General features: G+C 39.6%; 1 protein-coding gene across 1 annotated transcript; it reads left to right on the top strand.

Annotated features, from left to right (window-relative positions):
- Positions 1-54,853: 54,853 nt before the first annotated feature.
- LOC149319381 (anosmin-1-like) lies at positions 54,854-175,503 on the top strand. The gene is made up of 14 exons (XM_089511580.1): positions 54,854-55,402; positions 76,043-76,090; positions 126,413-126,475; positions 132,513-132,735; positions 138,748-138,932; positions 141,297-141,426; positions 148,722-148,927; positions 150,336-150,483; positions 154,982-155,125; positions 164,488-164,585; positions 165,448-165,619; positions 168,398-168,618; positions 168,754-168,892; positions 173,182-175,503. The coding sequence occupies exons 1-14, from the start codon at positions 55,187-55,189 to the stop codon at positions 173,238-173,240; spliced, it is 2,052 nt and encodes a 683-aa protein (XP_089367706.1). The 5' UTR covers positions 54,854-55,186; the 3' UTR covers positions 173,241-175,503.
- Positions 175,504-288,358: the final 112,855 nt, after the last annotated feature.

Raw genomic sequence — 288,358 nt, 5'->3', positions numbered from 1 at the left:
CTTCCCTAGAGAGGTCAGGATGGCCTCATCCCTGCTTTCCTTTTGGTGGCAGATTAAAAACATTTTTGTGCCATTGGGCTCGTTCAAACTGACAAGAGTTGGTTTTAAAAGATGTTTGTATAGATTTTTGAACACATTTTTCATTTTAATAGCTATTTTAACTTTTAAAATTTGTTATTCACTTCCTTGAGTCCCTACACTGTGGAGAAAGGCAGGATATAATTGCATAAAATAATAAATAATAATAATGGTCATATTTGCTGATAATTATTTCAGGGTGTGAGAACCAAAAAGAGTTTTTTTAAAGTGTGAGAACCAATCAGTGTCCTAAAAGCTTAAAATAGTGAGAGAAACAAGCTTCAAGGCACACGCAGAGTACATACAAAAAATTACAGGGGAAAAAGCCCCTACTCTATTGATTTTACTCATTGAAATATAACTTTGAGTTGCTATGTTGTAGTTAGTGTTTTTTCCCCCAGATTGTTTTTTCAGATTAAAATGGCAACTGTAAGCACCATTGGCAAGCACCATTACCATCTAACTCCAGGAGGTAAGTCATTCTTAGTTCAATGAACAACTAAAAAGTTTAGATCAGTCTTTCACAAACTTGTTAGCCTGGAGGAACCCTTGTAATAATATTCAGGTCTCAGGGAACCCCACATTAAACAAACAAACAAACAAAAAACATGTATAAACAGCTAAAAACAATGTTTATTATTTTTCAGTCATGATGCCTTCAGGAAGCCCTAGAAATTTCTCATGAAAGTCTAGGATTCCAGGGAACCCTATTTGGAAAAGCCAAGTTTAGGGATTTCAAAGGGTTGTTGAGGTCTGCCTCCCACTGCAACCTGGAATCTCTAGTGAGGCCATCACAGTAGCTGTCACAGTGCCTGAGTCAGAATTTGCTCATCTATTATCATACCGTTATCCTAAAGACGAACACTCTTAAAAGCATAATGTGTAGGTAGAAGCCTCCTCTATGTGTTCAGTATAGCTTAATCCCAAGTAAATACATTTAGACTTATTCCTGGGAGGGGTCAATAACAACAGCTGTCTTAATATGTATGTTTGTGCATCCTTGCTCATTTAAGACACTTCTGACTGTTAACTCCTGAGTGGGTACACTTACTTAGGATTCCTGATGGTGCAAATTTTGCTGATTCTTTTTGGGGATGAAACCCCCTGTTTGGAGATGTCACATTTCTCCCACCCATCCCCACCCCCGTTCTACTGTTTATGCCAAATTAACCCATGGAATGGTTAACAAAAAATCAGAAATAAAACAAATGATTAGGACAATAAAGTATGATAGATTTCCCTCTTTATTCACTGATGCTGCAGTCTGAAGATAATTGAGAGAATTATATTTGATTTTTTCGTTAATTAACAATAAGCAATAAAATGTGATAAATATATTATACAGAATTGCAAATATTAGAATTAATAAGATGAAATGCTGACAAATTACTGTTTGTATAGATGACATAATAGCTTTACTTGCTGTGGAAATCTGGGGAATTTAAGCAGTGAACACTTAACAATGATTTTTCTTTCTCTCCACAAATTGCAATTCATTCCAAATCTAGGAACTGCCAGATGAAAGTCTTTTCTGTCAACCACTGGCAATAACATATGGCATTAAAAAGCAAACAAACAATGAGCATTGAGCATAAGAATCTACTCAAATTATTTCTCTTATTACTGTTGGAAGAAAGCAAGCAGTTCTTCAGAAGTTAATCATTCCCCACTATAAGCACCATTTTGTTCTCTCCAACAATCTTTACCCACCCATTTGGCAGCCTTAATTTGTCAAGATGAGAAATTCAGTTTACTGTAGAGAGTAGCTCCATTGAGCAGGTAGACATATGCAACTTTAAATGGAAATGGCAGCTGAAATAGATTAAACAATAAACACTTTCTTGGAATAATAGCTTCTCTTTATTTTGGGGAAGGCTGAAGCCCTTTTCAAATATTAGCTGCCTTTCTTCTATGTGTTTAGTGAATGCAATGTGTCTGTGTGCAGGGACAGTCAACCTATCTACATCCACTGAAAGCCTGATTCAGTGCCTTTTCATCCTTTTTCTTTAGAGATTGGTAGCAATGAATTAAGTAATCAAGTTACTATGAATGGGTTTAAAGACTGCTAACGGATGCAACAATCACATTTCAAAGCAAAGTACTGTACTGAACAGGCATTGCAACGCTGGCTTGGTATAATAAATAAGATATTATAATTACTTTTAAAAGTTAATTAAAGAGTATTTTTCAGGCATTTTAGGGCATTTTGACAGGCTTTTTTTTCAAGTTTTATATCATTCTCATTTAAACAATCCATGGTGTTTGAAAGGTGAGTGAATATTGTACACATGCTAGGAATGGGTGATAATGAATCAAATGCCATCTAGGAAGAATGGGAGCATTTCCCTATGTTTTACCCCCCTTGGCCATTTTACGCCCAGGAAACTCATTTTTTAGCAAAAGGAAATGACCAGACGTCATTTCCTGTTCATTTCCTGTTTCATAAAAAAGACCCCCTTTTAAGCTTTAAAAGGCATGTGGGGCAAAAGTATTAAAATGCCCATACTCCATATTTTTTACCCCTTGAGGAAGGGCACTGGAAGACCCCTGCTTTAAAGCATAGGGAGGTCACACCTGGAAGCAGATAGGGTGGAGTGTGTGGCATATGTCTTCAGTCTGAGAATAGCCTCAAACAACCTGCTTGTTATGAGTGCCAAATTCTTTGGAAGAAAATAATCACTTTTGCAAGTGATGGATTCAGTACTTGTCAATTCACTCATGTTCTCAGTATCCTTCTTGGGCCTTTGTCCAAAATTCTTTTTCAAGGTCAGATAATTTCATTTGTGTGCCCAGTGTATCCTCTCAAGTGTCCAAAGTTTTCATTCAGTTTTCTCAAAATTATTTGCTCAGTGTCTACTTTTCTATACAAATTGTATTTTTTTCATTGTTTCCTTCATGTACATTTTTCATAATTGGCTCTCATTTTCATACGCGTTCAGAAATGTCCACAAAATTCCACACTTAGACATATTTTTCTCTGTCATTATGTCAATGTCATCAGAATGTCATGATCTTCATGGCAACAGACAGATTTGCAGTCCACCTGTATACACATATCCTAAGTGATACATCCCAGGGCTTTGAATGGAGCTTATCTTCAGGTTGCTAGGAATAATGTTTGAGACTAAAAGTCAACGGAATAAAATGTGTGTAGCATGAACTGAATAAAAGATGGATTTGTTTTCCTATCAATGAACTTGGAAATGCAAACCTTGTCCTCAGTTTCTTCACTGGCTGAAATTGTATTTGGCAGTATTTCATCCAGTTTTTTTGTATGTGTCAGAATTGGAAACTTGCAGAAGAATTCAAAAAGGAGAAATAAAGTTAATGAAATATCCACTAATTTAAAAAGCAAAGGTAACCATGACTAATTTACCAGATTCAATGAAGCAAAAATAACCAAAGCTAAAAGGCTTTCTGAAATTATTACAGATGAACAAATGGAACCAATGTACAGTGGGCCCTTGGTATCCCTGGAAGATTCATTCTGGATCCCCCTATGGATGACAAAATCTGCAGATATTCAGGTCTCATTGACTTCAGTGGTGAAGACAATGGCCCTTTGGAGGAGCTACATTCTCCTCCACCTCTTCCCCACTGCCGTTTCCTCATCCTCCTTGTGCTATGCCTTCCTTCCTCTGTGCCTTCCTCCTTCTCTTCCTCTGCCCCTTCCTCCTCTTCTTCCTTCTCCTCCTCTGCCCCCCCACCATGGATTTGGCTTCTGCAAATGCTCAAATCTGCAGATGGCAAGTCCGCAGATAAAAAGGGCCCACTGTAACTACATTTTGTTTATTTATAAATTAATGTTACTTTGTGTGTGCAGATTATGTAGCTAAACATGTATAGTTGGCCCTCCACATTTGCAGCTTTGACATTTGTGGATTTGATTATTCACAGACTTGATTAATATGTTCTCTCTAGGAATCTCTAGGTTCTCCAGCATGACTCTGTCAAACCTGGTGGAAGACCTAGAATTTCCTAGAGAAATCAATTCTCTAGGCATTTGTACATCATTAAGTGCAATTCTATGATCAACTTCTGCAGGATGTTGGCCATAGAGCTGTGCTGGAGGGCCTAGAGAGTCCTAGAGAGGTTTTCTCTCAGGTTAAAAAAGGGTGTTTTTTGTTTTGTTACGTTTTGTTTTTGCTTTTTAAAATTTTTCATAGGGGTCCTACATCTCTAACCTCAGTGAATGTGGAGGGCCTATTGCACACACGCACATACGCACACACACACACACGGAGAGATTTAAATGTGTTAGTAGTTAAAAGATGAGTCAAATAGACTGGGATGAGGTAAAAAAACCCAGAAACTTAATTTTGACATTTCTACACCATGTAGTCTTAATGTCATCCATTAGATTTCCTCTCTTAAGATTTTGGCTATAAGATTCCGAATGAAAGTATTAGCAGAGTACTGGTTGGATTGTTGTCAATGAAGATTTTTCATTATTTTTCATTACTAGACTTATTTTTTATTTAGACAATGTTTATTGTCCAAGAACAGAATTATGGTGTCCTCATACTGCTTTTGAAGTTTTTGCTAAAAGCTCTGAAAAGCTGGGACCACACTAACAATAAGCTTGACAGGGCTTGGTTTTGGCTGAAATGAAGGCCTACTCTAAGTACTTAGCAAAATTAGGTAATGGAATCTTGGACTGTATCATTTCAGGCAGGCAGAATATAATTTTTTGAAAAACAATGTGCTCTCCATGTAGGTGCTAGTGATAGTGTTAGCCATAAATCTTGAGCCTTCAGTCTTCCTGTCTATAGCAAGGGCTAGTGATTTATATCACCTATTTTTTTCTGTGACCAAAGAAGGCAGCCTTCTGTGAAACGCTGGTTCTCTGCAGCCTACTTGGCTTAGTCTCTGACCACAAAGTTCTCAATTCAAATAATGCATTGCAAAGAAAATAATCTAGAGAAAAAAATAACTAACCTGTTGCTGTGTTCCAGTTTAATTCACTGATATAAGGACTTGTATGCCTTCTGCCTCCTGGCTTGTCCAGGCTTTTCTTGACAAGGCAATTTATATTTGATTAAGCTTTAATAAACCATATAGGGTTTTTTGTGGGTTTTTCAGGCTATGTGACCGTGTTCTGGGAGAATTTATTGCTGACGTTTCGCCTTCATCTGTGGCTAGCATCTTCAGATGCAGGCAAAAGTCAGGAATAAATTCTTCCAGAACACGGCCACAGCCTGAAAAACCCACAAAAAACTATGGATGCTGGCCATGAACGCCTTCGACTTCACAAAATCATATAGTTTTAAAATAAATCATACAATTCTCTTCTGCATCCTTGTTACTTTATGTTATCTTCCAGCCTTTTACTGAAAAAAGAACAGGAGTTTCTCATTGAAAATGGTAGCTAGTTTTCAACCTTGTAATGTGCATTGTGAGTTTTATTATTGCATTCTTAAAGGCCACATGACATATCCAATTAAAAACAAGGACAAATTATTATTCTCAAACATCCTCTCCTGATGGTATTGGGCCAACAACATCCAACCAATTTCAACAAAAGAGAAATTAGTATCCATTTCAATATAGTGGCAGTAATAGATATGAAAAAATTACTTTTTTGTTATTATAATCCTATTTTAATGCCATACAGCACAACTTTATCGTATCCTCTGAATGCCAGACAGTTGAGACATCTCCTACATGTGCAGCCATAAGAGGCTTTGGTAGCCAGCATGATTTGCTTGACGTTGGCTAAAATTATTCACATCTGCTCAGGCTCCATGTTAAATAATGAGCAAAAGCAGAAAGTTCCTTTAACACCATCTTTCCATGAATGTTTCTCTTGGTTTCAGTTACTGATGGCACATTTCAATGGAATGGTGACTCTAATCTGAGTTTTTATGTGAACTTTAAAGATGTCATCAAAGATGTGTAATCTGTCTTGAAGACAGGGCTTAGCACCTTCAATAGCTACTTTAAAATTTGAACTTCAAATTTCTCCCTATTGACACAGAAGCTGCCAATGGCTATTAGAGCCCAAAGATACTGATAGAATGCTTCAAGATGATCGGTCTGGTATCTGTGCATGTCAGATTTGCCCATCAATCCTTTTGACATCTAAGTAAAGGTGAATAGTCATCTTGGATAAAAATGTGGCTAACACTTCATTAGAAGAGAAGAGAAAGTGGTCTCAGCTGCTTTCATGAAGAGAAGGCTACTTCTACAGAAGACTTTGCGGAAGATAGATTTTTTTCTAATTAGTCTATCTGTGTTCAATAATCTCCCTGTTTTGCTCAATCTGTTTGAGGGTGTAATGCCTTAGAGAGTCCTGAATCCTGTTTTGCTGTTAGATACCTGAGTGTATCTGTGAATTAGTGTGTCTTTTTAAACTTTTGATTGGTACTTCAGTCTCACCCAGTCCCAAAAAGAAACGACCTAGCAATTAAATATGTTGTATGGAGCTGCCTTGGTTTAGACAGCCAAGCAATCCATGCTAAACATTTTCTCCCTTTCTTGTCTGATCTCTATGAGCTTGTACACCATGGCTTTTAATTCCCCTGCCTAGTCTGATGAAAAAACCAGCAGCACAATTGTTATTCTTGTTTTATTTAGGATAGATTTCAATCCCTAGAGCAGGAGTGGGCAATTGCAAAGGGAACAAGGGCCTTTCCTCTGGACAGCAGTGTCACTCCCAGCATGAGATGTCACTTCAAGTATCAGTTTTCTGTCCCTTGGTCTCTTTTTCTTTGTTTTGGAAACATTCAAGGGGGAAAGGGATCTGTGGCAGCTTGGGTATTTTGTGGGGTTAGACTGGCAGAAAGATTATGACTAGAGTCATAAGCCAGAACTGAGCCATGTGGAGCCATGTGGAGTAGAGTGCTTAGCAAAATTAAGTAATGGAATCCTGCACTGTATTATTTCAGGCAGGAAGAATATGGTATGTGGTATATTTGTCCAGTCCTCCCTCCAGGCCACTATTGCCCACATATTTTATTACATGAGGCTAAAAAGTGGAATTTTAACAGAATAAAAGTGTTTGTGGCTGGTACTCATCACACGATGTCTTGTCCTTCCTGCTGCTGCCTTACCTTCTATTTCTTATTGTAGTGCACCTCTTCACTGATAGGTAAACCCATCAATAGGTTCTCAGTCTCAGTGCTTTTCCATTACTCCCTTTGTGCGATAGGTCTCTTCCACTGTAGTTCCATTTTTGATGCAGCCACATGGTGTGAGTTGGCATGATTCTGCTCTTCTCTCCCCTCCCCTTGCAGTGACTGGAGCTGCTATCAGCTTCCCAAAGATGACTACTGCGTGCACACAGAAGGTGGCTTTGGGAGGCAATTGGAGACCCTGCTCCCTTGTTTGGGGCTGTTGTATGAATATGCACACAGCAGACCTGTGCTTCAGAAAGGGAGGGGGAAGGGGAAGGGGGAGCAGTCATGGTGGCCAACTGCCTCCTGAAAATAGCTGTTGCATGCACATTCACATTGCAGCTGGCTTTGGGAGGTGGTTGGCAGCCATGATGACTTGTTCCCAACCTTCTTATGGGAAAGCAGTGTTTGGCAGTGTGGAAAACAGATCACATGATCATGGATTGCCAAAGCTCTATCACGGTGGAAAATGTGATACCAAATGATGCCAAACCAGGATGCTTTCATTCTTAAACTAGTATGATTGTGGTGGGACAGCAAGCTGATGTGATAAAGTCCCACACTCATAAATAATAATAGATTACTGGTTTTAGTTTGGAAGCATTTATCATTAAGCAACCAGTTCATGACTTTCAACCACATTTGGGGACAGGGAGGACAAACAAACAAATGGCTCTTTCATATCTTTCCCCCCTATTCTGTCTTACAATGGGTGATTTTTTTTTAAATGCAGTTTGTTCAAGTCAGTGGTTCTCAATCTGTGGGGTGGGACACCCAGGGGTGCAAGAGTTGCTCAAGGGGGCCCTCATTCCTCGTCCTCCTCCTGCTCATCCTTCTCCTCCTCTGCTTCTCAGACTTTTTCTGTCCTGGAGGGGAAGAGAAAGGCAAGGAATAGACTTGGGACTCTTTCACACGGTGACCTATATGCTCCCATCCCGAAAAAGGTTAAAGTGCAGGCATCCCAGAAAAGCAAAGTCTGTTAGAGAATGGTCATCACACACACACCCAACAAGAATTTAAAATCTCATCTAAGTGGGCCCAATGCGCAGGTGGGGTTCAGATGGAGGAAGACAAATTTCCATTGCCAGATGGTGACATACCTTTATTGCACATGCTCCAGCTGTCATTCTACAAGCCCCCCCCCCCCACATGCTCCAGGCTGTCTTGGGTCTCCAAAAGACAAGGGGAGCCTGGCCAGTGTGCTCCCAGGACCTCCTCTGCCTCTCCTCCTCCTCCTGCTCTCTCCGGCAGGCAGAGGGGCCAGGAAGGGGAGGCAGGCGATGTGAGCAGCGGTTCCCTGCACTGGTCGGGGGCGACGTCCCAGTTGAGGCTATGTTGGACTGGCGGCACTTGGCGAGGGACTCCAGCAGTGCCTTCCAGTGAAGCGTGTCCCTCGTTGGTACCTCTCTCCAGCCAAGTGGCCACAGTGAACAGGACCAACCCTCTGCCCAGCCGCCTCCAAGGCCTCTCAGGCCAGCCACACCGCTCGGTGTGGAGGCAGAGGAGGTGGAGTCGGCGTAAACAGTTCCCAGGAGGCTCTTGCTGGTCTGGGTTAAGAATGCCATCGCCCTTGGGGAGGCCTGGGGAAGGGCAGATGATGGTGACTCTGCCGACGCCAGCACGCTCAAAGGAGCCCAGGTAGATGAACCAGACTCTAGATACTAGGCGCCCCCTCAGAGGCCTTCTTCCCCCACAAAAGTCACACTCTCTCAGCTACAGGAAGGAGGAGGAGGAGGATCATGGGAATCCAGGGGAATCCAGGGCTGATCTGGAAAAAACACTTCACAACAAGCCACATGCGAATTGAGTACAAATTTGCCTTACAACAGGATTTGTAAATTCGGAATCTACCAAATTTACTCATTTTTGCCTTGACTCTTGATTACATTCAGATCGGCACTGGATTTCCTTCGATCTCGTTTGAACTCTTCATGTGTATTAGCATTAAAGCCATGAATGCCTGTGGACTGTGTTCACTGTTGGTTTGAAGATCTCATTCGAATTAACGTTTAAACCCGTGATTGCCGCCTCATTGCCCCTGGGATAACCTTCCAATTTCTCCCGAATGAAAGAGTCCTTGGATCCTTTGCCGGGAGGGGGGGGGGAGGAGGAGGAGGAGGAGGAGGAGGAGAACTATTTCTTTATAAAAAGTTAAAATATGAATATACGTGAATGTGCAAATGAAAATATGCACACTAAACAAACACAATATCTTTATTCATGTACTATGTTGTTGTCCACATGTTGATGTAAAGGCAGTCACAAAGGTAGAAAGTTTGAGAACTACTGGGCCAAGTCATTCTAGCTAACATATGGCAGAACAAAGACATGCAAATATTTTAAGCAACAGAAAACAAAATACCCAGTAAAGCAAAGGTTTCATTCCTTGGCCAAGAGTGGTAGAAGCAATGATAGTATTCAGTTCTTTCGATATCTGTTTGAGATAAACACTATTGTTGCATCTCTAGGTATTTTCTTGAGGAATTTCAGTAAGATTCAGAAGCTGGCCTAAAGATAAGAAATATATCAAATGCTCTTACGAACAGCTAGATAAAATATTTCTTTCCCGTAAAACAGAACTGAGCCTTAGAAGCAATGGAGCAATATTTTTCAATCCAATTTGAAGGGAAAAGATTTGATCCAGCCTCTTAAGGCTGTAATTTGTCAAGGCTTGTGTCTAAATCCTGGGATTTTGGATGAAGTGAATGAGTTGCTGCCTGTGAAATATAGAAGTGGATTTTATTGAATGAAGGGAAAGTATTATAATGTAGAAATCTCTCAAAGTTTGGAAGTAATCTTTATTGTAAAAGACTGAATGTCATATTTTTGTCCAACAGAAGATATTGTGACATTGGAATTAGAGTTGTCAACTTTTTCCTTCTAATTTTCACTTAAAATGCTTCCAGAATAATGTTTTATTTTGCCATTTTTGCTGTTATTGTTTGCCTTCAAGTTGTTTTTTACAACATACTGTATGGAGACCCAGGCAAATCTATCACAAGATTTTCTTGGCAAGATTTGTTCAGAGGGAGTTTGCCATTGCTGAGAGTGTGTGACTTATCCAGGTCACCCAGTGAGTTTCCACAGCTGAGCAGGGATTCCTTATCCTCCCTCAAATGCAAAATTTTACAGTGGTAGAGAGCTCAGAAGATCTTCCAGAGGATCTAACAATATCATGGGACAATTTTGTACCTCAGTAACAAATTTGTCACTTCTGAGGGAAAGGTACTCTAATGAAAGGCCATTCCTTGTGCCAACCACTCTATAGACAAGCAGTGTATGAAAAATCAATGACACAGTGATTCTTTGAAGAAAATTTTTCACCTGAGATGCAGCATCGGCTGTTTTGTTTTTGTTTTTAATCTGCTGGCCTACTACAGAAGTAATACAAGCAGGATGGGATATGTGATGTATGGCTTATTCTGTCAAATGATGCCAACATGCGTTAGTGAAAATTTTGCTAGATCTAAGCTGGTGAAAAAAGAATGCCTCCTACCACATTTCATATAGTGTAGAAACATGGTTTAACCAGTGTTGTTACCATGTTGTAACCAATATGGGTTTCCCATTATATTTTGAGCTGTTTGCCCATGTCTCTTGTCAAAGGGTATCTCTCCCTAGTTTTTCCAAAGCTGTCACTGTGGAAACTTTAATAGTTGGTGTCCCCTTTTACAGGTGGAATCTCCTGATAAAAAAATGAATGCTCTATAAACATGTAAATGCACGTTTGATGTCAGTTATTACAACTTTTCATAATTTATTGTCTTTATTATTATCATTTTATTATCTTTGTGAAGGTACTGGAAATATATATTTAAAAGAGGACTTTATTAACTTTAGTTTCTCTTCTAACTTTAACTTTTGTTTGTTTCATTAACTGTAATATTTGGAAAATGGCTGCATGGTTGTTTGATCTTCTAGTTCTGTGATCTTCAGTATGTGGGTGACTCCCAGCTGTATTACTCCTTTCCATCACAAGCCAAGGAAGACGTCTTGGATGCCTGTCATCAGTAATGGACTGGATGAAGGTGAACAAATTAAAACTTAATCCAGATAAGATGGAAGTGCTCCTGGTCAGTCAAAAGGAAGATCAGGGAATAGGGATTCTGCCTGTGCTAGATGGGGTTACATTCTCCTGAAAATGCAGGCTTGCATCTTGGGCATGCTTCTGGATTTAACTCTGAGCCTGAAAATTCAGCTTTCAATGGAGGCATTTGCACAATTAGTGTGTCAGCTATGTCCATCCATATATGTCATATCTGGCCACAGAGACAACATGCCTTAGTTACATCCCAGATGGGGCTGGTTTTGAAGAATGTTTGGAAACTCCAACTGTTGAAAGAACTGCTGCCAGACTGCTAACTGAGGCTGGCTACAGAGATCACACAACTCTCTTGTTACAGCAGTTCCATTGGCTGCCAGTCCAAGAAAAAAAAAGTGATGGTTATGACCTTTAGAGGGGTTATTCTCACTTACGATTTACAACGATTTAAAACCGATTGGTAAAACCGATTCAAAATAACACTGGAGTTATCCCACATTCCAAATCGCTTTTTTTCCTTCGTTCTCATTTACCAACTGATTCGCTTTAAATGATCCGCTTTCGTTCCTGTTCAATAATGAATCGGTGTATATATAAACCGGTTTTAGCGTTATTTCGTTCGCATTCACCTTTTTCGGCTGTCAATCAAAGCGACGTCATCATGGCGTCACAATAATTCGGAGTAACATGCACCGATGTATCCTGTACCAGCGTTCCCACTACCTGGCCGTTTTTAATTTGTTTTAAATTTCGCGGTTTTTTAAAGAGCCAATGAGGAGGCGCTTAAAGTGCCTATGAGCCTAAGCTCTGAGTCTTGTAATTTCCGGTCTCTCTTACTTTTGTTATTCATGGGGAAGGATGGTTGAGGGAGAGAGAAAACTGCCTCCCCAAAGCACTTCTGCTTGGCTGCCTTGGAAGAAAGACCCCAGAGAGGCTGGGGGAAGTTCCTCCAGCAAAGCAGTCATCCTTCTGGCTTGGAGATTTGGGGAGTGATTTTTTTGGAGGGGTGGCAGCCAATGAAAATCGTCTGCATCCGAGGCTCTTCTGTTGCGTCTCCCCAGACAAGAAGGAGCCTTATTCGTCCTCTTCTGGGTCTCCCCATATTAACTGCCATAACTCAGTGCTAGGGAATCCTGGGAATGGTAGTTTATTATGGCACCAGCACTCTCTGGCAGAGAATAAATGTCTCACAAACACAACAGTTCCCATAATTCCTTAGTACTGAGCCAGGGCAGGTTAAGGGGTCTCAAGCTGTATTATTTCTACAGTGGGTTTTGAACTACAGATGAGGTTTTTTTTTTTTCATAAATTAAAAAAGTTGTTACTTTATAATTTACCTTAGGGAAAATACACACACACACACACACACACACACACACACACACAAATATACATTCATATGCGTATATATACATGCGTGCAAACTCAGGCTATGATTCAAGTCCAGGTTATTTGAAGGACCGTATTCTCCCTTATGAGCCAGCCCATGTTTTGAGATCTGCTGGGGAAGACTTTCTATCTGCCTCACCACCTTCACAGGTATATCTGGTGGGAACATGAGCGAGGGCCTTTTCAGTAGCTACTCCCAGGTTTTGGAACTCCTTTCCCGGAGAAGTAGATTGGCATCCTCCCTATGTTCTTTTCACAAACAAGTAAAGACTTTTCTGTTTTGACATTCATTTGATGAGTGACTATACAAGGCCTATCTTATACAATGTGCTGGATAATGCTAACTGTTGTGCTGATGTGTGTGTGTGTGTGTGTGTGTGTTTTAATAATGTATGCTTTAATCTGGTTTTATTTTTTTAATTTTTTAGTCTTGTTTTATTTTGTATCTTGTGGATTTTTAACAATGTCTTTTTAAATTATTGTAAACCACTTTGAGTTCTAATCTGGGAAAAAGATTGGATAGAAATGAACATCATCATCATCATCATCATCATCATCATCATCATCATCATCTAATTATTTACCGTCTTTTCTTTCAATGATTTATATCAGCCATGGATGTTATGTGATCACATGCCTGACACATCAAAGTTTATTCCACTTGGAAACCTTGATGGGACGTAATCTTTTCATTTTAAAACACACATATTTAAAATGTATTTTTGAAGTGATAAGAGGAGTGTCAAAAGAATTCCTGATTGATAATGTTATAGAGCAGAATCAATTTTGTAATTAAGCCTTCTTGTAATTACCTTGACAACCTTCATGGTGTCATTTTAACAAAGTCAGATTAATACCTCATGTGTCATGATATGTTTCTCCCCCTTTGCAAGCTCACTCTTTACATTGTTAGAACAATGGAAATACTGCCATCTGGTGTTCTTGTTGACATTATCAATTCTGCTTTTGTACAGAATTAAAAATTTAAAGCCGTTTAGATTTAGATCCATTAATTTTGAACCATTACCATTGAAATATACAAACATGTTTCTATTATTTATGGTATTACGATAATATCGCCATTGCTATTATACCATTATAGTACATGGTACTTTGCCAAGAAGTATAAGTCAAAGAAAGGCACGTGGAAGCTCTTAGGAGAACAAAGTCTCAATTATAATTAAAAACACAGTGAAAAGGGGTTTAAAGTAGGGGCAGGAGAAGTAGGGCCTGCAGGATGCATGTGGTCTCAAGGCTAGTTTTGAGACCTCCAAATGTCATGCCCTCCAACATTTCACAGATGAAAATCAGGACACATGTAGCCAAGATGGGGAAAAGTTATTAATAAGGAAGAACATACAAGCTAATAGAAGTTGCGTCAGTTTGCTTTTGTATGAGACTACATGGAAGAGCAAGACTATCTGAAAGACCATATCTCAGTATATCAACCTGCCAGCATCTTCAGATCCTCAGGGGAAGGCTTTTTCTTGGTCACCATCATGGGCTTGTTTGGTGAGGACACAAGAAAGAGCCTTCTCAGTGGCTGCTCCCACCCTCTGGAGTTCCCTGTTTAAGCAGGCTTTCATAGAATCGTAGAGTTGGAAGAGACCACAAGGGCCATCCTGTCTAACCCCTTGCCATGCAGGAACTCTCAATCAAAGCATCCCCGACAGATGGCCATCAAGCTTCTGCTTAAAGACCTCTACCACACTCTGAGGGAGTTTGTTCCATTGTCAAACAGCCCTTACTGTCAGGAAGTTCCTCCTAATGTTGAGGTGGAATCTCTTTTCCTGTAGCTTGCATCCATTGTTCTGGGTCTTGTGTTTCAACATGTAATTACTTACAGGGAGGCTTCCTATGGGTGCACAGGCTTTATTTTACTTTTGTGTTTTAGCCTTTTGTCTTTTAAGGATTTTATACTGTTTTAACTTGACAATTTTTAATTTTATTAAAATTTTATTGCAAGGTTTTAGTTGATTCTTTTTGTGAACCACCTTGGGTTCTATTGGGGGGGGGGGGAGTGACATGAAAATGAAATAAAGAAACAAACAAATATTCTGATTCCACTCTTTCCTTTGACCTCCTTTTGCACTTTGGACTGTGTTTGCAGTGCTTGAAGGAAGCTGAGAGCTAAGAGGGGAAATGAGATGAGGAGAAAGAAACTGTGACATTTTAAAATCAGACAAGAAAGTGGGATGACAGTGGATTAATTGGGACAGTTAGAGCAAATGAAAGGTGCTACCATTCTTTTGAGGGAAAAAAAGTCTTTATGATTTTTTTTCTCACTCAGAATGGCCCCATCCATTAGGGAGCATGGGACAATTATGCCATATTTAATGCTTGGGACATGCCTTTTTAAAAGTGGAAAATGAACCACAAGTGACTCTTTAAAAGACCTCTTCTAGGTGTAAAGTAGCTCTGGGGTGGGTCAGATCCTGGTTAGCTGCCAACCTCTGCTTGAAAGAGTTCCTGGCATGCTTTTTAACATTTGCACACATTTGAAATAACTTTTTAAAAAATTTCCTTGACTTTATATAGCCTGTATAGGAAAGAACTTTTATGGAAATGCATCAAGATGTGACATTGATAGGACAACAGTGCTAAAAGTATTGGTTTCATCTTTCATCTGTCACAAGGAACAATTCATTAGATTGTATTTCTTTGGCAGGAGGTAATGTTTGGAACTGTTTCTCTAAAGGGCCATGTAAATTTATGCCCCTATTCAACTACTACTACTACTACTACTACTACTACTAAGATATCATGTGCCTACTGGAAGAATGCTCTCCTGAGAGCAAGTTTGAATCCCTGGATGCATACAAGAACCTTGGGAATGTTGGGTGAGGGGGGCACATGTCTAAAGATAGAAGGAGCAATACTTGGCAGACAGACAACAAGGAGGACTCTGTCACAGATACGGGCACTTAAAAGAATGTTATGGGCTGGAGAATAACCAGCCTATTTCACATGTAACAAGAAGGACTCCTCAGAAGTAAAGGTCTGATACAAACAGGTGCACTCAGGCCAAAACTAGTGCTCGGGAGCACCCAGAAATGGCACGCTCCCGAGCCCTAGTTCGTGTGGACGGCACCACTGTTTCTCAGCACTATCCACACAGTGCATGTATCGATGATGTCCCGGGTACACTGCATCAAAACAACAGCGCCTGCATAACGTTACCATAACACCCCAGTGTGTAAATGGCGCCTTGGTGGCGTTGCAGCAAGGAGCTCCATTTCAAAGCTCCTTTTTCCTGTGGATTGTTGTCGCAGCCATGACAACGATCCAGAGAAGAAAGGGACTCTCATCTGTACTGGGTCCTTGTGAGGTCTGCTTGTGCTGATTGTCAGTGTTTTTCATTCCAATATACAGTTGCTCCTCCATATCCATGGATTCTTTATCCACCAGTTCAACCATCCACAGATTGAAAATGTTCAAAAAATTATAAATTGCAAAAAGCAATCTTTGATTTTGCCATTTTATATAAGATATACCATTTTATTAAGTTATTGTATTTAATGGGACTTGAAAATCCATGGATTTTGGTATCCATGGGGTGTCCTGGAACCAAACCTCAGTGGATACTAAGGGCCCACTGTAGTGTGAAAAATGTTGTTAGGGTAGTAGAAATGTTCCTGATAGGTCATAAAGATACGAGACTGTAGTAGTTAATGTGGCAGAGTAGGATTGGGGCTGCTGCCATATTGCAGAAATAAAGCTGTTTGGAACCACTTTAACTTACATGGGTCAATGCTATGGAATCATGGGGTTTCTAGTTTGGTGTTGCACCAGAGCTTTCTGACAGGGAAGGCTAAATATCTCATAAAACTACACATCTCAGAATTCTGTAGCATTGAGCCTTGGAAGTTAAAGTGGTATCAAACTGCTTTATTTCTACAATGTGGATACACCCTAGGAAGATTTCAACTCTCCACTCACACACAAAGTTTAATCAGTGAATTGAGCCAGTCATACTTCCAAGCTAATCTAGGTTTGTTGTAAGGATTAAAATGTGGTGATGGGGGTGATAGTGGAAGGGAACCAGGTACATCACCTTGATCTTTGGAGGGAATGTTGAAATAATGTAATAATAAGCATTGTTTCGATCAGTCGCACTTGCATATCTGCAGAGCTGTCATAAGACATTGTTTAGAGACATGCTATCCATAGTGGAAATGAGTTATCCAAAATCTGCTGGCACTGGAAATCTAATATGTGATTAATTACAAGCACCACTGTATTCAAAGCATATGGATTGATTGAGTGTAATAGTTTGTCTAAATGTATAAGCTTCAGGGTCTCTGTTTCAAACACTGAAGAGCATCTCACTTGTCTGAAGACTGAAATAGTATAAGAAGAGGGCTGGCATGTATTATAGACCTTTTAGCCTGACTTCACAACAGAATCGCTGAAGCAGGTAAGTGAAGGATGGGGTCAGCAGCCAGGAGCTACTGATTGCGTGGTGTGTGTCAGATACAGAACATTACATTTCAGTAATCCAAGTCTAAGTAGTTAAGCATTATTTGGCAACTAATAGATGTTTATGCCAAATTATATTGTCATGATATGGTAATATCCTAACTAAGGTAGCTGTGGAATAAATCAGAATATTAAAGCAACAAGCACGCCAAATTGCTGGCAGGTAGGCATTCTACAGGTTTTTTCATCCAAATATTCAAGCGGTTCCCTTTCCCCAAATTTCCCCTTTATTTTCTGCCAATTTCTGGGCCATTGACCTTGAGTTGCTCCACACCATCCTCTGCCACTGTCATCACCAAGTCATCAAGGCCTCTGGAATGTGATATTCCAGATATTCCATCATTAGTCACTAACCACATAACCCATCATCTCATAGTATATGCTGATACACTTTGCAATTAAGCTAAATCCATGGCAGGAATCAAACAAGGCTCAGATCCTGACAGGTTTGATGTGTCATTAGAAATTCTCAGAGAAATACCTTTTTGACTGTCTCTACCATTTTCTTCTCTTAATCAAGAAGGCTTTGGGGGCGGGGAGCAGGTTAATGTCTCCAGGGTAATGTGTTATGAATAATGACATTACCTACCACATAATTTTTCAGAGTAATGAAAGCATAATGCTGTTCCTTTTGCAAAAAATAATCAAACAAACCCTAATGGTCTGAATCTTCTTGTTACACCGAAATGACGGAATGAGATCGACATTTGTGTTGACACACCATTCAATATCCAGTTTGGTAAGTGCACTACTATTGACGCTGTTAGGATTTCTCCTCATTTCCTGCTCTTCAATAGGAGGGGACCCTTAAATACTTTCAACTGCTACCACCAACAAAGGTTGGCTCCTCAAGATTCAGTGGTTTAGTGAGAAGTCACTAGGCAGTTTAATTTGCTTCTTTCCCCCCCTGACTCCACAGAGGCTTTCTTTCCCACTTCATAGAAGATGGGAATCCTACACACACATATGTGCTCAGACCAAACAAAGGCATATAGAGAGAAACTGGAAAGGAGGAGAACTTTTTAGGAAGGATTTTATTCTAAGCAAACAAATCTCACATTAGCAAAGGTATCACATACATGAAGGCACCTTCTTTCAGGCACTTGTTATATATGTGTGTCCCCATAAGAGAAAAATGACTGAGCAGAGGGACAAAATAATTGAATGGAAAGAAGAACTGTTGTCATGCTCACTGAAAAAAGCTTCTGGGTGCATCTATACTGTAGAAATAATGTGTTTTGACTCCACTTTAAGTGCTGTAGCAGCATCCTATGGAAGACTGGGATTTGTAATTTTACAAGTTCTCTGCCAAAGAGTCCTGGTGCCTCACAAAACTACAAATTCCAGGATTCAGTAGGATGCAGTCATAGCAGTTAAAGTCAGGTCAAACTGAATTGTTTCTATAGTGTAGATGCACCCCTCATTAGAGAAATACCCTCAGCTACAGCCCCCAGAATGCAGACCATTTCAGAATGCATAACTGACCATAGTTCCATTAACACTACACAAATACAATGTTATATTCTGCTTGTACAGTCATGATAACATCTTAAGGAATCCTGGGCCTTGTAGTCTGTCGAGACAATGGAGCTCTCTGGCTGAGAATGTGGTATAGCCCAGGATTCCATGGGTTGTTGCCACAGCAGTTAAAGTGGAATATAGCACAATGAATGGGTCCATAGGATGTTGCCATGACTGAACAAGTGGAATATAGCACAAATGAACAGGTTGTGTCATGAAACACTTTGTAATTCATTTGTTCCCCATGCAAATGCATCTTGTGAGAGGCATGCTTTGGGACAGAACTTTATCTATTCATTTGATTTCTATCCTTTCTTTTCCCCAGACATGGGAGATTATCCCATTAGGGATGGGGCATCATTGTCCCATCCCTGTCCTATCCTTCCTGCCCATTCGCGGGAAGGACTTTCACACATGACCTGCATTTGACCTGGCATGGAAGCATAAGTGAGAGTGATTGTGCAAATCATTTTCACACTTCAGCTGGCTGAAGCCCTTTCAGCTATAGTTTGCATTCTTTTGTATTAAAGGAACAACCCGTTAATACCATGACTGCTGAAAGTGCTTTCAGTTGATGGCTGAAAGTGCTTTTCAGCTGGCTGCTGTGTGAAAGTGATTTGTGCTATCACTTTCACTCACATCATGGATAGGATGAGGATGGGGGAGCAATCCCATCCCTATCTCATTCCCCTTGTGATAATCTGTGAACTCAACATGGCTCACAACAGGATTAAAAACAGTTGCAATTTTTAAAAAAATGAAAAAAGAAATTGTAACATTAAAGAAAATATTAAAACACATGGTTTTTTTTAAAAAAGAACACTCCAATACAAAGTCCATTAGGGCCATTAAAAGTTCATTTTTCAGCAGCTAGTTAATTGCCAAAATCCAACTTAAACAAATAGGCCTTTACATGTGGTGGGAAGAGGTGAAACTCTTTAGTTTTCAGTTTCAACTGTGGTAGGTAGAAACATTTTTGTCTTTCCTCAGTAAGAACAGGAAGGTCTGGAAACCAGTGAGACCCAGCATGACATAGTGGTTTGAGCATTGGACTGTGACTCTGGAGACCAGGGTTTGAATCCTGGCTCTGACATGAAAACCCACTGGGTGACTTTGGGCAAGTCACATGCTCTCAGTCTGAGAGGATGGCCATGGCAAACTCCTTCTGAAGAATCTTGCCAAGAAAACTCCTTAGGGTCGCCTTAAGTTACAAATGACTTGAAGACGCACAACAAAGACAACTGAAATCTCAGGAAGTGTACAAATAATCTACTATGGGGGTGTTCTCACTTGTGATTTACAACGATTTTAAATACAGCGGTTCATTATAATGCGACTCAAAATACAGCGAGTTTTATCCCACTTTTCAAATCGCTTTATCTTCATCGTTCCCATTTACTTAACATTTTATTTTGATTCGCTGTAATTGTCCTGGTTTCGTTCCCATTCATGGATGAATCGGTGTATGTTTAAAACGGTTCTGTTACTTTTTCATTCACATTCACTTGTTTTGGCTGTCAATCAAAGCGACGTCATCATGACACTGAGTCCTGTAATTTCCGGTCTCTCTTACTTTTGTTATTCATGGAGAAGGAAGATTGAGGGAGAGAGAAAACTGCCTCCCCAAAGCACTTCTGCTTGGCTGCCTTGGAAGAAAGACCCCAGAGAGGCTGGGGGAAGTTCCTCCAGCAAAGCAGTCATCCTTCTGGCTTGGAGATTTGGGGAGTAATTTTTTTGGAGGGGCGGCAGCCAATGAAAATCGTCTGCATCCGAGGCTTTTCTGTTGCGTCTCCCCAGACAAGAAGGAGCCTTATTCGTCCTCTTCTGTGTCTCCCCATATTAACTGCCATAACTCAGTGCTAGGGAATCCTGGGAATGGTAGTTTATTATGGCACCAGCACTCTCTGGCAGAGGAAGATAAATGTCTCACAAACACAACAGTTCTAATAATTCCTCAGTACTCAGCCAGGGCAGGTTAAGGGGTCTCAAACTGTATTATTTCTACAGTGGGTTTTGAACTACAGATGAGGTTTTTTTCATAAATTAAAAAAGTTGTTACTTTATAATTCACCTATACACACACACACACACAAATATACATTCATATGTGTATATATATACATGCATGCAAACACACACATACAAGCTGCCTTGCTGTCCCTGGGAGAGACGTCTTAAAGGGATACACACACACCTCCCTGGCCCAGCCTCTCTCCTCCTCTTTGCAGCCTGGCTTATGGACTCTGTGTGAATGAGTGTGTGGTTTTGTACTGTGCAATGGGAGAGAGAGGGCATTTTGGAAGTCCTCCTGGACAGGGGGGAGCAATGGAGGACATGCCTTGGGAAAGGAGGGCATGGAATCAGGCTGGCTTATGGACCCAGCCTCCTCCTTTCTCAATCTCTCTCTTTGTGTGTGTGTGTGTGTGCGTGCGTGCGTGCGTGCGTGCGTGTGTGTGTGTTTGGAAAATCGGATCAAGGAGGAGAAGGCAGTGGGTTTAAGTGGCTAGAGAATCTGCATCCAAAGCCCAGGGTTGGAAAATCGGATCAAGGAGGAGAAGGCAGTGGGTTGAAGTGGAATACACACACACACACACACACACACACACACACACAGGGTTTCCTATGTCTCCCCAGATTCCGTTTGGGAAAGAGAGAAGGAAAGGCTCTATTTCCCCCCAGATTGCTGTGCATCCACCCTCTGCTCTCCTCACACAGAGAGGAGGTTGCAATCCACTGGGGGAAAGTCTATGCAAATGGAAGAAAATGGCGCTGGCGATGCAGAACGAGACCAAAGAGGGTGACACCCCCAGGCCTGCCCATCGCACTCCGCTCCTCCCATCCAGTTAACCCGATTCAGAGGCTGGTCTTTCCTATTTAAATACTCCGATTCCTATCCCGAATCAAGGAAAAATAGTAGGCTCGACCCTTCTATTTTTTTACTGCGGGTTATAAGCCTCTAACCCGGATTTTTAAAAAACCCCAATTCAGATTCAAATTGTAGTAAGAACGATTGCGGGTTACTCTAGAACAGTTCTAGAGTTAATTCGGGTTCATATAGGAATGCTATACCTTGAATTCGACTTGTAACCCGGAGTATAAGGCAGTGAGAACACCCCCTATGTGCTAAAACTGTGCTAATGCTTTAAACAGGCCAATTACTTAATAAACCCCACTGATATAAGCAGGCCATTCTTTTCAGTAAACATGGATAGGTATGTACTGTGCAAGGTTAAAAGTACTGTTTCATTAGTAGCAGTGCAGCAACTAAAAGTGATTAGACTTCATGTGAACACACACACATATACACATATTCCAAGCATGGGGGATTTGATTTAAATACTCATATGAAAATAGAAGCCTTTTAATCCAGCACGATGTAATTCAAACAAATAACTTTGCCACATTTTAAAAACTACCTGTTTTCACCTTTTGGGTAGCTGTAAAGCTTTCCTGCAGAAGTGATGTGGACTTTGAATTCTGATCTAATACTATTTCATGTCCATTCTTCTGTGACTATCTTCTGTGAGTATCATTCTGTGTAGTTGAGAGCAATGCTAATTGGAATGACGACTTTGGTGTCCCTGTTAGTTTTAACTTGAAAAAGCTGCCAGACCCTTTTCTTTCCAGTGTCTAATACATGAAATAATGTTGCCTTTACTGCAACAAGACTTAAAATAAAACCTTGCTAGAACTTGACATTTATATTTTTCCTCGGGGAGTGAGCTTGTTATGACATAGATCTGTCTACTAAAGGACTCCAGTACTCAAAAGGACAAGAGGTGAAATGTGATGTCTTCTTGCATTAAAAGAAGTTCTGGCAGGGAGAACAGTTTTTCATGAAGAACCATGAAGAACCATTCAAAATACATCTGAAACTATCTTACTTTTTTTCTGAAATACAAACAAGAAAATTATATTGGACTTCTAGGTTTCTTATAGGAACATTGCTCTGTATTAAAGTACCCTGTGCCAAATATTATAGGACTAGGTTTCTTATAAGAAATTTGTTATTATATTCATTCTAGTCCACTCTGACGTAAGGTAAGCTTATTACAGATAGTGTAATCTCGGCAAGATTTGTTCCAAAGAGGTTTACCATCTCTTTCCTCTAAAGGCTATGGAGTTTATTGCACTGCCCTTTTCTATCCTTCTCTTCCAGGTTAGACGCAGGATGAAAACTGTTAAACTTGGATTTTATTGCATGCCTCCATGCCCAGGCCAGAGGCATCCCATACCCGATCATGGCATCCCAAATCCGATCTGGACCTCTCCAATATTTTGCAAAGAAATCCCATTCTTTCAAACGGAAGTAAAATCCCATTTTTCCAAAGGAGCCCTGATGGCACAGTGGTTAAAAGCCAGTACTGCAGCCAATATTGCAGTCACAAGATTGTGAGTTCAATCCCAGGGCTCCAGGGTTGACTCACCCTTGCATACTTCCATAGGACAGTAAAATGAGTACGCAGTTTGTTGGGGGCAATTAGCTTACATGTTGTAAACCACTTAGAGACTGCTTAGTTCAGTATGAAGTGGTATAGAAATACGAATGCTATTGCTATCACTAGAGTGCTTGCTATACAACCCAAAGTAATTTCCTGAGATTCCACACAATAGACAGAATTCTTTACTATGTGGTATCTCTATCATCTTTGTTAGTGGTCTGCAACCTCTAATCCCCAATCCTTGTATGTAAGTTTGTGGCAACTCCTTGAATAATAACAGCAATACATATAATATACATTAGACCAGAATAGTTATCACTTACTGTAGAGAAGCCATGCTGTCTTTTTCTTATCTGACGTGCAAACTCTTTTCTTCCAGAACTCTTGAAATATTGCTGCCTCACCTTGGCAATAAGTGGTAATAATAAGAAGCTCTGGTGGCACAATGGTTAAACGCTGGAAATGCAGCCACAAGGTTGTGAGTTCAATCTCAGGGCTCCAAGGTTGACTCAGCCTTCCATCTTTTTGTATGTCAGTAAAATGAGTATCCAACTTATTGGGGGCAATTGACTTACAGATTGTAAACTGCTTTATAAGTGGTTCAGAAATGTAAAAGCTATTACTATTGCTAATAAGGAGTCCAGAGAATAAGGCATGTGTTGAATAGGGGCACTTTATTTAACTATTTAACTTGTGGACTCCAGGTGGGGGAGCTACCAAGTAAGGAATTCCACTGAGGCAGAGGTCTCCACCTGAATTCTTTGCCAGCCACCCCTGAATGAAACACCTGAGCCTTGGCAACAAACCAAATTTACTAGGTTGCTATTCGCCAGCCCAAGCAAATCCTGCTCCCCCACCTGAACCTTAAAGGGCAGGCATTTCCCAGACCAGCCTCAAGTGATAATTCCTTTCACCTCCACCCAAGGCCCCATGACCTGAAGAGCAATACTGCACAACCCAAATGGAGCCTGCTGGTGCTCAACATACTTTGTTCTGATTCTCACCCCAGTACCTGCAAAGCCATTGTCTATTTAAGACTGCACCCAATGTCTCTTTCTAAAGGACCCCAAAGTTCCTGTCCAGGGAGGAAGGTGAGATATAATAATAATAATAATAATAATAATAATAATAATAATGATAATAATAATAATGTCACAAAACCCTAGCAAAAGGGGAGTAAATTCTATCCAGCCACTTATGACAAGATGGAGCCTACACTGAACAAGAGGTGGGTGGGTGAGTGGGTAGGCCAAGTGTTCAGATTGAAAGAGGATGTGAATGGAACAGAGCAGACTTAAATAAGTACCTTTAATCTACACCTCACATAGAATGTTGTGGCATTCAGTGCCATGACATATTACTTCCTGTCGGACTTCATTCCTTCCAGATCCAGCCAACACAGCTCTTCCACCAGACGTTCTGCTAGCTGTTCTAGAGGTGGATGATGATGATAATGATAATGATGATGATGATGATGATGATGATGATTATTATTATTGTTATTATTATTATTATTATTATTATTATTATTATTATATTAAAAAATCCTGTTATGTTTCTATGTGACATATCTGTGCAACCAATTACACATAACAAAATGCTCTTCTAAACTTAGTACGCCTTGGTGACTTTAAGCTTCACTCTTTTGAGACCTACTGTTGGTACTTCAGCATAATAGAATAAGATGAATTAAAGAGAACTTGGGTCATGGAAAGTTGTTAGAGAAGAATTTTTAGTTTTCTATTTAGTACCTAGAGAGCACATTTCTGCTACATTTATTCCCATATGAACAGCTTTGTTCCACCTCATATTCCTGTCTCGGAATTCTCTAATTAAGCAAAGCATTATAAACCACTCATAGAGGAATGGATAGAAAAAAAATCAGGATATGAGAGAGATGGATAAATTAACACACACATTAAATTACAAATCTATAAGTAAATAGGAGACAGAATGGAAATATTGGAGTTAAGAAAGAAAGATGTAAGCGACTAGTGATAATGGATATATCTATTAAGGGATGCAGAGTTGATTTTGCTGGATTTATACTGCATACATGTGTGTAGGAAAAAACAACTAAGCTTCATTTGCTGTATTTACAAGAATGTATTTTAGAATTAATTTTTTTGTTTCATATGTTAGAATATATCAAATAACACAAGGGGAGATATTTTAAGATAGCTAATGGGAATGTAATAGATAAAGAGAAAAAGAAATTGTAAGAATTCTTAAATATTATGAAATGAAATTAAAAAATAGTTTGAATTAGAGAAACTAGAGAACAGATAAGATTACACTTAGAATAAAAAAAGAATACATCTCAGAAAGTTTAAAATTCAGTAAGAGGAGAAGCAAAAGAGTATACAGAGAAGATTTTGGCAGACAACAAAAGAAGGAAGTTGTTACAAAGGGAAACAATGCAAAATCAATGCCGACTTAACAAGCAGGAGGACAGAAAATGGAAGAAAAACCAAGTTTAATTGTATCTTTATTCTTATTTAGATATGCAAATATATATAAATATACATTTCATTACTATATTTATATATTTGAGCGTTGCTTAACTTTATGTTGATCTGTAGAATATAAACTTGTAGAAATAATAAAAGCAAATAATAATAATAAAAAAATAAACCTGCTATAAACTGCTCTCATGTTAACTATTTCAGATTCTATAGACACATCATTGAATAACATTTCTAGGTCTTTGGAGGATGTTTCCAATTTACCTGACAGGAAATATGTATGCATGGAGATTTCTGAGGAAGAGCTAGCTGGCTGCACTACTATAACAGAGTGGGGATTTACATTATGCAGTTTTCTACTTGATTTAACCCTTTGATTCTTCTGTAATTCTTCCAGCTATTGATTTTGGTAACTCACACTTTAATATGAGAAAATCTTTAAGATACTTGCTAACCTCTGCAGTTTTAACTTTGTTACAGAGTGCTTAATCAGGCATAATTGTACACCAAATGCTATCCACACCATCCACTTCTGCTTAATGCCAAAATTGTACAGGGCTTTGAACATCAAAGATTTGCTGCTTTGAACATCCAAAGGAGTTACACAGTTGTGAAGCAGCCAAAGAGATGACCTTTCTGTAGCTTCTGTGGAACTGTGCTTGCTTTCAATTGATCTTGGAGATTGTGTGAGGCCACGTGGGAGGAGATAGTCTTTCATGGTGTAGAGGGCTTAACACTTGACTAGAAACAATTTGCAAACAAGCTTGGCATGTCAAAATGGCAGTTGTAATCCTAGTTCATACAGATCTCACAGTTAGTTCACACTAGGTAGCTAGGGAAAGCAAATAAAGCCTGGTGATCTAGTAGCACTGAGCCCTGTTGGCCAGCTTTCTCAGGTAAGAGGAATTCATTGCCCTCTGGAAAGCATGAGGGTCCCTGAGGCATTATGTGAAACTGCAAGGAATGGCTTTTGGAAGCTAAACGTTGCTTAGAAGAAATTCAAGTTGCTGGAGGGGGCATTTCAGTTAGGAGGACTTGGGCACATGGAGGACATCAAAGGAGATGAGCATGGACACATTAGCCTTAACATCTCATAAGCTAAAAAATGCGCAGGTGCCTCTAAGACATCAGAAGGACTATCCAAAGTCATCTCCCTTAGAACTCAAAGAAGTATTCTGGTTCTATTTATTAGGAATCTTTTTGGATCCCACTCTGAAAGAAGGGGTAGTCAGACCCTAGTGACTTAGCGTGTCCCTGTTGGTTTCACTGGACCTCTCAGTGGCTTTCGATACCTTCAACCATGGTATCTTTCTGAGAAGCCTCTCTGGAATGGGGCTTGGAGGTACTGTTTTACTGTGGCTCCACTCTTTCCTGGAGGGGCGTTCTCAGAAGGTGGTGCTGGGTGATACCTATTCGACTCCTTGACCACTGGCCTGTGGGGTCCCTCAGGGCTCTATCCTGTCCCCTGTGTTTTTTAACATTTATATGAAACTGTTGGGAGAGGTCATCTGGAGTTTTGGAGTAAGATGTCAACTATGTGCAGATGATAAACAAAACAAAACAAAAAACCAGCTTCATTTATATACTGCTTCATACCGAACTAGCAGTGTCTAAGTGGTTTACAACTGTAAGCTAATTCACTCCTTTCCACCTAATTCCAAGGAAGCTGTTTCTGTTCTAAACCAGTGTCTGGCTGCTGTAATGGACTGGATGAGGGCAAACAAATTGAAGCTTAATCCAGACAAGACAGAAGTGATCTTGGTCAGGAAATAACAGGAAAGCTAAATTATTTCAGTTAGAAGTTCAGTTTAACATATACATCTGCGTCCTTCCATTGATGTGACAGCAGTAGTGTAGTAGAAATATTTCAAGGAATAGCAGAGCTTGAAAAAGTTACTTTTTAGACTACAGCCCTAAGAAATTCCTGGCTGGGAAGGTAACTGGCCACACTGGCTAGCAATAGACTTTGGAAAGTCAGGTATGTGTTCAGTCTTGCTGCCTTTTGATTCCTTTCTTACTCCAGATATGTTTGTTCTCCTGTAACTTTGGGTCTCTTGCCCAATCTATTGATGTGCATGCATGTGAAATGATATGTATCTATCTGTATTTCTTTCTATCTAAATATCTGAATCTTGACACAGGTCAGCACTGCAGATTCCAAAAAAGTAAGGGTATGTTACTTTTTTGGCTAGAAAATCATGGCTAGAAGTAGCCTATGAGGCATCAGACTGGTATTTGAGGTCATTGGGGTTAAACATCTGATGCTCAGATCAACACAATCAAGGCTCTCATTTTTTTTCTGGGAACAGGAGAGGATATTTTGAATGCTGGATATCTGAGAGATGTCATGACAGACAAGGGAAAATGTAATACAACTAAAAATAAGCTCCTTGTTAAAACATTCTTAGCTCATTAGTAAGACAGAACTGCATATTCATATAAATACTAATAAGGAACAGAAGCATAAGGAAGGTGGGCTGGATTTGTGAAGCATAGCTTTTAAAAGTTCAATTTGTTTTTGTGTGAGAAATCCTGCATATTTGTGTAGGATTGTATAGGTTATATCTGTCTAGCTTATTCTTGGATGATAGCATATCATTTAATGGGTTGATACTTTGATTTGGAAAGCCAACATCACAACATCAAAGAACTCCTCTGATTGTGTACTATTAATTTGAATAAGTCTTGCACTCTTTTTGTTTAAAAGTGAGCAAATACATTTGCATAAATGGGCTTTTTCAGTGCTGTCTATCAGAAAGTTGAGATACAAGATTAGTTGAAATCATTTTGGAATATGTAGGATGCTGTGAAGTAATAGTGTATGATACTCTTTTTTATGGTAGCATATCTCTTTTGAGTATTTATGCAGGTGAAACATAAAGAATGATACAATTCTTGGTTATGGTTGGGATATCTTTAGTTCACCTGTACCAAACAGTGTGCTAGTGTGGGAAAAATATCCACGCAAGTATAGCAATACCCTTTTACCAACAGGATGCTAAGGCAAGTGGAGCACTGCTAGAAGACATGGCAAACCAAAATTTAAAAATAGTGCCAGGGAAAGGAGGAGCGTAGGAGCAATCTTATGCTTGTTGTTGTTACTTGCCATCAAGTCGACTTCAGCTTATGTGATTCTATAAACTAGAGATCTTCAAGTCACCTTGTTATTAATAGCCCTGCTCAGATCTTGCAGAGTGAGGGACATGGCTTCTTTTATTGAGTCTATCCATCTGGAATGTGGTCTTCCTTTTTTCCCTAATGCCTTCCACCTTACCAAGCATTACTGTCTTTTCTAGTGAGTCATGTCTTTTCATGCCAAAGTACAACAATCTCACTTTCGTTGTCTTGGCTTCTAGGTAGATGACGGCTTGGCAACTACCTCAGCAGCTGCCACCAAATAGGTAGAGACCTATTACTATTTCACTAGCTGCCACCACTTATGTGGCAGGGTTACAAGATGTCACTGCCAAATCCCTTAAGCCCCTTTAAACTATGTGCCACCGTACATGTAGAGACCCTCAAACTCTGATCTCTTACAAATGACTCCCACACTAGACTCTCTTCAAGTGCCAGAACTCTGAGGTTTTAAAATCCCAACAGCTTGACACCAATTGCCAACTGGTAACTACAACCCTACTATTTGAAGTGTCCTAAATAATAAAAAATCTTTTACCTTTGGTAGTGTGTTAATTATGTTTGGTAGTGTGGATGATGTTATCTGTAAGCACACTTCAGGCAACTACTTGTTGAAACAAAGGAACAAATTTTATTTACAAGCAAGCTTGAATTCAATTTCTTTCTTGTAGGGTGTTATTCAAGCTTTATTCAAGTGTATAAATTGCTTCAGTAATTGCAACGTTTAACAGTTCCTTTCACTTGACTTTATAAATGTTCCCTTATAGTCTTAGCTCCCACAGAACCTTTATCTAGCCTCTGTATCTCTTAACCTTTCTGGTTATTAGTCTGTAACCCCGCTTCGATCCACTGGGAGAGGCGGGGAAACATAAATAAATTATTATTATTATTATTATTATTATTATTATTATCTGTTACACCAACAGCCACTAACTGAACTTCCTCTGCTTCCTAATATTTATTTGATCTGTTCTCCAGTTTACTTTAATAATGTGAAGTCAGAGGCTTTCATGGCTGGCATCCATAGTTCTTTGCAGATTTTTCAGGCTATGAGGCCGTGTTGTAGAAGACTGGGTCAGCCAGAAAAATCAGCAGTAGCAGAATACATTATAAACCACCCTAGGCATAAAATGTTGTTTGAAAACACTGAAATTCCGGACCATGCCAACAACTATTAGGTCAGAATCCACAGGGAAGCCATTGAAATCCACTAATACCTAGACAATTTCAACAGGAAAGAAGAAACCCTTAAAGTAAACAAAGGCCCGATCTAGAAGGGCCTATAGTGTGCCCTCGTCACATGCTATGGTTTGGCCGAGGGCGCACCACCCATATGTGCCTCACCCCTAGCACTTGATGAGGAAGTCAAAATGACGGCACCCTGTACACATGGGCGTCGCCATTTTGATGTGACGGACGCTTAGCGTCCACACGTCCTGGAGTCATTGTGATGCCGCAAGTGCACCATTGGCACACTGAGGCATCACAATGGCGCTGCAAGAAGAACCTCCTGGCAGACTGCCCTTTTAAAGTGGTCTGTATCCCACCAAAGTTTGGCTACCTGTCCTGGAAAATACCAAAATCAAGACCCAGCAAATGCAAATGTAAACCTCCCAGGGTTGCGGGCGGGGGTGTTTCCAGGAGACAATGGATCATTAATTAAATAGACACCCTGTAGGCTTTGCCATTCAACAACAGAACAATAAAATACTAATATGCAAATTGCTTCCCCTCAATAGATACCCCACTCTCTTCCATGCCAGCACTCTCTGAAGATGCCAGCCACAGCTGCTGGTGGAACATCAGGAATAAACTCTTCTAGAACATGGCCTCATAGCCCGAAAAACCCACAAAAGATGTTAATAATCTCCACCGCCTCCTAGTGATTTATATATCCTGCAAGATATCAACACAAACACTTTAAATCCTGATTCCTCTAGTTTCTAACTTGGGTAACTAACCCCCTTCTAACTGCACCTCACAGCAGTATCCCTCAGCCTCCTTAGCTGCTAACCTCTCAAGGTACAATGCCACACTCCCCTAACACATAATTCTGCCTCTCTTTTTATACCTGCTCCTGGGAGTAGCCCACATCTTTTTTAGCTTCACTCCCATTGGTTGTTCTCAGCATTCTAAATGGCCTGTGTCCTCCACAGAAGAGTCCAGGCATTTGCTTTAAGACTTATTTATTTGTCTTTTTAGCAGGCCATAGTATCTACAAAACTCTTCTTAAGCATGCCATTTCAAAAGGGCTGATTTTCTTCCTATCAGCTTTCTTCTCTGTCCATCTTTCACAACCAAGCAACCAGCCCACCTTATGCATGGATACGGTGTCCACAGATTCAGTCATCTATAACTTAAAAATATTCAAAATACCCCCCCCCCCCAATTGATTTTGCCATTTTACATAAGGCACACCATTTTACTATGCCACTGTACATAACTGGAGCTGCACAACTATGGATTTTGGTATCCATGTGGGGCCTGGAACCAAACAACAGAGGCTACTAAGAGCTCACTGTATATAGGAACTGGAAAAACAATGGCACAGACCATTATAACTGTAGTATTCAACTTGCCATATAGCGTTCTAAATGCAGTAGGAACATGGTATCTGAAATTCTATTTGCCTACTCTGTGGTATAATCCTTTGAGGCTTAACTCAAACCTTTAAAGGACATGTGGATGGTGACCAGGATTTGGGAGATTATTACTCGTAGCTTTTAAACAGCGATTACATAAGGAAAACTATGGCTTTGGCAAGACTTAATGCACACCACTGCCTCCAACCTATAGACAGTTTGTCCCTCATCTGTCCCTTTTCATTGACAGGGCAAACTTGTCAATGATGTCCCCAGGTGTGAAATGTTGCTGCTAAAATAGCTGCATGATTGGCAGTCATGTGGTGTCAGTCTTCCCTTTTCCCTCTTCCCCCTTGCTATTCCCAAGCAGCCTGAATCCCTGCCCCCCTCAATCATTTCTTGACTCTCTGCTGCCAAGAGAAAATAGCTAGTTTGCTTTAGAAAAACTAGAAACATTTTATTGATATGTTTTATATACCATAGGAAAAGTATTGCCTGTCTATTTATATGAAGAGTTTTACGTTGCTTGGTAGAATCCTGGCTCTTATGTTTAAATATTTTAATTAGGTAAGCCATGCAGAAGGCTTATTGAATGGAAATATTATATTCAAATATTGTTTAGTAAATTTAGCACTCAGTTAAAATGTTTTTACAACTATCAATGACCAGCCCCTAGAGATTACTTCCTCCCACTCTTTTGCCAACTACAGCCACAGAGCAGTACAGAATTCCAGTTTACTGTGAAGGATGTGAAATGATTACTCACCCTCTGCCCTCAAACCTATGGGAACTCCAGTATGACAGTTGTCATACCATGACAGTTTCTAGAATAACCCAGATTTATAATGTCATCGTCATTTGAATGACTAAAATCCTGAAATATGGTTATTTAGGATAGGATCAGAGAATTACTCCCTTAATGTTCCATTTCTAGCCTAATACTTGTTCATATTCACATTTCTGCCAGAAATGTTCTACACAAAGCTTACCCTACTATGGTATTTGTGATGTTAAGATAGTTTCAGCCTGTCTACAGCTGTCAGAATCTGAGCCAAAGAAAGCAACTTACATAGGGAACAAAGCATTTATTGAGAAGGTGTCATTTTCATGGTGGGCACTTCTTCAGAAAAACACACATTAATTGGACACTGCAAAGCTACACTAAATTAGTCCCAGCAGCTGTGTTTTGGTTAGCAGACAGGTGTGTCTACAAAACTATATTCTCCCACCCACTGCTCTACTTGTCAACAGGCAGAATACTGGGGAAAATATGCACATAATTTGATGAATATCTTTTATGCTGCTGTTTCTGTAGGTCAACGTTGCAAAGCAAACTGATACATGGAAAACAAGGAATCAGTGATCACAGAAAAACTTGCATTCTCTGTGGCATAGATGGGAATTGTTGTGGTTAGCATTATAGTGAAAAATAAATATTTTGTGAGTTTATCAAGGTAGGCTGTTAAATTTGTGTGAGAGGATGCTAAACTGTACTTTAAAGAAGGCTGTTGCTGATGACCAGACCATTGCAAAATGTTCTTATGTTGTGTAGCTGTGTACATGCTTAAGCCTGGATTATTTTGGGGCTTGTTGTACAATTGTGCATGTTGAGGTTATACTGGTGTAATAGGGATGGGGGAAAAAAAACCTTCATGGAACTCAACAGTCTCAACCAAAGTAGTTTTTCACAAGCCCCAAGACCTTAAGACTCTGCACATTTGCAAATCTTGATTTCTGAGAAATAACATGGATGTAGAAATGCACATATTTTAACAGCTAACAGCAGAAAAAAATATTTGAAAAAATATGCAGAAAAGTGTTTTAAATCATGGTCTGCAGTTGGGTAAAATGTGAGAATGCGGAAGTTAGGAAAAATACATTACAACTGTGCAAATGTTAATGGGGGGAGAAATAAAAAAAACATTACCATCCTATTATAAAAAACAGAATGGGAAGAAAGTGCAAGTGGGATTTAGGGAACCTCTGAAGACATTTTCAGTTCCCTAGTATGAAAACAGGTAGCCAAATAGATTCTTTTTCAGTGATTTTTGTTGATGTAGCTATAGCAGAAAAATATGCTTAAAGTGCACAGAGCAAGGATGTTAAAAATATATTTATTAAAAGCTGTCATCTCTTTTCTGAAAAACTGAGCCATTAATGTCTCCCAAATTCAGAAATGTATTTATAATTTTGTTCTGCACAGTTGCATATATACTCACACACACATAGAAGAGAGAGACAGAAAGATATTGAATAGTCTGAACTTATTAAGACCAAACTAGCATGATTTATGCAAGTCCTCTGTATTAATTTTATAATATTTCTCCTTAGAGAGTCTGGCTTGGGGAAACTGTATATCTTGGACATTTTCTGGATGAAATGTTTTCAATGTTATAAATTCTCAGTGGAAACCACTGAATTTTTTCTCTTCCGCTTCCCCTCCCCAGTCCTCTCTTCTATTACCATCACAGACAAGGTATGGCTAAATAATTAATCTTGCCATTATACAATGGCCCTGGCGGAATTATTATGAAAGAAAAGAAGTCCACATATGTCCCCATATACTGCCATGTACTTTATAGAACAACTATGCTTTATAAAATGTCGTGTATTCTGTAGTATAGTGTATACAAAATATGGGTCTAAGAAAACAACATTCTTCCCCTTATTTCTGTGATATAAATAAGAAGTATTTGTTTCTATGTTTAATAAAAAGATTAAGTAAAGTCTCAGTTAATACAGCTTTTCAAATTTTGAAATCATGTTGGAGTTATTACAAAACCAATTCAATTGTATTAAATTATATTCTGATCTTCTGATACAAATGTTCTCATACAAAGAAACAGAACAATTCATGACTGACTATCAATCAATTTTACTTTTACAAACCTTTCCTGCATCTTAGGCTGTGTCCACATGGGCCAAATAACATATCCTACCCTGAACATAGGGTCCAATCACTGATTCTGGTGTGGACTGGCTGGATGACATACCAAATCCGCCTCATACCACACTTTACATAGATTTAAAAACTCACCTTTCGCTCCAATTCTTTCAAGAAAAGCTAAAGCCCTTTGGAACAATGCTGGACTCTGTGTCCCCTTGTACTGCCTGCTGTTGCTGACACTAGTCACTCCCTCTGAGAGTCAGAACAAAGATGCTGGGCACCTCATTTTCAACCTCAGAGTGACTTGTGGAAGCTGTGATGGGCAGCACACCAAAACACTATGTAGACAGGCACTTGCTGTTGAACCAGAATGCCCATTTAATGGGGCAACTTCAGGGACAGAATACTCTGGGCTGCTTCCTGTCATTCCCTGCCTCCAGGAGCCAAGCATATTCTCTGAGTCTGAGGAAGAGACTAAGAGCCCAATAGACATGCTCAGACTACAATTACTCCAGCAGCTTCTGGAGGTATGCCTCCAGCCAGTACTGGGACCAAGTTCCCAAGGGCAAAGTTTCCCTCCACTTGAGTCAGATTATCAGTGCCTACTCCTATAGAGAGATGCCATGAAAAAGAAAGACAATTGCATTCTCTGTGCTTAAGTAGGGAGCACCTGTGAGACCCAGATGGACTATAAATAACTCAGCACCACCCTGAGTCCAGCATGGTCAACAACCCTCCATCGTACTTGGGAGACACCTTGCTTATACCTTGACTGATTGTCCGATGCTTGGAACTCTGCTCAGATCTGGACTATCTTTCTGGTTTTCTCTTTGAACCTGCTATACTGGACTGACTGAAGCCTCATGATGAATCTGGACTGGATTATATGACCACTGCTTTTCTGCAAATAACTTGGTGAGATAAGCTCCATTTCTCTCTCCCTTTCAGTACTTGAAACACTATGGAGATTATCACATTGACAAAAATACATGAAAGAGATTCAGGATTGCAAACTCAAAAGCAGGTTTTATCACATGTTAAATTAGCACTGCTGCTGCCAGGCAACAACAACCCGGGTCCCAGCCATGCTTAGCTGGCTGCTTTGCAAAAACAGGTGCTTTCCGTTTTTGCAAAACAGCCAGCTGATCACAGCTGGGACCCTGGTTGTAGTCACATGGTGGCAGTGGTGGCGATTTTACATGTAATAATACCCGCTTTTGAGCTTGCAATCTCGAATACATTTTGGGTTTTTTTCTCCATGCGATAATATTATGAGAGTCTGTCCTGAGGGTTTGGCTAGCCTCTCAAAGGCAAAACAGGACACTTCCAGATTATTCTGGCCTGTGCAAATACCATCTAACCCTAGCCTAATGGTCAAGGCCTAATGTATGTATTAATGTGTATTCATGCACTAAATTCATGCCTAAGAATGCAGCTCTCCTTCAACTATGATAGAGGAGGGAGAGAAAGTAAGGAATGCTTCTGACTCCATCATTTCATTTATATAATTTCACATTGTTATTTCACCATAATTAATTTGGAATTTTAATGCAATAGTGATAACCAGGTGTCAAGAAAGAGAAAATGCCAGTACATTGTAATATATGGGGACACATGGATGCGGCTGTGGGAGAGGGAGGTAAAAATAAGGGCATTGCCCCTCAATAGCAATTTGGTTCCCCAAATGAAATTTTCCTTCAGTCCTCAAATTTCTGATATTATAGCAATGTAAAACTTAAGCATTTAGAAATACAGTGTAGGCATCCAGATAAAAGGGGCTGATAAAGATACCAAGGGAATGTAAACACAGCAAATATTTGGGGAGTGGAGGGAGATGTGGGGGAGGGGGAAGCAGAAGTCTTATTTGGGGCAGCAATGGCCCGATTTTTGCTGAACACACAGCTACCTGTGTGGATTTCTTTACTCAAACAATAATCCTAAAAAGGCCCTTTTCTCTGTCCCACCACCCTCACAGGTACATCTGGTAGGAACAAAAGAGAGGGCCTTTTCACCGACCTGCTCCCAGGTTCTGGAACTCACATCCTTAAGAGTTTAGCTTGGTACCCTCCTTGCTATCCTTTCACATGCAAGCGAAGACCTTTTGTTTTGGCAGGCCTTTGAAGACATTGCTCCGGGGAAAGATCCTTTCATGTGCTGCATACTTGCTGTTCCTTTTTTTTTAATGCTAGGATTTTAACTTTTTATCGATACTGCAAGTTAAAGTTTGTATTATGTTATATATATGTGTGTGTATCTGTTTTAACTTTTCTAAGCTGCCTTAACTCCAAGACTGTGAAAAAGAGAGGATATAAATATCACTGTCCAGAATCCTGTATGAGAAATACATATATATATATAAACAACTTAGTTATGATGTTGCAGACTGAATCCCAGCACAACAGCACCATCTACAAATCCGTTCAAAGTCAAGAAAGACACCCTGTTCTTTTCATCTGGCCACCCTAAATGTGTGTGTACTCTGTTAATGGATTTCTCTGAGTACAATATCATTCACACTTAATTTACTGACCCAAGAGTGAGGATTCAAGCAAAAATGCATAGGATTAGAGTGCTGTAATGTCTGTAAGATATGGATCAACCTGCTAAATGTCATGGACTATTTTTCCTAGCTAAAGTACTTCTGTACTTCTTGGTTCAGGGCTGTTGTACATTTTAAATATTACCTGTTAAGTCATGGTATAAATTAGGCACAATTGCTATTGATTTTTTAAACTTCAGTTGGTAATCCACTTTGAACAATATATTGCATATAAGTTTAATTTCTGCACTTTACCAGCATGTGGCGCTGTTTTCTGTGGAAAAATAACCAATGACTTCCATAAAGCTTGTCTTCAGAACAGCTGGCTTAGACAGAAAATGCTGCAGTCGTTTTTAGCATTTGCATCCTTTTCATATTTTGGAATATCTTTTTTTCACTCCAGACTTTACTTTTGGAGGGGTCTGGATAACTGTTGCTTTTCATGGGAAGTCTTCTGTATAGATCCACAATAACAACTGTATTGTTCAGAGGTGGTTTTGGTCAGTGAATTAATAAGAATCAGCAACACGGTATTATCCAAAACAGTATATTTTTCAAAAATAAGTGATGAAAGGGCATGAATTTTATGACATAAAAATTTTTATAACATAAAAAAATATGCTTAAGGTGCACAGAGCAGGGATGTTAAAAAATATATTTATTAAAAGCTGTCATCTCTCTTCTGAAAAACCGAGCCATTAATGTCTCTCATATTCAGAGAAAACTGGCAACTGACTCATGAAGATAGGGTTCAAAAGTATACTTTTTGGGTAAATATACATCTAATTCTATTATTTGCTGCTTCAAAGGATTGAGTGAACCCCTGTGAAAAATTCAAACAATCGTTTCTTTTATGATTGCAGCAAATGTGAAAACTATACGTTTGACTTGCTTCCAAATCCGTGTTCTCTTAACCATATAGTTTAATCCCTTTCACTCAATATTTTCTATACATAGATACTTAAAATGCACCTTTGTTTTTAACTGGGTGTTTCCCTGACTACATTATTTACAGAGTGATTGAATTACAGCGCCTTTAGCTGCAGTCTTATTTAACAAAAAAGGCATTTCAGAAAGCTGGAAATTCACATTCTGCCTCAATTAAGTCATTATTCCAAATCATGTTTCAGGACATGTAATATTGCTGTAATATTCACACTAGTTGCAGCTATTGTATCCCCTTTGCTGCTTTCATCAGATGGGATTGCTGAGACTGTTGAACAATAAAACAGAAGCAGATAAGCACATCTACAGTATGGTTTGTTTATATGTTTGGTGTCCAGACCACCCTCCCTCCCATGCGTTTGTTTACCCAGGAGTAAACTGGCACACGGGAGGAAGAGGGGATGCACTCGGCTGGTGTCACCCCCCTTCTGGGGTATCACCCATTGCAGTCCACATCCTTGCAGCACCCCCTCCCCCAGTGATGCCACTGATACAACACCCTCTTGAAGCCCTTTCGTTCAGTTTTTAAAACCTCTTTTGAATAATAATTATAAAAAAGTCTTCATCTGTCAATGGAAGGAGACCAAAGAGGGGACAATTCTAGCTTTTCTAGGGAAGGAGTTCCAAAGTCTAGGAGCAGCCACTGTAAAGGCCCTACTGGCCACATCTGTAAACTTGTGTGTACAGAATGTCCTGTTTTAATTTTTTTTTTACAGATCTACTCTTTTTGTGTAAAAATTATACAGTTAGTAACCTGATGTTCTCCAACACCTTGCCCAACACCAGTTGCACATTTTCCCCAGACTTCTGCTTGGGTTGAAACAGCTGACAATTGCATTATTTGCCATGAAGTTACAGGTTATTAGTTTATCACATGGCATAATTCTCCATCTCATGCATTGTGTATGTGAGATGGATGTGGCTGGCCATATTACTCAGACCTATTTTGCCTATTCAGTCCCAACAGCTTTTTAAAAATCAGCATATGTACACTTGTGAAAGGGAACCACTACCAGTTCCAGTCCTCTGCCTATATGTTTGTCATATGCATACATCACTAACATGCAAACTGTTCTCAAGTGATGAATGAACTTCACTCTTTCCATGCTCAAAGGCTTTTTGGCCTTCAATATTATTGTTCCTTTTCCAAGACTGGAAAATAAATCTTCTTATTGAAACGAAATCCTCATAGTTTAGACATGGCTCAAATTAAAACCTTCAAGTAATTTCCACTTGAAGCAAGGGGATTTTTCCTTAAGTGAATATATGGCCAAAGACTGGAGCATCAGTAGTGTTCACTGTTTCTTATTGCCCGGTCTTACAAACTTTGGATAAAGGTTTAATCAAAATCAATAGGAGTTATTTCTACGCAAATGTGTTTTAGGGTTGGGTGTTAGTATGTCATGAAAGGAAACTGTTTATGTGGGAATCCAATTTTACTAGCATTGAACAAACAGTCTTTTGTGACTGAACAGCCATGCTCCTTCTTAAAAAGAATTCAAAGCAAGACTGATGATCTTAGTAACTATGACCTTTCTAACATAGCCATATAAGCTCTCTATCTACACAATTTTAAATGAATAAGAGCTCTGTCCTGAGATTTTTAATCTAAGAAAACAGTAATTCATGGATTTGTTTTAATATTGTATTATACAGCCTGAGTATTGGGACAATATCACTTGTGGGAAACCTGTGTCAGTGATTAAAAACAAAACAGAACAGTGAAAAGAGTTGGTCAGGCATTTGTTTTCAAGCATTCCTTTTTACATTTTAGTGGTTTGGTATTAAAACATACACCTGGAAATGCTTGTGCTTATATATATATAAAATATTTATATTATAAAGATTTACTCAGGTTCACCAAATTCTTTTACTTTCTAGCTGTGGCCATGGCACGAAGTAAATGCAGAAAATGTATGGTATATGAAAAGTGAAGAAAATATTATAAGAAACCAATATTTGTTTTTCAGTTATTATATATCTGGAAAGCTACTTTTAAATAAATAAATAAATGGAAATATGTTTTCTAGGTATTAGGTATTAGGTATTAGATATCTAGATATTAGATATTAGTGGTGATGCCTAATTTGTGGAATGTAAAGATGCTAGAAAACAGTTTAAGACCATTTGGTGCACTGATTCTTTTGCAATGCAACTTTACACATTTCTACTCAAAAACACACACCATCAAATTTAATGGGATTTATTTGCAAGTAAGTGGTTATACCTGAAAGAAGAAAATCAGTTCATTGCAATGTGATGCTGGAGGACAGTTCTCTGGAAACCATGGGCTAAAAGGACCAAAAAAAAGAAAAAAAGAAAAAAAAAAAAGGGGGGGGGGTTTCTAGAGCAAATTAAACAATTGGGAGGCAGTTGCAAAAGAGGAAGACTGTACAAATAGATGAATTGTTTCAAAGAAGCCAGGGCAGGTGATGACCAGGGCTCAATAAAACCCTGTTTTGGGTTTTATTTTATTTTAAACATTGAAGTTGACTTGACATTAAGTGAGAGCAACAAAGGTGGTTTTAGGTGGTATGTTGGGAATAGCCCCAGTACAAACAATGAAAATTTCATCCGATTAAATATTCCTAGTTTTTGCTTAGTCTAGAGTAATCCTATACTCACAAGCATTGAAATAAGATCCTTTGAATATGAGCCCTGTTGAGGTATTCACCTGAGTGAGTGTGTGTGTGTTGTTAAATGGGTGGTGTGGATGTGTGTGTATATGTAAGCCCCATTCCTTGAATACCGCACACATTCAATGGCATCAGAGACTTTTGAGCTTTGAGCATGAAGATCTGCAGAGGACACTCTAACTACACTCAGCCAAATGCATTTATGGAGCTCCTATGTCTGGGAATCCGAGAAGGCTTACAATGCATGCTTACATTGGCACTGTTCATTTAGTCCTCCAAGCATTCAGGCAAACACCTAAACAGGGTTTTATTGACCCATACCTTTCACTATAGGTTTATCCTAGGAGAGGCTTTTATTGTAAAGCCCCATTGCTGCTATTCTCATTTTAATATAGCTTACAGTACTCTTCTCTAAATTGAAGAGTATGTAACTATGTAGCAGATTACAGTTTAGTTGCTGCCTGCTTTGTAGATCATAATTTTATAACTCTTTTGCAAGCTGCTTTGGATATTGTTTTTTTAAATAGAAAAGGAGACTAGAAACGTTTTAAGAAGGTAAGAATAAATAAATAAAACCAGCTTGGAAATACAAGGTGCTGGACCAGTCTTGGACGCTCGTTGGCCAGTGCTGATCAGTCATTTTTGAATCTGAAAATTACAGCTAGAAATTAGTCTCCCAGCGCTGGATGAACCACTGCTCAAAAAAGAGAGAAATTGTATATAGTTTGTAGGCAAGGAAATGACAAATCCTTTGAAATCTGTGGGTGCTCAGCATTGCTTCACGGGGAGACTTAAACTGACTCTTCCAGGAATTTAAAGAAAACATACAAATGAAATGCTAAAATTTAACAAAATAAGAAGATATGGTATATTAAAACATTCAGATTTAGATAGTTTGTAATTTTTTACTCACACACACCTTTCCTGCAAGTATCTTGTATAGCACAATTCCATACCAGCAAATAAAATAAAATAAAATAAAATAAAATGCTACGTATTCCTGACAGGATACAAGCAGATTTTATCGCAATCAAAAATGCTGCTGCAACCACTGTGCAAGTGCAACCCACATGCAGCCCAGCTAATTTTCAAACATGGGAAGCTCCCATCTTTGAAAATCAGCCGGCTAAGCATGGCTGGGACCTAAGCTGTGTGCAGGTTGCAGTTGCCTGGCAGCAGCAGTGAAATTTCTGAGTGTGATAATATCCGCTTGCAATCCCAAACACAACTGTATCCCATTGGGGACAAGTCACTTTTTTTCTAATGCAATAACCTTCTATATCTACTTGTCTGAGAGTAAGATCTGTTGATCACCACAGAACTAACATCTGAGTAGACATGTTAGGATGACACAGTTAACCTGTGTAGCACATCTGATGTGGTGAATCCTTTAAAACAATTATACCAGTGCACAATTAGATGAGTTTCCTCTTAAAACATAGGGATAAAAATCACATTGGGCAAGAATTAGACAAGATAACTTGTTAGTTACTGTTACATCCTAACAAAATAGTAAAACAGTAAGAAATTTTGAGGAATGTTGACCCATTTTAAACTGTGATAGTTTTTCATATCTACAAGGAAAACAACTGGATTGTCAATTAAATTAAGAGTTATTTATTTATTTCTAGAATCTTTTAAATAATGAAATGGCATCAGATAAAGGGGCATATAGCTTAAGTGGGATAGACTTATATTCTTTACATGAAGGAAATTGAAAACATATAGGCATGATTTATAAGATCAGTACAATGATCCAAACAGCCAATATTTTATTGATTCAATGAATAAAATAATCTTCTAACTTCTAACAGGAGGACATGAAAAACCAGCAAACAGTCATGGCCAGCTGTCAGACCTCCATGAATAAAATGGTAAACTCTGCTCTGGTTTTATCCATGATACTCAAAATCAATAAGGTTCTGCTAGATCTAGTTTTCCAATTCTAACAAGGTGATAATATAAACTTAAACACTACCCACCCCCCTTGACACAATGGGCTAGAATTAATTTTTCATGGAAGCTGCCTGTAGGAGAGGTTTAGAGCAGCCCTATCTGTATGAAAATTACTTCAGAAACCCCTTGGAGTCTGATAATGCAAACAAATATGCAATAGTTTTATATCTATTAGTCTATTCTTTATAATTCTAGTAGCTTGAGATGTGCAATTCAATCCTATGTATGCTTACTCAAAAATAGGTCCCCAACCAATCATCTGGATGTTTGCTCAGAAATATATCCTCCAGAGTTTACTCACAAGTAAACAAACATAAGATTGTAGCCACAGTGATACTTTTTTTGAGTACACTTATGACTATACTACAAGTTTCTTATATCATGCCAATCTTCATAGAATATGTACTTAGCTGTCAATATAATTCTTTAAATTCCCTGATATTATGTACTGTATAGTCATATAGGGATAGTTATATCTCTATGAGAGTAAATGATTCACACACATACACACAGAAATATAGCACAGAAATTAGTCTAATGTGTTAAGTCAGATAGGTTAACTGGGGTATGTTAAGAAGGAGTAACGAGACGGACTACAACTCCCAGAATTCGCAAGCCCAACATAGCCCCATGTGGCTGGGAGATTCTGAGTCCCAAAAGCTAACTGTTCCTAGCAAGTGAGTGAATCAAGTGATGTGTATTATTCCACTGATTTAGATTTTTTATACTATTCCATTAATATTTATTGGAGAAGAAAAATACATTCTATAGCCACCTGACTATTCATATCATGACTTATATTCAGTGTGAGTCTAAATACATTCACATGGGAGCAAGTCTCACTTTGTTCAATGGTATTTACTCCTCAAAAAGTGCTCTTAAGACTACATCCTTTCTGTAAACTTCATTACCTTCACTAACTGCACAATCCCCATGGTTCCTGTGAATGCATCCTCTGCCCAGAGGATCTTTCCCTCCACAGGTGGAACAAGTGAGCAAATGCACTGATGCATTTTGAACTGGTATGTGAGGAATTATTTAACAACTGCACAGTAGGTAAAGGAGAAGTCTAACTTAAAAGGGAAATTGACACTCAGAACTCCTCACTAGCCACTGCAGAAACTTCTGCAACTCAGATTACTCTGCTGTCAGAGTAATGTCCCTAATGAAGAGAGTGGGGTTGTGGATGGGTTTGGACCCATAGGATCCAATGTGCACCCTGTCCTTAACTGTGCCTCTCTAATTGTGAGAATGGCACACAAAGTCTCAGCTGTGTAAATACTTTCCCACTCACAGTTTTCAATAGGAGGGAAATAATAAAACAGAACAAAAACAAAATCCTGATGGTGGGAGAAAATTAAACTCCTTCAACACCATCCTACTGCAAGCTCCTGGTATCTTTGAATATGCTGAAGGCTTTCAATTTTCAGGCCCTGTTTTCCTGCTAGATCTCTTCATCAATGTCACAGCAAAGGTGACCAAAATTTAAGCACTGTATTTTTTTATGTATATACACGTTTGGTATCTTTAGCATCATAGCTATACTAGAGTGGTTTTTAAAAATAATTACATTTACGTTAATGGGAAATTAGCATCATAGTTACACTAGAATGTTTTTTTTTTTAAATAATTACATTAAAAATAATTACATTTAAGGCCCATCTGGCCAAGTTCCTGTTGTGATATACATTGGCATAGTCCCACTCCTCTCTTCTCCCTCCTGGCACTTCAGTTCTCACAACAATTATCTGAATTATTTTTTAAATCCCAGAATACCATAGAATTGACCCATGCCAGTTAAAGCAGTGTCACACTGGATTATTTCTGCAGTAAATGGACACAGCCAGAGTAATTTCCCCCTCCTGTATTCAACATTATAGATGTGGCTTTACAAAATGTCTCTTTTCTCTAGTATCTATTTTCTTCCTGGACACTAATCACTGTGAGTATCCTCAGTATTGCTGGTACTTTTAAATTTTGCCTTCATTAAAGCTATTGGCATAGACCTAGAGGAGAAAATATTTAAGTTTGGAAAAATGAAAATAAAGGGTATCACATACTGCATTGTTTGAGGCTGGAATGCATTATAATCTGCTCATAGTGATGACAGCTGTCATGGTCCAGGGTTTCAGAAAAACAAAGGATCAGATAATTACTGTATTTGCTGGTGCATCAAGATGGGCCATTGCTGGGAAGTAAAGAGAATTTCCACAGGGGAACCTACAGTTCCCCTGGTTTGATAGCCCACCTAAAGTGCTCCTCTTATTTTCTAATTAGACCTATTTATTTGTGTATCCTCATTTATCTGTAACTACTCCACTTTGAAGCAAAAGTGTAGGCAAGCTGTCTATTGTTATCTTCTCAAAGAGATACAAACTTTTTATACTGAAGCACATGCAGAAGTAACAGAAGACAGAACATGTACGGTTCAGGTTTATTTTCCAGTATCTTAAACATGTTTCTCATAGGGTGCACAGCTGGTACCAGATATCCCACAAATATGCTGTCCTCCCACTTCAGGATATCTGCAGATGGAGCCAATATCATTGCCTTGGTCCATGATGTCAGAAATGAAGACATAAAATTTGCCTCATCTCTTCATTGTCATCATCACTGAAGGTCCACAGCTTCTTATTCTTGGGCCTTGAAAGCCTGAAATGCTTTGACAAAATTAAGCCAATGTCAGTGGCACTGCATATAACATTGTTGGCCACCATGCAGTGTCTTTTCAATGATAATAATAATAATAAATAAAAGCTTTATTTATATACCGCCCTTCGAAACATCAGGGCCGTTTACAGCAGTGCAAAATACATATACATAAAATAACAGGGCAAGAAACCGCAACATCAATACAATTAACTTAAAACTCATGCCAGGCCATCAGTGCAGCTGGCAAAAGGGGGGGGGGGGAAGGCATTCAGGGGGAAGAGTCAGGGGTAGGCCTGCTCGAAGAAAAGTGTTTTCAACCCCTTCTTAAATTGGGCCAAGGAGGTAGCTGAGCGGAGTTCAGTGGGCAGCGAGTTCCAGAGGGTGGGGGCCGAGATGGAAAAGGCCCTTCTAGAGGTGTTAACTAATCTAACCTCTGGGACTCTTAATAAGTGCTGCCCTGTTGATCTGAGTGTGCGGGGCGGATTGTACGGAGAGAGGCGGTCCTCTAAGTACCTTGGACCCAAGCCATTTAGGGCTTTATAGGTTATAACCAACACCTTGTATTGCACCCGGAAGCGGATAGGCAGCCAATGTAGGTCTTTTAAGACCGGTGTAATATGGCTGGTCCTGGATGTATCAGTGACCAGTCTTGCTGCCATATTCTGCACCAATTGCAGCTTCCGGGTATGGTACAACGGTTGCCCCATGTAGAGCGCATTGCAGAAATCCAAATGAGAGGTTACCAGAGCATATACTACTGTTTCAAGGTCCCTCCGGCCCAGGTAGGGACGCAGCTGGCGTATTAGCCAAAGCTGATAACATGTGCTTCTGACTGTCGCATCCACCTGAGATGTAAGGTGGAGCGACGAGTCAAGGAGCACCCCCAGACTGCGTACTGAGTCTTTCACTGGAAGCGTGATCCCGTTCAGGACAGGTGGAACCACCGCCATCCCTGGACCGGGAGAACCTATCACGAGTACTTCCGTTTTCTCTGGATTCAAGCTGAGTCTGTTTTCCCTCATCCAGCCCATTACCGACTCCAGACAGGCCACGAGAGGAGAGATGCCATCCCCGGTCACTGCATCTGTCAGAGACATAGAGAAGACTATTTGGGTGTCATCAGCGTACTGATAACCCCGCGCCCCATGCCTCCGGATGATCTCTCCCAGCGGTTTCATGTAAATGTTAAATAGCATGAGAGACAGAACGGCTCCTTGAGGGACACCAGATGTAAGGGCCCTCTTATCGGAGCACACGTCCCCCAGCTGCACCATCTGGAGCCTCCCAGAGAGGTAGGATCGGAACCACTGGAGCGCAGTGCCCCCGATTCCCAACTCTGCCAGGCGCTCCAGAAGGATACCATGGTCTATGGTATCGAAAGCCGCTGAGATGTCTAAGAGCACTAACAGGGACACGCCACCCCTGTCCATGCCCAGACGGAGATCATTGACCAAGGTGACTGTGGCCGTCTCAACCCCATAGCCCACCTGAAAGCCGGTTTGAAATGGGTCTAGATAATCCGTTTCGTCCAAGATCGATTGAAGCTGGATTGCAACCGCCCTCTCGATCACCTTTCCCAAAAATGGTAGCAACGAAACTGGCCGGTAATTATTATGCATCGGGGGTCGAGGGAGGGCTTTTTTAACAAAGGTTTTATAGTGGCCAATTTTAAATTAGATGGAAATTGCCCATCCCTCAGAGATGTATTAACACTGAAGTTACTACCGGTCCCCCCTGAGCCGCTAGCCATGAGGGACAGGGATCGGGAGAGCAGGTCGTCTTCCTAACACTTCTAAGGATCTTGTCCCCATCCTCAGTACTCACAGACTCAAAGTGATCCAGTATAACCGAGTCCACGGAAGCTCTGGATACCTCTGCTCTGGTCTCTACTTTAATACTGGCATCTAGACCTTCACTTATCCGAGAGATTTTATCCGCGAAGAAGTTGTTAAATTGGTCACAACAGGCCTTTGATGGTTCAAGAATAGGGTTCAGAGCAGGAGGGAGCTGTGTTAGCTCCCTCACTACCCTGAACAGCTCTGCTGGACGCGACTCCGCGGACACGACAAGTGCACCATAGAACGAGTTCTTAGCTGCACGTATCGCCTCTCCGTAGTCCTTCAAAAGATGTTATATGGGCTGTGGCCCTGAAGATGCTTGCAAGCCAATGTCACATGCATAAGTGTAGTTATTTTCATCCAATGAGTTGTTATCCTTAGAAAATCTTCTCAATGTTGGTACAGCACCCCTCTATTAGTTTAGCATGCTGGCTGCCATCTGGTGAATTCTATTTTGTAGTATCTTGAAACACATGATGAATATGTTTCTTAGAGCAGGATATTTCATGAAAACATCTTCTTTCAGAAGCTGAACAAGTGTCTTTGTGACAAGTTTGACAATTCATTTGTTAACAATAGTCTGGCTTACACAGGGCTATGTTGATGTAAAACTCTCCTACTTCATCTCTTGCTTCCTTGGGATGCCACCAACAATCTGCAGATGTTCATACATTTGTATCTTTCTCCTTCTTCCTCCAACGACAGTCAGGATCTATTTTAATTTTTTCAGAAAAAAACCCCTCTGTATGAATGACAAAGAAGGAAGGAAGGAAAGAGGGAGGGAGAGTGAGAAGAAATCTTTAGACAAAATTGCAAACAAAGGCACTTCACATTCATATTCAGAACACTTAACGCATTCTTTGTTATATGCAAAAGAATAACCTAGCAAAACATCATTCTGAGCAATGCTTGCCTTCACATGATGCTCCTTATTAGATGAGGAACTTCCTGCTGAACTGAACTTTGTAACTGGCTGGCTATAGTTGCACTTGGCAAATTAGAGTTTTCCCCTTCTAGGTTCCAAGGGTTACTGTTGTTGAAAACCTGTACATATTCATTTCTCATGTCCCAAGCAGCTTCTCTATATCTTCATATTTTTCTTTAATGGTAGTATTCCCTGCAACAATAGCAGTTGTGACATCTGCAAAAAGATAGATAAGCCAGTTAATTTTTCTACTTGAATCTATTTATTTTAAAATGATCAAACATCACAACAACCTTATATCCTCTTGCAATAGTTATAGTACCTGATGGTGAAATAAATAATTAGACAAACATAGTTGTATGCATGCTTAAATGGACTGATAATATTTTTAATGCTCATTTTGACAGAACAAGCTATGGTTGCCACTGATAATACTGAACTTAAATTTTGCTCGAATTGCTTTTTGGAATGGAAGAGAAATCAGCCAAATAGTTAAAAAAAAAACCCAGTGAGAATGGCAGCAAAAGTGAGGGAGGAACAACATGAAAGGGGAAAACAACATAACAAATAACTTAATACTATATTGCACTGAATTGGAGGGAAATGTACTTATGTTCCGACCTTTTAAAATCTGTAGCCACAGATATAATTAGATTAAAAGCCTTGGTTCTGATCTGTGCTCTTTCAGTATGCAGAATATGGAAGGTAATGTAAAACAATAGGAAACACTCAAAACAATCTGAGAAGAACCAGTGGACCTTCAGGTTTGAGGGTGCAATGATGAAGTCTAGACTAACTCATATCATAGTCTGCAGATAGTCACATTAATTAGCAGAGACAAGCTCCTACTTTTGCTGCTACCTTTTGTTTGGATTTGGAGGAGGAAAGCATTCTCTTGATCAGTCACAGCCAAACTAAAATTCTGGATTTTGTCATAGCTTTATAATCTCTGCTTGTGCATTCATTCTGGATGTGTGGGGAGAGAGATCTAAAGAAACAAAAATTCTGAAGACTATATAAATCCATAAGTCAAGGTTTATTTTTGTGAGCAGCTGAGAAATGAATGTTAAGTTGGGAGAAAAGAATGACAGCCTGCCAGAAGGATGAAAGCAATTTAGGCACAGGATGTTAAGATGGCAACTAGAAAAGAAAACAGTGGATAGAAGGAAATTAGCTTCTAGAGCTCCTAGCACAAGAAAAATCTTGGAGGAGGGGATGTGGGAATTAGGACTGGGGGTGGGGGAATTTCAAGTGGAAGAAAACAGAAAGTGATGTATATTCCCTTTCCATCTCTCTACAGCCATCTTTCCACCTAACAAGCAAAAGCAAAAGGATAGACTTCTGTTATTTATACTTGGTCTAAGAAATCCAAAGGCTTCATGCTGCTAGCCAAATTTCAAGGGGTCATATTCTAAATCGCAGGGGCTAATATTGTGGCCAAACAATACTGGAGTGTCGTCAACATGGCAAAAGTTGTTAATGAGAATAAACACACAAGCCAGGAGAGGCTGCAGTAGTTTGCTTTTTGCCTTAGCCTATTGTGAAGGGCCATTCCTTTCCTCTTCCTTCACTCCCCTTTTCCCCCTCCCTGCTTTTCCCCTTTAAACTCAATTTTCAGCAATCAAAGGAAGCTGAGGACAAAGGGAGGGAAGTAGAAAGAAATTGGGACAGTAGAAAAGGAACTGGAAAAGTGAGATGACAGAAGGTTAATCAGGACTGTTCTTGGCACATCAGGACAGTTAGAGGGTATGGCAGTGTGAGACTGGTTTAAAACACACACACTTCCTAAGTAGCTGACTTGGTTAGGGATCAACATCAGACTGTACTATATCTCTTCTGATTAATATTGACATAGGTACTTTGTGAATACAGGTACTATGTGAACACAGTTATGCCTGCTAAAAATTAAAAACTAGCTCATTGCATTTTACACTGGATTATGCTATATAGCATTAAAATTTCAAATTAATGATGCACAGTCCTAATTCTCCAATGGACAACTTGTCACCTTCAGATGTTTTTGGACTGTCGTACCCATGATCACCTATTCTATGCTGATTAGGGCCAATGCCAATTGTGGTCCAACAACATCTAAAGGCCCCCAGCTTGCTCATCCCTATTGAGATTGTTACGCCATGAGACACACCAGAATTATTCAAGGAAACAAGGGCAGTTTACAGACCGCTCGTTTGGGGTGGCCAGTTCCCGCCCTTTTCCCCACTGGATCGGGGCCTCGGCTGCCAGAACAGCAGCCTCCGAGGCCCCGATCCGCCACTTTCAAGGCCGCGGGGAAGCAGCAAAAGGCCCCTTTCCCGTGACCTGGAAAGGGGTGTCCTTGGGGCTTCATGCCCCAAGGACACCTGATGGCAGCGGCGGGGAGGAGGAGAAAGAGGCCGCTTGGTCCCTTTCTCCTTTGCATCGCTGGCGCAGCCGTCTAAAGGCTGCGCCAGCGATGCAAACCGCGGAAGGAGCTCTGTTTCGGAGCTCCTTCTGGCGCCGCGGAAAGGGCGCTCTATGTGCCCTGGCACGGCGCCAGTACATCACAACCGTGCTGCCTCGTTTGGAGGTGGCGCGGTGGTGACGTAGCAATGGCGGCGGCACCATTTTGTATGGACTGGGTCCGTATTAGGGTTAGGGGCGTCCAGAAGGGACGCCCTTTTCTAACCCTAATACGGACCCAGTCCATACTTTATGCCCGTTTGTAATGGGCCAAACCCTCCAAAATATCATGATGTTTGAGGACTGTGTGTGTATATGGTGCCCTTAGGCAGGTAACACTGTCAAGCAAGGACATAGAAGCTTGTAAATATCACAATATAAAGACTGTATGGGCAACAAGTTTACCTTAATGGAAGCAAACAGTGGAGACATGCATGCTCTGTCCACGTAGTCATGCAGACCTAGGATAAATGAGATAAACAACTGGAGTATATCCCAGTGCAGATAGATAATAGATCTAATTAATGCAAGGCACATAGTATATACAAGGGTGAATTAATAACAATTGTAGTCCATGAAATATTACTGGTGTCATTTCTTCTGTATATCTTAGGCCTGAAACAGATGGGCCAAATGACACAGCATCCGGCCGCATTCAGGGTTCAGATGAAACATGCCTTGAATGTGGCCAGAAGCTGCATCAACACCATCCTGAAAGAACTGGGTGAAGAAAGAGCAGATTAATCTGCTTCATTTTGGCGGCTCAGTTCAGGACCGTGGCAGCAGCCCAGATTGGGATCAGGCACATGTGGTTGCCATGGTCCTGGCACGAATGGCGCCAGAGATGCTGCACACTGCTCTTTTCAGCACATTTTTTTTTTGGCCTTACTTATATAAATTTATCATTTGGCACATCATTATGCCATTAAGTTTTAAGACAGGGGTTTCTAGATTTCATATTTGTGCTTCATTCAAATATAATTATAATTACTTAGAGCCAGTGTGGTTTGAGCACTGGACTATGAGTCTGGAAACCAGAGCTAAAATCCCTACTCAGCTATGGAAGCCCACTGGGTGACCTTGGGCAAGTCACACTCTCTCAGCTTCAGAGAAGGCAAAGGCAAACCCCTTCTGATGAAATCTGGTGAAGAAAGCCCCATGATAAGTTTGCCTTAGGATCTTTGCCATAAGTTGCAAATAATGTGAAGGCAGATAACAAGTCTTGAGATACTTGTATATGTTATGCATATACAATGTACGTATTAGGACAGTTAGTCTCTGTCTGCCAACAGCCTTAAACACACTCATGCTCTAGGTTCCTACGATGAGATGCTGAAGAGTGAAGTGCAATAGAGAGGTTATCTGAATAAGTGAGGGTGGAAGAATAGGTTTCTCTTATTTATACGAGGTCTAAAAAACCCAGAGTTTTCATGCTACCAGCCAAATTTCAGGGACTCACATTGAAAATCTGTATGGGGAGTGAGGCTGGGTTAAAATACACACAGAGTCCTATGTAGCATACTGGGTTAGATACCACCACCAGACTGTGATGTACGGTATCCCTTCTGATTTATATTAACGCAGCACAGGTATTATGTGAACACTAGTTATGTCTGCTAAAATTTTTAAAAAGTAGTTCTTATTCATACATGTAGTCAATTTTTCTCAGTGTAAGATGTCTGGTATTTTAAATACTGCAGTTCTTACCTAAGGTTGCTGAACTTAATGACTTCAGAATGTCAAGTTTAAACAACAAACCAAGCTTTTCTACAAGCTTCACCTGGTACATTCAGCATGAAATTGGGATAAGCAGGTTTGGAAGTAAGTCTCACTCAAATCAATACAGCTTAGTTCCAAACAAATTTGTATAAGATTGGATTGTCAAGTGATTATCCCTTGACACTTCTCTTTTATAGCCCTTGTAGTAAGGATCTGTAGCTCAGTTGTACTGAGCAATGATAGCTGGGCTTCAGTAAGGTTAAAATGCATGCCAAATACAGGCAAAATCATTGACAAATATAAATGTAGACTTCCACAAGCTTTCAATAAATATTTGGAATAGAAAAGGTGTTCAAGATAGTGTAGTACTGTAACAGGTGCACTTTGTGTAATTCTCTTCCATCCTCTGGTAATACTGAACACAAGTTGTCACGTTGGCATTAATTCTGGCTTTGATCTGAGATGTCAGAACATCTTTCCTGAGGTACCTTTGCTAATTAACTCTTAGGTCTGTTTCTGGGTTGACACAGAAGCTCATAAAATTGGGAATCTAATGGGAAACTCACAGGGAATAGTCCTTTCCCCAAGTGTCTGACACATAGTGCAGCTCACATATGTTTACCTAGAAATAAGTTCTAGTGAGATGAAGAAGGCTTACTTTCAGATTAGTTTATAGGTGAGGCTAGTCTAAGACACTTCCCTGCTTGAAGCAGAGCAGACAATGACATCAAAAAAGGTGAAAGCCCATCATACTTAAAGCCTGCCACAATTTTTTTTATCTTCTTCTTCTTGTATGAAGCAGAAAATTCCATTGGTGCCCTTTTTTTCCCCTGGCAGGAAGAGAAAATGAAACAGTCATGAATAAATTAATAACATCCAAAATCCACAGAACAATGGTGCCTTTATTTGGCCACCCAAAATGCACAAAATGCATGCATCATTTTGTGGGTTTTGGATGTTATTGTACTTTGCATATGTGGCCAACATGGCTACCCTGAATATGTTTCCTGTAGGTGAGGAATAAATGCCTTCATACAGGTATGTTTCCTGGCAAATTACAGTTGTCTGCCCTCTTCTGCACCGAGGAATTCTCCGTTTGGAATTTTGACATGAAATTGGGCTCTGAAAGCTGGACAAAAACATTCTCAATTTTTAAGGCATTTAGCATAATGTTCCAAAGAGCTGTGGCAGTTGCAAACACATGATCACGATTGGGGCCAAGTTCATATTTGCTTGAACCAGGTTTTCCGAAAAGAAATGGGGAATACCCTGCATTCAGAAAACCTGTGATGAGGGGGATTTGCCCTGGGTCAGGTCGGGTGTGCAAAACCCGGCTCCAGTGGGAACTTCCCACTTTTAAACTGGGTTGCCATTCGGTGCAAAAGGTAGTCTGAACTGCCCCCATTGTTTCATATGGCACTTTTAAGGTTAGACAATCTGAAATGTGCTTTATTTTGCTAAAGCAGGGATGGGAATCATGTATCGCTACAAGTCTTATCTGCTCAACAGTAGGGCCACAACCCTAAAAGACTTGTGCCTATCAAGTCTAGCTTCAAATCCTTCCTTTTTTGGGATGAAGTTCCTTCAGTTCTCCAGCCACTGGTCATTCTGACTGAAAGACACTGGGAGCCATAGTTTTGAAAAGATAGTCTCCCATCTTCTAGTGGTTTGAGTGTAGAACTAGGACTTTAGAGAGCAGGATTTGATTTCCTGCTTGGGCATGGAAACTCACTGCCTGACCTTGGGCAGGCCATGCACTCTTGTCAGTCAAAGAAAACATCTCAGGGTTGCCATAAATCAGAAAGGCACACAACAACTGTGGGCCCAGGTGTTGTTGTTTTAATTGCCCTTGAGCTGACTTTAACTCATGATGATCCTATGGATGAGACATCTCCAAAATCCCCTGTCTTCCATTCTTCTGCTCAGGTCCTGCAGGCTCAGGCCTGTGGTCTCCATCTATCTGGCTTCCTTCTGCCTTTCCTAGTATCATTGTTTTTTCCAATGATTCATGCCCTCTCATGATGTTGCCAAAATATAACAACTTCAGTTTAGTCATCTTGACTTCCAGGGATAGTTTGGACTTGATTTCATCCCATTTGTCCAGTTCTCACATCCATACATGGTGATGGGGAACACAATGGCTTGGATAGTTTTCACTTTGGTGTTAGAATTTTGCCCTTTAGGATTTTATCCAGTTCTTTCATGCCAGTCCTAGCACTCTTTATTTCTTGACTGCAGTCTCTGTTCTGATTAATGTTTGATCCAAGGTGTGGGAACTCTGTGACCATTTGAATCGCCCCCCCCCCCCTTTGTATCTAGGATGAACTCTTGTAGATCTTTGTTGAGGTTGTTGTGGTGTGCCTTCAAGCCTCTTCTGATTTTGGGTTGTGCTAAGGCAACCCTATCATGGGGTTTTCTTGGCATTCTTGGCTGAGAGCATGTGACTTGCCCAAAGTCACCCAGTGGGTTTCAATGGTCTCCAGAGTTGTAGTCCAGCCCTCAGACCACCACATGACACTGGCTCCCACCTTCCCTGGGTCAGGATTTTTGTTTCTGGCCCCAGGTAGCCTTAGGGAAAGAGAGACTGCTCCTAGGGATAAGCAGTGCCTCTGGGGGGCGCCAGAGCCACTTCCCATTCTCCCAAGGGGACCAGATGGCCTCACTGCAAAGGAGGAGGACAAGGGTGCATCAGGTGCAGCCCTGCAAAATGTAGGGCATTCAAGAGAAATGGAGGACACGACCAAAGAAAAGCTCAAAACACTTATATAAATATAAGTCTATGCTTTCTTAGTCCTGCTCAAAATGGGAGGACCTTTTGGAACTCCTCCTGGACAGAAGGTTGAAATGTAAGAGATCTCCTGGAAAAAGGATGAGGACCTCTGAGGGTCACCGCTCTAAACACTCACAAACCCATGCTTCTTAGCCCTGCTCAAAAGGGGGAGCCTTTTGGAACTGCTCCTGGGCAGAAGGCTGAAATGGAGGGCATGTTTTGGAGGAGGAGGAGGACCCCTGTGGGCAGCCTGCCTTCTCCAGAGGCGCCCCCTCCTCCTCCTCCTCTTCTCAGGCGGTGCTGGGTTCAGCCAGGTGCGCCCAGAAGATGTCCCGAGACTCAGAAGCCTCCCCAATAAAGCTGGGAGGGAAGCCCCTCAGTGGGTCTCTCCCGCCAAAACTCCCAGGCAGACCCTCCCTGCCCTCCCTCCCTGTCACTCCTGCCTCCCGCAGCCAATGGCGAAGCCTCCTGCCCCCTTTTCCCACCCACCACCCCCTTCTTGGGGGGGACCTTGGAGAGAGAGGAGGAAGGAGTGAACTTTTGGGGCTGAGTAGTTGCTCTCTGCTGCCGCGGAGGCTGCCTCTCCTCCTTCTCCTGCTGGTCTCCCACCTTCCTTCTTTCAGCCGAGAGCCATGAAGGAGCCCGGCGCGCCTTGGACCCTGCTGCTGCTGCTGCTGCTCCTGGGGCTGAGGGCCTGCTGCCTGGCTGCTGGAGCCGGAGAAGCCTCCCCTTCCTCGCTTTTCTCCCGGAGGCACGACGAGCCCTTCTCGGTCTCCGGAGCCCGCTGCACCTCCAGGTGCCTCAGCCTCCAGATCACCCGCATCTCCGCCTTCTTCAAGCATTTCCAGGTAGGGAAAGGAAGGGGTCCTTTGGGAGGAGAGTCCCACCTTGGCCATGGCACACTCTCTCAGCCTCAGGGCTAAACCTCCCCTGAAGAAATCTTGCCAAGGGGGAAAAAACCTTCCATGAGAGGAGGTCGGTTTCCCTGACTTTTTCCTCCCGGTCCTTTGGGAAGGAGAGACCCCTTCCTCCCAGGCTGTGGAGCCCCACCTGGAGCAAGTCACACTCTCTCAGCCTCAGAGGAAGGCCATGCCTAAACCTCCCCAGGAGAAATTTTGCCAAGACCCCCCCCCCCCCCATGATAGGGTCTTTCCCCTGAGTTCCCTCCTTTGGGAAGCAAAGTCCCCTCGAGGTCGTCGTCATCGTCTGGCTTCTGGCGACTCTCTTTGAGAAGGTTTTCTTGGCAGGGGTTGCTCTCAGAAGGGCTCTCTGAGGCTGAGAGAGTGTGACTTGGCTGAGCGGGGATCCGGACCCAGGGCTCTACAGCCCAACAACGCTCAGCCCACTAGTCCCCACTGTCTCTCCCCCCTTGAATTCTAGGGGACTTATTCCCAGGTCAAAAGGGGGTTCCGGACATCGAACTCCCAGAATGTTATAGCCTTGAGCCAGGATGCTTGAAAGCGGTGCCAAACCGGGTTATCTCTCCAGTGTGGATGCAGCTTTTGAGTCTTTCCCGACTTAGGTTTGCCCTGGCCATCCTCTGAGGCTGAGAGAGTGTGACTTAGCCAAGGTCACCCAGCAGGGCCTAGCATCCTTGCATTTATGGGGGGTGACATCAAGAGCCCCCTTCCCACCCCTTTAAGCCAGGTTTATGGGGAAGGAAGTGGGGATTTCAGTGCACTTTAGTGGGGGATTGAAAGGTTGACCAGTTTAGTGGCTCATTCATATCAAAATCAAGGCATGATTACAGCCAGCCTGGGCTAATAATTTCACTGCTGGATTATGGCTCTGGAGACCAGAGTTCGAATCCCCACTCGGCCTCTGCTCACACTCTCTCAGCCGCAGGGGGGAGGGGGCAAGGAGGCAGAAATCTTGCCAAGAAACCCCCTTGGGAGAGTGGCTTTATGAAGAGGGACCCCAAAGGTCCAAAATGACTTGAAGGCACACGATAACAGCAAAAGTGCATTTGAGTATATTTGTGAAGGCGAAGTGAGATTTGTAATTCACGTTTTGGTAGTTCTCCCAGAATAAATCACACAGGTTTCAGACAGGCAAACCTGAATACCCGGAGCAATGGGGCAAGCTAAACATCTTTGGATTTGCAATCCTATACACAATGACCTGAAAGGAAGTTGTAATGAATTTGGTGGGATTTACACCTGAGTAAGCATTGATAGGGTTGCTCTGGTAAAGAAAATCCTTTACCTGTGAAACATTCACCTGCCCACAGAATCTCCCATTTAAACCCCACAAGGGGGAGAGACCTTTTTGTAATTATTACAAGATGTTGATTTAACCTTTCCTCCCCCACCCCCTGCAATTTCATGTATAGGTTGTGTTTCTCATGATGTTAGTCATATATAGAACTGATGCTTATCTTAATTACTTATGAACATGTATAAAATTGTACATTCTTGCATATGGGCTTGATAGGCACCTCCTTTAGATCACGGAATTACATCATTAACACACAGTGCCCAAGCTGTTAAACAGGTCAGTTGGCCATTCTTTCTCAGTTGGTTCACATTTATATGTGGAGTGATTTTGTGTGATGAAAGCATGATAGTTAGCCTGGATTGAAGAGCTTGCATTTAAAAAGGTGAGCATTTTATATTTGTGTGCTGAATGGCCAGGGGCTTGGATTCAGATTTAGGCATATGCTAGCATGGCATATGGTTTGACCAATAGACTCAAGAGACCAGGCCATGAATCCCATTTTGGACAGTCGCATGCTCTCAGCTTCAGGGGAAAGCAGTGGCAAAACCTCCTTGGAACAGATCTTGTCAGGAAAACCCATGATAGGTTTACCTTAGGGTCATCATAAGTCAGAAAGGACTTGAAGGCATACACCGCCACACTTGGCTGGTGGACTTCCCAACTTCCTACTCACATCAACCATTTCTTTCTCCTGCAAATGCTGTAGAAAATGGACTTTGCTGAATGGGGTGAATTGGAGAAGGTGGGTGGGTGGAGGGATTCCACCAAATTAGGCATCTTCTTGTACAGAGAAGGTAGATTCTTGAACCAGCCTTGTGGGTTCGTTGTTTGAATCCTGCAATAACTGAACATCTTCATGCAGAGATTTTCTTTCTTCTTGCTGGCTTGTGCTTACTCTTTGTGCGTGCATGCATGTGTGTGTGTGTGTGTGTGCGTGCGCATGAGAGAGAGAAACTTGGTAAAGTGAAGGAAAAGTGAAGTTTTCGTTAAACTTTTGTCATTATTCATGAATGCAGCCCTATATTCTAAAAGCTACATCTTTGTAATGCGAATTGGAAGGATCCCGTTTACTTGTCTGGTTTGCTAAGTGTATACCAGCACACTGACCTTTTCAGAGTTCAAAATGCTAAATTCTATTACAATCTGTGGGTGACAGCCTGCCTAACTCGGTACAGAACTGGGAAGTAAGTTAGGAAAACAGGGTGTTTTGAAAAAAGGTGACTCCTCAAGGCAAGGAGGGAAGAAGTTAGGTTTTTTTAGTCTCTGCAGGTGTCCCATTAACTTTGCATATCTGTCTCTGGCAGTTATTATGATAAAGCAGGGTGTGTAACTTGTAGCTTCTGTGCTTTCTGCCACAGGCAAATAGGCTAGAATATTTCTCTCTGAACATGGATGTTTTTGTTTGGCACAGAAAGTGAAGCCGGGAAAGAGATGAAGTGGCTCTCTTTTTGAGCCTGAATCAATAGCAGCTTAAGGAGATTGATGACAAATAATTAGATTAATTGGATAAAATAGTTAGATAGATTTACCTGTCCTAAATATTTTTACACTATATGTGCATTGTTTGTGTCCCTGTGTGTCCACATTTCTTACATCAGCCATTTGTACTGTCTGTTTTTAATATTTTGAAATTGGTAGTAATAAAAGCATAAAAAAATATTTCAGAAGAAGTGGTTCATCTTCATGAACTGGTTGTTGTGTGTCTTCAGGCCGTTTATGGTGACCCTATCATAAGATTTTCTTGGCAAGATTTCTTGCCTTCTTTTGAGGCTAAGAAAATATTACTTGCCCAAGCAAAACGAGTGGATTTTCATGACAGAGTGGGGATTGGTCTCCAGAGTCGTAGTCCAATGCTCAAACCATCACACCACTCTGGCTCTCACCATGAATTAGTACATGTTGGTAAAATAGGCTTTTAAAACCAGGGCTTTTGTAAACTGTATCAAGTTTTAATGGCTTTATTGCTCCAGAAATGTATTCATGTAAATACATTTAGCACAAGAGAAAACAAGATGCAGAAAAAAGCTCTTCTGTTGTGATAAACTAAATCACAGATGGTACATGTTGCTGTGGTTTTTGTCATGCAGAATTGCAATGTTTTATAGAGAACAGAGGCAGTAGTGTCTGAATGGGCTGGGCTGGGCAGGCACTGTATACTTCTGTATCCTATTGATACTTCTTGAAAGGTTCAGGTTTTCTCCTCCATTGATATCCATACCAAGATAATTACGTCTTCCACTTTCAGCTGCATGAAAATGCAGGAAGTACTGAGGCCGTACTTTGCCTTATAGTCAGGATTTGCACTGCCTTCTAGTCATCCAAGATTAACAGTGCAATCCTCTAGATGTCTGTCTTTGTGTCCTACAGAAATACACTGAGCTCATTCCTTGTGTGTATACAACTGCAGCCTTTCTTGTAGTTTCCCATTCATTTAGAAACTGAAATATAAACCAAAATTATCACAGAAACCTCTCCAGGTGGAGTCAAAGGACTTCCAGACTTCATCATATGCACGTGTGTGACTTGTGTTCCCACCCTAGAAATCCGTGCTCCAAAAGAGAGTCAGGTAGTTTTCTATTCTGACTATACAAACTATACAAGGTCAGCTTTGGGATAGTCAAGGGAGGGGAATAAAGGTACTTTCTTTAAGAAGGATTACCTTGTGCATCCCATGCTCACTGAAAAGTGTTAAATCAACAAGTGGGAAGGGCTCTGGGTGTCTGCCATTACTATTATGTCAAGTTAAGTATACTTAAGCCCTCTTAAAATAAATGAGAGTCAGGTTTATGTTCCAGATGTAGAGTGTGGAGCTAAAATCTTGGTATAGGTTGTGCCAGTTGTTATAATGTTACAGGTGTGGCGTTTCCAGGTCACACAGCAGAATTTAGCACATCTCATGGCATAGTATTTGACCAATGTGACTTCAAACTTTTTTTGTTGTTAAAACCTGGTTTCTCTTAAAACCTTTGCAGGTATTTTCTTGTAAAACTCATAAATTTTAAATCCATTTTGACTTTGCTATGTATCGGTGATACAAGTGGCATAAAAACTGTGATATAAGACTGTTAGTTGCATCTTCAGTCCTGGTTTGTTTTTTTTTTACCCCCTCCAACATGTATACTTTGAATGCCCATTGTGCTGTATCTTTTTACTGGAGGAAGGAGCAGCGTGATCATATGGAACAGACTTATGTACACTGTTATGCTCAGTCTGAGGTACTTGGATTAAAAAATAGCTAGAATGTGAGGAACTCATGTATAAAGATGCTGCTAGGACATACAGATTGACGGAAGTATCTACATTGTGACATCAAGTATATGTAGAATGCAAGTTTCAGTTATCAGTAAATATTTATAGTTGTATGCCTTCTAGTTGTTTCCATCTTATGGAGACCCTAAGGCTATCATGATTTTCTTGTCAGGATTTATTCAGTGGAGATTTGTTATGCCTTCCACTAAGACTGTGGGAGTGTGACTTGGTTGAAATCACCCAGTGGGTTTCTGTGGCTGAGTGGGGATTTGGTTTTACCGAGTCCTAGTTCAGTTCTCAGACTACTAGACTATGTTGGCTCCTACTAGCTCTATTTCATGAAGTAGTGAAGCCATATAGTAAAAGGGTGATAAGATGATACTAAAGTTGGAATTAACATAAAATGAAAATGTGTAGCATTCTGGGGTTACATAGCAGACTACTGTGTACCACAATGTATTATAAATAAAAATGTCCTGTAAAATGAATTGATAAAAACAATTTCTCCACTTCCTTTTAAAAATGGATCTAAGTATTAACAGTTCTAGAAAAGTTTGTTATGGGAACAAACTGGAGATGTGAAACCCACTGCATAGAAACGCACTGGGTGACCTTGAGGAAGTCATACTCTCTCAGCCTCACACGAAGGCATGGTCAACTCCCCTCTGAACAAATCTTGCCAAGAAAACCCTTTGATAGGCTTGCCTTGGGATAAGTTGGAAACTAGATAAAGGCACATCGACAACAAGATTGGCATCCTACCTTGTTATCTTACAGAGCAGCTGGACTTCACAAAGAAGTGTTTATTGCAAGGTGCTTTTTTTTGTCTATGACTTCTTTGGCATTAATCCAGCTGAATCCCTGAATTTAAGTAGACCCACTGAATGAATGATATCTCCATACATTTATCATTCAGGAGTGGAGTTGGTGGGTCTATTTTCTCTGGGACAAGAATTAGGTGTAGGTTTTTGAAGTCAAATTATTATTTCTAGTCAATGCAAATGAACTACAAGGAAAGAAAGGATACCAAAATGCACACTGCTGTTTGAAGAAGGTAGTGTGGATGATGTGTACAGAGCTAGATAAATAAAAATACTGCTATTGCAACTCCATCCTAGTGATGAGTTCGAACTCTGTTCAGTTGTGCTGCAATATTATTAAAAACCATCTCTTATGAACATTTATTCTCTTCAGAAGATATAATAAAACCAGGAAATCATTAAAGCTAATTAATTGTCTTGAAAGGGGATTCGTTTATTTTTTTTATTTTTTTTTTAAAAACCCCTGTTGTCATTTGGTTGTAACTCTTTTTGTTTTACAGTTTCACTGGCTAAAGGAGGCAATTTGCACCAGCCACTTTCTAGTGAAAGGCCTTTTTATGTGTGTTCTTTCTTGGCATGATTTCTTCCCAAGTAAAAACTGCTGACAGAATGCACATTGCCAAACAATAGTGATTACATTTTAATTAGCTGAGGTGAAATAAGCTGCAAATTACTCAGTTAAGACTTAATAACTGAGTGCTCCCCCCCTCTGCAAATCAATTGCAAATTGCTGACTCTGACCCTAACCTGTGAAAGCATAGTGCAATCTGCTTAAATTACAGGAGATTAAATACTTTGTAGATTTGAAATGGTAGAGATGTTTTAAAAAAAGCAATCTGATCTTGTTAATAAATGTTTTGCTTTCTGCTCTTTTAGAAATATAAAGAACCGGAAAGGGATATGGTAAACTTTGTATGCTCTCACAATTTGAGATGTGCAAGTGATGACCAGGTCAAGCAGGTGTGTGCAGCATTGTTCTGACATGAAAACAAAGATGACTTTACCACTGCTACTTTACCATAGCAATTTGAGAAGGTCTTTAAAGTGTAAATGACTCCACAGTACAATAATTCATTACCTGTCTCAGATTGTAAAAAAAGCCAAATCCTGGCATAGCTGAACAGCAGGAGTAATTGTCTTTTGCGCAAGAAATACAAGACGTGTGTTCTGTCCTAAGAGAAGTCTGATTCATCTGCACAAGTCTTTGATTTAGTGTGTGGAGACTTTGCTTTGATGGTAGTTAGTAAGCTGGTCTCAAAGGAAGTTAAAGTAGGCTAAATGATGCTTTTTACTGGGCCAGCCTCTTTTGGGAATAGTGCACAAGTTTTTGGTGTTTGTCAGAGCTTTTTCTTTTTTGAAGTTCTAAACCATGCACACTTCTCTTCAACATAAATTGTTCCAGTGAAAAATAGGAATGAACTGTGTGTGTGTGTTCTATAAGTGGCCTCAAAGCTTGGTGCAACTTAAATGTCAAAGTGCAACTGTGAGCAGTGGTTGATGTGTGGGACTGCAGTGCAGAGAATTATGCAAAAAAATTATTTATTTATTTACTGGATCTGTATCCTCCCCTTTCCCCAAAATTGGATTCAAGGCAGCTTGAGAAGTGGGAAGAAAAGATAGCTAATTCTGTATCACATGCAAGATCAGGAAAGAGTATACTATGATGCTAATTTGATTTGCTCTATTACACAAGTCATTTATTTGCTCAAAAGGCATGTGATCTCAGAAACTCCTCTCCATCTTTCATGGCATAGTTGCTAAAATGAGGATACCAGATCAGAGATGCATGGATTCAATTTTTCTTTAAGGTCTGAATTTGACAGGATAGCCTGAGACCTACACTGCAGAACAAAGCAGATGTGAGAGTAAGATGGATAACCTCCATGTATACAGCCTTGAAACAGTGACATAACTAGGTGGCATGCAGGGGGTGCAGCCTGCACTGGGTGACACCCCACAAGGGGGTGAAAGCTGGTGGGCACTCCCACCTCCCTGATGCATGCCACTGTACCCTCCCTATCCCTGCCCCACATGGCTTTACTTCTGAGTGAAGCCACGCGAGACAGGGAGGGAACGGGTGTGGTGCATCCCCTAGACCTGCCCCATGCGGCTTTACTCATGAGTAAAGCACACGGGACAGGGATTTGGGTGCACATCCTTTTGGCTCCATCCCAAAGCCCCATCCAAATTCCCACCCCTTGCACTGGGTGACACCCCAGTGTGGGATGCCACTGCCTTGAAATGTGAAATGTGGAAGAGGAAGACCAAAAGTTTAGATCACTGTAGTATAGCCATGGCTATATTTTTTAATTGTAGCTAATGGAACTCATTTTAACTCTTATCTAAAAGGGATACGTCCCCTTCTCTGATTAGAGTGGTGAAAATTGAGTTTAGTCCATCCTGGGAGCACTAAAAGTAGCGCCAGTCCCTTCTATTCTCTCTGTCACTGTGCCACTTCTGAGTTTTTAGAATTTTTTTAGGAAAATGGTGGTAGTAGCAGCTCTTTGGCACTTCCTCTCACAGGAGCACTGAAGGAACTGGGTTTTGAAGGATTAGATGAAAACATTTGTGTATGTTTGTCAGCTTTTCTGGCAAAGATATCATATTAAAGTTTAAAGCTATAATCACTGCTAACATAGGCACGATACAGACGGCCCTTTTGGTCTAGCACGGCGTGGCGGCGCTATAATGGCAGCATCCCATCCATACAGGCACCACCATTGTGATGTCACGCCCACGCTACATCCAAACACCGTGTGCGGGCGTGACGTCTCCGCACCGCCCCAGGCAACTTATGGCGGCCTGGCAGTGGCGCTGAAATGAACTCTGAAACGGAGATCATGTCAGTTAAAATGGTATCAATTTAACTGATACCACACCAATGATGCAGAGGGGAAATGGGCCGCCCCTTTCTCCTTTGTAGCACCAGCCTCACTGGCGTACCCTGGGCTCCTAAGGCGCCAGGGCACCCCTTTTCCAGGCCAAAGAGAAGCGGCATTTTGCTGCTTCTCTTTGGCTGGAAAAGTGCCAGGTTGGGGCCGCAGGGGCTGCCGGTGAGGTTGCCCTGGCCCCAATCTGGTGTGAACAGGGATGGTCTGTACCGCACCATAGACTTCACCCACACTGCAGAAGTAATCCAGTTTGATACCATTTTAACTGACATGACTCAATGCTATGGAAATATGGGATTAGTAGTTTTGTGAGACATTTAGCCTTCTCTGTCAGAGAGCTCTGGTGCCACAACAAACTAGAATTCCCAGAATTCTACAGTATTGAGCAATGGCAGTTAAAAATGCCAAACAGGATTATTTCTTCAATGCAGATGCAGCTGTAATCACCATTTTCTTTGCTTTGCCTTTTCATGCTTTTTGATATATGTGTGCTTTCTTAGCCTTGCCTGTGCCTGGTCAGCTCCCCAACAAATTCACAGCGACAATTTACTGTAGTTTCCTCCTGATCCATCCAGCCTTTAGGATGAGCACAAACAGTTATACCACTAGAATTTTAAAAGTTCTTTGGCATCAGTTTTAACCTCGACCTAGCCACAGATCATATCAAAATCCATAATTTTGGCCTCAAAACCTGCCCTTGGTTCAAACATGATATTGACTTATAGTCAAATATATACAGTATTTCTATAACTTTTTCAAAAACTCCAAAGCCACATATGATGCCCTAAACATAGAAAAACTAGGCACACACATTGGTCATACACAATGATAACCCAGAATTGTCAAGAATCCTGGCTTATTATGTACAGGCAGCTTTATTGCTCCCACGTGTCCATCCCACCAGCAAAGATAGCTAAATGAGCTACCAATTCAAAGATTAGCATGTTTCCCCCACCTGGTTAGATATCTATGGCCTTAAATAGATGGATCAAAAGAACCACTATCAGACTGCATTGGGAGCGTGGTGTTCACACAATGCATGTTCTGAACAGAGCCAGAAGCTGTGCCAAGTCTGCCCCAACCCAGAAGAGCCGGGCCAAAAAGGAGCATTAAAAAATCTGCTCCTTTTCAGCGGCCCAGTTCAGGACTGCGGCAATGGCCCAAAACAGGGCCAGGTGCATGTGGTCGCCATAGTCCCACAGCAATCAGGGCAGGAGGCCACTCCTTTTGCCCTCTCTGCTTGAGGCCTGTGTGACCCTTTCTCCTTCTCCCATTGTTCAGACTGACAGTAACATATAACCAGTAATAACAAGTAAAATAACAAGCAACAAAAAGCCCACATTACATTACACTAAAAAGTAGTGAATTATGGCTTGTACTTTTAAGGCAAAAAGGTAACCTTCCCCACCACCATTCCCTTCTCCTTTTGTGTCATGTCTTTTTAGATTGTTAGCCTGAGGGCAGGGAACTGTCTAATTAAAACAAATAATTGTAAGCAGCTCTGAGAGCCTATGTGACTAAAGAGTGTGGTATAAATACTCTAAATAAATAAATAAATAAATAAATAAATAAATAAATAAATAAATAACCTCTTACTGCAAAATATAACTCGTTGCCAACATACTGTAATACAAGCAACATGTTACTTCCAAGCTTGGAATCATTCTACTAAGAAGAGAGATCAATCTTTAAATCTTTACTTACTTTTTCTCACATGCAAGAATGAAGAATTGCAAATTTCTAAGTATATGCAAGCTGCAAAGTTACATATAAGTGACTATAAGTCAAACTCATGTATAAGTCGAGGTCACCTTTTGGGGCCAAAAGTCTGGATTTTTATACAACCTGTTGATAAGTCAAGGGATAAGTTGATCTGTTGCCCTCCTCAGCATCTTCCCAGCTGGGCTTTCTCCCAAGGAGGGATCCCAGCTATGAAAAGGCTGCAGGGTGATTGGTCACCCTCCTCAGCATCTTCCCAACTGGGCTGACCCTTATGGAGGCAGCCCGGCTGGAGAGAAACTCAGGTCAAAGTACCTTATTGACCAGTTGACCTAGGTCTTGTAGATCAATTTTTTGACCTAACTTTCTCGACATACACAAGTATATACATTAAAAGGAATAAACACACAAATACAAAATATAATCAAGGTATAAGAGCTGCAAATGGAACATAAGACCCACTACAACAGAAACTGGTATATCACATTGTGGATGTAAACAATACAAGTGGAAATATGCCTATAGACACTATAATGTCAAGAGTGCAAAAACAAGGAACCACATGGGACTTTTTGCATAAACCCAGTTATTCACCAGTCCCCAGGCTTAATTTTTAAGGCACCAGCTGGTACTGAATTTCAGCATGTTTCAAAGAAGTTATACATTACTTTTAGCCTGTAGTGATTTAAGGTTATCCATAACTGGACTAAGAATGAAAAACAGCAGAAATCAAGCTAAATCCAACAAGACATCAGACCATACTTGCAGTCATTTAGACCACCCCTATGGAATACCCAAGGCTATGAGATATATCTGTGTCTAAATTCATTTAAATCAAGAATAACCTTTAACCATGAGGCTATAAAAAGCCAAGCTGTCTTTTAAGTATTTGGGAATTCTGAACCTACTCTTTAAACATCTTCATTGTTGGGGCTTTGTTGCTGCATTACAGGGAACTTATTCCAAATAAATAGTATTTCCATGTCCTTCAAATGTTAGCAGATTCCTCAGTGTAAAATTAGTATCATAGTACAGTTGGCTCTCCATACCCACAAATTATGCATCCATGGATTCAGTCATTCGTGGCTTGGGAGCAAAAACCCTAAATTCCAGAAAAGCAAACCTTGATTTTGCCATAAGGGACAGCATTTTACAATGCCATTGTATATAATGGGACTTGAGCAGCTATGGATTTTGGTATCCATGGGGGGTCATGGGACCAAATACTATTGGCTAGCAATGACCCACTGTACACTCTTTCCCATTTCCTGTCAGCATGGCTTTGGATGTTGCAGGCTAAGCTCTCCTGGAATGCACAAGACTGGAAAAGGCAGAAAACAGAATAATAATAAATGGATTGAGACACTGGAATATGGTTCACTACAGAGCAGGGTTAAATATGGTTCATTTTATCTCCGTAAGTAATGGCATAAGGCACTTGTTCCTTAGGTAGAGAAGAAGTGACATTACTTACATTGACCTGTGGTTAAGTCGACCTAATTTTGGGAGGGTTCGTTTTTGACTAAAATTTTAAAATATCACTAATAAAGTGTTTACGATGGAGATTTTTAAATTCTTGCCCACACAATAGTTTACAACAGTTTAAATATAGCCTCCTTGTTGCCTTTCCCCTGTATTCTCCCACTATGACTGAGGCTCCATTTGCCTGCCTGTTTTGTACACAATTTCTACCACTGACCTCTTAGACTCTAAGTGGTCAGTGGTAGAAATTGTGTAAAAAAGATGCGTTCAAATGTATTTGCATTCATTTTTTAGCTCATGGTGGACAAAGTGTGGTCCTGAATGCAAGCAACCTCCATGGGCTTTTTTTTTTTTTTGGGGGGGGGGACAATATAGGATAGACTCTGGACATTCTGCTATGGATTTTAATGTAATATTGTAATGTTACAGGCAATGCAATCTATATAGCTGTAGACCAGGATGGAAATCTATAGCCCTTTGGGAGTGTTTGACAAGTTTCACCAACTCTGTTGCCAGTGGTGATGGGCTTTTGGAACTGCAACCTAGAAACCTCTAGATATTGTTGAGCTCTTAATCTCATAGGATCTTGCCAGCAGGACCAGTGCTGGAGGATGATGGGAGTTTTGGTCTGATAACATCTGGGCAACTATAAATAGCTTGTCCTCAATTTGATGTTTACCAGATATATTTGACTACAGTTCACATTATTTCTGTGCATGAACGGAGTTGTAGGCCAAAATGGCTGTTGTAGAACAGCCATCACATTGTCCATAATGTGTTAGAATTAAAAAAAAGACAATATTCTGAGGCCCTATACACATGTGAGAGTTAGAATTTGAGTATGGCAAAGTAGATGTGAGTACAAATAAGCAAAAACACGTTTCTTAATAAATTATGTAGAATATTGATGTGCTTTAAGTTACATAGATATCATCATGTGAAGCCAAGCTGTATCAATTGATTATTTTAAGTCTGTGGTTATAATCCAGAATAGATTTATATAAAGAAACCATGGCTTTCTAAATGTTCAAGACAGACATCAGAGAATTTCTGACTAACTAATGTAAATTGCCTAATTATTAATTCTTGGCCCTGGACATTGTATAATATGAGTTCAATCTAGTACCTACATTTTATGACCTGAAAAGTAGCTTGTTAAAGCTGGAAATCCCATGATTCCCTTTGCTTTCATTTGTGTTTTGTGTGTTTCATATACAGTATGTGATGACTCACATTCAAATTCAGAATGAAATGTAACAAGAGTATTGTAGGAGAAAACAAACTCAGTCGAGAAGATATTAATAGGGCATTATGGTTTGATGATGTATTATGATCTAAATGTTCCTGTTGTTTTTGAGGAGATGTATTAAATTCTATACTGGCTTCAGCTCAGGCTCCAGTCCACTATGCCATATGATCTCTAATCCCTCTATTGTATTTTTTAAAATGCAGAATTAAATCTGTACTTGTACTGTATAACATCAGAAAATGTTTTTAAAATCTAACAAATATATGTAGATTTTCTTAAGGCCTGGTGAATAGTCAAGCTGTGAGAGCAGAGATGAATATTTAAGAGGAAAAACTACTATGAATTTATAAAGCTATTTTATAGCATATCATACCATTATTCCATCTAACTTAGTGTTGACTGTTGGCACTGGCGGTGTTTTTCTAGAGAGCCACATGGATCTTTCACATTTTTGGGAACAGAAAGTCAAGGATTTGAATTGGGATTGCCTATATACATATAATCATAGAGTAGAAAGAGACCCCAAGGGCCATCCATTCCACCCCTTGCCAATAGAGTCACTAGGGTTGGCGTCACCTGGTGCGGTAACTCATGGTGTCATCCTCCTATTGACCTGGTCCCACATCACACCATACAGAATCCTTAGTAATGGTGTTCGTACTAATGTTACTCATAAATCGTAATTCTCACATATCACTGAATGTAAATTGTGACTTAAATAACTAGCAAAATAAAAAGTATACCTTTAAATTACAGTATCATATACACAGCCTAAATGTATTTACATGTACATAGTTTCATGTGGTTAAAGTGAAAATTTGATAAGATGTGACGTTTTTAAAGATTTTTATAACAGATTTTTTTTAAAATATATTTTTAATTAAAAAAACCCATTTAACATTTGATTTTTTGAAACTTTCCCCTCTACTCCCACTGAACCTTGCCACAAAGATATCATCTCTTCAGCATTTTAAAGAGATGCAGTCAAACACCACAGCCCATTTCTGCCAAAAGGCAGATGTTTGGGGAGTAGTGGTTTTAACTCCTCTTTAGGGTATCACCTGGTAGGACCCCGCCCCCCTCAGATCCCCCAGTGACGTCACCATCCCCTGCCATGCAGGAATATATAATCAAAGCATTTCTGACAGATGGCCATCCAGCCTACATTTAAGGAGACTTCACCACATTCCAAGACCACATATTCCACTATTGGAACAGTTCTTACTGTCAGGAAGTTCTTCCTAATCTTTAAGTGGAATTTAATTTCCTGTAGTTTGAATCCATTGCTCCATGTCCTAGTCTCTGGAGCAGCAGAAAACAAGCTTGCTCCATCCTCAATTTGACATACTTTCAAATACCTAAACATGGCTAACAAGTCCCTTCTTAACCTTCTCTTCTTCAGGCTAAACATACCTAACTCCCTAAACTGTTTCTCATGGCTTCCAGACCTTTCACCATGTTAGTTGCCCTCCTCTGGATGTACTCCAGTTTTTCACATGGCTTCCAGACCTTTCACCATGTTAGTTGCCCTCCTCTGGATGTACTCCAGTTTTTCAATATCACATCGTATGCTCTATTTTCTCTCTCTCTCTGTCTCTGTGTTTGTGTGTGTATGTATGTGTTTGTGAGGGCAAGTAAGAATGAAAATGAATGAATGAGAGAGAAAGAGAGAGAGAGAGAGAGAGAGAGAGCACTTAAAAGTAATTCTGAACAAGATTCCCCCCATTCTTATTTAATTGCTTTACAGTTCTTATGAAATGAGATGGAGTGTCATTTTCATGATGGTGTTTAATCTGAATTCAAATTATTTTGCTTTAATCTCATTCTGATATTGAATATATACGAGTTTTATTGCAAGCCCGGGTCTTATATATTATAGTGTCAATGTTCAGGAAACCACAAGAAGGCTGTCATAACTCAGGCATCTACTGCATTTATGACATACAGTCTTGATCTTTGTTTTTACAGCTTGTACTTAAAGTGGATCTCCAGGGGCAATATTCAGGAAGCACTGTAGTAGAATGAAGAGGGGTAATTATAAAGATGTGCTAAACCAGGGAGAGGACCCTTGGCCCCTAGGTGGCCCATATGGCTCCCCCATCTGTTGTGCTTTTTCTTTTTAGGTACCGCCCCATAATCTCCCCACTTCCCTTATGGTTAGAAAATTATTGAGAAGCAGGAAAAATTGAATTATTGAACCCATTTTCCACTACTGCTGAAGTGGGTTTTTAGTAAATAGCTGTGTCTGTGTGCATATGTGTGAGAGAGAGCACACACCAAAGGGGGGACGGGGACCAAGGAGGGTGAGGTTTAATGATCCCCTTGCCATTACTCCATCATTAGCTGAGCAGTGGGACTCTGCAGGCATGAGAAAGAGGAGGAGATAATGCTTGTGTGTATGCACTGCCAACTTTTGTCTGAAGCCTTATTCACTGCAGGAATGCATTCCTCAAGTGCTTGCCTATGTGTGAATGCAGCCCTCTGCTTAAAAAGGTTCCCCATCCTTATGTGGTAAATTTGTAGTAAGTATCACAGTTGCAGTTCTGCATCTAATTTCCACATATTGTTTGAAAACTGAAATATGGTAGCGATATGGGGTGGCTTCAGGATGTAGTCCGATGCACAAATTGTTCTATTATATCTATCTATCATATGGTAAAATGTTATGATATCATCTTAAGAACTATATATTGGTCCACTAAGATATCTGTTTAAAACAGTATAGTGAAATTCCTTTTTTGTTACGATCAGGTGGAGAAGTCTTTTCATTTGTTAAATCCAGGCAAACTCTTGCTTCTATTTGCCAGCAGCTAGAGATGAAAGCAGAACCTTATTTTCTTTATAAATGCTTCTATAACTTGGGTTTGCTGCCTTTTTTTTTAAAAAAAAAAAGATCTTATATTCAGTCCATTCCTGTTTGTCCAACTGCAAGGACATGATTTTGTAGAGATATGCAGTGTAGCTTGGAGAACCTTTTATTTCTGGATTTGCATTTACATATTCAGTAAAAGATGTCATGCCAGCATTCCCTGCACATACGCTAGAGGGATTCAGGGGCTTCTTTCAGGCTAGTGAGGAGGACCATTGAACTCAGTACTTTTCATTCTTTGGTCCTCCAGATGATTTGACTTGAATTCCTAGAGGTCAAGCAATCATGGGCAATAGTCCAGGTATTCAGGTCCAGAGTATCTGGAGATCCAAAGTTTGAGAATCACTATTTCAAGGGATCATTCAGTCATACAGTTAGCCTGCCATATCAATAGCTAGTCATCTGCAGATTGGAGCACCTTCTGATCACCTTGCCTGATTTTAGCCAATGACAGTGCATGCCTATGGGCATGCTGACACGGGCATGCACACTTGGTTGCCCATTGCTTAATATGATCTTGAGCTCCTAACAGTTTTTCCCATCCACACTATGCAGGGAACCAAACCCGTGTGGATGGAAGGGCCCACTGTCTTCCAGCTGTGTTCTGAAGTGGTTCTATCTTGGAATAGGTTGCCATATTGCTTGGGAGTCTGAAAGCTGCAGTGTCCCAGTTATGAATTTCATGGGTGCTGCTACAAGGACATTCTAAGAACAGAAAGAAAATGAGACAGAGTTCTGGATTTCAGCTAAACCTTTCTTGTGGAGATTATCAGATTATGAAAAAAGACAAGAGAAAAGCGGAATGCTCCTGTTCTTATTGCACAATTGTGGGATTATCAGACAATGTCCCATGGCGTGGCTCTAATCCCGACCTTATCCTGTCAGTGAAGTGTAATGGCCCTGTAACTTTTTATTGATGGCAGTTTCCTGTCAGTAAAAAGTTACGGGGCCATTCCACTTCACTGACAAGAGAGAATTACATTCTGTTTATTATACTTTGTATTTTCTTTAGTTCATTCACTGAAGAACAGCTTTAAGTGCTCAAAAATGTTAGGATATAAAACTGTTTGCATCTTTAGCTTGGGATTTGGCTGGTGCACCTCCTTTGTTTGCCATGATCAATTTTGTCAAATACCATCAGATCATTACATGACTGCAAAAAGCATACTTCATGGCTTTGCAATTTAAATCTTTGTCCTTGGGCACTGGGATGAAATGAAACAGATGAGAAGAATGTTGCTCCTTGTTCGAAAGGATTTTCTTTCATATTCCTGAAAATGGATTTTCTGTCATTTTTGCTTATGAAAGGAAAGGTATTGAAAAATACCTTGAATGAATTTTTAAACAATTTGTGCATTGCCTAGAGACATGTACATATACTACGCATATAGCCATGGGACAGGCAATAATATTGCTGTGAATTTGGCTAGCCTGGTCAGTTTTGAATGAGGGGCCTAGCTCTTTTGTTTTGTCAATGTTAATTGTGTGTGTTTGTGTTTGTTTAATGATAGTGGATATTTTCCTGAAAGGGCAATTCTCTAGCAGTATTAAGGTATTAGGCTTTTACCCTCCAGGGGATGTGTATGTATGGATAAACTGAAGCTGAGAATTTCTAGTTAAAATTGGAAGCAAGATGAAGCCTTGGACATTGACATATTATGTGCCAACAATTTAATGGTGGCTATGATACCTGCCTACAGAAGTATTCAGCTGAGTACTTGTAACAACATGTTCTAGTCAATTTCTGGTTCCTTGCAATAAAGGCTACTAAACCAGCCATGAATTTGTAGCACATGTACATGGCTGGATTAACTGTTCTTAACATGTTAATGATAGAAATGAGAAAGAGACTAGTGTGAGTAAGTAGTAAATGTTCTCAAACTAACTTATTATTCAACATAACATTAGGAACTAACATTAGGAGTTAAATGAAGCGGCAGCAAGGGAAGTTATCTAGAAAAGAATATTGTAATTTTATTTTGCTATATGAGAAATTTGGTCACATGTCAAAGGGATGCAATGACTTCATAGGGTTTATGAAGCACCAGTTTTTTTGTTGTTTCTAGTAGGTCTAAAATAAGATTGAACAACTGAGACGAGTTTAGTTTCGAATGTTCCTCTTTTTTTTATACAAGGTTCTAACCTAGAGATTTTTCTAGATTCATTTCAGTTTGACTTCAGGATGGTGGTGGGACAGAGATAGCATTGGTTATCTTGGTAGATGACCTATGCAGGGAAGTAGACAGGGAGAATGTGTCCTTGCTGATCCTGGTGGACATCTCAGGAACTTTCAGTATCATCAGCCATACCTCTCTGGTTACCACTCTGGGATGGGGCTCAGGGGCACTGTTTAACAGTAGCTCAGTCTTTCTCAGAGGTAGATTCAGAAGGTGATGCTGAGGGATATCTGTTGGATACCCTGGCCACTAGCCTGTTGTATCTCTCAGAACTTGGTTCAGTCCCCCATGCTCTTTAATATTTACATAAAACCGCTGGGAGATGTCATTTGGAGTTTTGGGGTGCAGTTTTGTGGTTCTCTTTTCTATCCATTTTCAAGGAAGCTCTTTCTGTATTAAACCAGGACTAGATGAGGGTGAAGAAATTGAAACTTAATCCAGAAAAAATAGAGGTACTCCTGTTCAATTGTAAGGCAGAACAGGGAATAGGGATTCAGCTTGTGTTGGATAGGGGTGCACTTCCTCTAAAATCTCAGATTTGCATCTTTGGCATATTCCTGAACTGATCAGGATCTTGATGTATTCCACTGTTGGGCAGCTCTTATCATCAGGAAATTCTTCCAAACGTTTAACTGGAATTTCTTTTCCTGGGTCTAGGTTTCAGCTGTGAGCAGGAGTGCATATGCTAGCCTCAAGGAACTAGTGCATCAACTGCACCTGTCCCTTGAGAATATACTCCTGGCCACTGATAAGACCTGTTCAGAGGGGGGTTGTATTTTTCACCCTTTGAGGCCGAGAGATTTGCCCATGGTCACCCAGTGGATTTCCATGGTTGAGTGGGGATTTGTACCTTGGTCTCCAGAAATGTAGTCCAATGCGCAAACCATTACCCCATGCTTGCTCTCCTATGGATATTTATTGGGGTATTATTCCAACCAATATATTCCAAAACCAAGAGTGCTTAACCTGATTAAGTGAAAGCAGTCCACAAAGCTCCTAGTTGATACTAACATGTTACTGCAAACATTGCCCCTTTTTGCCAGTCCTTCATATGAAGAAGAAATGAAGAAGGAATAAAAAGTAGTGTATGAAATATTACTTTAAAGTTACTGCTGGCTAGGTTTTGTAACAGGAAATAATAAATTCTTGTCTGGCACTAAGTCTGCTGAAGTATTCTTGTTAACTGTATGTTATTTATGGCATCCTACAAAACTTTTATTTCTGTTCCTGTCCTTTCATGAGTATTTGCCACAAGTATTACATTTCACATTTATTTATACATGTGCTTTAATACATTTAGGCTAATTTATGGGTCATTGCTGCCAACCATAAGATCAGTACATTTAAAGTTGTGACTGTTGTGACTGTTTAATAGCTGAACATGTAATGTACTCTTCGGGGTTAGATCTGGGAAGATTTAAGAACTTTTATTTGTACATAGTATGGAAAATTCCTTTCCATGGTGGGAATCCTGTTCCTAAGATACACTGGTTGAGATGGTGTTGACTGCAGCTAAGGTTTGGCTTGTTGCTCCACTGGAGGAGAAGGAGATACATCAGTGGAATCTTCTTCTGGTGCTACCAAGAAAGTGGTATGAGTGGCACAGGGAAAAAGCATACCTCTGCTGAATCCTAAACTAATTGATAAAATATACATACCCATGAATATGTAGGAACCGATGTAATTCTGTATCCATTGACTCCACTAGAAGAAAGCAGGATGAACTAAGAGTTACTTTTCTTCATGTTTCACAACACTGTATCTGCATTCTTTTCCCACTCCATCAGAACTGGGGATGACTTGAATGCAGTGGAACTGTTGGGGTCGCCCTTAGTGTTGAAGAATTCCAGCCCCTAAAGTTTCTTCAATCCATGGATTTGAAATTAAGATCATTATCTGGTCATCCAGACTTGTGTAAAGCATAAAGGACATTCAGATGTGCTGGGATGCCATAAAACAGTACACAACATTTTAACCCTTTAATCTGTCTCTTATTAGCAATACTCTTTTAACATGGGTGGAAAGATCAAAGAAACTAGATGAATGTGCATATGCATTTTGATATGCTCACACTGCATATCATGTTGTTTTGCATTTGTTGTAAAATACATGCATGGGATTTCCAAAGTGGTGAACAGGTGAGTCCCTGATTTTGTGTATCTTTTGAAAATAGTTACTGTAATTATACATGGCAGAATACTCAGAATGTATGAAGGATATAGTCAGCCCTCCATATTCACAGTTTTTTAATCCACAGATTCACACATCCATGGCTTGAAAATATTTTAATTTTTTTAAAAAACAAAATCCTTGATTTTGCCATTTCATATTCCATTCCATTTAATGGATCTTGAGCATCCAAGGATTTTGGTATTCATGGGAGGGTCCTGGAACCAAACTGCACTTGATACCAAGGGCCAGTTGTACTTCACAGTGGTTAGATATGGCAAAATACATAAATCATGTTGATCTTGTCATCTCGTCCCCTCCCTCAATACCTTAGTCTGAGTGAGGACTTCTTTAGCTGAAAAGCTGTCACTAGCACAGGGGAAATTTCATTTTTTTTAAATAAAAAAAAAAACATGCACCACTGTGAAGCAGGGATGGAAACAAACTAATAATATGCGATCATTGCAAACCACCCCTTAAAGTTCAGATTTGTGCAGATTTATTTTACCATGGATGTTGTACATACTCTCATTTAAACCTTCTAAATCTATAAACGTTCGTAGCAAAAATGTAGCTGAAAACTAATGAAGAAAGTTTTTGAAGATGATATATCACTAATATTTCTTTTTTAAACTCTTTTTCCAGAATAATGGTTCCTTGGTCTGGTGCCAGAATCACAAACAGTGCTCAAAGGTATGGTGCTTTGTCACTTTAAAAAGAAGGCATACTATAATCATCAGTTAACGCACTTCCTTGTGGAAGGAATCTGTATGGATTGCTACCTGTAGGGGTTGCTGTAGGCACTATAATATGTTTCCTCCTATAACACAATTTCTAGAATTACAATTTCGCTTGATGTGCGTGTGGGTTCTTTATAACTGAGTACATACAATTGTTACACATGTATGTATAGTTGCTGTATGTTGCTATGACTTTATGGTAGCCATAAAGCTATATGATTAAAAAAAGTACATTCCATGGAAGTTCCATTGACTTCCATGGCACATCTCTGTTCTTTTCCGTTTGAAATTAGTGGGATTTAAAAATGCTTTACTAGTTTAGATGCTTCATTAGTGTTTACAAGAGTTAAAATGTGCCTAATAATATTTATTCTATAGTTAGTAGTTCTTGAGAAGGTAGAATGAGCATAACTGATCTTATTAACTAACTCTGCTCAAGTTCAAAACCGCTGAAGGTCCAATATTTTATTCTGCTGGGTAATTTAATTTACTGAAGAGTTAACGTCTTTGGAGATTTCTGCTGGTCTTACTGTTGTGTTTTTGTGTTAGCTGACATTTTGACCCTCCAAAGATTAGAGTGTAAGTGAGCTAATAACCATTTGATTCTACTGGAAAAGCATCTTGCTAAGTTGCCTGGAGAGAAGCAACAATGATTCATCAGCTTTAGGGGGTCAAAGTTGGAACTACAGGGCTTAGTCACTGACTGCTCTTTTCATTCACATACAATGCTGAGTGCATCTATTCCATTGCCTCAGAAATTCACCTGCAAAGCTATTAAACTTAGGTTCTAAGGGTTTGCTGAGAGAAAAACAAAAACAAAAAACGATTTATCCCAGGCAACTCCATGATTTCATAATGCACAAAGATATTCATTGCAGCATGCTGATATCTGCATTTTATAGTTTTTTTATTTGAAGAATTGATAGTTAATGAGGACCTAATTCACAGGAACTAAAGGTCTCCACTCCAACAGTTTAGAATCACAACAAAAACCATATAATCTTTTTCATGGTTGAGTTTTTGACAACTAATGGCAAGAAATGAAATTTGGTGAGAAATGAAATAGGACATTTAATGTGGAAAAAAGAATGTAAAGGAATGTATCTTAATCTAATTGTTCTGAATGCTAATACTATTATTAGGTAAACAGATATATGTGATTTCTGCTTCATTCTGTAAAACATTTACTGTCAGAACTTTACATAGAAATCTGATACATTACTATTCCTTAAAAAACTCCATTGACATTAATTTTTTCCCCATAGCAGTTTGTTCCAGCAGATTATAATGACTCATTTTAGGTTTGGATTAGTAGTCACATGAAAAGGGAGGGGAAATGTTTAATGAAAACTGTACAAGTCTGTTTCTTCTTTAAACTGAGTGGAGCTTCTGTGCTGTGAAATAAGGAATATCCATCATGCTTGTTACCATGAGATGTTTTGAAATAAGTACAGTCTCTTTTAGGAGAGGCCTAGCAAATCTCATTTCCTAAAAAACAAGGAAAAGCAACAAAATGTATGACTATTGCTGGTAACATATTGGTGTGAATAGATGTTGATAAATTGTATTTCAAAAGCTTCTTAGTCTGTTATTTCAGAAAACTTGATGCTATTTAAAAAAAAACCTGTGAAAATAATTTTATAATTCAACTGTTCTTCTCTATTGCATTTCTCTAAATGTACCAAAAATATCCCTTCAAGTTAAATTGCTGAAAAATGCTTAAATGAGATTATTTTTATTTATTTATTTAATTTGCATATGCTAAGATATAGTTGTCAGGATTAGCATAGCATTTCATCACTTTTGGCATTACTATCCTGTTTTAGCTAATTATTTGTGCTGATATTATAAATATTCTAGCCTGGGAATCTGTAAAATGAATTCAATTCCAAAAACATTGCTGCTTAAAGAATGAAGGAAAAAGTCAGAATCTAAAGCTGAATAGGGATTAAACATAATAGCTTTTCTGGTTACTGTCAAAGAGATGGACACCTGTACTAAAGCTTTAGTATACATTTAAAACACCCTTCTGATTCTTTTAAAAGTAATTTAACTAATCCTGTTTTTCTGATGCTTTGCTTTTCTAATCCTATGCTGCTATGTATGTTTATCTAGTTATATGATTTGTTATTACAGTGCAAACTGAACATCATTATTGAGTAAGGATTGTCTCTTGGGTCACTCTAGCATGGTGAGACAGAACACGGGTGTACAGTGGGTCCTTGTTATATGCGGGGGATCCGTTCCGGACCCCCCCACGTATAACAAAATCCACGTATGCTCAAGTCCCATTTGTCCCAATGGCGGCGCGCGTGCACGCACGCCACCATTGGGACAAAAGTTCCTTCTCCCTCCCCTCCCTCGCTTCCCTCCTCCCTTCCCTCCCTGCCTCCCTCCCTTCCCTTCCCCTTACTTACCTTTCTCTCTCGTCGCAGCGGCTTGGCCTCCGCCGCCGCCGCTGCGGGGGAAGCCGGGTTGCAGCGGCGGAGGCGGAGGCCAAGCCTCGGTTTCCTCGCCACCGCCGAGAAAGCACGCGATGGCGGTGCTGGAGGTCTCTTGGCCCCCAACAACACCGCCACCGGGCCTTTCCTGTGGTGGCGGCGAGGAAGTAGGGCTGCCGCGCCGGAGGCCTTCAAGGCCTCCCGTGCCGGCATCTGGCCTCCTCCAGGCCTCTGCCGCTGTGGAAGGGCCGGATACCGGTGCTGGAGGCCAAGAGGCCCCAGCACTGACACCTGCCCCTTCCGTGGCCGCGGAGGCCTGGAGGAGGCCGGGTGCTGGCGCGGGAGGCCTTGAAGGCCTCCGGCGCGGCAGCCCTACTTCCTCGCCGCCACCGCAGGAAAGGCCCGGTGGCGGTGCTGTTGGGGGCCAAGAGGCCTCCAGCACCACCATTGCGCACTTTCTCGGCAGTGGTGAGGAAACCGAGGCTTGGCCTCCGCTGCTGCCGCCGCCACCCGGCTTCCCCCGCAGCGGCAGCGGCGGAGGCCAAGCCGCTGTGACGAGAGAGAAAGGTAAGTAAGGGGAAGGGAAGGGAGGGAGGCAGGGAGGGAGGGAAGGTAGGAGGGAAGCGAGGGAGGGGAGGGAGGAGAAGGAAATTGTCCCCAATGGCGGCGCACGTGCACGCATGCCGCCATTGGGGACAATTTCCCGATTTGCCATCCGCGGATGCTCAAATCCGCGGATGGCAAATCCACGTATAAGGAGGGCCGACTGTACTATTGTGAGAAACAAGTTTATTGTTAGTCACTGTTGGAATGAAGAAGATACTTGATCATTCATGGCTGCACACTTTGTGAACATAGTGTATGACAGTGATATGTGCATGTATAAAAAGTGAGAGCTTGCAAATTAAAAAAACAACAACTGCATGATCCATAACTGAAAACAAAAATAGGTACGTGCTTTTATTAGGATGACTAAGATGTTGCAAAAATGGTGCATGGGTGGCATAATCTTTAAAATTTGGTTTAAGTGATTTTTCAGGTGACCTTCCCCCCGTAGTAGTGCCATTAAGGATGTATTGGACATAGGCAATGAAGAAGCGATGAGAACGGTACAAAATGAGCCTGGCAGGGAAATGGAACAAGCGGGGGACGCATTTTACCACACACAAGGAAGTCCCTCACTTGTTCCATTCCCCTCTCTTCTGCTCCCAATCTGTCCCCAGAGGGGGCAGTTTTTGAGAACTGTTCTGAACAGTTGTGGAACGGATGGGGAATGGAATGGAACGAGTGAGGGACTTCAGTGTGCTGTAAAATGTGTCCCCCACTTATTCCTGGCCCCTTCCTTTCCGTTTCATCCCTGCCTGGAGAATGTGGTGCGATAAAGTTCTTGGAGTTAGTCTCTGGAGGGTGGGATGTGGCTTCCTCTTAGTGTTCTGTCAATATGTGTTGGGGTTGTCACGATCACCATTGCTACTACCTCCTATAAGTGTCATAGTCCTCACCATCCCTCCCTCCCTCCCTCCCTCCCTCCCTCCCTCCCTCCCTCCCTCCCTCCCTTCCTTTCTTTTTGTGGCAAAGATGAGTAGGAACATGAATCTGGTTTTGCACAAGCAAAGGATATGGGGGATGGTGGCTTTCTGCTACAGGTGCTGGGAGATATCCATGCGTCTCTGGTCTGCAGATGCAAGTTCAATTGAGTGGAGTGGTATCAAAGTACAGTGGGACCCCTCCACAGGTATCAAAAACTGTGAGACTTCAAGTCCTGTTGTCCCCAATGATGCTGCATGCATGTGGTCATTAGGGATAACGAACACGGGCTTGTCTGAAGTTCTGTTGTCCCTAATGGAGGTGAGGTTGTGTGCATGTGCCACCATTGGGGACAATGGGGACTTGCCATCCACAGATGCTTAAATCCGCAGATAGCAAACCTGTCAAATCTTAACAGTGGACTTGGAGTGAACAGAACACTAATAAATAGTTTGTTGACAGAATAAGGTAGCATGATTAATCATCTGTGGCTGAGATGAGTACAACTGTATATTGTGTGGATCTCCATCTTGTTTCAATTCTGGAACATTATCATGCTGGTTGGCATGAGCATGTGAACACTTTCAAGATACCAATGCTCTAAGAAGGAGCACATAGTTTTAGGTATGCATGCATCGCTCTTTTTATTGTTATTCCTGTATGAAAATGGAAATAAGTAAATCATAAGGAAGCAATGCTTCTTTTATCCCTGAATGTGTTGTGATTATTTTTGAATGTCAGTGCAGTGAGATGTAAGGAAAAGAATGTCCATTTTACTCAACCAGCTTTTGGCCTGAAGAAGATTTGGGGTTTTCTCTCCTAGAGAAATCTTCCTGGCATGACATATATTTTAGGTGGATGAATTCAGTGGTAGTCAGCAGTAAGAAAACAAATGAGAATTTTTTCCACTTATGGTAGTGGCCTTTTTTGAGTTACTCAGTTATATCTTCAAATGTTTTCCTCAAAATGCTTTTGACAGCACAAATCTGTTTTCTTTGAACAGATGCTTTGATTTGGCAATTTTTATAATCTGTCTGAAGGGCAAAAGTATGTTTCTTAAATATGAGCAAGAGAAAGATACTAGAAGTCTTCTTCCACTCCACTACACAGCCAAGGTGCTCTGTAGATCAAAGTGTATTTTCATTTCACAGAGCTAAAATGCCCTTCACTGTAATTAATCAATGAAGACAAAGTGCCCAACTTTACCTTTCAAGCAGCTCATCCATTCCAGGTTGTGTAAATATGGCTATTTGTGGAAAGAAATCAGAATTAAAAATTGATATACATATGCAACAGAAATATATCTTCCAGCTACACTCAGTAGAACTGAGGAGGGTCAGGAAAAGAAATCTCTGGTGATCAAAAGTGGGAAAAGAGACCTTCCCACCCCATTCCTGCACTGACTGGTTTAGACGGTGTATGGGGCCAAAATGAGTGGAACATGGGTCCAACCCATGCTCTGGGACAGTTCTCTAGAGTAAAAGAGTCCATGTTTGCCACAAATCAGGCTGGAAACTCTGGATAAACCCTTGGGTACGAGGACTGCACACTAGTGTGGGGATGAGGGGGAAGGAGTATTGGTGGGCAGGTAGGCAGAAGAGGTCAGGTAGAGGCAGCCTGGGCTGCGTGAGCCACTGGCCTGGGCGAGTGTATGGACAGTGATGCCGGTATTGGCCTGTTGTGTCAGCCAGTTGTGCAGACAACTTGTCCTCCCCACAGATCCATAAACCCTTATGGTAAGCCACAGTTTTCTGTTAGTGGTGACATGTTAGATTGCATCCACAGGTACTTTTGAGGATGCTAATTTAGCAACTTGGTCATGATGATATAGGTTGCCATATTTTTCTCTGTTTGGTTTTTTCAAAAGCCATTGCTTAAAGGTAGTTTTGGGACAGTTGTTCATATATAATTTCTCTTGCCTCACTTCAGGGAAGAATGTGGGATATACTATAACCACCAAGATATTTCTCAAGGTTAATATACATTTAATCAGCTGTCTTCAAAAATTAAAATGATGATTGATTCACTCAACCATTTTAGAAATAACAAAAATGTACATCAGAAAGACACTGTCTGTTCACATAGCAAACCTGTCTTAAAAAGTATCTTTAGTTATTTGGCAGCAAAACATGTTCTATGAAAACTAAGAATGGTTACCTTATACTTGCAGTCTTTTACAGTTTCAGACAATTAGCATTTATAATGGAGTAGGGCATAATTCAGAAATATATATCCAGCGGTTTGCTCAATCATCAGTGCTATGAAAAAAGCAAAGTAAGTCTGACGGACATACAGACAAAAAGTTAAAAAAGGGCCCAGATTTCCTGATTAGTACTTAGGAAAAGTGGTAATTGGCTGGTGCTGCAAAACAATATGGACAGAATTCACAGCCATTGTAGTACAAATTTCACACATCTGTGCTATAGGGCATATGGCTAAATCAATACTGTTTTAGGAATAGAGAGATAAAGGAAAGACCTTCCAAGAACCTATCACAGTTAAACTTGTGGTTGTCAACTCTTCAAAGAAACATTCTGATAGCTTTTTGAGCATTGAGAGATTGTTCAAAATAAATCTGGCAGTCAAACAGAGCAGTTTTTAGTAATTCTGAATATGACTAATAGTGGCTTATCATGGAGTGTAGGAGTAAATTCCAATGAAAAAAGGTGTTTGATTATCTTTTTAATGGGTAGAGGAGGGATGAAAGCCCCATTTCTACTACTTTTCATAGAGGAAAAGCATTTGAAGCAGCTTAGCCTGCTCCCAGGGCTGGTTCATTCATATAGGCAAACTAGGCAGCAGCCTCGGGCGGCAAAATTTAGGGATGGCACGGAGCCTTTTTTGGTATAATTTTTGTGTAAACAATATTAAAGTGAAAACTCATTACCGGAAGTGATGTAAAAGCAAGCTACCGGTTGTTTTAATGTCACAGCAATAAAAAAAGTCTTTAACCTGTAAAAATCCAACTGGCTTTTTGACTAATTGTCAATACTATGACAAGAGACTGGAACCTTTTATGTCATGTTTAGCTTTAATAAATGAAACAACAGAAATCAAGGGGTGAAAATAATTATGAGGGGCGACAGGGATGCCAAAATATTTCTTTCCTAGGGTGGCCAAATACTTAGAGCCAGCCCTGCCTTCTCCCTTCTCTTTAACCTATTTCCCAAAGGTTTCTCACAGTAGGCAGTGTCCCACATGTATAATTTGGAGCAAGGATAGGGAAACCATTAATTGCATTTGGCTGTAACTATTTTGAAAATAACCCTGTTGCTTCTGATTTCCCCAAAGGATCCAAACACTCCCTCTTTAATTTTTACTCGAGCAAAAAGATTAAAATAAAACAAACCACCCCCCCCCCCCCCAAATACTCCCCAGAAGCATCTGATATAGCCTTACTAGACCTATTATGCTTGAATCTCCCAAAATGTTGATTTTGGACTAAAAAAAATATGGTTGTCTGAATTTTTTTGTGGGTTTTTTGGGCTATGTGGCCATGTTCAGCCACAGATGCTGGCGAAACATCAGGAAGAAACTCTTCTAGAACATGGGCACATAGCCCAAAAAACCCATAAAAAACTATGGATGCCGGCCATGAAAGCCTTCGACTTCACATTGTTGTCTAAACATTTGAAAGTACAGACTGTTGTGTACTCTCAAGTCATTTCTGACTATGACAACTGAAAGGTGAACCTGTCACAGGTTCTTGGCACAATTTGTTCAGAGGGGGCTTGCCCTTGCCTTCCTCTGAGATCGAGAGAGTGCAGCTTGCTCAAGCTCACCCAGTGGGTTTCCATCGCCAAGCATGGATTCAGAATATGCTGTGAAAAACTGGCTCCCAGCTTGCCTGCAGTTGCTCACTCCAAATTCTGTACTTTTCTCTATTGCAGGTTGGGTGAGAAAAAAATACTACTTAACCACATAGGTTCAAAATTCAGTTCACATGCTGTGCTTTCTGTTCTTGTTCTTTACAATAATACCTGGTAATGTTTCTTGCTACTCTTACCAGGCAGTAGGTGGTTTCTAAACAAAGTCATCTATCAGAATTTAATTGCACACCATCACTGTCCAAGAAGTTATTTTTCTATTTCATGTTTTTGTATTGCTCCATTAAAAGTAAAGATCAAAACCTTGAATGCTGTAAATGGTTTATTTGTGGAAGATCAAAACCTTGAATGTTTCTGTTGATTTATTTGTGAAACATAAGGCAATATTGTATGTTCTCAGGGATATCTGTCTCTAGCTTAGTGAAACATCCAAATGAAGAAGAGTTAATTAAGACTTAACTTTGTTCTATTTATCTTTAAATCTTTTGATTTCTTTCCTTTTTGAATTCAGTCATTCACTCCCTACCTTATACCTCAACTGATTTAATCTTCTTGTCATCACCTTTCAAGATCTGCATTACTACTGTCTTTCTTTAATTATCTGTTGCTTGACAAGTGTCAGGTTGTCCCTATTCTGTCCATTTTACTACTCCTCTGTATGTATGCATGTGTTTGGGTGTACTCTCACTTGACAGTTTTTAATAAAACATATTTGTGTTGCATGATTTTCTCCAAGCTTGAAACTATAACACAACTGATTTTTGTCAGAAATCTTTATCTGTTGACATGGACCTCTACATGTGTAATTTATTCTTTGGTGGCTGTGATGTAACAAACCGATTATATGTTAATTGCCTTGATTTTTAATTGTGTAACAATATTATAGGTGGAAAACTGCACATTATTATTCATTATACTTAGCTATTCTTCTTAGAATTAATCATTCACCTTTGACAGATGTATTTATCTTAGTTTGCCAGTAAATTAGGATTGCAGCTACAGGATTTTTGTTTGTGTAAATATGCATCATTTTCTCTGAAATATATATGAGATATGGAAGTTTCTGTTGAGAGCTATTAATTGCCAGCTGTACACATTACTTCAGTAATTTGAATGCTCTTGCAGGTGAAGGCACAAGGAAGGCAACCATAATGTTATTGTTATACTTGAGGATATCTTTTTGGTGGTATACAAAACCCTTCAAACAAATTAATGTTATATCTCTGTGCCAGGAGCATTTTATGAGAAAGAGAGGCTTTTTTTGAGACATGATGTTTAAATACCACTAAGTTCACATCTTCAGTTCTAAACACAATTGAAAATCAAATGAACAGATGACATAATTTAGGAATGCCGACACAGTGACATTTACAAAGGTTGGAAGTAAGTGGACTTGATGCACTGTGAATCTCAATCCTGCTATCTTTTTTTCTTTAAGAAAACATTGTTGGTGTCAACAATGCACTGACAGTAGTTGTTGATTGATTGACCCAACCGTGAGGCCAGCAGGCCATTTGAAGTCATCAGAATAAAGAGGATTTTGTGAAAGAAGGGATGACTAAGGCTACAAATGCAGCAGGGAACTAAACATTCTGTCCTTAACAGAACTGGATAAAGCATTCTGTCTTAATTGGAATGTTTTAAAACTTTTGTATGTCTTTTTAATGATTTTATACTGTTTTATGTGGTGATTTTATCTGCTTTTAAAATATTATTGTGAAGGTCTTTTAGTTGTCAGGGAACTGTCTTGAGTCTCACTTTGGGAGAAGGGTGGCATACAAATGAAATAAATAAATGTTAAAATAAGATAAGTTTAAAAACAATACTAATATTTTAACCGAAGAGCTCACACTCCAAAATTTCTGTCTGTAAGCTCTTCAGCAGGGCATCCAACTGAGATACTTCCAGAGAATATGCAGATGGAAAGAGAGGTTACTGATCTAAACAATTAGAGATTTCTGGACCTTTCCATCAGTCAAAGTCCACTGAAGTAAAAGGCCATAATTGGCACTTGTGACTTTTATAGCAGGCGCTGTCTGAAATCATGTCATGATTTGTCCTCCCTCTGGAACTGTCATTCTTACAGTAAATGTTCAGTGTTTCATGCTGGGATATTTCTATCAGACATAATACTTTGCATTTTATGGGATTATTAATTTGCAGTATGAAAGTAAGCACTGTACTTCAAATCAACAAAGAAGAGAGAACAGCTTCTTCATTAGTGTCTTTTTTGTTTTTTTCTTAAAGAAAGATTCCTGATTTATGTTAGTCTTAATCTCAATGATTTAGCAATTAAGATGCTGACTCTGATGATTGCAAGGTTGGTAGCAGTTTGAGACCCAAGTGCCATGCGATGAAGTGAGCTCCTGTCGCTAGTCCCAGCTTCTGCCAACCTAGCAGTTCTTAAACATGTTAGAGTGCCAGTAGATAAATAAGTATCACTTAGGTGGGAAGGTAACAGTGTTCTATGCAGTCATACTGGCCACATGACCACAGAGTCATCTTTGACAGTGCTGGCTCCCTTGGCTAAGTATCGGAGATGAGCACCACCCTTTACAACTGGACACGACTAGACAATCCCATCAAAGGGGAAGCCTTTACCTTTTATTTAATCAGTCTTCATTGCTTAACCAAAGGTTATCACCAAAGGCCGTTCTATAATATAATGAAAAGAGGAACACATTTCACAAAATACATTTAAAACACAAGCTGTTACTATACTGTACTTATTCATAGAATCTGAGATCAAAGAGATTACAAGAGCGAACCAGTCCACTCCCATGTCGTGCAGGAATACACAGTAAAAGCACTCCTGACTATGACCATCCAGCCTCTGTTTAAAAACATCCAAAGAAGGAGGTTCTTTGTAGTGGTGCTTGCACCACAGTCTGAGGTAGTTTATTCCACTGTTGAAGAGCTTACGATCAGGAAGGTCTTTCTGATGTTTAGTTGAAATTTTCATTCTTGTAGTTTGAACCCGATGTTCTGTGTTCTAATCTAGTACAGCAGAAAATAAATTTGTGCTTTCCTCAGATATTTAAACATGACTATCTTGTCACCTCTTAACCTTTTCTTCTCCAGGATAAAGATATTCAACTCCCTAAGCCACTCTTCATAGGGCATGGTTTCCAGAACGTTCACTATTTTGGTCAATCTCCTCGGGATACATTCCAGCTTGTCAGAATCCTTCTTGAATTGTGGTGCCCAGGTGAGGTCTGACCAAACTGAATAGAGTGGTACTTTTACGTCCCTTGCTCTAGACCAGTGATGGAGAACCTTTTTGGAGCTGTGTGCTGGGGGCGGGGTTTCCATGCCCCAGAGGCGGGGCTTCCAGGGCGGGACTTCTGCCCCAGCCCTTTCCCCTGCCTCCAGCTGCCTCTGAGAGCCATTTAAAAAGACGAATCTCTGCTTCTGGAGGTTGTCAGCAGAAACATTTCATACTTTATTCCAGAATAGGGTTGTCTAAAGAAATGCTTCTGTGGTGGAATAATTGGGCAGACTTGATTTCCTGACAATCCTAGTTCAGGTTGGCTGTGGGGAAGGGGCTGCCGGAGGAGGAGCAGATTTAAAAGGGAGGAGTAAGTGATGGTTAACAGTTCAGTTCAGAGTTCAGTTGATTGTGTTTGGAGGCAGTTGAGAGTGCAGGCAGACGATTTAAATCAGAGTTTTTTCCAGGGGAGTTCAGTGAAGAGAAATTGAGTGGACAATTGCCTGCAACTGTTGAATTATTGTAACCATACTACCCTTGAAACTATTCTATCTAAACTACATTCTTGCTACATGTTATTAAATAAAGTTAAGTTTTGTTTGTTACAAAACAAAACTCTGTCTGAGTGACTTCACAACCTTATTGGCACATATAATGTGCTATCAAAGATATAATGCTTATAAAGACTAGCCCTTATACATTTAGGGAAATGTATAAGGGCAAGTCTTTATAAACATTATATCTTTAGGGAAAGCGTATAAAAGGTGGATGCTGGGCAGGTGTCATTGATGAGGGGCCTTATAATTAGGGTTGCCATAATTATCTGCCACAAAATCTGCATAAAATGTAGAAAACAGTGTAGAACAAAGTGTAGAACATTCAAAAATTGGAGGACATGACCAACTAAAGGCAGAGGCAGCCTTCAATCTCCACCTGCACTCCCAAGACCACCAGGTCGCCCCCAGAGGCCACAGCTAGGCCTGCCTGCCTTCCTGCCTGCGCTATGGGTGGTGAGTGGTGGCAGCTGCCTACAATCACCCCAAGACCACCAGGCTGCCCCTGCAGGCCCCAGCCAGGCCTGCCTGCCAGCCTTCCTGAGTGCCTGTACCACCTCAGCTGGTGGGCTGGGACTCTGGCTCTCTCTAGACCATCTCCAGGCCTTGCCCTTGGATGTTTTGGGCACTGGCTTGGCTTCCTGCTCTCTCTGGCCTCCTCCAGCTAGCAGAGACCCTGCACACAGGCCACATCAGGGAGGCCTCACCCTCTGGATGTTTTGGGGGCTGGCTTGGCCTCCGGCTCTCTTTGGCTTCCTCCTGCTGGCAGAAGCCCTTTGCACAGGCCACACGCGGGAGCCTTGCCTCCTGGATGTTTTGGGGGCTGGCTTGGTCTCTGGCTTGCTTTGACCTCCTCCGACTGGTGGAGCCCCTGTGCACTGGCCGTGCCAAGTAGCCCTCACCTTCTGGATGTTTTGGGGGATGGCTTGGCCTCCGGCTCAATCTGGCCTCATCCAGTCAGTGGAGGCCCCACATGCAGGCCATGCCAGAAAGGTCTCGCCCCCTGGATGTTTTGGGGGCTGACTTGACCTCCTGCTCACTGTGGCCTCATCCAGCTGGCGGAGGCCTTGTGTGCAGGACATGCCAGAGAGGCCATTCCCCCTGAATGTTTTGGGGGCTGGTATGCTGGCTGGCCAGCAGAGGCCCCATGTATCTGCATCAGGCTCAGGGAGGCCTTGCTGGGTCTGGGACATAATCCCAAAATGGGTGGGACATCCCAAAGAGTCTTAAAAAGCGGGAATGTCCTGGGAACAACTGGGATATGGAAACCCTACTTTAAATGTCTGCGGTAAAAGATAACCTCAAGGCATAGACAGAAGCCCCTTGTGATAGCTTTTCAGTCCATTGGATTTAGGGGACTGCCAATCATTTTCCCCCCCTGATGTTCAAGAGATTGACACCATATTGTGTCTTTTGGCTACATTTGTTTCTTTCCTTCTGGAATTTACCAAGAATTGGCAGAAGTCAAGTGATCACCACTTTGAGTAGCACTTGTCTAGGCTGGAAGGGAGAGCCTGCATAATTTTTCTAGGAATAGCTGAAGAAATACACTTCCCTCTCATGGGTTAAAGCCAACTTTTGTTCTGTTAAGATACAAATGACTTGTAAATCACAACTATCTGAAGTTGCATTGTTTTTAGTGAAACTACTTTGTGAAGCAATAATGCTGAATTTAGTACTGTATGTTCGAGGGTTTCCCATGCAATTTGCCAACACAGGCAAGAATGCTTTGCCAGAGGAATCTCTTTGAACTATCCAAATGTAACCACAAAAGGAAAATTATTCCTTCTAGCAGAAGCAATTACTGTTAAGCATTTAGGGTATGAACACTTTGCATTATATTATAGTTGAGAAATCCTAACATCCAGTTTGGAGTAAAAAGGGGATATTATTCTAGTATTCATTCATCTTTGTTAGTGGCTCATGAAAATCTAAATGTTGTCTTTCCAACTCAAAAACTTACTATCTTTCCTGAATTGGGTGAAAATTCTACCATGGCTATCAACCTAATGATTAGTTTAATCCAGTTTCTACCTGATGTACTCAGCATTGTATTTGAAAGTTTCTGGCTATTTGCAGTACATATTCCATTCTTCATATTCCTCCTATACTTAGTACAAGGGACTATACTGTTAGAACAAAGAATATGGAGAAACCGAATGGTTCCCATTTGGCAAAGGGGTAAGGCAAGACTGCACTCTATTAACCTATTTGTTCAACTTGTGTGGAGAAAATATCATATGCTGAGCAGGATTAGTCTCAGAATGTGAAGTGAAAATAGAAGAATGGAATTTCAACAATCTAAGATGTGCAGATGACACCATAGTACTAGTGGAAAATATCAGACTTGGAACAATCACTAAGAAAAGTTAAAGAATTATGTGCAAAGGCAGGCTTAGTGGTGAACATTACGAAAACAAAAATATTGACCATGGGGGACTTACATATATTCAACCTAGATAATGAGGAAATTGAAATAGTCAAAAGATTTCCCATTCCTTGGATCAAATATTGATCAGAACAGAGACTGCAGTCAAGAAATCAGAAGAGTCTAGGAGTGGCAGCTATGAAAGAAGTGTAAAGATATACAACTGCACACTACATTTAGAATTACCCCAGCCATTGTATTACCCATCACCATATATGGATGTGAGAGCTGGACAGTGAAGAAAGTGAATAGGAAAAAGTCAACTCATTTGAGATGCGTTGCTGGAGAAGAGTGCTGAGGATACCATTGAGAGCCAAAAATATAAACAAGTAAATCAAACTAGAACTCTCCCTGGAAGCCAAGATAATGAAACTGATGCTGTTGTACATTGGCCATCTCATGAGAAGGCATGGCTCATTAGAAAAGACAATAATGCTAGGAAATGTAGAAAGAAGAAAGAGAGGTAAATTGCATGCCAGCTGGTTGGATGCAACCAAGGAGGTCACAGGCCTGAATCTGCATTATCATGATAATGGTAATGAATTCAGGACCTAAGCAGAACAATGGAGGATAGGAGGTCCTGGACATGTCTCAAGGACAGTGTCGCTGTGAGTTGGGGGTTAACTTGAGGGCAGTTCACAACAACACCTACTGATTATTCATGCATTCATAATTATATTGTCAGTATTTTATCCAAGCTAATGACGTATATAGATTTGTAGATGAAAAATCACGTAACATGTAGGAAATATGAAGTGAAATACAGTGACTTGCTTAGACTGTATTTTGACACTGAAAATATATCCAAACAAATATGTTACTTGCCAGCCCTTACATTGTTGTTGTGCCTATAAGTCGTTTCTGATTTATGGTGACCTTAAGGCTAATTTGTGTGGTTTTCTTGGCAAGATTTGTTTAGAAGGAGGCTGAGAGGCTGTAACGTGCCCATAATAGACTTTCATAGCCAAGTGGAGATTGGCTCTAGTCTCCAGAATTGTAGTCTCTCTCAGCTGCTACATATTTAGAAATCTTCTGTCTTTTCTTTTAACCCCTAAGCCGTAATATAGTATGGGTTAAAAGAAAGAACACAAGATTTTGGTAAGTCTTTCCTGTATTATTATTTGCAATAAATTCTTAAAGAATCCCCCTATTATGAGCTAGCCATATGCTGTATGTATACCATAAATAATTAAAATGTTTTGGAATGCTTAAAAAAATAGCAGATTTTATTATTAAAAATTAAATATATTACACAGATATAGCAGCCCCACAATCACAGAACATGAATATTACAGTGTGCCCGCGTCATATGCGGCCTTCAGGATATGCTGAAAGCCATGTGGAGAGGAAGGGGCAGCACGTCCCATTGGGAGTAATGGGGCATGTGCCCATGGTGTGTGCGCTCTGCTGCGCTGCCACGTGCACGAGCCCCATTCATTTAAATGGGGCTCAAGCTTGCCCGGAAATGGCTTTACGTGGGAGAGTCAAGAACAGATCCCCCGCGTAAAGCAAGGGTGCACGGTACTTTATTCAACTGTGATCAGAAAATCAGATTTTGGGTCAGTTGAATATTGTGGAAGTGGTGAGAATTCCTTTGACAATAAGGCTAGTTGAGGGTATATCAGAAAGTGCCGACATTATAATATCTATTTAAAAATATCTGTGTCTAATAAGGTATCTCCCCCACTCCCCCCATCCCCCCTGGATGTAGATTTTGTTGGATTTACATATCACTTATATTAGTCATTAGTTCAGTCATGACTAAGCCTGGTTAGTACTTGAATGGGAAACCACCAGTGAATGCCAAGTGTTGTGGGCTATATTTCAGAGGAAGGAATTGGCAAAATGACTTCTGAATATTCCTTACCTAAGAAAACCCTATGAAATTCATGTGGTCTTCATAAGTTAGAGTAACTGGCGATTTGAAGGCACATACATCAACACAACACATGTGCCATTGATTTTAATGGGTCTTCTAAAGGTATACATAAATCTGGAATTTCTCCCTTGTAACTGAGGAAGATTCTCACTCTTGATATGTTTAGAATATGACTTCAAGGGTATGTACTTACTGGTGGCTTCCCCTTAGCAGAAGGTGCTTCTGCTTGCACATAGAGTGCTTCATTGTTGCTAATCCCACCCACCCTCTTAGTCCCCCCCCCCCCCATTCACTGTTCATGAAGATTATGACTTCCTCCCAAATCAAATGGAGTAGGGTTTGGAAGGATAAGGGTGAAATCAGGTGGCTCAACTTTTCTAATCTTCACTTTGCCATGAGACTCATTACATGACTTAAAGAAGTGCATGAATGCTAATCACTAGCTTCTCAGTAAAACTTATCTCACTTGGCTGTAGTTAGGTCAAGAGTGGGATTAAAATATACAACAAAATAAATATGCTATTTCTGCTATTGTTTTTAATATACATACAGCAATATTTAAAATGAAATCCTTGTCAATCATATTTTAAAGTGAAAAGAATAGATTAATTTCACCAGATATTATTCAATTTGCATGTCTTTATTGCTTTTAAATGTATAGAACAATCTCATTTGATATTGCCCCAGATTATTTTCATGGTGGTTTAATGGTTGATCGATTTGCTTTGCAAAAATCAGAAGAAATTTCAGTTTGACCAACACTCATTGCCTTACCTACTGTGGAACACAGGAAAAAACAACACTGCTATTGTACAAGTAGCCCAGCGACAGTGGAGTTTATCACACAGGAGGAATTTCTCTTAATTTCGAATGAAAAGAAAGTGGGGCCAGAACGCATTCACTTAAAGTCGCTAGTTTAGCACAATTACATGAATGTGCATTGCATTCAAACTGGCTTCCCATTGCCTGAAAATAGCATGCCATTGCCTGAATTTGTGTGTGGCAGTCTATCACGCAATAATGTGAAACCACATGATTGCGTTCAGATTGCCATTGGATTATACTTCCAATTTCCCTTCTCTAATAAACTCCAGTATCTTTACTGTCATGGTAGTATCCATACTACCACATTTCTGTTGGGTTAGTTAATAAAATGTACATTCTATCAGCTATGAAAACAATGGCAAACAAAGAACTGACCCCCAAATTCCTACAATTGGAGGTTGACTTTAAAAAATGAAATATGCTTTCTGTTTCCAAATTAACTGCAATTTGAACATATGTTTGAATTTAGCACTTTTGAACCACAGAATGAAACAGAAAATTTATGCCAATCTGGCACAAAATATAGCTGGCTGTGCTGGAAAATAGGTGATTTTTATCTACCCGTGTAATCAGATTTGTCTCGCTCAACTATTCCTTACATCTGAGGGAAGGTCATTTTCCTTTGCATTCAGTACTGCTTACCTACATACTGATAAAATCTATCCTTTCAAGTATACACCTTTGCCTTAAATGCTACAGAAATCAATGGAACTGAGTTCAAATGATTTTAGGGCAAGGGTATACATTAGATAACAATGTGACAGTCTACCAGAACTGAGCTAGATGAACATATTCCTTTTTATATTTGTAATGTTTGCGTCCATGGGTGTGATGGGGAGAAAAGTGGTTTTGTAATTCATGTTTAAAGACATCCTGCTTATATTTACCGCTCGTGGTTTTCACTAAGGTTCTGTTAATACTATGTTTTGACACTATTTGGAAAAATTGATTGGACATTCCCATCTGTCTGCTTTGAATGATGTATCTCATTTGTTGATGGAAGTAGTCACCTGATTATTACCTTGTCAGTTTATAACTAAATGGCTTAACCAGTCAAAGATGAAATAGTGTTCATTAGCCACTACAGTTTCCTTTTTCTAAAAGAAAGAGAATTCTTACTAAAGTTCCACTACGGCAAAGAACTAACATAGACCATGTAGAATTTTCCCAAGGAAGTATTTGAGGCTTACATATACATCCACAGCAATGGCTTGTGTGTTCTTGCTTAGTAAAGAGAAAGGGGAGTGGTACATCAAGGCCTTTTTGAAAAGCGCACACACAAAGATACTAAGGTTGGCATTTTGAAGCACTAAATGCTTCTTTAATGTGGCTTTATCTGCTTGAGTGAACACTGTGTTGGGAATCTAGGATATTCACACTTCAGATTCTGAGCAAGCCCTCTCTTTTCTTCAGAGCTATTTGGGCACAATAATAATCCTTTCCTAGAACCTTTTAGCAAAAGCAATTGAACTAGGCAGGCTAATCAGCTGTAAATCTTTGCCATCTAGAAAGCAGCTGATTAAATGGCATCTAACAGTAGTTCAATCAGTGCCGAAGCCGAGTTGATCAAACACTTTTAAAGACAGACAGTGCTTTGAGACTCGAGATAAATTAACAGTTAAGTCTATTTCAAAGTAATAGATTTACTGCTTAAAATTTCTAGACAGCCTTCTTGTGTCTCCTGCCACCTAGTTTTCCTCGACTTCTGTAAGTATTATATGTTCGTTCATTCTGTAATTTGGAGTGTAGAGAAGGTGTGAAAGAGTGGGTGTTGGGAACAGTGGTTTGAAATTTCTAGAAATATTGCAATAATGTAAAAACAGTCTGTGGTTTTTATTTGTTAACAAGCACTGATATAGGTTGAGTCTCCTTATCCAAAATGCTTGGGACCAGAAATGTTTTGGATTTTTTTTTAATTTTTGCCTACACATAATGAGATATCTTGGAGATGGGAAGGATGCAAACCTAAACATGAAATTCATGTATGTTTCATATATACATTATACAAATAGCCTGAAGGTAATTCCATGCATGATATTTTAATAGTTTTGTGTATGAAGCAAAGTTTGTGTACATTGAACCATCAGAAAGCAAAACTGTCTCTATCTCAGCCACCCATGTGGACAATTTTGGATTTTGAAATATTTCTGAACTCTGGATAACGGAGATTCGACCTGTATATTTTTGTCTGCACATTCATTAATCCATTTACACATCGAAGAAAACAGTGTTCCGAAACACAGAAAACTTATCACCTTCCTTCTGATTGATGCAAGAACTGAAATAGCTGCCTGCTGGAAGATGGGAGATTTAACTCTGGAAAAATGGTGGGCAAGAGTTTGGTAGTCATGGCTGCTTGAAAAAACCTTCCTAAATAATCAGCTCTTGTAATGAACAAAAGAAATTACATTTCTTTTTTTGAAGACTGGTAAACTCTAATTGAGCACATTAGTGCTATCTTGCATTTGTTTGGACCACTGTCAGGAACTGTTGACCTATACAGGGACACTTTCTGCTTGAAAGGCTTCCCCAGTGAACTTTTGTGTGCATCCTAATCAGAAACATATCTTGCCACCTGTATAACTACCCTAATGGAATTTCCTGCTAAGCATTCTTTACAGTTAACTCATATCTGAAGTCTGTTTGACCAATTTTGTTGTTGTTGGTTTAATGTTTGTAAGACTGAAACAAATAAAAATTTCAAAACACTGATATATTGTGGTCAATTTAATAATTTATAAATAACTTTCCTATCACAATATGTAAGTATTGTGTAAATAACTCAAGTGTTCCAAACCCATGATCATTTGGATCTTTTACTGTATTATATAAAGCTATGTTATACTGTGATCCCATGCGCACTTATCTGAAAGTAAGCTACACTAAACCCCATAACACTTGGCTTCAATCATGCATTGATAAGTGTGTGATGTCAGATTGATTTCATTTGGTCATCCAAAGTTCTAGTGTTATCTATCTATCTATCTATCTATCTATCTATCTATCTATCTATCTATTGCATTAACTTTATTTATATCCTGCTACTTCTCCCAAAATTGACACCCAAAATTGACAGTTTACAGTTTAAAACAAGTGGAATTCAATGGCATCACTAGGGGTGTGTGGCCTGCACCAGGTGAGATCCTAAGAGACAGTTGGCACCACTGCTCTTCAAAGATTTGCCTTTTGACAGAAACAGGCTGTAGCATTCACCTGTATGCTTTTAAAATGCTGAAGAGATGGTGTGAGTGGGGTGAGACTCAGTGGGAGGAGAAAGGAGAGGTCCCAGGTTTTTTAAAATTTAAAATTTCAATTTTTAATTTAATTTTTAAAAATAAAAGTTATTCTTTTTAAAGATTCTTAAAAAAAAATTAACCAAATTTTCACTTTAACCACATGGAATTATGCATATGTAAATACAGTACTTTTAGGCTGTGCTATGATATTCTAATTTAAAGATATTTAAATTTTGCTAATTCTTTGTCACAACTGTTGATATTACATTAAGTGATATATGGGAATTACTATTTATGAGTAACATTAGTACAAAACACATTACTAAGGATTCTGTATGGTGTGGGAGGGAGGATGAGGTCAATGGGGGGTTGATTCCGTGAGCTACAGCATTGGGTGACATCAGCTCTAGAGACATCACTGGTGCAATTGTGTTAGGAGAAAAAGTGAAAATATCTCTTAATATACTTTCCCCCAAATGTGTAATTCTTTAAGTACAGTGAACCTGCGCCATAAGCGGGCTCATTATAGGTGGCTTTCAGCTTACGCAGAAGCCCCCAGGAGAATGGCATGTGCGTCCATGCGGCGAGCATAAGCCCCATTACATCTAATGGGGCTTGAGCATACACATTGTATGGTGGTGGTGGTGGTGTCCAGAACCGCATAAGGGAAGGGCAGAATGTACATGGTTTATTCTTAGTTGCTAGTTAGCTTGATCCGCCTGGGAGAGGTGGGAAAATATAATAATAATAATAATAATAATAATAATAATAATAATAATAATAATATGATCCAAGTGTTCCAATCCCATGATCATTTGGATCTTTTACTGCCCCTTACCCTCAACTCTGCTGTCCTTTAGCTCTCCATTAGTTTGTTGATGAAGTTGGCAAGGTTTGGGTTTTTTAAAAAAATAATTACTGTGATTGTATCACTTACATTGAGCAGAGAAATTCCTGTTAAGGAATGAGTAAAGTGTCCCAGCCCTTTTTGGTTTACACTAGTCAAGGGAAAAGTGAGGGGAGGTGGTTGGTTCTCATCTTTCCACTAAGCCTGTTTCAAGCTGGTATAGTTGAAAGACACAACAGTCAGTCATCTTAGGAATTTGTGGCCTGTCTGGTCAGTTCAAAACTTCCAGGGTCATTCTTGGAGCCCTGGTGGTGCAGTGGTTAAATGCCTGTTCTGCAGCCACTCACTCACAAACTGCAAGGTTGAGAGTTCAATACCAGCCAAAGGCTCAAGCTCGATTCAGGCTTGCATCCTTCTGAGGTCGCTAAAATGAGTACCCAGCTTGTTGGGGGCAGCTAGCTTACACATTGTAAACTGCTTAGGGAGTGCTTAAGTGCACTGATAAGTGGTATAAAAAAGTACTTGCTATTGCTGTTACTACTCTTCTGCTGGCACTAGTCTTTTACTTGTATTGTCACAGAAAGTGGCACAAGGGATGAGCAGTGAAGTGGCCAGTATTGGGTGATGCCAATTTATTTAGGGTGGTTAAATCAAAAGAGGTTTAAAGGATCTCTTCGAACTGGGAAAATAGCATTCAAATGGAAATGAGATGTACACTGAGGCAGAAGAGAAAATCCCAACTTCTCTAATGAGGTCTAAAGTGGCAGTGAATGTCAAGATGATATAATATGCATTTATTTCAAAAATAGGTTCTGCCCTCTCCACTATTTTTCCTTCCCTTACATTTGGGGACTGTTGGCTTCTTCCTCTTTAATCAATTATTGATTCTTCAGAACCCCAATTATCTAAACATTTGGTGAAGAAAAATATTCTTTTCAGCTGCCATGCTGATTTTTCTCACCTTCAGCAATGCCTCTCCTACTATATTCTCTATAGTTGCAGCCTGATGTTATTTGCATATTACAAGCATAGGACAAATATCAAGCTAAAGGAATTGAAGTTTGCTGGTTAACAAAAACCTGTATTACAATGGTTTAACCATTTGATAAGGAATCTGATTCTAGAACTTGGTTGCATATTTTTGTTATAACATCAAGAGTTTCACAAGAGACTGCCTTAAGAACTCTCAGCTGTATGCCATCTGGATTTAGAAAAGTGTTAATTTTTAATTTGTCAGTTAACCAAGACCATCAAATCAGAGTTGTGCTGTTCTCTAATTTAGTAGGTGATGGCAGATTGCTGGTTTATAGCATGGTTTAAGTAAATTTAGTCTTAGCAGTAAGGTTTTTTTTAAGGGCAGTAGAAGGGACTTCATCTAGAAAATGCACGCACGCACGCGTGCATGCGCGCACACACACACACAGATTCACTTTTACTGAAAGTAACATCAATGGAGAATTTCTTTCCAATGCAAAGAGCAGCCTCAGAGGAAAGCCTTCACTCAACACTACAACATGTTAGGAAACATTCAAATCCAACTTCCACACATGCTAGGTTTCCAATAAATTCCCCCTCCCCAGTTGACTGTGCTTGCATTTAAAATACTATGATTATTTTAAAATTTAATGTCATCTCTAATTTGACTCCAAGGTTGTAGGTAGGGTCCAATACATACATTTTAAAAATTTGTTAATATCCTGCCTTGCTCCCCAGCCATGGTATACAAGGCAGTTTATGAAAATTAAAGAAGATGCAGATTAAAACTTTCATCTCCCAAAACATACTATTTCTCTAGCCATATAATTTGTGATTCTTCTGTGACTAGACATTTCTTACTTCCTAGAATTTTGAATTATCTAAGGTAGGGTTGCCATTCATCAGGACCTCCAAACCGGGACAAATGTAGGACAAAATGTTCAAATGTAGGACACATTTTTTTTGTGTCCTACATTTGAATAGGAGCCTTCGAGGCTTTCCCTCTGGGCCTGGGCCCCGCCCTCGGCGGGGGCGGAGCCCAAGCAGAGAGGGACTCCTCCCCTTCAGGGAGGCTTTCCCTGCAGGCCTGGGCCCCGCCCTCGGCGGGGGCGGAACCCAGGCAGAGAGGGATTCCTCCCCTTCAGGGAGGCTTTCCCTTTGGGCCTGGGCTCCGCCCTCGGCGGGGGCGGAGCCCAAGCGGAGAGGGACTCCTCCCCTTCAGGGAGGCTTTCCCTGCAGGCCTGGGCCCCGCCCTCGGCGGGGGGAACCCAGGCAGAGAGGGATTCCTCCCCTTCAGGGAGGCTTTCCCTCTGGGCCTGGGCCCCGCCCTCGGCGGGGGCGGAGCCCAAGCGGAGAGGGACTCCTCCCCTTCAGGGAGGCTTTCCCTGCAGGCCTGGGCCCCGCCCTCGGTGGGGGCGGAACCCAGGCAGAGAGGGACTCCTCCCCTTCAGGGAGGCTTTCCTTGCAAGCCTGGGCTCAAGCGGCAAGGGAAAGCCTCCCTCAGCTTGCTATATCTCGCCCGGGAGCAGGGGCAATCCCGGGAACGGGGCCAAACCGGGCCGTGACCGTGCGGCCCTGCCCCAAACCGGGAAAGTCCCGCCCCCAGGCGGGATATGGCAAGCCTAATCTAAGGCCATGTCCACACAGGCCAGAATATTCCAGGAGTAGCCTGGAGCAGTCTGACTCTCCCAAACTCCCCCATTACCTCAGCCTTTGGGACCAACACTAAGTGGCTATTCACAGGTGTGTTCCACCTGCCACTGGCACTGGCATGAGTCACTTCCTTTGAGGCTGAAAATGAGGCACCCAGCATCAATCACATGGATGGGCACTTTCTGTGGACACAGTCTGAGATAACTGAAGGTCATAATCAGATATTTTTGACCTGCAAAAAATAAAAATAGGCTTCATAATTTGAAATAAAATGCTATAGATTAGTTTTATTTTTAATTGCTTATAAGATAGTTATTCAGCTTTTTCTTTCTCTTCAGTTGAGAAAAGATTTGAGTGCTTTTTTCTCAGGGTAAAGTATTTCTGAAATATATATATATAGATGTGAAATCTGAATAGTGCAGAGAACTGACAGGGGAAAAAATCAACTTGTTAGAAATGCAGTGCTGCAGGAGAATTGAGTACCAAAAAGACAAGTAAGTGGGCCCGAGATGAAATCAAGCTGTAACTCTCCATAAATGGCAGAATGACTAAACTGAGGCATTTGTTCTTGGGTCATATGATGAGATAACCTGACTCATTAAAAAAAGACGTTAATGCTTAGTAAAGTGGGAAGCCATAGGAAAAGAGGAAGACCAAAGGTGATAGACTCAAGTGGCATTAGTAGTGCAGAAATAGTGCAGTTTGACACTGCTTTAACTGCCATGGCTCAAGGCTGTGGAATCCTGGAATTTGTAATTTGCTTTGGCACCAGAACTCTGACAGAGGAGGCTAAATATCTCAAAGGACTATAAAAATTCCACAATTTCACAGAATGGCAGTTAAAGCAGTGTAAAATGGCATCATTTCTGCAGTGCAGATGTAGCCTCAAAGAAGCCACAGTTCTGAGCCTGCAAGACCTAACAGGTTTTCTTGGAGAGTTCTCATTCATACGGACACTGTAAATCAAAGCTAACTTGACTATACTAAACAACAACAACAACAATTTTCTGTAATGGTTAATTCAAGAGCTCTTTCAACCTGTTCTGTTGGGTTTTTTTCAGTGGTTACCTAAAAAAATAAGGTTATTTATTTATTTATTTATTGTGTCATTCTTCTGTAAGGCAAATAGGAAAAAAACCCCATAAGGAACACCAGTGGAATGGAGGCAGGACAGATAATTGGAAGCTCTTTTTTTATGGGGAAGGAGTTCAAATATCTTGTTTGGGGAAAAAATGAACCCAGTCCATTGGACGTCTTCACAACTTCATTTAAGACAAATGTAGGGATTTCCTGAGTTTGATCTAGGTTGGCTCTAAAATTAGAAATATTATCATCCCACCAAGTACTTACTGATCTTCTGCTTATTGAATTATTTATTCTAAATTTATTTCTGATTTTTATTTTTTAGGATGTTGGACCATATTCAGAACAGTCCAAGTTCTCTAGATAAAAATGAAATTCTGTTTCAATAAAAAAACATACCTTCTAACACTTTTGGGGTTTCAGGTTATATTCCACTGTCTTCTACAGTTAAGTCCCAGATAGAAGAGGTAATAAACAACTATGCATGGGAATTTAGCTGCCCTACCCGTTTAAGTCTGCTTGTGATCAGTGACTAGTGAAAAATGCAGAGATTGCTTTTTTTTTTACTATAGTCCTGATTCTCCAAAACCTGTTGAAATTGAAAGAACAAATTTATCAGAGATCTGCATTTTATAGGTGATAAAATGTTCCTTTTCAGATGGGATGCACATGACCAAAGTATAATGAGGTGAATAAGTGTTCACCCCAGGATAGTTTAACTTTTGCTATCTATATAGGTGAAATATTTCTTAAAAGAAATAGAGTGAGATGATTCTTGATCTATTGCTAGCCATTCTTGTTCTTGGGTGGCAGAAGTGCTGATGTGGGGTTTGGCCATGCTCAGCAGGATGGAATTGGTCTACTTTACGGTTGTTAATATTTGTTTGGTTCTGCACTATACTGCTGTCTGATATCTGTAACTCTCATTATTCACTCACTGGGTGGCAGTTACGGATGTGAAGTTCATTAAAGGCATTTGCTGAGAAAAATTTTAGATAGGGTCAAAAGTTGTAGCTGGAACTGAAGCAAAAGTCAGCTAACAGGCCCCTTATTATTTAAGTCCCCGAAAACAATATCTACCTCACTATGTCAATCCTTGAAAAAGTTGTGGATTTTCTAAGTGGTTATTAAAATGTTGCTGGGACCTCAATAGAGATGGACCTCTCTGCTCCCTCCACAGTGGAGTTAGATTTTCATTCCACATTATTAAAGCTAAGGATATTTCCATGACAATACCATCAAGTCTGTGAATGGTTCAATTATCTGCCAGACTTTTCCTATGTAGAGTTATTAATCTCTTCTTAAGATTTACAAATAAAATATTACAGCATATAAAATTTGGTGCTTAGATGCGGATATTATACGGAAGAGTGGAAGCAGTTATTATAAAACTAGTATTGCATCCCCCCCCTCAATTACTTACAGTTGCACAGCCCCATCAAGCCTGATGATAGAAGTGCTATTCTTTGTTATATTAGGAGATAGTAATGGCAAATACCTGTTTTATGTGATCACATAATTTATTTACTCTGAAAATAATAATAATAAATGCCTCTGGTACTTTGGGCAGTTGTATCTGGAGAGATTTGATTTTCAGATGTGAATTTGCTAGAAGATCTTAGACTAGTGCTTCCTTCTTTTTCAATACTCCTATCTATGAGGATACCTATCTTAGAGATTTTGGTAAAAAGGTATTTCAATAAAGTCAGGTGTTCCATGAGACTAAGTTGTACTTGTGCTGCATGCTTCACAGAACCATAGAATAATAGACTCCCAGGCTGAATCTGTACTGCAGAATTAATGTAATTTGACATCGCTTTGACTGCCATTTCTCAGTGTTATGGAATTCTGGGATCTGTAGTTTTGTGAGATATTTAGCCTTCTAAAGTGGTATCAAATTCCATTAATTCTGGGGGACTCTGCTGTCACAAACCAAAATTTTGTATGCCTGTTGTGTACATTTTGATATTTATTTGTGTGTTTTTCAAACTCTTTTTTCTTTTTCTTTTCTTTTTTTTAAAATGCCAAATAATTTTTTAAATTTAATTATTTAATATGGCAGCAGCCCTGGAGGGCCATCTCAGTCCAAACCCTGTGCTATGCAGGAATCCATCACTAAAGCACTCTTGAGTAATGACCATACCATCTCTGTTTACAAAAACTCCAAGGAATAAGAGTCTGTCATCCTGCAAGACAGTCTGTTCCACTGTAGATCAGCTCCTTTCATCAAGTTCTTCGTAATATTTTGGTGGAGTATCTTTTCTACTAATTGGAACTCTCACCTCCAGAGCAACATGAAGAAGTTCAAATGAGCTCAGTTTCTTAATGACTGTGTTACATTTCTGATAATCATACATTTGTTAATTGACAGAGTAATCCAGTCAGTAGTTACCCAAATGCCATGTATAACCTGCTTTTGTCCTTAGCTTTGTATAAAAATTGGCTCAGTAGAGTGTTGTCTCAGTACAAACAAATCATAGTTAACATTAAGCAACAGTTTATCATTTTGGTTTATACAACAAATGATGGTTAAGAAACAAATGATAGAAAAGCTTCTGTCTTCCTTACAGCTATGCTAGAGAAGGACAATGTGGAGGATTGTGTAACTATACATTATGTTTGAGTATAGTATCTTGTGATTTCTGAATGCTCCCAATGTATGCGAAGTGCACTGAACATCCAAAATGATGTATTAATGACTAGGAATCTATTTGTATCCCATGCTTTTTGTTCACTGCCTATAGGAAAGTTTGTCTCTGTTGATCGTCATTTTATCCTCACAGACGTCTATGGAATAAGTGAGAAGTAGTTGTTTTTCCAAAGCCACCCAATCAAACCAACATTTATACTATGATGATAAAATATATATACTATAAAGAAGAGGTGACATGCACAAGCAAGATCAATATTTTAAGTAGAATCCATCATAACATATTTGTTGAGCTTGCTCTTAAATAAAACTAAATATGGTGTGGTACAGACTGCCCCTTTGGGGCAGCCTGCACCTGTCCCCTTCCCCGGAGGATTGGGGCCAGGGCAGCCATACCAGCAGCCAGAGGCCCCAATCCAGCGCTTCTCCAGGCCACAGACAAACAGAAAAATTACGCTTCCCCATGGCCTGGAAAAGGCGTGTCCTTGGGGCTTCATGCCCCAGGACACCAAGCCGTTTGGTGGCTTCAGGAACGAGATGCGCCCACAGAAGGAGCTCCGTTTCAGAGCTCCTTCGTGCACTGTGCCCAGGCTACCCTAAGCGGCCTAGGATGGTGTTTGGATGCTGTTTGGATGCGGCACGGCCGTGACGTCATAATGGCGGTGCCTGTGTGCACAGGGCGCTGCCATTATCGTGCCACCATTATGGATTAGGGACCATGCGGTTGCCGCATGGTCCCATAACCCTAGCATAGCATGAGCATGGTGCTTTAGCGCCGGGTGTACCTCACCTATATTAGTGTATAATAAAGACAATAGAAAAGATGATAATGCTAGGGAACATAGAAGGCCATAGAAAGAGAGGGAGACCACACACCAGATGGCTAGGCTCAATCAGAAATGCCATGGGCCATCCACAGGGTCACCATGAATCAGGGCCAACTTGAGGGCATTTAACAATAACAACAACAACAACAATCATAATAAGAGAACCTAAACAACTAACAGAGGATCTACAGCTTGTAGTTGGGCAATAAAAGAGGAACCTTTAAAAATATTACTGTTTTCACTTGATTAATGATTTCAGGTTGATGGTCTTGGAACTGTTTTTACACATCCATTACAGAATGTAATGAAACTTGTGTCATTTGAAACAAGACTCTTAATGGGTTAGGGACAACTCTCATTCCAAAGATAAGACTGTAAAGGTGTCAGACCTCCTCAGACCTTTTTGCTCTTTAGTTTTCTTTGGTGATTTCCATTTAGCATGAATTTATTGTTGTTGCTAACTGCCATCGAGTCAACCCCAATTCATGACAACCCTGTGGATGAGATGTCTGCCCCTATCCTCTACTGCTCTACTTCCCCGATTCAGCCATCTAATTTTCTATTACCTTCTACCTTTCCTAGCATTGTTGTCTTTTCTAATGAATCATGCATTCTTATGATGTAGCCAGAATGTGATAACCTCAATTAGTTCATCTTGGCTTCCAGGGAGAATTTGGGCTTGATCAGTTCAAGGACCCAATTGTTTGTCTTTTGGCCATCCACAGTTTCCCCAATGCTCTTCTTCAGCACCACATCATAAATGAGTTGAATTTCTTCCTATTCACTTTCTTCATTGTCCAGCTTTCACATCCATACATGATGATAGGGGATATAATGGCTTGAATGATTCTAACTTTAGTGCTCAGTTGTATATCTTTACTCTTTAGGATCCTGTTTGGTTCTTTTATCACTACTCTTCCCATTCTTAGTCTTCTTATTTCTTAACTGTTTGTTATATACAACATTACTATAAAATAAAGCAGAGTATGATCAGAACTGTGTTTATCCTAAGGAACAATTCCCTCTTTTGTTTATTTAAAAGTCCCAGACTTTATGAAGTATATACTCCATGTGCTTTCCCAAGCTTGGAAATCAGCTTTGGAAACCTACCGTGCAGCCTAACATGACAAGAACATTTTGACAGCTATGGAGTCAGTATGCCAAGCCTTCTACTTGGATTTTACCACTATTTGACTGACTCTTTCATAAATGGAAAATGTATATTAATTTGTAATATATTTGCTGTATTAAAATGGTAGCACAAGGCATTTTAACACCACCATGAATTATCAGCCTATTTAGATTGATGGAATATAAAATACATTTATTTGATTACAACTACTGCACAAGGAAATAGTCCTGAATTCATATTAAAATAAACCCCATGCCTTGCATTGTCTGGAATAGCAAATGCCTGGGGAAGGGCATGTCATTTGCCCTCCTGGAAGGAGAGAGACAAACAATGTCATTAGTGTTTCATTCTGAGGCACAAGGTGAGAGGGAACAAGAGGGGTTGTAAATCACTTCTTGATTCCACGTTTAATTAGGCACTTATTAATTTTTTTAAAAGGTAGAATGATCTGGAGTGCACTCATGCTGATTAAAAAGATCATAAAGTTTCCTGATTTCTTTCTGATTTTAATTTGGAGATCTATACACATTTTGTTTATCCTAGATATTTTCTGTTAGCAACCAGTACAATCAGAGACTTTATACCAGTTCCCCATGTCAGTTTTTTTTAAAAATTAATATAAAATTTAAAAAAAACTGAATTTTTAAAATCAGACTGGATACATTCATGTCTTACCATGTATTGCTACATTATTATAAAAATTATTTTGAAGCTGGAGTCAAGAGTTCATACATTTCTACTGATTCCAACTCTGACTTCAGTTCCATCCAGAATTACTTCCAGTTCTGTCTCTACATGCCAGTATGGCTCTATGTAGTTTGTATGGTTTTTATGGGTAACTTCTAAACTGAGATTTAAAGGCAAACAGCTACACCAACTTTCATTACCTGCTGGATTTGAATGATCTATCACTTATTTAAAATGTAGCAAAGCTGTTTTTGATGATTCATTTGTAATCAATCTGTACCTACATTGTGATGTAATTCTTTTGTGTAAAACAGTAAGTTTTAATACAGTCTGTCCTCCGAATTTGCGGCTTTGACACTCACGGTTTAGATTATTTGCAAGCTCAAGGCTGCCGTGTATGCATGACACCCTCCTTCCTCACAGGCTTTTTCCATTTGTGTGTGGGGGGGGGGGAGCCCAGGAGAGAGGGAGGGAGCAGCCGGAAAGTTGAGCGCATGCCAAACCTGCCTCTTTCCTGGCCGGATTGCTGCCTGCCTTCACCAGGCACCAATCTGGCTGGAAAGGGGACGGGATTGATCCATCCCCCTATGCCTCTTTCCTGGCTGTATCAGTGCCTGTCTTCCCCGGCAGCAGTCCAGCCGGGAAAGAGCATGGGGCAATGGATCCATCCCCTCTTCTTTCCCAGCTGGATCAGTGCTGCCTTCCCAGGCATTGATCCATCCAGGAAAGAGGCATGGGATGATGGATCCATCCCGTCCCCTTTCCTGGCTGGATTGGTACCTGGGGAAGTCAGGCAGTGATCCTGCAAAGAAAGGTGTGAGGAGCCAGTTTTACGGATAGGAGAGCAGGGGAAGAAGAGGAGCACGTAGCAGGCTACGTGCTCCTCTTACCCCATCCACCCATCCCTTTAACTGGCTTCTGCATGGGGGGGGGAGTTATTTGTGTTTTTTCCACATTCACAGAGGCCTTGTTCCCCTAACCCCCGCAAATGTGGAGGGCCAACTGTAATTAAACAAATATATTTACTGTCTACTTATTTATGGCTTCCAGTATAACCGTGTTTCATGGTTGGTAAAGGTGGACAACAGTACGAAGAGCAGAGGATCACATAACAGATGGATAGACTCAATCAAGGAAGACATGGCCCAGAGTCAGCAAGAACTGAGAGAGCTGTTGAGCACAAGGCGTTATAGAGATGCCTCATTCATAGGGTTACCATGGGTTGAGATTGACTTGAGGGCAGTTAACAATAAAAAATGGAAGTTGTTTGGCTTGTAGATCAGTCAATGTGTTCTTCAGCTCCTTAGTGTCATTGAAGTTGAGCACCCTATGAGACAGCAGTTACATGAGCTCCACCCTTGTAGCCAGTTTGCACATCTAGTTATACTCCATCAAACTTGTAGATAACATGACACTGTGACCGGTTAGTTTATGGATCACACTTACAATGAGAGCAGGAAAAACTGTAAACAGAGACTGAAATGGCTGTCAAGCTGTCAGCTCATCCCCTCATACTTCCATAGGTAAACTCATGTAATTGTATCTGCCTTGGCATCTTTGCTTTGTAGTATGGCTTTATTTGTATTACACTCAGGTTTTATTGTTTCTCATCTAAATATTTCACTGGCTGTAAATAAAGAAAGTGGTAAAAAATAACTAAATTTTCAATATTTTAGAAGGAAGTAGAAATATCAATAAAGCAACTACTGCCTTTTCTTTGTTCTTCGGTATTCATAAAATTGTTATAGGCCTTTACACTCTTAGTTAAACATAAGTATAATTGAACTCAATGGATGTTACTTATTCATTCATGCATGCAATTTATATCCCACCTTTCTCTCAGCATGGAATATTTTTGAAAAGATATATTTGCACACTCCACACCCACACCCACACACACACCCATGTTGGTTGTTCAATTCTAGTTTAATACTGTTGTGCAGAATCTTGTGAGGTCTCTGCACAGCCCGATATCTGTTTTTTTTAACGTTTAGTTTGTCTGTTGTCACTGAAATTCAGGTGTGACAATTTCTACTATTTCTTCTTTTTCAAAAAATAGTAAATATTCTTAGATAAACTGGCTTTGAGATGTGAAAGTCTTTGCTCATGGTGCCTTAATTGTCTGAATAACTTACTGTTACCATTTTGTATGCTATCACTAAAATGATTGTGGAGGAAGTTGTTGTTCACAGGTGTATTTCACCTCTATTAGCAACATTTTTATCAATAGGGAGATTAACATGCTCAGAAATAACATGGAATTTATGGTTCTTCAAAGATGGAGAAAATAATATGAATCCATAGTTATAATTTATATGTGCAACACCAGCTGGAATGGCTATGGTTCTGACAGAGACTTTGTTAAAGATACTAAAAGATACTTGTGCCCTTCAAGAATTTCAGCTTCTGAAGCCTTTTTAAGTGTTACATTCTTTTTTAGTATGTGTGTGGTAAATCCTTTTTGAAAGTTAGAGTTCTTAGTATGTGAAAGAAATCCTGCTCTCAGAAATATTTATCACTTATGGAAATAGCTTATTTAGCTTAGCTATGCAAGGTAAAATAATTTAATATAAGAAATAGAATCTCGCTAGAAGGATTTAGGTGTAGCCCATATTCATTATTTGTTTGTGCAGCTTTACTAGAGGAAATGTTGAGAATCTGAACTTAATATTTTGGAGGAGAGTGGGTACAGTCTTGTATTGGAAGTATTGTGGGGCAGAAGTCAAATATATGACACATCTGTATTATAAAGGAGTTGAGGTTGAGTTTTCAGTCTTCTCCAAGCTCCACTCATAAACAGGTTGAACTAAAGCTGAGGTCTGTGAAAAGAAACTGAACACATAGAGGCTAGGAAGAACAGTTCTAACTTTATTCCAGGACAAGACAGTTTAGCTCAGCTCTTTGAAAGTCTAAATTAAGCTCAGCATCAGAAAGAAGTCCTCTGGATAATTTCTAATGGGAAAGAGAATGATTTGCCTGTGCCAATGCATGACATCTCCCCAAAAGCATATATTGTGGAATAAAGCTTGGACACAGGGAGAAAATATCTAATAAATATACTGCCCACACTTCATATGTGCCTCCCTGTGTATCTTGAACCATTTCTTTTTTCCATGTGTACTTGTGCTTGTTGATGTCCAGATTTGATGAAAGATGAAATTCTGGCTGATATTTCAAAAATACCATGCTGTATAATGGCACATAATGATAATGATGTTTATCACACTATACTCTTATAGTGCTACTATTCCACTTTGACTGCTCTAGCTGCCTCCTGTTGCATTCTGGGATTTGCAGTTTTAAGGAGGGGTATTTAGAATTCTCAGGCAGAGAACGTCTCTGCCTGAGAATTCTAAATACCCCTCCTTAAAACTGCCAATCCCAGCATGCAACAGGAGGCAGCTAGAGCAGTCAAAGTGGAATAGTAGCACTATAATAGTATAGTGTGATAAACATCAATGTTTTTTATCAGTTTGCTTTGAGAGTCATAGACTCTCTTGTTTGTTTAATGAAAAACAAATTATCTCATTTACTGAGTTGCTTAATTTCATATTTTTTCCTGTGTTCAGAACATATGGTAAGATGATAGCCAAGTTTTGGATCAAATGTTTATTTCCTTAGCAAACAAACCAAACCAAAACAAAAACCTTTGTTATGCAAGTCTGGATTTTGCTATATTTATTTGGAGAAGCAGTTGGAAGCTTTCAGGCTACTGATAAATTTTGGACACAATTTTTCTCAGAATGGAAATTGGATATAATGTTCTGTGAATAACAGGAAACATGGAGCCAGATGAAGAGCATTAGAAAAGAGCTCATTTTCTGGTGGGTGGCATTTTGTTGCTTACTTTTCAAAATATTAATGGCAAATAGAAGTTTGTTTGACTCTTAAAATTTCAAAGAATGGCTAATGTGTCTAAAAGTTTATATTTTCTAAAGGCATGCCAACATTGCTATGGATAAAGCATCTGATTATTAGGGTCGGAGCCAGTCTGAGATTTCAGCTTGTATTCTTCTGGTAATGGGAATAATTTTAAACAAATCTCTGTCTGCTCTGTAGCCCCACAGAATACATAAACTTTTATTTTTTCTGCAGGGTTTGTGGCCCCCTTTGAAGCAGATTTTATGAGGCGGCAATAAAGTCAGGGTTACAAAATTTTTCTCCCCTCATTCTGCAGACATCTTTTATAAGGAGGAATAAAATGTGTTATGCATATCATGCAAATGTATTTTTGATGTGTTTATCTTATAGACTGTGACTACATTTGATTATATAGCATTCAGTAATAGGTTTCGTACATTGTTATCTGTGACAGAAATATGACATATGAAATACGTATACATGTTGGAGGTTAAATTTATTGTTCTATAAATCTTAGACTAGTATTGCTTACTTTTTTTTCATGCATTATAATGTGTAATTTACATTGAATTAATCTGAGCATTTCTGTAGAGAAGAATTTCTTTACTCTAATACTAGTTCTCCAGCACTGATAGCAATACATTAAAATAAAAAATAACATAGTAGAACTACAGATCTAATATTTTTCTGGGGTAAATGATGTTTGTCTAAAGCCACAGTCTTATGCACAATTATCTCGAACTATGTCTGATGTGGTCCTTGTAGGGCACATCTGTCTGAAAGCTAGCAAGAACTTCATTGTCTCAAACAAGAACAGAACAGACACAGAAAACCACTGACTCCATGTAGATGCAATTTATACAGTTCTGTTTAATAACTGAACTATGTCTGCATGTTGTGTTTTCAAACATAGCTGTTAAATGTCAGAATTGTTGAAACAGCTGGTAGTTCAGGTAATCAGTTAATCATGACTAAACTCTGGATAACTTGGCCAGAGTGAATAACAATAGTAGGTATAAGGACTCTCTCCTAGCTCCCAGTGGGGCAGGTTTTGCACTGATTTTCACTTACTCATTACTAGTTTTAGATTGACAGGTGAGGAGACAGCTTTTTCCTAGTCTGTCCATTTTGCATGGAGATTCCAAAACACTAGCATGAACACACACCCTGGCTATGTCTTTTGATTTCTAATTCGCTTGGACTGTATTCAGTAGCTATGAGTAGTGTTCATCTATATAGTTTAAAACAAGTTGAAAAGTGTTGCTTTTCAGGCTGTTATGCTCTCTATAGAGAGTACAAGTGGTAGTGTTGTGGAAGTTGTAAGGTAGCTGGAATTCTGCTGCTCTAAGTTGGGTTGCGCTGTTGGTCACAAGTTTATCTGAAATGGCAAAGTATGGCTTATATGAAGGAAGTGTGGCTTAAATTCTGTCACAAAAAATATGCAAAAGGATGTTTAGAAAGAATAACAGTTACAAACAAGAACAATATTTGCATCCTATAAAGCTCTATACAGTTTGAGTCCAGGTTATTTGCAGGACTGTCTCTTGCTCTGTGAGCCCATTAGTGCTCTATGATCATCTGGAGAGGCCCTTCTCTCTGTCCTCTCATCTTCACAGTGGTGGGGACAAAAGAGAAGGCCTTCTTGCTGGCTGCTAGCAGACTTTGGAACTTTTTTTGAGGGGAGAGGCCAGGAAGATGCCATCCTTAATTTTTGTCTGCCCACAAGTTAATTTTTATGCTGTCAGGCTTTTGCAAACTGACAGGTGTGGGCTTTTAATGTGTATAGTGCTGTTTTTGAGGTTTGTATGTTGTCTTTTAATGAATTTTAATTTTTAATGTTTTTAACATTATCAATTTTTTTAAAAAAAGTTTATACTTATACTTTTATTGAACCTTTTGTATAATTTTCATCTGTATTATTTTTAAATATGATTTTAACCACCTTGAGTCCCATTGTTAAGAGAAAAGTAGGATATATATTAATAAAATAATAATAATCCACCACCACCACACCAACAGATTAACAACATTTTTTCATTTATACTTGTGATTACATTCTTAAGCATCCTTTTGGTTGTGTTTTTGTTATAATGTTTTATGCATCTGTGGTTAAGATCCTTCCCTTCAAGATTGGTTTCTGAACTCTCTATCTGCATAGGCCCTCTCTCTGTAACATTTCCAATAAGCAAGATACAGGTTTCTGACTATTTCAACATCATTTTCATTCATTTTTCCTGGTGATGATTTTTTTATGCCTTCTGGTTGGCCTAATGCATATTTTAGATTTTGAAATTTATTTTATGGCCAACAAAGTAATCCTTGCATATTTTGAAGATACCCTTTAATAATACTGTGCCTAGTCATGTTTGGCAAGAGAAATATCTCCCTATATCCATGTAACAGCATGGAATGGGATAAAATTTGGATAATAAATGTATATTCATATAGACACTAGTTATAATGCAATCTATAAGGAACAGCTTGGCAAATACACGGTCAAAAGAAACATATTTTTGTGAAGATGGCAAGGGATCTATGGGGGTATTTTCTCCAGGGTAAAAATTTCAGCTTTGATCTAGAGTAGTGTGAATGAAATTGTGTTTATTCAATGGGTCTGCCCCATCCCTCCTCTTAATTGCAACCCTGACCCTCATCCTGCACCTGCTGAAATGCTGCTTCAAGTTCTTGTGTCTGGTCACACTACATGGGTGGGAGACTGCCTGGGAAACTAATGCACACTGCCTTGAATTTAATGATGGGAAAATGCAGGAAGTAAAAAAGCAGGATATAATAACTAACTAGCTAAATAAACAAATTGCTTTGGATCCCAGCTAAGTCAGTTTAGTTGCATCTTCAAATGTGATTGCTTAAAGTAATATATTCATGAACTGAACTCTGTGCACATAAAAACATTACACTTGCAGTGCTTTTAATATACGTAGCCTATGTTCTGAACATTTGGATATTAATTAGATTTTTGAAGACAAATTAGATAAAAGGGATACCATCTAATTAATACACATGAATTCACTACACTGCCTTCAGATTAATTCTCTATTTCTTGCCAGTTGTACAACTATTTTGATTGTTTTTCACTAACTGAAAGAACATGAAAAGTGATACTTTGTGTGTTCAACAGGTCTTGGACTTTGTAAGTGCAAAACATGTCTCACATGCTCAGTCTATTGACCAGAGGCCTTTTTTGAATTACAAATTATTTGCAGCTTGAAAGCCTGTTGTTAGTGACATACAGGCTGTGAATGCTAATTCGTTTCTATTTAAGCAATTAACAACTGTGGATTGAGCAACCTGTTTTTACTTGTTATAAAATTTATATGTATATACCAGTTATACTTTACAGATTGCAACAGCTTTAACTTCTTAATGGGTTAAAGCAGCAATTGTAAAGAATTCTTATTGAAGTTCAGACATTTCTTTGCTTATCAACTGGCTTGTATGTAAATGTGTGCCTCAAACATAATTTTCTTGTGTAAAGAGAGTTAAAGAAGCTTACTTTTTTATGCTTATGCAAATAAATTGGTTGCTGTCACATAGCCTATTCTGTAGCTGTTTTGAGCAGGTTGAAAAATCTATTACAGTAACTATAACAGTTTTCTCCCATTGGCAGCTGAATCAGTGACGTGAAAACCTTTGTTGCTTTCTAGCTTTTATTGTCTCCTAGAGTTTTCACCACTCTGTCCATTTTGAGATGCAATCCTGTTTCATTAGTATGAGCCCTATCTCTTGCAATTCTTGTGTCTAAAAACCAAGTTAGCTTCACATTGTACATGGCAAAATGTTTATCTATCTTCTTGTCTGTGTGTTTGCTTCATTATTTATTCACTTGTGAGTGGTTTAAAAAAACATGGTCTCATTAAGCCCACACATGTGTTTTTCATTTATGAGTATAAATATGTTAGTAAGAGAAAAGTAGGAATAGTCACTTATATAATATTGTGTATCATATTTTCAATTGTCCTGATTTGACAAGCATGGCCCTGATTAATCCCTTGTCATCCCACTTTTTCAGCTGTTTTAAAAATGTCTCCGTTTCTCTCTCTTCTTTCCACTTTCCCCTTTATCCTCAGCTTACTTCAGTATCCGCAAACTGAATTCAAAGTGCAAAAGTAGTTTGCACTCAGTTAACTCAGCATGGAAGAGTGGTGACAAGGGGTCAGAATCATGGCCTTCCTAGCATGCTCAAGCAAAAGCAAACTGCTGCAGTCTAATCCTAACTTGTGTGTTCTTCTTTGTTAATATATTTTTCCATCTTCACCCACTCTAATGTTGCTCAGCCATATGTGTCCTTGTTTTCATCTGTGGAAAAAATTGGGCAATATGAAGTACAGTACTTAAATCATGTGTTCTAAAAATTACTAGAATGGTGTAAGAGGAACAATATGGAAGAAATATATAGTTTGTATATTAGGAAAGAGAATAATGGCTAAAAAATCAGTTCTCCCTTCCTGAGAGAATTGACATTGATTTCATGAATGGATGCAGTGTAAAGGAAGATGGACTCCTTTTCCTCCATGTTTGACCCAAATGTCTCCTGCTGATGCAGCAGAGTCTTCAGATTCAAACACCTCCTTCTGCCCTCCCTTCTTGTGATTATTTTGTATTTTTCCCACCAGACATTAAAAACATTCCAACAAATTAAATGAAAATTGTACAAAACACCTAATTCCATGAGACACGGAGGGATAGTAATAAATACTTTTCATGGCTGATAAAAATTTACTTGTAGTAATTCTTTGTATTGGCATTCTGCTCTCCAGCTCACACTAATCCTGTGTGGACAGTTTTTCAGATTGACACAAAAGACATCTTAGAATAGGGCAATGTTGGTTAGCTAAATGCATGGTCTTGCAGATATTTGATGGATTTACACTCACAGGGAGTCCATGTATGCAGTGACTTGAGGTAGCCCCAACACATATATTTTTTGTGGGCTGATCCTTGGAGGGATGTTTAAACATGGAAGGTTATCGCATGGGGGCAAAAACGTCCCCCGATGTGTTCTAACGAACACGAGTGCGGGTGCGCACAGAGCGTGATGGGAACCCAATGGGGCCCAGAACCCTAGTTTACCGCACGGTGGAATGCCGCCGCTGCCGCCTGGCGTTCCCATCGGGTTCCCGATGTGTTCCAGGAGGCGCCATTTCTGGGAACGCTTTTGAAACTGTTCCCAGAAATGGCACGTCCTGGAACACATCGGGAACCCGATGGGAACGCCCGGCGGCAGCGGCGGCGTTCCACCGTGCGGTAAACTAGGGTTCTGGGCCCCATCGGGTTCCCATCACGCTCCGTGCGCACCCACGCTCGTGCTCGTTAGAACACATCGGGGGACGTTTTTGCCCCCATGCGATAACCTTCAAACATTGAGAGATTGGAGGTCCATAAAAACCATTTAAATAAAAACTATCACAAATTATTCTGCTAAGGATGTATAGAGCACTGGAGATGGTAAAAGGAGCTTAGGAAATATTGCAGGGGATTCCTCAAACCCCACCCTCAAGCCACCCTTGTTAATGAAATTCCATCCTTAAAGTTTTTTTGTTCTAAAAATAACAAGATGTTTCTTACAGTTTGGTTTTATTCGAAAAGCAAGTTATAACAAACGTTGCATTGCCTTTAAAAAAAAAAAGAAATGCAATTCTGAAAACATCTTTATTAAATTAGAAACCCAAGCATATGAGCAGTGGAAGCTTTCCATGCTTTCGTAGTCATGTTATAAGCTTCTTTATTACTTATTACGAAGAGATTGCTTTTACCAAAAGATAATTTATATTTATAGAAACAAGACTCCCCTCCCTTTTCTATACTGGCATTTTGGCCAAGCAATGTATAGTGGAAACATACAACACAGTTAATGGTTTTGTTTTTACTTCTGTTTCTAAAAATATTTGTGTCTCTTAGATTTATGCCTGTGATAAATTTGTTTTAATGTCTTTGAAACTTTACAGTTTGTATAAATCAATACAAACAACATGGCTAGAAAAGTTAAATACTTTTCCTTTGGGATAGGGGTAATAGAATTTGTTGTGAGTATGCTGTGTTGCAACTCTTTGATATCATTGTTTTGAATTCTATGGAAATGCTTCAATTGTTAATGTTAATAATTTTAAATAAGATTTAGATAATTATGGTTTAGATGTGGAGCTTTTAAGACAATTATTGTTTCTGACTAATGCTAATTTAAAACCATATATTGGGATCTAGTAGATTTTAACTCATTTGTGACGTGGTGCTGGAGAAGAGTGCTGAGGATACTGTGGACAGCCAAAAGAACAAACAAATATGTTCTAGAACTCATTAAGCCTGAACTCTCACTGGAAGCCAAGATGAAGAAACTGAGGCTGCCATACTTTGGCCACATCATAAGAAGGCATGACATTAGAAAAGACAATGATGTGGGAATGGTAGAAGAAAGGTAGTAGAAAGAGAGGACCGCCACATGCTAGATAGATTAGATTGACTCAATCAGGGAGGTCATGGGCCTAAATCCACAACAGCTAAGCAGAGCAGTGGAGGTCATGTGGTCTTGAAGGTGTCTCTTCCACAGGGTCATCATGAGTTAGGGTCAACTCAAGGGCAATTAACAACAAGATTTTAAGGAGATCCACAGTTTTTTTTAAACTGCCAAGTGTCTACAAAGAGTGCTTACTTTATGATTTCAATTATTACAGTTGGCCCTTCTTATACACGGATTTTTTATACACTGATTCAAGAATACACAGTTTGAAAATGTTAAAAAAAGTATAAATTTCAAATATCAAACATTGATTCAATGGGACTTGAGCATACACGGATTTTGTTATATATGGGGGATCTTGGAACCAAACCCCAGCGTATAACCAGGATCCACTGTATTAGTGTGTTCATAGTTTCCTCTTTTTAAATTTCTGTTGAACAACTTTAGGCAAGCTGTACACTTGGCTTCTCATAGAACACATTCATCAGGCTGCTACTGCTGCCTCCACTATGCCTTCTTGTGACCAGCATTGTAGGCTTGAGTTGATTGACTCAGTGTCAAGTTGGACTCAAATCACTTGAGTGACTCAGGGGCTGTACAGATGGGTGGCATCCAGCCGCTCCTTTAGTGGCCGGATTGGTGCTGCAGCAACTGCATGGCCTCCAGAGAGCACAAAAAGGAGACGCAAAAAGCGGCTCCTTTTTGTGCCCTCTAAAAGGAGTCATAGCCGTGATGGCACAGCTTTGTGATGCCCTATTGGTGCTGCATCTTCTAGATGCAGCGCTAGGGTCACGCCATGATGCCGTGTGCCATCTAGAAGGGTGTGCGGCATCATGATCCCATGGAGGCAAAGTCAGAGCACCCAGTGTGCGGACAATGCTCCATGGCTCCACCCACAGGCTGGCACAAAGTGCTGGTGTGTACACCACTTCAATTTGGAGTTAGCTCCTCAATAAATGATGCACCTGACTTGACTTGACTTTTATATATTTTAGTGACCAACTTGCTGACAACATTCGCATTAAGCAGCAGGCAAGACCCATCGCCCCCAGAGCATGGGGCGTGTTTCTTGGAGGGGAACAGCAAATACATTAGGCAATGGTCTTAAGGCAGAAGGATCCTTCTAAAGCTTTTGACAAGCTTTAGTTCCTCTGATGTGCAGTGAGGACAGGGTGCTGAGCAGACTTCAAGCCTCACCTCAATCCCACTGCTTAACATGCTTGCTGTTCCTCTCTGAGAAACACACCTTTTTATTCTGTTAAAAATTGGCTCCCAGATTCGAGACCTGACTTGAGACTTGAAGGTAGAGATGTGAGACCATATTTGAAACTTGAAATAAAAGACTTGAATTCATCACTGCTTGTGGCTGCTGTTAGTGACCAAATATGATTGTACATTGAATACTGGTAAAGTTTTAGGCTTTGCCTGAGAAAATATTTATCTGGGTTGGTGTTCTAGCTCAGTGGTGGATGAAGTGTGGCCTTTCAGATGTTGTGCTTGTTCTTCACCATTGAGTATATTGGCTTGGTCTCATGGACATTGTAGTCTAGTCCAACAAAATCTGCAGTCTAACTCTTGACCAATAATGTTCTTATTATCTACTGTACTTCTAGTCTATGTTGTTGTCAGTCTATGTTTTTGTCCTTTTCGCTCCCCCTTTCCCTTTGTTACTTCTTCTCTGTGTAACTTACCTGTGATGCTGGATACTTCCAACTGTAAATTTGATGTTGCTTTTGTGTTGATATACATATTCTTTGCAGACATTTGGACATTTTGTTTGTGGTAGGCATTCTGTGCCCTTACTAAAGAGGAAAGTAAGAGAAAGAGGTAGTAGAGCAGAAGTACTGATAGTCAGGTGAATGAACAAAAGGCAGGAAATGCAGTTGGTAAGAGACAGATAATAATATTTTACTATGTGACTGCTGAGCTCACTACAGTTCTCCCAAGAAGAAGCCATGGGGGAGTAGGGTTAAACTTCATAGTTACCACTGATCAGCCAGTTATTTTACTACAGCTTTCTGGCATATTTCTAAATAAGTGGTTGAACATCTTTTTTCTTGTTTATTTTTAAAAATCATAATATCATTCCTTGCCATCTTTTGGTGTTAGTTACACCAAGTTACTATAATCAGTTGTCTTTGGTCTGTTTTCCTTTGTATAGAAGTGGGCTATTACTTACCTTAGTTGTGTCTTTTCAACAGTGATATGTAACACTGATCTTTCTCTGTTTTGTTTTAATTAAGGAACTTGACACAGTTTTTGGTATATAACTAGATGAGGTGGTAATTGATTAAATGCTCAGTCATTTATTAAGAAGCCATCAGCAGACGGATGTACTCCAAACTTTTTAGTATGAGTAACACATTCAGATAATTATGCTAAATTTGGAATATTTATGAGCTAATTAGAATGAACTGATACTAATGACACACACACACACACACACACACACACACACACACACACGTAGAGAGAGGGGGGAAGAGTGATATAAGATCCAACTTTAACTGTGATCCTCCTTTTATGTTAAATCATCAATATGCATATTCTCTGCTGACTCTATCCTTATATGTTACTTCTTATTCTACTTATATAAGAGACATTTTGTCAAGAGGCTTTAGTGTTAATAACCTATTAACTCTAAAGCCTCTTGACAAAGGTACACAAGTTTTCAGAAGATCCCAAAGCAGAAAAAAGGTGGGAAAATGCATCTGTACATCTAATAATTCATTATTGTTCTTTTTTCTTTTTATGTAAATTTTTATTTTTTACATAATGATTTGTCTGTCATGAAGTCTCAGCCTCTCTAAGTATGTTTTGCAGGCCACAGTTAGTTTGTTGAAGCTGTTGTTGTAAGATAATATCTGATGTCTTGCTGACATGGGTAGATCCTACACTGGTGTCAGAAGAATCTCCAGGAATCTGATGGTTATTTTTGAACTGAAAGAAGGCATTGCATTCCTTTAACATGAAAATGGCCCTCAATTTATGGAGAACATTAATTAGGCCTGTTAACTTTGCCCTGTATTTTCCCACCTTTTCCAGACAGCTTGACTGGAACATATCTAATGTTCCTCTAGAGCTGAACGTTACAGAGGGAAGTTGATAATGGTGGGACATGGGTGTTTTAGGGAAGTTTGCCACCGTATCTGTTCCTCTTATTGAACAATTCCTAATGATATTTTGAGGCATCTCATTAAATGTCAATGAAAAATGGGCCAAAAACAGTAGTAGCATGAATTATGGTCATATTTACTTAGGCTGTATTGTGATACTGTATTGCCTTTTCAACGTGGAACGTCACTGTGATGCTCATGTGATATCAACTGGGGTATTTTGAAGACAAAGTCCATGACATAACTCTCTCCCATGCCACCACTGCTTCTGTTTCTGATAGCATTAATGTAAATGTGGCAAACAGCTGCATCATGGATATTTCCCATGTGACCTGGGTCTTGTGTTATTTCCTTTGTAGTACTAGAAGGATACACAGTACTCTGGATTGTGCACTGCTGTCTTCAGTGAGAGAACATATCCCAACACATTTTAGCAAGCATTTCCTACAACACTGTTGAAAAGCTTAATTTTTTTCTTTTTTTATTTAACAAACAAATATACAAGTATATAAAAATGAACACCCCCCCCCCAAAAAAAGAACAACATATCATCATTTTGAAGTATCTCATGATCAAATATGTCTTTTATGTCTTTCTAAAGAAAAATTGGCTAAATTTTTATGGAAAGATGTCTTTCAGTATCCCTGAATACATCTTTTAGCTATAATTTTCAGGGCTTTATCTGGGTTATTGCCTGTATTGATTGTTGTTTTGGTGTACTGTTTGTTGTCATGTTTTGTTTGACAATGTATTAATAAATTTTAATTAAAAAAAGAAAAAATGACTTCTGTATAAGATAAGGCAAAGAAATGTAAAATTTGTGTGTTAAATTTTACTGGGAATCATAGAGTCAATTATTGTTTTGATCTAGTGTTAACAACAGTGTTTGTCAGTAATAGTAAGAAATGTAGCTAAAATAGAAATAGGTGATTCCTATTTTGTAATATATCTTAACTGGTGTATAGAGTCACCAAAGAGAAACCAAATCAATTTGTACTTCACTTATATGGTTATAAAAATGCCACAGCTGGCATAATTTCTCTAAAGAGAGGTGATTTCTTTAACCAACAACAACAACAACAACAAACAATTGCTCTTTTCTGTTTTTTCTTGCTGCCTTTCCCACTGCGCATCCCTCCTTGGAGAAGAAGAGATGCCCACTGCCAGAATATGGTACTTAACTTGACCATCAAACAGGCTTGACAAAGAAAGGCCTTTCAGGTTCCACAGTGAAACAGCCACAGCATCTTATTATAGCGTGAAATTAGAAGTGAAAAGCCCTACAGCTATTGCTGTTTAGTAATGCAGACTATGTCGACAAAGAAGGCTATGATAGTCCTGAGATGAGAAGTGCTAAGCCAGAACCAGAAGCATAGTAGCAGTTTAGACAAAGAGAGTTTCTCAAGTCTCTTTCCTTGTTGTTTGGTTGTCTCTAAAACAATAACACTGCACTACACTATGTCAAAAAGATTTTGTTATCTCCTTCATTAAGCTGTATACATGTAAGTCTGCAAATGATTCAAGAATAGAATAGTCTGTTGGCTATACAATTCCAAATAACTAAAATTAATTGCTGTCTGCCACATAAAGGAGAAAACATCATCTTCATTTTGCCAAACAGGCTAGTAGTAATGTTTTCTACTGTAACTATGTGATGTTTTAATAAAATGAAAAAGATTTGAAATTGTCCAAAAAGTTGAAAATACTGTTTATGGGATTTTTTCTGTCTGCTTTTCAGGCAAGTATCTAAAAAGTTTTAACACATTTACTAAACATATGGAGTAAATATATACCTCACATAAGTTATCTTTACATGTGAATTATGAAGCATCGCCATGCATAGCAAGGAATTGTGAGGCTAAGAAGTCAGCTTTTTAATTGTGTTGCTATCCTAAGACCAGGCCTCTGTTTGCCCCTCATATTTCATATCAAATTAATATTAAAAGGGAAGTGGGGGTGACCTAGCAGTGGCCCCACTGTGGATGCCTGACCTGCTCACATGTGGAAAAACCAGTTAGGCCCAAGGCCCCAGCGCATGCATATGTGTGTGTGTGTGTGTATATATATTGTCTATAGAGGACAGTGAGAGCATTGGGGCCGAAGGAGTTGATTGTGATTACCTAGGACAGGAAACCACTGTCAAATCCCTTTGTCCACCTCGTTCATAATCACCTGACTATCTGCTTCTAATCTAAACTATTCTTTCCCATTGGGAAACTATTTAGCACAGCTTCTAATCCTTTCAAGCCTTGGTTTCTGCCCCCAAAACACAATTCTGGGTATATATACAGCTAGCAAAACAGCCATTCTCCAGTCTTGGTTTAGTTTGCAAGGAGGCAGGCACTCTATTGGTTTAGCTCAGTGATGGTGAACCTTTTACAGACCAAGTGCCCAAACTGCAACCCAGACCCCACTTATTTCTTGCAAAGTGCCACATCCCTCTGGCTTTCTAGTAAGAAACTCTGGCAAACTCTGTGCTAGGGCGACAGCATGTGTGCCCACAGAGAGGGCTCTGAGTGCCACCTCTGGCATGCATGCCATAGGTTCGCCATCACTGGTTTAGCTAGACTAATCTTCATCAAGTAAGGTTTTTAAAGCACTGAATACTTTCTGTGATGTCAGAGAAATTTAAGTGTTAGAAGTTAGGACTGGAACAATGAGCAAAAGAAGTTTCCCCTTTCTTAGTCAGTATGATGGAAGGTGTGTATATAGAATGTTTAGAGTTAGAGTATTTAAATTTTGTTTCATATTTTATTTGTTGATTATGGGACAAATCATAAAGCATTATTTGTTGATTGTGGGCAAAATATACACGCTGGATGCCCCAGTGCTGCCCCTAAGCCGGCATCATGCCATCCTGCTACCCACACAGCAGGTGGCATCACGGCGTTTCTGTGGGGAAAAGCTGCCACCACTGTAGCACAAAGGGCAGCTTTTTTCCAGCCCCAAAAGGAGTGACATGTTGCTGCTTATTTTTGGGCAAAATGAAGCAACAAAATGTCACTCCTTTTGGGGCTGGAAAAATGCTGGATCAGGGCCACAGCGTGCATTTGCTGCGGCCCCAATCTGGCATTAAGCCACCACATCGGGGCCATCTGTTTTGCCCCTATATGTAATATTTGTAGTGTTTGATGTAATTTTGTGTGTGTGTGTGTGTGTGTGTGTGTGTGCTTTATAAATAATAACAAAAAAGAAGAAGTTCAGTCTGAGAAGCTGCATGGTATAAAGAGATATTAAGGAAGAGGACATTTTAATGAGAGTGTACATTGGTTCATGAACAAGAAAAGAGGACTGCCTTGTTACAAGGCAGTCCTGGTCAGACAGGGTAACTGGTGAAAGGTCTAACAAATTCTTTTTTCTGGAGTTATTGTTGTTTGTAAATCAACCTGGCCCATGTAATTGATCTAAGGTCCAGAAAAAAAATTTTTTTACCATGTAGAATTTACCTATAGGTTTCTTGCACAAGCATTAGATGAAAATAAGATGATAATACTCAGGTCATAGAATAAACCTTTTCAGATAAATGTTGAAGAAAGCATATTTTTGTAGTACTCTTCTGTGTCAAGCAATTGTTCTAATTACTAAAGAAACACACGATATAGTAAGTTTCTAATGTTAGGCTAAATTTTCTGTTTACAAGGAGTTTCATGTAAGAGCATTTTTAAAAAGGTGATCTATGAGATGTCAGTGTCGTCTATTTTGCTACCTCATTCTCTGAAAGACTCAAATTCTTGATTATTCTGTGAGGTGCTGCAGTTAAAGGACTTATCTGATGCTTTATCAGATACAACACAAAACTAACTAGTATATACAGCCTACTAGAGAGGTAGCAGAGTGAGATAGCAGAACATAGGCCCAGGCTCAGATCTCCACCCTGAAGACTTTGGACTTGGGCTCCATCTACTAGATGACCAATCTCTAAAGACCAATGGAGTGATAAAATAGGACATGAGACCATAAATCCTTAAAGTAAACGCACTGTATTTTTATAATAGTGTTATATAAAACTGTGTTTATTTTACATTAAGAAAATTTCCCCCAGGAATCTGAAAACAGGCATAATACTAATCCTGTTATTTCTTTGTCATGATTGTTCTTCCACTATAATATATATAGATACATGCCTTCTATGGTTTACCAGGTTCATAAGTAATAAAAAAGAGTATACAGCAATTACAATAAACACAGTCTCTTCCCACTCAACTTATTATCAGTTCCCATATTTTGCCTCTTTTTTCTGTGCTGCTAAAGTAAACATTCACATGAAGTTTAAACTAAGGATCCAAGCCATGTACACAACCACTTTAATCCAGTGATATCTCTCATCCTACCAATTTACTGACCATTACAAATCCAATGTCTGGCTTTCTTTCAAAAGTGGCTTTTCACTCAACAGATACTTTCAAGCAGCATCATTCGAATTCCCAGTATATATGATAATGTCACTAAACAAACCTTAGCTGGAACTAATTTAATTAATAAGGCTCTTGGCTTCAGTTAGAAAACAACCTTTTTCAGCCAAATGGTGGTGCACTGTAATCAAAAGTAGCCTGAACACACCAGTTCACACTTGCACCACTCATTTTTTTCTTCAGTGATGAAAACAACTGAAGTTTGTTTACAACAGCAAGAAGCCACTGCTTTCATACAAACACCTTCAGTACAAATGCTTGAATTTTTTTGTTGTTGAAATGCCCAACTAGACTTCTTACTTGGAACCTAATCAGAGCATTTATAATTGCCAGAGTAAAAAACAGTAGAAAAAATGTGATGCCATTTTAACTAGAGATTAAACACTGCTGAAGGAAGTATCATGAATGCTACTAAGTACTAAGCAGTAATAAGACTTTACCTAAATAGGTGGTAGAGAAAACTGGCACAGGTAAGGAAAGAGTATTCCCCCATTTTAATTATGTACACAGGTAGTCCAAGGCAGCCCTCTTCTGAACAAATATTGCCTTAGGGTTGCCATACATTGAAAATAACTTGAAAGCACATAACAACAACAATAACAACAACAATAACAACAACAAACATAGGACAGCTTTTGTTTCCAAAGGTGGTTTGGGGACATTTTGATATGTTGCCTTATTTTGCACCTCCTGTGTTGTGCATCTTGTGTATATCAAGGGGTAGCAATGCCTGTTAAATCCATGTTAGTTCCAGGATGTAACAACAAAATGTGGAATAATCAAAGGGGGGGGCTGGATGAATACATCTTCAAAGATCTATATGCGATCTGATAGTGATTAAGGAGAATTTGTGGCAAATGGCATATAATTAACATCTCCCTTCAGAGAGTGAGGGAAAGAAGAGGCTGATTCCAGAGGAACAAAGGCTATTGCAAGCTTGTGTTTCCTTTTGTTTTATGCTTTTCTTTTGTTAGAGAAAGTTCTGTCAGCAAACAGAAGGCCAGCCACTAACTGGAGGGCAAAAACAATCCTTGGAACTTACATATCTCCCTGCTCACTTAGACAGAATTATGTTACAACACTAGGGTCTTATAGCCTGTCACAACAAGAATAATAGACAATCTACTGTATATACTCAAGTCTAAGTCTACAAATGTTAGTAAAAAAATTTACCCCCAAAACCTGAGTTGACTTATCCATGGGTCAATGTAAGTACTATACTTTAACTCATTAAAAAAGGACAGTCTCCTGGTGAAAGGAATAATTTCCTTCTCTGAAAGGAGTGGTGAAAGGCAAGAGTATCTATGGGTATCTGAAAGAAGCAACTCCCTCTACCTTCTCTGTTACAGTGCCATTTCTGGCATTTTTGGATGACTCTTGTAAAAAGAGAAACCATTCCCTGTGAAAGGCAAGTATGTAATCTGTCCTGGAAACATGGACTTGCCTTTATTCTCTCATCCATCCAGCCTTTAGTGTGAGCACAAACAGTTATACTTCTTGGAATTTCATAAGTTCTTTGGCATTGTTTTCCTTTGCTTTATCCTTTAGATTCTTCGTTACATACCATTTATTCAGACAGTGAAAATTATCCCGGTACAGTGTGGGTTGAATCGTTATTGTCGACATGCATTTCACATGCATCTAATTAAGTGGGTGAGGGGGGCTGCCAAAACCCGACTTAACCTGGGATAATCGATCTCTGTTTTTCCTTCCAGGTTTTCCTAAAAGATTTGCATTATTGGCTGTGTGAATAACCGAGGCCTGGGATAAACTGGGCTAAAACTCTGCATGCTTTGAACCTGTTTCAAATACATACACATCATCAGCTCCATCTTTATTCGAGTGCTGACACGTGTGAACAGCAGCACTTGGATAGATCTCATAGATGTATAATAAAAAGTAATGTGAACAACAAAACAGGAATGTGTTAGTGAGATTATTTGGATAGTTGTGCTAAAAATAAATGTGTGAATAGGGCCTTTGTTTTTACCTTCAACTTATCTCATAGTCCATGATTTGGGCTCCAAAACCTGCCCTTGACTTATACATGAGGCTGACTTGTAGTCAAGTATATACGGATGTGGTGGCTGCCATCCACGAGAAGCCCAGTGACAGCTTAAAGCAAGACTTCTCTCCTCATCAGCGAGGGTATATCACAGTTGCTTACTGTTGTTCATACTGAATAAAAATTAGGTTCATTACAAGGACATATAGTGATTGCCACTGTCTTATCTCTCATTTAGTATTTGTTGACTTAAAAAGTGACCTGAAAATGTTGGACTCGAATTGTTCTTCGTAAAGCCTTTGCCTTGATTCAGCAGCCATTTGCTATGCCATGTACATATATTTACATGTGAGAGAAGTGAATTTTTACATATGAATACTCATCCACTATGTGTCCTTAATTCACAGTGTTGTGAGCTCCTTTTACATCCATCCCTAATCTTTGTTTTGAAGCTATGGCACAAGTCTTTGACTTCTGTACAAATATGTTTAGACTTCTTTCTGATTATCTCCAATATACAGTAGTTTAAACAAGTAGTTTAACAAGTAGTTAACTGTGGTGATATATTTTATTTTTCTTCCTGACATTTTAAAAATGATTTTTTTCTATCATTATTATTATTTCTAGTGTCTGGAACCCTGCAAAGAATCCTGGGACTTGAAGAAAAACCATTGCCAAAGTTTCTGTGAGGTATGTCCCTTCAGGACTTTTAAAAAAGTCTGCTTAGTATATTTCATTTGTAGTATTAAATGCAAATGAAAAGTTAGCAAAACTTTAGTACCTGGCTGATGACAGATAACATATAGAAACTGTGATCTGAATTTAAAGATGTTGCCATGTTAGTCTGGATCAGTATTCAAAGGTATCTTGTAGCATTGATGAAGTAGACTTAAGTCTACAAAAGCTTATGCTACTTTCTCTCAGTTGGCCTCAACTCTCAAAGGTATTACAAGATCTGTGTCAAGTAATTCTATATTGTAAATGTTGAAGTGTCATAAATAGTGTGTTTATAGTGATGTTGGAAACACAATACAGAAATAAAATTGTTTTCATAGAGTCATCGAATCATAGATTTGAAAAGGGATCTCATGGACCATTGAGTCCAACCTCCTTTTCAATGCAGGATCTCCAATCAAAACACCCCCAGCAGGTAGTTGTCCAGCCTCTTTTTGAAGAAGTCCAGAGAAGGGGACCTTCACCACCTCTCTAGGCAATTTGTTCCATTGACAATTTGTTCTTACTATCAGGACGTACCTTCAAATGTTCAACTGAAATCTACTCTCCTACAACTTCAAACAATTATCTCTGGCCCTACCTCTGGGACAGAAAAGAACAAGACAGAAGCTTCCTCATTGTGACAGCCTTTGAGGTATTTAAAGAGTTTAATCATATCTCCTCTCAGTCTTCTCTTCATCAAATTGAACAAGCTCAGCTCCTTCAAGCTTTTTCTTACTTATTTTTCTCCATACTTCTTATCATTGTTGTTGTCCTTTGCTGAAGCTACTCCAAGTTGTCTATATTCTTAAAAAGAGATGCCCAAAACTGAACGCAGTACTCCAGATGAGGCCTGACCAATACCGAATATAGTGAGACTGTTATTTCTTCTGACTTGGAAACTATGCTTCTATTAATGCAGGTTAAAATAGCATTTGCCTTTTTTTGCTACAGCATCATCCTGTTGGCTCATGTTCAGCTTATGATCAACAATAACTCCAAGGTCCTTTTTGCATGTAGTAATGCTGAGTCCTGTATCCCCCATCCTACACCATGCATTTGGTTTTTATGGCCTAAATGTAAAATTTTGCATTTGTCTCTATTTCATTTTATTAATTTCTGCTCAGTTTACTAGTTTGTTTAGGTTGTTCTGAAATCTATTCCTTCCTTCCAATGTGTTAGCTAAGCCTCTCAGTTTTGTGTAATCTGCAAACTTCAGCAGGATTGCTCTATCCCATCATCTTAAATCATCAATTAAAACATTGAAGGCTTAATGGCCCTAGAATAGACCTCCAGAGCCACTTTACTTAACACCTCCTTCCAGTCTGAACCACAGCCATTGATTATGACTCTTTGAGTACAATATGTAGAGATCTTGTAGCACCTTTGAGACTAACTGAAAAAGAATTGGCAGCATGGGCTTCAGTCTACTTCCTCAGATGCATGAGATCTCTCTACATACTGATTCTCCAGACTAATATAGCTATATCTTTGAATTCTACCTCTTTGAGCACAGTTTTCCAGCCAGTTACAGATCCACCTCACAGTGTTCCCATCTGTTCCACATTTAATCAGTTTTTGGTTGCTAACTGCCCTCAAGTCAATCTCTACCCATGGTGATCCTGGTGATGAGACATCTCCAAGATCCTCTGTGATCCACTGCTCTGCTCAACTCCTGCAAACTCATACCCGTGATCTCTTTAATAGAGACCATCCATCTTGCATGCAGCCTTGCTCTCTTTCTGTTTTCCTCTACCTTTCCTAGCATTACTGTTTTTTCCAATAATTCATGCCTCTTCATGATGTGTCCAAAGTACGACAACCCGAGTTTTGTCATCTTGGCTTCTAGGGAGATTTTTGGTTTGATCTGCTCCAGGACCCATTTGTTGGTCTTTTTGACTTTCCATGGAATCCTTAGCATTCTTCTCCAGCACCACATTTTGAATGGTTGATTTTTCTCCTATCCTCCTTCTTAACTGTCCAGCTCTCACATCCATACATGGCACTTTCCTTTGATTTCCTTGATCAGTTTGCTTCGAAATATTATTGGAGACTTTATCAAGTGCTTTGCTGAAATCCAGATAAGTGACATCCATAGCATGCCCACCAACTATTATACTAAATTTATTTTATGCTAGTATTATACTAGTGACCTGATAAAAGAAAAAGAAGATAGGATTAGTTTAACAATATTTGTTCTTGACAATCCCAAGCTGGTTCCTACAGATCACTGTATTGTCATCAAGATACTTGCAGTCAGACTCCTATATAATCTATTCTGTTACTTTTTTCTGATATTGAGGTCAGGCTGACTGGTCTGTAGTTTCCTGGATCTTCTTTTTTGCCTTTTTTTAAAGAGCAGGACAATGTTTGCCCTTTGCCAGTCCCTTTCCAAAATTTCTCAAAAACGATGGCAAGATTTTTAGAGAATACATCAGCAAGCTCCTTAAATACTTTGGGATGCAATCTGTCTGGCCCTGCAGACTTGAACATGTTTAAGTTAGAGGTGATTCCTAACTTCCTACTTTTCTCTCAAATGCAATACAAACTAATTAAACATCTTTGGATTTACTTCTTTTGTAAATTGGGGCTACAGAATAGAGAAAAATCTTAAATATATTCTTGACAGATTAAAATTATAAATATATTATAGAATGGAAGGTTTGACTTTGTAAAGTCTTCTGGCGAATTACTTATGTCTGTTCAAGACAGCATTTCTAGAATTGTACCAGTATAAAAATATTGTGATTGAGAAGGGTGAACTGTAAATGTAAAATAAACATGTTAGGTTTATGGGTTGGTAAGTAAAGGGCTTATTGACAGGGGAAATGAATGCTTCCAATGTGTAGTTAAGAGGTGGTGTCATCCCTGTTTAGTCAGTGATTTTGAGTTTGAAGATAAGTGCAGAATTTAGAAAGCTAAAAGTAAATTTGGAACTCAGGCTGGAAATAAAAAATTGCACATTATATTGAGTGAATCACTGAAGCTATAGGGATTGTATGAACTCAGGTGATGAAGAGAGGCTTCAAAGGCCTGTTATGCCTCAAGGGACTATAAAAGATTTTTAATTAACTAGGTGAAAATTTGTGATGTTTTACATAAGCACATACTTAGACATGTACACCTGTCCATTTACCATACCAGATATCAGGTGCATTTTGTTTTGATTAACCTTTGTCCTTGTCAACTGCAGTCACAAATTAATTGCCAGTTTCTCTTTATTAAGCATTATATTTTAAAGTTAGCAACCATTTAGCTATGGTTCTGATGAGTTCAGAAGTGAAAATGAGCTAAGTATGCTTTGAATACCTTCATAGGCTATTCACCAAGAACGGCTGCACTAGGCTTTATAGCCTTGTCAGGCATTTTTCAATTGTGTCACATTGACGTGTCAAACCTCTGATGTAATTTTCTTGCTGGTCATAAGGAACTGCTGGGGCTTATGGCCCACTGTCCCCTGTAGTGAGTCACTTAACTACAGATGCCACTTGCCAGTAAAATATGGGGATGCAAAGCTTGCTTATTTTGTTCTAATATGAAAAAATGAATCATTTTAGAAGTTTGGAGGAGATTACAAGAGTATAGTCACATTTTAATTACTTTTTTGCATTTTAGTAAGTTTAAAAAAGGTTTGCACAAAACTCCAAAACAATATCATACTGTTTTCTATACAAAAAAAGGTCAATTTTATACAACACATTGGAGGGGGGAATAAGTAAATTTCTGACAAAAATGTCTTGACATGTGAAAAATCTTGTGCAGCTTGGCCATTTTGTTCAGGGGAGGTTCTGTTTCAGTGTGTCAACATATAATTTTCCTGTTGAGGATGAGAAATTTTGTAAGTGTTCTTTACACCCCTAGTGAAATACCTGCAATTCCAGGTCTGATTTGAGACTTCTCAGGGCGGTCATTGGTTCTCCTGGAGAGAAAAGATCACAAGAAAACGCCTTTTCTGTCTGTGCAGAAAACCTGTGCTTAACTTTTGTATTCTTTGTTCTAGTTGTTTTTTAGTGCTGAATTTTGGATTGCACAGCAACTCTTAGCTCATTTCAGATTACTGCCCATGATATCTAACATTCATTCTAGGGCCAAGTTCTATAAATAAATTGTTTTCCTTAATAATGTGATAATAATTTCATATAATAATTAATAAATATATATTAAACATATACTATCTATTCCTATAATACATATGAAGTAATACTGTACATCACTACAGCTCAGCATTCCCAGAATAAGGTGTCTACATGACAACCAGTGAGACACCCTTGATATAGCTTTGTTTGGGGTAAATAATGGAATAGTGCTCTTCACTTAGATCAGGCCTGCACACCATATGACTCCTGTGCCACCTGGCTTTCTCCTGAGGAGAATAATGGGCAAAGGAGAAAGAGGAGAACAGTTGAACACTCACCCTTTAAGGCTTCTCCACTGCTTGACTTTTTCTTGCCCTCTCCAGTCTTTTCCTTCAAGGATCCCTGGTGGTGCAATGTACTGTACTGCAGCCACTCACTGACAAACCACAAGGTTGTGATTTCAATACCAGCCAGGGGCTCAGGGTCAACTTAGTCTTGTATCCTTTTGAAGTCACTAAAATGAGTACCCAGTTTGTTGGGGGAAGTTAGCTTACACATACACCGTGTATTAAAAAATCAGTGTATGAGAAGGGCCGACTGTATTGTAAGCGGCTTAGGGAGAGCTTAAGTGCCCTGATAAGTGGTATAGAACTGTACTTGCTATTGCTATTGCTATTTCCACTGCCTGGCTTTCTCCTGAGGAGAAGAACAGGTAACAGAGGAGGAGGATTCTACAAGCCTCCTCCACTGTTTAGCTTTCTTCTGAGGAGAATGGATAGTGAAGGAGGAAGATGTACAAATGCTCACCCTGCAAGGCTGCTCTTTTGCCTAGCTTTCTTCTGAAAAAGCTGGGCAGCAGAGGAGGAGGAAGGGCAAATCCTCATCCCTCAAGGCTCCTCTGTCACTGAAGCCTTCTCCCAAGGAGAAGTCCAGTTGGAGGAGGAGAAAGACAGGCAAGGCTCCTCAGCTGCTCAACTTTCTCCTGAGGAAAGGGTGGGGCAGAGGAGGATGAAGTTGGAATTAATATTAATATTAATTATATTAATATTATAAATTAGTTAATATTTAATTAAAACCTATCTGCTGCCCAAAGAAGTTTAACCTATTTTAATTTTGGCCCCTACCTACTGCCAAATTGTGCCGATCTGACTTAGATGCTACATATTTGCTCACCTGCTGAGAAATATTATTTCACTCAAGAATAAAAGCCAGAATTTTAATGTGCCTTTCAGCTTTTCTTGTTGTTGTTGTTAAAATTGGATGTGGAAATGAATGTGAGAAATGATGGCAGAAAATGAGCAAAAACATTATAAATAAATAAATTCTGTATTAAAGTGTCCTAAGGCCTAAATACTCTAAAGGCACCAGATCCCTTTGGATCTTGGAGGCTAAGCAGAGTCAGCTCTGGTTAGTACTTGAATGGGGGACTGCCAATGTATACACGGTGCTGTTGGCTATATTTCAGAGAAAGGAACTAGCAAAACTATCTCTGAGTATTCCTTGCCTAAGAAAATACTATGAAATTTATGAGGTTGCCATAAGTCAATAGGCAACTTGAGAGTACATAAACACACACAAATGCCTTAATAACAATGTAAAGAAAGGTGTTTAACATATACCTTATAACAGCTTTTCTTATGAAAAAGGAGCAATGAATGGGACTGGTAATACAGAAGAGTTTTTATGCTCACTGCGTCTCAACTCAACTAGAGTAAGGGAGTAAGAGGTATTTGGAGGGCTGCATCCTCTAGTTCCTTCATAGTGTTGCAGTACACCATTGAGGCGGCCGTTTAACATCATTCCCAACCACCCTTTGGGCTTTTGGGTGGTGGTGAACTATGATTTACCTTTCCAACATGTTGGAAGTATTTCAGTATTATTTCTTTTTTTTTTTTTTCTGTTGAAGGCTTTGTCCAAACTTCTCATTTTCCCTTCAGCCTCTTTTCCCCAAGAAGAACTATGAATGCCTAACTAGCTGTGAATTCCTCAAATACATCCTCTCGGTGAAGCAAGGAGACTGCCCAGCACCTGAGAAGGCCAGTGGCTTTGCAGCTGCTTGTGTTGAAAGTTGTGAGGCTGACAGTGAATGCTCTGGTGTGAAAAAATGCTGTTCCAACGGATGTGGACATACTTGCCAAGTACCAAAAAACCTGTACAAAGGTAGACATTGTTAATGAACATTTAAAGAAGTTTATAAGTTAAAGCAAATTAAAAATGGAATTTTATTTTAGAGCTGGAATATATGGTGTGATGAAGAGGGAATTGAGTGGTGAAAATGAAGCAAAAATCCATACCTATGCTAGTCTCTTAAATGTAGTGTATGGAACTATGGATTGGTTCACTGGTTAAGCACCTCTTGCAAATCTGCTCCCTATATCCTTTCTCATTTGTTTTAAACAGGATTACTCATCATCAGGATTAGCTGGTGTTACTTTGAATAAGGGACTGAAATGAAATCTGGGAGGTTAGAAATATGGAGGTTAACTTTGTTGTGGTTTTTTTTGTTTTGTTTTGTTTTTGTATTAATCATGCTTAACATAGGTGGAAAAATTACAAGCCATTACTAAAGCTGGCAGGAATATACATGATTAAAATAGTAGAACCTGGGCCAAGGTATCAAAATAAAAATCTTAAGTTATAGGCAGTAGTACAGTGGCCCTTGGTTTCTGCTGGAGTTTGGTACCAGGACCCCTCATGGATACGAAAATCTGTGGATGCTCCCATTATATACAGTGGCATTGTAGGATAGTGTCCCTTATATAAAATGGCAAAACGAAGGTTTGCTTTTTGGAATTTATATTTTTTGGAATATTTTCAAACCATGGATACTTGAATCCTTGGATAAAAAATCCGTAGATATTGAGGGCCTACTGTATAGGACTAGATGGTGCCTCTGATGGTTGCTAAAGCCTTGTTTCTGTCTTATCCAGATTTTTCTTCTGGTTAACACCGGGAATGCTTCATTACATAAGTTCAATAATTTTGGTGGAAATACTCCCTTTATAGTCATAACTATGTTTGATGAAGTTTTAAAGTTCATTAAGTTTATGTTTACAGTGGATTTTCTGGATTTCAGTCCACTTCTTAGTTGTGCTACAGAATACAAAATTAATGCTATGAGTATTTACCTTATAACCCCCCCCCCCCCCAAAACCTGGGTTGACTTCTCCATGGATCAGTGAAAGTACTGTACTTTAACTCATTAAAAAAAAAACCATCCCCTGATGAAAGGAATCATTCCCTTCTCTGAATAGAGAAGGCAAGAGCATCTGGGGGAACCTAAAAGAAATACCAGCTTCCTCTACTTTCTCAGTTACAGTGCCAATTTTGGCATTTTTGGATGACTGGATGGGGAAATGGCAGTGGTGGCAGTTCTTTGGAGCACCTAGAGGAATTGGAATTTGAAGCGTTTGAAGAAGACATGTGTTGATTTGTCAGCTTTTCTAGGTTAAAATCAGGCAAATGTATCACATTACAGTTAAAGCCAAAGGCTATAACCAATGTAGTCACCATTTTCTGTAGTTACCTTTTCATCCTTTTTGAAATGTGTGCATTTTCTCATCCCCTCCTGTACCCAACTGTCTCCTTCACACATCACACAGCCACCATTTACTATAGTTCCCTCCTCTTCCATCCAGCCTCTATTGTGAGCACAAACAGTTATACCTGCTGGAATTTTGTAAGTTCTTTGGCATTGTTTTCCTTTGCTTCATTCTTTGCAATCTTTGTTACAAGCCGAATTTATCCACAGATCATATAAAAACTCATAATTTTGGCCTCAAGGCCTGCCCTTTACTTATATATGAGTTTGACTTATAATTCAGTATGTACAGTTACATAATTGTGTGGGTGGGATCAGTGTAATTGGACACAGAAAGATGCTAATTGTGATGATGATCTTAAACTCTCAAAGAGCTGTGAAAGATGATACCAGTCTGTCAAGTATCTTTATAGTGTGAAAGTCTGGAGTCTTTTTTCCTTGAGATAATATACTTGTGGCATTAATTTTTACTTCATTGGTAGATCTGAAGAAGTGCACTGAAATCCATGAAAGCTCATGCTAAAATAAATCTTTCTTATAGGTGCTGCTGAATTCCTTCTTTCACCCCTCTTAGGTGGTGTCTGCATGAGCCAGAACACTCCAGCAACAGCCTGGAGTATCTTGGCCCCCAAACTGCTCTGACCTGCCTCATGTGATTGACACTAGGGACCTGGGGACCTTCATTGTGACACTGGGCAGCTTTCACACACAGCTTGCCCTGTGCTGCCCGGTGCAGCTGCAGATGCAACAAGTCATTCACTCTGAGGTCAGACTGGGTCCCCAGCAACACTTATGTGGCTGGGTGTCTTGTTCTATCCTTAGAGCAAGCGACTCAGGCTGCGACAGGTGGCACAGTGGGACATGCATGCAAACAGCTGTCTGGTGTCCCAGCAGAAGGCTCTGGATCTTCCAGGAAGATCTGTAGCAAACAACGAGTTTTAAAAGTTTGTTCTAAGAGGTTTGATGCTGAACTGGCCAGACATCATCTGGACTGGTGTTTGAGCTGTGCATCGTCTGGATTCCTCACCAAGAGAACAGGGAGGATATTTTATTTAGCCCATTCAGGCAGGACCTTAGTTATCTCTATCTCTTTGAAAAATATTCCATGAATTAACTGAAGTTCAATTTGCTCTAGATGTGAAGTTGAAGGCTTTCACAGCTGGCATCCATAGTTTTCTGTGGGGTTTTCAGGCTGTGTGACCATGTTCAGGAAGAAATTATTCTTGACTTGTCACCTGCAACTGTGGCTGGTATCTTGAGGGTGGTGGCATGGAAATATGTGAAATATATATACCTGTGGGATCCTTGTTTGGGATGAAGTATCTTTTTTACATGTTAATGGTGGATTTAGTTTGTGTGTTGTACTGTGTTGAATGGCGCAGCTTGGAGGTGTCTTGCATGGAAGATATGCGAGGGGGATTTGTGTCTATTTAATTGGTAATCCATTGAGCCTGGGTGGTGTTCATTTGCTTGTCTTGAGTCTTGATTTTGGTGTTTTTTCAGCACTGGTAGTACTCCACACACTTCCATGCCACAACCCTCTGAAGATGTCAGCCACAGTTGCAGGCTAAATGTCAGGAATAAATTCTTCCAGAACATGGCCACAAAAACCCACAGAAAATTAAGCACTCTGGGCTTTTTATCAGCCTATCAGTACCTACTCAGAAAGTAGGCACAAGCAGGCTGACTTTCAGCAGATTTCAGAGATTCGCTGTATCTAATGCATTGTATTCCATTTCTCTGAAACTGTGTATAGCAACTGAAAAGAAATATCATATACTTCCTGAAAACCTGGTTTAACTGCTGTTGTTCTTATCAGGTGTTTACTCATTTATTACTACTGGTGTGTTACACACATCTTGTGTTCCTTATGCAATTGTTGAAGCTGTTAGATAGGTTGCAAATTTAGGGCCCAGGACAGCCGGGCAGGAAGCGCCGTCCTCTGGTCAATTCTACGGTTCCGGAGCGTGCAGCAACCGCATGCTCTGGAACCCTAGAATGTGGCGCTGCCACCATCATGCCAGCCTCCCATCCACACAGGAGGGCCACCATCTTGACATAAGCTATAGGCAGCATGTAGACGTTGCTGTGCATCGCTTACATCACAGGTGCGCCAATGGCGTGCTCGTGATGTGCGCACGGCATCCAAAAAAGAACCTGTTTTTTCCAGGTTCTTTTTGGGGCAGAGGGACACCAGGCAGTTTGACTGCTGCGGCATCCCACTGTAGGAAAACCAGCTGCCACCAGCCTGCCCTTTTGGGGCAGTCTGTTTCGCGCCTAATGTAGGCCCTCTTCAGATCAGCCTTTAAGGCTGGCCTGAGGGCGTACTTGGGGTGTCACGTCCAGATGATGCATGCCCTGACTCCACCCCAAGGGCACCATGACACCACGTGCTGCTCCACACAGCACACAGCATCATGGTGCTTGTCTGCGCTGCTTCCATATGATGCAGCACCGGAGGAGCACTGCCAAACTGCAGCAATGCGTAGAGTCCCACAGATTGAATCTGCACTAATCTAGTTTGGCCCTGGAATTTCATAGTACTGAATCATAGCAATTAAAGTGGTGTCAAACATCCTGCAGTGCGCATACAGCCTTAGTAAGCCTTGTGATTTTTGAACGCTAGTTCCAGGGATACTTTATAAGCTGTCCCATACGAAGCTGAGCCTACATGATAGATAATGGCATTTAAACAAAGGCATTTCTGAGAAGAAAAAGGTGAAATTATTTTAAATTAATGTGTTTATCCTCATGTAAAGGTATTTCAGAATTGCACTGAAAACCAAGTGACTTAGATTTGGCAGATATTTATGGATATTGTTCCTGATCTTCCTGATGTTAATACATTTGTGCTGATTTATTTTAGTGTAGTTGAGATTACAAAATGTTTACATTGAACTCCCATCTTAAATAAATATTTTGTTCTGATATTACCCTAGTAAAAGGCCAAAAGAGACCATAGGTTATGCCCCTGTCTAAAAGGCCAGCCCTTTTATGGTTTAAAGGACTAATCTGTGCAACAGAGATGGATACAAACAATTTTGTCTAATAAAAAACACATTTCTAAACTGAAAGCATACATCTGGATGTGAGATTGATGATTTTGGTTGTACTGGAATATTCGAAAATGCATTTGTGCTATGCTCTACTCTACTCATGAGATCCATATGCATACAATTACAACCATCAGTGGGGCTAAATAAGCTCCAATCAGGTGAATCCAACTGACCCTAATGCAAAGCAGATGGAAGATTTCTTAGTATATAGACTATAGGTATATTTATCATAATAATTAAAGAAGAATTAGTTAATGCAGAAAATGGAAACATCGTGTTTAGTATTACTAATTATAGTACATATAGACTGGTGACCATTGATATTAGACTGACATTCATGAGTTTTGGAATACATATTTTATTCCCGATGATTTTAAGTTTCTCTCTGTGTATATTTATACCTATGGATAAACACAAGTAGATAAATATGCAAACTTGTTTACTACAACAGGTTGGATAATTGACACTTTGGGGGAAATGTTTTTGCTTTCTGGTCTTCTAGAAAAGGCTGCTTATTTATCCAATGATGTACAGAAGCGGGAGAAATAAACCTCAGATCTTATTGACATTATAAGTCTTGCTAAGCATGACATGTAGAGACAAAATATCATCTGTTATGTGAAGAATATGAGATTCACTCATATACATGTCAGGATAGAAAATTACTACACCTTATGCAAAGTGGTGAGACACCTGCTAAAACCCTTACATTTCTGATATTCTTTTACAATACATAGTAAACATAACTGTTTACTGCATGATTCCACATCAGTTGCACCTAAGCCTGTAGAAAAGAGGCAGGGAATCATGTTGTGCTGGAAAGATGGTGTCTTTATTTCTCAATCTCTTTGCCAAACTGTTTCTGGAAAGGTGATTAAATAAATGTTCCAGAAGAGAAAATGTGTGAGAACTTGAATCAGGATTATCATTATCACTGAGACACCCATATCATGCTGTGTAGTTGCAATCAGAACGCTGAAGATAAGGTTGAACCCTTAATTCCAGTTACAAAAATGTGATAAACTTAATCTTGTAGGAGTTTATTATAGTTCTTTCACTCTTCATTTGTGAGCTGCTCATCTTCTTCAACTGGTTTCCCAGGTTCTTACTCCCAAGATGGTTGTGTGCTGAATCATGGATAGAAATGCCAGCATGAGAACTAGCTATACACAGATGCAGGACACACTAGCCAGCAGCATTTCTATAAGTATAATATGATTTTTGAAACCATCAAGATCATAGAAAGGGCTGCTTGCCACTGCATTATTGATCTGTGTACAGCTTGCTTTGTATTTAAATATCTTTATAGGCAGAACCAACAGGTGGAAATAAGTAGCTGTTTTCATTGAATGATCTGCTGAGTAATCTTGTTTAGTCAGAGGAGATTGGATTACCTGTGGACAAATGAGTGGTTCCATATATGTGATCTTCTAATAAATTCACTCTTTGATAAAGACAAAGAGAAAATAAAAGCAAAAATTCAATATGAAAATAGATGACCTTGAGTTAAATGCTACTCTCAGTATGAAACAAATCTACCAACACAGTTTCTCTAATTTATTTGTTATATTTTAGGGGTCCCTCTGAAACCCAGAAAAGAATTAAAATTTAATGAGCTTCAATCTGGACAGCTGGAGATTAAATGGTCTTCAAAATTCAACATCTCAATTGAACCTGTGCTCTATGTGGTACAAAGGAGATGGAACTATGGAATTCATCCCAGTGAAGATGATGCTTCCATTTGGCAAACAGTGGCACAGGTTAGTCCTGTCTGTATAAATCCTTAATATCATTCAAGGAGTGATCAGTGGTTTTGGTGTCAAAGACCTCCTACTTCCCCTAAAGGATCAAATGTTGTCTTTTCAGTTAAAATGTGCAGTGACAGGGAAAAGCTGCTCTTCCTTCAAAATCTGAGCCTGAAAAATGTAAAGGAAGATGTTGGAATTTCCTTAACTTGAAAATAAGCACATAGGGCCCGTACAGACAGGCCAAAATAAAGCTGCTTCAGGTCACTTTGGAGGTATTCTGTTTCAATTATGCATGTGTCCTAAGAGGCCAGAAGCCATGCTAAAGCCATGCTCCGGTCCTAAGGACTGGAGCGCAGCTTTGGTGCAGCTTCTGGCCTCTTAGGACGCATGCATAATTGAAACAGCATGCCTCCAAAGTGACCTGAAGCAGCTTTATTTTGGCCTGTCTGTACAGGCTCATAATCTTTTCAAGTCAGAGCAGAGTTTCTGGGTGACATGATTGTTCCTTGCATGACAGGCACTTCGAACACCTAACAGGTTTAAGGTCAAGCTACTTCGTTCTTATCTCCAGTTCTGAGGCAGAAGCATGGTATATTGCTATGCTCCCGATGTTTTGCATTTTGTCTTGAGTTAGGGACAAGACATGGAAGCTTACCGCACTGTTCCTGCCCGGTCCGTTCTCAGAGCGGAATGGAAGGAGCAGGAACGAGTGCGGAACAAATGGGGGACGGATTTTACCACACACTCCAGTCCCTCATTCGTTCCGTTCCCCCTCTCTTCTGTTCTTAATCCGTTCCAGAGGGGACAATTTTTGAGAACTGTTCAGAACAGATCTCAAAAAGCATTCCCTCTGGAATGGAATGGGAACAGAAGAGAGGGGGAACAGAACAAGTGAGGGACTGGGGTGTGCGGTAAAATCCGTCCCCAACTCGTTCCGTTTCCTGCTGGGGCCATTCTGAGGCTGTCCCAGAAGACCAGTGCGGTAAGCTTCATGGAGTCTTGCTGTGGCTGTGTGCTTCTGCCAAAAAAGGATGGAACCAAGAAAAATCTTGAATTTCTGTTGAATTCTTGACTAGACATTTTCAGGTTGTTTCAATTGCTAGAACATGACTAAATTCTCAATATGGTGAAGGGAGTGAGCCCTAGAAATTACTCATAAGCACCTTGTCTTTTTGGGTGCATGCATTTTTCCTGATACTGAAATAACTGTTTGGAACAGATTCCAGAGGCATATCTACAGTTGAAAAGTTTGTTATTGCTGCAGTGTGCCTCTAAGACGTTTTAATTTGTGCTGATCCTAAGGTGACCCTAGTATGAGGATTTCTTGGCAAGATTTGTTTAGATGTTTCTTTTGCCCTCCTCTGAGGCTGATGGGGTGTGACCTGCCCACAGTCATCCAGTGGGTTTCCAAGACTGAATAGGGATTTGAACACTGGTCTCCTGCAGTCCTAGTCCAACACTCAAACCACAGTACCCTGGTTCAAAGATTACTTTGACAGGGTAGGTTTAAAGTAACTAAAGCTGTGTTTGGGCATTTGCATGAACAAAGCTGTATGGTAAAACTAGGCAAAAGGAAGTGAGTGTGTTCAGAGCCCTTACCCCAGCCACATCCTTGACCTCCTAGAAGTAAGTTAAGACTGCACACATTGAGCACAGTGGTCTGAAGAGCCCAGTCACGGGAGTTTTGTAAGCATTTTCAACCAAATGTGGCTACAAAGCCTTCTTCAATGGTCAAAGTATTCACTCACCTGAGTTCTAACTTTGTATTAAATGACCCAAGTTCTAATTTTTAGGTGCTGGAGATGTTGTAGAGATAGACACAGGTTTATCTGTCATTGATGTCCCTATTCTAAGTGGTATCACTTTGCAAATTCTGAACAGAGTCTAAGCTAAGCTGAGTTCTGTAAATGTTCTTGGTGTTTTGACATTTAAAGAGCCTTGTTTATTACTCTGTGCAACTGTAAAGTATAGCTGGTTATTAGTTGTAGAAACCAAAACACAGAGAATAATGTGACAGGAAGTATTTCAAATAAATTGAATCTGCACTTATAGCTGATATGTTTGTACATATGAGACAGCTCATTTGTGGTGTATAATTTTCATGCAAAAAGTCCTGGGGATCTCTAATTAAAATATGGATTTGGTGATAGAAAAGGCCTGTATGTCTGATACCTTGAAGATGTGCTGCCAGCCACAGTAGTTAGTATTGGGCTTGCTGGACAGATCCTCTGACTTAGTAGGATACAGTTTCCATGGTTCTGAAAAGTGGGAGGAGGAATTCCTAAGTGAAGAAAACAAAGCCGGAAGACATGTGGCTATAAACTTAATACTGAGAATTAAAGAAGGTCGACATATTAATCACAATTTCCTCTGCAGACTACAGATGAGAGACTACAACTGTCTGATATCAGGCCAAGCAGGTGGTACCAGTTTCGAGTAGCTGCCATTAATGTGCATGGAACACGAGGCTTCACAGCTCCCAGCAAGCACTTCCGCTCTTCAAAAGGTTAGTGTTAATTTCCTGCATTTCACAGCCACCTTTATCTGGATTGCTCATACAGTGCAACTAAGAACCTGAATAGACAGGCCAAAATAAAGCTGCTGACATTCCTTCCAGAACAGTGGACAAAACATCAATGGCACTTTTGATATATGCAGTAATGCAATAAAATAAAATAAACCCTGAGCCCATCTATGCATTAGGGCAGTTACTTCATGTGGAAGAACCAGTTATATATCAGCTGGATACAGCTACAGAAATATTAACACCATTTAGGGCCCAAACAGACAGGCCAAAATAAAAGTTCTGTTTAAATGAAACACGCATCTTACAAGGCCAGAAGCTGCGCCAAAGCTGTGCTCCAGTTCTTAGGCCTGGAGCATGGCTTTGGTGCAGCTTCTGGCCTCCTAGGACGCATGCATCAGGACTGGAGCGCAGCTTTGGCTTTTCACCAGGAGATGGTTCCTTCTTTATTTAAATAAGAGTTAAAATACAGTACTTACATTGAATTCGGGGATTAGTCGAGTCAGTTTTTTGGAGTCAATTTTTGACCCACATTTCTAGACGTATACATGAGTATATATGGTAGTTTTGGATATGTCAAACTAAAGAAAGCCAGTTCTGTATATGACCATCATGCATCTAAAAAACTGTGTTCAGTAGATTGTCAAATAAACTTGTATTGGTTGTTAACTGCCCTTGAGTTGATCCTGACTCATGGTGACCCTGTGGCTGAGACCCCTCCAAGATCCCTTTCCTCCACTGCTCTACTTAAGTCCTTCGGATTCAGGCCTGTGACCTCCTGATGGAATCTAGTTATCTGGCAGGTGGTTTTCCTCTTTTTCTGCTACATTTCCTAGCATTATTCTCTAATAAGTCATGCCTTCTCATGATGTGGCCAAAATATGAAAACTTCAGTTTTGTCATCTTGGCTTCCATGGAGAGTTCAGGTTTAATCTTTTCATCTTTTTGGCCATCCACAGTATCCTTAGGACTCTTCTCCAGCACCACATCCCAAATAAATTTATTTTCTTTCTCTTTGCTTTCTTCACTGTCCAGCCCTCACATCTACACATGATGATGGGGAATATAATGGCTTGGGCAATTCTAACTCCCCTTCTTAATTTGTGTGCATATGTGGATGGTGTGGAGACAACAGGCCGATTGACCTTGGCACTAGCCAATGGGAGCAAAGCCAGGAAAAGGTGGGATCTGTTCCCAGGAGTGAGTATATAAAAGGGATGTTTAGTGTGCCCTGCAGTGTGAAGAACCATTGAGGCTAGTTTAGGCTGTCATGGGGGCAGTTACAAAGGGTTTTAGGTACCCAAAAAAGGGACAAAGAGTTTCCTTAATTAATTGTTGTAATGTCCTGCGGGAGACATAGTGTTTGGTGACTAATGGAGTCACAGGTAACCAGAAGGGTTATAAGATACAAAAGTTTAATAAAGGTTCTTTGAGAACATAGTATGTAAGGAAACATATATAAAGCTATAGAGAAACAATTATAAAAACAAGATAAAGAAACTGTTAAACTATGTAACTAATAAAGTATTTAACATCGTATCTGTTGTGAACACTATCCACTTAAAGAGATACTGTATTCAGGCTGACTTGTAAATAAATTTATTACTTTGTTTTAACAAGCAGCTGTCTGAAGTGATTTCAGAAACACATTAAAACACTACCAATATTGAGAAAAGTGTTTTAGATTTGGGATTAGATAGTGAGTAGGTGGCTGTCAAAGAATAGTTGGTGTCAAGCTGGGAAAAAAATCTTGGAACACAGAGTGCTGGTATCTAAGAGCTGTAGTACAGAAGACACTTAAGAGAGTCCTGGGTTTGATGCTCGCAGTGAAGAATTGGTGACTTAGTGGACATCATCGTCACATAATGGGTGGCAGTGGTGGGGCACATTAAAAAAGAGTGAACGTTTTTCAGAGATTTCGTCAGTGCCACGTTGTCACCATCACAGATGGGCACACTGACTCTGAATCCCAGCTGTTTTAAAATCTTGAGTTCTCTGTTGACTAGTATTGATGGCTCTCACTACTGTTCTGCAACATTTTTAAAGTAGCTGTTCTTTTTGAACAGAAACCTATATTTGCTTCCCAGGCTATATCTACACAGCAGAAATAATCCGGTTTGATACCACTTTGACTGCCATGGCTCAGTGTTATAGAATCCTGGGAACTGTAATTTGGTGTGGCACTGGAGTTCTCTGACAGAGAAGGCTAAATATCTCACAAAACTACAGTTATCAAAATTCCATAGCACTGAACCAAGGCAGTTAAAGTGGTGTCATACTGCATTATTTCTTCAGTATGAATACAGCCATAGTCACTCAGCATTTGCTGATATTTCCTTGAGTGTGTGGTGTGGTTTTATCTCAATAGATATATAATGCCTATCTATCTCATATTATTTTCATTGTAGAAAGGATGTAAATCTTTATTTCATCCCTACATGCAAAAACAAAGTTTCCTTCCTGATGGGTGAAATAATGGATGTTTTTGCACATTTTTGAAGATTTGTCGCAGTTCAGGGCTTTTTGAAAAAAGCAACAACATTTGTACCAATAAATTTATTAATTCCTCCAACGTATACAATCTGGCTCCACCTTGTACAGCATAGATGGGCAGTTTGTGCCCCTCTGGATGATGTCAGATTGCAAATCCCATTATTCTGCACCACTGACTATGCTGGCTTGGGTTGATGAGAGTATTAATCCAACAACATCTGAAAGACCACATAATTCCTATTCCTTTTAATAGACCCAAAAGCATACTCTTTCAAGCAACTAATAAGTATTCGAGCAAAAGACCCAAACCAAAATTAAAATAAAAATCCAACAATCTAGAAATAATCACCCTTTAATACAAAATTTCTTCTTCAAGATGATAGGATTATCCATAAAATCAACAGTAACTTTACCTGACAACATGGTTTCATAGGACATAAGTGCTCTTGCTGTATGTGATTTCATGCATACACACATAGGCAGAGTGTTTGTAAAACAAGAACAGACACCCACTTGTAGTAATAAAATTTTCTGTGTTGTTCCTGTGGGACTAATGAATTTTTTATGTTGTTGCACAGCTGGTTTGTGTGTGCCAATTCCAGTGGGTAAGGTCTGTCCTGTATGCCATGAAATCGTTTAATAGCTGGAAACTTGTCTGTAGTGCAGGTTTCACAGTCCTTTAGAATTACAACATTTAAAAAAAAAAAGAGCTGTGGGTGATCCCAATTTAATTAGAAGAGAAAAACACGCTCATTTAATGTGTAAAAAGATTTTGAATTATAGCTAAACCTGCTGTTGCATAGATAGCTGAAAATGACTTTTCCTGGTTCTTATGTGCTTTCCCCCATGGTATACATTGTGAATGTATTTATTCTGTTCCTTTTGTCTCTGAAAGGAATGCAGTATTCACATCCATCCAGATGTGATGCAATTCAGTTGCAGTTTTATTTTTTTGTCTCAGTCAGGTCAGTCTGGACTAGGATGCCAAAGTGACTCTGCTTTACATTTTCCACCTACCTATTAATGCATGTCAAAATTTCACAGCTCCAGATCCAGATGATGAACTGACATGGTAAATGAAGACCAAGCAAAGCTGTTTACATATTGGTAAATTCTACCAATTTATATCTTGACTAGCCTGGTCAGCTGGTCAACAAGATAGAATTTGTATGTCAAATCCACTTAATACTCTGTGACCTCTCCCCTTCCAATCCCTCAGAGGATAAGGCCTCTTGTCAGAGCTCTATTCAGCAACTGTGGAGGCCTCTTGTCAAGAGTTCCAGCCTACAGCCTCAACTCAAAATTTCACTCACTTGATAAATTGGAATAGACTTGGCCTCTGAGGCCTCTCCCTCTCTTTGCTTGCATGGGAGATTAATGCAATCCCTGGTGCTCCTGTATATGGATCATTTGTAATGTGTGGGCCATTCTTAACTGCCTTCAAGTTGACTTCAATTTATTCTGTCCATATTCCTCCATATTTGTTCTAATGGTGACCATGTATCGTGAATACATGTTGTGTATTAAGATAATCATATGTTGCACTTTACTTATTTCTTTATTTTCATGATCTACACAATGAAAGGCCTTTGGTATAATCTATAAAGCATGGGCCGATTTTCTTCTAAAATTCTCTGGTGTGCTCCATCATCCAGCATTTGTTTGCAGTATGATTACTCATGCTTCTTCCTTTTCTGAACCTCACTTGGACATGGTGTACTTCATTAATTATCGTATGTTTACAATGTGGTTCCTAGTGCCTCTTACTTTCCAGAACCCTGCTTGTACCTCTCTGATTTCTTGGATTCTGTGCTGCAGTATTTTGAGCTGATTTTGTTTGCAAAGGAAATTAGTGCTATAGTCCTATACAGTTAGCCCTCCTTATGAACAGATTTCTTATACCTGTGTTCAACCATCCACGCTTTGAAAATATTAATATATATCTATATATCTATAGATATTCCTAAAAGCAAAGCCTTATAATTTTACATAAGGGGCACAATTTCTATTCCATTATATATTAAGGGACTTGGGCATCCACTAATTTTGGTATCCACAGGGAGTCCTGGAACCAAACCCTAGTGGATACCAAGGGCCCACTGTAGTTCCTAAAGACTTGTTTCTCCTTTTTTTTTTTTTTTTTTTGGATACTTTCCAATCTGTTGATCATTGTTTTGTTTTCCAAATTGGTTGGAATTTTTTTTAACACTAGAGTTGTTTCTGTCCGGTGGTGTCTGTAAGCCGGGGTTGCAGTGGTGCAGCCCATAGTGGGTGACACCCCAGAAGGGGGGTGAAACCTGGCTTTTCTTCCCCAGCACCCTCCCCCAAGCACTTCCCTCATGTCATCTCCATGCATGCTCCCCCCTGCCTTGTCCCCATGTACTCCACCTATGCGGCGTGCCATCCATTTCCTCATCAGGAAAAGGAAAGTGTGGCATGGGGGGAGGGGGTTCATGCCACCCCTGGAAGCCACCCCTCAGTATGTGAGGCTTTTGCAAGTGGAAAAAACCAACAGGTAATTAATAACATGTTAAATGACCTTAATTTACAGAACCTTTATGTACATAGATGTTTTGAAACTAGTCAGACCTGCTGTGCTTGATAATGAAATAACCTTTAGGCACCATCATGAGAGGGAAATAAAGATAGGATAGATGAAGTCAAGAGGGGAATAACTGGTGTCTAGAGGAGAACATTTGGTCTTTCAATCAGACAACGAAATCTCTTGGTCAATAATATTTGAAAAGGCTCTATAATGTTGTGAGGAGTTCCCCACCTGAGAATGCAAGGAATGTTGTTCTTGGAAAGCTAACTTATTTTGCACAGCTATGGGGAGGTAATCTATTTCTTTGCCTTATTTTCACTTTGTCCAGAAGTTTAAATAGAGTTGGATGTTGCATTTACAACCTAGAAACTATTTGAGTGGGATGTGTTGAAATGGGAGAGCATATATCATATTCCCTCTTCACTACTTGACAATTTATTTCATGTGTGCTAATCCTTAAATAGGAAGTCCTGTCCTCCTTAATAGCAGTTGTGTCAGCCTGTTCACCATAACTGAGTATACAATATTTTTCTTTATTGTGAGACCATTTATTTTGAGAGTTATCTGATGAATCTAAGGTTCCAGCAAACCTCATTCAGCATCTTGTTCACTGTTATATAAATATGGGGAAATATGAGAGATTGTAGTGGATCTCTCAAGCAGGGTAAGTAATGCACTTGGCAGAAGTTGACCAACTCACCTCCTCCCCCACTCCACCCTCACTATGTCCTTTTTAAAACAACAATAACAACAGCAATCCACCTCTTTCAAAGTATTAAAAAATAGATCTTGGGAATTTCAGTTTGAGCCTTCCAATTAAAAAACAACAGCTGCACTCTGCAAACAGTATCTGACATTTTGGATAAAATTTGGGTGATTTTTTAACAGTATGTTTATTATTATGGCTTTTGGTACATTCTTCAGTGGTTTTTTGCTTTTGATTACTAATGTAAGAACTTAAAAACTCCTTGAGTCGTATTAAAATCCTCACTATTTCAGTATTCAGTATTCTCTTCCAACAAACTTGCAAATAGGACAAGAGCCTAATCAGTACTGAGTTGCCTAATAAATTTTTATTCTTATCCAAGCTGGCTGCTATATCTTGTGCAAATTCCTCAGTTTGATTATGGTTTATGTGAAGACAAAGTTCCTTTTATTTCTGCTTAATCTTTTACAGTACTGTTTCCTTGGATGACCAAGTTCCAATACTTTGAGAGAGAGAGAGAAACTTCCTATCACCTTTCTCCATGCAATATGCATCTTTTCATGCATGAACCCATTGAAACATTGTCTGCTTACATAGTTTAAAAAATGCTTTTGGAGCTGTTTTCTATCCCATTTTGTTATAACTACCCAAATAAAGTGAATTAAAGTGTAATAAAGTTTAGGAGCAAATTAAAAGCACTAGTCCCTTGATTGATACAGATCCTTGAGGAATCCCTCCAATGTAAAAGAAGGTACAGTGTTTCTTTTATCTGGCTGGGGGAGACGGCGAGTGGTGGAGGAGGGGAGAGAAATGGGATCTGCTCTGGAATGGCTGAAAACATCAAATTCAAAGGGATGGTCTTTGGAAAGGAGGAAGATCCAAAGTTTGGCAAAGCAGGGGAATGTACGTTGTTGGTTTTGGCTGGCTTGGAGGAAGGGTAAGGAGGAGGGGGAATGAACAAGTTAAGCAGCAGCTACAAAGTCACAAATAGTCAAAACTGCGCATCTGAAACCTCGAATGTGGAGGTCCAACTGTATAAAATTTGTTTTTCTAAACAGTTATCTTAAGTTTGTTAGCTTTATTTATATCCACCACTGTAGGATCATTGTGAATTTCTAACTGTTTCTGTCTTTCACACACATACTCATTCACACTTATTGTAAGTAAATGATCAACTTTATAAGCACATATAAGAAGAACTTTACTATATAAGAACTGTTTGGCAGGGGAATAGATTGCTTTCTGGGTTGGGGAGTCACCTGTTATTCTTTGGAGGTCTTTAAACAGAGGTTGGATAGGTTTCTTTGGGACTGTTTTAAATGTGTATTACTGCATTGCAGGGAATTTCAGTAGATGACCTTTGTGGGCACCTTCTACCTCTAGAATTCTGTTATTCTATTATGCAAAATTATTAAAGAACATGATAATGCCATGTGAAACCAGGTACATCATAGCTGGCTGAAGTAATTCCATAGACAGTCATGTTAAATTTACTTTTCTTTCTTTCTTTCTTTCTTCTCCTCCTCCCACCAGATCCATCAGCTCCATTGGCCCCATCAAACCTTCGAATATCAAATTCTACCATGAACAGTGATGGAACTGTAAATGTACGGATTATCTGGGATCTCCCAGAAGAACCTGACATTCCAATCCACCACTACAAAGTTTTTTGGAGCTGGACAGTCAACAGCAAGTCTTTGGTTCCATCTAAAAAGAAAAGAAGGAAGACTACAGATGGGGTAAGTAAGTTAAAATGGGAAAGGGGGTGTGCATTTTTTCTGTCTTTAAAGATACCACCAATGATTTCCTTTTGGCTTTCTCTTAATATGAAGATTTTCAAGTCATTCAAAGGAAAGGAGAGATAGACATTTAGAAATCAATTGATTAAAAATGGAAAACATATAATGCATATTTAAGAGGATTGTTAGCAAACTGGATATTAGAGTAGAATAGTTAGATCAGTGGCAGCTTGATAAATCAACATTTTTATAAGTTCCATTGATTTAATGGTTCTAATTAGAATTAAAATCTAAATTTAATTACTTGGATTTCTGGTAATTACAGTTATTACAAATGGCCAGATGATGCCAGTGTTCTTACTGCTTAATCCTAATACACTAAATTAATTAAAATTTTTCTAAAGATCTTTTTACTATGAGCATTGATTTTCAGAAAACTACATTCCCTAAACTGCCTTCTAGTCAAATTGCATGCTTTTATCAAGTTTGACAAGGTTCTGGTAAGCACATTACTTGGATCAGTGCAAAGATCATTTTTGTGAATAGCAATAGCAGCTTCATTTATATACCTCTTCATATGGCACTAAGCAATCTCTAAATGGTTTACAACTATAAGCTGTATAACAAGCTGCATACTCATTTTAGCAGCATAGGAAGGATGCAAGCCTGAGTCAAGCCTGAGCCCCTGGCTGGGATTGAACTCACAACCTTATGGTTTGTCAGTGAATGGCTTCAGTACAGGGATTTAACTACTGTGTCACCAGGACTCCTCTTTTTTGAATGGTTCTTAGCTCTACACCAGTGGTCCCCAAACTGTCCCCTATAAGAGGCTATGGACCTCAGCTCCCAGAAGCCTCAGCCATGTTGGCCAATTGTGTGGGATTCTGGGAGATGAAGTCCAAAATCCCTTAAAGAGCACAGTTTGGGGACTGCTCTACACAAACTAATAACATGCAATATATACTAGTCTTTAACTTCTGTGTTAGCTTTCTTGATATTTGGGTGATTCTGCTTGCATTTCAGCTCACTGTTTTTCATGTGTGATCATACATACAGCATAGATAAATCTATAGCTGTGATTTCGACCTATTGCTCTTAATCAATTTAGACTGCTATCCTATATTCCTATGGATTAAGATCCAGTGGGATTTATTTCCAAATATACCAATAAAATGCTACATATATGTTATTAATCCATAGGATAGATGACAAGTTACAAGTTATCTGAATAGATTCTGTATAATATATAGTAGAAGAAATATTGCCTATCCAAGTTGGTGTAGAAGACACTAACATTTTACTTACTACTTACTACTCTTTAGGAAATCAAGAACCAAGATACTGTTGAAGTCATAATGTTTTAGTAAATCTGTAATGATCTGTGCAAATATATTCTATTCAATTATAGTCCCAGAATTATGTAGTCCTTGAAGGCCTCCAACCCAACAGTAATTACATGGTGGAACTGCAGGCAGTAACATACTGGGGTCAAATACGTCTGAAAAGTGCCAAAGTGTCTCTCTACTTTAGTTCTACTCAGACAGCTGTTCACAGCAGTAAGTATTTTCAGAAAGACATCCTAAAATCTGATGACATGTTTAAGGCTGAATGGGAATTTACTGTATATGCCTGTGCTTCTGTCACAATCTATAGTAGAGCATTCCTGATTTTAAATTACTCATGAATATTCTTGTTTTATCCTGATGATTTTTTTCTCTTTGTCCTGCCTTTCCCCACTTTCTATCTCTCTATGGTAGACCATTGAGACTGGTGTTAGATAATTTATGTCTCAAAGTCAATGGGTTTCTGGAGTTTTATTAAGATAACTCATAAAACTGAATTTCTGAAATTAAATTAAACTGTTTTGCATGGGCTTAAATTTAATGTTTAATCAGACACCATCAGTAAAAATTATTTTTGTACATATTTAAATTCTGAAATGTCTCAGCTGGTTTGTTAATTTACATTAGAACCAATAGAGAAAATGATCCACTGGTTTGGCTCCCCTTTTGATATTTAGCAATTTCTGTCCCCTGTTGAAGATCATATTTACACTTAAAGTGTACAAAATCTTTGCCAATCTATGTTAAATTACCCTAGTCTCCTCATGTGTATTTTGCTGTTTCATCAGTTTACATTCACTTCAAGGGTACCTATTTTTCCCCATTAATACAGACAGCTTTCAGTTGACTCCTCCAGCTACTTTGGGATATATTCTAATATTTCCTTCATTTTGTTGGCCATTTTTCCTTTGTAGATTATATTTCTGCAAAGTTTGTTATCTGCCCCATCTTTAATTGCTTTCTTATTGCTTAGTGGATTTTGATGTTTTAGTTGGCAGTTGTGAAGAATCAAGGTCATAATAGAGAACTAGATTAATTGTGTCTCTTATGTGTTTTGCTGTATTCTTTTTTTTTTGGCGGGGGGGGGGGGAGGAATTTGCCATCCATTCCTGTTCTGTTGGTGGTGCGTTGACATAGTATGGCCTGTAGGACCACCACATGTAGCAGGGCTTTCACTCTTGAAAAGAATTTAATGGTCAAATGGGCTTCATGGGCAGATTTTAGGGTTGGAGAGCTGGCATGGTGCAGTGATTTGAGTGTTGGACTACAACTCTGGAGATCGGATTTTGATTCCCATCTCAAGCTAAAAGCCAACTGACTGACCTTGGGCAAGCCATGCTCTCTCAGCCTCAGAGGATGGCAATGTCAACCCCCTCTGAAGAAACTTGCCAAGAAAGCCCTATGATAGGTTTGCCATAAGTCAAAAATGATTTGGAGGCACACGACAACAACAATGTATAGTGGACCTTTGTTATATGCTGGGGTTTGGTTCCAAGATCCCTTATGGATAACAAAATCCATGAATGCTCAAGTCCCATTAAATATAATAACATGGCAAAATGGTGTCCCTTATAAAAATGGAAAATCAAGGTTTGGTATTTGAAATTTATACTTTTTTTGAACATTTTCAAACTGTGGATGCTTGAATCCTTGTATAAGAAATCCATGTATAAAAAGGGCTGACTGTATTATTTAAACATTGAGTTATTTTAACCTTGCTAAAGTCGTTTTGTAATTTCCCCTCTAGTCATTAGAACAAATAATGCATTCTTTTTTCATTACTATAAATAGCTTTATAAAAAATGTTTTAGGGTTGCCTAATGGTTTATTAGTGTTTCCTCTGAAAATAGGAAGGCTTATAGCTGTGCAAAGTCTGCTTTTTGTTTCATCTTTTATTTCATTTTTTGCATATTCTGTTCCAGTTTATTTCATTTGTATTTGGAAGTTGGCTCTTTTAGATAAAATAGATCATTTTCCTGACTACTGTTTTGGTTGGCTCTAGATACATTGCTGTGTGACTTAGCCAAACAGTGTGTTTCTTTGAATGCTGAGTTATCTGAATCTTGTGCATTCATAAAGACTGCAATTTATTTTGATTCACTTTGGCTATGGATAGATGTCATGATATTTCATGAGTGTAATTGGCTTCTGGGTGTGTACACTTAAAAGAGAAACAGAAGGGAAATGAATCTCAAAAAATCTTATGTAAATATTAGGAGTTATTCTTTTCTGTTCATCATTTTTTCAGCAAGATTAGCAATAAATGGTAGTACTTTTTTATATACAGTGGGCCCTTGGTATCCACTGGGGTTTGGTTCCAGAATCCACCGTGTATATCAAAATCCGTAGATGCTCAAGTCCCATTAAATAAAATGGCATAGTAGATTGGCGTCCTTTATATAAAATGGAAAATCAAAGTTTGCTATTTGGAATTTTATACTTTTTTGGAATATTTTCAAGTTGTGGATGGTTGAATCCATGGATAAAAAATCAGTAGATAAATAATCAGACACTGTTGGCCTATTGGCTATTTAACATTTACATGAAACCGCTGGGAGAGATCATCCGGAGACATGGGGCGCGGGGTTATCAGTACGCTGATGACACCCAAATTATTTTCTCTATGTCTCCGACTGATGCAGTGACCGGGGATGGCGTCTCTCCTCTCGTGGCCTGTCTAGAGTCAGTAATGGGCTGGATGAGGGAAAACCGACTCAAATTGAATCCAGAGAAAACGGAGGTACTAGTGATAGGTTCCCCTGGTCCAGGAATGGCGGTGGTTCCACCTGTCCTGAACGGGGTCACGCTCCCTGTGAAGGACTCCGTGCGCAGTCTGGGGGTGCTTCTTGACTCGTCGCTTCACCTGACTGCTCAGGTGAATGCGACGGTCAAGAGCACCTGTTATCAGCTTCGGCTGATTCGCCAGCTGCGCCCATACCTGGCCCAGAGGGACCTAGAAACTGTTGTACATGCTCTGGTAACTTCGAGACTGGATTTCTGCAATGTACTCTACATGGGGCAACCCTTATACCAAACTCGGAAGCTGCAAATGGTGCAGAACATGGCAGCCCGGCTGGTCACTGGTGCTCCCAGGACCAGCCATATAACACCGGTTCTGAAAGACCTCCATTGGCTGCCCATTCGCTTCCGAGCCCAATATAAGGCGTTGGTAATCACCTATAAAGCCCTAAATGGCTTGGGCCCAGGATACCTGAAGGACCGCCTCTCCCCGTACATTCCGCCTCGCACCCTCAGATCGTCTGGGCAGCAATTACTGAAGGTGCCTGGGGCTAGGTTGGCCTCCACCACACGGAGGTCATTCTCCACAGCTGCCCCAGCCCTTTGGAATACGCTGCCCACCGAGCTCCGCTCGTCTACCACCCTGGCCCAATTCAGGAAGGATTTAAAGACCTTCCTGTTCCAACAGGCATTCCCCGAATAAAATCCTGTGGGCCTCCCTCCTCTTCCGTGGCCAAGAGGTTGGGCTATGGGGCTTTTGTTGGTTATTTTTTTGTATGATTATTGTATTGTATTTTAACTTTTGTCTTGATGTGTATATTGATTGCATTTTAACTCATGTTGTAAGCCGCCCTGATTTTAAGAAGGGCGGGATATAAATAAAAATATTATTATTATTATTATTATTATTATTATTATTATTATTGTATCTGATTAGGCATTCCTTGATAAAATACTGAAAGGCACTATCACAATGCTCTGGAAAGTTGGGAGGCAAGGTTTCTTCCTTGTTTTTTATTCTCACAGAACCCAATGCGATGGCAATAGCAAGTTCATTTCTATACTATTTATCAGTGAACTAGCAGTCCCTAAGCAGTTTACAATGTTTAAGCCAATTGCCCCCAACAAGCTGGATACTCATTTTACTGATGTACGAAAGGATGGAAGGCTGAGTAAACCCTGGAGCCCTACAGGATCAAACTCACAACTGAGTGGCTGCAGTATGGGCATTTAACCACTGTGATGGGACTGCAGCACTCCTGGAAGCTATTAGGTCAGCTTGATGCATGTTTTAGGCAGGCCTTTAAGCTAGCATATGTGAAAGTTAAAAATGTGGATGTATGGGTATATACCTAAGCCCTGATCCTGGCACCCTCATTATGCCTGACTTTTTAAAAAAGGTCTGTTGGAATTTCTAAGTGCATTCAGCTAGATACATTCAACATGTTCCATGATCAAGAAACTTAATAAAATCCTTTTTGCAGATGTTAATGCTAAACACATAAATGTCTTTAAAGGTGTCCATGTGCCAGGGATAATGAGAAGTGGGGATTGCGTGTCTGCCCTGACATCCAACACAGTTATGATCCCAACTTACACTTCTGGATGTCTGCATAATGTTGCTGCACTCAACCTACTGTTCTCAGATGTTGTTCATTTCTAGACTTAATGTATTATAGTAAATGGAACAGTGGCTGCTATAGGCTCAGGACTGGGATTAGGACTGATTCTGTTGTTTAGGTTTTAGACCGTAGCAACAATGACAAACCTGAAACAGTTTTAACAGTAATTTTCTGTGTTCTTCTCCTTTTTAAAGGGAAATCTTGGAAATGACAGTTTAATGGAAAATAGGGCATGTGCAATTTCCCTTTAAGCCTATATTTAATAAAATTAATTGCAATACCCAGTGAATTCAATTCAACACTCTTCATCTATAAAAAGAGGAAACTTCCTAGCATTATTTGTCTTGCAGAGGAACAGGTATCTACAGTTGCAAAAGCACCTGATGTCCCTCCATCCTTCAAAGGAAGAAGACCTACTCGTCTTCTTGAAATTGGTGTACCTTTTTATCAAGATGATCAGCTTGAGGTCAAAGTCTACTGGAAAAAAACAGAAGGTCAGTGGAGAGTTTTCTCTTGACTTCCACAAGGTTGCTTCTTTAAAAGGTTCTACTTTAGATAAGTTCATGCTAGTGCTAGAGGATTCCACTAGTCTATATAGTAGATGGTTTTCTTATGTTTTTTTTTTTTTTTCAGGTTGTCATTTTGTCAGTCCAGACAGCATTAGAAATCATGGTTAAACACAAGTTTCATTTTTTATTTTTTATTTTGGTGGTGTGGGATGGAGAGGAGATCAATATGAAGCTAAAGTTAATATAATTCATTCCAGCTTGGTCATGCCATGATAATTTATTGCTTATTGGGACACATAAAACGGAGTGTTACACTTCAGTGAGTTCTACTCTGGTCTGGATCCATCACACCTGCTTTCCTAACTGTTGTGCCAGATGAAAAGAAATTTCTCCCTGTCTCTTCTTGGCAATAGAAGCTCCCTCTTTTCTACCCATGTGTGTATGAGGAAACTTCCAATTTGCTGGGGGGGGGGGGGGTATTTCAGGAAAATTTGCTTAAGCATTTTGTGCTCTAGTGAATCCAACTTTTTCTTTATACTTTGGTCTAATTGAGTGCTCACAACAGTCAAAAATTTGATTGTAGAATTCATTAATGTGAACTCTTTGATTTTACCAGTTTTGATAGGACAGTATTGTCATCAAGAACATTTGAATAGCATGCTGAAATGACAATCTGAAAAATAAACAAGAACACTAAGTAGTCACAGACTAACAGCTCCAGAAGTAGTAGACCATGAGTACAATAGTGTAACTGTGTATTAATGAAGCAACTATATTGTGATCAGTATGCCATAAATAAGTCTGCTTCGTACACTGTCTTGTGAGTTAGTCTCAGAAGATAACTAAATTCACCCTGCCAAATCAAAGAAAACCACCAGCAGCTGGAACAACAAAATTATTTTGCTACTACTATTACTACTACTATTCCTTTCCACTATAATCCAAGGAAGCTGTTTCATCCTAAACCCGTGCCTCTCATGAGTAATGGACTGGGTGAGGACAAAAAATGAAACACAGTCCAGACAAGACAGAGGTGCTTCTAGTCAGTCAAAAAGAAGATCAGAGAATAGTGATTCAGCCTGTGCTGTATAGTCTTACACTCTTTCTGAAGATTCAGTTCTTAACTGGTTTTATTTTTTTTTATAGTTTCATCATTCTTTAACTTTGTAATTTGTGAATTTTAAACTATGCTTTTTAAAGTCTAGTTCCTGGCACAAATCACTTACCAAGAGACCAAAGTAATCTCTGTTGCATATCCAGGCGTGAAACCATTTCATCCGAAAACCCACACACTCCAGGCCTTGCCTAAAAGCTGTATTTTAGAGACTGGACACTAACATGCATGTAGTGGCTCTCATTTCTCCAAGAATTTTGTCTGTGTCCTTGGGTTGCACAAATTGAAATGTATCCACTATTACTGGATAAACGGGGGCCAAAGTTACATAAATTGTATCTGTATCAATTGCAGCATTGAAATTAGAGTGGATACAAGTGATTTTATCTGCAAAATGCTGGCCAAGTTATTCACAGTGGGCTGTTGAGTGGTAGGAATAGGGCCATTATCAAATGTTATGTGAACAGTAAACATGTGAACATGTGACTGTCAAACCCAAACTCCCAAGCCGTGTCCAGAGATACTGGCATCTCCATTGCTTCTTGACAGTAGATATTTGAAGATCCAGTAAATTTGAGTCTCCATAATGTTCTCCATATTTTGCATCCCCACATCCTTCCTTTCATCAAGAAAACCAAGAGAGCTCTATCTGTCAATAGATATTCTGGAAGTTTTTGCCCCCAGCTCATTCTAGGTTTTTTTTCTTTAAGATCTCTATAATGTTACATTGCATGTAGCAGTGTTTGGCGAGCACAGCTGCTTTTTCTGGAGCCATCTTTCTTCTGTTATATGATTTGTACACTAACCTCATTGATTATATGTTGCCATGTGATTTCTCCCACCAAGCTGTAGGTGATTAATACTGCTATTTACATATAGGGACTGAGAAGCATGTAACTTATCCATGGTTACCCAGTGACTTAATTACTGAGCTAGGATTTGAACTCTTAGCAGCCATCTCCACATTTTAGCATTCTGTCCAGTATGCCTTATCAAGAGTTTGAGTGATACAAACAAAAAGTAGGACCTGGAAGCTCAGTCACATTTTCAAATGAAATTCAGGCTGAAATGCTGTTTTTATGACAACAATTGTTGTCTCTAGTATGTGTTATAACATGACTAAACTGTCGCCTAAAGTTATATAAAATGGTTAGGAAATATTTATAATTTTCTAAGACATAATTGCCAATGAAGCAGATAGCAATTAGAGAATACAAAGGGTTTCTGTTTTCCAAATGGAAAGTATGTCTTTCATTTTCAGCTTTTAACACAGAGCTGGGATTAGAGTAACACTGTAGATCGCACAAGCAGCCTAAATTCAGCTCTTATCAGTGAAAAGAAGAATGTGCTTATGGCTGGCTTGGAGGGGGCATTGTAGTGTATGAAATTAGAAGTTTTGTATTATTTTTATAACAGATGGAACCTACTCAGATAAATTCTTTTAACTCTTTGGAACTTGGAGCTTATAGAATTAGGATGCATCTGCAATGTAGAAATAATGTAGTTACAGTGTAGATGCAACCTTAGTCTATGGCTAGGAACTGATGACTGCTCTCAGCCAGAAAAGATCAACTACATGTGACCATTAGAGTGTGACAATTAGAATCTTGCACAATATTGAAATGTTTAATATAAAGTTTTTTCTCCACATTTGATGAATAGAGTGTGAATTTTCCCTTTGGATAAGAGGCCTTAAAATTATACAATATTAATAGTTTCAGGCTTTTAATATAAAAAATTCCTTCCCTTAATTCAGCATGGCAAACTATGGTTCTGGGGCTTCATGCACCTCAGTCCCCAAAGCTGTTTTTTTATTATCTTTAGCTTCTCCTGACTTTTCCCTGAACTGACATTTTCCTGACCCATAAAGAGAAGTAAATTGTGGAGTCGAAGGCTTTCATGGCTGGCATCCATAGTTTTTTGTGGGGGTTTTGGGCTATGTGGCCATGTTCTGGAAGAGTTTTCTTCCTTACATTTCGCTAGCATCTGTGGCTGGCATCTTCAGAGAATGCTTGCCTGGGAAAGAGTTGTGTGTGTGTGTGTGTGTGTGTGTGTGTGTGTGTCACCCTGGGAAAGGAGGAGTGATTTGCATGTATATTGTTTTGTTGCTAATGGCAGGCCTCAGGGTTGGAGGATATGCAAAGGAGGATTAATGTCCATTTGATTAGTGCTCATTGTCTGCTGGGAAGCCCCTGACCCATTTCTCACTTGCATTTGTTGATCACAGGGTTTCTGAGGGCTTCCCATTGCTACCCCATCTCGCTGCTTGTAGAATCCATTGTCTCATTGGAAATAGCTTGTGGTGAGGCAATGTTTGAACAGGGCTGTGATGTCTTCTTGAAAAATTTGTCAGATGAGTGTCATGGTGTCTGCTATTGGGACCTTGGTGATTAGTATGTCTCCAGGTTTTAGTTCAAGATTGTTGATTTTTCCTATGAAGTGAGCTGAGTCCTTGATGTAGTGAGGGGTCTGCCCTATGTGGGTTTGTAATTGAGTAGCCAGAAACTTGGCCAAGTCATATGTGGGGGATCCAGTGGCACTCACTATGGGTTGGAGTGGAATGGAATCCACGTGGATCTTGGGAAGTCCATACAGTCTTGGTGGGAGAGCCTCAGATTTGCATAAACTTTGTCATGTGGTTGGCTGAATTGAGGAGTTTTTGATCAGGGTGTTTGTTTTCCTGGTGATTTTGCTGGTTGGGTCTTGTTTCAGGTTTTTTTGTATATTGCAGGATCCAGGAGTTCCTTGATTTTTTGTTTGTTTGTATTGTTCTGTTTCCTTTGCCTTTGTCTGCTGGGAGAATGAGGATTTCTGGGTCCGAATTGAGGTCCTTGATGGCTTTTCTTTCTTTTTTGGTTATGTTGCTAGGAGGTGGTTTTGCCTTGCGCAGAATCCTTGCTGTTTCCCTTCTTATCTCTTCTGCTTTCTTCTCTGGGAGATGGTGGAGGGCAGATTCAACCTGGGCAATGATGTCTCCAACAGGAATTCTGGTGGTAGTTACTGCAAAGTTGCCTCCTTTGGCCAGGATGGATGTCTCCTCTTTTGAAAGTTGCTGCTGTGTGAGATTGATGATAGTCCGTGATGTATCCAGTGAGGGTTTCAGCTGGTGCTTGTGGCATTAATTGAACTTTTGTTTTTGTCTTTTGGTGTGGTCTGCCATATCTTTTTCCATTTTCCTGTAAGTGAGGTTGTTAATTTTTTCCCAATCTTGGGTGTTCATCATTTGACTGTTGCTGAGATGGAGTGATAGCAGTTCTTTGTCTGTGTTGGCCAGTTCTTTGCAGGTGGTGTGTATTCTCTCCTGTAACAGAGCATGTTCCATCCTGTTGTAGATGCGGTTGGCCTGTGGTGATTTGAAAGTTCTTTTTGCTGTGAGAAATTGTGATATGGTATCTGTGTCTCTGCATTGTTTACGTTTTTAAGCATTCTGAGACTGAGAGACTATGGTGCGTTACAGACCACCCCTTTGGGGCGGCCTGTAGGCGCGCCTTTCCCCGCTGGATCGGGGCTTCAGCAGCCAGAACGGCAGCCGCTCAGGCCCCGATCCGCCGCTTTCCAGGCTGCAGGGAAGCGGCAAAAGGCCCCTTCCCCGCAGCCTGGAAAGGTGTGTCCTTGGGGCTTCAAGCCCCAAGGACACCCCACGGTGGTGGGGAGGAGGAGAAAGGGGCCAAGTCATGAAAAATGTTAGCCAATAATACAGCTGCTCACTCTACTGTGTACTTGGGTACAGCAAAGGTAGCTTTATAAATAAGGGCAGTGTACAGAGAACGATTCATCATCTGCTTTTTGTTTGATTGCAGCAATATAATTGTAAACATGATTTCTGTACTTGTCTACTGCTCTGCTCAGGTTCTGCAGGCTCAAGCCAGTGGCATCTGATTAAGTCCAACCATCTGGTGTGTGGTCTCCCTCTCTTTCTAGTGCCCTCTACCTTCCCAAGCATTATTGTCCTTTTTAATGATTCATGCCTTCTCGTGATATGGCCAAAGTATGACAGCCTCAATTTAGTCATCTTCTAGGAAGAGTTCAGGATTGATCTGTTGTAGAACTTAATTGCTTGTTTTCTTGCTTGAAGTATCCTCAATAGTCTACTCCTACTATTTCATATCTGAAATGAGCTTATTTTCTTTCTGTTGGCTTTCTGCACTGTCCAGCTGTCATATCTGCACATGATGATGGGGAATATGATGGCTTGGACGGGCCTCACTTTAGTGTCCAGTTATATCTTTACACTTTAGGATGTTGTACAGTCTCTCATTGTTGCCCTTCCCAATCCTAGCTTTCTTCTAATTTCTTGACTGCAACTTCTGTTTTGATCAATGTTTGATTCAAGGTATGGAAACTCTTTTAACTATTTCAATTTTCTTATCATTTAGGATGAATCTTTATAGTTCTTTTGTGGTAATTTTTTTCTTGATTTTTTTTCCAACACCAAGCCTATCTTAGCACTTTCCTCATTGACCCTCTTTAATAATTGCTCCAGGTCTTGATTGGTATCTGCTAGTAGCATTGTGATGTCTGCATGTCTTAGGTTGTTAAGGTTGCTTCCTAGGATCTTCACACACACACACACACACACACACACACACACACCTCTGAGTTTAAGCCTGTTCTGCATGCAATGTTTTCTGCATATAGGTTGAATAAATAGGATGATAGTATGCAACCTTGTTGGGCCACTTTACAAATCTATTTTAGTAAAATCTTGGAGAAAAGTTGGAGTGTTCCAACAGCCTATGCATCAGCCCTTTCCATCCTACCACCCAATTACCAAGCAATTCTGCACACACCCACCTACGCTGAAAAAGATCTCATGGTGTTTGATGGTGATAGATGGTCAATATCCTATTGTTGACTCATAGACTGATACCATATCTATGAACTCTTGAAATTCCTCTCTATCCTGAGTGAGAACATATGATAGGTGGTGGCAGAAAGAACGTCAGAAAGATTATGCCCACTTAATGTGCCAGGTAGGACTATTGTGTACACAAAGTCTTTCACAGCATGCCTCAAACTATCCACATTGCCAAAAAAAAAAAAAAAAAAAAAGCAATGTCTGAACTAGCCTTTCATTTACAACAAATGATAGCCATAAAAAAAATCAGCCACAGTAGACAAAAGGTTGTATGAGAACTTTTATTTATAAATGAGTTTAAATATATTTATAGCATGCCTGTTTGCTTTCTCATGGTATTTGTTTTATTATTTCTAGTTTTACCAATCAATCCAGTTTAGCTGGTTTATCCTGCATAGTTTAGGATTCTTCCCCTTATCTTATATAAAAGTATTCTTTGCTTTATGGGCTAGACAAATATTGGAATGAATAGGTAAATCTGGTTCCAAGTTTCACTGGACTGAGGTAATTTGTCCTTTAACATAGCAAAGTAGTAGACAATATGAACTCATGGCAAACACAGACAGCCACCCCCCTCTCTTGACATACCACAATAATTCTTTTTACAAAATTCTAGGCAAACTGAAATGTAAAGTGTTCACTACTCAGGTAAAAATTTAATTTAGAAAATTAAAGCTACTTGGAATGGTGCTGTAACCTTAGAACATATACGTCTCAAATAATAATAGCAATCTATTTAAACCAACAAGACCATTAAAAGGCCCAATTGTCTCAATTCTCCTTCCATTTTTGTCTCATGTCCTCTGCTATAAGTGATTTCCATTATACTGTCTTCAAGAACAATAATGCCCCCCAACAACCAACACTGAAGAAGGAAGGGTCACAGCCAGGGTAGATCTCTTCTACAGAGTGTATGGAGAGTGTACCAGGGGTCAGGGCCAGTAATGATTAGTAGATTTCTGTTCAGAAAATCTGAATTCTTAGGGATTAAGCTAAATGCAAGTAATACTCAAATCAATGTCCCATGCTACAGATTCTAAATGGCAGTGCTTTCCTAATGTCCTAGTTATTACAAGGCATGACAAAGCCAATTCCTAAAGTAATTTGGACAGTCATATTATGGTATATTATGGTATATCAGCAGTAAACAATTATAGCAGTTTTGTACAACTGTCACAGCTCTATCCTATGGAATCCTGGGATTTGTACTTTGGCCAGATACTTGGAATTCTTTGCCAGGGAGCTCTAAAGACCCTCTACACTGAACTGGAACTGGAAGCTTGCAGAAAAGACAATTTATAGGTTTTTGTGGGGTTTTCGGGTTATGTGGCCATGTTTTAGAAGAGTTTTCTTCCTGACATTTCGCCAGCATTTGTGGCTGGCATCTTCAGAGAATGCTTGCCTGGAAAAGAGTTGGGTGTATATATACTGTGTCAAGCTCGACTCAGGCTTGCATCCTTCCGAGGTCGCTAAAATGAGTACCCAGACTTATGGGGGCAAATTAGCTTACTTGCTAATTAGCTTACTTGCTGTTCACCGCTATGATCTTTGGAATAGCGGTATATAAATAAAACAAATTATTATTATTATTATTATTATTATTATTACTTTGTCACCCTGGGAAAGGAGGAGTGATTTGCATGTATATTGTTTTGTTGCTAATGGCAGGCCTCAGGGTGGGAGGATATGCTTGATTAGTGCTCATTGTCTGCTGAGAAGCCCCTGACCCATTTCTCATTTACATTTTTTGAGTCTTCAACTTGCTGTTTTTCAGGACTGGAAGCCAAATCTTGTTTACTTTCAAGGTTTCCTCTTTCCTGTTGAAATTGTCTAGGTGTTTGTGGATTTCAAACCTGTGCATCCTGACATGGTAGTTGTTGGCATGGTCCAGAATTTCTGTGTTTTCAAACAACATTTTATGTCCATTTTATGTTCTCTGCTAGAACATGGCCACATAGCCCGAAAACCCCACAAAAACATGCTTAAAAACTGTTTTTATACTAATCTGACACCACATTCGTGCTCAGCAATAGTATTAAACTTATTTTTATAATTTCATGTTTGGTTGAACTACATTGTCACAGTAATAAAGAAATTGGCAGCATAAGCTTTCGTAGACTTCAGTCTATTTCCTCAGATGAAGCAGACTGAAGTTTACAAAAGCTCAAGCTCCCAACTTCTTTATTTCAGTTACTCTCAAAGGTGCTACAAGATCTCTATATATACTGATTCTACAGACTAACACAGTTATATCATTATAATGCTTTCTGATCCTTTAAGTCTGAAAAGATATAATGCATATAAATTTGTATTTAGAGCAAACACTGTTCTTAAATATAGCATGCGAAAATATTAAATTCATCTGTTGCCAACTGTCCAAAACATGCTGCAGAAAGAATCCAGTTTGAGACCACTTTAATTGCCCTGGCTCAGTGCTAGAGAATCCTGGGAATTGTAGTTTATTGTGGCACCAGAGCTCTCTGACAGAGGTGGTTAAATGTCTCACAAAACTACAGTTCCCAGGATTCCCTAGATTTGAACCAATGCAGTTAAAGCAGTCTCAAACTGGATTATTTCTGCAGTGTGTTTTGGACCTATTCTGGCAGCAAAGCTAATGTATCTCCTATGTCTGATCATCACTCTTGGTTATGCAGGGCGTCTCCTGATTCTAATTGACATGTAATATTGATTTTATCACCATGCTGATGGCACCTTACTCCAAATCTAAAGACTGCACCCTACAATTTTGTATTGATACTTAGTAGCACTAGAGAAAAGTACTTAGAGGCACTGACAGCAAGATTGTAAGGAGTGTTGGTATGTTTAGTCAGGTATTTTCAGGGAATTACAAGCAATAGAAGGCAGGACATACTAACAGCTCATATTAAGCTTGTGGGATAAATGTCAGCTGATTTTCACCTATTGAATAGTGATAATGGTAATAACAAAATGATTCAGTATTGGTCTCTAACACTACACTATACTTTTATATAATTACACAATGTGTAATCCAGTCTTTAATATTAAGTACGTATGTCTGCTGTATGACAGTATTTTGTAGCCAAGATAAAATTCTTCCATCATTCCCCAGGATACTTGGCAGCAGAAAACATTCTGACTTCTTTCTGCATTTTTGCTAAATCCATTTTTATATTGACTTAGTGGTGTCATTTTACTTGTTTATAACATGAGTGCAATTATTTGGATAAGGAATTATTTTTCTCCTTATAAATGTTGTGTGACAGATAGATATGATGTTTTTATAGATTATAAATGTATATATTCCAAAAATAGTGGTTTGTGAGTTTTTTAAAAAGAAAGTTAAAAATTAGATTTTCACAGTTAACTAATATTTTCTTAATTTGTTCTGTTTAGATGTAAGCAGTAGGAGTAGATATCATGTCCAATGGTTTGCAGAATCTTGTGTGCACAATGATACAAAAGGACCTGAAAAGTCTGCTAGTACAACTTACGTAAGTTGAATTTTAACTGTCAAAAACTAGAAATGGAAACAAAGGCATAATCCTTGCATATAGAATGATAGTAACATATCCCATTACTTTAGAGTCTTTCACCCTGTCCATATCCACCAAATGTTTCTTGTCCTTACCTTTAGGGCCTCACCCACTAAAACCTCACCTTTTGATTCAGCACTTACATATGTTTCACATTATGTTCCTGCCTATAATTTAAAATCCTCAAGCTTTACCACACTCAGCCATTCAAAGGTTTTCTGCTCTATTAAATGATAATGTGATACCATTTCTATGCCTTTCACTCTCTCATCACACTCTCTTTTCCAATTGTATGTCTTAAGTCCTTTAGGATAGATCTGTCAGTTTTACCTGTGTATCTTTGTATGGTACAAGAACCACTGGTCTCTGTTGACCGTTTCCAGAAGGTGTTACTGGAAGGCTCTCGGTCAGCCTATACTCTTTGCCTAGAGGGTAGTGTAGAGATCCATCTTGGACTCCATGCTTTATACTATCTGCATAAAACTTTTGGGAGAAGTGACTGGTAGAGATAGGATAACATGTCATCAGTTCTCATCCCTATCCCTGTGTTTCCATCATCAGATTCTAAGGAGGTGCTGTAAAATCTGAACTATAAATGTGGGCATACAACAAATAATCAAGTTTCAGTTCAATAGAATAGCATAAAATATTTTTTTTCAAAATCTGTTTAATCTTGTGGGTTAAGAGAAAATTACTTTGGTATCAATCATTTGGATTTGAGGCAGAAATGAGAATTTAATCTGAAACAAGGTATAGTAAGAGTAAGACAATAAAAAGCTTGATGTAAACTCTCTCTCTCTCTCTCTTTTTTTTTTTAAAGGAAAACTATATAATTCTTCAGAACCTGTCATTTTCATGCAAATACAAAGTCACTGTTCAGCCAGCAAAATCCAAAGGCCATTTGAAGGCTGAAACTATTTTGTTTACTACTCCACCTTGTTCTGATCTTAAAGGGAAAAAGCACAAGCACATAAGCTGTCCTACTGAAGGAGGTAAGTAGAGAGGTGGGAAAATGCAGAACAAGAAAGTACTTCTGTTGGTTCTTGAAATCATTCTGAAAGATGTAGAAAACTGGGGAGAGAGCTTAGCCAAAATCCCACATTAGCATAAACACTTTATCTGAACCTTGGCACAAAAGCATCCAACATCTTCTTGTTCGACAGTTTTTTGCCAGGCTGCACAGTGACAACTGGATGGTAGGGATGTAACCATCATTAGTTCAAGTTTGCTGAACACATGGATTTTTTGATTTCTCACCCCCTTTAAATTTCTATTTATGCCAAGAAATGTGCCACCGTCTTGGGCCAGGTGTGAGAATCTTCAGAGGGTTCATTTGCGAATGAATTAATGGGCAGGAACATTGGTTTAAAATTCAGTGTTCTGGATGGTTTTATTGCTTCAGTACTAAGTATAGAAGTTAAACAGTAGTGGTGAAGTTGAGTCTGTTTATTGCATGGGTCTAGCTCTGTTGTTTCTATGTGCTTTCAAGTAAGTTTTTACTTATGGCAACCCTAAGGCAATCATATCACAGGGTTTTCTTGGCAAGATTTATTCAAAGTGGGTTTGCCATTGCCTTCCTCTGAGGCTGTAAGAATATGACATGCCCAAGGACACCCAGTGGGTTTCTGTGGTCTAGCTTGTCTGGTGCATTTTGAGGCCGCCGTATATCATACGTTGCAGGGACTGCAGAGATTGCAAAGTGTGTATGTGTGCTTGTGCATTCAAATAGCACAGCTTCCATGATCTGGATGTTGTTGGACTACAGCGCCCAGCATTTCCTAGCATTGGCTACAACAGCTAGGGGATACTAGGACTTAAGCCCTGCAAGAGCTGGAAAGCCATATGTTATGATAAAGTAACATAGTGGCCCAAATGTTGCTTACAATAACTCCCTTTTGTCTTAAAAAAAGGAATAGCTACATAATTGAATGGATTATCTGTATTGTCCATTGAGTTCAGGGAAGAATATATGGGCTTGGGTTAAGTCTAATACACACACACATTATGCTAATTGTATTCATGTAAATTAGGCCTTAAATTCCGACACTGACTCTCATAAAGCACCAGTGTAAATTAAGGGTGGGATTGTATTAAGGGTGGGAATCCAGATCTTTCCATCTAAAGTCCAAAATGATAATCACTAGGCAGTGTTTTCTGTGTGTATTAGTTGATCCAAATAAGTTGGGCATTATAAATTAGAGGAGTGGTGGAGAGAGAGAATAAAAAGAGCTTGCCAAGGTTTTGGACTACATAGCCTATAGTCCCTCACCCAGCTGTAGACCTGTAGTCCAAAAAAGGTAATGTTTTTTATAAGACAGATAAGAATCAATACGACTGCATGAGTGTTTGTAGTCTCTTCCGGGAGCTGGCACAGATCACTTCTTGAACAGATCATTTTGGTTGGATTACAACACTTAAAGAGCTCAACTGGAAAACTGATCACTGCTTGTCTTTACTGTATGCTCATAAACTATACCAAAAAACTTTCCTCCACCTCTGTGTGCCATTTTCTGTTTAAGGTTAACAAAATAGAATCCATTTTGCAAATAGAATCCAGTCATTTGCAACCCCCGCCCCCCAAAAAAACCTACCACATAATTTCAACATTTAATTGTCAATATGTATGTACCAGTCTGTCTTTATTATGGTGATCAAAGATGGACCCCAAAACTACCAGACGCCAGGCAAATTTGAAATGGAAATTTTTGCCCCCAATTGGAAAGGATGAGCTCTGCCCTCTGTGAAAGATGAAATATTTTAATTATATATTTAATTATATTGACATCTAATGCAAATATTTTATTCTAGTCCTATCGCTATCTGTGTTATTTGACCTCTAGCTTATGTTTCAAGACCTCTACAGTCAGCTCTCCACATTTGATACTTTTACATGTTTGATTATTCATGGATTTGATTAATATATTCTCTCTAGGATTCTCTAGTTGCTCTAGTTGCTCTAGCGCAATTCTGTGGTCAGTATCTACCACAATTCATGTGGAGGACCTTGAAATTCCTAGAGAAGACTTCTCTAGGCACTTGTAGGTCCTCCATTGCAATTCTTTGGTCAGCCTCTAGCAGATTTTGACCATAGAGTTGCATTGGAGGATCTAAGCATTCCTAGAGATGTGTTCTCTAGGTAAAAAGGGGTGGGGTTTTTTGGCAATTTCTTCCACTTTCACAGCGGTTCTATACCCTTAACCGTAGTGAATGTGGGAGGGCCCACTGTATATTCAGAAAAAAACCCTCTGTACATATGTTACAGCATTGTTTGTAATAGGGACTTGCTGGTTTAATTAATGCTGCCTTCTAGGCATGATATAGATTTTTAAAATATAACTAGAAATTCAGTGAATTTAGTACAATTATTGGTAAACTGGATTTTAAAAATTAATATTTTAAAAAACTGCTGCAAATAATATGAAAACAACAAATGGTATTGTGGTACTTTAAAGGATTTAAAAGTTTTATTTGGCAGAAGATTTCATGGACTGATGCCTACTTTATCAGATATACTTCATGAAAGCTTATGCCAAATAAATTTTCTAGTTTTTAAGGTGTCACAAATCTCTCTGTTGCTGCTACAGACCTACATGGCAAATCTACCCCCTTCTGAAAGAAAATTAAGAATATTACATAGAGAAATAGAATATCATATCCAGCATTTAACCTACCAGTATTCTATGCATACATATACTAAAGTTCTTATAATCTTGATAGAAATAGTAACATCTTGGTTTTTTCTCTCTCTTCTGCGTTGATGTATTCTACAGCTCCACTTGTCCCAAAAGTTCTGGCAAAGCCAGAGAATCTTTCTGCCTCTTTCATTGTTCAGGACATCAACATTACTGGGCACTTTTCCTGGAAAATATCAAAATCAGATCTTCACCAGCCTATGACAGGGTTCCAAGTCACTTGGGCTGAAGTTACAACAGAGAGCAGGCAAAACAGCTTACCCAACAGCATCATTTCCCAGTCACAGATATTGCCAGTAGTAAGTACTTGATTCTTCTATTGCATGGGGTAGAAAAGAAGAATCAAGGAGACTATTGTGGGTGTACAATGATGCTAAACAGCTTCAGTCTAGTTGGTCAAGTAACTTGAAATGACGGCTTCCATTTCCTTTAAGGATCACTATGTACTGACAGTGCCCAACCTGAGACCATCGACTCTTTATCGTTTAGAAGTACAAGTGTTGACAACAGGTGGTGAGGGGCCTGCAACAATAAAATCATTCCGAACACCTGATTTGCTGACATCTTCACACAGTGAGTGTTATCATACTACAGAGAACAATTCTGACTGATTCATTTGCACAAAAATAGGTGCTTTCTCTCTCAAGCACACATAAAAAATATAAAAAATATTGTTGGCTTCTCTAGGTATACCCTTCTCCATCTGGCATAACAACCCGACAACCATAATGTTTTACACTCGTCCCTCCCCATTTGTAGCTTTAACATTTGCGGATTTGATTATTCACAGATTTTATTCATACGTTCTCTCTAGGAATATCTAGGCCCTGCAATGCAATGCTATGGTCAACTGTCATCAAAAGTGACACTGGAGGACCCAGAGATTCGTAGAGAGTACACTCCACTAGGCATCTGTAGCTCCTCCAATGCAATTCTATGGTAAATGTCTGGCAGATGTTGACCACAGAGTTGCACTGGAGGGCCTAGAGATTTCTAGAGAGGTGTTCCCTCAGGTAAAAACATTGTGCTTTTGTTATTTGCAGTTTTTCCACGTTCATGGGGGTCTTATCCCCAAACACTAGCGAATGTGGAGGGCGAGTGTACTTCATTTTCTTTATTAAACTAGTAGGATATGGCTATAGGGAATAGATGTAAAGTGAGCAACAGTTTATTAAATATCCTCAAATGGAAAAGGGTGAGTTTGGAGTATTTCATTTTGGAGCTTTCCAAGCCTATCCAAACTGCACTCAAACTGATTTTGAAGTTTTGTCCCTGTTCAGGATTTGGTTCACTTGACTGCCAGTCCTTCCTATCAGAGTGTTTCTACTCTATTTCCAAGACTTACCACAAGGCAGTAACAGCATATGGAAGGCTAGCATCTGAATTTCCACTAGAGACTTAGCCTCGGTACAGGCCGCTGCTTTAGGGCTGGGGAATGCAGAGTGTCTGCACACTCCGTGCTCTCCCAGCGCCATTTTGGGCATGTACATGTTTAGACAGCTCGCATGCCGATGACCTGCCTTGTGCATTGCCTCTAAATGACGCGGTGCATGAGGAACATCACCGCATCACTCCAGGGTGCTAATGGCACCTTGGCAGTGGCGCGGAAAGGAGCTGCATTTCATGGGTCCTTTTTGGAGTGCATCGCTGCTGGCACCATTTGGTTGCTGCCGCAACAATGTTGGGCAGAAAGGGGCGGTGCTCCTTTCTACCTGTCTGTATCCCCCCTAATATACTGTTGAAATCGTGTTTAGGAAAGTCTTTTACAACCTGGTGCACAAGAGTTGTGTTGTCTTACATTCCCAGTCGATATGGTTATTAGAATAACCAGATTGGTGACAGAGGAGTTCCAAATTTGATTCTATTACACCTCTTAAAATCCCTACACAGGCTGCCCATTAGCTTCCGGGCACAGTATAAGGTGTTGGTTATTACCTATAAAGCCCTGCATGGCTTGGGCCCAGCTTACCTGAGGGAACGCCTCCTCCCATACAATCCTTCCCGCACTCTCAGGTCCTCTGGGAAGAACCTATTGCAGTTAGAGAGAATGAGACTGAAGATGACTTCCCAGAGGACATTCTCTGTTGCCGCTCCAAAAATCTGGAGTGACCTGCTCGACAAGATTCGCCATCTAACATCTTTGGAGACCTTTAAGAAGGCAATAAAAATGAATCTCTTCCGACAGGCCTTCCCAAACTGATCTCCTCAGAATTTTCACTCTCCACTTGTTTAGCTGTACCTACCGGACCTTGATTTCAATCTATTTTATTAACCATTTTATTGGGAATTATTTTTAATGGTATTTTAGGGTGAGAGGGAGATGGGGAACTAGGATCTAATATGTCCTGTTATGCTTTTATCTATTGATATTCATGTTTGATTTTATTGTTTTACATTATTGTGAGACCTCCACTGATTTAAGGCACCCCTCATTTCAGTGACGATGTCCAACCACAGTGAAAAACCTTTATCAGCTGAATGAAGTACTTTGAAGGACTTTCACCTTGTATGTACAGCTACAGTCATGTGAATTAGTTCTCATGAAACTACAAAGAGGCATGTATAAGTAACAAAACTTTTAAGAAGTTCCAATACAAGGAGAGGTGGAATACAAATACAAATAAATAATAATAATAATAATAATAATAATAATAATAATAATAATTAGGTGTAGTCTAATATTGGGAGGCACCTGGTTAGAAAAACATGGTCTAGAGTTTCAAGAGTGCTGGGAAATACAGTTTTTTAAAAAGGAACAACATAGCAATGGTGGGAGTGGTGTTCACTGGAGTTCTTGGAGCATACCATGCTGACCCAGATTATCATTCTTTGCAGGAACCATGTTAAATATAAGTTCCAACCCTGGGAATAGTTTCCAGATTTGTTAGAACTTGTAGTGCTGACTTTCAGGTACTTGGCATTATAATGTCTCAAAAGTGTAGTGGTGGCCCAGAAACAAATACTGTATGTCTACTATCTCCAGTAAAGCTCCAAATAAAGAGCCCTATTAGGATAAGAAAATATTCAGGTTTCAGTGGCAGAGGGGTGGCATGTGTAGAACAGAAGAAGGTTTCAGAACAATATCAGGAAAAAATATAAACAAGAAATCAGAGACAAGTGAATTCACGTTTTAGTTGGTCATAATCAGAGTTCATGGATTGCATTAGTTACGATGACTTTCTAAGGCACTTAGGCAAGGGTACAGGAGAAAGGATCAAGGATAGGGATGTGGTCAGGTGGAGAAAGAATGAACAAGCATGGAGCACTCTGCCTAGGTAGCAAGTTAAATAAATGAACTTCAAACACTGATCAGTTTTAGACTCCACAAAGCCTTTACAAAATGTCTTTGGTTCTTAGTTTGGCCACAGTGACAATGAAATATTATAACTAAAGCCAACCATTCTTAAAAGTTCTGTTACTTGCCCTAATGCTCTTTGTAGTTTCATGAGAACTAACTCACATGACTGCAGCTGTACATACAAGGTGAAAGTCCTTCAAAGTATTTCATTCAGCTGATAAAGGTTTTTCACTGTGGTTGGACGTTGTCAATGAAATGAGGGGTGACTTAAATCCGTGGAGGTCTCACAGTGGGTGAAGTTCTGTCTGGATGGACAAGTGCCTGAAGTGATGCAAGAGGAAAGTTGTTGGAAATATGGGTTTGCCACTGGCAGGAGGAATAATGCCAAGACTGGATAAGTGAAAATGGAGAGCATGCCAAAGAAATACCAGGAGACTCACAGCTCATCATGAGAAAATGTGGATCCTGCAGTCACATGAAGATCTGGACTTAGGGTAGAACACAAACACACAAATGAGTTCATGACTCAATAACTTGAGTCAACTTATTCTATAGCTTGATTCCTGGAGTGAATGGAAGGCCTCCTGAGCATCCTAGTTATGTGTCTTAGACTGTACATGCTAATTATTAATTAAAACAGAAACATTCAAGAAACAAACTGATGGTTGCTATTTTTCTAATGATTTTTTTAATGATTGCTAATTTTTTGTGTGGAGGTGTGGACATTTCATCATTGGAGAACACTTCACATTACGGATCAGGATTGGATGATATACTGTAATTGCCTTTTATGTAGTTTCACTGTAGTACCAAGCTGGGTAGTTAGATAGACCTTCAACAATATACATTTCTAATTCCCATGGTTTGTATTCACTCAATTACAGTAGAGGCCATACAGGTTATTATAATTGCAAGTAACTTGCTCATTATCAATTTGAACCATATTCTCCAGGCTGCTTAAAAGCCTGCTTATCATCCTTCAGTAATAACATAGAAAAGGTATTAGTGTGATATCCAAATAATGATTGAAAGCTAGCCTGAATTTCTCAGTAACATTAGCTGTGTGTGAACTAGATGGTCTATGCAGTGGGTTTCATTCAACTGCTGTTTTGACTGTGGATACAGTTATTAGATTGTGAAATTGAAGGCTTTCACAGCCAGCATCCATAGTTTTTTGTGAGTTTTTCAGGCTATGAGGCCATGTTCTAGAAGAGTTTTTTCCTGACTTTTCACCATCTTCAGAGAATATTATTAGATTGAATTTCTCCTCCGTTCCTGCAGCAGTCTTGAGGTTCAGGCAACCACTGGAGCATGTTTGTGAAGGAACCTTTTAGTTTCAGTGTGTGTATGTGGAAACCCTCATTGCACAAGTGGAAGCCGGCTTACAGAAAATTGTATTGAGCTTTGTACATGCCACCTAGAGAACATGATACTTTTGTGTGCAAACTGGTTAAAATAAATAAACCTATTGATTTATTCTTCAGATTAATAAATATAATATTGGTAACATTAATATGAATTTTTGATGCATTGTAGTTACTTTAAAAGTTTCATCTCTTTTCAGGGCCTCATTTGAAACAACATCATCCACATCACTACAAGCCACCACCTGAAAAATATTAAGTTGTGCTGGATTATTAACTTGTCGGGGAAAAGTAAACACGTGCAAGAAATGTACTGCAAGAAGATTAGAAAAAAAAATAATCTATACTGAACTGTGGAATGAGCTACAATTCTAGTAGATGGTCACCCTATATTAATAGGGTTGAGATAATTGTATCATATTGATTGATGAAAGCATGCTTGTACTAATTACAGGATGAAGTATGTCATGCAAGAATCAACCATGTTCATACAACTTAAATATTCAGCATCTATGGAAGCATAAGAATATTGAATTATAGTGATTTACTATCATCATGGCATACACTGTATGTCACTCACTCTTCTCAGCCTAAGTGTGTGTGTGTGTGTGTGTGTGTGTTATACAGAGTCCTAAACATCTAGATGTCAACCAACATTCCATAAGTTGATATTATCAGTTCACTTAAAATGTATTTTAAAAATGTGGTCCTGTCATTGCTTGTCATAACAAACAGAACATAATGACACAAATTCCATATTTTTATACTACATTAAATCACAGCGGCAGATAAAAGGAATATGCAGATATATTATCTTAGTCTATATATATATATTACAGTGAATGCCCTAATGCTATTAAATGCTGGTATTCACATGTGAAAGTTGTCAACATCAGATGATCTGGGAGAAAGTAAGTGTATTAAGAGAAATAAATACATTTAATACACAAATAATAATTCTGTGGATGTTCACTTTCAAGGTATTCACATGTGGATGCCAGCAATCATGTTTAGGTGTAACATAGACTGGCCAAAGGTTATGTAGTTTTTAAAATATCTGTACTATATATTTCTATTGAAATGGAAACTATCCCAGGAAAATGCAGGGTTGTCTTTTTTTTTAGTTGCTGTTCACAGTGAGGTCTAAAACTTAATTAAACCACATGGAATACTTAAAATTAAATTGCATCTACTGAAGTGTAAGTTTATGTAGACAATGCATCATAACCATATAGCATTTACTGTAACCAAGGTAAAAACATCAGGAAAGAATGTCATAGAACCAAATGATTGCATTCAACACTTTGCTAAAAACCTGATTCTAAAAGTAGCAATTTCACATGAGTTCTAGTCATGTTTGTTTTCTCCTTATCTTTTACAGTCCTCAAAAGACAACAGAAAATAAGTCCTTGTAACCAATAATGTTTCTGTTGAACTTCCCATCCTTCTATGGGTTCTTTTCTGCTTCTTCTATGTACATGGAGGAAACATTTTTGTGCATGCAGAGGAATGTGAGGGCAGTTGACTCCATCAGTATAAAGGAATATAGAGTTTCTGGGGGAAATTTCAGTGTATATTGAGCTCAGGATTATGCTGATCTTTGTGTTTTTTAAGTATTCAGATAATAATACTATGTTACTGAACAGGCCAATACCACTGAAGACTACCAGGCCCATCACAGTCAATCTGTATTCAGCAATTCATTTCTGGATCATGCTTTCAGATATATACAACTAATAATTTTTTTCCTAGCTTATCTTGCTGTGTAACCATGTGTAAACGATTTAGCATAGATGATGGAAAGTCTCTAGGTACCTTTACTTTAAATGTGAACACACCAATCTGATTTAGGTCCTAGAATAAATAGTTGTCCCTTCCTGCCTCCCCCCCATACCCGCCCCCCGCTTAGTAGGAAACTAGAGGACTGTGGCATGTTTCTTCATATTTATGTATCTGAGCTTTTAAATGAATGAATTAGTCATTTCAAAGAAAAATATATTTTAAAGCTGTTCCTAGAGAAGTAGAAAAAATACATATGTACTGCTCTCTTAAAGAACTAGAGAGACCATTCCAATGTTAGTTTGTTGGTTCCAAGTACACAAAGAGAAAGACAGAGTAACACTTGATTTATGCCATGGGCAGTTATGGCCTTCAAAGTACCAACTCCCTAGTTGATAGCTAAAAACAGGTCAATTGTTTCAAATGGTGGGTATATGTTAATTGCTGGGAATTATGAGCCCTGCAAATATTGAATGGTAGTCCTACCATTCCTTTTCATTGGTTATGCTGGCTGAGCTGCTAGAACTTGCAGCCCAACAGCTTCTGGAAAGCTGCATGATTCTCAACCCTGCAGTAGACTTACATGTATAAAGGCAATGATTTCAGTTCTGGCGTTAGAGCTACAGTTTTCATGTTGCCTGATACCATTCAAGACAGCAGTCACATCACATATAAACAGATCATATGTAGAACTTTATGACATCAAAGGAAATGGTACAGATTTTCTCCCTTCCCCCCCCCCCCTACACACACATAAACACACACAAACTGAGACACGATTTGGTTTAGGTTTTGTGGGCTGATTTACACCTGATTTGTTGCAACAACTAATATTTTCTTTGAACTCAATTTTCTGTTTGATGGAGTTGATTCACACTATTAGCTACAAGTAATAATCTCATCAGAAATCACAGTATACATGTGTATAAGTCTTTAAATGTGAAGCAAAACTTTCACTGAGGTCTTTGTTGAATATTATAAAAAGTCATTTCTGAAAAGAGTTATATGGATACTTAGATTGCATTAAAATCATATTCTACAGGAATATGATTTAATGACAAGCCTATCAGCTGCTTTAAAAGAATATAGAAGCAGGGCCTAATTGGTTTCACTCTAATATATTCCATCTTTTCTAAAACTGGTATAAAGGCAGCTGCAATAATCATTATTTATTTTTAGATTATAATGTTCTTTTCTCCCCATTTACCCTCCTTTTGTTCTAAAGTATTCTCAAATTGTTGCTCAGTACCTGTGGAATACACCTTACTATAAATATCATAAACACCTGTACACTGTAACCCAGGAATACAGTGCTTATAAGTTGTTGCATGTTTTCTTTTAAGTTTCAGAAGTTTATTTAAAACAAGTAAATTAATACCTTCAGATGTTGATGGCTCTATATAGTTTTGCATGCCAAAACTCATAACTCAGTTATAGGCATGAATTGTATGACTGTATTACCTCTATTGAATATATTGGTAAGGTACAATTTGCAAAGTAATTAACAGAGGTTCTATCAGTAAAATATTTTCCCCCTTTATGTAATTATATTGTAGTGTGGAGATAACAGAGCTACTTATCTGTTAACTAAATTGGCTGTAGAAATCATGTTCTTTATAACAGACATTAAAAGTCAGTATTTATTTATATATGTTATACAAAAGAGGGTTAATTTGTGTGTAAGTGTGTGTCATGTTACTTAGAGGGAATAATGTTTCTTGTAAAAACATTTTGTAAAAATATTGTAAATAGTGTGCTCTGTTTATCATTATTTTCATGTTTAGATTTTGTACATATGTTTAAGTAATAAACTACCCTTCTATATAGAAATATTGTCTCATCTAATTCTCATCACTATCAGTGTTAATCTGAGGCAGTTTCACATAATGGCAGTCCCTTGAGAAGACTGGCATAACTTCAAATGACTGTACACTCACATCTAGGGTTGAACACATCCTGTATTGGCTGAATGCTCAGACTGATGCAATTCAGCTATTTCAAGAGATTGAAAGACTAAATATGGTTTCCTTCTCTTGTTTCTAAACAGTTTATGATCACTAGTCATAATGTCTAATGGCTGTAGAATTGGGTATGCAACAGCTATTTGTATACTTTCCCATCAGCTTGGAGACACATACACAAAAGCCTATCTTTGCATATTATTTATTTATTATGAAAAATACATAATCAGCTCTATTTGGAACCTAGTTTTGATTTATACAATTAAAAATCTATATTAAGTGATCTATTAATTTAAAATGAGTGTTAGAACATATGCATGCAATTGGATAAAATAATCACAACCCATAGAGCTTAATAAAGGACATGCTGTAATTTGGTGACAAAATGTAGGCAATGCTCATGCAACTGCATGACTGGGGTGCCCCAACAGAGGAGCCCCTGTCTCATATCTTCACATGTATTGCTCCATTGGTGGGACATAAAGGAAGACTTCAGTATTTGAGAAGACATACAATAGGTCATTTCATTCCAGGACTCCCCCCCCCCCCCCAGTGGATACCAAAATCTGTGGATGCTCAAGTCCCATTATATAAAAGGGCATAGTAAAATGGGGTCACATATATAAAATAGCAAAACCAAGATTTGCTTTTGGGAATTTTTTTTAAAGCCGTGGATGGTTGAATTTGTGGATGCAGACTCTATGGATACTGAGGGCTGACTATATATAAGTAGATTAGTACATGAACTGCTGTGGCTAGGATATTCTTGGCTAGGAAAGGCCATGGCTGATGAACCAGTCAAAATTCACCATAGGCACTCTAAGCTAAGAAATATTTGGGCCTTCAATGGCAGATATTAATCTAGGAGTGGACCCTTCTTATTCACAGGGATTCAGTTCTGGGATCTCACAGATGGGAAAAATGTGGGTGCTCAAACCCCATATTATTCAGTGGACAGCAACATGTATGCATTTGTGTCAGTGCATACATGTGCATGCACCATCATTGAATAATATGGGGCATGGTGATCTACGGTAATGGAATCTGTGGATCACTAGCTCACCAATATGGTGGGCCCATTGTACTCTGCTCCTTCAGGAGGAGTGTAACTTCACATACCCAATTCCTAGATTTGGGTGCCATTAATCCACATACTATTTGTCTTATCCGTATTCAGCTTCCACTGTTTCTCCTTCAAATCATTCAGATGCTGGTCCAGCACATAAACAGTATTTACTGAGCCCAATGAGATGGAGAAATATAACTGACTGTCATCATCATACTGAGTGCACACATCCCCAAAACTCCTGAAAACTTTATCCAGCAGCTTCATATAGATACTGAGCAGCAAGGGAGGCTGGATGGAACACTGTGTTATGCTACAGCTTAATGCCCTCATGGTGAATAGAAACCAAATCCCTGTAACACATACCACCTGTGGAGCTAGTTCAGTAGGTTACTATGTTAAAAAGTTGCTGAGATCCAGGAAGAGCAATGAAGTAGCACAGGCCCATCTTTTGTCCAGAGTAGGTCACTACAATCAAAGTCATTTTGATATTTTATCCTGAACTGAACCAGACTGAGTGCATCCAGATAATCTCTTTCCTTCAACACATTGCCCAGTCACTACACTCTTAACCACTTTGCCCCGAAAGAGGATATTGGTGATATGACAGTAGTTGTCACATGCCACTGGGAACAAGGAGGTTATCTTCAGTGTGAAAAAACTTCCCTGCAGCCTTCTTCAAGGCTGCTCATGCCTCTCCATGACATAGTGAGGCATTTATTGAACCTACCAAATCAACCGACCTTTGCTAAAACATATTGGCCAAGACAGGCAAAGGCCAATCTTTTGCCAGTGAGCATGAGCTTTGGCTAGTCACCTCTGGAATAGTGTAGGGATTTTTTTTCAATGTGCCCAGGATGACTGAATGTAGGGTTTTTTTTGTTCTTGCCTACTCTGTACTGTGGAATGAAGTGGCTCAGCGGTTAAGACACTGACTCTGACAATTGCAAGACTGGCAGGTCAGCAGTTTCAGGCCCAAGTGCTGCATGATGAAGGGAGCTCCTATCACTAATCCCATCTTCTGCCAACCTACCAGTTCAAAAGCTTGTAAAACTGCAAGTAGATAATTCAGTACCACTTTGGTGGGAAGCTTACAGCATTCCATGAAGTCATGCTGGCCACATGATCACAGAGTTGTCTTTGACAATACTGGCTCTTTGGCTTAGTAATGAAGATGAGCAGCACTCCCTACAGTCAGACATGACAATCTTGTCAAAGGGGAAACCTTTACCTTTACTCCATGCTGTATCCATCCCAATTCATTGTTCCAACTACTTGAATTAAACATCATAATGTGGAAGCAGATGACGATTTGGATGTTTTAATTCACCTACAGCAACACTGCTGGCTGATTAGTATTGTACATATTGTTAAATAATACTGTTTTTATTCTATTGTGCATTTTGTATTGTTGATACTGTTGTGATCCCGCCTCGATCTGCAGGGAGAGGTGGGAAATAGAAATTATTTATTTATTTATTTATTTATTTATTTATTTATTTATTTATTTATTTATTTATTCTGTAGCATTGTCACAGCTGGCAGGGTATAAGCACTCATCTAATTTGTATCTAGGAGGTTCTTCCCCAAAATTGAAGAAGCCTTGCCTACAGCCCACTCAATGTCATCTGGTTTGCGGGACTTGAATCCCACCTCAAGAGTTCCAAGAGACTCCATTGGGGTTATCATCTGGGTTCCTACTTTCCCTTCACAAGGGAATGAAGAATCAGTTCAGCACCAGGAAGTTTCTCCCTCAGAGAGGTTTGGTTTAATCAGTCCCCCCTACATGATTGCTCACCTACCCCAACTGCTGCTTCTTTGCAGATGTCTGTTCATTAATAAAGTTGTAGAATCATACAATCATAGAGTTGGAAGAGACTACAAGGACCATCCAGTCCAACCCCCCCCTGCCATGCAAACAAAGCATCCCTGACAGATGATCATCCATCTGTTCAAAGACTTCCAAAGAAGAAGACTCCACCACACTCCGAGGGAGCGTGTTCCACTGTCAAACAGCTCTCACTGCCAGGCAGCTCTTCCTAATGTTTAGATGGAATCCCTTGTTCTGAGTCCTATTCTCCAGAGCAACAGAAAACAAGCTTGCTCCATCCTCAATATGACACCCCTTCAAATATTTAAACAAGGCCTTCATATCACCTCTGAACCATCTTTTCTCCAGGCTAAACATACCCAACTCCCTAAGTTGTTCCTCATAGGGCATGGTTTCAAGACCCATTGTCAACAGTTTTACACCAATACTGTCGCCCTGCATTGTAATTCCTAGTGGAAAGATAATAATTACCCCCAAATTGACTAAAAATGCCAATTATGTTTAATTAAATGTCAAATGACACAATTAAATCAACAAATAACCCAACCACTCACCAATGGGTTTCATAAAGACAGCTAACCAATTCATTTAAAGCACTATCCAAAGCCAGTTGTGTCACTGTAAAATTCCTACCTGGTCTCCGAAGGAGACCAATGAAATCTGAAATAACCTCCAGAGAGGGTGGATGGGTGAAACAATAATCAAAGAGGAAGAAATAGGGGCAACACTGGATTATATACTGGGCCTCCTTCCTTCCTGCATTGAAATGCTTAATGTCATGACATTTCCTGTCCTCTTCCTCCTTTTGGAAGGACAAATCGTGGACACCACTCCACACCTACTTCCTTGGGCAACATCAAGATAAGGGGCACTGTCTTCAAATTTTCAGAAACTAGAAATACAGAATTAAGATGGTCTCATGTACTCTGGTGCTAAAGAACTATAGCTACCTTACTTTGATGTACAGTTAACGGTAACTAAAGGATTTAATTAACCCAATTTACTTATGGAAGCTGAATCTAAGAACATCACAGAGATGGCTAGAATAATATGTGCCTTTGGTTCTACTCACTTCTTTTCAATTTCATGTCACATTGGGCCAGAACAGAGTGTCATAAAAACCCGGCTTCCAGCTGCCTTGAAAATGTAGTGTACAGATGATGCATGTCTTCAAGACACCTGGAATCTGGCTTCAGTCCACCTGGCTGCTCACATGTCGGCCAGCTTCTGGGTGCTCCAGTGGGATGGCATTTATACACCACACACTGCCAGAGTGCCTTAAAGCCGGCTTCAGGCTATGGCACAGGTGGAAAGCTGTTTTTTACTGCCTGAAAAAGGAACAGCTCTTTGCTGCTCCTTTTTTGGGAGGCTTCAAGGTGGATTGGGGTTGTGGTGTGTAGTTGCCATGGCCCCAATCCACCTTTGGAAGGGGTGGCTTTTAGCTGCCCCTTTGGGGCAATCTATTTCACCCCTTACTGGGTTAGCTGTACAGCAACTTCTTGTGAAATTCAATGCTCTCTGTCCAAGTAAGGAGCCTTCAATAGAAATAGAGATATTCTGGATCCTGAGAGGAGTTACTTTACTGCTGCTAATGGGGTTTAAATTTTACTGTTTTTTGTCACATGGGCAAGAAAGGTGTGGCCTCTGCCAACACTGAGATCCCTCCAAACCAACTGAACTACAACAGACAACATCTGTATGAAATATAGACCTTTGACTTCCAATTCCCATGCATTCTTTATCTTTTCCCAGTTGAGTCCTTTAACATAACAGGTGAGTTTATCCATTTCCATAAAGTCCAATAGTTTCATCAACCATTCTTTCCAAGTGGGCAATTCAGCCCCCTTCCATTGAGAAGCATAAACCATCCGGGCGGCGGAAGTCATATAGAACAACAATTTTCCAAATTTTTCCTCTGTTTTAGTATCTGAAATCATACCCAATAAAAATAATTTTGCATCAAACTTAACTTGCCAATTTAATATCTGTTGCATTTGTGTGATTTTTAAACTATTTGATGAAGAAGTTAGTGGAGCTTGGAAAGTTTCCACTATGAGTTTTGTGCATTGTTGCTGGACAATAAACATATTGCATTTTTGTGGATTTTGGATTTTGTTTGATCTGTGTTAAAATTCTAGCCATTGGTAGTTTTTGTTTTGTTTTTCATTAAAATTTGCCAAAGGCAGAACTGAACATTAGCATGTTCAATACTGCCTTTTAACAAAACATTTGACAAAATTTTACAAATAATAGTTCTGCTGTCCAACACATTTCTAGAAGTAGGAAATTCTGCAATTGTTTGGTGCATATTTTAGTTTCTCTGATGTCTAGCATATTAGCAGTACTGTATTTTGTTGTGCCTTATGAAATTTGAAAATAGTGAGAAACACCTACAGTAAGACAATATTTACAGCAATTTTAATTCCATGAAAGCTGTCAGTTTACTAGAATCATTTCACCAGGCCCAGCATTATTTGACGATATGCACAGGAAATATATAAGCATAGGTTTCAGATGGGAAAAAATAATGTCTCTTATTGGAGAACAGTTGGTAAGTTAATAGTTTGCTGAAAATTCCTCAATGAGGATTTGTATCCAAGCAGAAATCTTACAAATAAATCATAGAATCATAGTATCATAGAGTTGGAAGAGACCACAAGGGCCACCCAGTCCAACCCCCTGCCATGCAGGAAATCTAAATCAAAGCATCCTCGACAGATGGCCATCCAGCCTCTGCTTAAACACCTCTAAGGAAGGAGACTCCACCACACTCAGAGGGAGTGTGTTCCACTGTAGAAAAGCCCTTACTGTCAGGAAGTTCCTCCTAATGTTGAGGTGGAATCTCTTTTCCTGGAGCTTGCATCCATTGTTCCGTGTCCTGTTCTCTGGAGCAGCAGAAAACAAGCTTGCTCCCTCCTCAATATGACCTCCCTTCAAATATTTAAACAGGGCTATCATATCACCTCTTAATCTTCTTTTCTCCAAGCTAAACATCCCCAGCTCCCTAAGGCATTCCTCATAGGGCATGGTTTCCAGACCCTTCACCATTTTAGTCGCCCTCCTTTGGACACGCTCCAGTTTCTCAACATCTTTTTTAAATTGTGGTGCCCAGAACTGGACACAATATTCCAGGTGGGGCCTGACCAAAGCAGAATACAGTGGCACTATTACTTCTCTTGATCTAGACGCTATACTTTTATTGATGCAGCCTAAAATTGCATTGGCCTTTTTAGCTGCCACATCGCACTGTTCACTCATGTTCAATATGTGGTCTACTTGGACTCCAAGATTCCTTTTACATGTAGTCTCATTCAGCCAGGTGTCCCTCCATCCTATATCTGTGCATTTTATAGGTTAAACAGGGTTATGTGTAATTATATAATGGGTGAAATAGTCTATTTACCAAGATCGTAACCCTCATTGTAAATTAGTATTCTCTTGTTCTCTGGTTTGCCTAATGAAGGTTGGATTTAAACATCAGGAGCTATATGGTTGGTATTTGTCAACATTTAACAAAACAGCATGTGACAAGTTACACTTAATATGTATAGAACCATACCTAGGGCTTCCGGATTCCAGCCTCTCAAATCTTGCCTTCTAATTGTGCAATGTATTCTAATTGTTACATAATACTAATTTTCATTATACGTATGCAAATTCAACATCTTAATAGTTGCATTTTTTCTAATACTACATTTCAGCCTTGGTACCATTTTTACAGTAACTACTTGTCTGAGATAACCAGTACATAGCAATGTTAGAAGAGGAAGACTCAAGTTCAAATGCCTGCTTGGTCATGGATTTACCATGTTGCCTTTGACCAACACTGTTCCTCCACAAATCTACCTTATAGGGTTGATTAGTACCAAAGTAGGAACCATGTAAAGGGATACTTAAAACTACTGTCTGCAGTGTAATATTTGTGGTAGTAGTAATAGTAATAATCCTTATCCTCATCATCTTTATATCATTGTCGTCATCATCGTTGTCGTCTTAGTTGTCTTTTGTCAGGCACAAGCACTTCTAAGGCATGACTGTATTATCAACAGATCTCTATAGTACATTTTGCCATCATTTTTTTTAATTGATGGCAAAGATACAGTTCAATGAATATATCAAAGAAGCCCCTGAGAATGACTGACATCTGCTTCATGGGGAGAAATTTGAAGGAAAGTACACTGGGCCCTTGGTATCTGCTGGGGTTGGGTTCCAGGACCACCCTGTGAATACCAAAATCTGTGGATGTTCAAGTCCTATTAAATACAATGGTACATAATCATAAATTTTACATAAAAGTGTTCCTTATATAAAATAGAATGACAAAATCAAAGTGTGCATTTTTGGAATTTATATTTTTGGGGAATATTTTCAAGCTGTGGATGTTTGAATCTGTGAATAAAGAATCCGTGAGCATGGAGGGCCGACTGTAAGGACAAACTTAGAAACCATAGCTTCTTCCCTTGCATTTTGTTTCACCTTCTCTCTACCTCTCATGCTTCTTGTTCCCTCCCACTACACCCCTCATTCTCTCTTTATTCCACCTCCTGATGGGGTATCTTTGCCATACTTCCCTCCCCTAAACCTTCCACTCCACCACTTGCACATCTCACCCTTTATTCCTTTCGTTCCCCAACTTATGCTGCCAACACTGCCTTTCTATTACACTTTGCATTGACCTGTTTTTCCTTCTCCTCTCTAGCTAGCTTCATCTAGTCTCTGTGCCATATGTTCTTTTTTTTTCCCTTTCCACCGGCATTTGACTTAATGATTGAAATGGATTGATTGCATTTATGTCATTAGGAAACTTGCCCATGTTTTAATTCTGGAAAGTACAGTATGTTAGTACATAAATCTTATTCAACGGCAAGCATGAAAGGGAGAAAAAAAACATTGCTCTTTTATGTATGAACCTGATATTGCTCTGTTCAGTGTGAGTAGAGTCAGGGAGAAGAGAAATTTCTAGTTCCTTTGTTTACAAATGCTGTATTTTTATTACCTGGAATAAACCCAGTCTCCTCCAGAAAGGCCTGAAGCCCAAATACTGGCTTTTGTTCAATGAAAATACAGCAGAAGGAAAATCAAAGGAACCAGACTATGGATTGTAGACAGACATGAGGTTTAGAAAATAATAGATATGTATAATTCCAGGTGATGTGACATGAGTAAATCATGTCAGAAAGCAGTTTGGTTGCCACATTTTTGTTCTTGCTAAGAGGTAATAGTTCTTGGTATTGCATTGACATTTGGGGAATAGGACTGTACATACTGTCCATATGTACAATGAAGGCTGCTTTGTCAGTTCCCCAGAGATGCCAGCCTCTATTTTTTCCACAAGATGGACTTTGAGAGGATCTTTGAACTTACATTCATTGGAAAACTAGGGATAGTAGATGTGTATGTGTATAAAGGTTTGTGATAATCCTGAAAAGGGATCAAATTTCCTGACTTGTACTGTGGAAAAGGGATGGAACTCATATACTTATTCACTGCACTCTTTTTGCTAATCCCTCTAGCAATTCTAACTCCAGGTTGGGTCAATATGAACTGGCTTTCTCTTCCAGCAGAAAATCATACTCTTTCAATGTCTTGTAGCCTTAGCATAGTAAGCAACTAATCTAATGAGGGGGATAACCAAGACAGAATCCTGTTTAAATGCTACCTCAGCTAAATAGTTGCCATTGGAAGCAACTAGGGTGAAGAAAACAAATAATGTGAACACTTGGCAAATGGTACTAAGAGAAGCTCTCTACTAAAAAAAGAAGAAAAAGGAGGCAATTCTATAGGAGGTTTTTTTTTTCATCTTTCTATTTTGCTGTGGTTCCTTTATTGTGTTCTGATTGTCTTCTGAGGCCTCTAGAAAAGCTAATTGGAGGGTCTTCAAGTAAAATATTAAGACACACAAACTAACCTGAAATGGAGTTGTCCTGACCCAACTGGTCTTTTACCATCATGCGTAGTCACAAGGCTGTGTTAGCTATATCCTTCTGTTTGTTCTCGTTTCATGGATGGGATATATGCTTTACCTCAAAGTCTAGCTACTTCTCTTTATGGTTTAAAACACACAGGGGTTCTATGCCAGATGCACAGGAGGTTTTTAGTGCTAAAATCAAGTTTCATTTGAAATGTAATATATACAATCATTGTTATAGAAGGCACACTTGATTTATTCTTGAGTTGTTTTGTTCTGAGTGGTTTCTACAGATAAAGTGCAGGTAATATTTATTTACTTGTATTTGATCATCAGGCTGTTACAAAATGAACATTTAATGAAGGAAAGTGTGACTTTAAAAATAGACGCTCCTATTTTTTGTTTCAAAAAGAATATTAATGTAAACATACATTCACACAAACCCAAATTCTATAAGACGAACTTAATCCCCCCCATTTCGATTTAGCCAGAGGTTCAGCCAGACTTTTTATCTGAGCACATCAACTCTGAAACAATTGAAAGCACAATCTTTAAGTTTAAACAAATCTCTGGAGTTTATGAACATCTGTTTTATGAACTTAATCCTATAGAGGAAAGAAAAGAATCGTCCATTCCTAGTTTAATAACCTTGGATAGGACTAATTAGAGGCCTTCCCCACAGTAAATTCCTCCCAAATTACTGTGGGCCCTTGGTATTTGCTGAGGTTAAGTTCCAGGACCCTCATGGATACCAAAATCTCTGGATGCTCAAGTCCCATTAAATACAGTGGTGTAATAAAATTGTATCCCTTATATAAAATGGCTAAATCATAGTTTGCTTTTAGGAATGTGTGTGTGTGTGTGTGTGTGTGTATTCAAGCTGTGTATGGTTCAATACATGGATAAGAAATCCATGGCTATAGAGGGCCAACTGTACTACTGGTGTGTGTGTGTGTGTGTGTGTGTGTGTGTGTGTGTGAATGTCAAAAATACAAAATGCAAAACTGGCTTTGGGAATACCAAGCCTTTATGATCTCAAACAGAACAATAATTTATTATTTATCCAACAAATCAGTTTACTGCAGATTGCTTTGCAATATTCCCACATATGTATGTTCAGACCTGTTTGTCAATTACTCTTCAAATATCACTTTAATCTACGTGCATATAAAAGACAATTGGTTTTTTTTCAAGTTCCTTTAGCCTTGCTGGAAAACCTTTTTACTGTAAATGGACATAAATAAATAAGTTAAGAGCTAGTGATTACATTTAAATGTCCTGCATTAGCAAAGTAATATGCTACCCTCAATTTTCTGGTTAAAAAATCATACTATATCTATCTCAGGACTCAGATAGTATTCTGTTGCACTGGGTAGATTGTCTTGCTATCTGTTTCACCATGCATACTGCAATTTTGTATGGAAGCCACATTGACCCTGGTAGGTAGATATTATTGTCACTTGTATCTCAGCAAACACTGTAAGGCCTATGAATTATTCTTGGATTACATGGTGTAGATTGTGGAAGAACCCATTTTCTGTTCATTGGCTTGAGCAAATGTGAATGAATAACAGAGGCAGTCTGATAGCTAGATAGGCAGAAAGAGCAATTTAAGCTCTCTGCGTCTGGATAACATCATCCAACACAAAGCTACACTACTTTAAATCTTTGCTGTATGTTTGTCCCTCAGGAACTACAAATGCGTATGTAATCATTTCATACCTTTAAAAAAATACAGGGAAGGGTAACTATTCACATGAATAACTTGCATTTTGTTTTCTAACACAGAGAAGGATCTTTTGTTTCAGACTTTTATGATAATAATTATTCTAGAATCACCTAGAGAATTGAACAACAGCTAGTGTGCATGCAAAATTCCAAATGCTACGAAAGTAAAAGGGGAAAAAAGCATATGCATTTCAATTTTCATTTGATTTCCTTTTCCCTGGGATGATTTTGCCTCCTGCAACTCGAGCTAAGGCTTTCCATTTAAATAATAAATTTCAGTTCTTGGAACTCCTAGTGCATTTTTTTACAGTCATGGTTTCATGGAGTCTTCCTTAGATTATTTCAGTTAATGTAATATTTTTGGAGATAATTATTCTCAAAAATCTTTAAGTATTTACTTTTCAGAGTTAACTTATTTCAATCACTGTGAAATTGTTTCTCATCCATGCTGTTACTGTAGTCATCCCTTCCCTTCCAAATGCTGCTTGCAAAACAAAACATCCACAAGAGAAATGAATGTTTGCTTTATAGGATAATTAAACAACTATTATGGCATTAACTGGTCAATAAAATCCTCATGTGAAAAATGTGCTAGAATGCCATGGATAATTTAGTTAGACAAATCAAATCATATAGAAGTCAAAACAACTGCCTTTGCACAAAGATTAGGGATTCTTTTGCTCTCAGCTTGCTCTTGAGCAGCAGCACATTTAGCAGGGATATGTTCTCTCAGAAAATGGTCCTTGTGTTCTTTTGTACATGGAAGTATGTGTGATACTAGATGTCTGATCACTGAGGTACTTATAATTAAATTAAATGTGGCTCATTACAATGTGGATTTTAGACAGTCTCCTCATCTGGGTGCAATCTTAGTCTAGGTCCATAGACCCTAGCCTCAGCAGTCAAGAGAATTTACAGTAAAAAGATACAATTTAAGAGCACTTGTCTGTAAGTATCTGTCAGAAATGATTACTGTATTCCAAAATGGGGAACATACATGTGTGGCTGTTCACCTACCATCTGTAAATGAGACTCCTGTTTAGAATTCCATTTTCCAGTCCCTCATATCTGGGACTCAAAGTTGCATATGATGCAAATTATTATAATTATGGATATTATTATTTTGCATTCTGCTTATGCAAATTCAACACCTTAATCGTCACACTTTTTCTACTCTTATGTTTCAAACTCAGTACCAGTACCAGACCATGAGCTCTTTCTTTCTTCATTTCCTCCTTAGCTGGTGTGAAAAGGGGGAGGCTTCCAAGCTTTCTTCCAGGTAAAGGCATTTCCTTTACTCTCTTCAGGCTGTTTGGAAGTGAAGTTTCACCATGCTGCCTAGCCCTAGGCTCAAGCCATTGACATAATTACCACACAAGATAAGGCCATCTTTTGTTGTTGTTAGCTGCCCTCGAGTTGGTTCCAACTCATAGTACCCCTGTGGATGATACATCTCCAAAAATCCCTATCTTCCACTGCCTTGCCCAGATCCTGCAAGCCCTTGCCCATAACCCCCCTGACTGAGACTATCCATCTGATTTGTGGTCTTCCTCTCAATTCTTCCTGCTCTAGATCAAGCAGCACGTGTGACTTGATGCAAGAGAATCCACCAGTTGTGATGGTTGTAGTGGCCAGGAATTGAAAGACTCCCCAGGACTGAAGTTTTGTGACAGTGTCACAGATCGTAAAGCATTTAACACAAAAGTCTACAAAGAGCTTTGTAACTATTTTCAGCTGAATGTAAAACCACAGAACCATAGACCACAAGGACCATCCAGTCTAACACCCTTTCATGCAGGAATATACAATCAAAGCATTCTGGGTAGATGCCTATCCAGCTTCTGTTTAAAAACCTCCAAAGAAGGAGACACCACTCCAAGGCAGAGTGTTCCACTGTCAAACAGCTCTTACCACCAAGAAGAATTTCCTAATCTTTAGGTGAAATCTCTTTTCCTGTAGTTTGAATCAATTCCTCCTTGTCCTGGTCTCTAGAACAGCAAAAAACAAGATTACTCTGTCCTCCACATGACATCCCTTCAAATATTTAAACATGATTATTATGTTACCTCTTAACCTTCTCTTCTCTAGCTCCCTTAGCTGCTGCTGATAGGGCATGGTTTCCAGACCTTTCACCATTTTGGCCACCCTTTTTTGGAATGTGAAATGTGATACTAGAATTGGTCCATCTCCTCTGGAATATGATTACAGTCAGCCCTCTGAATCCACTGATTCTGCATGTAATGATTCAACCACCCATGGTTTGAAAATATTTAGTGGATACTCTATAGAATTCATGCAAGCAATAGCCCCAATAAGGACAATGCAAGTGGGGCTGTCATGTGTTTAGGCCAATGTGTTCAGGCCAATGCTATCTAGAACACCTGAATTCTTTCTTGTCCTCATCTCCCTGTTCCTCTCCAAAAACAGATTACATCTGAGAAGTCTCCTAAAGTCTCCATCTGACACAAGGGCATACTAAATCTGCAAACCTCATAAATAGCTGTAGAAGTATCATGACTGACATGGTACCTCCTTTCCATGCATTTGTGATCTGTTTTTTTTTTTAAAGATCCCAAACCAGATTCTCATGATGGATTAGGATAACAATGTTCACATGGAGACTTGGAGCTTCATTATATGCTCACCTGTGGCCCATGACCACTTGCATCATCCTTAAAAAAAATAAATAAAAGAATTCTAGGCGACTTCATATTTCACATTTTTGTGGTTGCTTCTGTTTATTGTAACAATCTTTACAATAGCTGACATCATATGAGATTTTAAACTCGATCTGTCTTTGAAGAAATCTATCTCCTCCTCTTCCCCCATTTTTTCCCTAGCAGTTTCCAGTACATTGCACTTGAAAGAGATGTTTTCTCATAGTAGAACATGAAAGTATGTCAAAGGTACATAAATTCAAGACCAATTAATTAGCACATTAATTTCAAGGGAACAGAAAGCTGCTCCTACCTCATCATTTTATTTGTCAAACTAAAAGGACAACTTGAGCAGTCTGACCCAACTAAGACCCTCTCTTCATACCTAATCTGTTATTTCTTGTGCATCACATGCACAGTAATCTTGTTTCTTTTGACATTTTTCACACCCACTAATCCTATTCACCCTGTGACATGCGAACCATTATATTGTGTTACCAGGATATGAAAGCCTACCGTTTCAATCATTTAAATATGCTATTGTAGTTAAGTCCTTGGCACTGGATCAGGGAATGTGGGATGGCTGAAGGCAGTCTCTTATATGGCCAATAGATCTGTAGGTACATTTGTTAAACAGCCTAGTCCTGAAGTTGATGAAAAATAAAATAAAATAAAATACTACTGCTTTTCCAAAAGGCTACATACATAGCACTAGAAAAGGAAAACTGGTGATAAGGCAGCTTGAGAAAGTAGAGGACTAACTGGAAGTTCTCCAAGACCTGAGTCTTGAGTGTTCCCTCTAAAATGTTAGGAAAGTTCCAGTGGAAAGAAAGCTTGAATTCCAATGTGAAGTCGAAGGGTTTTCATGGCTGGCATCCATAGTTTTTTGGGGGGCTTTTGTGGGGTTTTTCATCAGTGATAAATTCTTCTAGAACATGGCCACATAGCCTGAAAAACCCACAAAAAAACTAAAACTTGAATTGTTTGTAAAGTAATTCATTTTTTCCTTGTTACAATATGGTAGAAGGTTAAATTGCTACAGTACTCATAATTCTTTGTTTAGAAATAAATAAATAAATAAATAAATGGTTGTATAATAGCATTTTGTAAAAACCCTTAGAAAATATATTTACACATGCAGAAATCTTATGTACAATATATGTATATATGGGTGTTATGTACCATTTTCTCCTGGGGACCTAAGGTGGCTAAGAACAAGATTAAAACAAATATGTAACTAAAACCTTTATGCTGAAAAGTTAAAATAAATAAGCTATCATTTTTAAATACCAGTAACTAAAACAGTAAAAAAAAATCATTTTAAACACGTGACAACATGGATAGAAGTGCAACATTACATATATTATAGGTGTTCCAACACACAAATATAAAATGTTAAAAAAACAACAACCAACAATCCAATATGAGTTTGTATTCCTGTAATGCTTTAGTAGTATTGAGTAGGCATTATTTTTACAGCAGTCTTTTTTTAAAAATGTAATGTTACAAGTTGCTATTTTAAAAAGTAGTCACCACATGATGGTTCCCAAAGTTAATATGTTACAGGTAATACAATATTACTTCCCCAGGGTAGTGTGCAACGAAGTAATGTAATGGTCTTTCAAGCCTTAGTTTGAAACTGGCAATGCGGAGTGAGCTTTGACCATTATTACTTATAACTATGAAAAGAGTTCAGTATATTTTTTGCTCACAGAAGATCCTGGGCCCAATGCCAGACATTTATCCAGTGATGCCTGGAAAAGACTTAGGAGCATTCATATGTTCAGTACAAAGAGGAAGGCACAAACTGAAAAGATGGATGGAATTTTTTCAGGGAAACACATCAACATGTACTTGCTATTGCTATAACACTAGCCACCATTAGCCACAGGCAGACAGAATAATAGGATCATAGAGTTGGCAGAAACTACAGGGTCATTGAGTCCAATGCCCATTCTGCCATGCAGGAAGACACAGTCAAAGCACTCCTGACAGATGCCCATCCAGTCTTTGTATAGAAACCTCCTAAGAAAGAGACTCTACCATGTACTGAAAGCTGGAGAGATTGTATAATAGGAGATGGTCAATTTGGTGCTCTTCAGTTGTTGTTGACTTCCACACCTGAATCAGTCTAGTCAGTCTTGTGAACTGATGAGAACAGCAGTCTCCTGCTGCAAAGGAAGACAAATGCTACTTATTAGATTTCTCATTTTATATACCATTTCCTCTGCTGAGTTGATTCAGTCTTGACATGACGTCTATTAGAATATTGAACAGTAATGGTACCAATACTCAGCTTTTTCTGACATGATTATCTATGAACCACCATTTCACATAGCTCACCACAAAGTTCTGTATCTGGGTACTATCCAGCTGAGCCACATCCCCCCCCCCCCAAAAAAAAAAAAAAAAACCAACAACCTCAAATTGAAATAAAACAAAAAAACACGCAACAAAGTTTTTTTAAAGTTTCTTTGAAGGTTTGGCACTTTGTGGGTTGCCTGCATTGACCTATTACTCCTGCCACGTGTGAGACTGATTGTTTCCAGAAGGAAAATAAGTTTAAAAAAATGAAAAGAAGCAATAATATTAAGCTCTGTAGACGGCGAAGCACGTTCCAAACAGTGACTTGTGTTCCTAAATTAGTTCAATGGTTTCCAGAGTATTATACTTCTCTTTTTTTAAAAAAAGTGTTTCAGCCACTTATACAGAAATAAAGATGAAAGGAATCTTTGAGTGTTTCCAAATTGAGCCTATTGGTTTCAATTTTTAAAAAGGGAAGAGGAGAAGGAGTGGTGGGTCACCTGGAAAATGTCTCCACAAATGAGAAAGTGACAAAACCTAAAGTACTTAGAATCTTATTCAACAGATTTTAATCACAGTGTGTTTGCTTAACAGTTATGTAAAATACTCTTTATTGAATACTTTGAGAAAAATCTAGAAATGACTATACAAGCAGCTCCAGCATTTCCTCTGAGTCACTATGCCTCACTTTAACCAAAGCTGAATGCATGGAAATGAATTAAATACACATTCCCTGTTTGTTACCTGTTTTCTTTTTTTACTCCTTGCCATCTACTCTATCCTCTGAGTCAAATCTTAGCCTGCAAATTCTTTTTGTACCTTGTAAAGTGCCATGCGCTTTGAGAAAGCAATAATCGTAATCAAAATAATGAAATGCATAAGACACAGATTTAAATATTTTAGGAAATATCACAGTGTAGCAAAATGCAAATTAAATTGCTTCCAAATGAGGCTTCAATTGGTCAAAAGTCCTATTTCATTTATTTCATTACTATTTTTCATTTAATCAGAAAAATTCCGGTAAGTAGTGGAAGACAAAATGGCTTCACAATATATTTTGGGCGATAGTATTAGAAACAGTTCAGCTAGAAGCTTTCTTCCCATTTCTAACTGGATTATATTGTCAATATAACCAGTATTTTAGACTTCAGTACCAAATGACTGAATATCTTCAAACAAATAGCCACAGCACTAACTTGGTATATATTTCTTAGTAAATGAAAGATAATATTGGTCCAATGTGTCCCCCCCCCCCCCCCAGATATGTAACATTATTCCAAGGGAGAAGATTAAAATATCTCACTTTGGGGCATTTACAGACATCGTTTTAAGCACATTCTTGGTGATAGACGTTAAAAAGCTGTAAGATTAGTCATAACACATGGCAAAGCTCATTTGGTGGACATATTGAACTGGGCTGGTTTAGTTTAGCATTGTGAAGTGGAGGCAACATAGTTTTATCGTGGAGCACATACTTTGCATGTCAAAGGTCCAGTCTGAGTCCACGGCATGACAAGTTAAAAGATCTCAGGTAGCTGTACTTCAAAGACTTTCATCTGTATGCAGTGCAAGGTTAAACAGCTCAGAAGTCTGAGTCAGTTTATGGCAGCTTTGCCTGGCCAAGTATGACAATGGTTAAAATATGAATGAAGAAATCCAGTGGAACAGGACCTGCCAATTAAGGAAATTCTAAAACAGATCCACAAGGGATTGACAACTCTCAGGCCACTAACTAAAGTCTCCAGGAATTATTATGCTTCCCCAGGTCTCCAGAAGGGAGACAAATCTCAGGGTAAACAGATTTGATTTGAGAAGATTTAATTTTTGATTTTTGGGTTCTATGTGTGAGGTCACTTTAAAGCCCAGGTGCACAATTTCCCTCCATTCCTAGTTGCTGAAAGGATTGACTGCTTCAGCACAGAGGTATGAGATATGATGTGTTGGGTGGTGTATTATGCTTAGATACAGTGGACCCTTATTATCTGCAGGGGTTTCATTCTGGACTTCCCCTCCCCTCCAATGAAAAAAAACTCAGGACCTTAGTTTCTGTGGTTTCCAAAGGCAGCGCACATGCATGCAACTGTTCTGCCGTGGCCATGTGCACATGCAGCCATTAGTGGCAATGGGGCTTGCCATCTGTGGGTGGTTAAATCCCACAGTTGGGGAGGGCAGGCTGTATAAACTGTGCTTGTATTGCACGTACATACACTTCTGAAAGTCAGGGAAGGGGACGGGTGGGGGGAATCAGGTCAAAACATGCTTTTGTAACCAAGCAAAAGGTGGTTAAATAGTGCTACTGATATGCCACAAAATGTCAGTCAGCACTTCTAAGGATGCAAAATGTACATATTATAATAAATTGCATAAGACAAACAATAATGTATATTAATCAAATGTAGGCCAGATTGTACTGGTTTATAATAACAACACAACATTAATACAATACTGTACACGAGCAAGAAGAAAAACACTCTGCGGGCTGGTGTAGAACCCTCTATAAGTGCCAGCATAGTGGTGTTGAAATGCATGACAAGTAACTTTTTTTTTTCTACCAGATTTTCTGACAATGTACATAGGTGGTAATGTCATCCAGTTATCATCACTGATCTTTCCTGCCCTTGGCAGCATGAGTAAGATTGCATGGACAGGAATGGTCACAGCTTGGGTTATTATTGTTGATTTTGCCTTCTTCTTCTTCTCTCTCTCTCTCTCTCTCTCTCTCTCTCTCTCACACACACACACACACACACACATGCACTGCTGGTCTATTTTTCACTTCTGCTGGGTTTACCTGATCTGTTATTTAAATGTTTTATACTTTTGTTTTATATTGTATTATTTTGATTTATACTTGTAAATCATGTCTGTCATTTGGATTACACGCACGCACACACACACACACACACACACACACAATTGTCATCTATCTATCTATCTATCTATCTATCTATCTATCTATCGACATACATGATTTACAATTATAAATCAAAATAATGCAATATAAAGCATAAATTAATGCAACATTTATATAATGCAACGGTCGCCCGCCTCGCCGCGCAGACCGTTTTGCCGCTAGACATGGCTGGACTACAAGCCCCAGAGTGCTCTGGGGCTTGCCCGGCTCCCTATTGGTGCACGGGGGCGGAAGGAGCGGCCCTTTCGCCCCGCGACGCTCTGGGAGACGGTTTTGTTGGTGCGGAGCTTCCAGTCCTCCAAGGCTGCCCATTGGTGGGCTGGGCCTTGGAGGCGGGGCCCCACACAGCACGCAGGGAGGGAGGGGCCTAGGCCTATATAAGGCCGTGTTGCTGGCCCTTTCCCTCAGTCGGTTGCTTGGCTTCGAGCAGAGCGGAGCCAAGCTGTCGAAGGGAGCAAGTCTTGGTGCTTTGCACCAGGCCTAGCTTGGGCCTATATACAACTGTTATATTATATAATATATAATAGAGCAAGAAAAACTATAATCTCAGCAGTGTTTGTGACATAATAGGAGCAGACTAGCAATCTTGTAAAAGGTCTGGACGTATTACAATGAACAACCACCGCCACTTTTGCTTACACTTAAAAGTTATGATGTTTGGCTCCAGGTGGACTCCTTGAAAAGGCATTTTCTCTGCTTTAATCCTTAAATCAGATAGAACTTTAAAGATTAAAACTAGCACTTTGAACTGAGCATAGAAATGAACTGGAAACCAGTTTTGCTGTTTTAAAATGGATGAAATAGCTTTAATTTGTCCAGTCAATCTATATTTTGTATCAAACTGCATGATCCAGATAGTCTTTAAAAAGGCAGTCCCACATAACACATGCTTCAGTTGTCCAACCTGGATGAAGGGGCCTGTCACACCATATAACTTTAGCACTTTGATATCACTTTAATAGCAATAACAACAGCAAGTACATTTCTATACCACTTATCAGGGAACTAGCACTCCCTAAGTGGTTTACAATATGTATGTCAATTGCTCCCAACAAGCTGGCTACTCATTTTACTGACCTGTGAAAGGATGGAAGGCTGAGTTAATCTTGGAGCCCTTCAGGATCAAATTTACAACATTGTGGTTGCAAGACCAGCATTTAACCACTGAGTGACCAGAGCTCCCTAACTGGCATGGCTCAATCCTGTAGAGTTCTAGGACTTAAAATTTAGGAAGGAATACTTAAAATTTTCTTAGTGGATGCATCTACACTTTAGAAATAGTGCAGCTTGACACCACTTTAACTGCCATGGCTCCATCCTACAGGATACTTGGATCTGTAGTTTTGTGAGGCACCACAACACTCTTTGGCAAAGAATGCTAAAGACCTTGCAAATCCCAGGATTCCACAGGATGGAACTGCAGCACCTAAAGTAAGTGTTAAACTGCATTATTTCTACAGTAAAGGCACCCACTGAGAGCTCTTGTGCTTCTTCAGACGAAAAAATCCAGGATTCCAAAGGCTCCAGCCATGGCAGTTAGTGATATTATAGTGTTATAAATGTGAAAAGGTCTCAGAACTTAGATGACAGACTGTCCCTTTCCAGGGGAGGTCATAGCAAATGAGACATGGAAAGCACATCTGAAGAAAACATGGTATTTTTCACATCAGTTTGCTAGAGTGTTGTGCCTATCATTGTTGAGTAAGTACCGATTATTGATGTGCTGATTCTGCTTGGATCCAGAAACTCATAATTTAGGTGTGACCAGAGTCCCAGAAGGATTTTTTGGAGTTAAAAACCCCTTATTGCGATGATTGATCTCAGCTATGTCAGGCATGACTTTGAACAAAGAAAGCATCAACATTACACATTATGAATGAGTATAAAATGTGCGTTAAAGCATGTCAAGATGCATGATTTAAATGCCCTGATACAGCAAAATAGCAAGTTTTTTTAAAAGTCATCAAAAAGCCCTTCAGCGGTACAGGAAGTCTTTCTTAAGGCTTTAAACAAATATTATTAGATTAATGATATGGCCTTTCTGAAAATCTACTACTTGATAAAAGGCAAGAGACATTGATAGAAAAATTGAGCTCTGGTTTTCTCTCAAGAGGAAACTTTTACACACATGTTTCATAACCCAATGCTTCAGAGAGTTGTTTGTGTCACTGTAAACAGCATTATGTTGCAGGCCAAAAGTGCAAAGTGCCAATAATGAAGAAATGTGGTTGTGTACATGGAAGAAGTTAATTTGCTTTTGCTGTTTGAAGGTTTGCTTTATGTATTGAAACATAGTAAATGATGCTTGTAAAAAAAAATGAATGCTCAAACTATTGCGGGAGGGCAAATAAAGGACTTGGTTTCTTTACATTCTGTAATGACCACTTACAACTCCGGCTTAGAAGGGCCCAGACCCTCTGTCCACCATTAATATTAGATGACATCAGAGAATGTGGTCCTCATAATGCTGTCTTGCTGAATACTTTAAATTCTAAATTAAAATTAAATTAAAATTAAATTCTGAATTAAAATTCTGAATTAAATTCCAAATCAGTTTATGTGAGTGCCCTTGTTTGCAGAAAAATTTCTAGGTCAAAGACCATGTCAAGAAAGGAGATTTTTTTTACACCTCCCCATCTGTTCAGCTTTTCTATAAATTAATTTTTATTACACTTGGAGAATTTTATATTTTGTATTATTTGCATGCTTGTTTTGACTGTGTTGCAGGCATGGATCTGATCACAATCAATTAGGGATGTATAAATCACTGAATTTCTGGTTCATGTCTGTTACATGTCTTCAAAATGTTCTTTTTCCATATTAAATGTATATGCAAAATCTTCTTTGTGAGAACAATGCACATTTCTAAATATGTTTAATAAACTTCTTGGTACTTTCTAAAAAAACTTGACAATGTCATTGTAAAATTCAGGAATATGTAGAGTTTGAAAGGACATCTTATTCCAGTTTGCAGTTTAGTTTGGGAGATGCTGAATGAAATCTTCAAGCATCCTTACAGTTACCTTTACAGATAAGCTCACTGATGTTGCCAAGGTGGCTGTAAATTCCCAGTGGTGGCTTTTATGGTTATCTCTCTTCTGTTGCTTACAATGGAAAGAAAAAATATTGTTGAAGTAAAACTATAAGAAAAGGAACAACACACTTTACTCGATCACTTCTTGGCAGGACTTAGGGAAAGTTGTAGTATCTGGGACCAAGAGTTCTCTAATTTTGCAATAGAATGGCCCCAGGGAGCAGTACTGTACAATCCTGTTCTGAAGGCCATTACTGTACATTTTGTATGGTTCACTATCCCTATCTTTGTAGAATTTTTGACATTTTTTTAAAAAAAGATTTTTTTAAATGTATGTCTACTATCACTAGCAACTTGAATACAGTTTCTGTTGTGCGGTATGAATCTAATTTTATCTGCCCTAATATGAAATGGATGTTGAATTTTACAGGATCATATTTATATAAAATACTGACTGCTGTTGATGTGCCTCTTTTGCATTTTCCATTAGAAAATGGGATTACAACTAGATTTATATCTGATATACATTTTTGAAGTCCGAGTGATATGTTTGCTTGTCCTTAATTATTTATTTTGTGTATTTTTGACCTGCCTTGTCTGCACTGGTCAAGATACTGCAGAGATAGCTTGGGCGGGATACAAACGGGCAGGGGAAGACGTCTTGGAGGTGTATTCTGCTGAATACGGAGCCTCCAGACCGCCCGTCCCAGGGGCGTGGCTCAGGAGATGGGGCTTCCACATGGGGGGCAGTGAAGACGCCTCACCTGGGTCCGTTTCGGACCCGCAGTTTCCAAACCGCCGCCTCGGAGGACGCTGCAAAGAGAGAGGCAGCTTCCTCATGGGCGGCCAAAAACGGGGCTTTTTTTTCCCTTTGCCGGCTGGCGGATGCGCAGCTGCGCAGCTGCAGCGCTAAGCAGCAGCAGCAGAAAGCCTATGGGCACATTTAAAGTGCCCAAGCCCCTTTAAAACTTCCCCCCCCGCTCTGCCCAAGAACAATGGTGGTCTCCTGCCAGCTGGTGATCAGCTGGTGTTGGCATCCTTGTCCGCTTGCACGTTGCCAGTGTCACCAGCATCATGGATGCCTCCTCTCCTTTGGTCCCCGCGCTCCTGCTGAATCTGCAATGCACAGCCACAGCTGTCGCCGCTGCCACCGCTGTCCCCCTGCCATCCCCCATCACCTCCCTTGTACATATGTAAATATTTACAGTTTTAGCGTTTTTTATTGTTAGGTGAAAATGGCACAGGAATGTGTGTAGGGGCTCACTTTAAAGTCCAAACTTTCCAAGCAGCGCATGCGTACATGTTGCTCTAGGGTTAGGGTTAGGGTTAGGGTTACGAGTCTTAAAATGCGCTGCAGCTGTGCTGCAGCTTCCACACCTGCATGGCAGCTGACGCTGCAATTAAAGCCTGACTGCAAACTGCGCATGTTCCAGGACCCCGACTCATTATGCGACGCAGCAGACACGGAGCTTTTAAATGGGCAACTTAAATTAGTGGCGTAGCAATTCTGACGTACTGGTGCAGCAGCTTACAGACAGAGCTGCGCAGCTGCGCATCAAACAGAAAAGAAGCGGAGAAAAGCAGCACCTTTTTAATGCCGCCTCTTCCCGCTTGGGGCGTGCGGGGGGCGTGTTCATGGCGGCATTCAGGTAAGGCCCATCTGAAGGCTCTACCTTCATGACGTCATGAATACACCCCTTTTTGCCCGTCTGTATCCCGCCCTATTAGCTCACCCTCCCTTTCTGTGCTGCTGCAGCTGTCTACGTGAGTGTCACTCTGGGCTGTCTGGCACATCTGTCATGGAGCATTCTCTTTTTAGGTCAGAACAAGGCTCACAGCAGTGGTCACAAGCTTGGAGCCTTGTTGTGACCTCAGAATGAGTGACTTGCAGTGGCATCAGACACAATGGCTGGCGCAGTGGGATGGCTATGCAGACAGCCACCATGACATGGGAATGGAAGTCTCCAGTTCTTTCTGGAAGATCCAGAACCTCATTATACTCCAGTTCTGGCATGAGACATGCTGGATGTTATCCGAACTGCTTGCCCCAGAACAGGGGTTTCAACTGTGTATCGTCTAAATGGGACAACACCAGAATAGAGGGGAAACAGGTCATTTGTCCCATGCAGACAAGGCCCTAGATAGCAATGAACATTGAACTGGATGGATCCAGACTTTGTCAGCTATTCTTATAGACTTATTAGTTGTTTATACATAGAGTATAAACATTATTAGTTGTTTATACATAGAGTTATATATAGAGTAGTCCCATTTAACCTAATCTTGCCTAATTTACATTTTATTAATTTCAATCATCCACTCTAAGTAAACTAGGAACTGAATCCTATTATTTGTCCAAACTAGAGTAGACCCACTGAATTACTGGGAGTGTCAGTTTACCATTGATTCAGTTTGCTTGTTCTAGCTGAGCAACAGCAGAATTTAGGTGTAAACCAGCTCCAACCCACTGATTTGAGAGAGCAATTAAAGTATTAATAGTATAACAGTAAATCTGAAGAATATGTTAAATTACTCTTAATCTTCACAGGGAATTCTTTAGAAGGCTTCATACTCCAGGAATGCCATTAGGGACTACCAATTTTTCACCTTTGCCTCTTCGCTAATACAAATGATGAAAGCATGCTTATTTGACCTTTTCAGGATTTACTCTTCTTAATGGAACTCTCAATTGAGGCCAAGTGTTTTGTGAGAGGAATAACTAGTTATTAAGAAACCCAAACTTAAATGTGATATGTGCAGGTACTATTCCAAAGTCCATGCTTTGTGCAGAGAAAGTAACACAGACAAAGTATATTGGAAGATTAAACTGAGAGATATAGAAATCCCACTGCACAGTCAGGTACATCATTAATCTATCGTATGAGCTATGAACATGGACTTTCAGCTTGCAGAATGGCAGCAAGATTGAAAGTTTCATTATACTTGAGTTTTACCAAAAGTTGTCATAAACAGCAGTTAGCTTACATCAGAATGAAAAAAAAAGGTTTTGCATACAAAATTAACATCCACCTTTCTTTTCACAAAAATATAATTCCTTACATTTTCCTACCTTATTTTATAATGGCATAAGAATGCACTTCTTTTAAACCAAGATTTGGAAATGTATAGCCCTCACTTTCTTTTGGATGGTACCTTCCTCACCATTCACTGCAGGAATGTAGCTGGCAGTGGGGGGACAAAAGGGGACATTGCTCTCCTAAGAAATTTACCCCCAAGGAAATTTCCTTCAGTATCCAATTCTCTAATATTCCAGTAATTTAAAACTCCAGTTGAGCATTTAGAAATACAGTGTAAGCACTGAAAGAAAAGAGACATTGCAAAGTTACTAAGAGGATGCTAATGCAGCAAATATAAGAATTCTCAGTGTAAACCATTTTTTCAGTGTCTCACTCTGCATTGGTAGAAATTTGAGGGCTGAAGAAATTTTCATTGGGGAAAGGCTTCTTATTCAGGGTGATAATACCCTTATTCTTACCTCCTCCCCATAATTACAGTCCTATAGGACTGATAAGAATTTCAGTCCAGCAATATCCCTTAGCCTTTTCCAAATATACCTCTCTATCAAAGGATGGCAAAGTTTCCTCTTTCAACATCTGGAAATTTCCTTTCCTTTTGGCATCCTGACCTTGTAGTTGTGTGAGGTGTCAGACAAATGGTGCTTTGTAACAAGACTTCTGTCCTGAAATGAAAACTGAGTCCAGGGACATGAGCTGCTAGCCTTAGAAAAAGACGAATCTGGAACAAGATAAAAGTATGCTTGAAAGGCAGGCCAGGATATAGTTTTCTGAGGATGATTAATAAATAAAATCAGCACTGGAACCAACTGTCTCCTTCTCTGGATGTCTTCAAAAAGAGCCTTGACATCTACCTGCTGGGGATGCTGTAGCTGTAGATCTTGCATTGATCTGGGGTTAGACCTGATGGCCCATAGTGCCCCGTCCAGCTCTTTGATTCTATAAAATAGTGCCTCTGTCCATCCATGTCAAGGTAGATAGAAGCTAACTAAACTGTTTGATGCAGAGGCAGAAAACCCTACTAGCATTTACCCACTTCCTAGCAGATAAAAGCAACACATTAGCTCTGTTCACTCATTTGGAAAGTATACTGATTCAGTATGTGATGATAAGAGTGCTCTAGGTGCATTGCTCTGTTGCAATTTTCATGAGGGAACTGATGAGCCTGAACAGGAGAGCCTCTGGTACACAAGGAGCCTGTCCAAATGGCTGAGAACCCTGAAAAGCAGAGGTCCCAATCTTGAGATGATTCTTCATATGTATGTAGAAGTTTTCCAATTCAGATCTGCAACCCTCTGAGAGATCTGAGAGAAACAGAACTGGAGATGGAAGTGAGGTCAGGACTAATTTGGTCCCTCCTTCACATGTTGATTCAATATTGTGTACTGCAAATAATGCCTGAATCTTGTGCTGATAATTGTGCTTTGCTGACTGAATTAAGAAGCTGTGATTTGTGCATCTCAGAAGTGTTGTCTTTCACACTTAAAATAATTATATAAATAATTATATAATAGCATGGGTACTCTTTTCCATTTTCCCAAACAGGACTTGGAAAATTACTTTTTTGGGACAACAAATTCGAAAGTTCTTGGGTCAGCATAGTCAGTGCCCATTGTGGGAGTTGCAGTTCGAGAAGCTGTAATATGAAAAAGTAAAAATTTCAACTTCTATTGCAAAACCTAATATGTTAGTCTAGTTAGATAACTTGTTTAGTTACACTGGCAATTTTTGAGCCAAGACGATAGTAAGGAGACTATAAACGCATAATGTTACATTATTAGGCTTGCTAAGCTCAAATGAGACTGTTGGATCTACACATGTCAAGAAGATAGACAGTGTTGTCTGCTTGCTATGTAGCAGTATGCATATGCAACATATGTTTACTATATTAGTAAAATCTTCAAGCCTAAATCTTCTTGAAGGCACCATGCCAATTACAACAAGACTGTTTAGAATGGCCAAAAAATACTAGGGCTATATCTGGATGATAACTTTTAACTTTAGTGAAAACTATCATTGCTACATACAAGTCACTGAATGGTTAAGGACGCAGTTCCAATTTTGCATAGTTTCTACTAAGAAATCAAGGTTGTCTTGTTTATCATAAGAGGTAAGATATATAGCCAAATAGAGTCATAGACAAAGTTGACACATAGTTAGACAATCTGCAGCTTTTGGCAGGAAGACTGTAAAACACTGTCTAGACTCGCTCTTTGAAGAAAATTTCCTGCTGAAAATAAAACAATGTTTTCTCTCATTACAGGAACCCATATTGACTGAAAAGTTTGTCAGTGTTGTTGCTAAGACTCTGCAGTGATCAGGTCCCAAATATATGATGAAACTTGTCCAGGGTTTCCCAGATTTTTTGCAGTGTTGGAAAATCTTGTATTTCATAGAATCATGGCATCTTAGAGTTTGAAGGATCACAAGGCCCATCCAATGCTAGGCTATGCAAGAACGCACAACTAAAGCACTCCTGAAAAATGCTCCACCAACCTCTGTTTAAATGCCTCCAAAGAAGGAAAGTCCACTATCCTCTGAGGCAGTCCATTCCACCTTTGAAGAACTCTTATAGTATTTGTTTGTTTGATTGATTTAATCTCATTTTGTCTCCCCAAACTGGGAATCAAAGTAGCTGGGAACATGAGCATTATTATTCTTGTGCTATAGTTCCTCATGTTTTCATCTCGATTAGGATTACTTTTGAGAATGCCCTCCTCCTCCCATACCCAGATGGCACATTGAGACAATAGCCATCAAGTTCATTTTGAGAAGATTAATCAGATCTAATGGATCGAGATTTTAAAACTAATACTGTTTTAATGTTTAATTTTAATTCCTCCAACCCAGTAGATTTGGAGGCATAATGCTGTCCCTGAACATGTAGGTCATGTAATATGTGAGGTTTTTCAAGAGGACAAAAATGAATGTTGGTATAATTGTCTGTGTTTTTCATTTATTTATTAGTTGTTTTTCTCCTATAAATAATAATAATAATAATAATAATAATAATAATAATAATATTTATTTGTATACCGCCCTCTGGCAAACCAATCCGGGCGGTTAACAACAGTAAAATATAAAATATCACAATTAAAAACACTTTATCCCTCCCCCCCTTAAGACAGTATTAAATAGTGTAACATATTAAAAATACAATATCAAGGATAAAAACAGCAATTAAAACTAAAAACCCTGATATCCCTCTGTTGATCCTCAACCATCACTAAGATGGGGCCATGGGAGGAATGAGGGAATCAGGGAACCTGGGCCGGGATGGTTAATCTGGAAAGGCCTGCCGGAAGAGATCCGTCTTGACCGCTTTTTTAAAGCTGTCTAATGATGTTATCTGACGGATCTCATCCGGCAGGTTGTTCCAGAGTTTGGGGGCGACAGCAGAGAACGCCTTCTGGGAGGTTGCCGCAAGCCTAGATTTTAGAGGCTGCAGTAAGTTCCTCCCAGAGGACCGGAGAGCGCGGGGAGGATTGTACGGGAGGAGGCGGGAGGAGGCGGTCTCTAAGATAGTTTGGACCCAAGCCATTTAGGGCTTTAAAGGTGATAACCAACACCTTGTACTGGGCCCGGAAGCTGATAGGCAGCCAGTGGAGGGACCTCAAAACCGGAGTAATGTGGTCCCTCCTAGATGTACCTGACACAAAGAAATGTATTAAATTTAGAACAAGATACAAACTAACTTTGCAAAGAAAACTAGTTAGGAACTGAAGTAAAATGTGTTCTGCTCTTGGCCCTTTCTCAAAAGACAGGAAATATTTATGTTATCATTTCTTGTCAACATAATTAATAATATTTTGTTTTATTTATATACCGCTATTCCAAAGATCATAGTGGTGAACAGCAAGTAAGCTAATTAGCAAGTTAGCTAATTTGCTCCCAACAGTCTGGGTACTAATTTTAGCGACCTCGGAAGGATGCAAGCCTGAGTCGAGCTTGGGCCCTTTTGCTGGTCTTGAACTCGCAACCTTGTGGTTTTGAGTGAATGGCTGCAGTACAGGCATTTAACCACTGCACCACCATAAAACATTTGTGATGTGTGTAATTATTAAACTGATCTTTACTAGTATGTTTATATGTATGTAATGGCAAAATTTATTTTGTTATCCTTATACAACCAAAATATAGTCTGATACTTGGCTATTTTTGTGATAGCATTATGATACTTAAATACTCAAATTCTCACCAGACCACATTTAATGATGTATATTGTTTACAATTCTTAATTTTCTTAGAACTACAGATTTCAAAGTGGTATACATGAAATCTCTGCTACATATCTGCATATCTATTGGAATAAAGTGTATTGGAGGCTAAACTATACTGGGAAGGCATTCATCAATAGATGTGTATTTAACATGCACCAAAAAGTAAGAATGGTAGGTGCAGGTCTAAGGTCAAGGAGAAGATAATTCTACACAGTGGGCATCATCATGCTAAATGCCCTTCTCTAAACAATTGGAGAGCTGTTCTTTCTATACAGGTTTAGCTTGCTATCGATAGGCTATACCTCTCAGCAGCTCAGCCAAAGCATTGTGTGCTAGCTTCAAGAACAGACAGATGCAGCCCCATTAAAACAGCCTTGGTTGGATCTGACAGGATAGTGCCAGGCAGCAGGATGAGCAAAACACAAGCATTATCCTCCAACCCTCCAAGCCAAGGTAGATGGCATGTCTATGGACTAGATTTGCACTTCCTACTGAATACCCCCAGCACTGTACTGATTTAACACTCCATACCTAGGTGGGGCAGCCAGTGTGGTGTAGTGGTCTAAGTGTGGACTGCAGCTCTGAAGACCAGGATTCGATTCCTAACTCACATGCTCTCAGCCTCAGGGGAAGGCAATGGCAAACCTCTGCTGAACAAATCTAATAATATAGGATAGAATTAGATAAAATAAGCAGGCAACAAGTTAAAAACATCAAACATCAAATATCAAGTCAAATATGAGATAATATTACTGGGCAGTCAGAACACATGCAATTTAATTGGTTTTTTTTTTAATATTATGAGTCAGATCCTGACTGTCCTAATTACATTAGATCCACTGAAATCAATGGAACCCTACATTAGACATTTCTAAATCTCATTGACTTCAAATAGATCTACTGTAATTAGGACAGTCTGGATCTAACATAAGAGTTATATTTCAGGAATATTATATCAAACTTTATGTATACTAAACTCACTTTGAAGACTTTAAATATGTACCTAGGCATTACACAGAATGTGGAACATCTCATCTTTCTCTATGTAACTATATTTTAGGGATATATTCTCTAACATGGGATAATTAGGCTGTCAGTATTTTTAAACATTTTCATTTAAAACTAACTTAAATTATTATTTATTCATCACCAAGGGATTTAAGATTGCTGCCTTGGGAATTATAGTTATGTGAGTTAATACATAAAGCAGAACAGAATTTAATAAGCCAAGAAACCTGAAATATTTAGATAGGAATTAAATTGATTAGCTGTCCAGAGATAATTAATGGTTGGTAGATGTACTAGGATTATTTCACAAGACATGGACTCTCTATAACTTCAGAATTCCCTAGCAGATGGATTTTTGTCTGAGTTATAAACACACAGTTGCCATATCTAGGTATTTAAAACTGAGCTCAGGGCCTCTTTTTTCATGCAGACAGTTATAAAACCTGCACTTTTGCATGTCTTTTAACAAAACTATGGTGGGAGAGCCACATGTCATCTGCTTGGGTAGCACAGTTTCTCTAGGTGGATTCAGATGTCTTTTTCCAGCTTCTATGTCAGTTCCTGGATGGAATGTACCAAACTAATAAAGGCCATTTCACAGCGAGTTCACTCACTTTGATACTGACCATTTTCTGTTGTGCTAAAGTGAATTTCCTTCTTCCCCTGGGCTGAGGGCTAAGATCAAGATTCAGTAAGAAGAATCAGTAAAAATGGCCACCATTTTGTGTTGTTTTGTGCTGTTTTTAACACTGTATGTTTTAAAAACACTATGGTCTGACAACCTTTAGGCTGACAGCATCCAATTAGCCATTCAGTGTTGCATTGCCATTCACTGGAGGCTTCCATTATAGTTGATTACAGCTGACTAGCTACAGAAAACACATCCTTTTACAGTGTGTGTGTGTGTGTGTGTGTGCATGTGTGCGACTGTGGTGTGAGACTTCTTCAGCAATTCATTTTATCTGTGAGATACATAATGCATCCCATTCCAAAGAAAGAGCAGTAATTAAAGCAGTTCAATGTGTCATTCTATACAAACCTACTTTATATGATAAACCTGTAGCAAACAAACAACTTGGGATTTCTTTTCTTTTCTTTTTAATAAAAATGTCCTGCCAAACTCCAAAGAGGCTTTATTTGGCAGCAGATGCAAACTGACAATTCTACCAAGGGCTTAGTAAAGTATCACTACAGAACTCTACAGTGAATTATGGAAGCCATTCCAGCACCCATAATCAGTTTATATCCTACTTTTTCATAAACATTTTTTTTGCTCAAGGCATTTTACTATCATAGAGCAGAACTGTTCATCTCTAACTATGCTTCTGTGAAGAACAACTGTTTTGAAAGTTTCTGGCCTATACATGTAGATAAGCATAATATATGACGATGTTGCAGAATACATTAAGTACAGACAAAACAGCAGATAGGTTCAGACTACTCTTTTTAAAAATGAAATTTACATTGAAGTCACATATAATCAGTTCCTACACACCCTTCACCCTTAGAAAGTGGTGGGTAGATTAGATTGGAGAAAAGACGAGGGCTAAGTGAAAGCTTAACCCTTCATCCCCCACCATTTTCCTTCTGAAAGTTTTTCTCTTGTTGTTTGTCTAGCAGACATTATAGGTTATGTATTAACTTGTGAGTGGAAACCAGAAATGCACCCGAAATGCACTGAGTAGAGTATAGTGTGTATGTCTACGGAGGACAAGCCGTTGGATATACACTCATTCCTCCACGTTTGCAGCTTTGACTTTTGCAGCTTTGATTATTTATGGATTTTATTAATATCTTCTCTCTAGGAATATCTAGGTCCTCCAGCACAACTCTGTGGTCAACTTTAACCAAAAGTCACACTGAAGGACCTAGATATTCCTAGAGAGAACACTCCCCTAGGCATTTGTACATCCTCCAGCTCAATTCTATGGTCAATATCTGGTAGATATTGACCACAGAGTTGCACTGGAGGATCTAGAAATTCCTACAGAGGTGTTCTCTCAGGTAAAAACATAGTGTTTTTATTATTTTTGGGTTTTCCACATTCACGGGGGTCCTCTGTCCCTTATCCCAGTGAATGTAAAGGGAGGAGTGTACATCTCTGTATGCAAAGACTTGGGACCCATTCACATTACACAGTTATAGCAGTATTTTTCCACTTTGACTGTGGTGACTGTATCCTATGTAAACCTGAATTTTATCATTTACTGAGGCACTGGAGGAGTTGTCTGGCTGAGAATTTCCCATTGCTGTTTGTTACTGTGTGCCTTCAAGTCAATTTTGACTTATGATGACCATAAGGTGAATTTACCATGGGGTTTTCTTGGCACGATTTATTCAAAGAGGGGTTGCCTTTGCCTTCCTCTGAGGCTGAAAGAATATGACTTGTCCAATATCACCCAATGGGTTTCCATGGCCAAGACAGGATTCAAACTCTGGTCTCTAGAGTTGTAATCCAACATTCAAGCCAGTACACCAAGCTTGTTCCCAGAATTCCACATATTCCCCTAAAGGGCAAATCCCAGGAGGTGACCATGGTAATTAAAGTGGAATCATAGTTCTGTAATAGTGTAAAGTGAGGGGGCTCTTTTTGTTGATGCTATATGGGCTGACACCAAGGATCACGCTACAGATCATGATCTCATTCCTTCCTCTTATGTTGGCCTGAACAGCAGTAATGAGAATTCCTTGGCTATTTCAATTTCCTTGTTATCTAAGATGAATACTTGAAGATCTTCTATGGTCATTTTTTGTTTGTTTGTTTGCTTTCTTTATTTTCAGCATTAATTCTGCCCTGGCCCTTACCTCCTTGAGCTTCTGCAGCAATTGTTCCATGTCTTTGTTGGTTTCTGCTAGTAGTATTGTGTCATCTGCTTCTCTTAGGTTGTTAATGTTCCGTCATTCAAACTTCATTCCTCCTGCCACTAAATCTAAGACTTTTACAATTTAATGTAATTTATAAAATTTGACTTAATGCCTGAAGTCCCCTTTACTAACACATTTGTTTTCCTTTATGTTCTTGGACAAAAAGGGCTTATAGAAATGAGCTTTGGGGTGGAAGGGACAAGTGTAGAGCATTTCCCTTCTTTCTGTTCTACTCTCATAAACCTGTCAGGAAGGGAAGATATTTGACTTTCCCCATATTTGCTACTAGATATGTTTAAATGAAATATATGTTCTAAAAATATCCAAGTGGAATTAAAGTATAGGATTTTTTTTTAAATGTGAGGTTTAGCATGTACAATAATAGTCTTTAGAGTTAAAAATTACATGGTGACATAGCAGCCTGCTAACATATTCTTACACTGATTAAAATGATTAAAATCTCCACTTCAGACAAGCAAATCATAGTCTCTGCAATATTCTTATCACAAATACCAATAATTCAATTCATGTATGATCTTATCTGATGATTAAACTTTCCATCCCTATTTGGAATAATCTCAGCAGCATGTACAGTGTTAACTGGCATCAAAAGTTAGACTTGAATTACTTAAAGGCACTGTGCAGTTCACAGTCAAAAGACCTCTATGGTGTCTTTGTTGTTTTGTTTATTCAAATACTGGTGGGGGATGTTAAATAGATAACCTGAATAGTGCAATTTTGTTCATATTTACTCAGAGGTAACTACTATTTCCGATTTCTATCTATGGTTGTGAAAGCTGGACGGTGAAGAAAGAATCAGCTCATTTAAAATGTGCTGCTGCAGAAGAGTTCAACAGATACCAGAGACCAATGCCAAAATGGTCCACTAAATGAGTCCTAGAGCACAGCCTGAACTCTCCGCAGAAGCCAAAATGACCAAAATGAGGATATTATACCTTGGCCATATTGTCAGATGGCATGATTCATCAGAAAAGGTGGCAAGGCTTTATAGATAGATAGACTGAATCAAGGATGCCACATTAATACCATGTTAAAACATATATTAAAACAAACACACACACACAGCAATTAGCAAAATCCAGCACATCGTGTATGATGGACCTTATATCATCACCCATCAAATGCCTGTAAGAATAGAAAAGTCTTTGCTTGCCTGAAAAAAGAAAGTAGGGAGGATGCCAGTCTAACGTCTCTGAGAAGGGTTTTAGATCCTGGGGCAGCCATGGAAAAGCCTCTTGTGTTCCCATTAGATGTAACTGTGTGGGGTGGTGGGACAAAAGCAAGGGCCTCTCCAGAACATCTGAGATGTTCAGACAGGCTGGCTTGATAGGACCTTCAAATAACATTCAGATAACAACAGTCCTGCTGTGTTTCACCAAGCTTTCTTCTTGTAAGTTTGCATAGGAAAAATGCATTGATAATCTGAAGGCATGATTTGACACCCCACTGTACATACATTAAATTCGCACTCTACATTCTATAATGGTATTATCTATAATGTGATGATTGGCTGCTTAATTATGACTCAAATGTGAAGTCAAAAGTTATACAAATCACACTGATGGGTCTGTTGTAATGCAGACTAGTGAATATATTTAGGCCACTGCTTCAAAGTTGGGGGTCTAAAGATAAACCACAATATCATATACAATTTTAGATAGAAGGAATGACCTATGCCCTTTTTTGCATGTTTAACCTACTTTAATGCTAGTGTAAACCACCTTGAGATTTCTTTTTATAGGGTGAGGTATAAATATAAATAAACAATGTGTGGTTTGCTGTTTTAAAAGGCTGGGTAATTCTGAAGATTTTCAAAAAGCAATTTCATGAGAGGCTTCTCTTCTTCCTAGCAGCTTCTCCGATACTCTCAATATCATCTCATCTGTAAAGAAGATGTTGATTATTTAGAACTTGGCATTGCTCAATCAATTTACTTTATGGATTCTGTTAAACTTGGCATATAACTTGTTAAGTTTTGATACCCTATGCACAACACCACTTTTCTCTTTAGTGAAAAGGAGCAAGTTGGGTCAGCTATCTTTATTTGGAAAATGTGACTGCTGAATCTGTTATGCAGGTATTATGTTTGCCCAGTTTCTTCAGACTGTAGGGCCTCACATAAGAAAACAAGAGATGTACTATAAAGATTCTTGACATTTTTTAAGAAACCCTGATGTCATGTATAAGAAATATAAGAATGCCAGGAACTGGACTGCTGGTGTGGAAAAGAATTGTTGACAATGAATAACCATGTATTGGACATTTGTTACAATGCAAAAATAAATCCTGCATCCAGAGACAGTTGTATCCAGGCCACATTTCTCTTCCCTTAAAAACCCTCCTGTCTCTTGCTACTAGACAAGGCAACCAAGTGGCCAGTGGAGAGCAGGGCCAACTGAGAAGCTTATGGCTATGCATATATAACCAAAGACACATGTTGATATCTTCTGAGACCTCTGGAGGTCCACCCAGGAGGTCCTGGAGGATGCCTACATTATTATGTGTCTGGCCATAGAGGCATTGTCAGACCTTTGTCAGCTGTCCCTGCTCTTCATTAGCCATTCCATGGCCATGTCAAAGAGGAGGGTAACAAGAGCAGGTGTTTTTAAGAGTCAGAATCATGTAGTTGGAAGAATCCCCAAGAGCCATTCAGTACAACCCCTTGCCATGCAGGAATACACAAAGCATTCCCAACAAGTGGCTATCCAGACTCTGTTTAAAAACTTCCAAAGAAGGAAAGTCCACCACTTCTGAAGCTCTTAGGTCTTCCTGATACTGAGGTGGAACATCTTTTCCTGTAGTTTGAAGCCATTGCTCCTGTTCTCTGGAGCTGCAGAAAACAAGCTTGCTCCATGCTCAGTATGACATCTCTTGAAATGTTTAAACAGGGCTATCATGCTACCTCTTAACCTTCTCTTCTACAGGCTCAACATGACCAGTTCCCTACGTCTCTCCTCATAGGGCATAGTTTCCAGACTTTTCATGATTTTGGTCACCCTCCTCTAAACATGTTCCAACTAGTCAATGACCTTTGTGAATTGTGGTGTGCAGAACTGGATACAGTATTCCAGGTGAGGACTGAACAATGCAGAATAGAGTGGTACTATTACTTCCCTTGATCTAAATATTATACTTCATTTAATGCTGGTTACACACGATAAACATTGAATTACCTCTGCAATGACCTAAGAAGACATATGCCAATGTTGTGCTAGCACCCTCCTGGAAAAGGTGCTGACAGCAAAATAGACTGAGAAAAGAGAAAGCCACCTACACTTACAGGAAAACAAAAACAGTGTTAGCCCCGTGCATACCTAAGCCTTCCCCTCCTCTTTTGATATCAGTATTCCAGCCTCTATGATCCCAATGTGGATGCCATTATGTGAAAGCAAGCAGGTCATGTCAGCTAATTTAGGAGTTGCCAAGAGGATTTATGTTGCAGACATGCCAGAGGAGGTGAGGAAGAGCCTAGCCATGAAACAATGGGATGGCTCCGGTGAAAGTAAACTCTCGTACCTACTTGAAACTTTAAGCTATCTGGCTGCATGAATACACCCGTTCACACCCCCATGTTACACCTTTGGAAGACCCAACTTCAAAGTGTCACCTATGCATATCAAAGATTTGGACCATTTAGGCTCCAGGGAACAAAGTCCCTATAAATCAGGGAACCTTTCCATTTTTAGTTGGATTAGCTTGGTTTGCAGGCAGAGGTGCTGCCGGTTTTTACTCTGCTAGACCCCTCTTTCACTCACTCCAGTGGCCTCAGGAGCAATTGAGTTCCCCTTTTCCCATCCCAGAATGTCATCAAGAGGAGCAGCATCCAAACAGGTGTCATATCTCCATTGGAACGCCTTATTCGGTTTCTACCTAATGCTTTTATTTCTCTGTTCTTGTGTGCTTGTGTGAATGATTGTTAAGAGTGTGTGTTGGTTTCCCCCTTTTAAAGAAAAAACAATTAATTGAGAATTTGCCTCTGCAGTGCTTCATGCCTCCAACTTTGATGTACAGAGGAATGATCCCAGGGCTGAGTAACCCAGCCAATACTTAGAGCTAATATTTAATTCCTCAAGAGTGAGCTAACCTTATGGCGGAACTCCCACCCTGGTTACACAGAAATCAGGAAGCCACTCTATACCCACAATAAGTTTGTTGTTGTTAACTGCCCTTGAGTCAATCCCAACTCATGGTGACCCTGTGGATAAGACCCTGTCTTCCACGGCTATGCTTAGGTCCTGTAAATTCAGGCCAGTGAGCTCCTTAGTACAGTCCACCAATCTGGCACCCCCTCATTGAGCCATCTGGTTTGTAGTCTTCCTCTCTTTCCACATCCCTCCACCTTTCCTAGCATTATTGTTTTTTTTCCATTGATGCATTCCTTCTCGTGATGTGACCAAAGTACAATAACCACAACTTTATCATCTTGGCTTCCAGGAGGATTTCAGGCTTGATCTGTTCTAGGACCCATTTGTTTGTCTTTTTGACTGTCCATGGTATTCTCAGCACTGTTCTCCAGCACCACATCTCAAATGTGTTGATTTTCCTTCTATGTGCTTTCTTCACTGTCCAGCTCTTACAACCATACATGGTAACAGGGAAAACATTGGCTTGTATGGATCTAAGGCCCGGTACATACCAGCCTTTCAGGTGCCCTTGTCACGTGAGAGGGTTGCCTGGGGGGCAGAGCGCCCATACGCCCTGCAACCCTTGCACATGATGAGGGCGTAACAATGGTGGTGCCACACGGCACTTACATAACAAGTGCACCAGTGGCACACTTGTTACACCACCACCACAGTGTAAAAAGAGCCTGCTTTTTGCGGGTTCTTTTTCCACCGGTGGGAAGTGGCGCCATTTGGTGGCTGAGGCTTCCCTCCAGCGGAAAAACAGGCGCCGGCAGGCTGCCCTTTTTGGGCGGTCTGTACTGCGCCTAACTTTAATAAGTTAGTAGGTACCCCCATACTGACCCTTTTGAAAAATGTCAGTCCCTCATTCATAAGATCTATGTCTGAGCTCTCCTTAAACTGGACAGCAGTAAATGAAGCGGTTAATTTTTAAAACCCCTCTGTACAGTATATTTTAAAACAAAATATTAATTCTGTAAGACTGTCACAAGATAAACACGCTATGATGAATTTATCCTACTTAAACTTAATGGGAAAATTAGCCTATGAACTTTTCTGTGTACAGCTTGCTTATTTTCACTGATGGATATTATACTTTTTTCTTTGTATCAAACAAAATGTATTCTTCAACAGATGTTTCATACAATGAAGCTATCACACAATAATTATTATCAACCTGTTTCTGAACTGGATTCAAAGAATCAACCCAGTCGCAAATATTGAATTTTGTACTTTAGCATATTGTCAAGCCATTTTACCCAATCCAGTGCCCTCCATATGCAGTCAGATGTCAAGAGGGCACCAGGCTGTAAATGGGTGATGTGAAATTATAGTCTGAAACAAAAAAGCTTAACTTCTTTATACATTTAGGTTTCTTGCTGATCTTGAAAACAGGAAAGTAATTGAGATTCTTTGGATGATATGTCCTTCCCCTGTTGCTGCAATCCTTCATTGCCTGGTGGCTACAAATCAGATTGTGAGTACATTATTGATGAGGCATCTGCTAATATTTCATTTGTGAGTGTTGCTATTTTTGTGGCATTGGAGTGAAAACCTGGCTCCCATTTCTCAGCCCTGTCAGCACCTGGAGTTGCTTCCATGGCATTTTGCTATTATTATTCATAACCCAACTCATAATTTTATCATAAACACCACAAAAGAATGCTTGCACAAGGTAACTAAATCCTAACTCCTCAGCCATGGGAAAAGAACACAATTTATCACCTAATGCAATTGGAAACATAGGCTGTGATCCAGGTAGAGGTAGGTGTGTGTGTGTGTGTGTGTGTGTGTGTGTGTGTGTGTGTGTGTGTTTTGAGAGGTTTTGTCTCAGAGGAAATCCCATGCAGCCTCTGCTCTGCTCTTTAAATAACCCAGAGTGCAAAAGATTTTGGAGAGTTATAAAGTTAGAAGACAAGGGAGATGGCATGTTTATGCTAACAGCATAACTTTCTTTCTTTCTTTCTTTCTTTCTTTCTTTCTTTCTTTCTTCCTCTCATTCCCCACAGCTTTTTCAGATATCTGGAAATGAATTGCAGTAGTTTACACAGTCCAAAGCTCCTATCTAATCCTGCCCTTGGGATGTAGTTGTGTACAGACAGAACACAATGTGTGGCATGGCCTAGCCCCAGATTCAGACATTTTTGTGCCCATTTTGAAACAGTTCATCACTTGGATTTATACAACTGCTCACAGGGTCCTGTAATTATGGACATCCCTAAACAAGGGCCTCATCAACCCTGTCTGAACTGAAGATAAATCAGTTCAAAAGCTCCAGGTGAACACTTTGAGAAGCTTGAGAGATTTTTATGTTCTTTGATGGATCACTCAGAGAGTTTTATTTAACCACTCTTCTTTCTTTCCTGCTGCCCTGTCTTGCCAATTCTTTTTTTTAAAATCCAGAGTCTGTTTATGAAGCATTTAATAAAAACAAATAGAGTAAAAAGTGGACATGATGATATTGAAAAAGAACAGTAGTCATTAACAATTATGTCAGCAGTGTTTACAGATGTTAATGGAAAGGGAAAGGAGCAGCAGAAGACTTGCATCCTGACAGGAGAGTCTTTGATGACATGGCATCATGGTTGTGTTGCTCCCTTTCCCTCTTGAGTTAAGGACTGGGACTGGAATCTGTTGGTTAGTCCCAACTAGAGTGGACCCATTCAATCAATTTAGGTTTGGGTTTTCCCCTCCATTTTTTTAAAAAATAGTAATACTTCCTGACACACACATACTGGCTTTAGCAACATAAAAGAAGTCAGGAAGTAGAGTTAAATTACTAGGGTTATTAGTAATTTTTAAAAAAGAAAGGACGGAATATTTCAACATCTCCTATAGAATGATGAAGGGTCCTGTGTGGAAAAGAGATCTAAGAAGAAGAGGTACATTGCTACAAAGTTCTCCTCTGAGACTTTCTGCCATATGACAAAACTAATTTTGGCCTCACTGTGCCATAGGCTGAGGGAGATACCAGATTTCACCCCAATGCTTGTGTCTGGAGTAAAATTGTGCTGAACTATTTAAGTCAGCATGGTCCAAACTGAGGCCTCTTCACTATTCTGTTCCTCCAGGGAACAGCTGCAAGTACTTTATATGATCTAGGCTATGTGGTTTGCTTTCTCCCTCCTCTTTGTAGCTCCAAGCCTCCACATTTGTTTTGGTGCCATTTGTACACCTCTGTTCTGGCCACGCTACACTAAACAACCCAGTGTTGAATGAAGTTGTGGCCTTCATTCTCAATCACTATGTCTGGCTTCATCATTTGAGTGGGAGGGCAAATTACCTCTACTCAAGTGAGTGAAATTGTGATGGCAGTCCAACAATATCCATCTGACAATCTTGAATGGAAAGGCCTTCTGCTGTTTTCCAGAAGCATGAAATTTTGGCAAGGGCAGCTCCTAGCATTGCAGAAATTACATTCTTATGTGGGAAGTCTGCCTTGTATATATTGATGACAGAAAGAATGGATAATGTGGACTTGAAGGAAATTAAAATTAATGGTAAAAAAAATTACAGAATATAAAAACTGCTTAGGAAGGGTATATCAGCATATGTTCTAGAGCCGTGATGGCGAACCTATGGCACGTGTGCCACGGGTGGCACACGACGCCATTTTGCCAGGCACGGGGCGAGGGAAAGGTGGAACGGGCGTGTGCCCACTCCACCTCCTCCCTGCGATTTTCGGGCCTCCTGCTGTCTCTCTGAAACAGTGGAAAGCCAGAAAATGGTGCCTGGGAGGAGGAAACAGAGGCGTGCGCACGTCTGTCTCCTCCTCCCAGCCCTCTTCCCTCCTGGCTTCCCTTCGCTCCGCTCGAAAGGGCTCCATGGAGCTCTTTCGTGCGGAGCGAAGGTCGAGGAGAAGGGGGCTGAGACGCGTGCCCAGCCTCCTTCTCCTCCGTTCCCCGCAAAAGGGCTCCATGGAGCCCTTTAGCGGGGAGCGAAGAGCCAAAGGAATGGGGCTGGGATGCGTTCCCTGCCTCCTTTCCCTCGGCCTCCCTTCGCTCCCCGCAAAAGGGCTCCACGGTGCCCTTTAGCGGGGAGCGAAGAGCCGAAGGAAGGGGGGCTGGGACGCGTTCCCTGTCTCCTTTCCCTCGGCCTCCCTTCGCTCCCCGCAAAAGGGCTCCATGGAGCCCTTTAGTGGGGAGCGAAGAGCCGAAGGGAAAGGCCTGGAACTGGTGCCCAAGCCCTTCCCTTTGGCCTCCCTCCCCTTCTGCCAAAAGGGCCCCATGGAGCCCTTTCAGCCGAAGGAAGAGGCTGAAAGCAAGGGCCTAGGACGGGTTCCCCGTCCCCTTCTCCTCGGCCTCCCTTTCCTCGGCGTGAACGGGTCCCTTGGAGCCGTCCTCTGAGGACTGTTTTGCTGGTCTCTGAGAGTCCCAAAGGGACCCTTTGAGGCCAGCAAATGCGGGGGAGGGGGAGGGAAAAGGGGGACAGAAGCTCTGCCCCTGGCACCCAGCCCCCGTCCTGGGGGTAGAAGCCCCGCCCCTGGCACGTGAACTCCAAAAGGTTCGCCATCACTGTTCTAGAGTATCTATTTTATCACAGCAGGATCACCAACATTTATTAGATGTAGCCCAGAATGCTTTTTTTGGTTATTCCAGAGACTGGAATTCTGTTCATGTAATGACCATTACCCTCTTGAAATCCATCTTGTAAGGAGCGCAGTCCCCCACCATGCCATATATGTGGTGTTAGAGTGGAGAGAATCAGTGGAGTCACCTCACACTTTTTTCCTGTAGCTGGATGTTCTACAATGATGCCATCAGCAATGAACTTCCAAGGATTCCCAGAGGCCACTGTGGATGTTTGTTGCACAGTACAGGGAAATAAGTGGACACATCTGCCACACAACATCTGTTTCCTCCACTATCAGACAACATGGAAATGGCCATGAGTGGAGGGTCTGAACTGCTTATAAAGTGTTTGTGTGTGTTTGGGGAGGGAGATAGCAATGGGAGACATAGCTGTGGAGATGTAACTATATGATATACCGATGTTTCCCAATTCATGATTCCAGCCATAGTGTTGTTGATACAATATAGTTTGATGGGACAAATCTGCCATCTATATAAAGTTTTAATAACATTTGATCTGTAGGACTGATTAAAAAACAAAATCTTCTAAAAACAACCCCCTGCAAAATATTTAATTCTTCTTCATTAAAAGTAAAGTACAGAGGGAAGAACAAATGGAGGGTAGTGTATAGCCCAGTTTTAACTGGGCTAATCTTAAAGGTCACATCCACTGAGGATCAGATTAGAAGCTCACATTTCTAGCTTCGCTATATTAAAAGCTTGCTGTATTCCTTGAAATTCCAGCTGATGGAGGGAAAGAGGCTTCATACTGTCAGGTCACACATTACATACTACACACAATGATAGGAGTCAGGCTTAGGTTAGTACAAATTTAGGACAAGTTAAATTAAAAAAAAGTGCTCTGGACTCTGTAAGTGACCTTTTGATTATTTGAGAGAAGGAATTCACAGTTCTGAGCTTGTGAAAGAAAGCAAAACTGTCGGGAGAGGAGGAGTTATGCACCAGAAAAACTTCCCTGACAATTATATCAGTCAGCATTCCTCTTACTCTTTCTCACCTTCTCCCTCATTTGCAGTGATTTAAATGGTGCCATGGATTAGCACAGTGACCCTGAAAGAGGGTTTCTCTGAAGAGATGACAAACCACATTACTGAAGTGCTCTGTGGTCTGTCTTTTACAGTTGGCAAGGGAGAGAATGTATGAGACACATGACTTTATTTTTGTGCTAATTGCCTGATCAGGCAGGCATTCCTGTGTGCCTTAGACAGGTCCCAGCACTGTAATGCTATAAAAAGAAGAAAATGCAGCAGACCTGACCAGGTGTTTGTTATTTGATCACTCTCTCAAAGTGGGTGGAATGACTTGCGTATCTCATTCCCTGTCTGATGTCTTTCCATTGGAACGTGCTTCTGTCAGTTTTATTCCTCTCCCTTTGCTTTTATAATCCCATTTTACATTGTGTAAATTGACTTTCAGTGATCACCAGGCTATAGCTTATGCAATTCTAAATAGCATTTTTGGATACTTTTGCTGAATAACCATATGTGAAAAAGTGCAAGGTGGGGAGAGGGAATAGAGTAGCCACTTCTTGGCATCAGTCCTTACCCTCAAAGAGGAAATGCACTATCCAAGGAAGACACAACTAAAAAAAGACACAACAACAAAAATGTAGTTATTGTACTTCATATGATAGATTCAAGTTTATACATAATTGCAATCATTTAAATAGACTTCCATCTCACCATATAGCAAAGGCTGTGATGAGGTGATCTGCTATCCTACTGCAAACTGTTTATGGTAGACTTTAAGGCCCCTGCCATCTCATATGAGGAGTCTTTATCTTAAAACTAGCCTTTCTAGCTTTGAAAGCCCTTCAGAGAGAGAGGCCATCAAATAGATGAATGTTCTTTTTAAAACAGGACATGTAGCCACATTTCAGACTCTGATATTGCTTGTCAGAACAACATGACTGTGATGAGAGTATATTCACCATGTTTTTTTTGGCCAGTTTGAAACATTGAGATCCATTTTTGAAAAAGGGCCAACCCCCCCTTTCACAAGTGTCAAAGGCTATTCAACATCTTTATCAATGACTTGGATGACAGAATTGGGGGCATACTTATCAAATTTGCAGATGACACCAAATTAGGAGGACTAGCTAATACTCCAGAGGACAGGATCAGCATTCAAAATGACCTGAATAGACTAGAAAGCTGGACCAAAGCTAACAAAATGAAATTCAACACGGAGAAATGTAAGGTACTGCACTTAGGGCAGAAAAATGAAAAGCACAGATATAGGATGGGGGACACCTGGCTGAATGAAACTACGTGTGAAAGGGATCTAGGAGTCCAAGTAGACCACAAGTTGAACATGAGTCAACAGTGTGATGTGGCAGCTAAAAAGGCCAATGCAATTTTAGGTTGCATCAATAAAAGTATTGTGTCTAGATCAAGAGAAGTAAAAGTGCCACCCTATTCTGCTTTGGTCAGGCCCCACCTGGAATATTGTGTCCAGTTCTGGGCGCCACAATTTAAAAAGGATGTTGAGAAACTGGAGCGTGTCCAAAGGAGGGCGACTAAAACGGTGAAAGAAGGGTCTGGAAACCATGCCCTATGAGGAAAGACTTAGGGAGCTGAGGATGCTTAGCTTGGAGAAGAGAAGGTTAAGAGGTGATATGATAGCCCTGTTTAAATATTTGAAGGGATGCCATATTGCGGAGAGAGCAAGCTTGTTTTCTGCTGCTCCAGAGACTAGGACCCGGAACAATGGATGCAAGCTACAGCCAAAGAGACTCCACCTCAACATTAGGAGAAACTTCCTGATAGTAAGGAATGTTTGACAGTGGAACAAACTCCCTCAGAGTGTAGTGGAATCTCATTCCTTAGAGGTCTTTAAGCAGAGGCTGGATGGCCATCTGTCGGGGATGCTTTGATTGAGATTTCCTGCATGGCAAGGGGTTGAACTGAATGGCCCTTGTGGTCTCTTCCAACTCTACAATTCTATGATTCTAATTGACTATGCAATGTAGTTTAACCTTCTGCTAGACAGATCTGAGGATTTAACTAAATATATATATTTTTAAAATTAAAGTTATAGAATTCATTCAGCCACAGTTGAAAATTGTGCAAACTGAGTCTTCTTTGGCTTGTTTCATTGATGATATACCTCAGAATATATCCTATATTTCAATTGTAGCAAAATGGAAGCAAAACTTTTGATTTTGGGGTTTTCAGCATCCCAACCCTAAATCAACCAGCCAAGTGATAAAGCAAAGGTCATCTGTTCAAATATTCACATGGATTTTTTTTCTTAAATGGATGGGTGGAGGAACATGGGAACAGCTGAAAGTAATTCGTTTTTAAATCTGAGTAAAGGCATAAGAAAATTCCATTATAGAATTAAGCTAGCTCTGACACTGAATCACACACTCCCCAAATACTTGGCTTTTACGGAGATTTTGTATATGTGTGTGGTTTGGAAGGGAAATGTAAATTCTTTACTTATTTTATCCATACTTACCACCTAATCCAGCAATCCACAAGATGGGAAAAATATTTTAGTGCTGGATTGTCAAAGATGAATAACTGCAACTCTGTTGGCATTAGCTCAAAAGCGTCCCTTGGAGTTCAGTGGGACCTTCTGTCAGGAAAGTATATAACAGATTGCCAGTCAAAAGATGGAACTGGATAAAAATATTACTTAACAAAAGAGTTTAAATTTCTTTTTTGCTCTTTGTGTAGGTATTTCTCTATTATCCAAGGTATTTCTCTGTTATTCAAGAAGACAGAAAGTCTCAAAATTTCTTCAGGTATAAAATGGTATTCAGGACCTTCCAAAGACTGAAGTTGATAGAATAACATTTTTATACTTCTTCAAGGCAAAGCCATTTCAGAAATGGTTTCCCCCCCATAGTGTTTAATGTTGCCTTAAAGCAGGAACATACTTGACAATACTGATGAATAGGGTAGATCTGCTGAATGAAAGTTTCCTGTAAACCTTGGCAGGTTCCTATATTCTGTGGATGGTACTTTCCAGACCAATATTCTTTGTAGGTGGAAGGTGGGAGGCAAAATCAAAACCGCAGTCTTTCGAGATGGAGGGGAAAGCCCACATCCTGTTAATGCTATGGAGATGAATAGTAACTTAATGATCAGTAGAAGCACTTTGATCTGTTTGAATGTAAGAATAGCAGCATAAGCCACTTCCTGTAATAATATGGTCTGCATGTTGTCAGAGCCAACAAACAGGAAAATTATTATGGAGCCCAAATATTAAGGAAGCAGACTTAAAGGAAGCAGTTACAATTTAAAGAAATGCTCTTCAAATGTCACACTGTTCTAGAAGTTCAGATCATTAAATGGTGTAACTACTTACATTATCTGGAAAAGTAAAAAGCTGTTACCAGATTTCCTCAGGATGTATGCCTCTATGTCTGCACACTACTTGAAGAATCATGACGTTCTTCCCAAACAGCATGTTTCATTTCTTGGTCTTGTTGACAGTCTGATATGGAGTTGGTGGAGCCATGTGAATCCAACATGATGGAGCAAAGTGCAGGTAACTTCTTGTGGTGTGTAATGATGGTAGAAGCATATATACCCTGCATGTGTTATCGTTATGTGCTTTCTGGCTCCCTCTTTGGGTGCATGGCATGTGGCTGTTTTCAACTGCACAGTCCCTGAAAGATGGGTTTTGATGGTGTTTCCAAGGATGCTGGGGAACACCTGCCATTTTAACACCATTTTTGTACTTTTTATTTGTATACCAAAGTGGATATACACTATTTGTATACCAGAGTGGACATACACTGGATGCTCTGGCAACTCCATTAAGGCACATCTCTGCCCCAAATGTAATGTGAATTTAAGACCACTCTGCAAATTGCTTTGAGCAGCAGAGAGGAGCAGCCTATAAATATAGCAAGAAGTCAGTACAACAGCTGCAGCATGGCTGAGGAATGTCAGGATGGCTGCAGGTAATCCAGATGAGGTAATATGCACTAAACAAGATTCAAACATGAACAAATGTTCTTATTACACACAGTAATTTCCCCTGTCTGATTTTCTCAAGAAGAAAAATACCAAGCAGTCATGTTTTCAGGTATGACTAATTACTTCAAGGTGCGCATGTGAAACAACTGGAGCATTTTAGGGGTTCTCTTCAAGTTTATTCAAAACAGCTTTTCAGCAAGAGCATCAAGGTCTAGCAAGCACGTGTCATATAACACTTCATGATTAACATTATTAGAACAGCTGCTCTAATTTAATTAAAATTCACTGACAAGCATGGCTTCATACCAGTCCAATGCTTTGAAGAATAGAGCACATGCTTTTGAAAATAAATCCCATACCTAAGTTTTAAAAAGAGGTTCATTAAGCTCAGTTCCAGAGGATACATGTTTTAGTTTAATTCTTTCTTTTTTCCTCTTGCAAAATTCAGTTAAAAATTCATATTCAAATGTACAAGTAAATGTCTTAAAATGCACTCATTGGGGATGAATTTAAATGTGATGCAGACTTGTTGATGCTCTGATCTTAATTGTCCTTGGAAGCAAGTTGCTTACAAATTGTCCTAACTATTGGAAGCGTTGATAAAAGGGGTGAGTGAATTAATTTCACACATACACAAACACATACACTAGAACTACAGGCAAATGGTACTTTCTGCTGCAGAGTTTATGTTGCATAGTATATTCAAAGGTAATGGCTTATTAGAGAAGCTGAAGTTTGCATAACTTATCTTAAGACGATTGGGCTCATTGATTACCAAGAGGTACTTAAATAGAAGAATTTTTATTTTTCAAACAAAAAAATTTGGTACTTGGAGGGAAAAAACTATAGACAGTTCCACTTGAGTCATTCTCACAAAAGCATAGAAGTCATGGGAATAAATGGAATGGAAGTCACATAGCATGGGAAGGCCAAACTAATGTAGGGGCTTGACAAACCGACCATTAAGGCTGGCCTGGGGTCGGGGTGTGGCATCCAGATGGCACACACCCCAGGCCAGTGTTACACTGTGTGCAGCTCCACATGGTGCGTGGTGTCACAGTGCTCCTCTGGTGCTGCATCTACATGACACAGCACCAAAGGAGTGTGGAAAAGCTGCATGCTGGTGGCTATGGCGCAGCTCCCTTTTTGCACCATAGAAAGGAATGATTGGAGATGCGGCAACCACATGCCTCAACCCCAATCCGGCGCAGATAAAGGCAGCTGCAGGCCACCCCTTAGGGGCGGTCTGTACAGCCCCGTAGTTGTTTGATTTAAATCTCTCCAATCTGCTAAATCCACTCACCAAGACAGATTACTAGGATCTTTCTCTCCATAACCAATCTAAAACCAGAGTTGGAGTGTATATTATTGTCCATCTAAGGAGTACATGGCCCTAGTCCTAGTTCAATCCACTCCCAGCCCAACACAGGAAATTGAGAACTAGACCATCCACAGCAGGTTGCTAAACTTTCTACAAGTGGAATTTGGACATGACCTAACCGGCACAACCACTTTTAGAGGAATTATGCCTTTGATGGTCTTCTTGATTAGAGATCAAGATAATTGGGGGTTGTCTGATTAGCCAAGCCAGGGGCATGTGATAGGGGGCAGAGCACAGTGGCTTTTTATGCTGGTTGCCCGCTATACAGCCATTCCTTCTCTTTGTAATATGACCCACATCTCCTGCCCAGTATCTAATGTAAGCTTAGCTGGTTGCTTCAGGCTGGGTAGGAATTTTTGTTTTGTTTTGTTTTTTGCCTACCCCATACTGTTCATATTGGGACTTGGAAAATTGGCTTGCTGAGTCATTAAATAGGATGCTATCTTAAAAGATTTTTAGACCAGCACTTAAGCACTGGTAAAACGCAGCTAAAGCGTTTAGGATGCGTACTTGTGTACAAGCTTGATGCCCTTCCTAAACATCAGGGAATCATCGGCTCCCCGCCAGCGTCCTTGAATCGTTCAGGGAGAGGCAATTTCCTCTGAACACAAAGTTTCCCTTCTTCTTCTTCTTCTTCTTTGGCTTCAACACGACAGAAATATTCCAGTTTGACACCCCTTTAACTGTCATGGCTCACTGCTATGGAATTCTGGGAACTGTTGTTTTGTGAGACCTTTAACCTTCTCTGTTGGAGAACTCTGGTGCCACAACAAACTACAATTCCCAGAATTCCATAGCATTGAGTCATGGCAGTTGAAGTGGTGTCAACTTAGATTATGTCTGCATTCTGTGGATGCAGCATAAATGAAAACCTCAGTATTTGTATTGGTTGGATTTCATTTTTGTAGAATTTTGGATACTATAGCTGCCCTTCCCAATTTTCTGTTATCTGCAATTTTGATAAGGATTATCTCTACTCTTTCCTCTACATGACTGACAAGGAATACACTTTGGGATGGAATTCTGTGGTGCAAACCATAATTAAAAACCACTGTCCAATTTTATGGAAATTCTTTGAGTATGTTTTTCTTTGACTAAATAGACAGTTATATTGCTAACACTATTGTCTAGCTCAGTTTTAAATAATTTGTCCATCAAAATATCATGGAGGAATTTCCCAAATGCTTTTATGAAATTTATAAATTATGTCCATAGCATCTCCCCATTTCAGTGAATTTGAAACCAGATCAGATAAAAATATTAGATAAGTCTGGCAAGATTTATTTTTAACAAATCTATACTGGCTCCACTAATAATTGTTATCAAGATACTTAACAGGTGGTATCCTTCAATCAGGTAACATTTATGACAGTCTTCTCTGACCTGGCACATTTCAGATGTCTTGGACTACAGTTCTCACCATCCCCAGGCAGCAGAACTATTATCCTTCCAGATGGGCATAATGGAAGTTGTAGATGAGTTACAATGGGTATGCTAATGGAAAACTCAGTGCAGGATCCATATTATTCATTAAAACCACAATGGTGTCTGCATGTATCAAGGACTTTACAGTCTTTTGTAGTTCCTGTGCATGTGACCACCCAAGAGCATAGGCAAATGCTACACCCTATGTATGTCATACAAGTATGAGCAAAACAAGAAAATTTTCAAAACACTTTTTAAAAAACCAACAAAACATGAGAGCATTGTATTGAATTTCTGCATAACGAATGAACAACGTGGAACAATAAACTTTTAATCAGACTTTCGTTCATAAAATGGAAGTATTGGATGGCTTCTTCTCTTCTTTTCCATGAGTGTTCCATACTTAAGGGTATGCTTATTTGCGCCAGCTGTTGTACATCACATTACCCAGAACATATCTCAGACAGCACCTCATTCTTCTGTGTGTTATCCACAGTGGGTGGTTCCTTTTTGGCTTTTATTTCAGGAAGATTATTACCATGTAAAAGTGGTACTAATTTCCTGAAAATGTTCTTCACGATCTTTGGATGCTCATCACAGGAAACATCATCCCTTTCAGATTGACTGATTGAAATTACATTAGGGCACATGTGGGCATACTTTGTACTAGGAAAATCTTCTCTCTTTTTTAATAAGCATCCTATGAATCATGACCCAGAGTGGGGTGCAAAACATAAAAGAGATGGAATCAATGAATTCTGAGTGCAGAGATTTGGTTTGTGTATCAAAATTGGATGGAACATCTAGTCATCTCAAAGAGAAGCCATGGGTTGGAAAACAATTTGCATATGGTAATTTATAAGCTCATTTGGCTAATGTAGAAATATGTATTATAATCTAAATATAATCTACACCTCACTAGATGTAGTGAGTGGGTGAGATTATGACCAGGTGACCTGTATGTTTGCTCAGCTGGTGTCTAGATCTGAGATCCTGTGGGTCAACATAACAACGTTAGTGCAGGTGATGGTGGTGGTGCAGTGATTACAGAAGGAAGAATAATATTACCCTCACTGTAGCACCAACCTAAGTGTGGGGTAGCAGAGAATGCTGCTATTGAGAAGAGAGAAAACTGGCCTGCTGGGTCCTTAGATATAAACTTATAAAGTTGGATACTTGCTGTTCACAACCAGGAAATTATTGTGTTTGGTAGGCTACAGACTAGAAAATATGATTGATGTTGCGATGGATGGGAGACTATCATAGCTACATCTTGTAGCTACATCTCCCAATTCAGGACTGTATCCACAATTAATCATGGGGACAATGGCCACTGAAATCGTGGGATTAATGGATTAATGCAGTCTGACACTGCTTTAACTGTCATGACCCCATTCTATGGAATGATGGGACTTGTAGTTTTGTGTGATATCTAGCTTTCTCTGTCAGCGAGCTCTGGTGCCACAACAAACTGCAAATCCCAGGATTTGATAGGATGGAGCCATGTCAGAGCTGAAATTTATGGCTTGGATGGGTCAGCGTGCAATCGCCTCACCCAAAGATGAATTGGGGCCATGGCAGCTGCACACTGTGGCCCCAGTCCACCGCAGTGCCAGCTGAAAAAGGAGCAGTTTTTAACCGCTCCCTTTTCAGCCTTGGGAAAGCTGCCTTCAGTCACTCTTCCATGGCCTTGCAGCAGCTTCCCAGTATATTATTTATTATTTATTTATTGGAGGCTTGTGGCATGTAGCTGCCATGCTCCCAAGATTCCCAGAAGCTGGCTGCCGTGTGGCCACTCTAGGCGCCTTCAGGGTGTCATGGGGCATGCAGCATGTGCACGCCATGCCCCCAAGCCACCCACAGCCTAGGTGGTTTTTAGTTTTACCTTGGTTGAATGTCCCAGCCCAGTGGCTTGTTCTTTAGGGTTCCTCTGTTGCAGCTACGATGTGGTATCTCACAATCCAGAAAAAATGCAAGGGTAGCTGTGTTGGCCATTTAATTGTTCCTTAACAATTGTTAATTGTTCTTGTTCCTTACACCATGAAGATTCTTAATCTTTTTTTAAAAATGTGGTATTCTATCAGGTTTTTATGGTAAACCATTTTGCTTGTCCCAGTCAGGAAGTCTTAACACTTAGCAGTGACAGCATTTTTAGTCTGTTGGATTTCTCCCAGAGTTGTGGTCTTAAGATGCCTTCTGGAGAATCTACCCAGTTGCTACCTAGGCATTTAATATATCCCCTGTTTGTAGTATTTAATAATGTAATTATAACCACTAATACTGTCCCTTCTTTTAAGCACCCAAGAGACTGGACTGGGGGGGGGGGGGAGAATGGCTGATACTTGTTAGAACCAGTATTACCCACATGGTAACTATTCCATTATTTTATGATTATGTATTTCTTTATATAATAAGGGAATTGATTCCCCACCAGTGTTCTCACTCAGAAACTATATCTATTTGCTTACAGTCTGTTCTTCTAAGGACATAAACAGCTGTTCAGTAAATGAGGCAGTGATGAAAAGAGGGCTAATTAATTAAATGTATTTATTTATCTGAGCTGATTCCACAGGTGTCAGATAACTTCAGGGCAACATCATCATGGCTTTCTCTGAAGCTCCTTCCAAAATTAACCCATCCAATTTTGGGTGCTAAATCAACTTGCTTCATGGGATCTCAACCCCCCCCCCCCCCCCGTTTGTTGAATTTGGCAAATCAAGTTAACATTGACAGCCTGTAATGAGAGCATTCCTTTTTGAATTCTCTGAAATGGGTTTGCTATAGATTGTTCTGGACAAGGATGGTCCTAGATTCAAGGCTGCTTAGCCTACACACTTAGCCAAACAGCTATATTCTGTAGCTTTTGAAATGTCTGGAAAGGCATCATTGCAGACTGCATCATAATAGCCCAATCTGGGCCACAAATGACTGAGGATCACTTTCTCTACATAGGGCTGCAGATGGAAGATCAGACAAAGATGATAAATGTCACTCCTAATAATTGACATCATCTGTGCCTCCTTCAAGAGTTGCAAAGTTGGTTTTCAGTGGGAGTGCCACACCCTTCCACAGTGGTCACATACCTTCTCCCATCCATATAAATATTTAGAATTTCCTTTCTTTAATTTCCTTTTTAAAAATATTTTTCTTTCTGAATCTTTTTATGGTTTTGGATGTGAATTAGATTTTATCTTAAAACAAATAAACATATAATTCAAAAGCTGGGAGACAGGATAGACCCTTTGGAATACGTTCTGTTTGCCTGAATGGATTTTATTTCAATATTCTTTTATCCAAAGGTCAAATAATATATTACATCACTATGCAAAATACTGCTCCATGTAAAGATTTTCTTCACTTAAAGATAAACACAAGTAGGCCTGTTCTGGGATGAGACTGGAGCCACAGCATATCTCTGAGAGGCCTGTTGAGCTTTCTCTCAAGGCTACAGCTACTGAAAACAAGGATGATTTTTGGGGTGATGCAGCTGCAGTACCAGGATACTACACTTCCTGTCTAGATTAGGCTCAGTCACCCTTATTTTTGGGTAAGAAAGTTTCCATATGAATCAGTATACTATGCATTAAATGCAATATGCAGTTTGACTCTAGGACTACACCACTGAAAAGAAATAAAAAGACTGGCAGCTCCAAAAATAAATAAAGCTATAGAAGTCAACTCAGAAGGAGGCCCCATTGAATTTAATGATGGTTATTCATTGTTTACTCAGCATTGAACATAGCCTGAGAATAAGGAATGCCTATTTGTTAAAACAACTATATGCATGCATGTAAAAAGCCCAAGACATATATTACCTGAAACATTTTTTTTAATGTGGAGGTGAAGCAATCAGCAAAGGAGAAATAAAAGCCATCATATAACACCCAAACTTTCATGATGTGCAGAAATCTACATCTAGGTAGAGGATATCAAACGATCGTGTTGAAGTATCAAATATATTGCAGTGATTTCATTTAACTGAGGAAAGTCTCTGAGTGATGACAGATATAAAATGCAATATTAAATTTATATATGTAGAAGTATGTTTCTTTTTAGTTCATATGTTATAGCCTGATTGAAGGCTGTAATTTAATGTTGAATGTTACTATAAAATGTTATATCATGAACATGAAGGAAAGCAGTAACCTTTCATGCTGGATTTAGACAAATTTGTTATTATATTGAACACAGTAGGCTGAACTGCTTTGATTGTTTCTTCCTCATGGCAAGAGGTTGGATTGGATGGTCCTTGCAGTCTCTTCCAACTCTATGGTTCTGTGATTGAGTTGTCACCCATTAGTAGTATAAACTTCAACCCTGCTCAGGTGATGTATTCCTCATTTGATGAGAAAAAGAGTAGACACGAGCACTTATTCATTGGAAATTTAGTTCAAGGTATTTTGGCCTCAGTTAGATTGGAAGTATTGATAAGGTGCATTCAGTTGCTCTAAGGTTCCAAACTACACATCCTTGATACTTACAGCAATTAAAAATTAGCAATGGATAGCCATTGTTGTAGTTATTATAGCTACTATTCTACCTATCTGACCATGCAGATTGGCATTAAAGTCACTGTATGGGGAGGAAGGCAGGAAATAAATAAATAAATAAATAAATAAATAAATAAATAAATAATATGTGATCAGCTACCCTTAGATGGAACAATTAACAATGTAATTAAATAAATAAGGATATTTATAAATCATATAAAGGATGCAGCAAGGAATGAAGCCTAGCTGCTGAGAGCAAGCTGTCTCCTTTTCTGTTTAAGGCAATGGTGGAGAATTTTCTGCCATGCGTACGGTTTAGACCACAAATTCCATAATCTCTTTCCATTTTGCTGAAGGTTCTGTGAACTGAAGTCCAAAAGAGCTGGGAAGCTAAGCATTCCTCATCTCTGATTTATGGAAACAAAACAACATCAGTCAAGAAAACAAAGTAAGATAGCAACGCTGCTTTACCATACCAAAGATGCAAGAGGTGGAGTCATCTCCCCCATCTGCAGTGGCTGTCCTTCTTATGTTGGGACAAACAATAATATGATTGGATGAAACAGGTATAGAAAAAGGAAACAAAAATGTCCAAGAGGACAGAACAAGAAACTTCCATGAAAGAAGAATAGGTGTGGAAGTGGACATTTTCAGCTAATCCAGTGGAGCATGAAAAGGTATATCAGTCAATAGATAGAAGTGATACACACCTATCTGCCCTATTGTTTAGGGTTACCCATGAAAGAAGATACAAAATGAAATATTTACATCCCACCCGTCAAGAGTTTTTCTTTTGTTTCATTCCTAGTGCTATATATTTGAAAAAGAACAGCCAGAGTTGCTTGCATAATGGCAGCTAGAATCTTTTGAAATTAGAGAATGACATTGAATTGGATCTTCTTATAAAACTTGCCTTGACATTTTGGAATAAGACATATTTATAGCTATTTAATTTCCCCCAACTGATTGAAAGGATTTGCTGTCTAACATTCTTGTTCACAGTCTTGGAAAAAATCTGAAGCTGGGATAAATCTTTGAATGTTCTGTTATAGCCCTGTTTACCCACACCAAGGCCTTCCTACAAATCCAAAATTCCACTCATTATTCACATCTAAAAAAATCAAATCCACCCCAGGCTTAAAGAAATGTTAGGACCAAAAACAATCTTCTTGTTTTCCATAGGATAAGAACCTAGCAAGCCACATAATAAAATGAGAGCTGTACTATGTTCAGTAACTATCTACTATTACCATAAAATGCCTTTTTTCCTTTGTTGGACTGGGCTACTGGAAGACTGGGGATTGTTTGCACCTCCCTTGCCTCAGCATTTGCCTCAGGGAGGATATAAGTAAGCCTGCCTTTTTTCCTTTGTATTACCATAAAAGACAATAACGCAACAATTATAGAGATGCAAAAAGGCAATACTCTAGAACAGAACTAGCCATTAGAGTTCTAAATTTATGCACACTCATTAAGAATTTCCCAGAAATTAAAACAGTGCATTTTTCCCATGAATAGATGTTGCTCTGTAGAAGGTAATAAAATCATTTTGAAGTATACTGATTAATAAAATCTATAACTCTATGTTCTGTGTTATTATAGTAGTAGGAATGTTGTCACCAATAACAATTGCAGAAACAATTGCTTGTGTAGAGCTGAAATACATGTTCTGTATTGCAAGAGGAGGGCCTAAGTATCCTAAAGGCACCTGATCCCATCTGATCTTGGAAACTAATCAGGGTCAGCCCTGCTTAGTACTTGGATGGGAGACCACCAAGGAATACCAAGTGTTGTAGGCTATATTTCAGAGGAAGGAACTAGAAAAATCACCCCTGAGTGTTCCATGCTTAAGAAAATCATTCATGAAGTTGGCTTGAGTCAAGAGTAGGAGGTATGATGGCATTTATCTTAGCTCCATTTAGTGAGCTAAGATCATTCCTTCGGGTAGTGGAACCCAGAGGATGGCAAAGGACACCAGTCTATTCCAGTGAGCACCTACTGTTGCTCCAGAGAGAAAGGCTCACAAGAGCCAGCCAGCCTCAAAACAGTTGGCTCTGAGGGGTCCTGCTGTCATGGATGATCTCCATGAGAACTTTGCCCAAAATGGATTCCATAGAGTCAGGCATTTGGGTCTCACCAACCAATTTATGATTTGGCTGATTTGTGCTTCTATAGATTTTGACTACCATCCATCGTTCTCTCTGAATGAGACAGGATAGGGAGATGTGGCTAGTGGAGAATGGAGGAAGGAAGACAGAGGGGATATGGAGAGGTGACAATGGTTGTCTTTTCAACTCATTTCTCCTCATACCATTGGAAGGCACATTCTTGAGAGATATAAAATAAGCAGTCCACTCCTTCTATAAAATGAAACAGTGTATTAATAAGTACTTTGCATTGTGAAATGGGATCCACTTCAGACATCATTACTCTCCTTCTAAAGTTCAGCAATGTCTGCCATTCCAGTTGACAGACATACACTGAATGCTTGGCCCATCCATGTGATCACAAACCCTGGCTTTGAAGAAATCTCAGTCGTGTGTACCTGGAGATCAAGGGGGTAGAGTCTGCCATCATGATGCTGTCTTTACCCATCTGTTCATTGGATGAATGTAGAAGTAGCCCATAACACTGAGATTGTGAACATGTGATCCTCCCCAGATATAGGTGGACTAAAGCCTCCATCACTCTTTGATTTCTCCAGAATATTACATAAGCATAATCTTTATGTGGATATAACTGATTTATGAGGGAAGATGACACCCCCCCCCCCACCACCACACCTATCATGGGATTTTCTTTGCAAGTTTCTTCAGAGGAGGTTTTTCATTGCCACCACCTGAGACTAAGAGTGTGTGACTTGACCAAGGTCACCCAGTGGGTTTCTATGGCCAAGCAGGATGCGAACCCTGTTCTCCAGAGCCATACTTGAATGCTCAAGCCACTACATCATGCTGGTAAACCCCATCATAGGTTGGAAATTGCTTGAACGCACTTAACAATAACACACACACACACACACAAGATTTTCTTTTGCAAAAAGAAGATCTGTTTCTTTCATGTTAAGAAGATTCTACCACATGTCTGCCAGACAAATACTTTCCATAATTTGATATTTCCAGGGTCTTAATGAGCAATGTTTTAATCAAGCAAAGATGATCCATCTTAAACATTGTTCTAATTATGCAAATCTTCCACTCTTTTCAGGTTTTTTCCTGATTAAAGGCCAAAAGAGATAATTTGGTTTTGAAGCTTGCATATAAATTCCTTGTGCATGACTCATACAAACACTTTAACTAATTTTGAATTTATTTAACTAATAATTTTCTTAATTTTTACAGAATGAAGCTCAGAAACAGTCACTCTCACAAGATATCTTCAGTCCCTAAAAATATAACAGTATAAAAAAGCATGCTCACTTTGGTTCTAAAGGCAAGATTCACAGTTCTAAATTTAAATTCTATTGTTGACATTATCCTGAATTTCAGCTCTGATTTGCCAGGCAAAAAAGGCTGGGATAATGCTATGCAAGCAAAGCTTTAGAACTGTGCATGAAGCTATTTTGAAAAAGGTAAATGAGTAATTCACTCCCATTTCTACCAATCAGTATTGACTATCTACCAATCTTTCAGAGTCCAGCCATGCACCAAACAACAGCTTCATTGTGGCAGACATTTTATTATTCTCAACAGTAACAGAAAGTGAAAAGGCTGTCTATTCAGTGTCCTCTCCAAAATCTGTTATTTTAAAGCACTGCAATAATAGTGTCCCACTCTGTCATTGTTGTTTTGTGCCTGCAAGTAATTTATGACTTATGACAACCCTAAGGCAACCTTATCAAGATTTTCTTGGCAAGATTTGTTCAGAAGAGTTTTGCCATTGCCTCCTTCTGAGTCTAGAAGGATGTGACTTGCCCAGGTCACCCACTGGGCTTCCACAGCCAAGCGAGGATTCAAATCCTCATCTCCAGAGTCATAGTCCAGTGCTCATACTACTACACCACATTGGTTCTGTCCTCATCTGTCCTGCCACATGTATTCGGTTGCATCTGTGCTTTTATCCAATGGCAGGTATTTCTGAGAAAGTGCTGCCTAGCATTGCTGCTAGATCTCCCATGCACTTATTGGGTGGATGTATAATTCTAGAACAATCTTCAGGGAGGTAGGGCACTCGGAGTTTATGTATTCCTTAAATCATAGTGGGCACGGTGTTGCAATACAGGGAGAGGTGGGATAATAATAATAATAATAATAATAATAATAATAATAATAATAATAATAATTGCATATGGCCCTGCCTATGATTTTCCAGGCCATTTTTGTTTGAGCATCGAACTATGACTCTGGAGAACAGACTTCAAATCCCCAATCAGGCATGGAAACCTACTCAGTGACCTTGGACTAGTCACACTGTCTCAGCTTCTGAGGAAAGCAAAGGCAAACTTTCTCTGACCAAATCTTGCCAAGAAAACCCCATGATAGGATCCCCTTAGGTTTGCCATGAGTTGGAAATGACTTGAAGACAAACAACAACACATGAAAACACACAAAATTAGCCCACCTCCCAAAGCACTCCAAATCCCTGTAATAACCCCAAATCCCTTCATTTTCTTTTGCAGTCCCTCTCAAAATAGCAACAGGAATTTCCTCTGCATTCCCTCTCAGTATGGCCTACATGGATATATCCATGCATGGTCAGGTCTTTTTCAAACTAACACCATTCATAGGAATATTCTTCAGTTCCCCAGAAGTCTCTTGAGGCAATTTAAAACCCACAATGAAACAGGAATATGATTTCAAGGGAAATGGACTGCCAGGAGGAGAATGGAGGACTGAGTGAGGGAGGGCTCTTTAACATCTTGCCTCCTCCTCCAGCCCCGGACCAACTCTGCTTGGGCGTCAGCCTATAAAGCCTTGGGCAATACTAAGAAGAACATTATCTTGTTGCTAATTTTTAGTCTCCCCCTTTTTCAGGTTGTTAGATTGTAATTCTTTTATTGTAATTTCCTTGATGGTAATGTTGTAACTTGTGCTGTATTTCCTTTATTATTTCATTGTTTATTGGCATCTGCTTGTTATTTTTTCCAGTGAGGGGTTGGAAATAGGGAATTCTTTTTGATAATTATTGATTTGAATGTAATAATCAGTGTGAGGCTTTTGTCATTACTGAATTGCTACAATATTACTGTTGTTGTTGTTATGTTTTTTGCTATGTATTGCTATGTTATATTTCTTTATTATCTTATGTGTATTGTTATTGCTCTGTATTTCCCTACTGTTGTAAGCCGCCCGGATTCCTAGTGATTGGGCGGGGTATAAATAAATTATATTATTATATTATTATGAAATTTCTAAGTGCAATCCTGATGTTTACTTTCACTGATGAACTGTTGGTTCAACTTACAGACATCACGATGGACTTTTATGATAGTATTTGTATATGTGTGATTATTTAAGGATCAACTATTCTTATGAGGATCAATGATTTTTATTCCACTTTTCCACTAAAAGAAAATAGCGCTCAAGAAGACTAACATCACACAAAAGGAACTAAAAAACGAAACCATTAAATGCAATCATCAATAAACATAAAATGGCTTAGAACAGCTTATGATGAACACTGAAACAGAATTAATTTTGTTATGTTATCTTAATGGTATTTGTGTGAGGAATTCATTTGAACACTTCTGACACTATGGAATACTGTGTTTTAAGCAGTGGGAACAAGGCAAATGACTCTTTAGTTTCAGAACCATACTCGAGGATATCAGCTATTAAAAAGTCGTACCTTTAGAGATGTCATAACACATACATTTATGCATTATGCTTTTGAACAGCAATTTCAAAAATTCTTGATAGTCTTTCACATTTTTTACTGTTTTGTAGCTCTCTTGGATAAGATTGTATCTAGACTGGTTATTTTTTGAGTAAAACATATTTTAAAAATTGGTCGGTATGGTGATAAATCAAATAGTATCTCTTCTTTTGTCTCTGTGTTCCATACTTAGGCAATTTCATGAGCCTGTGATGAAATATTGGGACAGCTGTTCCAAACTGGAGTAGTTCTTTAAAAAAAAAGTCTGTGTTCATATTTAGACTGTTATTTTCTAAATTAATGCTGAATTTGTGTTTGTTAGTTATACAGACATACTCAGAGCTTAGAAAAGGATTTTTTGTCAAAAAGTTAATTTTGGGGCTACAATTCCCTGAATCCCTCAGTCAGCGTGACCAGTGGCCATGCTCACTTGGTAGCCCAAAAAGTTAGGAACCTATCCATTTTCATGCTGCAGTTTCAAGAGTAAGGCAACTAAGCCTAATACTTGCATGTGGTTGTCACAAATTAGATCTTCTGTGTCTATTGTAATGTCGATAGATCTTTCAAAGCTTCATCACCAGAGAGGAATGCTTTTAAAGCTAACTGAACAAAGGGTATTTTTTATTGGCTATCTAAAAATAATAAGTGGTTGGTAATGAACTCAATAGGTATCACTATTGACTGGCAGATCACAAAGGTTTTCAGCACTACAGGGGGGAAATAATAGTTGTGATTTGGCAGTTATTCAATACCTACTGTTTTGCCTCAGGACTAAAAATGTACAAAGCATAAAAAGGTTCCGCAGAAACAGCTGAGCTTACACAAAGCGCATCCCTGTGGCTGTCAGCATTTGAAAAGATAGAAAAGATAGTCTGACAGGCACAGTGTTTCCAAATCCTTTTTAGGTAGTCCAGCAAGCCTGGCCCTATGTTAGGCAGAATGAGGGAACTCTCTGAGGTACCAGTTGGTGATGCCAAGCATAGAAGCCTCCACATGTTCCTCCTGGACCCACTATTTTTTAAAAAGATTATTGTCAGCAGTTTATGCAGCCTCCAAAAGATCCCAGGGGCACAAATCTGCCCCCAAACCCACTGATGCTGACCACTTTTGCAGGATAATAACAACACTCAGTTCATAGGATTCTCTTACTTCCCTGCTGTAATATGGAAGACAATCCTATGTACAAAAAATGGGTAATAATTGGTTCCAGCTTTGGCACTGCTCCTAGTTTTCTGCCACTGCTTCCTATTTCCTCCCCCCTTTTTTATGCACTAGTCTTATTAAAGTAAAATCATTTAAATTGTTGAAAGGTTATATGAACAGGAAAAAAGCAGGCAGACTGGGATCATACAAGAGGAGCCTTCATGTATTATTCTAACAATCTGAACTATCTTGAATTCACCAATATTGAAGCAACCCGAGTTAAAACCTGAAGCCCCATCAAAGCCAGGGGTAAATGCGCTGAATTTCTCAGCGCTTTCTTAGCTTTGTCCACAACATATGGACTAGAAAATAATAGATTAAATGTTATTTTTGGAACACAGCATCATAATTTCAGTCTTTGTTTCCTGTAATGAGAAACTGTAGAGGGAGGGAGGGAGGGAGGGGGAGAGAGAGAGAGAGAGAGAGAGACTTCAACAGAAAGACAATCTCTCACAAAGGATTTAAATGGAGTCAATTTGCTAAATCTTTTCTTTAATGTTTCCTGAAACAACCTATCATATCATTTTCTCCATTATTCTGTATTCCACTGTGAGCTTTATAGATATGAATTCTGCAGAATAAATCTCTCTGTTGTTGTAAGGCAACACAAAATGTAACAGTTGGCATTTTGCAGACATTAATGGCAAAGACTGAAATTAGGTCTCAACTGGACAATGTATTGTTTCTAGAAATACTGCCACCATGAACTACTGATTCAAAAGGTCTCTAGCTCTGGTCGCCTTAATATTCCCTCATTTATAATGCTTTACATTACCAAAGCAATAACTCTTCAAGCCGATGAGCTACGGAGATGAGCGAAATCTTCTTACATGGGCCTTATATTCATTTGGATTAACCTCACCGTATGGCAGTCACCTGAAATAAATGACAGATTGACAGGAATATGAAATGGTTCTTTAATGAACTCTTGAAACTCAGTACAACTGAGACCTTCAGGCTACTGACATATAAATCCCTTTTATACTGCCGGAGCAATTACAGTGGATTTGTGACTGATAACTGACTGCTGTGGATTAAGTTCTCAGCCAGTAATGTGGTCAGACTGCAAATTTGCCCTTATAGGATCCATTCCACACCAGTCTTCTCTCATGTTTTTCCTTCTTTGTGTGGGGAGTTATAAGGGCTGGATTTTTGAATGAGTTAGACAAGCTTTGAATATCATTAATTGCACCAGCAAACCAATATTTATACCATTGCTGATTGTCTGAATGACTTATTAATGGTTGGATATTAAGAATAGTTCAAAACAGCAAATTCTTGTATTCAGGGTTGGCCCTAACATGAGATTGAGTGGTATGTGTCATAGAAGAGTAACAAAATGAGTCCCTATATTGTCCGCCTTGAGTCCCTATATTGGGAGAAAGGCAGGATATAAGATGATGACGACGATGATGATAATAATAATAATAATAATAATAATTCATTATCTATTTTGTTATTGTACTTTTACGGCCAAGTTTAGGGAGAAGCTTGTATGGGGTGGTCTGTGTCACAAGGCTAAAATAATTTGGCTGGATCTAGGTGCTAGGAAACTTAACTTGGGCAGTGGTACTTTTTCTTCCACCTCAGATAGCAAAATATCTCAGGACAGCTCTTTTGATCCCACCAAATAGGTCTTGCATCTTGTATTTATTTGATCCTTTATGGAAGGAGTAAAAATGCTTATTATCTAAAAGAGATTGTAAGTTCAATTTATTGTTGTTGTTCTAAAACCCTCCTTTCAAAATTATGTCAAGGAAAAGAAATCCTATAGGCAGTGGTCGAGATGCACCATGAAGCTACAGGTTGAGTCTCCCTTGTCCAAACTGATTGGGACCCAAAATGTTTTGGAATTTGGAGAATTTCAGGTTTCGGAATACTGGATAAAGGAGATTCAACTTGTACCACCATTTGAAAGCCCTGATGTTTGGGAAACCCAGGAGGCTGTACTGTATGTTCTGTTCTGTTTCATGTGACAAATTTCTTGGGTTGCTCCTGCTGTGTGTATGTGTGTGTGTGTGTGTGTTTTGAAAATGGATGCAGAGACATCACTAAGATTGTCTGTTGTTCTAGATCTCTCGGGTCCAGGAAGAGGCGTAGAGGGCATATCAGCTGAATCCATGGAAATAGAAATGAGGCTGCTTTTTCTGCACCTCCAATGATTCTTTTCTGAGTTTCCAAGCTTCAACTAGGTCCTGCTTGGTCTTTTAGACCCACCCTCCCCCCAGACAGAAATGGCAGTGGCAGCACCCCCAAGGGTGTGACAGTTGCTTGTGGGATTTAGAAACACAGACCTGTGCATGTGCAACATTACAATCCTTTTGTTTTGATGTAGAATCTTGACCTAGAAGTTTGTCCCAACATTTGTGATACTTGCCTATCCCTGTTTGTCTAAGTAAGGAAGGAAATGAAGACTAAAGAAGAGAGTGGATTATTTATTTGTTTACCCTCTTTATAAATTGCCTCATTTGCCTTTTTTTGGGTAGCGTACAAAATTCGGTTAAAAACAGCAATAAATACATAATGAAACAAGCATATCGTAACTGAAAAACAGGAACTGAAACAATGGCACCAAAGGTGACATGAGGAACAATTAAAAATTAAAATTAAATTAACTAAAACAATGAGCTGAGTAACTTTCCTTGAGGACCCATCAAGCTAAATTCTTTAGATAGAGGCAGATATAACAGAGCCACCAATAATTAATATAAATTATATGTATATTCATATTAATCTTTCAGGTTAGGAACGTTATGCAATAAATATTTTCCTCATCCTACCACTATCTTTGTAATATAATCATGAAATTTAAGATTTTGTCAGCCTCTACCCATAATCCTTTGAACTCCAGATCAATCTGTCCTTGCTCTGTCCTACCTTATCAGATTCTGGCGAGTTTTATCTTTGTCACTCATCAAATTCTTCCTTAATGAGGTTTACTTGTCTTGGATCTGCTTCTGGCTTAGAAAGCCAGCAGTTTTGAAATCAAAATTGACTAATCCCAAATTAGGATGTTAAAGTGCTAACACATACAGTACTTATTGTTGTCCCATGTAGCCTGAAGAACAGTTCCTCCAGACTTGATAATATGCTGTCATCATGTGTGATTGATTTTTTCCCTGAATTATTTTTACATCTGAACTTTTGACCTGATGACAAGGCAGTGCACAACATAATTTGTAAAAACAAACTCCAAAATGATATCTTAAATAACCAGCAAGCTAAACTACACTGGCAATCCCAGGACCAAGCATCCACAAATAAAAACAAAACAAAACAAAAGGCTAACTATGAACTCCTCCACATGAGCCCAGCATCTTAGGATCTGGTAGGAAGTGCATTGTATTTATCAAGACATTTTTATATCCATTCAATGTTTTCCTCTCCCATTCTTCCTCTCCTGAAATTCCAGTATTAGCCACAATTTTTTCTACCAACTGCAAGAGGTAGGTATTCAGAAGCCTGAAAACAGACACTGGCAGGGCGCCCTTTTTGGGCAGTCTGTACCCTGTCTTAATAATGCAGGATATAAATAATGTTCAAGAGAGAGAATGAAGATACATTCCATTTATCAGACTGAAAACATTCTCCTTCCTTTTAGAGTTATAGAGCTAAAGTAGTATAGCTTTATACAGTGCGCCTGCATTGTACGTGGGCATGACTTATGCAGCTTTCAGCATACATTGAACGCTGTACTGGAAGAAGGCTTGCCGTACCCCGGAAGTGGTAATGGTGCACACACCCATGACACTTGCACTGTGCCACAGGCATGAGCCCCATTCTTTTGAATGAGGCTTGAGCATACTCGGAATTCCTCTTATGCAGGGGAATCTGGAATGGATCCCCTGCATTAGGGAAGGGCCCACTGTATCACTTTAGCATTATGACTGTACAAATAACCCTTAAAAGTAATAAATAGAAAATTAGAAATAGGAAACAGAAATAAAGTGCAAGTGTGGCTTCTAGGGGATCTTGAGCTCCTGAAAGGGATGGACATGATGGAAGGAAACCATATCCATACTAAGGCTGAAACACACCTCAAATGGAAGAAAAAAAGTAAAGGGCAGATCAGGGTGGTGCAAAAATCTGCATCCACCAAGGACCAAAACCCTAACATCTGGATACAGGAGCAGAATGTATAATTATTAAGGTATTAGAAAGTATGAAATTCCCAAATAGGATGCCTTGACATTTAATGGAACTGTTGTGGAGTCTGGAGGAACCGTAAAAGCTTGTAAATAAAACAGCAATCATGAGTTATCTTCTAAGTCTGAAACAGAATAGTGTTATCCCAGTGTTTACAGTGTTCAGAACAACTTATAGTTTGAAAGCATCTCCATCCATCCATCCACCCATCCACCCACATTCATATAACCATCACAGACAGAAACAGGATTTCAACATACAATATTCCAAACATAAAACAGCATTGTCTAGGTTTATAAAATGATTATCATCTGCTTCTAAAAAGACATTAGAGTCAGGCCCAGGAAGATATCTCTAACAAGAGCATTTCATAACTGAGGCTCCACAACAGAAATGGGAATGCCCATTACCTCGGTCACAACCAAATTCATTCAGGAGAACACCAAGAAGAGCCTTAAAACTTGGGGATTATGAAGGAGAAGAGTCCTTCAGGTAGTTGGGTCTTAAAATGTTTAGAGGAGAACCAGCACTTTGCTTCATATTTGGATACAAATCAGCAGCCAGTGCTAGTCATTTGTTCCAAGACTGATGGGATGGGCTAAGTATGAGATTTGGGAACACACTTCTGCATTTTTGAAATAACGAAGGTTTATCTGTGCTCTTCAAGGGAACTCCATGTACTCTATTGCAGAAATCTGAATGGGACGGAACAAGAAAGTAACCATTGTCAGGCTATCTAAAACACAGTGGGAGTTAAGCAAAAACTCTGAAAGGGGAATTCAACTGTAGTATGTATGTATGGATGTATATATGTATTATTATTTTTTGTACAGCCCCTGAATATATCTTGCCCCAAACAAGGCCCTTGTTAGACAGTTAAATGTTCAGGTAGGTTCAGTTAAAATAGGAGCTGGTAATTTCTGAGGAACTGAGAACAATTATCTCAGTTTGCCAATTGCTTGAGGGCCACATGCCTGAAAAGAAACATAGGACAGGGGAAAGTCGCTGGAGCTTTGCAGAACTTTCTGACAGTTAAAATTATGTGTGTGTGTTCAATAAATATAATTATATGTTTAGTTCATTATAACAACAATAGTATTAAGAAATAAAATCATTCTAAACATACTAAGAATTAATTAACAGATTAACTTTAACAGATTAAATAATACTATGTTAATTATCATTTACTTAGCATTAAAATTTGTTCACTGTAGAAGGAGTTGAATTTATTAAAGAATAATTTTTAATTTATTATTGAACAATATTTATTTTTAAATCAACTTGGGAAATCATGAACTTTAACTTACTATGGTGGAATAGCATACACAGTAGCAGTGCAGCAAAGAAGCAAGTTAAGGCTCCCTATTCCAACTGTCTGGCTAAATGTTTTGAACTGACTGGTAACTGATTGGGTAATTGACTGTGTTAGTCAACTGTATTGCATTAGTGCATCTAGAAGTTTGCATTTAAACTGGTAGTTGATGAGGTAATTGACTATGTTAGTCAAATGCACTGTGTTAGTGCATTTAGTAGTTTGCCTTTAGACTGGTCATTGACAAGATAATTGACTATGGTAATTGACTGTGTTAGTGGTTTTAATGGTCTGTCTGAAGATTGTGATGGCAAATCATGTTACTGACTTTTGGAGGCACACATTTAAGGGGATGGGACCACACGTGGCCTGTGGACCACACTTTGCCTACTCTTGAAAATAAACATGGTCTTTGGATTACCCTAGCCCAGTGTGTATAAGATCAAAAGAAAGAATTTCCTTCATATTTGAATTATATATTCCAGTTGGCTTTTCCCTTGTTATTGCCTTAGCAATTAATTTTCACCCAGTCATTAGAGTCCTTTTATAGTTTTCAAGTGCTCCTCAAGGCCTAAAGAGAGGGTATTAGAATAGTTTAGCACTGGGCAAGTAAATTGATCCAATCACTCACAGCAGCTTTCTTGTCTCAATTTAAATAGAAGACTGCAGGGCTAAACTCCACATCAGGGCAGAGTGGGAGCTTGGCAATTGTACGCCGCATGCCCTTACTCTACCCCAATGTCAGCGTCACATTGCCTGCCAGACCAGACAGTGGGCGGCATCATGCCGTTTCTTTGGCACAGCATTTAGACGTGCTGCACCAAAGAAACCTTGAAAAGTCACCACCGTGGTGGCAAGGGCAGCTTTTTGCTGGCTCTGAAAGAAAAAGCATTTTGCAATTTCTTTTAGAGCCCGCAAAGCACTGGATCAGGGCCGTAGCATGCGGTTGCCACAGCCCCGATCTGGCATTGAAAGGGGCGGTGCAGAGTCACTCTTTTGGGGCAGTCTGTTTTGCCCAGTATTCAATAGCAGACTCCAGCACTGGTGCTGAAATAATCTAGATAGCCTCCAGATCATCAGACACAAGCTAATCACATTGTATAATGCCATCTACAAGGAGCCAACTGTCCTTACCCTCTCAGAATTGTTGATTCCCTCCCTCTTTTATCTCACTTCATTGTCTGCAACATTTGTTTTACTTTGCTTCCTTTGTCTTCAGTTTGTTGGTTTTCCCCTCCTCAATTTTATATTCTTTAGACATGTGGCACATAGCAAGCTGCATAAACCTGAATGACCAAATGTTCTGCCAAATGTTGAACACGGCTGTATACGTGTGATGTACTAACTGGCTTAAGATGAATGAAAGACAATAAACCATTCTATATTCTAACATAATGGGAATAGAAAGCTTTAAACACGGACCATTTGAGGTGTACACCAACCACATGAGAATTCAATTTGCTTGCATTCAGATATTTTTTGTAAGCACATTGGCAAACTCATGTGAAAGATACTCAGTAAGGAAACAACATGGAACTTAGTGGTAGGTAAATCCTCTTTGTCTTTCAAACTTGATTGTAAAAATGAGTATGCTGCTCAGCAACATAGCAATAAACACAACTTTATTAGTAAAGGCTAGGCCCTTGATATCCCATGCCTCAGGGATTTATTTTATTGAGCAAAACTCTAGTAGCATAAACCCTCACTCAGAGTGGTTAACTAAAAGCCTCCTTTTCTTCTTAAAGTTGTAATAATGCAGATAGCTTTATTGATTGACTAAAATGTCAAGGCTATAGAAAATACATTTGCTCCTTTAGATTAAGAGGATGGGAAGATGTTTACTCTAAATTAAAGGCATTGCATCCAGCTATGGGAATCTTTGGCTTTTAGATTCTTCACTATGCTATGGTCTATGATCAAGTGTATTTCTTTGGCATATTCATAATATGATATGGGCATGATTTGAGTTTGTTTTCATCCACTGAAGCCGTGCCCACTTTATTTAGGTATATGCTCAAGGAGACAAACAGAGTAACTTATCAAGCTATTACCAAGATGTATAATTATAGGAGTTCCCTTTCCAGATCTTCCCTCCCTATTTATCATGCTAGTCAATCATATGTGGCTTGTTTTGATTCCCATGTTATGTTTTCACACCTGTTTGAAGCATGTCCAAGGAATATTTTATTTACCAAAGGCTCATATGAGTTGTCATGCTATCATATCAATCTTGTTTTAATAGAAAATACTACCTAACCTAAACAGTATACCATAAATGTGCGGCCATATGTACTTTTTTCCCCTGGAAAAACCTTTCTATTTCATGTAAAGAATTTTCAATTTAATGTGCATCCTGGCTTCAGTTTCCTATTGAAAGCATCATAGCATATACCAGTTTTTCAGAATTCCAGTTGCAGTGCCATAATTTGCAGAGATTCAAAACACCTGAAAATTGGCTTGCATTTTGCCAAGGCACAAATCAGGAACTCCAAAGGAATTTACCAAACAATTTCCATGGATGATGATGATCATCATCATCATCATCATCATTTTACTTTGCAGTGTATGCCACATTCATTTATATTATAACTTTCATCCTCTTAAAGGAACAGTTGATATAGTGAGGAATCAGAGTACAGTATATATGAAAGATATATTAGTGCTGCATGCATTAAGCAAACATAGGGAAGGTTCTCATACATATAAGTGGCATTTTGCTGAGACATTGCTGAACATTGCAACTCTTTCACACAGGATCGGACAAGTTTGTTAAATCACAGTTTATTTTTCTGTGAACTTAAATCATCCCTCAGGGTGTTCTGGCTACGTTTAGTTTATTTTTATCCTTGAAGTTTTAATACTCCTATTTCTATGTCACAGGAAAGCAATGAAGGAAACGGAATTGATCATATTGCTAGGAAGAGCAATAGCAGCAGAATTAAAAGATGCAGTGGTTCACAGTGAATCTATTTTAAAAAGCAGTAGAAATAAAATGTTGTAATCTCATTGCTTTAAAATGAAAATATGGACATAATATCTTATAATGTAAACAGCTACAGTGGACTCACCCAACTAGAATAGAGAGAATAAATGAATTGGGTAATTAATTGCCACTTTTATTAAGTCCCATTGTTTTCAATGAATCTACTGTAACATTGAATCCAATCCTTGATTCACTTTCCCAATTACTACTATGAACACCTTTCTGGTCTTGTTTGAAGTTATTTTATATAAAACAGATGGTAAGGCCACCAGCTTATTCTGAGATATTGTTCTCCAAACTACTCCTGAAAACAGTCCTGGTGAACATTTGACATTTGTTCAGTACAGAAACCAATACAAGAACTGATATCAAAGGGCTAGCACTCTCACTGAAGAATTAAGTTTATAGGGCTCCTGAGGCCATTCCATATGGAATATTTTTTTAAACACCCAAGTAAATAAGGGTCTCATACGTGTCATGTACCCATGCATTCAAGTTTTCTGCCTTGAGAAAACATGTTTCCACATCAGTTACTTTGCTATTGAATCCCTACTTCTTACAGATCATTCTGGGTCATATTTAAGAAGAGAGACTGAAAGAAAATGTGCAAATTTTTTCTTGTGCATGAGAAAGGGTTTCTTAACACATTAAATGATTTTATCCAGAAAACTTTGTTTGCAGCTTTGCAAGATTTTTCACCCTTGTATGAGACTGAAATATATTATTTCTAGATCCCCCCCCCCCTTTACATAGTTTCTTTGGAGCCATTGCGCATATATATATATATATATATATATATATATTCACTAGAGCACTAACTCTAGTAATGCATTTCTCACTAGCACATTGGTCCTTCTTTGAATGCAATAGTACCACTTGTTTCAGGCCTATGTTTTTGCTCTACCAGCTTTTCTTAGCCTGTAGGCATTGGCCCTGATTGTTATAGCTCAATACATCAAGAAGAAACTAGTTTGAGAAATTCTATATCATCTATTTGAATACAAAAATATCTCTTCAGCATATTCACAAAACTGTAGTTTGCATAGCTTTAATAAGGACAGACACATAATTTGTGAGAGATTAATTTCTAGCTTTCATCTTTTTGGTCAATTCTCAATAATAAGGGATTTAAATATTACTGAAATGAGATGAACGGTGCATTCACTTCAATTTTAAATTCAGAAAAAGACACATTGGAAAATACAGCTCCAGGAATATGTTTGGTTAGTCAGCCTACTTTGTTACCATAGTTTTTCTACGAAGAGCAAGATAAGCTCATGCTGTTTGTCACCCTGGTTTGAAATTGCATGTGGTTTTTAAAACATCAGCTTTTCTTCTTTTCCAGTTTGCTACATTCAGCACATTTTAGAACAAAATAGAACAAAAATGATAATGAAATGAGAACACAGCTGGTTGTGCTAATTCTATCAGATCTTTTTCCAGAAAGGTATGATGAATAGTATTTTTTTTAAAAATTGTGTGCATCTTTTATATATGATTTGGGAGAAAAATATGTTACAGCCCAGTGTACAGACTACAATTTGTATGAACAAAGTCTAGCTGATGCCAAGATCTTTCCTGTCCAAGTGTGCAGGTTTTTAACACTAATGTCTGATGAAGTTTCACTGAACTTGAGTGTGGCATATTCTGTATACTAGAAAGCCAACTAAGATAATGAGAATCATGGACTTTGTGTGGTGTGTGAGATGACTGGATGCCATTTTGACAGAATGGTAGGATAGAAATTTAATAACAAAGTAATAATGCTGCCACCAAGAAATGCTTGTTCTTCCTAGAACAGTTCTTCAAAGTAGAAAGGTGAGTATGAGCCTCTCTACACTGGCCAGGATACTCTAGGGACAGGTTGAAGTATCCTATCCCTGGAGCTACCTTGACTTCCCCCTGTTACGTCAGGCAGTGGCATCACTAGGGTGTGTGTGTGGGTTCAGCCCATACTGGGTGTCACCCCAGAAGTTGGGTCCTCCCTACTGTGCTGTTACATTCTTCTTCTCATGAGGAGAAGGGCAGGGTGGCCACAAGGGAGGCTGATCGCTTCCCCCTATGACTTTGCATTCTTCTCTTCAAGAGGAGAAGGATGGGGTGGCTCCAAGGGAGTCTGAGTGCACTCCCCCCATGCTGTTCCATCCTGTCCTCTTCCTCATGAGAAGAAGGACAAGGTGGCCCCAAGGGAGGCCCAACATGCCACCCCTGGAAGCCCCATTCCTGAGAGCCTTGACCCCAGAGGCAGGAATGCGACTGACCTCAGGCCCTCTGTTCCAATGTGAGTGTCCCACTTTGCCACTGGACACTCACTCTGTGATCATAATGATGCGCCCAGCATTGGTCACATATCTGGTCACCTTGTTCTCACTTCAGAGTGAGCAATGTGTTGCAGTGGCAGCTGCACCAGGCAGCAGAGCAGGATGCCTTTTAAATAATTTGGGAAGAACCAGAGCAAACAGGGAGGATTTTTACTATGTATTAAGAGGGCTATGATAGCCAGTGTGATGTAGCAGTTTGAGTGTTGGCTTATAACTAGGCTACAATCCCCAGATCAGCCACAAAACCCACTGGATGATCTTGGGCAAGTCACATACTTTCAGCCACAGGTGAAGGCAATGGCAAACCTCCTCTGAACAAATATTATCAAGAAAGACCCATGATAGGTCCCCATTATGGTCGCCATATGTTGGGAATGACTTGAAGGCACACAACAGCAAAATCAAGTATGATGTACTCTGAGTTTTACACTGAATGGGCTGGACATTGTGGGGTTGGGATTGAGCATTGTCCAGACTCCCCCTTCCCAAGAGGGCCAGGGGAGGCCAGTTTACTTGGCCCATGGGGACAGGGCCCTAATTTCTACAGAAGTATAATAGACTTCTATGCACAAATCTATGGATAGGAGAATCAATAAATGTTGAATATTTGTCTCTGGTTCCAAACAGTTGCATTGCTGCACTCACAGGGCAGACAGGCCAGGGCGGACCAAATGTTTTGCTTGGACAAAGTACTACTTTCACTCTGGGTAATAAGGATGAACAGAAAAGCAAGGGGTAGCAAATGCTGGCTTTTATGTAAATGGGATGATGAATCCATTCAAGCTTTTAATCTGAACTGCAAAGAAGCTAAAGCCCAGACCAGATTCATTGCCCCACTAACATGGAAACCATGAAATAACACTGGTAGCAAGTATTGGGAGCATGAAAGACACATGTATATGTTCCTGGACAGTTATTGACAGATGAAATAGATAATACTGAGTGAGACCCATAATCTGAGATGATATATGGTTCCATATAGCTGCTTCATACTGCCTTAGTGAGCTCACTATTGATCAATTACGCATTCTCTGCATGACTTGGAAAAGAAATAGACATGGAGATGATTCACTTGCAGTCAGAGTGGTATATAGAAAATATCACAGGAATGTGGAATATGGTTTGACATAAGTACACAGAAGTAACTGTGGGAAGCCCCTGAGTGATGCATCTCAGAAAGTGAAATGGCAGCCTTCTTTACCAAATTTTTCTCCCCTCCCCTCCCCACCCCGCACTTTGTGTCTTGCACATCAAGATATGAACTTAAGCACCAGACCCAAAAAGCAACACAGAGTAACAATGCCATGAATTCTCTGCTGAAGCCTAGTCATAATATATTATGAACTGAAATTGATTTGACTCTTTCTAAAGTACCACTGAAATTGCATAATATGAATGGCAGGCAGATGAGGAGGAAAAGGTGGCATTCTTCAACAAAGAATTCTCAAAATCCTTGGTAAACTGAAATTTCTGAATCTGTCGATCTGTCTGTCATTTATCATCTGTCAATCAATCAATCAATCAATCAATCAATCTGTTTATCCATCCATCAACCATCCATCCATCCATCCATCCATCCATCCATCCATCCATCCATCCATCCATCCATATACACAAAACAGCCACATAAAAGTCATGGCACTTAAATAAGTATAAAACCAACATGACCAGCGCTGTCATTAGATAAGAGTCCACTGATTTAGGCAGAAGATTTGAAGAGTCATGAAAGGATAACAACATATTAATTATTGCTTTTGTTGTTAATGTACTTTTATAAGTAATAGTAATAGAAAGGTGCTTATCTGGGAAGAAAAGCCTTAGCTGTCAAAACAGCTGGGCTGGCCTTGGGTACTATGTCTCTAAATGAAGGAGACCCTTTGCTGCTCAGGTAGCCTTAGCAAAATAACTTTAGAATAAAATATTTCCTATAGCATTTAAGAAATATTATTTCTTGTACATAACATTTGAAAAGCAATGGCTTGTTAGACTAATGAATTCATATATCTCATTCCTCTATTTTCATCTGTTTCTTCTAATGGTGAGTCCTGCAATGATAACAAAGCATGTAAAAATCTTCATTTAATCTCAGAGAAGTAATTAGGATAGCCGCAGGGTGAAACTTAACATTACGGGAGAAGTGTGGCTGTCACTAAAAACACCACTTTCCCCTTCCCCGTTCCTCCTTTTCTTCCTCCTCCTCAATGTGTAGCAAAATAGAATGACATGACACCACAAAGTGGACTCCATTAGTAAACATATTATTTCTTCTTTTTGTCCATACCATTTCTAAGCATGCACATGTTTTTCTTGCCATAGCACAACTCAGAAAGAACCACCAGCTTTAAATCTTTTAGACATCATTGGAGCTCGTATATTAACAAAAGGCATCAGCTTGCTTCTTGGCCTTAGATATTTTCTATGTGATTGTAAATGGAAATGTTCTGCCTTTGACATCCATAACTATTCTTTTTTTCCCCCCACAGTTCACAATTTCCCTCCCCATAAACTTGAAAATGAAGTATGAGTTCCTGTTACCTCTGCTAGGGCATAAGGATGTCATTATATTCTGCTTGGTAGAGTTATGGACGTCCAAGGTTGAATTGTAAGTAGGGTGGTGTCCATTTATCTATGGTAAGTAGCAATTTATTCAGTGTGAAGTCAAAGGCTTTCATGGTCAGTGTCCATAGCTTTCTGTGGGTTTTCTGGGCTACGTGGCCACGTTCTGGGAGAATTTATTCCTGACGTTTCGCATCTGTGACTGGCATTTTCAAAGGGTGGTGGCATGGAGGTAAGTGGAGTATATATATATATGTGTGACCCTTGGCTGGGAGGAAGTGATTTACATGTTAACACTATTCCCAAGGGCTGTAGGAACTGGGCACAGGATATGGTTGATTCTTCATGGTCAACCATCTGCCTCCCCTTGGAGCTGTGAGATATACAAGGCTGTGCCTTCATAAGAACATACTCCATACTTTATAGTGTGGCTAAGGAAGAGAAATACCACACCCCTTTCCTTAAATGGGAGTATTTGCCATAATCTAATAGTTTGTAGGCCTTTTGGATGGGTTGCTCTCTCACATCAGTTCTTCTGCTGAGGGTTATTTACACTGGATTTTAGTACCTTGTGGTCCTAATTCAATGAAGTCCTTTTTACCCATCTCTTTCTTTTCCCATCTCTCTTTGGAAGGCTTTTCATTTACCTCTTCTTGGGTGAGCTCTCTTGCTGATTTTGCCTTTTTCATCCTCACAAAACACTCAGAGTTCAGCACACTTCTTAGAACTTTTAAGTAAACCTGGGCAAAAATAGCTACTTTCTTTGAGTAAATATTAATTTCTTTCCAGACCAGAGGTTAACTTTTAAGTTGGCTCAAATGTGCATATGCAGTACTTTCCAGAGGAATAATGACTAATAGGCAATATCTTGTATAATGTTCATTAAATAACTAGTAAAATCTCAGGTTAACTTTCAAAAGGCTAACAAAATAAAACCCTTATTACTTGAGTGAAGTTACAAGTAGCCACAAGTCCAGATGTTGGAAGACTTTTAGACATGCTTACTTAAAATAAGCTCCTCTGAGTTCAGTGGTGTTTGCTCCCTGACAAATGTTTGTTGGATTGTATCATTAAAGCTCTAAAATGAAACCTGGCCAATGGATACTAGTTACTTTGCATTCTTCTTTTTCAGTACTTTGTAGCTTCCTTCTTAGTAGATGTATACTGTATAGGATTATTCTGGCCTGATACAGATGGGCACTTTGTGACGTGGCGCCGGTGATACTAGGATTAGGGACTGCACACCCACTGCATGTTCTCTAACCCTAGTACGGAGTGGCGGTGTACTAATGGTGGCGTCCCATGTACATGGGTGCCACCATTGTGCCATAAGCACTGTACAGCATCTGCATGGCGCCACATGGCGTTTACATCGCGAGTGCACCACTGGCACACTTGCGACGTTACTCCGGTGCCTTAAAAAGAACCCGATTTTTCCAGGTTCTTTTTACTCCAGAGGGAAGCTGCACAGTTTGGCAACTGTGGCTTCTTTCTGGAGGGAAATAGGCTGCCGGCAGGCAGCCCTTTTGGGGCAGTCTGTCCCGAGCTTCTGTTACTCTGAAACAAATAACATTGTGTTCAATGGCACTTACAGCCACATATGTATGTTGCTGCAGCTCAAGTCTGACATTATAATCTCCAACATTTCACTGATGAAAACTGGAACAAATGTGGCTAAACTATATCAGAGCTTGGTCCAGATGTCAAAAGTTATTAATGGGGAAAGGTTTATCTCATAAAAAAAGCTAATTGAGGCAGGAGCAGTTTGCTTATGCTGGAGTCTACAGGGCAGATCAAGATTCTGCTACCTGCTGTCCTCTTTCCCCGTCTGTGTGCAAATTACTTTTGCAACTATAGAAATAAACAGAAGACAAAGGGAGAATGTAGGAGGAGTAGAGAGAAATGGGAATGTTTTAAAACCACTTTAACATTAAGAAGGCAGAGAATTAATATGGCCTGTCCCTGCAAAATCAGACATGTACAGGATATGAACCTGTAAGACCTTTGAGGAGCTTTTGTGAGACAAGAAAAGGCATGTAACCTTAACATCATTTCATGGAGTATTGCCACTGAAAACATGTAAAAGCAATGGTGGCTATCTTCTTTACCCCTTCTCCATTTGGTGGCCTAAAAAACGCTTTCAAAAAAAGCTAAAAACTAAGCTCAATTACATATTACCTGAGCAATATTATTACTGCTGTCTCCATCATTACACCTATACTCCTTCAGTGTAAAGTAATGCAATAATAAAATTCTATTCCATTTACCTGGAAGTAAGCCCCACTGATGTAAACAGAATAGACTTATATCAAGTGTCACAACTGATTAACTTTCTTTTTAAAAACAAAGGTAAGGTAGCTGTGACTCTTCAGATTTTGGTGAAGTAAAATTTCCATCAGCCCTGGAAAGTTAAAATTTCCCCATGTATCTTGTAGAATAGTGGTTTCAAATGTTTTACCTTTGTGACCCCATTTATATCTGCATGTGGATTTCATGTCCCTCACTTGAATAAAAATATTTTGTTTGTTTAGTGTGTGCATTTTCATCCACATATTCATGTATATGTTATGTTAACATTTTATATTTAAAAATAGCTCTCCTCCTTCTTTTTCCTTGGGCAAAGATTCCAAGCACCTTCCTTGCCTTTCTCTTCTAGGACAGAAAAAATTGGGAAGTGGAGGAGGAGGGATCAGGGCATCCAAATCTCACACCTCCTTTGAACAACTCTGGAGTCTCACTGCACAGTTTGAGAACCGCTGTTGTAGGAGGCACAGCAGTTCCAGATTACTTGTTTTCTAGAGCTGTTAATATTACTGCTTCTTACACAGAGCCCTAATGACTTCCCCTGAGGTTTCACTTCTGTTACATAAATACAGCATGTTCCAGACAGTGATTATCTTATATTTTGTGCTGTTCTATAGCTTTTATAATTTGTGCTGTTCTTTTCCTTCTTCCTTCCCTCTGCTAGCATAATCAGGAACTGCAATTAGAAAACTTTAATAAGGGGATGGAGTTAATAATCAATCAATATGTTTATTGAATAGCCCAGGGCCGTTCAAAATACCTCAAAACATAGTAATACAAGCAATGACACACACACACACACACACACACAAAATGTGGAGTTAATAATCAAAACAAAAAAGCAAAATTGAAAGGACTAATCTCCATTGTGCATTGAGACATTTTGCTGTCTAAGACCAAATGGTTGTCCTGTCTTCCATTCTATATATAGAAATGGACTAGACTACCCACTGAATCTTCCTTCAGTACTTATCTTCCTTTCGATAATGTATTATTTTTCTTCCTATAATATCTTCCACTACACTTGAGGCACCAGGCCAGTTCACACCAATCTGTGTGGCATGCAACATTTTTGTCCTCCAACAGAGGTAAAGGTCTACAATGTCTCAGGAGGAACAGTGTGGAGAGCCTGATCACCCTAGTATATGCAAGTGAAAGCAGATGCCTCCTCTTTCTAATTGAGCCATCTCTATTGCCATTACTGTCACATTCTGTTGTGAAGGATAGCAGAATTCTGATTTTGGGACCAAGGTGTCCGCTGAATCTCTGTAAAATGAAGACACTGTGATGTTGCTATCATCACTATCTTTTTTTAAAAAAAAGATCATTGGATGTTGTACATTCTCCAGCATTGCTGCCACACTGTTGGTTCTCTGGATCCAAATTGTTCATGGACACTGAGAAAGAAAAGAGTAGAAATTCTTTATTCTGCCCCTCCCATCCTCAGCCTGACATTTCAGCATTTCATTCAATTACTAAATCACACTGAGTGAATTGTTTGGAGTGTTTTGCCTCTTTCCACTACTAGAACAAGAATTACTGGAATTACGGGAATTACTGGAGAGGGCCTTCTGGTATTTGTTGCAGAAAAGATGCCCAGGCGACAATGCTAGTAAGCCAGCGCTGTTTCATTTCATTAGGGTATTTTCTTCACTGTGGGTGTTCTAGTAATCAAGGCCTAGATGATGATTCCATTGATCTGATTCATGGTCCAAGGTTTTGATACATTAGCCTTTTATATAGTCTGGTTTGGAGAAATTTGTTCAAGAAGTCACAAGCCAATTTTGCTAGCAGTAGATTTTTCCAAGAAACTGTCTTCAGATATGAACATGAGAAGAAAGCTCACAAATATATAGTCACAGTCCATGCTCATACCATTCTTCCACAGTTTAAAGTAGTCATATGACAATACATCTGGTAAATATCACAAGGATTTTTCAGACTGGGAGTCTGGTTATTTCCAAGATAATTTCCCAAGAAAACACATTCATTTCTTTCTGTTTTACTAAATGATGACTATTCTGTAAATAATAGATGTATTATAGTTGTATAGCTTGCCTAAATACCCTAAAGGCACCAGAAGATTTCATACTCTTGGAATCTAAGCAGGGTCAGCCCTGGTTAGTACTTGGATAGGAAACCACCAATGAATACCAAATGTTGTAGGCTACATTTCAGAGGCAGGAAATGGCAAAACCACCTCTAAGTATTCCTTGCCTAAGAAAACCCTATGAAGTAATGGGATCACTCTAAGTCAATAGGGCACCTGAAGGAACACACACACACACAGAGACACACGTATATCCAAGATAGATGGAAGACTGCCCTGTTGGTTTTAGGTTAGAGCAAATGTTACAGTGAGGACAGCAGGAGTTGGCCTCCCTTTGTGCATGTATTCAAGCTAAGCTTATAATGAATCTATCATGCATTTATTGCCAAAACTTACAATAATTAAAATACTCATGTTTCTGGTTACCTGTTACTAAAAATCAGGCAAAAGGATCACTATTTGATTTGTGTGTGGTATGTGTGCATTGCCATATGAACAACAAAAAACTTTGTGGTATCTCAAAGACTAATCCGTGGGTTGCAGTGTACAAAAGCTTGTGACAGATATAATTTATTTGTTGTTAAGATTTTCTGAGAACTTCATACTGTTTATTGAATAGATGATAATATGAAAATGATAGCATGTGTTCCCAAATGTGCTATTTGAGCTCCCTTCAGGTGTTTTTATCTTTATGTATGAACTATCACAAGGAGAGATTCTAAATTGGTGTGTACTTTCCCCTTTGTGTATTGTGTCTCCTGACAATCCACCCAGTAGGGGATGTGCAAAAAGAGACACAACTTATGGGGACAGTGTACATGCACTGGGCCCCTTCTAACCTTTCCCAGTGCTTAAGGACAGCAGAGGATGCAATGACAAGTTTGGAATAGCTTAGGCAGCATCAATATTGATGCAATATTGGCAACTTTGGCCCTGGACAGACAGCCCTATAGTGCGCCCTCGTCACGTGCTAGGGGTTGGCCGAGGGCACACCGCCCATACGTGCCTCACTCCTAGCACGTGATGAGGGCGTCAAAATGTACACATGGGCGCTGCCATTTTGACGTGACGGATGCTTAGCGTCCGCACGTCATGCCCCCTTGTGACGTCGCGAGTGCACCATTGGTGCACTGTGGCGTCACAATGGTGCCGCAGAAAGAACCCATTTCTTGCGGGTTCTTTTTGCCGTGTGAGGAAGCCGCGCTGTTTGTCCACTGTGGCTTCCTCACGTGGCAAAAGAAGGCGCTGGCAGACCGCCCTTTTTGAGTGGTCTGTACCATACTTAAATCTGTTCTTCTACAAAAGGCCCTGCTTCTTTGAATGACAGTCCTCACTTGCTGCAATGCTGAAACTTTGAGAAGGGCTTTTGATATAAATCATTATAGGTTGTCCTTAATCCTGAAAAAATAAATTATACAAATGCACAATTGGGCAACAAAGTGATAATTGAGAGGTTCATTAAAATAAGGCTCTTTAAAATATATTATATATTAACATATTTTACCTCTCTGTTCTGCCTTCACACTGGCTGTTCCCAGGCTGTGGAACTCCCTGATGGGTGGTTTGGCTGGTCTCCTCTCTGCTCTTTTCTTGTTGGCAGGCAAAGACCTTTCATTATTTAGGGAGGTATTTGGTATTTAAATTATGAGGCACAAGGGTGTTTTTGATGAGGTGTGCTGTGGTTTTCTCTCTTAATTGTGTTTTAAATGTATTTTAAACTGTTTTAGCTACATTAAAATATGTATCTTAAAACAGAATTCTCTGTTTAATTTTTTTAAAAAAAATACTTAGTACATTAGAATTTGAACTTAATTTTGATTTTAGCTGGATTTTATCTTACATTTTACTAAACTGCTTTGAGTGTCTTGCCAGGAGAAAGGTATAAAATTAATTAATTGATTAATTTATTCAATAAATATGTAAATGAATATATTAATTTCTTTTTTTTAAAAAATGACCAAAAAGTTTCTGAATGAAACCAAAAGGAAGACAGCTGCAGCAGACTGGAAGTTAAAAAGGCCACAGCTTTTATTTGGGTCTTGGCAGGAAAGGTTAAGTGGATAAGTGCAGGTTAGGTAATAATAATAAACCACAGATTGATAGTGACAGTTTTGTTTATCAGGACAGCAATGTGAGATAGCAGTTAAGATAACGTTAAACCTGCCATATTCAGCCTTCCCTCATCACAAATTTGGTGTGTGCTGGTGTTTTCATGCATGGAGAAATGATATATATATTTCAAAAATCTAAGAAGTTGGCTTTTGAAAGCAAGCAGCCAGCATCTGTTTTCCAACAAAGCAATACCAAGACCAAATTGTTTCCAAAGAAATGTGTGATTATATTTCACTATAAATTGGAAATGCATGCACACTAACTTAAAAGTAAACTCATGGAACTCAGTGGGGTTTACTTATGAATAAACTGTTAAATATGTATGTCAAAGAAACCAGGTCTTTTCCTAAACATTTTTCTACTTGAGACAGGATAGGAAAGGTTGCCTCCCAGTCCATGTTCAGAAGATGGTCTGACCCATGGGATAATTAATGCCACCAACAAGACAGCATCCTTCACTTTTTCTGTGGATATCAAGCTATGTTTTGGGCTGGCCTATACATACAGCTCTGGTTTCTAACACCACATCCCACTCTTATACATTTGTCACTATATCAGAATAGTGCCCAAAATCTAACTTGCCTTCTGTACTCAAAGGCATGATTTGACAAATAAAATATACTGGATAACAATGAACAAATACACTACCAGAGGTTTAGGTGCCATGGCATCTGGTGAGCTCAAAACTATAAAAGACAGCAAAGAGAAGATGACATATTTGTTAGCATTGTGATGTATTAAACGAGGCTTACGGTCTTATTGTTATGCACAAACCACTTGCATGTCTCATCCTCGCAGACAGTGAGAAGCCAAAACTGATCATAGCCTGCAAGATGGTGAGAGATTTTCGGTTGATCTCAACAGAATTGTCATACTGCTGAAAATAATTTCTGTGCAAATTTGCATGGATTGCATAAATAAATCACAACAACTACTGCCTAGTGATACAGACTTTTAAATTTAGAACTACTGGATGAGTGGTTGAAATGGCTGGTTGTACAGACTTTTTAATTTATAACTATTGGATGAGTGGTTAAAATGTTTCTGAGCAAGCAACCATACTTTCTGTGTTTTCTTTGTGTTTGTATGTGAGCATACACACATGCATGAGGGCATGCACTTTGCTTCACAGAAGAAAAATATATTAGTTTTGTACAGAGGTATTCTACAATGATTGTGAAAATCTTGATTAGAAAGTAGTTTTTGTCTTTTTCTCCTGCCGGAGGTGATAAATCACACTGAGGTTAGCAAACTCCTGACAGGCTATCTAGATGTGTCAAGCAACCTGTCTCACTAAGAATTAATACTTTTAACTAGATTTCCTCACATTCCTAGTGTAAAAACAGCCTTGTATGTGAGCTGGCTGTATCTTCCAGGAAAAGCCACTTCTTAACTCTGAAGCAAAATAACTATGATTAGCTAAAATATAGCAAATCATGGCCTTTTTCACATTACCCAATGAGTATATTGAATTGCCAGCACTGCATTGTACAGAATCCTGGAATTTCTAGTTGGGATTTGCAGTATTTAGAATTCTCAGCCATAGTGCTCTGGTGCCTTTGAAAACTACAACTCTGAGGATTCCATAGGAACTTCCCATTGTAGTTACAGTGGGATCATAGAGCTAGAATTATGTCAGATGAAAGTACCCCATGTTTAAGTGAAGGGTCTTAGAAAACCCTGCAGGAAACTTTGAAGCCAGAGAGAACCCCACAACTAGAAAGAAGTTTGAGCCACAAGGGAAATTCTGCCAATAGTCATTTGGGTGTCAGTACAAGACTCAAAATATGAGCCAAAAGTAAATTAATTCTCCTTTTTGTCAAATGCTGCAAGACCATCCTTACTGCTATTGGTGCCACAGGTTGAGGCAATGGCAGTAAGCATATCTTTCCACACACACACCCCTTTAAATTTCCTGTAATTGTTCTTTTTCATTTTTTTTGGGGGGGGGGGGATCAGTTTTTAGTCCTCTTTTTATTTCTAAACATACTCTCCCCATGAGCCTTTTAAATAATCATGTTAACACATTCAGCATTTTGTCTTTATGTGAGATATTGGATGCCATAAAACATTAGAGAAATCTTGCATCTACACATAATGAACTTCTGGCTTGCAAACTAAGTACAAACACCTCACAAAATAAGAGTGAATTCTCAGCTGATGTCTCTTGAGGAAAACCACTTTAAACCAGATTAATGGCTCTTTACCAAAACCAAAGAAATAAACTCCTTGTATATATCACTTAGTTTCATACACACATGTTTCAAAGTATATTGGCTTCTCAAAGTTTAACATTTTCCATATAAGCATGAAAGAAAAGGAGGAAAACAGCTATGTACAAAGTATTTATGCTGTAAGATAGGGGATTTGGATGTTAGTTGCTTAAGGAAGCCAGAAAGATTGCTGCATTTTTCTTAATGGTCAGTGACAAAGAAGCTTATCACACACCTTTCTTTCCCCATTATGGGAACTGGATAGGGACGTTTGGGGAAAAACGGATTTTATCGCACAGCAAATCGTCCTCAAAAGGGCCCCTTTCCATCCCCGGTGCCAAGCTGTCCCCATTCAGTGCTGAGGAGTGTTAAATGTTCTGGTCAGAAGTCTTCCGACCGAGGAAAATGGTGCTCCTCAGCACTGAATGGGGACAGCTTGGGGGGACGGAACAGGGCCCTTTTGAGGATGATTTGCTGTGTGATAAAATCTGTTTTTCCCCCAGTTATGCACGGCCCTGAGCATCCCCTTCCAGTTCCCATAATGGGGAAAAGGTGTGCAATGAGCTTCAAAGAAGATACATCTTCTGTTTGGTTGTTTGTTCCCTATATATTCCTCAATATGCTCCCAATATATCCATAATTTCATAGAAAAGGTAGGTAACAATATATCTAAGTTGAGGAGAAAGAGAGACTAATTTACACAAATGCACAGACATGAACACATACACACATGGGCTATGTAAGCAGGAGAAGCACTTTGGGACAAGGCTTTTTGGAAATGCGGTGTAGGGCAATGGAGTGTTTAAGTTGCGTGCCTACACCTACACCAAACCTGTAACATTGGTGTGAATAATAGTGATTGTTTTCTCTTGGAGGAAAAGAATGAGATAGAGGAAATGAGCCAGAACAGAGGAGTGAACAATAATATAACTTCTCAAATAAATTATTAAACAATTTAACTGTATCAAGGCCCAGTCACAAGCAAGCAAGGCTGACGTCTTGATGCAAAAATTAAGTTCTAAGGTGAAGAAGACCAACAGTTTTGGAAGTGAATGCTGCAGAGGCTCAATAGGACTGGGAAAGACCCTTACTTTATCAGCTTCTGCAAGAACTCAGGGCTGAATGAGAAACTTTAGCTGATATCCTGCATAGGGAGAAATATGGGCCAGTCTACCGTATATACTCGTGTATAAGTCGAGAAATTTAGGTAAAAAGATTGACCCAAAAAACCTGGATCGACTTATACATGGGTCCATGAGTAATTAACCTGATCTTCTCCCAAGCCGGGCTGCCTCCGCAAGGGACAGCCCAGCTGGGGAGAGGCTATGAAGGGCGATCGTGTGCCCAGAAGCCTCTTGGGAACCAGGCTTTTTCCCCTGGGAAGGAGTCTGGCTTTGGAGAGGCTGGGCTCGGGATCGCATGCCCAGAAGCCCCTCCAAAGCCGGGCTTCTTCCCCCGGGAAGGAGTCTGGCTTTGGAGAGGCTGGGCTGGCAATCGTGCACCCAGAAGCCCCTCCAAAGCTGGGCTTCTTCTCCCGGGAAGGAGTCTGGCTTTGGAGAGGCTGGGCTTGGTGATCACGCACCCAGAAGCCCCTCCAAAGCCAAGCTTCTTCCCCCAGGAAGGAGTCTGGCTTTGGAGAGGCTGGGCTCAGCGATCACGTGCCCAGAAGCCCCTCCAAAGCCGGGCTTCTTCCCCCGGGAAGGAGTCTGGCTTTGGAGAGGCTGGGCTCAGGATCGCGTGCCCAGAAGCCCCTCCAAAGCCGGGCTTCTTCCCCCGGGAAGGAGTCTGGCTTTGGAGAGGCTGGGCTGGCGATTGCGCGCCCAGAAGCCCCTCCAAAGCCGGGCTTCTTCCCCCGGGAAGGAGTCTGGCTTTGGAGAGGCTGGGCTAGGCGATCACGCGCCCAGAAGCCCCTCCAAAGCCAAGCTAAGGAGTCTGGCTTTGGAGAGGCTGGGCTCAGCAATCGCGTGCCCAGAAGCCCCTCCAAAGCCGGGCTTCTTCCCCCGGGAAGGAGTCTGGCTTTGGAGAGGCTGGGCTCAGTGATCACGTGCCCAGAAGTCCCTCCAAAGCCAGGCTTCTTCCCCCGGGAAGGAGTCTGGCTTTCGAGAGGCTGGGCGGAGCGTTCGTTCAGCCCTGCTGCGGAGAGGCTGCCCAGGGCAACTGATCGCCCCACAGCTTTTCCGCAGCCCCACTGCCATGGGAACTTTGACCCCCGACTTATCCACGGGGCATACCAAAATCCATACTTTTGCCCCCAAAAGTTGACCTCGACTTATACATGAGGTTGACTTATAGTCGAGTATATACGGTATACATGAGTGTATTATGCGCAATGCTTTTGATCTTTGCACATTCACCTCAATGGTTCATAGTCTTCACTTTCCTGCATAAATTTTCACCTGTTCTCTACCCCGTGCTCAATATTGCCATTTGAATCCATGCAAACTAGATGGGTGGCCACACATGCAGGATGTGATAAGGTGCTTTTCTATGGATTTTCGCTGATATTCCAGGAAAAAAACAGAAAGCCCCTTTTGTAGAGTTTAAGGAGTATTTTATTCATGTAGATAAGGCCTATGATGTCATAGCTACAACTTTGCAGCCACATCTCCCAATGATCTCCCCCCCCCCCCCACACACACACCCTACCTTTTAAGATATGCACACAGCCATAAGGGATTTCTGAAACACTGGTAAGGGGAGGAATGAGGGACGACATACCAAGTCCTCTACCAGTGGCTGCCTCTCACAATGATCTTTAGTGCCACAGAATTCCACTGTGAAGGAGTATCAAGGCTTCAAAGTAGGTTTTAACTAGAGTAAGGAAAGATGCATTTATAAAGAAATATGTTGCATGAGTATGAGTATTGGACTATGACTCTGAAAACCAGGGTCTGATTCCCCATTCAGTGATGAAACCCCCTGCAAGTCACATGCTCTCAGCCTCAAGGGAAAGAAATGGCAGACCTCCCCTGAGCAAATCTTGCCAAGAAAAACCCATGATAGGTTTGCCTTACAGTCTCCATAAGTCAGAAATGACTTGAAAGCACACAACAATAACAACACTATATTTTTTTAAGTCACTAACAATTCTTGCTGGTTTTCATTTAATGCTATGTCACCTCACCTCAAGTTTTAAGGAGTTACGTATTAGTATGCCAAATTGAAATTACAAGATAGGTTCTGCAGAATTTGCACAAAGTTCTTGTAGAAGTTCATCTCCTAAAATTAGTCTCGGTAGAAGTGAAAGCACAACTAAAATACAAGATACATCACTGTGCTTTGAAAGTTCTACAAAAGTGCCATATGGGAAATGTTGCTATGTAGAAATGTGCTTGCATTTTTTTAAAACTTGTGTGAGAGGAGAGGGCACAAATAGTTGGCTACATTATCATTTCCAAAGTTCATTACTGTTTAAAAAAAACTCTGAGAATTTTTAGAAAAACTTCCAAGAAATTTAAGCAACATCCTTATTAGTTCCATGTGTAACCATGAAGGAATCATTAATAATATTGCAATCAGTTGATTTTATATGAGACCACAGATTATATGTGAGGTTTCTAGTTACTATTTTGGAAGAATCTTTATATAATCCAGCCTTGATTGCTTAATAAGCCACTAATTTTTTTAGCTAACAAAAGTAAACAAGAACAATCTGAAAGAAAAACAGAGTTACAGTATTTTGTGATGGGAATCAGATAATAGTTAAATTTCATAGCTCTGAAACTGTTCTTTGGCAAATAATATGCCCAGCTGGGGCAAATAAATTGTATGTGGCTTTGGAACTTCAACCTTACCAAGCATTTAATTAGTTTCAGACAACACAGATATATTTGGTCATGAAAATTCAAATCTGTTGCAGAAATCTTTTAAAAATAGCTAAATACTAGACTGAAACATGCTAGGATAGACAGAAAATACAGTATATACCGAGGCTGCTATGGAGTTTACTGACTAATGAAAAATAAATAATATGCTTAAAAGCTTCAGCAAAATCCATTTGACACTCTAGACATGTTAAGGTTTTCAGCTCAGGAGCATCCCAGCCCCTGAGATTTCAGGATCTTGAACATATAGCTGTAGGCAATATTTCAGATAAAGGAACTGGTAAAACCACCACTGAGTGTTCATTGCCTAAGAAAACCCTTTGCAATTCATGGGGTTGCATAAGTCAACAGGTAATTTGAAGACACACACAACAAATATTGCTGAGATGTAGGGGTCATCTTAATATTTTCTGGGGAGGGGAAAGGAATGGGCCATATGGAGTCTGGAAAGCCTGCAACTGTCATTCTAAAGATGTCTGCCACAGAACACAGTGTATACATTTGTACAAAGAACACACACATGCTTTTCAAATCATTGCTCTCACCCGGGGATTCCTCTCTTTTATCCCAAGGACTGAGAAGAGGGCCACAGTCTCAAGAATCAGGGCAAAGCCCTGAGATCAGGTAACTGTTAAGTCAGATGTATGGACTGCTTTTCTAGACACTGGGGAAAGTGACTGAATATGTAAATGTGACTGCTACTACTGCTGTACAACAGGCAAGGTCAACAGCATCTGCCTCCCCAAATCCCTTACTGTGCATGTGTGAACAGCAATAAATCAACATTGTCACACTTGAGGCTGCTGTATAATGCTCTACAGCACCACAGTGAACAGGGCCACAAAAGGAGGAGGGGAGACAGTGAACCAAAGTTTTGGCTTCTCTGACAAGCCCCAGCTGGAAGTGTTGGAGTGAGCTGCCATCACTAGTCCCAGCTTCTTCCAACCTAGTAATTCAAAAGCATGTAAAAGTGTAAGTAGATAAACAGGTATCACTTCAGTAGGTAGGTAACAGTGTTCTGTGCAATCGTGTTGGCCATATGAGCATGAAGACATCTTTGACAACACTGGTTCCCTTGGTTTAGTAACAGAGATGAGCACTGCCCCCTACAGTCAGAAATGACTAGGCAACACTGTCAAAGGGGAAACCTTTATCTTTTACCGTTAATTCTACTTTGCTTGCATATGCAATAAGGCTCTAGGGCTCATGTGTATAGAGCTCATTTGAGGAAATAATTTTCAATAATGTTAATGAAGAGCAAGCCTTCAAAGGATCTGCTCTTTTAGTTATATTTTTATATATGCTAGTCCTTGTTATTAGAGTATACAGCCTTTCCATTGTCTAGGAAGGTATAATCCAGAAGAGGAAAAAATTATCTAGAAGTACTGGGATTTTGTTTTAGTTTTACCTGCATATTCCCAGATTTGCATCTTGCTCATTTCCCCCCTCTTTGTGTTCTTCTGCCCTCTCCCCCTCACCATATGTCACATCAGCATTTCAGAAATTGATTTTCACCAGTTTCCATTGAGTCTTCATTATTAATCAGGAGTTATAGCCAAAGTGTTTTAGCGATATTACACTAGTTAACAATTGTGATCATTTTGATGTGGTGCAAACATTCCTCTTTCCATTGTTTGAGCTCTGTGAATCTGTGTTTATTGGTGATAGTCATCTTAGCTAGTTCTGGGATAATACAGACAGCCAAGTAGAGAAATACTAACCTGGAGAGTAGGAATAAAAAGTCCTTGGCAATGCCAGGAGTTCCCAGGAAATACTTCATGGTGAAGAAAATGTTGCCTGTATCTCCAAAATAAAATGGGTTTACACAGAAACAAAGCCTGCACCCTTGAGAGGTTTTCCCCCCTGCCTTTGGAGGGGCTCATGTTGAGTCTGCATTCTAGTGACATGTAGTTTTTGTGTGTGAGTCTCTCAGGCTCATTAAAAAAACAACATTCCTCTATTGGCTGTGTGAATGTAGCTAGTTGCATTGCAATTCCATTTGCCATCAACGGCTCTGCTAAAATCAAAACCAAAGTTCTCTCTAATTTCCATCACTAGTACAGGTGGCTCTGTAATTTTATATAAAGAAGAATGAAAACCACTTTGAACAACAAAAATAAATACATTCAGCTTGAAAAAACACAGGGCACAGGAAACAAATTCTGTCTGTTTCCTAATGAAATCCTCTCTGTTACTCAGATGCCAAATACAGTGTTTGTTTTGGATGCACTAGCTGAGACGCCAACACAGGGTGTGTCATTGAAAAAGAAGAGTATAGAAATAGGATACTAATAGGTAACATTAGCTCAGCTGGCAGCTACAGAAAGCATGATTTTGATATAGACAAGAGAGATTGGTGAGCCAAACTGCGGTTCAGTTTTACACTTAAAACATTCCAAATTGATCTCCATACTGTTTCCAGCTGACACAAAGCCATTTAGATACTTTGCTGTTGAAGCATGTTATTAAATTGCCTTTCTTTTGACAGGGCCAAAGTGCCAGGTACTGGCTTCCTGAATATTGCAAAAAATATTTGGGCGCAGCAACAATTATGGATTGACAGTTAGGAATTACAGAGATAACCTGGGTTTGTGGTTGTTGTTGTGTTGTTGCATGCCTTCAGGTTGTTTCTGACTTATGGTGAGCCTAAGGCAAATCTGTCTTTGGATTTTCTTGGCAAGTTTTGTTCAGGAGGTTTTGCAATTGCCTTCCTCTAAGGCTTGTGAGTGTGCAATTTGCCCAAGGTTATCCAGTGGATTCCTTGGTTGAGTGAGGATTTGAACTCTTATCTCTTTGATTCAAGCACTCAAACCACTGAATAATGGATATGAATTCATTAATTCATCTGACAGGAAAAAAACTGAATGTAAAAAAGAAACAGCAGAAAGAGAGAATATTCACTGTAATCTTTTTTGCAAACTCTGATAAATGAGAAAAGGCTTTTGTAAAAGTAAGTGAAGGCTGAGATACTTTGAAGCATGTATGCCATTTTATCTCTTCTCTTGGTTGTCAGATGTTTATCATTTACTCACCAGTATACATACTCAAGTCATTATGTGAATCAGTTTTCAATATCTGTTCTTATTCGTGAAACACTTGAACTGTTGTTTCATGCCCCAGACTCTAGCTAAATTAGCTTGTATGGTAAATTTATTAAGAGCTCTGAGTATTCCTACAAATGGAACTCAAGGGAAATCCACTCTGAAAACATTGTTATCTCTAATTATGAAATGTAATGGAAAGATTATTCTCTTCTGAGAGTATTTGTGAAAATGGTTCTCAGGGGAAACAAGAGGCTGAATTTAAGCTCAGATCAGGAGAAGAGCTTCAATTTTTAATTTTTTTTGTCATCTCAGAGCCCAAATCAGGGACAGAGTCTAGAAAAGTTACTATTAACTGAGGGACTCTGGGAGTTGTGGTCCAAAAGCTGACTTTTACAAGCTCTGAAGATGTCTGTAGAAGGTCTGTCTTCCTCCAATATCCAGGTAATGGCAAAAAGATATGTGATTGCTTGCCTTCCACAAGACAATAGAAACTTGTAATGCTTGTCACTTAAAGGAGACAGAGTATAGCATACTACAAGTGTCTAGATTTTAAAAGTGTGCTTAATATTACTGTTTTTATTCCAAACGAACAAGAGCCATGGAATGGGCCTCACCTGTCACTGTCATTCTAATCTGTATTGGATCCTGAATCACGATTCTCACTGAAAATCCTCTTTCTGCTTCTATTTCTGCTTGAAATTGTTCTTCTAGGGTACATTTTTGTTAGTGATGTGGATTAGGAGCATACATACACACAAAAGGATTTCCTTTGGGTAAAAATGTGCTAGAATCAGTTCTGGCTCATACATTTTGCTGCCTGTGGCAATGAACAAGATTAACTCAGACTACTTGCAGAAGCCAACTGCAGTGATAGTGATAGTACATGATGTGTAACATTACATACAGTAAGAGGGCGGCAGATTATTTGGCGTAGGGGGGTGGCATAGTGTGGTGCCTATATCACTAAACTGACTTCCAGCAGTGGAGAACAGCTAGAGAAATTTTTGCATGTCTGATGTTCAAAATTACATTAATAATGGTGATATCTGACAGCTAAAATAGTCACATGTAGATTTGCCCTAGCAAATGGCACTTGACCATTCCCACAAGAAAATGGAGAAAATCATAACAAACATCCCACTTTCATCTGGAAATATGGTGTCAATTGTTCCATTAGCTGCAAGAGCATTCTTGGCTGTACATTCTTGGCTTAATTCCCTTCCCTACATGGCTGTTTCCACTATACAAACCAAGTATGGGAAAATTACTATGACGGAAAAGATCTAATTGGTTCTGGACAAGGAAAGTGCCATCTGTGGGTAGTGCTACATCCAAAACACATGAGGCCATATCCCAGAGTGGATGGGGCTACACTCACAAGTGGCTTCTATTTGGCAGAGATGTCTGTTCACCTAATTTCACTGTGAACAGGTAGACACACAGGCTACAATCCTGTAACTTACACTAGTTTACCAGCCCCCCCCCCCCCCGAGAAAATAACATTGAGGGCTTATTGCAACACTTTTCTGCTGGTTGCGCAAGGGAAGCTGGAGAGTTCCTTGGACCAGGTCCACTCCCTCCAGCCACTGATCGGCAATGAGGATGAATCCAGGCACCATTTGCTTGCTGTTTCACAGCCAGGGAAGCAAAGTCTTAATCCATGTCCTTGTATGTGAAGCTTTTCCTTCTTCCCTGACTGCAACAGTAACTAGATTATGCTCAGGTGCATCTTTTCAGCCAATGAATAGCCATGCATGGAGTTACAACTTTGGAGCTTTCTAGTTGCCCTTAGATGGCTGGAGAAGAAAGAATGGCATTTGCCTGCTAGGACCACCAGTGTAAATATGCTGGCAGAGCTTTATGTTCCACTACCAGTCTAGAGGGGTCTTGCTTATAATTTAAAGTGACTGTAATAGATAGTGTTGGGGGAGCACCCTGTACACAACAATAGAATGCATTGGGTTAGGCATTGTGATTAAGAAAGCAGTAAAAGTCTGATATAAGCAAATGAATGAGATGCTGTTAGGATGCTCTTCACTGCCCATCACTGAAGGTAGCACTATGACCATCTTCTCATTCATCACATTATGCTTTTACTAATACTGAAGATAAGGAGAAGGATGTGATTGTTTAGTACTATGTATGTGTTGGAGTTCTTGTATGTACTCTGGAGTTGAATGCCATACAGCAGTAAGCTTAATAAACTATAAAGCTCCACGATTTATTGATAGTTTTATGTATTTTCTCAGTAAGCTATAAAGCCCACATTTTATTGATTATATCATATGTAATTAGGGAGCATTTTCGTTCTGATCCATCATAATAGTAAAGGAGAAGTAGTATTCAAGATTTTAAGGATGTTTTCTTATTTTGTATGTCAGCCTCCCTTCAGTTTTTAAAAGTTTCATTTGCTGTTTTTTTGCTGAACAAATGTTTTGAGGTCAGTACAAAGACATATTGTAGATGGGAACTGATACTTATATCAAATCACCTTTTGCGTGTGGTTAGTTATCAAACTTATTCAGGAAAAATAAATGCTCATTCTTATTTTTTTTTAAAGTCTTATTTAACATAGAGTCCCATAGATCAAATAATGCTAATGTTTCTCAAGTCAAATTCAGTTCACAAAATAAATGAGGACACATTAGCCCTATATGAGAATAGGGTGAATTGTAATTCTGATTGGCAGAGAGATGAAACACTTTAAATTAAAGTGTAGACCTTTTTTGGGTGGGGATCAACTTACTAAGAACATATTATTGTAAATTGTTCTAAGCTGGTATTAATTTCTCTGAGCATGCTCAAGAATCCCATAAAAAGGATATTAAACTTTAAAACTAGGTTAAGGAACCTGTAATTAGGAGAAACTTATTAATATTATTATTTCTGCAGCCATTTGTTCAGTTTTAAAGACTTGATAAATAACAACTATGCTGGCATATAATATTACTTTATTCATTATATTTCTATCCCACCTTTTTATCTAAAGTCATGCTCACCAGAGCTAACAACATATTTAAAAACAATCTGATGTTTTTAGGAACAGTAGTAAGAACAAGGGACACATATCAGAAAAACTCCTTTATACACCATGATTTTATGTGTACAGAGATGGTGTGTACATAAATTATGAATCAAATAACATTGGTACATTGTACATTGTAATGTGGTAGATTAGTATGAATGTTCAGCCTTTCTTGTCAAATATATGAAAGCCTATGAGGCAGAAAGAGGTGGTCATTTCAGGTACAGATACTAGGTCGTGTCAAGGAGGTGAGAGTGTTAACCCTTGACAATTTGCTTGTATTGGGGAACAAAGCTACATGTTCCTAGAATTTTGGGCTACTCTGCTGTTTCAGATATGGTAGAAAGTGCAATCCCACCATCAGCATGGGAGTAAGATTAATGGTAAATCAGTTTGGCTTTTGTAGGTGGAATGACCCTATGTACCATCTACTGACAACCTATCAGAAGGATCTTGGGGTTTGGTCTGATCTGAATACTGATAATTATTTGGCTATTTGATTTATCTAAGTTTGGAAAACTCTACTTTGCTCAAAGAAAGTACAGTGGGCCCTTGTTATATGCTGGTGTTTGGTTCCAAGATCCCCCGCGGATACCAAAATATGTGGATGCTCAAGTCCCATTAAATATAATGACATAGCAAAATGGTGTCCCTTATAAAAAATGGAAAATCAAGGTTTGATATTTGAAATTCATATTTTTTTAACATTTTCAAAACATGGATACTTGAATCCGTGTATAAAAAAACCGTGTATAGGAAGGGCCAACTGTATGTGTTTCAACTTGAACAGAACTGTCAAATGAACAAAAATGGAACCAGATTTGAACCAGAAGTGTACTGGATGGAATACAGATGACATCTCCAGATATACAGATCCAGAGTCAGGGTGCTAGCCATGTTAAGCAACATTATCTCTGTGTGCCTGTAGTCCCTTATCAGGGAACAATCAATCTGTGTGCCAGATCAGTAGAGGACACCCAAGCAAGGGAACAAACAATAAGGTGTTTTGAAAGGCTAAGTGAAGGAATCGCCAAAAATAATTCTTATTCAGTTTCCAAACAGAGACTGAAGTCAAGAAATCAGATGAAGATTAGGAATGGGAAAAGAAGCTATGAAAGAATTAGACAAGATTCTAAAATGTAAAGACTAAGTTCATCACATTACAAATAAAAGCGATTTACCACTCCAGGGTTAGAGTCGATTGCGGGATGCAGTTGGGAATTATTTCATGGAAAATGCCGGCGATGCTGCTGCCCAGCTGCATCTCGCCTAAAACCCAGCTCCCAGCCACACTCAGCTGGCTGATTTACAAAGTCAGGAGCTTCCCAGTTTTGAAAAGTGGCAGGCTAAGAGTGGCTGGGAGCCAGGTTTTAGGTGAGATGCAGTCAGGCAGCAGCATCAAGGGCATTTTCTGTGCGATAATTCCTGGCTGCATCCTGCAATAGACTCTAATGCAGGAGAGATAAGTCGGTTTTATTTCTAATGCAATAAACTCCATACAACAGAGCATTAAAGTTAGAATAATTCAGTTCATTGTATTTTCCATCACAATGTACGGATATGAGAGTTGGACAGTGAAGAAAGTGGAGAGGAAGAAAATAATCTCATTTGAGATGTAGTGTTGGAGAAGACTACTGAGGATACTCTGGACAGGCAAAATGACAAAAAAATTGGTCTTTGAAGAGATCAAGGCTGAAGTTTCCCTGGAAGGCAAGATGATGAAACTGATGCTGCCATACTTTGGTCACATCATGAGAAACCCTGATTGATTAGAAAAGATGATAATGCTAGGAAAGGTAGGAGGTAATAGAAAGAGAGGAAGATCACACATCAGATGGTTGGACTCAGTCAAGGAAGTCAGGGGACTGAAACTACAGAACGTAAGCAGTGTAGCGGAGGATAGGGGTTCTTGGAGATGTCTCATCCACAGGATCACCATGAGTCAGGGTTGCCCCAAAGGCAGTTAACAACTAAGTATTCAATGCTGGTCAAATTATGTTGGCACCTGACACAGAAGGCTCCAGAAGCTTAAAGCCCCTGCCCACACACTTATTATATTCCTAACCTTTGCTCTCCCTTCATGGTATTCCATATCAGCTGCCTAAAGAAGCTACCTCACTCTGCCTAATAGCAGGGCTATCCCTCATCTTACTTCTTTTTTCATTTCCTCATTTTCTTCACATGAATCTAATTTTTATTATCCCCATGCACAGCTACTCAACCTGAACAAATAAGCACATTTAAAAAAAAATAGAAGAGGTGTGGTGGTGGCTGGTTGTTGTGACTTAGTACAAAGCACACTGTGAACCAGCACACTGCACATGTTCAAGATTGCTTTCTTCATTAAAAGTCTGATCTTGAGCAATACAAGAAACAGAAAAATAGTTTGCAGCCATTACTTCTGAGCCATGTCACTGACTTTAGCAAGATTACCTGTGAAGGACATGATTACAGTCTCCATTCTTAACTGGATGTATATTGGTTTTTAGTATTAAACTATGGGCCTTTGAAGAAAATACAATCAGTATCTATCAAAACCACCTAAGGTTAAGACAAACAAGTTTCACTTTGTTTAACATTTCATTTCCAAGGCTATTTGGATTTGATCAGGCCAGCTGAATTAATGTTACATACAAGAATGAGAAACAAAAGATTGCATCCAGAGATCCCTCTAAAGTCTCCTCCAGGTGTTTCTGACTCCAGCGTTTATGGTTTAGGGAAAAGGATATGGATTAAATATGAGATTTAAACTAATCAGTTTCACACTCAATGGCCGCATTCATTGTAAAACAATCTAGAAGTATGAATCCATTCCAAAACAACTTGATACAATATAAGTCTTAATATTTCTCATACTCATAGGAGACTTAAATAATAATTTTTTTAAAAAAACTTCTTTAGTAACATATGAACTGTCCCAATGTTCAAGGTGTTTGCTTGTGTCTCTTTTGATTTGGTGCCAATTGTAAATGAGGTGAGGGGAATCAATAAAAGATTAAATAGAAGTAACATAGCATAGAATAGTTCCATGGAGCCAAGAGAAAATATATTTATGCACTCCAGCTTTTGGATTGTGATTTGGTGTGAGTAAACAGCTTAGTTTTAATGCTACACACCAGGATGGCAAGGCTTCCTGTGGTTGCCAGTCCAGAGAGTATTCATCTATCCAGAGAGTATTCATCTATATTTCCCTGACCCCAACATAGCCAGTGTAAAGACATTTCATGCATCTTTCCATTCTTGATAAGAAAGAGTGACTTGAAACACCACAAAAAAGATTGTTGACCAACATAAGATTTTCTGAATTTTAGGACTTTTTGGTGAAAATGTTGTGACAGATTTTTTTAAGCTTCTGGGCTGGAAGTAGCCTAGTCCTGTAAAACATGTTTACTCAAAAAGAAGAATCACTTGGGTACATTTCTCTGCTTCAAATAAACTTTGGTTTCACCTTGCAATCTCCAAGTGCATTGTAGATGTTATTTGCAGGAGCTGCATATCTTTCAGAAATAAAATTGTGGGTGCTTTTGAACATTTAGTTCTGAAATATCACAAAGAGATAAAGTAATTTCTGTTTTAAAAATATCTATGGCTCTAATTCCTCCATATTCATTCCTTGATCCTAGGCCAAATTCTCCAGCAATGTTTGGTTCTGATCATCTATGATTACCAACATGTACCACTTTGGTCTGTGACTGATTTCTTTCTGGACTTTAGTGCAGAAAAAATGAAGATCACATTGCACAGGTGGATGGACTCAATCAAGGAAGCCACAGCCCTGAATTTTGCAGGACTGTTGATGATAAGGTGTTGATGATCGGATAACCTGGAGGTTTCTCATGGTCATAGGGTCACCATATGCTGAAGTAGATTTGATGGTAGTTAACAACAACAAATTCCTCCATCACCCAACAGTGCAAATTATTGTAGGTATTCAACTTTTTTTATGCAACACAAAGTGTGAGAAAATCTGTGAAAGGAGGAAGAATCAGAGCAGTAGGAGGAACAGAATCATCATTTTAGTGGGTAATTTTCAATATGGATTCTTAGATGTGGGGATGGGATGCTTGTTTAATAACATCTTTCTGTTTTACAGCTGTGAAGAGAGGGAGAAAGAGGAGGAAAGAAATCCTAAGTATTACACAGAGTTTATGATAAACACAACTGGATTTCCTTTCTAGCATATAAAGCTTAAGGTGAAAAGTCTCTAAAACATTGTCTGGATTATTGCTAAAACCCAGATGTTGAGTGGCAAAAAAGAGTCTGAAAGATTACTTCAAGATAACTAAAGCTGAGAAAAGGAGAATAAATATTAAAGGAAGGCATATTAAAAGGTATGCCCTTCAGTATATAAATAATTTCTGAATTTTTTTTTATTACAGGGGACTGGCAGTACTTCATACTTTTGTATCAACATGGATTGCAATTTAGGGGCTGAAAAGACCGCCTCTAAGGGGCAGCCAGCAGCCACCCCTTTCAGCACTTGATCAGGGCCATGGCAACTACTTGCCATGGCCCTGAGCTCTCCTTTTTGTGTCACAGAAAAGGCAACATAGCTGCTCCTTTGGCTCCACATCATCTGGATGCAGTGCCAGAAGAGCGCTGTGATGCCTCCTGCCATGCTGTACAGCAGTGTACAGCTAGCCCTCTGTGCCCATGGATTTTTTTTTATCCATGGATTCAAGCATCCACAGTTTGAAAATATTTTTAAAATGTATGAATTCCAAAAAGCAAACTTTCATTTTGCCATTTTATATAAGACACACCATTTTACAGTGCCATTGTATGTAATGGAACTTGAGCATCCACAGATTTTGTTATCCACAAAGAGCCCTGGAATGAAATCCCAGTAGATATCAAGGGCTTACTGTACTTCCAAAGGACACGGAGGTGGGCAGAGGCTGCTCTCTCTCCTCAGCTTCTTCCCTGTGTTAGCAACAACAACAAACAGGATGCCAGCTGTGATCTAGGGGTCTACAACATTTTTAGATAATGGCTGGCATACTGTTAGTGACATAAGTAGGAGTAACTAGAAATTACACTTTTATAACTACTTTTTTAGACTTGCAGAAAGAGGTATCCAGTACCTCCTTGTATGCAATAATAGCTAGTGTTATGGCCTGCCCTGGGACTAATGAGGAGAGAGAGTCTGAGGCAGAGACAGACCTGGGATACCTGGAGGTTCAGGAGAGGATCTTGGGCTGGAGGACCCCCCCCCCCCCCAGTCCCCAAGAATAAGCAGGACTTGGAGGAGGAAGAGACAGTTCCTACCATCCCAGTACCAGGACCCACTGAGAGATGACCTGCCAAAGAATGATTGAAACACTCATCCTGGCTGGAGGCCAAGAGGAGAGCTGATCGACAATAGCTGAGGCACGCCAAGGCTATTTAAAAGGAGACAGCTGCTTCATTCCCTTGTGGTCAACAATATGTCCTGAAGGCTTTGTCACCACTGGGTACTCTGATACATTGAACTGGACTCTGGTTTCTAGACCCTTGGAATGGACTTTAGACTACGTCTATGCTAATCCCTTTGTTGCTTCTTGATATGTGCCAGGTCTGGACTTTCATTCTGAACTCTTGCTACCACCTCTCTGCCAGCCAAGGTAAACAGGACAGCCAGTGGATTGCTGGGCTCAGTACTGGCTTCCTGGTTATCAGTCAGCTGCAGGAGTGAGTCTATGCTAGTTCCCAATGGTCTTGAACATGAAAGAAAGCAGGACCTGCTTCTACCACCAGCATGAGCACGCTCCTTCTTCCCTTGGTGTTCAAGAGCAGCCAAACCTTTCTTTCATCAGACTATCAATTATTTTGCCATCTTAATATTTCAGCCCTTAAAATGTTCCATTAAGACAACTGTACTTGTTCACTTCTATTCCCCTCATGGATCTGGCATCCACCCCTTTCCTCACCTATTCTGTGGCACGTTATCATGCCCATCTAGTTTTCTCATGCTGCCTTTCTCTTTTTTATTTCTGTCTTCGTTTCTTCTTTCTATAGACTGTAGAAATTAAGGAAAGTGTGCGGTTAAGTGGAAGAGTATATCTTTGAAGTGAAGTGTTCCTGGCCCATGAAGCCAATATTGTCACAAAGTGAAAAAAAAAAAAAAAACATGGAAAGAGGAGCTTCTGGCTGATGGAGCAATCTATTATACATGTAGCCAATTCACACAGCTGTTTTTGATGTGGCAGAGTTGATAGCAGTTGGCTCCTTCAGTGGATTTTGGAACGTCCAACCAGGCAAATGTTTGAACCTTTGTTGAGATGTCAATAACAGCTTACCAAATTCACATATTAAATTGATCCTGTATGCTTCTGTTGTACTGCTCCAGGGCCAGTTTCACAGTCAATGAATGCTGTCTGATTTGGATTGCTGTGGGATATTTTTGGAGGAACATCCATTCCTAATTTTTGTTCAGAAAACAGTGGCCAGTATCCTGCATCATAAAACTGAACATAAAGTTTTACTAGAATCATAGAGTTGGAAGAGACCTTAAGGGCCATCCAATTCTACCTTTTGCCATGCAGGAATACACAGTCAAAGCATCCTCAACAGATGACCCCACGACCTCTGTTTAAAAAACCTCCAAAGAAGGAGACTGCACCACACTCCAAGGGAGTGTGTTCCACTGTCAAACAGCTCTTATTGTCAGGAACTCTACTAGAAGGAACTCTGTCCCTATGTCCTCACATGGAGAATTAGCCTGCCTCCATCAATACCAACATGGCCATTTATTGGCTAGGAAAGGGCAAAGGATAGTATTTGGCCATGTTCTTACAACTGGACCTATGAAAATGATATCATCCTCCAGGACCTCCCAGAGAACCCCATAAATCCAGCTATTATGACATATCTGGATGCTGTGTGGCTGTCCTCCACCATCTTTTGGCCAGTAAATGCCTGTTTGAGATGGTGGCATGGAGGCACAGGAAAGAGTGCTGCCTTGGGTCCCTCTGGAGAGAAAGGCGATATATATATATATATATATATATATATATATATATATATATATATATGTCAGTCTTCCATGCCACCTGTAGTGGTCAGGGGACTGTGGCACGAGGGAAATTGTAAATACCTTCCCCTGAAGTCACCATTAAAAATATACACAGGCTACCTTGAGAGGGAGAAGGAGGAGGAAGAGGAGGAGGAGGAAAAAATTGGACTTATTCTTGTGTGTGCCACCAACAGGATCCCAACAAGTGCACTTTTCACTCTGTTATATTTCTCCCCCTTCCCTTTATAACAACAATACACTGTTCTGCAATACACTGTTTAGAAATCTTCTATGCAGAAAGGTTTCTTACACAAAAACCTTTTCTTGATATAAAAATCAAGTTGTTTTGTGCAAACCTTTTCCCCTTTTGACAAGGAATGCATTTCCTTCATAAAGTGTCTTCATGTGTTCAGATGCTATTTCTCATTGAGGGCGAGGTCAATTTGAAAGCATTCTTTGCTTCCCTTTACAATCATGTGAAATTACTGAAAATTAAATGCAGCGAGTTATTATGATATATCCGTATATTTCAGTGAAATGTTCTGAAATACATTTTTTCTTTGTTGCTAAATTTCTCATTTTTTCCTTTTCTTCGAATGTGGTCATTGTATTACTGCTGCCACCACAACTACTTTTAAAAAATGTTTTATGGTAATGAATATTCATCTGGGAAAGGGTGAGGCAAATACAGTAATTATTTTGTGAGGGTGCATAGTGTTTCTTCCCAATTTAATTGTATTGCTCACCCACATGTGTCTGGCTGTCTTATTTCAACACTGTTCATTTTGATTTTTTGGACCCATCTTTCCTTAGCTGTCTTCACATCAGGGTTTCAGAGGTATGCATGGTAGATCAGGTTGCATATTGGGGGACAGAGAAATATAAAAATTAGCAAGAAATCTGAAAGCACTTACTCAAAATGAAAAATGGATCTTGTATAGAAATATTTGTAGAGGGAATGTAATGCCAAGGGTGTATTCAGATTTGAAGATACTGGAGATGTGGATTTTTCTATATAGTTTAACTTCATTTGTTTTTAATGTGCTATCAAGTATCTCAAGTGGATTTTTTTTTACAGTGAGCAATACTAATTTGAACTATTCAGTCTACACTGATGAGCAATGAGAACATATAAGGTGTATTATGTAAAAAGAAAGAAAGAAGGAAAGAGGAAAAACAGACAGCTGGTAGAGGTATATATATAAAGTAGGGCAAAACATGGCAGGACACTTAGATCTGCTGGCAGGTTAACATAAACTGACCACTATACTCCATCCAGGGTATTGCTGGAAAACTTCCCATTGCAACCATCACCAAGCTTTCTTTTTCCTTTATAGCTTTTTTTTGGAGGAGGGGGGCAGAGCTTCTTCCTAATTCAGTCCAACAGTTTAACTAGACAGCCCTGTCGTTTCATGAGCAGTATGGTAGTTCTTAGGCGAAAGAAAGGAAAGACTGAAAGAGATATAAAGCTAGCTATCCTCTAATCAGTTATGTATTCATAGTCACTGTGAGCACAATTCTGGTCAGAAATTGTGAACAATGCAACCACTTACCAAACTCTTTATTAATAAGTGACGTGTAATGCTATGATCCTCAAGTTCATTCATACTGTGTCCCCCCCCCCTCCCGTCTCCTTGCTGTTATTTGCTCCAGTGGGTTCTTTCTGTTTTAAGGATATAAGGCCAATAATGTATGAGAAGGCTTGCCATTGCCATTCTCTGAGGCTGAGAGAATGTTACTTGCCCAAGGTCACCCAGTGAGTTTTATGGCCAAGCCAAGATTAGAACTGCTCTCCCAATGTCCTAGTCCAACGCTCAGACCATTACACCACACTGGCCATCCAATATCTGTTGAGGCCAGCATTCTGTTCATGTGGTGGCCAGTTGGACTGCATCTACACTGCAGAATTAATACAGTTTGACATTGCCTTAACTGTCTCCCAGAAGCAGGCCACAAATGAAATAGCACCTTCCTAATTCTGCTTCCCAGCAACTGACCTACAGAGACATCTGGTTCTGGATGGATTAGGTTTCTATCATGACTGGCAGATATGGATAACCTTATCCTCCATACTTTTGTCCAATCCCCTTTTAAAGATGTTTAAGTTGTAAGCTATCATTACATCTCACAGTGGCAAATTTCAGTTTGACTATTAGGTTAATAGGGTTTATAATCTGAGATGTGGAGGCAAAGGCAGTGGTATTTCCAGAATAAGAAATAAATTAATCCTGACAATTTCCTATTCCCAACACAGGAATAAATCTGATTCCAAATGTGCAACAGTTGTGCTGTTACAGTTCATGCCATGAGAAAAATTCAACTACTTCCAAATTGTAGGAAAAAGTTTTATACAATAAACCAGGGGCAGGAGACTATTAACTCTACAGGAGCCAGATTGCATCCCCTCCCAGATGTAGTTGGCATGCCAAATGATATCATAGGGTGGGGTTATATGGACTGCTCCCTAATATGATGCAGCTGGGGTGTGGGATGCAGATGGGTATTATTGCTCGCAATTTGCTGCCGATTCCACTGGGCTTCATTTTGGGTCCTAGGCATGCTTCGGAGGCTGCTTTTCAAAGCCGGGGCTTTCCTTCTCTGAAAAGCTGCCTCCAAAGTGTGACTGGTATGTGGGATGCAGATGGGATGCAGCCGCCCAGTGGAATCAGCAGCAAATTGTGAGTGATAATGCCCGCCTGCATCCTGCACCCCAGCTGCATCCTGTTAGGGAGCAGTCAGGTTATTTGTCCATGTGATGATCTCCATAGACTGGCTAGGAGGAAGCAGCATCCCATTGTCATTTTCACACCTCCCCTCAACTTGGGAACATAAGTGGAACTTGTGTTCTTGCTGTTAACTCCAATTTATGATAGGAGATAAGAGAATAATTCTTCTGCTTCTTGTGTTGTGTTGTGTAGGAGCCGTGGTGGTGCAGTGGTTAAATACCTATACTGCGGCCACTCACTCACAGAATCATAAAATTATAGAATCATAGAGTTGGAAGAGACCATAAGGGCCATCCAGTCCAACCCCCTGCCATGCAGGAAATCACAGTCAAAACATCCCCGACAGATGGCCATCCAGCCTCTGCTTAAAGACCTCTAAGGAAGGAGACTCCACTACACTCCGAGGGAGTGTGTTCCACTGTCAAGCAGCCCTTATTGTCAGGAAGTTCCTTCTAATGTTAAGGTGGAATCTCTTTTCCTGTAGCTTGCATCCATTGCTCCAGGTCCTAGTCTCTGGAACAGCAGAAAACAAGCTTGCTCCCTCCTCAATATGACATCCCTTCAAGTATTTAAACAGGTCTATCATATCACCTCTTAACCTTCTCTTCTCCAGGCTAAACATCCCCAGCTCCCTAAGTCGTTCCTCATAGGGCATGGTTTCCAGACCTTCACCATTTTAGTCAGCCTCCTTTGGACACGCTCCAGTTTCTCAACATCCACAAACCGCACGAGTTCTATACCAGCCAAGCTCCACAAACATCCACAAACCGCATGAATTCAATACCAGCCAAGGGCTCAAGCTCGACTCAGGCTTGCATCCTTCTGAGGTCGCTAAAATGAATACCCAGCTTGTTGGGAGTAATGAACTTACACATTAAGTGCACTGATAAGTGGTATAAAAATGTTCTTGCTATTGCTATTGCTATTGTGTTCATTTTCTCTCTTACCACTCCACACTGAAGATGAGTAGTATAGCATCCAGTAAGGCTGAGTGTTTGAATACAAGTCTGGAGACAATGGTGTGAATCTCCATTCAGCCATGGAAACTCATTGGGTGACCTTGGACAAGTTACACACTCTCAGCCTAAGAAAACTTTGTAATAGGTTTCCTTTAGGTTTGCTATGAGTTGGAAACTGACTTGAAGGCACACAGCAACAACTGCATGTGTATATGCATTTGAGTCTGTTTTTGTACAGTGCCATTTATGTTGATGGTACTTTAGAAATGAATTAATAATAACATACTGACATGTCATCATACTAATATGTTGTTGGCTCTTGACTTTTCAGGTATTTTGACTTCAGCTCCCAGAATTCCTGCCCATTGGCTATGTTGGGTGGTACATCTGTGAATTAAAATCCAGAACCTCTGGAATATCAAAGGTTGAGAATCTGTGGTTTAACTTATGGTCCCACACTTTCCCTGCATAATATTTCAAATATCTCTACTATTCCAGTAAGTAATCTATCAGTGTAGTAGTGGTAATAAAGTGGAACAGATACACCCCCATTTTATTTTATTTTTTACTTAACTTTAGAATGCAGAAGATTTTTACTCTGGGTGTATTTATTTATTTAGGTAGTTAGTTGGAGTATTTATATCCCACTCTTCAGCAACAAAGGTTCTCGGAGTGGCTTACTTTTTTAAAAAAAATTAGACAGTTCCCTGCCCCAGGCTTACAATCTAAAAAGGCATGACACAAACGGAGAAGGGAATAGTGGTGGGGAAGGGATCAAGTTAATTGTTCTTCTCTCCCTCTGGGGCCATGGTCATGGCAGTTGGGCTGGAGGGAGGCCTCACTTTGGCCTGCCTCTCTCTCCTCCTTAGGCTGGATCATGGTGTAGGAAGAATAGTTGCAATTCATAGCTCCACAGATGTGTTGGGCATGGAAGATTACATTTACTTTAAAGAGAATTTCTGAAGTTCTCTTATAACAGAAAACTTCAAGAGCTACATGCCATGCAACCACAGCCTCTGCATCTTCTGTTGACTTTGGACCTGCACAGGCCGGCACTTTGTGCCGGCCTGTGGATGGAGTTGGGGCACAACTATGCCCCTAGGGTGCAATTTTGCATGCTCTGGTTTATGGCACACACCATCATGATGCCCCTCCGTGCTGCGGAAGCTATGGCATCTTTTGGAGGACACAGAAAAGAGCCGCTTTTTGTGGCTCCTTGTTGTGCTCTCCGGAGCCCGGATTGGGGCCGTGGCATCAGGTTGCCACGGCTCTGATCCAACCAGTAAAGGGGCAGCTGCATGCTTCCCATCTGCACAGCCCATTTCTCTCCCCCAACCCTGCTTGCCATTGCTCCCCCTTGTGCAGCTGTCCCTTTGGTTTGCTAATGTGGACTAGTCATAATTATTGTAGCATTTACATGACACACTGAATTGGGTCCAGATTAGGCAGGTTGCACTTGGTTCCCACTGAAATAAATAGAATGGGTTAGTTATGACTTCTGTTCCATTGATTTCAGTGGTACCAACCTTAGTATGGCTCCAACCCAGTACCATTGGCTGAACATCCAGTAAAGATTACTGCAGACCAAGCTAACAATAGCATAATGCAATTCACTGATATTTTTCCCTGCCATGTCCCATTCTTCATGTTCCTTATGTCTGTATTCTAAGAATGATCTAAGAATGATCAATTCCATCTGGATGAATGACCATTTCCTCCTGATGTATTCCTACCCAATTTCCCTGATGTGACCATATGGTGCCATTTTAATGTTTGGAAGTGCAGTCAGGATCTAGTACAAGAACTTTAGCCTCAGTGTGTTAATGAAAAATGTAACCCCCATTATTTAGAACAATTTATTACTTTCTTTTTCATTTTAAGAACAACCCCTGTTTTAATCATCACTGTTTTATTGCATCTTATTTTCATCTACAAAACCAGAGAATTTCTACATATAGAAATATCAGTGTTCTTATGACTAACTAGTTAAAAAACATTTGGGATGGCAATTCCATGCAGCTGGAAGGACGAATTCTTAGGTTTTCGTAAGTATGGTGGGATTTTGAACCATGCAGGATCCATGCCTTTTTAATCATAAAAATGAGACAAGTGAAAGCGGTGATGAAGTCAGGGTAAGGGAGGCCTGTTTGGGGAAATGGGTTCATTCGGCTATTCCTAAAAGCATTTCAAAATGGCAGGATCAAAAAGGGTTAGCTAAGCTATTAATCTCAGTTCAAAGAGCCATCAAGTAAACTCCCCACTGTGCTCAGAACTAGATTGAATCCTTATGAACATACCGACCTGTTGGCTCTGGAGCTTGTAGAGTAAGCAAAAACAATTGAAAGTGAGGAATTTTATTGTTCTTTCTACTGAGTTTCTTGCCTGCTACTTTTGCCTGCCCCTCAATTATCCTGAAAAACAAATACTAGTGTACTTGGCATTTTTTTCTTCACCTTGTAGAAAAATATTCCCAAGTAATTTGCCTAATTCTTATTTCTCCAAGAATAGATTCTGAAGACTTTTGTGAGGCCATAGTAGGAACTACACTAGCAATATACTTTGTACCTCTATATAGATACTTAGAGTGTTTCAAATTGGTATCCCAATGAGCCTTACAATGATCCCTTATGCTGACCCAATATTATCACCATATAAAGATCTGAAAAGAATTGAAGCTTAGAAATAATGTCACACCTAAGGCCATCCAACAAGTTCATGTTGTCTTGTGATGGGAATTGAAGTTATTCAGTTTTCTGCACATCAGTATTTGCTTCTGTAACTGACTGGCAAAAGTTGGGAAAACATGAAGGCTGGCTCTTCTTCACTTTTGCCCAGTGATGGAGACAGGAAAATGATCTTCTTAATTCTTAAATGTTTGTTTCCAAACATTTCTAGTCAATACTTTGAAAAATCTGATAATTTTCTCAAGAGGTCTCTGAAATTATGGGGACATTCACACTTAGATTTTTGACCTGAGGTGATCCAGATCTCCATGCTGATGCAATCCCAGATAGTTTTCCCCACTATGTTTTATTTTGCTGAATCTCTCTGTGGCAATTAAAGCCTGTTGCTATTCACACTTGCCAATGTTTCAGTTTAAAATGGAGGCGCCTCCATTTCCAAGAATGATGCAGCATGATTCAAATGAATTCAGTAGTGCACTCACACTACCAAAGATACGGATCATTATGGTTCTTTAAAAAGACGCAGGTGAAAACTTGGTATTGAATATACAGGGTTAAGTGGGTTTTTCAGTAGCCCACCTGCAAACTGCACTGGATTATTTTTGTCATGTGAATGAGGCTTCCCCCCCCCCCGCCCCTTAGAAAGATCTTTCTGTGCCGGTCAGGTGCTATTCCCAGAAGGTTGCTCATGACCAGAATCAACAATCCCTCCTTATTTATTTCAAAAAGGGCTCATCTTCATGTCTTCATTAGCCCCTAACATCTTATCATTTGGAAGATGCTAAAACATAGTTTTCAGTTTTCCAAGATCAAAAATAATTTCAAGAAGATGTCAAGACAACAACAATTAAAAGTAGTTCAGGTTCAGGGAGTCATTATGTCTGAATGGAGAAATAGTGATTCAGGTATGAACCTCTTATCAATTCTGAAATATGGTAGCATCACTGATATAATATGGACTTCCATTCATGCACCCCATTCATTCCATTCTCACTTACTGTTTCAGAAAGTGGCTCAACAGAAGGTGTCACAATAAAGAGAATGTTTCAAATAGGGATGAATGAGGATTTCCTTTCAAAGTCTGTTTGATAAGAATTTATTAAAGTTCATGTAAAGTTTTCATATTTTGAGAAGAAAACTTTTTTTAGAAAAAGAAAAATCCCTGAATATTGGAGAAATTTAAACTTTTGGGTGCTTATGTTTATCAAGACTTTGGAGATTACCGCACTGCATTCTGAGAACGTTCTCAGAACGTGATGAGAACGGAACACATTTAAGAATACTGCACATATGTGTTCCAATCGGGTTCTGAGAACGTTCTAAATGTGTTCTACATGTGTTCCAGGAGGGTACGGATTGAATGTGTTCCCAGAGAGCTGTAACGTGATGAGAACGTTCCAACAGAGGTCTGTGCGGTATTCTTATCCATTCTCAAATCCGTTCTCTCATTCCTCCGTCTCCTGATTGGCTGAAAGAATGACAGGCAGGGAGGCAGGCAGGCCAGCGACTGCAGTGAGGGAAGGGGTGTGTGTGTGTGAGAGAGAGAGGGGGGGGAAAGAAGGAGGGAGGGAAGGAAGGAAAAAGGGAGGAAAGGTGGGACAAGGAAGAGAAGAGGAAAGCAGGGAAAGAGAAAGAGAGAGGGAAAGAGGACACCAGAGCAGAGAGCAAGAGGGAGAGGGTCTGGCTGCTTCTGCGGGGGCCTCTAGTGTCATGTCCAGTGGGGCTCCTGTGTTGTCACAATGCAGGAGGCAGGGATGCCCAGGACCTTCTCCTCCTTTCCTCCAGGAGGGAACCCACAAAAGCTCCTCTGTTTGGAGCACCACACAAAAGCAAGCAAACAACTCCCAGAATTCCATAGCAAAGAGCCAGACAAGAGTTAAAGCGGGGAGGGAAGCTCACAAGCTGAAGGCACACATTACATGCACACACACAGGAGCAAAAGGGTGTCAAGATGCCAAAAAGGGGAAATGGGATGACAGCAGAGGACTCTTCTTTTCTAACCGGTTTAAAGAGCTGCAATGGCTGCCGGGGCTCTGCCCTTGGTCCAGTCCCCTCCCTTTCCCTCCGCTTGAAGGGACCTCCGTGGAGCTCCCTTAAAGCCCAGGCTGCCAAGGAGGGGACTCTGCCCTTGGCCCATCAAGTTACATAGGTTTTGTCCTATTTTCTTCAAACATATGCCAGCATATGAAGCCCCAACGTTTTATAGGGGCTTGCCTTCCTTCCCTCCCAAGAAAATCCTCGGACTCCCTTCGGAGGGAAGACACCCTGGGGGGGGGGGGGCGCTTGCCTTCCTTCCCTCCCAAGGGAATCTTCGGAGGGAAGACTTCTCAGTGAGGCTGAGAAGCACTCTCCCGGCCAGAGTCCCTAGGCTTACTGAAATCCCCCACCTCCCTTCCCCATAGAAATCAATCCAAAAACTGAGTTTAAAAGGAGCAGAGGAGAGCCCTTTGGATCTGCATCTGGGAGAGATTTTAAACTCCGTTTTTGGATTGATTCCTATGGGGAAAGAGGGGAGAGAGAGAGATGGCAGGACATCCCCATAGCCAGGCAACCTCTGCCTCCCCACATGAAGACCCATAGGGCTCTCTGCTCCTTTTAAACTCCGTTTTTGGATTGATTCCTATGGGGAAGGCAAGTGAGGGATTTCAGTAAGCCGAGGGACTCAGGAGAGGCGAGCTCCATGCCCCAAGCCTCCCTTTTTCCTCTTTCCTGGGAGCAGCGCCTCTCCCGAGCCGTCCAACCACTCAGTGGCGATGTCATCAGTACACAGCCCACAAAACGTAATACAGCAAACCGTTCTGAGAACGGTTTCAAGAAAAAGGAAGCGCTGTGCGGTAAAATGCGTTCCAATCACGTTCTGATCACGTTCCAGTTTACTCAATGCGGTAATATCCGTTCCAGGAACGTTCTCATCACGTTACGTGCAGAACGTTCTGAGAACGATATGCAGTAATCTCCTATATTTGGATTGCCTCTTTGTTCAGCCATGTTAGTGCCAAAATGGATTATCTCTTATTTGTTCTAAGAGGTTTCACATCATTAACATGTACAGGACAGGCAGGTAGTTTGGAGTAAGATCACCTGTTAAATTTGGCTGGTGCAAATGGAGGAGATTTTTGTTTTGGAATTTAATGAAATTTCCCAATTTGATCATGCCTGGGATGAAAACACTTGAGTTATTTATTTATTTATTTATTTATTTTTAAAAAACTTACCTTTTTCCATGTCCAATTTCCAACTGTTTTTAATTCAGAATGGAGGTTTGAGTTAAAAGCCTCCATATTGTCTCCAGATATGCACTGAATGCAATCCTTGGTTGTGTCTGTACTATAGAAATAATCCAGTTTGACACTACTTTAATTGCCATGGCTCAATACTGTGGAATTCTGGGAACTGTAGTTTGTTGTGTCAACAGAGTTCGCTGACAGAGAAGGCTAAATGCCTCACAAAACTACACTTCACAGAATTCCATAGCATTGACTTATGGCAGTTAAAGTGGTGTCAAACTGGATTATTTCTGCAGTGCAGGTGTAGCCCTTAAGACAACTGAGCTCCAAAACACACAGCAAAAATAATCCAGTTTGAAACTGCTTTAAATGCCCTGGATCATTTCTAGGGAATCCTGGGAATTGTAGTTTATTGTGGACCAGAGCTCTCTGACAGAGAAGGCTAAATGTTTCACAAAACTACAAACGCCAGAATTCACTAGCACTCAACTAGGACAGTTAAAGAGGGCTCAGACTGGATTATTTCTGCAGTATGTTTTGAACTTGAATTCATTCTGAAATAGTTGACTCAGGATTGTCTGCACAAGGCCAAAAGGCCTGTGTTCAATGCCGGCACCCCGTTCATCACCTTATCTCCCATTTCTGCTACAGAAAAGACCCCTGTTGCCATGTCTGATGTGGAAACAGGGTGCCTGGCCATGTGGGTGCAGCTAGGCACCCCTTTTCTACATCATATACAGTAATCATGATCTTTTTAGTAGCAACAATGGTAGAGTAAGGTGAGGAGTGTACCAGATCTGTGGCGTGGAATAGGTGGGCATGTTAACACCTGCCTGTTCCATGCTAACCCAGGCATAAATCCAGGTTAGCACCCTAGGCAGGAAAGCATGGGCCGAGCCTGTGCTTTCTTGGCCTGTCTGTTAAGGGCCTCACTGCTTCACTAGTAGGGTCATATTAATTTTCACACTAGGGAAAATGGGTTTGGAAATAGTTTCTAATTTCACCACACAGAGAACTGATCTGGCCATAACTCCAGATCTATTTATTCTTTTGAATAAGGCTTTTTATAATGGAAGCTAGTACCAAACTATATGACAATATACATTTTTAAACAATCATATGAGATATGCTGGAGCAAGTACCCTGCCACTTAAAGTCAAATATAAATATTGAAAGCAAATGTTTTCCCAAAGATACATATGGCTCAAGTCCAGAGAAAATAAATTGAATTCAAATCCAACTGAAATCAATGGGATAATTTAGTCATAACTAAATCCAGCAAAAGTAATGATACTTAAACACAACGAACTTTATTTGGAAGGACATGCATACCCAACAAAACAGACTGAACTTGTAGCCTTTCTTGGGAAAATTAAAAAAAAAGGTTTCTTGATCCTTTATTATTTTTACTATATTATTTAATTCATTTATACCCCCCTTTCTTCCAATAATGGGACTCAAGAATGGCTAACAACATATTTAAAAACACACAAAATAAAACTACACAAAGTCATTAATGAAGTAAAAATATAAGAGTCATTTTAAAAAGTGATTTAACAATTTATAAAGTGAAAACATTGTACATTAAAACATTGGAAATTCATTGGAAGACCATGCACAAAACTTTAAAACAACACTGCATAGCATTAAAACCCCATTAAAGGCTTGATAGCATTCCATTAGGCCTTTACAAACTAACTGGGGTGGGTTTTTAATGTTACACAGTACTGTTTTGAAGGTTTTTATATGGTTTTCCAGTATCGTTTTGACCTGCTGGTGGAAGGTAAGCACAGTTGAGGCCATCCTGACCTCCCAATGGGGGGAGTTCCAAAGACTGGGAGCATCCACCAAAGAAGTTGGGAATCATAGAGTTGAAAGAGATCGTAGGGGCCATCAAGTCCAATCCTATGCCATGCAGGAATACACAATCAAAGCACATCCAATAGATGGTCATCCAGCCTATGTTTAAAAACCTTCAAAGAAGGAGACTCTATCACACTCAAGGGAGTGTGTTCCATTGTCTAATAGTTCTTACTGTCAGGATGTTCTTCCTAATGTTGAAGTGGAATCTTTTTGCCTGTAGTTTGAATACATTGCTCCAGGTCCTATTCTCTGGAGCTTCAGACAACAAGCTTGCTCCATCCTCAATATGACATCCCTTGAAATATTTAAACAGGGCTCTCATACAACCTCTTAAGCTTTTCTTCTTCAAACTAAACATACCCAATTCCTGAAGCCTCTCCTCATAAGAAATGATTTCCAGGCCCTTCACCATTTTGTTTGCCCTCCTCTGGACATGCTCCAGCTTTTCAACATCCTTTTTGAACTGTGGTGCCCAGAACTGGACACATTATTCCAGGTGGGGCCTGACAAAAGCAGAATAGAATGGTACTATTACTTCCCTTGACCTAGACACTAAACTTCTATTGATGCAGTTTAGAATCTTATAAATAATAAATAATAAAAAGTTTATTTTTATCCTGCTTTTCCAACTTTGATCAAAGCGGTGTACAGATTTATATAAGAAATACATCGAGATAAAACAATTAAAACAACATTTAAAAACAGTCAAATAACAACAGCAGAGCCGGCTGAGTGGGGGA

This window comes from Sceloporus occidentalis, unplaced genomic scaffold (assembly GCF_023333645.1).
Source record: "Sceloporus occidentalis isolate IW3139 unplaced genomic scaffold, rSceOcc1.0.p SCAF_2, whole genome shotgun sequence".
NCBI lineage: Eukaryota > Metazoa > Chordata > Lepidosauria > Squamata > Phrynosomatidae > Sceloporus > Sceloporus occidentalis.
This window is presented reverse-complemented; position numbering and strand designations above follow the sequence as displayed.

Bases quoted from the DNA above. Each gene is read 5' to 3' on its own strand.
- LOC149319381 (XM_089511580.1), top strand. From the start codon at position 55,187: ATGAAGGAGCCCGGCGCGCCTTGGACCCTGCTGCTGCTGCTGCTGCTC. The intron at 132,736-138,747 runs GTAGACATTGTT...GTTATATTTTAG, and splicing joins ACCAAAAAACCTGTACAAAG to GGGTCCCTCTGAAACCCAGA. The intron at 165,620-168,397 runs GTAAGTAGAGAG...TGTATTCTACAG, and splicing joins AAGCTGTCCTACTGAAGGAG to CTCCACTTGTCCCAAAAGTT.